General features: G+C 50.7%; 1 protein-coding gene across 1 annotated transcript; it reads left to right on the top strand.

Annotated features, from left to right (window-relative positions):
- The first annotated feature begins 110,659 nt into the window (after window positions 1–110,659).
- LOC147098725 (ATP-sensitive inward rectifier potassium channel 12-like) lies at window positions 110,660–273,392 on the top strand. Its single transcript, XM_085969414.1, has 2 exons — window positions 110,660–110,887; window positions 267,899–273,392. The coding sequence occupies exon 2, from the start codon at window positions 268,008–268,010 to the stop codon at window positions 269,283–269,285; it is 1,278 nt and encodes a 425-aa protein (XP_085825540.1). The 5' UTR covers window positions 110,660–110,887; window positions 267,899–268,007; the 3' UTR covers window positions 269,286–273,392.
- Window positions 273,393–284,774: the final 11,382 nt, after the last annotated feature.

Raw genomic sequence — 284,774 nt, 5'->3', positions numbered from 1 at the left:
GTAGGACCAAGGTCATACACTGTTAGAACTGAGGAAGGACAGATTCTCAGGAGGAACCGCCGTTCCCTCCTAAAAACACAAGAGACTATTCAAGACCAGATTGATGACAATGCCGCAACTGCATCTTGTCATTCACCGCCAGAACAATCTCATGAAGACACATCAGACTTAACCGTGTTGAGAAGATCCACACGTGAAGTAAAAGAGCCTGATAGACTTAATCTTTGAGTACAATGTAAAGCTTTGAAAATGTGTTGACTGTTTTGAAAATGTTTATGTTTATAGAGCACTAACAAAAGTGTTATTGATATTATCTTTATTGTTTTCTTGAAAGCTAATTGATATTGATTTTGTTAAACCTCAAAGAAAGGGGGATGTAATGATCAATAACATGTCATTCTATAGTGGACACTCGGTGGAGCCATAGAGCTGTATATAGCTGTATGTAAAAGACTACACTACCCAGCTGTATGATATTAAGACTACATTACCCATGAGGCACTATGCTACCCACAAGGCAACAGTCAAGATGGAAGCCTCTACACATACTGTACCTAGTCCACATGTGCTCAATAAAGTAACTAGCAAAAGCTAGCTGTGTTCATAATAAGAATGTCTATTTATTAATGAACATAAGCGTGAGAGAACCAACATGAGGGAAAAACCTACTTGACCTCATCCTCACCAATCTACCTGTCACAGATGCATCTGTCCATGACAGTATTGGTAGCAGTGACCACCGCACAGTCCTTGTGGAGACAAAGTCCCGTCTACACACTGAGGGCACCCTCCATCGTGTTGTGTGGCACTACCACCGTGCTAAATGGGATAGATTCAGAACAGATCTAGCAACTCAAAACTGGGCATCCATGAGATGCTGTGGGCCATCAGCAGCAGCAGAGTTGTACTCCACCACAATCTGTAACCTCATGGCCTGGCATATCCCTCACTCTACCATTACCATCAAACCAGGGTACCAACCCTGGTTCAATAAGAAGTGTAGAAGAGCATGCCAGGAGCAGCACCAGGCGTACCTAAAAATGAGGTGCCAACCTGGGGAAGCTGCAACACAGGACTACATTCATGCTAAAAAGCGGAAGCAGCATGCTATAGGCAGGGCTAAACAATCCCACAATCAACGGATCAGATCAAAGCTCTGCAGTCCTGCCACATCCAGTCATGAATCGTGGTGGACCATTAAACAACTAACGGGAGGAGGGGGCTCCATGAATATCCCCATTCTCAATGATGGTGGAACCCAGCATGGGTGCAAAAGACAAGGCTGAAGAGTTTGCAACCATCTTCAGCCAGAAGTGCCGAGTGGATGATCCATATCGGCCTACTCCTGAGGCCCCAGGAGACAGGATCCAGTCTTCAGCCAATTCGATTCACTCCACGTGATATCAAGAAATGGCTGAGCGCAGTGGATACAGCAAATGCTATGGGCCCCGACAACATCCAGGCTATCGTGATGAAGACTTGTGTTGCAGAACTAGCTGTGCCTCTAGCCAAGCTGTTCCAGTACAGCTACAACACTGGCATCTATCCGACAATGTGGAAAACTGTCCAGGTATGTCCTGTCCACATAAAGCAGGACAAATCCAACCCGGCCAATTACCGCCCCATCAGTCTACTCTCAATCATCAGCAAAGTGATGGAAGGTGTCATCGACAGTGCTATCAAGTGATACTTACTCACCAATAACCTGCTCAGTGATGTCCAGTTTGGGTTCCGCCAAGACCACTCGGGTCCCGACCTCATTACAGCCTTGGTTCAAACATGGACAAAGGAACTGAATTCCAGAGGTGAGGTGAGAGTGACTGCCCTTGACATCAAGGCAGCATTTGACCGAGTGTGGCATCAAGGAGCCCTAGTAAAACTGAAGTCAATGGCAATCGGGGCGAAAATGCTCCACTGGCTGGAGTCATACCGAGCACAAAGGAAGATGGTTGTGGTGGTTGAAGGTCAATCATCACAGCCCCAGCACATCGCTGCAGGAGTTCCTCAGGGCAGTGTCCTAGCCCCAACCATCTTCAGCTGCTTCATCAATGACCTTCCCTCCAATATAAGGTCAGAAATGGGGATGTTTGCTGATGACTGCAGTGTTCAGCGCCATTCACAACTCATCAGATAATGAAGCAGTCCATGCCCGTATGCAACAAGACCTGGACGACGTTCATGCTTGGGCTGATAAGTGGCAGGTAAGATTCACGCCACAGAAGTGCCAGGTGTTAGATCCATGGTTCAGTGGATAAATAATCACACGGATGCTGTACATTAACAAATAACAGGTCTTTACTGGAGGAGGGTAATCTCTAGACTGGGGTACAGAGGCATGCGCACAGCTTATATACCGGTGTGGTCACTGCCGGTACTACAGTATACAGGAGCTGTAAAAAGTAGTTCTGACTTAAAGGCACATACACTACACCAGGCGATGACTAACTCCAACAAGTGAGAATCTAACCACCACCCATTGACATTCAAGGCATTACCATCGCCGAATCCCCCACCATCAACATCCTGGGGGGGTCACCATTGTCCAGAAACTTAACTGGACCAGCCACATAAATACTGTGACAACAATAGCAGGTCAGAGGCTGGGTATTCTGCAGCTAGTGTCTCACCTCCTGACTCCCCAAAGCCTTTCCACCATCTACAAGGCTCAAGTAAGGAGTGTGATGGAATACTCTCCACTTGCCTGGATGAGTGCAGCTCCAACAACACTCAAGAAGCTCGACATCATCCAGGACAAAGCAGCCAACTTGATTGGCACCCCATCCACCTCCTTAAACATTCACTCCCTCCACCAAATTTCAAATTCAAATTCAAATGCTTTATTGGCATGAAAGTTTACAGAGAACCATATTGCCAAAGCTTACATAGCAAAAAGGTACAGTTTTCCACCACCGGCGTACTGTGGCTGCAGTGTGTACTATCTACAAGACGCACTGCAGCAACTCGCTAAGGCTTCTTCGGCAGCACCTCCCAAACCTACGAACACTTCCACCTAGAAGGACAAGGACAGCAGGCGCATGGGAACACCACCACCTCCAAGTTCCCCTCCAAGTCACACACCATCCTGACTTAGAAGTATATCGCCAATCCTTCATTGTCGCTGGGTTAAAATCCTGGAACTCCCTACCTAACAGCGCTGTGGGAGTACCTTCACCACAGCGGTTCAAGGTGACTCACCACCACCTTCTCAAGGGCAATTAGGGATGGGCAATAAAGGCTGGCCTTGCCAGTGACGCCCAGATACCATTAACTAATAAAAAAAATAAACAAATATTGGCTGGCACACCGGGGAGAACTCCACTTGCTGTTCTGTGATTAGTGTCGCAGGATCCTTAGACCCACCTGAGAATGCAGATGGAGCCTCAGTTTAATGTCATCTCTCACAATGCAACAGCCCATCAGACAGAGGGTTAATGGGGTCTGTATAGAAAGAGCCCATCAGACAGAGGGTTAATGGGGTCTGTATAGAAAGAGCCCATCAGACAGAGGGTTAATGGGGTCTGTATAGAAAGAGCCCATCAGACAGAGGGTTAATGGGGTCTGTATAGAAAGAGCCCATCAGACAGAGGGTTAATGGGGTCTGTATAGAAAGAGCCCATCAGACAGAGGGTTAATGGGGTCTGTATAGAAAGAGCCCATCAGACAGAGGGTTAATGGGGTCTGTATAGAAAGAGCCCATCAGACAGAGGGTTAATGGGGTCTGTATAGAAAGAGCCCATCAGACAGAGGGTTAATGGGGTCTGTATAGAAAGAGCCCATCAGACAGAGGGTTAATGGGGTCTGTATAGAAAGAGCCCATTAGACAGAGGGTTAATGGGGTCTGTATAGAAAGAGCCCATTAGACAAAGGGTTAATGGGGTCTGTATAGAAAGAGCCCATCAGACAGAGGGTTAATGGGGTCTGAGAACAGGAAGCGAGTCACCATTCAGGGTTTAATGGATGCCATGTTTAAACACTATTATACTGGATCGAATGTACAGTGTGAGGAGTTAATCGATTCTGTTTTGTGTAATGGTCCCTGGGGACTGAAAGCATTCGTTATATTCGCCTCCACTCTTGCCCGAATCAGAAGGCTTGTTAAAGATTTAACAGCTTTCTGTCACACTGAATTGTTTTATGTTTTAATAAGTGTCCCCTGGGAATTGATTTATCTTTACCCTGGAATGAGAGTGCTGTTAGTAACCCAGGGTGGAAGTGCTGGATGCTTCTCAACATGATTCACCACAGATTGTAGAGCTGAACCACTTCCAACATGACCTGATGATGTCATTCTGGTTACCACGGTAATATGGAGTTGTTGGCATCTTTTCCATTTGTTGATGGTTCATTTTTTCCAACCTGTGCCCGTCAGACGCAGGGATGATTTCTGTGCCTATAATACGCCGAGAATATCTTGGTCTTCGTCCCTGCCTCAGTTCATCTGCTGCTGAAACCATCATCCATGCCTTTGTTAACTCAAGGTTCAAGTTTCCAGTGTACTTCTGGCCGGCCTCCCATCTTCCACCCTCTGTGAACTTGAGCTCATACAAAATTCGGCTGCCCATGCCCTAACTCACACCAAGTCCCGTTCACCCATTACCCCAGTGCTCGCTGACCTACATTGTCCGGAAACACCTCAATTTTAAAATTGTCATTCTTGTTTTCAAATCCCTCCATGGCCTCACCCTTCTGTATCTCTGTAACCTCCTCCTGCCCTATAACCCTCCGAGATCTCCTCTCGTTCTGGCCTCTTGCACATCCCCAATTTTCTTCAGTCCACCATTGATGGCCGTGCCGTCAGCTGCCTAGGCCCTGAAGGTAACGGCAATGGCCCTTATCACAACTTTGGCATCTTCTCCGTTTAACCCACCCCAACACGCCCAACTGGCACCAAGTGGGCCAAAACCCCAACGGAAAAACTGCCAGCATTACTGTTGTGTATGTACCTTTAAGAGAATAACTGGTCTCAGACTGTAGTACCGGCAGTGACCACCCCTGTATAAAAGGCGCTAGTAAGCCTCTGTAGTTTCAGTTTCCCGATTGACTCCTTTCAGTAAATGTATTGATTTCTTTGTGGGTTCAAAGACAAGACATTTATGAAAGAGAATGTGTTTTAATCTAAAGCTTGTTCAACTCAGTTCAACAGCATTTACAGGAGACATCATGTTAGAAATCCATCTAAAGTGAAACTGAAACTAAACTCAACTGCTTGTCTCTCACATGACCTCTGCTGGTCAGGCATAAGTAATCAATACCTGCAAATATGCTGGTAAGGCATGATAATCAAACAGGCAAATAACATCACTATTTGTTGATATCATTACATCTCCCTTTCTTAAAACAAAAGTATTTTACTTTTAACTAACAACATGTTTTCTTTGTATTAATCTGCATTTTAACTGTAACACTTAATGAACTTACATTATCATTATCATGATCAAGGTTTTTTAACCTTGCTTTGTGTGCTCACATGAAATATGTAAATACACTAGAACTTGAAGAAAGAATAAGATAACATTACTTCCTTCTATAACAATAGTCCTTAAATTTGCTCAACGAGTCTCTCAGGAGGCTTCACGTGTCTTGAGGATTTTCTGATTGATTGTCCTTGAATCTGAGTTGTTGCCTCAGATGATGTGTTCTCAGCTGTGTGATCAGGTTGTTCAACAGTATCAGTCTCTTGACCTGCTGTGTGATCAGGTTGTTCAACAGTATCAGTCTTATGACTTGCTGTGGCTGGTCCCATGAGAAGATCGCGACGATTTCTTCTCAGAACAGCACCCTCATCTGTCTGAATGGTGTATGATCTTGGTTGGACTTCACTCAGGACAGTTCCCTTCTGAGTCCATGTGTTTGTTTTGTCTTTGAACCTTACTTGGTCACCAGTGTGGAGTTCAGGTAGGTTTTGTGTTCCTCTGTCATAGTAGTACTTTTGCTTTTCTTTCTGTTGTTCTTTGAACTTCCTCACTTTCTCCCCCTCTTTTGTTTTCAGAAGGTTCTCCGGGATGGGTAGGTTTGACCTTAGCCGACGTCCCATCAGGAGTTGGGCTGGTGACTTACCACACTCGAGCGGCGTTATGCGGTATACAAGCATGCTCTGGTAGAAGTCAGTTCCACTGTACATCAGTCTTTTCACTGTCTGGACCGATTTTTCCACTAGACCATTGGACTGTGGAAAGTGAGGACTTGACGTTGTGTGGACAAAGTCCCACTCTTTGGCAAAGTGTCGGAAACTTGCATTGTAAAACTGAGGTCCGTTGTCTGTGAAGACCTCGCTTGCCACGCCATGTCTGGAGAATATGGCTTTCATACATGTTATCACAGCATCTGCAGTGGTGGTGTGCAGTCTACAAACCTCTGGATACAGGGAGTAATAGTCTGTGACTACAAGATAGTCCTTCCCTTGACATACAATTAGGTCAGCGCCTACCTACCTGTGGCTTTAGTGGTTCTACCGGATTGCTTGCTCGATATTTCAGGCATATTGTGCAGTTTGACACCTCATTTGTCACATCTTGGTTGATTCGTGGCCAGTACATCACCTCTCGTGCTCTTTTCTTACACTTTTCGATTCCCAGATGTCCTCCATGGATCCTTTTTAGCATCTCTTTTCTCAGACTCTTTGGGATAACTATTTTACTTCCTTTGTAGATGATGTCTTCGACCACTGATAGTTCCGCCCTGCAGTTCCAGTACTCTGCTATGTCAGGTGAGTAGTCTTGCTTCATGTTGGGCCATCCATCCAAGATGCTTTTCCTCAGTCGTCTCATTGTTTCATCTTTGTTTGTCTCAGTCTTTATGAGCTCCATTTTTGCATCTGCTATGGGCAGTGCACTTGTGATCATGTCCACGTAGGCGTTCACTTTTTCATCCATTGTGGTGTTTGCGGGCTCACTTGGGTCAACAGCTCTGGACAACGTGTCTGCTGTATACATCAGCTTACCCGGTGTGTACGCAACATTCAGTGTATAGCGTTGCAGCCTGATCATCATTCTTTGTATTCTAAGCGGACAGCTAATTAGTGGCTTTTGGAACAATTCAATCAAGGGCTTATGATCAGTCTCTACACTGATTGCTTGTCCTGCCACAAACTGGTGAAATCTTCCACAGGCGTATGTGATGCTGAGCAGCTCCTTTTCTATCTGTGCATATCGCGTCTCCGCGTCTGTCATTGAGCGCGATGCATATGCAATAGGTTGCCAGTAGTCATATTTTTGCAGAAGAACGGCACCGAGCCCACTCTGTGATGCATCTGATGATATCTTGATGGGTCTCGCTGGGTCATAAAACCTCAGAACTGGTTCCTCTGTGAGCAGTTTCTTTAGATCGCTCCATGACTTCTCATGCTCATGATTCCATTCCCACTCTATGTTCTTTTCAGTTAGTCTTCTCAGTGGCGCCATCTTTTCTGAGAGGTTGGATATGAATTTACCCATGTAGTTGATCAATCCATTAAACCTCTGCACGTCCTTTTTGCATTGTGGCTTTGGCATATTCTCAATGGCGGACACCTTTCTGGGATCTGGTCTGATGCCCTCACTGCTAAGGATATCTCCCACGAATGTCAGTTCTGTCACCCCGAGCTGGCATTTCTCTCTATTCAGCTTCAGGTTTGTTTTCCTTGTTGCTTCCAGCACTTTTTTCAGTCTCTCGTCATGCTCAGTTCTCGTGGTTCCCCATACTATGATGTCATCCATTGATGTATCAACTCCCTCCAGATGCTCATAGATCATATGGATAGTTTTGTGATACACTTCAGGAGCTGAGGCAATGCCAAATGGTAACCTTAGGAATCTGTACCTGCCAAATGGACTGTTGAACGTGCACAGTCTTGAACTTGCTTCGTCCAATTTCATCTGCCAAAATCCTGATGATGCATCTAGCTTGCTGAAATACTTTGCATTTGCAAACTGTGCCATGATTTCCTCACGTGTAGGAAGCTTGAAGTGCTCTCTCTTTATTGCTCTGTTTAGATCTCTTGGATCCAGGCAAATTCTGAGCTTTCCATTCTTTTTGTCCACAACGACGAGGGAACTCACCCACTCAGTTGGCTCATCTATCTTCTGAATCACGTTCAGGCTTTCCATCCTGTCCAACTCTGCCTTCAGTTGCTTTTGAAGAGCAAACGGAACTTTTCTGCATGGATGTATGACCGTTGGCATACTTTTATCTACTCTGATCGTGTGTTCTCCTGGAATGCAGCCTAGACCCTTAAATAGGTCGTTGTACTCTTTCATGAGTTCATCATAGACTGTCTCTCCTTCGCTTTCCACAACGAGGACTCTCTTTACCAGGTTCAGTCTCTCACAGGCTTTTAAACCTAGTATGGCTTGCACATCCTTTGGCACCACGATTAATGCTAGCGTGTGCTCTCTGTCCTTGTGTGTTACTTTGACAATGCATCTTCCTTTCACTGATATATCAGTACCTGAGTATCCTGTCACTTTCACTTTAATTCCATGTATCTTTGGTCTGGGTCTAATTTTCTTAAAATCAGTCTCTGATATCACATTAACTTGTGCTCCAGTATCCAATTTAAATGGAATGTGTATGTCATTCACTTTTAGTGTCAACATCCAGTCTCTTTCTTCTTTTTTGTTTTCAGACACAACATCTACATAGAACTCCTCTATGTCGCTTTCATCTACTGCATGGACCTTGCTTTGTTGCACTTGGTTCTTGCAGCAACGGGCATAATGGTTGTTTTTGTTGCAACTATTGCATTTTTTACCATATGCTGGACACTTTTTTGGTGGATGCTGTGTACCGCATCGACTACATGACTTTCGATTGTCCCTTTCATTTTCGTACGCTGGCCACGCCTCTTTTTCACATTGGCGCTCGTTTTGTTAAACGGTTTGTATCCGTTCTTTCTCACTGCATCCACGTTGCAGCTATTGTCACTGAACAGCTCCTTTGCCTGCAACTTCACAGCCTCTGCAGCCCTACACAGTGCTATGGCTTTTCCCAGGTCTAGATCTTGCTCTCTTAGCAGTCTTTCCCTTAGACCATTATCTGGAATACCACACACCAGTCTGTCTTTTATCAGCGAGTCTGTCAGTCCCCCAAATTCACATGTTTTGCTTCGGTTTCTCAGTTCAGTCACATACTGATCAATAGTCTCACCCGTTTTCTGTACACATGTGAAAAATCTGTGCCTCTCAAATGTCACGTTACATTTAGGTATGCAGTAGGCCTCAAATCGTTCCATTATTTTATCTAGTTTCATTTTGTCTCCATCAACAGCGAATGTGAAGTTATTATACACCTCCAGCGCTTCATCACCCACGACATGTAAAAACAGTGACGATTTCTTTTTATTACTTTTATCATCAGCTCCGATTGCTGATAAATACAACCCTACACGTTGTTTGAATCTCCTCCAATTTTCAGCCACATTACCTGTCAACTGAAGCTTCGCCGGTGGGAGTAAACCTTCCATTTTTCACTTCGTTAGCTATTCTCTAATGGTAAGTAACGATGTTCTCTTTTGGCTTGCTAATCTGTGGAGAGCTGATTTAACTTCAGATTTTTTCTCTTCATCTCTTTCAATCACTTCTGACACCATGTATTGATTTCTTTGTGGGTTCAAAGACAAGACATTTATGAAAGAGAATGTGTTTTAAGCTTGTTCAACTCAGTTCAACAGCATTTACAGGAGACATCATTTTAGAAATCCATCTAAAGCGAATCTGAAACTAAACTCAACTGCTTGTCTCTCACATGACCTCTGCTGGTCAAGCATAAGTAATCAATACCTGCAAATATGCTGGTAAGGCATGATAATCAAACAGGCAAATAACATCACTATTTGCTGATATCATTACAGTAAAGACTTGTTTTGTTCAACTCCTGCTGTCCGTGTCTCAATCATACACGGACATAATAATTACCAACATCCCAAGACACATCACAGAATGAACATGGACACCATGCGCCAATAGAAACATAGAAACATAGAAGATAGGAGCAGGAGTAGGCCATTCGGCCCTTCGAGCCTGCTCCGCCATTCAATGCGGTCACGGCTGATCATCCAAATTCAGTACCCGGTCCCTGCTTTCTCCTCATATCCCTTGATCCCTTTAGCCTTAAGAAATATATCTAACTCCTTCTTGAATATATTTAATGAATTGGCCTCTACTGCCTTCTGTGGTAGAGAATTCCACAGGTTCACCACTCTCTGGGTGAAGAAATTCCTCCTCATTTCTGTACTAAATGGCTTACTCCTTATCCTTAGACAGTGACCCCTGGTTCTGGACTCCCCGACCATCAGGAACATCCTTCCTGCATCTAGTCTGTCTAGTCCTGTTAGAATTTTGTAAGTTTCAATGAGATCCCCTCTCATTCTTCTAAACTCCAGCGAGTATAAGCCCAATTGACCCAATCTCTCCTCATACGTCATTCCTGCCATCACAGGTATGAGCCTGGTGAATCTTCGCTGAACTCCCTTCATGGCAAGAACATCCTTCCTCAGATAAGGTGACCAAAACTGCACACAATACTCAAGATGTGGTCTCACAAAGGCCCTGTACAACTGCAGCAAGACATCCTTGTTCCTGTACTCAAACCCTCTTGCTACGAAGGCCAACATACCATTTGCCTTCTTAACTGCCTGCTGCACCTGCATGCTTACCTTCAGCGACTGGTGCACAAGGACACCCAGGTCTTGTTGCACTTCCCCTTCTCCCAATCTATTGCCATTCAGATAATAATCTGCCTTCCTGTTTTTGACACCAAAGTGGATAACCTCGCATTTATCCACGTTATATTGCATCTGCCATGCTTCTGCCCAATCACCCAACCTGTCCAAATCATACTGGAGTTTCTCCGTATCCTCCTCACAGCACACACGCCCACCCAGCTTTGTGTTGTCTGCAAACTTGGAGATATTACATCTAGTTCCCTTGTCCAGATCATTAATATATATTGTGAATAGTTGGGGTCCTAGGACCGATCCCTGTGGTACCCCACTAGTCACTGCCTGCCACTCGGAAAATGACCCGTTTATTCCAACTCTTTGCTTTCTGTCTGCCAACCAGTTCTCTATCCAAGTCAATACCTTGCCCCCAATCCCATGTGCCTTAACTTTACACGCTAATCTCTTATGTGGGACCTTATCAAAAGCCTTCTGAAAGTCCAAATACACCACATCCACTGGTTCTCCCTTATCTATTTTACCAGTTACATCCTCAAAAAATTCCAGTAGATTAGTCAAGCATGATTTGCCTTTTGTAAATCCATGTTGACTTTGTCCGATCCTGTCACTGTTTTCCAAGAGCTCTGCTATTACATCTTTTATAATGGACTCTAGCATTTTCCCCACTACCGATGTCAGGCTTACCGGTCTGTAATTCCCCGTTTTCTCGATACCACCTTTTTTGAATAGTGGGGTAACATTAGCTACCCTCCAATCCATGGGTACTGTTCCAGATTCCATCGAATGTTGGAAGATGATCAGCAATGCATCTACTATTTCTAGGGCCACTTCCTTAATACCCTAGGATGTAGATTATCAGGCCCTGGGGATTTATCGGTATTCAATCCCATCAATTTCCCTAACACCATTTCGTTACAAATAGTGATTTCTTTCAGTTCCTCCCTTTCATCAGACCCTATGTTCACCGACATCTCTGGGAGGTTATTTGTGTTCTCCTTTGTGAAGACAGAACCAAAATATGTATTTAATTGGTCAGCCATTTCTTTGTTCCCCATTATAAATTCCCCTGATTCTGACAATAGCTGTGAGATGGGCAAACAGGCCAGTTATCAGATGGCTTTTGAATGGGAGAGAGACGTACCAAAGTGACGGGTTTACGGAGAGTTCTCCAGTACTGAAGACTCTGTAGCGAGAGTAGGGCACAGTGAGGGGGAAATACAAAGGAGGCGAAGGCAGGTACGACTGCAGGGCACAGACTGGATTTTGGTGGGGGGGGGTGGGGGCCGCGGATTGTGAAGGGATTGTGAGGGGGGATTGTGAGGGGGGATTGTGAGGGGGGATTTTGGGAAGGTTTTGAGGGGGGATTGTGAGGGGAGAAAACATAGAAAACATAGAAGATAGGAGCAGGAGTAGGCCATTCGGCCCCTCGAGCCTGCTCCGCCATTCAATGAGATCATGGCTGATTATTCAAATTCAGTACCCTGTCCCTGCCTTCTCTCCATATCCCTTGATCCCTTTAGCCTTAAGAAATATATCCAACTCCTTCTTGAATATATTTAATGAATTGGCCTCTACTGCCTTCTTTGGTAGAGAATTCCACAGGTTCACCACTCTCTGGGTGAAGAAATTCCTCCTCATCTCTGTCCTAAATGGCTTACCCCTTATCCTTAGATTGTGACCCTTGGTTCTGGACTCATCGACCATCGGGAACATCCTTCCAGCATCTAGTCTGTCTAGTCCTGTTAGAATTTTGTAAGTTTCGATGAGATCCCCCCTCATTCTTCTAAACTCCAGCGAGTATAAGCCCAATCGACTCAATCTCTCCTCATACTTCATTCCTGCCATCCCAGGTATCAGCCTGGTGAATCTTCACTGCACTCCTTCCATGGCAAGCACATCCTTCCTCAGATAAGGCGACCAAAACTGCACACAATACTCCAGATGTGGTCTCAGCAAAGGCCCTGTACAACTGCAGCAAGACATCCTTGTTCCTGTACTCAAACCCTCTTGCTACGAAGGCCAACATACCATTTGCCTTCTTAACCACCTGCTGCACCTGCATGCTTACCTTCAGCGATTGGTGCACAAGGACACCCAGGTCTCGTTGCACTTCCCCTTCTCCCAATCTATTGCCATTCAAATAATAATCTGCCTTCCTGTTTTTGACACCAAAGTGGATAACCTCGCATTTATCCACGTTATATTGCATCTGCCATGCTTCTGCCCAATCACCCAACCTGTCCAAATCATACTGGAGTTTCTCGGTATCCTCCTCACAGCACACACACCCACCCAGCTTTGTGTCATCTGCAAACTTGGAGATATTACATCTAGTTCCCTCATCCAGATCATTTATATATATTGTGAATAGCTGGGGTCCAAGGACCGATCCCTGTGGTACCCCATTAGTCACTGCCTACCTCTCGGAAAAAGAGCCGTTTATTCCAACTCTTTGCTTTCTGTCTGCCAACCAGTTCTCTATCCAAGTCAATACCTTGCCCCCAATCCCATGTGCCTTATTTTTACATGCTAATCTCTTATGCGGGACCTTATCAAAAGCCTTTTGAAAATCCAAATATACCACATCCACTGGTTCTCCCTTATCTATTTTACCAGTTACATCCTCAAAAAATTCCAGTAGATTAGTCAAGCATGATTTACCTTTTGTAAATCCATGTTGACTTTGTCCGATCCGGTCACTTTTTTCCAAGTGCTCTGCTATTACATCCTTTATAATGGACTCTAGCATTTTCCCTACTACCGATGTCAGGTTTACCGGTCTGTAATTCCTCGTTTTCTCTCTACCACCCTTTGTGAACAGTGGGGTAACATTAGCTACCCGCCAATCCATGGGTACTGTTCCAGAGTCTATCGAATTTTGGAAGATGACCAGCAATGCATCTACTATTTCTAGGGCCAGTTCCTTAAGTACCCTAGGATGTAGATTATCAGGCCCTGGGGATTTATCGGCCCTCAATCCCATCAATTTCCATAACACCATTTCCCTACAAATACTAATTTCTATCAGTTCCTCCCTGTCATTAGACCCTATGTTCCCCGACATCTCTGGGATGTTATTTGTGTCCTCCTTTGTGAAGATAGTATATATTTAATTGGTCTGCCATTTCTTTGTTCCCCATTATAAATTCCCCTGATTCTGACTGTAAGGGACCTATGCTTGACTTCACCAATCTTTTTCTCTTCACATATCTATAAAAGCTTTTACAGTCAGTTTTTATGTTCCCTGAAAGCTTACTCTCATACTCTATTTTCCCCCTCTTAATTAATCCCTTTGTCCTCTGTTGTTGAATCCTAAACTGCTCCCAATCCTCAGGTTTACTGCTTTTTCTGGCCAATTTATATGTCCTCGCCTTGGATCTTATGCTATCCCTAATTTCCCTTGTTAGCCACGGTTGAGTCACCTTTTTTGTTTTATTTTTATGCCAAATTGGGATGAACAAATTCTGTAGTCCATCCATGTGATTTTTGAATGTTTGCCATTGCCCATCCACCGTTAACCCTTTGAGTGTCATTCCCCAATCAATCCTATTCAACTCGCACCTCAAACCATCGTAGTCCCCTTTATTTAAATTCAGGACCCTAGTCTCTGAGTCAACTATTTCACTCTCCATCTTAATGAAGAATTCTATCATATTATGATCGCTCTGACCCAAGGGGCCTCGCACAACAAGATTGCTAATTAATCCTTTCTTGTTCCATAATACCCAGTCTAAGATGGCCTGATCTGGATTGTGAGGGGATTGTGAGGGGATTGTGATGGGATTGTGAGGTGATTGTGAGGGGTGATTGTGAGGAGGTTGTGAGGGGATTGTGAGGGGATTGTGAGGGGAATTGTGAGGGGATTGTGAGGTGATTGTGAAGGGTGATTGTGAGGGGATTGTGAGGGGATTGTGGGGGGATTGTGAGGGGGGATTGTGAGGGGATTGTGGGGGGATTGTGAGGAGGGATTGTGAGGGGAGATTGTGAGGGGATTGTGAGGGGATTGTGAGGAGATTGTGAGGGGATTGTGAGGGGATTGTGAGGGGAGTGAGGGGGGATTATGAGGGGATTGTGGGGGGATTGTGAGGGGGGATTGTGAGGGGGAATTGTGAGGGGGGATTGTGAGGGGATTGTGAGGGGATTGTGAAGGGATTGTGAGGGGGGATTGTGAGGGGATTGTGAGGGGAGATTGTGAGGGGAGATTGTGAGGGGATTGTGAGAGGATTGTGAGCGGATTGTGAAGGGATTGTGAGGGGGGATTGTGAGGGGGGATTGTGAGGGGAGATTGTGAGGGGATTGTGAGGGGATTGTGAGGGGATTGTGAGAGGAGATTGTGAGGGGATTGTAAGGGGAGATTGTGAGGGGAGATTGTGAGGGGATTGTGAGGGGATTGTGAGGGGATTGTGAGGGGAGATTGTGAGGGGATTGTGAGGGGATTGTGAGGGGAGATTGTGAGGGGATTGTGAGGGGTTTGTCATAGAGTCCTAGAGTTATACAGCACAGAAAGAGGCCCTTTGGCCCATCACGTCCACGCTGGCCATCAAGCCCTGTCTAATCTAATCCCATTTTCCAGCATTTGGTCCGTAGCCTTGTATGCTATGGCATTTGAAGTGCTCATCCAAATGCTTCTTGAATGTTGTGAGGGTTCCTGCCTCTACCGCTCTTTCAGGCAGTGAGTTCCAGATTCCAACCACCCTCTGGATGAAAAAGTTCTTCCTCAAATCCCCTCTAAACCTCCTGCCCCTTACCTTGAAACTATGCCCCCTTGTTATTGACCCCTCTACCAAGGGAAAAAGTTCCTTTCTATCTACCCTATCTGTGCCCCTCATAATTTTGTACACCTCAATCAGGTCCCCCCTCAGCCTTCTCTGCTCCAAGGAAAACAACCCCAGCCTGTCCAGTCTTTCTTCATAGCTGAAGCGCTCCAGCCCAGGTAACATCCTGGTGAATCTCCTCTGCACCCTCTCCAAAGCAATCACATCCTTCCTATAGTGTGGCGACCAGAACTGCACACAATATTCCAGCTGTGGCCTAACCAGTGTTTTGTACAGCTCCACCATAACCTCCCTGCTCTTGTATTCTATGCCTCGGCTAATGAAGGCAAGTATCCCATATTCCTTTTTAACCACCTTATCCACCTTTTCTGCTGCCTTCAGGGATCTATGTCCATGCACACCAAGGTCCCTCTGATCCTCTGTCTTTCCTAGGGTCTTACCATTCATTGTGTATTCCCTTGCCTTGTTAGTCCCTCCAAAATGCATCACCTCACACTTTTCCGGGTTAAATTCCATTTGCCACTGTTCTGACCAACCCATCTATATCGTCCTGCAGACTGAGGCTTCCCGCCTCGCTATTTACCACCCCACCAATTTTGGTGTCATCTGCGAACTTACTGATCATACCTTTTACATTCACATCCAAATCATGAATGTAGAGCACAAACAGCAAGGGACCCAGCACCGATCCCTGCAGTACCCCACTGGACACAGGCTTCCAGTCACAAAAAGAACCTTCGACCATCACCCTCTACCTTCTGCCACTAAGCCAGTTTTGGATCCAATGTGCCAAGGCCCCCTGGATCCCATGGGCTCTTACCTTCTTGACCAGTCTCCTATGCGGGACTTTATCGAAAGCCTTACTGAAATCCATGTATACCACACACCTAGTCACCCCCTCGAAAAATTCAATCAGATTGGTCAGACATGATCTTCCCTTGATAAAGCCATGCTGACTATCCCTGATTTAATCCTTGCCTCTCCAAGTGGAGTCTAATTCTGTCCCTCAGAATTTTTTCCAAAAATTTCCCTACCACTGATGTTAGGCTCACTGGCCTGTAATTCCCTGGTTTATCACTACTACCCTTCTTGAATAATGATACTACGTTAGCTGTTCTCCAGTCCTCTGGCACATCCCCTGTGGCCAGAGAGGTTCTGAAAATTTGTGCCAGAGCCCCTGCAATCTCCTCCTTTGCCTCACACAGCAGCTTGCGATACATCTCGTCCGGGCCTGGGGATTTATCCACTTTTAAGCCTGCTAAAACTGTTAGTACCTCCTCCCTCTCGATGCTAATATGTTCAAGTATATCACAGTCCCCCTGCCCGATTTCTATGTCTACATCGTCCTTCTCCATAGTGAACACAGATGCAAAAAATTCATTTAAAACCCCACCTACATCTTCTGGCTCCACACACAGATTGCCACTTTGGTCCCTAATGGGCCCTACTCTTTCCCTAGTTATCCTCTTGCCCTTAATATACCTATTGTTAGATCCGTGTATCTTGATGTATGGTGTCCTTCAATAATTAGACAAGAGACTGCAGGGAACAATCAACAGGTGTTTACTGGATGAGGGTTACTCTAAAACTAAACTGTACAGATCCTTACTCAGGGCTTATATACAGGTGTGGTCACTGCCGGTACTACGGTATACAGGAGCTGTAAAAAGTAGTTCTCCCCTTAAAGGTACATACACTACAATTCCTCCCCTTTTAGATTAACAGTACCATAACATTCATTTAACAATTAAATATCAACTAATTACAATTAACACTTTTAACATGCAACATTAACTGAAAATAGTCTATTTATATATTCAGTCTTTGGGGAGGCTTCCTGATCCTTTCTGGATAGCGCCTTTCCTGAGTGTCTTGCTCTTGGTGCGGAGGCGATTCTGGCCCCCTGTCGTCGGTTGGTTCATCAACTTCTGATGCTACTGTTTCTGGGGTAGATGCTACCTGTATGTTGGGTTCATCACCAGGTACGCGAGACATGGGGTTGACTCGTTCCTGTGACTCTAGGATCTGGTCAACATGGCATCTCACAATGGTCTCCCCAACATCCACTGTGTAAATTACTGGCCCCTGCCGTGTGCATATCGTTCCTGGTTGCCATTTCTCTGTTCGGTAGTCGCGGGCCAAGACTGGTTGCCCTACATTGAAGCTCCTTGTCGGCTTCTCATTGATGTGCTGGAATTGCTTATTCTCAACATCTCTTCGTACATTTGGTCTGAGCAAATCCAGACGAGATCTCAACCTTCGGTTAAAGAACATCATGGCCGGGGTCTGGTTGGTGACTGCATGTGTCGCATTTCTGTAGGCTAACAGGAAATTGTCCACCTTATGCTGCAGTGGAATGTCGTCATCGCACATGGCCCTTACTGCTTTTTTAAAGGTTTGTACGAACCTCTCAGCCAATCCATTTGTGGCTGGATGATACGGGGCGGATGTGTAATGCCTTACCCCATTCCTTTTCATAAATCTTCGAAACTCTTTGGACACAAACTGTGGTCCGTTATCAGAGCAAATCTGCTCTGGCAAGCCGTTCCTGGCAAATATGGTCTGTAGGACTGCAATAGTTTTCTCCGTGGTGGTGGAGGACATTTTGATCACCTCAGGCCATTTCGAGTGCGCATCCATGGCTATTAAAAACATTGAGTCCATGAATGGACCAGCAAAATCAATATGCACCCGTTGCCATGGAGATGAGGGTCACTCCCATGGGTGTAGAGGGGCATGTGGTGGTGCATTTTGGACCTTCTGGCATCCTGAGCAGCTCTTTGTCAGGTCCTCGATTTGCTGATCGATCCCCGGCCACCACACATAAGTCCCAGCAAGGCTTTTCATTTTCACCCCTCCCAGATGGCCTTCGTGAAGCTCATTGAGCACTCTCTCCCTTAACTTGGGTGGAATTACCACTCGGGATCCACACATCAAGGTCCCCTGGCATACTGACAGCTGTTCTCTTCTGGATGAGAATGCTGGCAACAGTGAGTCGCCATGTGTTGGCCATCCCTTCACCGTCAAGTCATATACCCGAGACAGTGTCGGGTCATTTCGGGTCTCCTTCTCTATATCAGCGTTAGTTACTGGCAAGCGTTCAATTATAGTCGAATGAAATATTTCGACAGGGCCCACTGCTGGTGCTTCCTCCGCAGTAGGCAGTGGCAGGCGTGATAGCCCATCAGCGTTTCCATGCTGTTTCATGCCCTTATACTCGATTTCATATTGGTTCGCCCCTAGAAAAAGGGACCATCTTTGTAGCCGTTGCGCAGTCATCACCGGAATGCCCTTCTTTGGATTAAAGATGGAGACAAGTGGTTGGTGGTCAGTCAGCAAGGTGAACTTCTGCCCGTGCAGATCGTGGTTGAACTTTTTCACTCCCCACACTAGGCTGAGGGCCTCCCTGTCAATCTGGGCGTAGTTACGCTCGGCTGAGGTTAGTGACCGAGACGCAAAGGCTACTGGCCTCTCCGAGCCATCCGGGAATTTGTGCGACAGCACCGCTCCAATGCCATAGGGTGATGCATCACACGCCAACCGAATTGCTAGTGCTGGGTTGAAATGAGCCAACACCTCTTTTGATGTGATCAATTCTTTGCACTTCTGGAAAGCTCATTTACCTTCGTCATTCCACTTCCATGGTACCCCCGTTTGCAGTAGGGTGTTCAGTGGGTGCAGTACTGTAGACAAATTCGGCAAGAACTTATGGTAGTAGTTCACCAGCCCGAGGAACGACCTCAGTTGTGACACATTTTCTGGTGCTGGAGCCTTGACTACTGCCTCAATCTTTTCAGGGGACTTATGTAACCCCTCTTCATCAATAACGTGGCCACAATACAAGATCTGCTTCTGGAAAAGCTCGCATTTGTGGCGATTAGCTCGGAGCCCATATTCCTTCAATCTAGTGAGCACCTGTTCCAGGTTGGCGAGGTGATCACTGTCATTTTCGCCCGTGACCAGGATGTCGTCCAAATAACACTGGGTCCCTGGAATCCCTTGCAGGACTTGTTCCATTGCCCTTTGCCAAATAGCCGGAGCTGATGCTACCCCGAACACCAGCCGATTGTATTGATAGAGACCTTTATGAGTGTTGATCGTGAGGTACTGTTTCGAGGCTTCTTCTACCTCCATTTGCAGGTACGCTTGGGCCAGATCAATCTTAGTGAAGCGTTTCCCTCCAGATAGCGAGGTGAAAATATCTTCAATCCGCGGAAGTGGATATTGTACAGTGTGGAGGACTGGGTTCACTGTCACCTTAAAGTCCCCACAGATGCGAACCTTCTTTGGTTCCCCAGGTGTATTACTCAACGACCTCTTCATTACAGGAACGATGGGTGTAGCCCACTTGCTCCAGTCCACTTTGGACAGTACTCCTGAATGTTCCAAACCTTCCAGCTCTGCTTCGACGGCTGGGCGGGTCGCATAAGGTACCGGTCTGGCCTTAAAAACTTTGGGCTTGCATTTTCCTCTATTTTGATCGTCGCTGTTATGCCTTTTCGTGTTCCGAGTCCCTCCTGGAACACTTCTTGTGCGTCAGTTAGCATTTTTGACAGTCGTCCAGGTGTGACGTCGTCATCCTTTTTGGCATCTACAGTCAGTGCTTGCATGGAATGCCAATCTAGCTGTATGTTCCGGATCCATTCACGTCCTAGTAGTGGTGGTCCTCCATCTGGCAATACATACAGGTCCATTTTTGGTGTTTCCTTGCCGTTATATATAACTGTAGTGTATGTAACTGTTCTACCTTTAAGAGAACTATTGTATGTAACCGTCCACCTTTAAGAGAACTATTTTAGGTGTGGCACTACTTTATCCTGGCTGCTGTATACTGTAATACCGACGGTGACCACACTGGTATATAAGTGCTGTGGCAGAACTTATTGGGCAGATTCGCCCTGACCTTCGAATAGTAAAGTCCTGTTTAAGTTACTCTTGTAGTCTGTGTATTACTTCGCTATACAACCCACAGACTTTACAGTGGCGACGAGTTCGATCTTACCCTGCGGCAGCAATACTTCTGAAGAAATAAACGAGCGTCGAGAAGAGGCACCCGCCCTCGTCGTTTTGCTGAGAGAAAACTCGAGTCTGCAGACCAAGAAAGGAGGAAGATTTCAAACACGAAGTCTTCCATCTGCAACAGGCACGGATTGTCCCTTCTGCCACGGTGGTGAGTGAGCCGATCAACACGAGAAGCAAGTCGGCCACAGTGACTGTGAGTAAAGGCAAAATAGAAACAAATAAACGGAGGATAAGGGCGGTGCACTCGACCACGGTCGAGGGGGAAAGGAGCCGGACAGAAGTCGGGCCCAGAGGCGCTGAGACTGGGGCAGCGTGGAGCAGAAGCCGTGGTACAAGTGGGCGAGGGAGCGTCGTGAGACGGCTAGACCGCGACGGCGAAAAAGGCCGGACAACTACCGCGACCACGAGGCGCTGCGAACGGGATCGTAAGGCGCGGGAAGATATAAAAATAAATAAGCCACGGAGAACTCAGCCGCAGCCGGGGAGGAAAGCACCGGACTGCGAGAAGCTGGGAGGCGCGATTGGGGTGAAAAAGGCCAGACAGTGATTGAGGCCACGAAGCGCTGCGACCGGATCATAAGGCGCGGGACGAGATAAAACAAATAAACCGCGGAGAACGTAGCCGCAGCCGGGGAGGGAAGCACCGGACGGCGAGAGGGCTGGGAGGCGCGAGCGAGAGCCGAGCGAGCGGGAGAGCCAGAGCCTGAGAGAGAGCCGCGCGAACGGGAGAGACATAGCCCGCGAGAGAGCGAGCGAGAGAGACAGAGCCCGAGCGAGAGCCGTGCAAACGGTAGAGACAGAGCCCGAGAGAGAGCTGGCGAGAGCCGAGCGAGCGGGAGAGACAGAGCCCGAGCAAGGAAGGCCGAGCGAGATCCAGCCAGCGGCTGAAACTGTTCGCCGCCAACGGGTTGTACCCAGCACCGGCTGCACGGCTGAGAGAAGGGAACGCGCTGAAGCCGAAGAGCAGGCAGCGAACCCCGAAAGCCAGCGGCCATCGCCCGAGGGAAAAGCTTACCCCTCCTGCCAGGGGAAGAAAAGCGGGAACCGCCATCTTGAAAGGGGCGGGGAAAGAAGATAAGCGCGGGAAACTGCGGGAAGCCGGCAGGAGGCGGAGAAAAAGACAGAAGCGGGAACCGCCATTTTAAAAGGGGCGGGGAAAGAAGATAAGCGCGGGGAAACCACCATCTTGAAAAAAAAAAGAGTTAAAGAAATATTTCGTTGTTGTTTATCAGGGAGGTGAAGATGCCTAAGCGTGGTAACATCAACGATTTCGATTCCGAGGTAGAAGATTGGGCCACGTATGTAGAACGCATTGAGATATATTGTGAGGCCAATAAAATAGAGGATGATGATAAAGCTATAACCTTGCTAAACTCGATGGGGGCGAAGACATACGGGCTATTAAAGCATCTTCTAGCACCAGTTAAACCGGCGGATCAAACCTTTGATAATATTGTTGCTGTTCTGAAGGATCACTTGAACCCCACACCGCTGATGTTGGCGGAACGATTCAAATTTTATGCGAGAACGCAACGGAAAGAGGAAAGCAACGTGGAATACTTGGTCGAACTGCGTAGGCTAGCGAAATACTGCCAGTTTGGAGGAAATCTGACAGAGGCATTGCGAGACAAGTTCGTGTGCGGGTTGTCGAAGGAAGGAACGCAAAAGCGACTGCTCGAAGAGAACGACCTTACACTGGATAGGGCTGTCCTTATTGCAGCATCACACGAAGCCGCAGCGAAAGGAACTGCGGAAATGCAGCTGAAGGCAGTGGTCCTCAGTGTGGATCAAATTACTTCGGGTGCAACGAAATGTTATCGTTGTGGGAAGACAACACACGACCAGAACCAATGCTGGTTTAAAAACCAGGACTGTAGGAAATGTGGCAAACTGGGTCACATAGCCAAAGTATGCCGGTCAGGGAAGAAGGCCAACAACCAAAAAAAAAAGCCGTCACAGGAAAGGTACAACAAAGTACACAAGGTGGTTGAGAAGAGTTCAGATGAACAGAATTCGGACTCAGACCCAAGCAGCCAGGAACTGGGTAGTCTGAGAATTCATAATGTGAGTAAGGAAGCTGACCTACAAACTATCTGGGTCATGCTAAAAATAGCCAGAGTCCAAGTGAGAATGGAATTGGACACTGGATCAGCCCTATCCGTCATAAATCGAAGGGATTACAACCGGCTATTCTCACATATACCCTTGAGAGATACCAAGTTCGTATTGCAGACATACACGGGGCATAAAGTATACCCCATGGGAAAGATAAGAGTCAAGGTGAGAGACAGGGGCAAAGAACACCCCGGAATGGACTTATACGTACTACCTGAGGGAGGACCACCACTAACTAGGACGAGAGTGGATCAAGAAAATAGACATGGAATGGCACTACCTCAAAGCAATAACGAGTGAGGACTCGGGGCAGACAATCAGCTCAGACTCTGAAACAGATGACGATAAGACCAGCCCAAGCATGAAAGACAAGTCTAAAATGAACTTGCTGACTAAGGTTGGTAGAACGAATGTGGGCCTAAAGGCTTATGCTCCAGAGGAGAACAAAGTTTCAGAACAGAATTCCTCTGAACAACAACAACATAGCTTGACAGAGAATTCTGAGTCTGTTCAAGTTACAGAGATATATATTACTGAGGAACATCGAGCTCGAACGCAAACTTATTTCAGATTACGACAGCAATTAGAACAATTGAATTGCCGTCTCGAGCAAGAGATGAAAGCAATGAAAAAGTTCTATGATACCGAATGGGAGAATCTGGAAAGACAACAGAAGCAGCTGGGGAAGAAAAGGGAGCAGGAGCACACAAACCGTCTACACGAGGAGGCCAAACGAATCAAAGCGGATTCGGCTTCTGAAGGGGCGTGCTCCAATCCGGTGGAACACAATGTGCCGCAACTGAAGGTGCTGGTTAGCAGGTTGCAGGCAGAAAAAGCTGAGTTGGTCGACATGACTTCCGAGCTCCTACTGAAGTTGGGTGCAGCATCACCGGACGATTCATTTGTGGAAATTCGAATGATGGGGGCTGCGGATGATGGCGAAGTAGAAGCAGCAAAGGAGCCCCAGGACAAGGTTCTAAACAGCCCTGCAGCTAATGGAAAAGGGATGAGGACAGGAGAGTTAACAGTCAGCCAACTCCTCCAGGGAAAGGTTATAAACAGCCCTGTAGTTAATGGAAAAGGGATGATGGCAGAAGAGTTAACAGTCAGCCAACTCATTCATATGCTGAGGGATAAAACTCTAAAATGGGAAAAACTTAAATACGAGCCTCAATCTTCAAAGGGAAGGGAGCTCTCAAAAGTCATTGGAAGAGCTGAGGTGCAAAAGGAAAAGACGAAGCAGAAGATGATAACCATCTGAGCCATTATTACCTCTACCAGATCACACATGTGGTCCCCCGAACGGAGCCAAATCAGTTGGAAAGTAGGAAAATTTCCCAAGGCAATCCAACTGTTTTTTGTTTGTTTTAAAAAGTCAGCAATGCTGGTTCAGAAGTGATGGAAGTAAAGCTGTTAAGTCTAGGGAAGGACTAGGGGATGAGTCCCTCTCGCAAGGTGACCCGACTACACCACGGAGGCGTGGTCCGGACCGAGTCAAGAAGATCAGAGAATGAATCTGTGAACTGTTTTCCGCAGAGACTGAATCTGTGAACTGTTTCCGCAGAGACTACGGCCTAGAAATTGGGTTTTGGCGCAGCGACGGCTTTAGCGCCGGAAGTTAGTGCCGGAGCTAAGTCGCGCTGGGCGGGCCAAAAATTCAATAGTTCTGCGCCCAAACGGCTGCCGGCGCTGCTGAGAGCTGTTTGCGCCTGAAAACTGGCGCTACGCGCTGAATATCGGCGCTATTCCGGCGCTGCGGCGCCCGCTACGGTGCGGCAGGTTCGGGAAGTGCAGGCCTCCTCCTTCCCTTAAGGAGGAGCTGCCTGCACCCGGCCGCGGCCCGCGAAAATCTTTTTAAAAATGAGCCCGGCACCTCGGACAAGTGCCGGGCTTGCTTCTGTTCCGGGGGGGGGGGGGGGAAGTCCGGGGAGGGAGCTGCGGCCAGGCGGCCGGCGGGAAAGCGGCCGGCCGCCGCGGGGCCTTTAATGCGCCGGCGCAAAGTCATGTAAGACTCTGTTGCCAGAGTCTTAGTTGCGGCTGCCACGGGCGAGGCGGCCGCAACTGAATTTCGGCGCTGGGGCCCGTCGGCATGGCAACCGGGACGCTGCGCACACCGATGACGTCATCGGTGCCGGCGCAGCGCTACCGGTCTACCGCGGCGGAAGGGCCCCAGGCAATTTCGGCGCCGGCGCCAATTGCAGCGCTAGGCCCTCTAGCGCCGCAAAATCGGCGCTAAGGGCACTGAATTTCTAGGCCTACCTCTGTGAACTGTTGTAACATGAAGTTGGATATGTTATGATGTTATGTTAATGGGGAATAAGTATGTTGTAAGCTAAAAAAGGAGGATTGTAGTGTATATAACTGTTCTACCTTTAAGAGAACTATTTTAGGTGTGGCACTACTTTATCCTGGCTGCTGTATACTGTAATACCGACGGTATAAGTGCTGTGGCAGAACTTATTGGGCAGATTCGCCCTGACCTTCGAATAGTAAAGTCCTGTTTAAGTTATTCTTGTAGTCTGTGTATTACTTCACTGTACAACCCACAGACTTTACAATAACGTTCACCCTTATTTTTCCTTTGGGGTAGACTTTTTGCCTCGTGTACATCTTCAAGACAATCTCTGTATCTCTCAAGGGTATATGTGAGAATAGCCGCTTGTAGTCCCTTCGGTTTATGACTGTTAGGGGCTGATCCTGTGTCCAATTCCATTTTCACTTGGACTCCGGCTATTTTGAGCGTGACCCAGATAGTTTGGTAAACCTCCGTTTTGATCATATTATGTAGTTTCAGACAACCCAGCTCCTTGCTTCCAGAGTCTGTATCACTTCTCTGTTCGTCTGCACTACTCTCCATCACCTTATTGATACGCTTATCAATTACTTCATAAAAGGTGATGAGTCGAAGAAGAGATGATGAGTCGAAAGAAGAGATGAATAAGGCTTTTATTAGCTAAGAAGAGACCATGCTTCTTCGTGAGTGACTGAACAAGTCTGAACGAAACCCACACAGTGGTGGGTGGAGTCAGCTGAGGCATGCCTCCATACACAGCGCCACCCAGAGGTGGCAATATACAATACAGTGGTTTACCACATTCACCCCTTGTTTAATGTAAAGTCCGGCGGGGTGAAGGGTACTACAAGTTAAGTCTATCAGGAGGCCTTGTCTGACGTCCTGATCGTCGTGGTGGCGGCGGTGGTGTTGCAGCATCCGACGTCGGGTCTGGTGTCTGGGTGGTTGGCGAAGATTCCTGGGGCTTTGGCATGCCGTCTGCAGGGGTTGGGTTGGGAGGGGTGGTGGGGGATAACAGTGGTAAGGGGGATAACGGTGGTAAGGGGGATAACGGTGGTAATTCAGGGGTACCCGAGGGTGCGAGATCTCGTATGGAGACCGTGTCCTCCCGCCCGTCTGGGTATGTCACCCAGGCATACTGGGGGTTGGCGTGTAGGAGGTGCACCCGCTCGACCAGGGGGTCCATTTTATGCGTCCTCACGTGCCTCCGCAGTAGGACGGGCCCAGGAGAAGTCAACCATGCCAGTAGCGAGGTTCCCGATGTAGACTTCCGGGGGAAAACGAACATTTTCTCATGAGGGGTCGCATTAGTGGCAGTACAAAGCAGTGACCGAATGGAGTGAAGCGCTGCAGGGAGGACCTCCTGCCAGCGGGAGGTCGGAAGGCCCTTAGATTTTAGTGCTAAGAGGACTGCCTTCCAAACCGTCGCGTTCTCCCTTTCCACCTGGCCGTTCCCCCGGGGGTTGTAACTGGTGGTCCTGCTCGTGGCGATACCTCTTGTTAGCAGGTACTGCCGAAGTTCGTCGCTCATGAACGATGAGCCCCTGTCGCTATGTATATAGCTGGGGAACCCGAACAGAGCGAAGATGTCATTCAGACACTTGATGACCGTGGTACTGGTCATGTCTGGGCAAGGGATGGCAAAGGGGAAACGGGAGTACTCATCAACTATGTTGAGGAAGTACACATTGCGGTCAGCGGAGGGGAGGGGCCCTTTAAAATCGACGCTCAGGCGTTCGAAGGGGCGGGTGGCCTTGATCAGGCTTGCTCTGTCCGGCCTATAGAAGTGCGGTTTGCACTCGGCGCAGATTTGGCAGCTCTTGGTCATGGTCCTGACCTCCTCGATGGAGTAGGGCAGGTTACGGGATTTGATAAAATGGAAAAACCTGGTGACCCCCGGGTGGCAGAGGTCATTGTGGAGGGACTGCAGCCTATCACTCTGCGCGTTGGCGCATGTACCACGTGATAGGGCATCTGGGGGCTCATTGAGTTTCCCTGGCCGATACAAGATATCATAATTGTAGGTGGAGAGTTCGATTCTCCACCTCAAGATCTTGTCGTTCTTGATTTTACCCCTCTGCTTATTATTAAACATAAAAGCTACTGAACGCTGGTCAGTGAGCAGGGTAAATCGTTTCCCGGCCAGGTAATGCCTCCAGTGACGCACCGCTTCTACAATAGCCTGGGCCTCCTTTTCGACGGAGGAGTGTCTCGTCTCGGGGCCCTGGAGGGTCCTTGAGAAAAAGGCCACGGGTCTGCCCGCCTGGTTAAGGGTCGCGGCTAGGGCGAAGTCGGAGGCATCGCTCTCCACTTGGAAGGGGATGGACTCATCCACCGCGTGCATTGCGGCCTTCGCGATATCGTTCTTGATAAGAGTGAAGGCTGCACACGCCTCTGGTGTCAGGGGGAAGGAGGTGGCTTTGATGAGGGGCCTGGCTTTGTCTGCATAGAGGGGCACCCACTGGGCGTAGTAGGAGAAAAACCCCAGGCATCTCTTCAGTGCTTTTTGGCAGTGGGGAAGGGGTAGCTCCATTAGGGGGCGCATTCTGTCGGGGTCGGGCCCGATGACTCCGTTCTCCACCACGCAGCCGAGGATGGCCAGGCGCTTGGTGTGAAACATACATTTTTCCTTATTGTACGTTAGGTTCAGCCGTTGGGCCGTACGGAGGAAATTTGCTAGATTAACGTCGTGGTCCTGCTGGTCGTGGCCGCAGATGGTGACGTTATCCAAATAGGGGAAGGTTGCCCGCAGCGCGTTCTGGTCAACCATTCGGTCCATCTCCCTTTGGAAGACCGAAACCCCGTTGGTGACGCCGAAGGGGACCCTAAGGAAGTGGTAGAGGCGGCCGTTTGCCTCGAAGGCAGTATACTGGCGGTCCTCATGGCGGATGGGCAGCTGGTGGTACGCTGACTTAAGGTCGATGGTGGAGAATACTTTGTATTGCGCAATCTGATTGACCATATCAGATATGCGAGGGAGGGGGTACGCGTCCAGCTGGGTGTACCGGTTTATGGTTTGGCTGTAGTCGATTACCATGCGGCGTTTTGCAGTGGTTTTAACGACTACAACCTGGGCTCGCCAGGGGCTAGTGCTACCTTCGATAATGCCCTCCTTCAAGAGCCGCTCCACCTCAGAGCTGATAAAAGCTCTGTCCCCGGCACTGTACCGCCTGCTTTTGGTAGCGATGGGTTTACAGTCGCGGGTGAGGTTAGCGAACAGGGGAGGGGGGGGGACTTTTAATGTGGAAAGGCTGCAGGTGGTTTGCAGCGGGCGATTTAAAAGTTGTTGGTTGCAGACTGTGAGTGGGGGGAGGGGTCCACCGTATGCTAGTGTGACACTCTTAAGGTGGCACTGAAAATCCAACCCTAGCAGGACGGCAGCGCAAAGACGGGGCAGGACTAGCAGTTTAAATTTTTGATATTCAGTGCCCCCTACTGACAGGGTCACCACACAGTAGCCGCTGATGTCCATTGACTGGGACTTGGACGCCATAGAAATGCGATGGTGCGTTGGCAGAATCGTGAGGGAGTGGCTACGTACCGTGTCGGGGTGGACGAAACTCTCTGTGCTCCCGCTGTCGATCAGGCAACTGGTGGCGCGGCCGTTTACCGCGATATCCATCATGGAGCTGGATAGATGGTGAGGGTGGCCTTGATCCAGCGTCACGGAGGCCAGTATGTGGCTTAGTGAGTCACTATAGTCATCCGCCGAGACGGTGGTCGGTTCCGGTGACGAAATGGCGGTTGAGTGCGTTGGATACGATGGCGGCGGATGCCATGCGGCCGGGGGTACACAAAATGGCGGATAAGATGGCTGCTCCCACGGCCCGCACGCTGCGCTGCTGGCTGGCTTCCCCTTGCAGGCGTTAGCGTAATGGCCTTTCTTCCCGCAGCCCGAGCAGGTAGCTGTCTTAGCTGGGCAGTGCGCTCTGGGATGTTTTAACTGGCCACAGAAATAGCATTTTTGGGCCTGGTTACTGGGCATCGAAGCAGTTCTTACCGGAGGCTGCTGTCTCGGTTGGGTCGCTGCAGCGGTTGGTGCCGGGGGCGGCGGTCCCGTGTCCCACGGTTTCGATTGCCATGTCTCGGCGCCGTTACGGGGGTATGCCTCGAGGTTTCGGTGGGCCTCCTCTAACGAGAGCGCAAGGGCAATGGCCGTCTTCAGGTCGGGTTCCTTGCTTTCTAGCAGTCTCTGCCGGGTGTGGTCTGACTGGAGGCCCCTGACGAAGGCATCACAGGCGAGTCCCTGCGCGTGCTCCACAGCCGTTACCGCTTTACAATCGCAGTCTCTGCAGAGTGCCAGTAGCGCCCGTGCAAATGCCCCTACCGATTCTCCCGGTTGCTGCCTGCGGGATCCCAAGAGGTGTCGGGCGTAAATTGTGTTCACTGGGCGCGTATATTGCCCTTTTAGTAGCTCGAGGGCCGCCACGTACGTATTAGAGTCCCGGATTAGCATATATACTTGATGGCTCACCTGGGCGGTCAAAATTTTCAGTTTGTGATCCTCCTCTGTAACCTGTGAGATTGCGAGGAAGGATTCAAAGCAGCTCAGCCAGTGTTCAAACTTGGCTGATGCACCCACATCTTGAGGGTCGAGGTCCAGGCGTGGTGGTCTGAGGGCTCTCAGCAATGTCTGCTGTATCCGTTGCTGTTGTTGCTCCTCAGGTGTCGCCATTTAACTTTTAGCTAATAAAATTGATACGCTTATCAATTACTTCATAAAAGGTGATGAGTCGAAGAAGAGATGATGAGTCGAAAGAAGAGATGAATAAGGCTTTTATTAGCTAAGAAGAGACCATGCTTCTTCGTGAGTGACTGAACAAGTCTGAACGAAACCCACACAGTGGTGGGTGGAGTCAGCTGAGGCATGCCTCCATACACAGCGCCACCCAGAGGTGGCAATATACAATACAGTGGTTTACCACACTTATGTACCTTCTTGTACTTCTCCTGTGGGGATTTCTTGCTGCTGGTTTTCTTTTCCGACCTGCAGACTCTTGCTATGTGTCCTATTTTTCCACACTGTCTGCACACTTGGTCCTTGAACCAGCAATCCTTATGGTCGTGTGTTGTTCTGCCGCAGCGATAGCACTTCACTGTTCCGTATGACATTTCATTTGTGCCATATTCTTGCGGTCTCCGTTGTATCTCTGCCGCGCCCCGTGCTGCTGCTTCGTGTGATACTGCCATGCTGAAAGCCTTGTCCAGCGTAAGATCCTTTTCTGATAGAAGCCGTTTCTGGGTTCCTTCACTTTGAAGCCCACACACAAACTTGTCCCTTAAAGTATGTGCTAGTCCCGTTCCAAACTGGCAGTGTTTCGATAGCTTGCGCAGTTCCGTTAAAAACTCAGCATTACTTTCATCTTTATGCTGGTTCCTTTTGTGAAACTTAAATCTTTCCGCTATCAGCAGCGGTGTGGGGTCTAAGTGGTCCTGTAGGATTGACACTGTTTTCAAAATCCTTTTCCACTGGCTTCTCTGGGGTTACTAGGTTTCGCAGTAAGCCATACATTTTTGCACCCATTGAATTCAACAATACCAGCGCTTTCCTGTCATCTGGCACTTCATTCGCCTTGCAGTACACTTCTATGCGTTCGACATATGTCGTCCAATCTTCGACTTCATTGTCGAACGCTGTGACACTGCCACTCTTCGGCATCCCTGGGTGTGGTTAGACTGGCTCAAAATGGCATCTCCCGTGCTCTCCCTTCTTCTCCGCTGCGGCTCAAAATGGCGTCTCCCGCGCTTTCCTTTCTTCCCCGCTGACATTGCTCGGCCGTTGAACACCGGCTGCGCCCTGCGCATTTTCCTGCGCGCCTCTCTCTCTCGTTGATGCTGCTCAGCCCTTGAACACCGGCTGCGCTCTGCTCTCTCTCGTTGATGCCGCTCGGTCCTGAACACCGGCTGCGCCCTGTGCGCTCTACCCTCTCTCTTCTCCCGTCGACGCCGCTCGGTCCTGAACACCGGCTGCGCCCTGTGCGCTCTACCCTCTCTCTTCTCCCGTCGATGCTGCTCGGCCTTTTTCTGTGCCGTCGGTCGGCTCTAGCCACCGCTGTCCGGGAAGGGTCTGCGCCGTACCTGTTGCCAGCCCGTTTCGCTGGACCACCGTGACTGGAGAACCAAGCCCAGCTCTCAACAGCCTCCCCTGCGATGCTCAAGTCTCCGCTGGATGGTCGACGCCCGTGCTTCTGGACTCGGCCTTCTTCTTTCACTGTTCTCCAGGAGCGAATCCCTGGGAGGTGATGCAGAGTTGCAGGTAGGTTTGAATCTTCTCATCGCCAATGTTAGATCCGTGTATCTTGATGTTGTGTGTCCTTCAATAATTAGACAAGAGACTGCAGGGAACAATCAACAGGTGTTTACTGGATGAGGGTTAATCTAAAACTAAACTGTACAGATCCCTACTCAGGGTTTATATACAGGTGTGGTCACTGCAGGTACTACAGTATACAGGAGCTGTAAAAAGTAGTTCTCCCCTTAAAGGTACATACACTACACTTATAAAACACCTTAGGATTTTCCTTTATTTTGCTCGCCAGTGTTATTTCATGGCCGCTCCTCACTCTCCTAATTTCTTTTTTAATTATCCCCCTGCACTTTTTATACTCCTCTAGGGCTTCCTCTGTCTTTAGTCCTTTGTATCTGCCAAAAGCCACCCTTTTTTTCCTAATCCATTCTCGTATATCCCTTGACATCCAAGGTTCCCTGGGCTTGTTGGTCCCACCCTTGACCTTTACGGGAACATGTTGCCATTGTACTCTCTCAATTTCCTTTCTGAAAGACTCCCATTGCTCTGATGTGGATTTTCCTACAAGTAGCTGATCCCAGTCCACTTTGGCCAGATCCTGCCTTATCATATTAAAATCGGCCTTCCCCCAATTTAGAACCTTTATTTCCGGTCCATCTCTGTCCTTTTCCATGACTACCTTAAATCTCACCGAATTATGGTCACTGTCACCAAAGTGCTCACCTACTAACACTTCTACCACTTGCCCGGCCACATTCCCTAGAATTAGGTCCAGTACTGCCCCCTCTTTTGTAGGACTTTCTACATGCTGGCTCAAAAAGCTCTCCTGAATGCACTTTAAGAATTCTGCACCCTCTAAGCCTTTCACACTCTGACTATCCCAATTAATATTGGGGAAGTTGCACATTTCTCTGAGATTTGCCTACATATCTGTTCCTCTATCTCCCCCTGACTGTTTGGGGGCCTATAGTACTCTCCCAGCAAAGTGCTTGCCCCCTTTTTGTTTTTAAGATCTACCCATATGGCCTCATTAGAGGAATCTGCTAAGATATCATCTCTCCTTACAGTAGTAATTGACTCCTTAATTAATATTGCGACACCCCCTCTTTTACCCCCACTCTGTCTCGCCTGAAGATTCTATACCCCAGAATATTGAGCTGCCAGTCTTGCCCCTCCCTCAACCATGTCTCCGTGATAGCAACAATATCATACTCCCATGTGCTCATCAACACCTTCAGTTCATCCATCTTATTCGCAGGACTCCTTGCATTAAAATAAATGCCATCCAGCCTTGCCCTATTCCCTTGTGCCGTTACATATTTGCTCTGCCTTCCAAGCTGACTTGTTTTTTCCTCTATATTTGGCTGTACATCACCCCCTATTATAGCTCCACTCTGTATCCCATCCCCCTGCCAAGTTAGTTTAAACCCCCCCCCAACAGTGCTAGCAAACCTCCCCGCAAGGATATTTGTCCCGTTCTGGTTCAGGTGCAACCCGTCTGACTTGTACAAGTCCCACCTTCCCCAGAAGCAGACCCAGTGATCCAGGAAACTAAAGCCCTCCCTCCTGCACCAACTCTTTAGCCACGCATTCATCTGCTCTATCCTCCTATTCCTATACTCACTAGCACGTGGCACCGGGAGTAATCCAGAGATTACAACCTTTGAGGTCCTGCTCTTTAATCTGCTACCTAGTCTTATGTTCATTAATAACAAACATTCTTATTATGAACACAGCTAGCTTCTAGCTAGTCATTTATTCAGTACACGTTCTCTCGCTACAGTATCTGTAGAGATGCAGCATGTGTGCTCCTGTGTGCAGGCTGCCTTCTTGACTGCTGCCTTGTGGGTAGCCTAGTGCCTCATGGGTAATGTAGTCTTAATGTATATACAGCTGGGTAGTGTAGTCTTATATACAGCTCTACAGCTCCACCTAGTGTCCACTATAAAATGACATGTTATTGATCAGTACATCCCCCTTTCTTTGAGGTTTAACAAAATCAAAATCAATCAACTTTCAAGAAAACAATAAAGATAATATCAGTAACACTTTTGTTAGTGCTCTATAAACATAAACATTTTGAAAACAGTCAACACATTTTCAAAGCTTTACATTGTACTCAAAGATTAAGTCTATCAGGCTCTTTTACTTCACGTATGGATCTTCTCAACATGGGTAAGTCTGATGTGTCTTCGTGAGATTGTTCTAGCGGTGAATGACAAGATGCAGTTGCAGCATTGTCATCAATCTGGTCTTGAATAGTCTCTTGTGTATTTAGGAGGGAACGGCGGTTCCTCCTGAGAATCTGCCCTTCCTCAGTTCTAACAGTGTATGACCTTGGTCCTACTTCCTCAAGAACTGTAGCTTTCCTGTTCCATGCATCTGGATCCTCAATCCTGACAACATCATCCCTTGTCAATGGTTTTAGAGTTTTGGATGACTTGTCATAGTATGATTTCTGTTTCAGCTTTAACAGTTGAAGTCTCTGTCTCACTTCCTCACTTTGCTGTTCTTTTGCACAGCAGGGTAGCGTGGTGCGCAACTTGCGACCCATTAGTAGTTCAGCAGGTGAAGAACCACAGTCTAAAGGTGAAGCTCGGTAGCTCAGCAGGGCGAGATAAGGATCAGACTTGCTTTCTGTCGCTTTCTTCAGTAGCTGCTTGAGAACTTGAACACCTTTCTCTGCCTTACCAGTTGACTGAGCATACAAAGGACTGGATGTGATGTGCTGAAAGTCATAATGTGCTGCAAACTGTTGCCACTCCTTACAGTTGAAGCACGGACCATTGTCGCTAACGGCAATCCTGGGAATTCCATGTCTGGCGAAGATGGATTTCACATGCATTATAACACTGCTTGCTGTGGTGCTTGAGAGCAGCGCCATCTCAGGATAGTTAGAATAGTAGTCAATCACTATTAGATAGTCTTTACCATTTAAATGAAAAGGTCCATACCAACCTTTTGCCATGCTGCTGTTGGTATGTCAGCTACTATCATTGGTTCCTTTGCTTGATTGTTTTGGTGTTTCTGACATGTCTCACATTTGCCTATCATGTTCTCAATGTCCTTATTTATGCCAGGCCAATAAACAGTGTCTCTTGCTCTCCTTTTGCATTTTTCAATTCCGAGGTGCCCCTCATGAATCCTTTTGAGCATGTCTTGACGTAGAGCCTGTGGAATGACTATTCTGTTCTGTTTTAGTAATAGTCCACTTGCGACACTCAATTCTGACCTTATGTGAAAATATTTTGGACAGGAACCTTTTGGCCAACCATGATGAATGTTCTCTATTACTGTATGTAATACTGTATCTTTTACTGTTTCTTCTGCTATTTGCTTTGATTTTGTGTCTGACACGGGCAGCGCAGCAGTGACCATACTCACATGAACATCCACGTCTTCTTCAGTAGAGCTCACATGACTCATTGTGGGTGCTCGGGATAGTGCATCTGCTAACACTATGTATTTGCCTGGTGTGTAGATCAGTTCAAAGTCATATCTTTGCAGCTTCATCATGAGTCGTTGAATCCTTGGAGACATCTCATTCAGGTTTTTTTTTATGATGGCAACCAGAGGGCTGTGGTCTGTCTCAACTGTGAAGGTGGGAAGTCCATATATGTAGCCATGAAACTTTTCTAGTCCAACTACCAAGCCTAGACATTCCTTTTCAATCTGGGCGTATCGACACTCAGTATCAGTCATAGACCTGGAGGCATGGGCAACAGGCTTCCAATCTTCACCCTCTGCTTGTAGCAAGACCGCACCTAGGCCATCTTTTGATGCATCCATTGACACTTTGATTCTTTTTGTTGGGTCAAAGAAGGTGAGTACAGGTGTGGTTGTCAGCACTGTTTTGAGGTTTATCCACTCTTGTTCATGTCTTTCTGTCCATGCGAACTCATTTGTTTTATGTAGCAGGTCTCGCAGACAGGCTGTCTTGGCTGACAAGTTAGGAATGAACTTTCCAATGAAGTTTATCATCCCCATGATGCGTAGCACTCCTTTTTTGTCAGTGGGTCGGGGCATTTTGAGTATGGCATTTACTTTTTCCATATCTGGCTCTATTCCTTTACCAGATAGATTAGCTCCTAGGAAAGTGACTTCCTGGACGCCAAACTGACACTTGGCTTTGTTGAGCTTCAGTCCATTCCGGCGTATGCTCTGTAGCACTTTAGTCAGTCTCTCATTGTGTTCTTTCAGTGTGGAGCCCCAGATGATGATGTCATCAACATAGACCCGAACTCCTTCCAGACCTTCAATTATGTGTTCCATCGCTCTATGAAAGATTTCAGATGCAGATATTATCCCGAAAGGCATTCTGAGGAAACAATACCTGCCAAATGATGTGTTGAAGGTACAGTATTTGGTGCTCTCTTCATCCAGTTTTAGTTGCCAAAATCCTTGTGAGGCATCGAGCTTTGTAAAGTATCTGGCACCTGACATTTCAGTGGTGATTTCTTCTCGCTTGGGAATCTGGTAGTGTTCACGTTTTATGTTTGCATTTAAGTCCTTTGGATCCATGCATATTCTTAAATCATTGTTCTTTTTCTTTACACATACCATGGAGTTAACCCAGTCTGTTGGCTCTTCGACTTTCCTGATGACTTCTAGTGTGGTCATTCTGTCCAGTTCATTCTTGAGCCGGTCACGCAGGGGTGCTGGAACTCTTCGTGGAGCATGTACCACTGGCTGAGCATCCTGCTTTAGCTGGATCTTGTAAGTGAATGGTAGAACTCCAAATCCTTTGAACACATCCTGGAAATTATTCACTACAGAATCCACCGAGTCATCTGGTCTGCTTATGGCACAGTTTATACGGTAGACTCTCTTGACCAGTTCTAAGTCCTCACAAGCTTTGCCACCCAGCAGTGAATCAAGTCTTTCAGCCACAACAGAAAACATGAGATGATGCACTTGTCTTTGACTGTCACTTTAAGTCTGCATACACCTAAGCTATCTATTTTCTGTCCATTATAGTCCTTCAGTAGTACTGACTTTTTCTGTATTTTGGGCTTTTCTTTCATATTGTTAATGTCACTCATACTGATTAAGTTTGCTTTTGCCCCAGTGTCTAGTTTCAATGTAACTAATGCTCCATTTACCTGCAGTGGGATCATCCATTTGTCCTCATTTACTGCATTAACTTTATGTTCAGCATTGTCCATTTCTGAGGGCTGCACATTTTCTGTATCCTTTTTGATATTGTCACATGACACCATTCCTACAAAAAATGTCTCACTTAAATCAGTGTCCTCAATTACATTAACTCGTTGCCCTTTCTTAGCTTGAACTTTTGAAAAGCATTGTTTGGCAAAGTGATTCTTTCCATTACAATTTGTGCACATTTTTCCAAATGCTGGGCATTGTCTTAACTGGTGTTTGTAACCACAGTGTTTACAATTAAAAATTTCATCCTCCGATTGCTTTTCATTTCTGTTCTGCCCATGTTTCTTCCCCTTATAGGACACAGCACCGACAGCAGCATTATCACTCATTACAATCACATCATTATTGATTTCACTGAAAGTCTTCGCATGCTTTTGAGCTAGCTCGCTGGCTTGGCATATTTTCACCGCATTTTCCAAATTTAGTTCGGTTTCTCTCAACAGACGTTCCCTGACTTTTTTATCATGAATACCAAACACAATCTGGTCACGAATCATGGATGCTTTGAGCTCAGAGAAATTACATGTCTGTGCTTTCAGTTTCAGATCAGTTATAAAGCTATCAAAAGTCTCATTTTGCTGCTGTGTCCGAGAACAGAAGATGTATCTTTCATAGGTCTCATTCTTTTTGGGAGAGCAATGTGCATCACATTTTTTTTTTTTTAGCACATCTTCTAATTTTTCTCTGTTCTCCTCTGGATTAAATACAAATGTATTAAATACCTCTATCGCCTGTGGGCCTGCAACCGTAAGCAGCAACGCTATCTTCCTTGCATCTGGCTTCGTACTAAATCCGATGGCTGCAATGTAGAGTTCGAATTGTTGTTTAAGAGTCTGCCAATTGTAGTCATGTTTCCTGTGAGTTTCAAACGCTCTGGTGGCTTCAAATTCTCCATGTCGCTTTTCACAATTTTCAGCAGATCTTCACCACCCTGGTACCATTTTATGTTCATTAATAACTAGACATTCTTATTATGAACACAGCTAACTTCTAGCTAGTCATTTATTCAGTACACGTTCTCTAGGTACAGTGTCTGTAGAGATGCAGCATGTGTGCTCCTGTGTGCAGGCTGCCATCTTGACTGCTGCCTTGTGGGTAGCCTAGTGCCTCATGGGTAATGTAGTCTTAATAATGTATATACAGCTGGGTAGTGTAGTCTTATATACAGCTCTACACAGCTCTACGGCTCCACCTAGTGTCCACTATAGAATGACATGTTATTGATCATTACACCTAGCTCCCTAAATTCTTGCTGCAGGACCTCATCCCTCTTCCTACCCATGTCGTTGGTCCCAATGTGAACCACGACCTCTGACTGTTCACCCTCCCCCTTCAGAATGCCCTGCAGCCGTTCAGTGACATCCTTGACCCTGGCACCAGGGAGGCAACAAACCATCCTGGAGTCACGTCTACGGCCACAGAAATGCCTATCTGTTCCCCTTACGATGAATCCCCTACCACTATTGCTCTCCCACTCTTTTTCCTCCCTTCCTGAGCAGCAGAAGCACCCCTGGTGCCAGGAAGTTGGCTGCTGCTGCCTTCCTCTGGTAAGTCATCCCCCTCAACAGTATCCAAATTGTGAGGGGGATTGTGAGGGAATTCTGAGGGGATTGTGGGGGGATTGTGAGGGGGGATTGTGAGGGGATTGTGAGGGAAGATTGTGAGGGAAGATTGTGAGGGGGATTGTGAGGGGATTGTGAGGGGATTGTGAAGGAGATTGTGAGGGGATTGTGAAGGAGATTGTGAGGGGATTGTGAGGGGAGATTGTGAGGGGATTGTGAGGGGGGATTGTGAGGGGATTGTGAAGGAGATTGTGAGGGGATTGTGAAGGAGATTGTGAGGGGATTGTGAGGGGAGATTGTGAGGGGAGATTGTGAGGGGATTGTGAGGGGAGATTGTGAGGGGAGATTGTGAGGGGATTGTGAGGGGATTGTGAGGGGATTGTGAGGGGAGATTGTGAGGGGATTGTGAGGGGATTGTGAGGGGATTGTGAGGAGATTGTGAGGGGTTTGTGAGGGGATTGTGAGGGGGGATTGTGAGGGGGGATTGTGAGGGGATTGTGAGGGCATTGTGAGGAGATTGTGAGGGGTTTGTGAGGGGATTGTGAGAGGGGATTGTGAGGCGGATTGTGAGGGGATTGTGAGGGGATTGTGAGGGGATTGTGGGGGGATTGTGAGGGGATTGTGAGGGGATTGTGAGGGGATTGTGAGGGAAGATTGTGAGGGGAGATTGTGGGGGGATTGTGAGGGGATTGTGAGGGGATTGTGAGGGAAGATTGTGAGGGGAGATTGTGGGGGGATTGTGAAGGGATTGTGAGGGGATTGTGAGGAGATTGTATGGGGGTTGTGAGGGGATTGTGAGGGGAGATTGTGAGGAGATTGTGAGGGAAGATTGTGGGGGGATTGTGAGGGGATTGTGAGGGGATTGTGAGGGGATTGTGGGGGGATTGTGAGGGGATTGTGGGGGGGATTGTGAGGGGAGATTGTGAGGAGATTGTGAAGGGATTGTGAGGAGATTGTGGGGGGGTTTATTAATGAGGAAAAGGATTATCAATGAAATATTTTATGGAATGGGAGCCAATGGAAGTTTTTGAGGATGGGAGTGAAGTGGACAATGACTGTGTGGAATATCATGGTGTGATGGACAGTGAGATAGGATGGTGTTTCTGGGGATCAGGAATATGGGATAGGATGAGGGTGATGGGGAATATTGGGGTGGGTTAAACTCAGAGATAGGTGATGCTGTGGAAGCGGAAATGGCTTGTCGTTGGGAGAAAGAATGTGGGGCTTTGAATCTCAACTCAGGGTCAAACAGGTCAGTGAGGCTGAACCTGAGTGAGCAGCTGGAAAAAGGATTGGAATTGAGTGCTTGATGGCCTGGCTAGAGAGTCTGGAACTAGGGGGCATAGTCTCAGGATAAGGGGTCGGCCATTTAGGACTGAGATGAGGAGGAATTTCTTCACTCAGAGGGTTGTGAATCTTTGGAATTCTCTGCCCCAGAGGGCTGTGAATGCTGAGTCTTTGAGTATATTTAAGGCTGAGATCGATAGATTTTTGGACTCAAGGGGAATCGAGGGATATGGAGATCAGGCGGGAAAGTGGAGTTGAGGTAGATGATCAGCCATGATCTCATTGAATGGCGGAGCAGGCTCGAGGGGCTGTATGGCCGACTCCTGCTCCTATTTCTTATGTTCTTAAGTTCTTATGATGAGAGCTTGCCACAGACCCACAGGTCAGAGGGCTGTGACACGTACACGTGCTCGATTTCAGTTTATCTCCCACACATGTGATGTGGTTGTCTGTTCGGTGCATTTGGAATCTCTTCAGATGCTTTGATTTTGATTGCACCTCTTTGTCCGTTTGCTTACTGTGCCTTGTGCTTAATAAATCTTCTTAAATATCTAAATATAGCTCATGGATATCTGGGCCTCAGTGTTTGTTTAACGGTCCCATCATTATTCCCGAGCAGTAGGCCTGTGGCCCAGAGGGACAGGCTGACCAAGATGGAGTCAGTGTGGCTGATGTTAAGTTGAGAAAGTACTTGGACCTAATGTGGACCAGCAGTTGGACAGCACAGACCTGACCATGAAGTGCAGGGTGGTGAAGGAGATAGGAGGACGTGCCCTCAGATGGCCCCATGCCTGCGGATGATGTCACTGGAGGGCAGCATGCAGACATCGGGCACCCCCAAGGTGACTGTGTGGGGGTTAGAGGAGAAGCCATTGCAGGCTACATTGGTGCGGACGCATGGAGCATGCCGATGTGTTGGGGGAGGATGCACTGGTAGACCATGCCTGATACCTGGCTGTTTGGAGAGGTCAAGGAGGACAAGAGAGGAAAGCTGCTACAGTCGGCCACACAGGACGTTGTTGATGAATTGAGGTCAGTGATTCAGGGCGGACCTCAGCTGAATGAGTCCAGCTGTAGATATCAGCCGTGGCTCACTGGTTCGCACTCTTGTGCGAGTCAAAAGGTTGTGGGTTCGAGCTCCACTCCAGAGACTCGAGCCCATAACCTAGACCGGCGCTCCGGTGCAGTGCAGAGGGAGTGCTGCACTGTCTTTCAGGTGAGACGTTAAACCGAGGTCCCGTCTGCTCTCCCGGGTGGATGTAAAAGATCCCATGGCACTATTCGAAGAAGAGCAGGGGAGTTCTCTCCGGTGTCCTGGGGCCAATATTTATCTCTCAATCAACATCGCAAAAGCAGATTATCTGGTGATTATCACATTGCTGTTTGTGGGAGCTTGCTGTGCACAAATTGGCTGCCGTTTATCCTACATTACAACAGTGACGACGCTTCAAAAAATACTTCAAAGGCTGTAAAGTGCTTTGCAACATCCTGAGGATTTGAAAGGTGTTTTGAAGCACTGTTGGGTTCAGGAACAGCTCCTCCTCCGACTCTTTGCCGCTGGCGCTAACTCACAGAATGGCCTAACCAGGAACCTGCTGACATTGCTGAATCCGTTAACTTTCAGCTCCAATACGCTCAGATTATCCTGGCAGCATTTCACTGACTTTAATCAATCTTTCAGCTCTTTAAAATTGCAACCAAGGTTTCATTATTTGACACAATTTAATTAATTGCAATTTTAACAGAAATTTGTTATTTGATGCCCTGCAACATTTTGCTAGCAGTGACTGGCGAGCCAGCTGGCTCCAGATTGTGCCCGGACATTCCCGCAGCTGAGCAGACTGGACACAGAGACACCTCACACTGGACCATTCTTCACTCACTTTAAAATGAAGCAGCAACTCATTAGCCCCATCGAGGAGAGAGATTAGAGGCTGAGAAATTAGAAAACACACATTCATTCAGCAAGACTTTAATTAGAAGGAAGTCAGTAAATTAAATGTTTGTTTTTGCAGATTAAATGGTTATCGAGCTGCTCGCTGAGTTGGGCGTGCAAACAGTTTGAGCTCAGTCGGCCTTCGTGGGCAATCGCTCAACTCAGAGCTTTAGAGCGAAGAACATCAAGTTACTGTGGCAACATCTCATAGTCTGTCAGGAGAGTCCCAAACATCTCAGAGCAACAAGGAGGAGCTGAGCTCCTTGTGGCCGAGCGAACAGAAGGGGGGAGAAATTCAGTATTGCCCCATTTGGGGCGCAATTATCGGCCGGGCGCAAAGTTTAGCGCCTGGAGCTAATTATCGCCCCTGACTGCAAACTTGGCTTTTATCGCCCCTGGAGGTGATTAGAGCGCTAAATCAGGCACTTCACACCTGTCTTAAGGCGCAAAGACTGAGGAGCGAGGCGCTACCTCAGAGCGCTGGCGAAGCTCATGTGATGTCAGTCAGCAATAGAACACAGACACACTGGCACCGGCCAGTTCTTAACGGCGAGGGTTGATCTTGCTCTCCATCCACATCCTGCTCATTGCAGCCTTGAATCTCGGCCTGGAGAGGCCTGTACATCAAATCTGCTGGAAAGAACAATGGAGAGACCCAGGGAAAGAGCTCAGAGTGCAGCCCCCACAGTCTCTTCTAAATCGATACAAGGAAGAGCAAATCAAAATGAACCTGCAAATTGCTGCTCAGTACCCAAAACTCCTTCACACAGCGTTGAATCTTTCCAGAAGTCTCTCTCTCTCTCAGAATGCGTGGTGCAAAAATGTCACCAACAAAAAATGGCAGGAAGCGGTCGCATTTAAATAGCGCTCCCCCAGTCCCTTTCTGACTGCAGAATGCTCCCCTCTACCTGTCATTGCTAGCGGCAGGCGGTAAGGCAGGGGGCGCCACTGAATATCCGATCCGGGGCGCTACTGGGGCGTTGCGCACTCAAATGACATCACGATCTGCCGGTGCAGGAGATCGTGGCGGTAGTGTTTAGCGCCGCCGCAAAATGTCTAGTTAATTTCGCGAGTGGTGCAAACATCGCCGCGCCCGGGCGTTAGTTGCTTTGCGCCCCATTAGCGCCCTCTTAAGGTGCTAACGGGAGGCGCAAACCAACTGAATTTTTCCCCCAAGGACTCCTGGGATAAGGTGCAGACAGTGCTATCAGCACGTTACCCGTGCCTGGAGGCCTCAGACCCCTGGGTGGACAGTTGATGGAAAACCCCTTCTGGCACTAGTGTTCCTTGGGGTCTTATTCCACAACTCGGTTACCCACTGGGACAAACATTTCAACGTCTTATTGCTGTGTTCCCCAATCTCTGTGTCTGACACATTCAGGGAGATGTTAGCGGGAGATCACAGAGTTCTGTGGGATTAACCCCGAGCGTTCTGTGTGATTAACTCCAAGCGTTCTGTGGGATTAACCCCGAGCGTTCTGTGGGATTAACCCCGATGTTCTGTGGGATTAACCCCGAGTGTTCTGTGGGATTAACCCCGAGTGTTCTGTGGGATTAACCCCGAGCGTTCTGTGGGATTAACCCCGAGTGTTCTGTGGGATTAACCCCGAGTGTTCTGTGGGATTAACCCCGAGTGTTCTGTGGGACAGTGTCTAAAGTCCTGAATGCGCAAGTGCTTTTCATGACAGTCCCATAGCTGCTGGATGAGGGCTGGCCATTAGGGCTTTCAGGCCCCTTTGGCCATAAAGTGAGGTGCACATGCAGGGATGAGGAGGATACTGGAAAGGGTACTCACCCTGACAACCCGAGTGAGGTCGTTGAATTTTTTCCGGCACTGGGTTGGTGTCCTGCCAACCATGCTGTTGGACGTGACCCTGTTTGCCACATCCCTCCATGCTTTCCGATATTCGGCGGGCAGCGGCCTCCTGCCACCCTCAGGGAAGAGGATATGGCGCCTGCGGTCCACTGCGCCAACCAGCAGCCTCAGGTCACCCTCGCCGAAGCGCTGCGCTCTCTCCCTGGCCTTCTCCATTCTCCTGGGCGTGGAGCTGTTCCAGAAGCAGTGTTCAAGCCTTGCCTTAGGGCTGCAGTGTGCAGGGTGTGGCAGCCAAACAATTCCACCCTTCCCCTTTAAGTGCTGACCGGCGCCTGACTGTCTGCCCTCAATGAGCAACTTGCCGCACCTGCGCTGCGCCCGCCTTCGGTGTTTGCGCCCCGGATCGCCGGCTTAGCGCCTAATGATAGTCGTGCATCGCCTGCTTTAGCGCAGCAGCAACCTCTTGGGGCGATGCAACTGAATATCGGCAAAGGTGGCGCTAAGTTGCACCGGGCGCAAAAGTTAGCGAACGCCATGCTGTCGCGCCCCAAACGTGGCTATACTGAATTTCTAGGCCTGAGTGTGTGTGAGAGACTGTGAGTGTGAGAGAGACTGAGTATGTGAGAGACATGAGTGTGTGAGAGAGACAGTGAGTCTGTGTGAGAGACTGAGTGTGTGTGAGAGACTGAGTGTGTGTGAGCGGAACTAGGCCAATACCCATTAATAATCACTATCCAAAAAAGAGCCACCAAATTTTGGAATCACCTACAAATGAGCAACCCCCAATGCTATCACTACGACGCCCTGAAATGCCAAGAGCTGACCATAAAGAAGAATACCCTCAGTCAACTAGTCCTGGGACTCAATAAAGTAACTAATAACAATACTAACAATAACCAGCCCCAGGACAGTGACAGGGTAACACAAAGAATTCAACCCAACACAATCGTCGCTAAGCAAAAGGAAAAATATCTGTCATATTGGGCAGAAACAACAAAAACCCAAAGCAAACTCAATTGCTACTTGGCCCTAAACAGACAATACAACATAGCTGATTACCTGACCATGGTAAAGGATAACAAACTGAGAAGAACCTTGACAAGGTACAGACTTAGCGAACATAGCCTAGCGATCGAAAAAGGCAGACACAGGCAGACCAGGCTGCCAAGAGAAGACAGGATATGCTCTCACTGCAGTCAGGGAGTAGTTGAGACAGAGATGCACTTCCTCACAGCCTGTGGAAAATATCAGGGCATCAGAGAGAATTTCTATCAAAAATTCTCACAAATATGCCCTGAATTCAGAAATCTGACTGACAACCAAAAACTCCCATTCCTACTGGGGGAGGAGAGAAGCTGTGTAACACTGGCGGCACACTATGTTACAGCTTGCCATGGACAGAGGGACAACCAGTAAACTAAGACAAGAGTATATATAAACAAGGCGAAAATATATTTATAAACTCAGGGATATACCTGTTTATACACTGTATGAATGGAACCGCGTTTATGTGTTCAACCATAAATGTATTTTGATGCTTTGGCAACATAAGATGTACCTTATCATGCCAATAAAGCGATTTGTATTGTATTGTATTGTATTGTGTGAGAGACTGAGTGTGTGTGAGAGACTGAGTGTGTGTGAGAGACTGTGAGTGTGTGAGAGACTGTGAGTGTGTGAGAGACTGAGTGTGTGAGAGAGACAGTGGGGGAGAAATTCGGTGTCGCCCATTTCGAGTCGCGAATATCGGCCCGGCACAAAGTTTAGCGCTCGGCGCAAATTATCGCCGTCGGCTGCAAAATTCACCTCTCTCGCCCCTGGAGGTGATTGGAGCGCTAAATCAGGCGCTACACAACTCTCTTAAGGCACTTAGCCCAAGGAGTGAGGCGCTACCTCAGAGGGCGGGCGCAGCGCAGGTGCTGTCAGTTAGCGACTGAACACAGACACACTGGCGCCGGTCAGTTCTTAAAGGGGATGGTCGATCTTGCTCTGCAGCCACGCCCTGCTCACTGGAGCCTTGAATCTCGGCCTGGACAGACCTGTGGTGAAATCTTCCAGCCAGGGACTATGGAAAGGGCCAGGGAGCGAGCACAGCGCTTCAGCGAGCGTGCCTTGGAGGCTCTGGTTGGTGCGGTGGAGCGCAGAAGATCTCTACTGTACCCAGAGAGTGGCAGGAGGCCTTTGCCAAGCAAATACAGAAAAGCGTGGAGGGAGGTGGCTCACAGAGTGACCTCAAGCAGCATGGTGCCTAGGACCCCTGAGCAATGCAGGAAAAAGTTCAACGACCTCACTCGGGTCGTCAGGGTGAGTGCCTTTTTTCAAAACCTCCTCATCCCTCCATCTCCACCTCACTTTATGGCCAGAGGGACTTGAAAGCCCCAATGCCCAGCACTCCTCCAACACCTATGGCCCTTTCATAAAACACACACGCACATTCCATACATTGCATACAGTAAGGGCTATTCAACCATGGGAGGCATTTCAGGCAAAATCATGGCTGCATACAGTAAGGGCTATTTAACCATGGGAGGCATTTCAGGCAAAATCATGGCTGCATATTTACTCAGACACCGTCCTTTTTCTTGCAGGCCAAGCTATCTCATAATAGGAGACAGCAGCAACGGACGGGTGGAGGGTAGCCTCACCTTCAAGCCCTCAGCGATCTTGAGCAGCGCGTCCACAGGATTGTGGCAAGCCGGGTGATTGGTCCTGTCGCCACTGGAGATGCCGACCCCGTTATGGCCAGCAATGGGAAGGTCATCACCTTTTTGTCCTCTCTCCTTCCACTTGTTCCTCACAACAGCAGCCTTTGATACTTTCAATCCAAATCAGTACATCGCTGCACTCATGTCTCCCTTGCTGCCACCCTGTCCTCACACTAAAGCCACTCTTGTACCTCCCTGCTTTCAGATGGTGATTCACCAGGTGAGGAGACGGGCCTTCAAGCTGCCAGTGAGAGTAAATCTGAAGGCGAGGAGGAAGAGGAAGCCGGACCATCAGCGCAACCCTCTGCCGAGGCAGCCCATGCCCATACTGGGGACACGACTTCCCTGGAGGGGAGCGGGGGGGAATGGTCTGATGAGGGTGAAGCTCCAGGACCCAGCAGGCTGCAGCAACGCGAGGGGGTTAGGGAAGCTCGGGGGCCTTCTCCCCGGAGGGAGAGTATGGCCTCGAGTTCTGCTGCACTGAACTCAGACGAGGAGTGGGTCCTCGCTGAAATGAGCACCCAGGTGGAGCAAAGGCACACTGAGCTCATGGCTGTAGTGCCAAGGATGCCCGAATCCATTGAATCACTGGCAAGGAGTGTGGAGCACTTTGCTGGAGCACAGGCGGCTGCCACACAAATGCTAAGTGCTGCAATGCAGTCAGTGGCTGGTCTCATGCAGACACAGATTGAGGTCATGCGAGCACTGACTGCTGCCACCCTCGCTGGATCGGGCAGATTTCCCCGCAGCAGGCCAGCAATCTGTGCTGCAGCAGATTGCTCCGCATGCTGAGGTGCTGCCCCGTGGGAGTGCCAGTGTGTCGGTCAAGTGGGGAGATGCTGTCCTCGCTCAAGATGACAGCATTCCTGCTGCCAGCACTGTCACTTCTCCACTGCAGCTGCCACTACCTGTAGGACAGACTGCTGCCGCCCATGCAGAGTTGGAGCAGTCTGCAGCTGGGCCCTCCAGGCCCAGAGCTGGTCCAGGCCGTCCCTCAAGGGCATCTGCAGTCTCAGTTTCTGACACTCAGCAGCCTTCCCCCAGCCTTGCTGCAGCCACTGGGGGTCCCATTACGGAGGAGCTGCAGGGTGGGAAGGGGGCAATTTCGCAAGGGAGGCAGGTCACCCTCAAAGGGCAAAAAGTAGGAGGTGTGGCAAAATGTATTTCATTGTTTTATTGAAGGCCGAGGGTCGTGGTCAAATTTTTGTTACTGTTTAGGACATTCTCTCCAGGCTGTGAGAGCCAGTTATGTGAATGACGTTTTTTTGGTGTTTCTTTCTATTACTTTGTCATGCAGAAATGAGACACAGTTTGGGAAATAAAGAAGTGTCTGTATTCAAAATGTACATATTTGGTCTTTGCACTCATTGTTGCCTTGACCGGCTTAGGGGTTGCGGGGTGGTTTCATTCAGGTTGTTTGAATGGCAGAAGCCATTCCCTCAGAGGGGGCCTAGAAGCGACTTGCTATGAGCCTTTGACGGACGGCCCTTGCACTTTGTGCCTCCCTCCCGCCTTGGTGCTGCTGATGACCATCCTCCTCATCCTCCTCCTCCTCCTCCTCTGCTGGTGCTCCAATGCCTGGTGGCATTGGCTGGGTCCTGAGGATTGCCAGGTTATGCAGCATGCAGCACACAACAACGAAGTGGGAGACTCGCTCAGGCGAGTACTGCAGGGTTCCTCCAGAATGGTCCAGACAGCGGAACCGTTGCTTGAGCACGCCGATTGTGTGCTCAACGATGTTCCTGGTAGCTTGATGGCTCTCGTTGTATCGAAGCTCAGCAGGGGTGCTGGGTGAACGGAGCAGGGTCATCAGCCAGGTGCACACAGGATATCCCTTGTCGCCGAGAAGCCAACCTCCTGGGTGAAGCTGTGCCTCGAAAAGGTCTGCCACAGAAGTCTGGCGCAGGATGAAGGCATCATGGCTGCTGCCTGGAAAGTGGGCATTGACAACGAGTATCAGCTGTCTGTGGTCACAGACCAACTGGACGTTCAAGGAATGGAAGCCCTTTCGGTTGTGGAAATCCTCAGCATTCTCATGCGGCGCCCGCAAAGCCACATGGGTGCAGCCAATGGTGCCCTGCACCATGGGGAAGCCCGCTATCATCGCAAAGCCCGCTGCGCTCTTGCTGCTTGTCCGGGGTCATGGGGAAAGAGATGTACTCTTGTCTCCTTTTAAAGAGGGCATTTGTGACCTGACGGATGCAGCAATGCACCGCAAACTGGGAGATATTTGCGATGTCCCCAGTAGCGGATTGAAAGGAGCCGGTGGCATAAAAGTTGAGAGCCACTGTTATCTTCACTGCCACCGACAGAGACGTCCTGCTCCTCAGTTGAGGCTGCAGATCTGGCTGGAGCAGGTGGCAGAGCTCAGTGACCACCTCCTTACTGAAGCGCAGCCTTCGCAAACACCGCTCCTCAGACATATTAATGTAGGAGAACTGTTGGCGAAAAACCCTGGGAGGGTAAGGTCTCCTGTACTGAGGCCTGTTGGCCCTCCTCTGTCTGGCCATGATTGCCACTCTCTCTCTGCGTCTCTGTGCCCTCTGAATGTGATGGAGAAGGACGACGTTCCCATCCATTGCAGCCCCCATAGTATCTGGGCAAACAAAGTTATGATGTTCAAAAAGCAAAGTGCCTGCAAAGTTATGGTCAGAAGCCAAAACTACCTCAGACAGCATTTTACTTTCTCTCTTTGTCTCTCTCTCTCTCTCAGAACGAGTTGTGCAAAAATGGCTACCACACAAAAGCCAGGAAGAGGCCCCCTTTAAATAGCATCCCCCCCCCCCAGCCCCACAGCGACTGGGAAGCATTCCAGTCAACCTGTCATTGGTCGCGCCAGGCAGAAAGTAGGAAGCCACTGAATTTCCGGTCTGGGGCACCCCAAGGGCGTTGCACTCTCGAATGACGTCAAGATCTGCGTGCGCAGCAGATCGGGCGGTATTGTTTAGCACCGCCGCAAAATGTCCGGTCAATTTCGCGAGAGGCGCAGATATCACCGCGCCCGGGCGCTAGTTTGTTTGCGCTCCACTTAGCACCCTCTTAAGGCGCTACCAATTGAATTTTCGCCCCGTGAGTGTGTGTGAGAGACTGTGAGTGTGTGAGAGACTGTGAGTGTGTGTGAGATACTGTGAGTGTGTGAGAGAGACTGTGAGTGTGTGAGAGACTGTGAGTGTGTGTGAGAGACTGTGAGTGTGTGAGAGAGACTGTGAGTGTGTGAGAGAGACTGTGAGTGTGAGAGACTGAGTGTGTGTGAGAGACTGTGAGAGAGACTGTGAGTGTGTGAGAGACTGAGTGTGTGAGAGAGACTGTGAGTGTGTGAGAGACTGAGTGTGTGTGAGAGACTGTGTGTGTGAGAGAGTCTGTGAGTGTGTGTGAGAGACTGTGAGTGTATGAGACTGAGTGTGTGTGAGAGACTGTGTGTGTGAGAGACTGAGTGTGTGTGAGAGACTGAGTGTGTGTGAGAGACTGAGTGTGTGAGAGAGACTGAGTGAGTGAGAGACTGTGAGTGTGTGAGACTGTGAGTGTATGAGAGACTGTGTGTGTGTGAGACTGAATGTGTGAGAGAGAATGAGTGAGTGAGAGACTGTGTGAGTGAGAGACTATGTGAGTGAGAGACTGCGAGTGTGTGAGAGACTGTGTGTGTGAGAGACTGAGTGTGTGTGTGAGAGACTGTGAGTGTGTGAGAGAGACTGAGTGTGTGAGAAACTGAGTGTGTGTGATGTTACGTCCGTGTATAATCAGACACAGACTGCGGAGAACGGTACAAACGATGTTTCCTCAACGTGGCTCAGACTGCAACTGATATGTACAGATTACTACTCAACGTTATATACAGGTGTGGTCACTGCCGGTCCTACAGTATACATGAGCTGTAAAAAGTAGTTCCCCCCCTTAAAGGTACATACATTACAATTCCTCCCCTTTTAGATTAACAGTACCATAACACTCATTTAACAATTAAATATCAAACTAATTACAATTAACACTTTTAACATGCAACATTAACTGAAAATAGTCTATTTATAAATTCAGTCTTTGGGGAGGCTTCCTGATCCTTTCTGGATAGCGCCTTTCCCAAGTGTCTTGCTCTTGGTGCAGAGGCGATTCTGGCCCCCTGTCGTCGGTTGGTTCATCAGCTTCCGATGCTACTGTTTCTGGGGTAGATGCTACCTGTACGTCGGGTTCATCACCAGGTATGTATGGGCGAGGCATGGGGTTGACTTGTTCTTGTGACTCTAGGATCTGGTCAGCATGGTGTCTCACGATGCTCTCCCCAACGTCCACTGTGTACATTAGTGGGCCCTGCCATGTGCATATCGTTCCTGGCTGCCATTTTTCTGTTCGGCAGTCGCGGGCCAAGACTGGTTGCCCTACATTGAAGCTCCTTGTTGGCTTCTCATGGATGTGCTGGAATTGTTTACTCTCAACATCTCTTCATACGTTTGGTCTGAGCAAATCCAGGCGAGATCTTAACCTTCGGTTAAAGAAAATCATGGCTGGGGCCTGGTTGGTGACTGCATGTGTCGCATTCCGGTAGGCGAACAGGAAATTGTCCACCTTGTGCTGCAGCGGAATGTTGTCATTGTACATAGCCTTTATTGCCTTCTTAAAGGTTTGTGCGAACCTCTCAGCCAATCCATTTGTGGCTGGATGATACGGGGCGGATGTGTAATGCCTTACCCCATTCTTTTTCTAGAACCTCCGGAACTCTTCGGACACAAACTGTGGCCCGTTGTCGGAGCAAATCTGTTCTGGCAAGCCATTCCTGGCAAAAATGGTCCATAGGACTGCAATAGCTTTCTCCGTGGTGGTGGAGGACATTTTGATCACCTCAGGCCATTTCGAGTGCGCATCCATGGCTATTAAAAACATTGAGTCCATGAATGGACCAGCAAAATTAATATGCACCCGTTGCCATGGAGATGAGGGCCACTCCCATGGGTGTAGAGGGGCCTGTGGTGGTGCATTTTGGACTTTCTGGCATCCTGAGCAGCTCTTGGTCAGGTCCTCGATTTGTTTATCGATTCCCAGCCACCACACATAAGCCCTGGCTAGGCTTTTCATTTTTTCCCCTCCCAGATGACCCTCATGAAGCTCATTCAGCACTCTATCCCTTAACTTGGGTGGAATTACCACTCGGGATCCACACATCAAGGCCCCCCGGCACACTGACAGCTGTTCTCTCCTTGTCGAGAATGCTGGCAACAGTGAGTCGCCATGTGCTGGCCATCCCTTCACCGTCAAATTGTAAGGGGGGCATCTTTTAACTGGTTTACGGTAATTCACCTGGTCAGCAGGCTTTTGCTGCTGCACTCGAAACCAATTTACAAACAGCGGTTTCGAATCGCTATCCCTCCTTTAGTTCTGAGTGGAGGAACTTATAATTAATGATATTAAAACGAACAAGTGGTTTGGATGAGAGAAAAATCAGGTTTTATTACCTAAATAAACTACAATCAAAAGAATAAACTATACCACACGAACACAGTAATTACAGTAAAACTATATAACAGGGGGTTGCAGATGGCAAAAACGAGGGATACAATGGCTACAATGTTATTTAACAATCTTAGCAATTCCCTTAAATCACCACCCCAAACTCCTGCTAGGTTGTCTTGTTGAGGAGTCAGAACACCCTGCTCACCTGTGGTCCAGCGAAGTAAAGAGAGTGATAGCTTCTCAGCCGCTATCTTTATACCTGGTGAGGCCCCTGCCGTTCTGCCTTGCAAGGGCTGTGTGCATAATTCCCCGCCCAAAGGGTCCAATACACAAGAGAAAGCTGTGATTGGCTAACTCAGAGTGGTTGAACTGGGTTAATGTGTCTTCCGGAGCTCCCTGGGCTGAAACAAAAGGGAAATGCTAGGTGATTTAGACCCATTCAATTCTTAAACGGATCCCATTCAAGATACAAAAGTCTCTTCTGCAGTTTAGATGTGTCCACTCAATATACAAACGAATGCTAATAGCATTCAATTGCTTTGTAAACAAAGCATTGTCCTGTGGTAATGTTTTGTCTCCATTGAACCTTACTTCCAGACACAGAAAGCTACATTCCAAGCCCCTTTGTCTTCGGCTATGTGGTATGACAGCCATTTTTATCCCTGGAAATTTAAAAGCACAACGCCCAGGGATTCTTTAATCAAAAAAATTAATCTTCAGAACTGTAAATTATTGTGAATTCTTACAGTCCGCCCTTGGATACTTCCAGCTTGCTTGTAGTATCCTCTTGAAGAAATGAGCAATAATTTCTGACCCCTCACAAACAACCATCCCCTGTATTTACCTAATAGCTATCTGCCACTGATCCCCGTCCCGTCTATTCCCCTTAAATTCAAGAAAAAGCCATGGTACGGTAGGCATCTTACAGATACTTCAGTTTTCAATAAGGGGTCTCATACCCCTACACGCTTGTAAAATTATACAGTGTAAACCAAATTTACAATCACTTTTTTACATCATAAGTTATTACAAAATGTTGCAATCTTAGTTACACAATGTAATCAAAATGATCCCAAGCACGGAGAGGGTCCTACGCCTCTGCTCAACTTGGAGTTGTCACAAACTGGTCCCAAGCACGGAGAGGATCCTACGCCTCTGCTCAACTTGGGGCTGCAACACAAAATACAAAAAATCATTAAACAACATGCTTAAATGAACCCCGATCATCACGTGCCGATGATGGGTCACGAAATTCGAGTGGGCATTGCTCCTCCCACTCGGGCAGTAAAAGTACCTTCCACCCCCCTTTGATCATCTTAAACTTTAAAACAGGCAGAATGGATTTACAGACCAGTCTGCTCCGCCAGCCCCGAGCCGTTCCCTTGTCCTTTTGTGGAGGCAGGGTACCCCTCCTGTTTAAAATATACCTTAGCACAGACCGAGACCGGGGAGCATGGGATCTCGACTCCCAGTCTTTCCCCCTCCCGTCTACCCTCGACTGGCTGTAGAAAATGATGGGTGCCTGTGTGGCGGTGGCTCTCCCTGGCCCCACACTGATCCGGCCACCCACTCATCCTTCCCAGCCACACTTACCCTCACTTTGCCCGTGGGCCCCCGGGTGAGTTCCTCCCTTCCCCGAATGCACCCACGTGACTCTTGGGTCTCCCCCTCCTCTATACGATCTTTCCCGGGCCATCACCACCCACCCCCGAGGAACGTGTCCCTATCACAAGGTGCCCGCGCTTCCCCATCGTGACTCCTCAACAGCGAGGTCTCCTGCAAGTGAACTTCGGTCAGGATAGTGCTGGGTTGGGGGCCATGCCCCACCCAGCTGGGGCCATCTCCTCCCCGTAGGAGGAGTAGGCAAATTCCTCCGGACACTGTCCAGTTTTTCCCAAAGATCGCTGCGGGGTCTCCTGGATTCGTCCGGTGGTGAGGTAATCCCCGACATTCTGTCTCCATAACTTCATTCGATGCCCAGCTCGGGCTGGACGAACATGGCTGCTTCATTTTCCAATCTCCTGCAAAAACTTAAAAGGGACATGCAGCCAGGTCTCACTGACCTGCTGCCTTAGGTGGAGACATGGTCGGGTCCCTCGACCTCGGACCAAAACACAAACATTTGGCACACATTTAAACTTAAAGGCCTAGAAATTCATTATAGCCACTTTTGGGGCGGTAAAGTCGGGCGGCCGCTAAAGTTTGCGCCCGGCGCAAATTCGAGGCCACTTCCCCGATATTCATTAGCTTCGCCCTAAGAGTTTGCTCGAGCGCTAAAACTGGCGATGCACGCCTCTCTTTAGGCGCTAAGCCGGAGGTGCTGAGCGATAGCGCCGAGGCCGGGCGCAGCGCAGGTGCGGCCATTTCTTGATTGACAGCAGACACCCTGGCGCCGGCCAGCTCTTAAGGGGGAAGGGTCGACTTGGTCTGCTGCCACGCCCTGGATAGTGGAGCCCTGCAGCTAGGCCTGAACACTGCTGCTGGACCCAAATAGCGCCTGAAACCATGGAGAAGGCCCGTGAATGAGCACAGCGCTTCTCAGAGATGGATCTGAGGGTGCTGGTTGGTGCTGTGGAGAAGAGGCGCCATATTTTGTTTCCGGACAATGGCAGGAAGCCGCCGGCCCGCGTCTACAGAAGAGCCTGGAGGCATGTCGCCACCAAGGTGTCATCCAACAGCGAGGTCCCCAGGAGCAGTGTCCAATGCCGCAAAAAGCTGAATGACCTCGCCAGGATTGTCAGGGTGAGTACCCTTTCCAGTGTCCACCTCACATTATGGGCAAAGGGACCTGAAAGCCCTAATGGCCAGCCCTCATGCAGCAGCTATGGGACACTCATGAACATCAATTGCACATTGTGCACTTAACACACTGGCCTGGCTATTCGACCATGGGATGCAGTGCACACAAGATCTGGGCTACACACTGTACTTAGAGGCCGTCCTTTCTCTTGCAGGCCAAGCTGGCCAATAATAAGAGGAGCCGGAATGCGACAGGGGGAGGCAGCCCCCAGATCCAGCCGCTCACCGAGCTGCAACATCGCGTGGAGCGCATCATGGGTGCCCGGGTGATTGGCCCCGTTGCATCTGGAGATGCCGACCCTGTTCTGGGCACCAATGGTAAGGACATCACCTTTTGGACCTCTCTCGTCCCACTTGCGCATCAGATCTACATCCTTTGCCACTGTCCGACCAATGCGCTGAATGCCACCACTCATGCATCCCTCGCTGACGCCCTCTCCTCACTCTAAAGCTACTCTTGTGCCTTCCTGCTTTCAGATGGTGAGGAGGAGGTCCCTGAAGTTGCCAGTGACAGCCCCTCAGAAGAGGAGGAGGAGGAGGAGCAAGAGGAAGGCGGCCCATCAGGGGAACCCTCAGCCGTGGCAACCCATGCCAATGTAGGGGACACGTCTTCCCTGGAGGGGAGCGTGGGGGAAGTGTCGGAGGGGAGGGTAGCTCCTGGGACCAGCGGCCTGCAGAAACGCGGGAGGGGGGTGGAAGCTCAGCGGCCTTCTCCCCAGAGGGGGGAAGGGTCGGAGGGGAGTCCAATTGCTGGGCCCAGCGGCGTCCAGCAACGCAGGAAGGGTCGGCCAGCTCGGCGGCCTTCTCCCCAGAGGGAGAGTCCGGCCTCCAGTCCGGAGACGGCCAACGCCAAGGAGATGCGCTGCATCGAGGACTTGTCCGCGGACTCGGAGCGCCGGCACACGGAGCTCATGGGGGTAGTGGCACGGTTGCCTGAGGCCATTGAGTCCCTGTCTCGGAGTGTGTCCGAGTTCGGGCCCTCAGAGGCCACCAGTCGGGCGGAATTCCGGGCAGATCAGGCAGCGAGTCGGGCGGAATTCGGGGCAGCTCTGGCAGCAACTGGCCAGGTGATCAGTGGTGCCATGCAGTCACTGGCTGCTCTGATGCGGTCACTGAACAGGTCAACACGGGCACTCACTGCTGCCACACTCGCTGTGTCAGCCAGGCATCGCCAGGGCACCCGGCGCGCTGCAGCAGCACAGCGGTCTGTCCCTCGGCAGATTGGTGCGCATGCTACAGTGCTGGCCCGGGCGAGTGCCAGTGTCTCAGGCGACCAGCGAGCGCCTGCCATCCACCAGCTTGCCCCCATTCCTCCAGCCGACACTGCCACTCCCCCAGTGGAGCTGCCAGGAGCTGCTGCAGTGACTGATGCTGGCCAGCCACTGTAAAGTCTGTGGGTTGTGCAGTTAATAAATACACAGACTTCAGAAGTAACAAACAAAACAGGTCTTTACTATTCGAAGGTCCGGGCGAATCTGCCCCAGCAATCCTGCTACAACACTTATATACTGGTGTGGTCACTATCAGTATTACAGTATACAGAAGCCAAACAAATAGTGCCACACCCAAAGTAGTTCCCTTAAAGGTGAACGGTTACATTCAATAGTTCCCTTAAAGATAGACGGGTACATACACTACAATCCTCCCTTTTTAGCTTATTACTTACAGAGTCCCCGTTAAACATACATATCTTCAACTTCCTATAAAACAAATTACAGATATAATCTCGGTGGAGTCAATGTCATATAAAACAATTTACAAATATAATCTCGGTGGAAACAGTTCACAGGTTCAGTCTCTGCGGAAACAGTTCATAGATTCAGTCTCTGATCTTGACTCGCTCCGAACAACATTTCTTTGGTGTAGCCGGATTACCTGGCTAGCGTGACTCCTCCATAGCCTTTTTCTTGACGTAACAGCTTGAACCTTCGTCCTGTTGAACCAGCAGTGCGGACTTTTACAACCAACTGGCTGTCTTGACATTTTCCAGTTTTTCAACTAATTTAGCTCCTTTTGTAATGTCCCGCCTGGAATGGTAGAAGTGCTAATATTTTAGACAGTTATTATCTTCTGCTTCTTCTTTTTCTTTTCTGCCTTTTTGAAACTCTCGGAGCTCCTTTCTCGGCTGCCAGCTGTAGCGCCACCAACTTTCTATGTTCCTTAGACCTTAAGTGCTTCCTCCGGATTTCAGCACTTTGGGAGTTTTCATCACAAGCTGGGCAGACCACATCCTCGTAATATTCAGTGTCACTCAACAGGTCATGGTAATATTCGGGTTCGTCCTGAGTTAGGCCAGCGAGAGAGACTTCTTCTTCCTCCTCACCCGTCTGGACGTTAGCTGACGGTGGTTCCTTCCCTAAACATCTTTCTTGAAAAGCCTTCTTCATGCATTCATATTCATCCCGCTCTTCCTGGGTTATCTGCCATTCCTTCACGACGGACCTCATTTGTGAGTTCAATACCTTCCTTTCCATCGGTAATTGCGTTATCAGGCTATTTAACCCTTCTACTGAAGTAACGGTTTCCACATTCTTCTGTTCACCTTGACGTGATTCAACATACTTTTGGCATCCTTGTAAAATTTGTGTTGCCACCTCAGCTATCTCCGTGACTTTTGAGAGCTCCGAACTTGTTCCCCCTGAAGATTGAAGCTCGTGTTCAGATTGTTCCCCTTGCAGAGTCTTGTCCTTCAGCATATGAAGGAGTTGGCTGACCGTTAACTCTTCCCTGGGAACACGGTGGATCAGAGCCTTCTCCATTTCGTCCACCTCTTTCTCCAATACTTCCACCTTACGTTCCTCTTGAACTTTGGCTTTCAGCGCTCGGAAAAGTTGCGCCCTGATGCTCTCTAGTTCATGTTCAGGGACCATTCTTACAGTGTCCTGTTCTTCCACTGAAAGGATTCCCAGTTGAATCTGTTCTTCAAGTTGTTGAACCTCGGTCATTGCTGTCTCATATTTGTCTTGGGTGTCCTTCAATGTTTTTATAAGTTCTTGGACACCCTGTCTTTCATGCTCTGCCATGATTTTCACCTCTAATTTCTCATCTGTGGATGGAGCTCCTACCGATGAGTCTGTCTTGGCCTTGAGCTCATCAAGAATTTCCTGCAGCCTTTGGACTTCTTGCTCATGTTCAACCTTTAGTTGTTCATATGCTTCTACTGAAACTAGCTTTTCGGAGGCTGCCGAGTTAACCCCCTCCAGAATTGTAGCCTGGGCCTGTTCATACTGTTCTTTCAACTTCTCACACTCTGCTTGTAAGGAGTCGTAGAGAAGAACTGGAATAAAATCCTGGCTCCCTGAAGATTCCTCTTCCTTTGGTTCATTCTGTAAATATTCTAGTTCCTGAACAGCATCAGGGGAATGTGATTGGTATTTGACCACGATGGCTCTATGGTCGCTCTCTGCTTCAGCTAGCTGTCTCTGTAGTCTTTCCAGGTTCTCCCATTCGGTGTCCCAGAACCTTTCCATATTTTTCATCTCTTGTATGAGACGGTCACTCAACTGTTCTAATTGTTGTCGTACTTTGACATAAGTTTGCGTCCGAGCTCGGTGTTCTTCCGTCATGGATGAATCCTTTGCTTGAACAGGCTCAGAATTCTCTGTCAACCTGGAGTTCTGCTCTGCAGCTTTATTCTTCTTGGTACCATAAGTCCTTCTGCATGTCTTCGTTTTCTTTCCCATCGTCGGCAAGTCCCTTTTAGCCTTGTCTTCCATATTCGACTTGGTCTTATCATCATCCATTTCAGAATCTGAGCTAATAGCTTGCACCGAGTCCTCCCTCATTATGGCTTTTAGGTAATGCCATTCCATGTCTATTTTCTTAATCCACTCCCGTCCTAGAAGTGGTGGTCCTCCCACAGATAATACGTACAAGTTCATTCTTGGGTGTTCTTTACCCCTATCTCTCACCTTGACTCTTATTTTCCCCACGGGGTATACGTTATGCCCCGTGTATGTCTGTAATACAAACTTGGTATTTCTTAAAGGTATGTGAGAGAATAGCCGGTGGTAGTCCCTTCGGTTGATGACTGATAGAGCTGATCCAGTGTCCAGCTCCATTCTTACTTGGACTCCAGCTATTTTTAGTATGACCCAGATGGCCTGTAGATCCGTTTCTTTACCCACATTGTGGATTCTCAGCCTACCCAGCTCCTGGTTGTTTGGGTCTGAGTCTGAATTCTGTTCGTCTGAACTCTTCTCAGCCACCTTGTGTACCTTGTTGTACTTTTCTTGTGGTGGCTTCCTTTGATTATTGGTCTTTTTCCCGGACCGGCATACCTTCGCGATGTGACCCAGTTTGCCACATTTCCTACACTCTTGGTTCTTAAACCAGCATTGATTCTGGTCATGCGTTGTCTTCCCACAACGGTAGCATTTTGTTGTGCTTGAAGTAATTTGGTCCACCCCGAGTGCCGCCGCCTTTAGTTGCATTTCCGCCGTTCCTTTCGCTGCGGCTTCGTGCGATGCAGCTATAAGGACAGCCCTGTCCAGTGTGAGGTCATTCTCTTCCAGTAGTCGCTTCTGCGTCCCTTCTTTGGACAATCCGCATACGAACTTGTCCCGCAGCGCTTCTGTCAGATTCCCTCCGAACTGGCAGTATTTCGCTAGCCTACGCAGTTCGACCAAGTATTCCGCATTGCTTTCGTCTTTCTTCTGCGTTCTTGCGTAGAATTTGAATCGTTCAGCCAGCATCAGCGGTGTGGGGTTCAAGTGGTCCTTCAGCACAGCCACAATCTCTTCGAAGGTCTGATCCGCTGGTTTATTTGGTGCTATTAGATGCTTCAAGAGCCCGTATGTTTTTGCCCCCATCGAGTTTAGCAATGTTATCGCCTTGTCGTCTTCCTCTATTTTGTTGGCTTCGCAATAGATCTCTATGCGTTCCACGTACGTGGCCCAGTCTTCTATTTCAGAATTAAAGTCGTTAATATTCCCTCGCTTAGGCATTTTTCTTCCCTTGGGAGCAGCACCAGTATTTCTTTAAGTATTCTTATTTATTTGTTTGTTTCTAAGATGGCGGTTTTCCCGCGAAATCAGCGGTTTCCCGCTCTTTCCTTCTCTCCCCGCCCACTTCAATGGCGGTATGTCAATCAAGATGGCGGTTTTCCCGCGAAAATGGCGGTTTCCCGCTCTTCCTTTCTCGCCCCGCCCACTTCAATGGCGGTTTCCCGCTTCTGGCGTCTTCTCCGCCTAATGGCGGCTTCCCACGTTTCTTCCCGGTGGAAGGGGTACGCTTCCCCCACAGCGGACAGGTTCAGCCGCTGGCTGGCTTCCGCACAGCTCCCCTTACTCGGCTATGTCTTTTCCTCCCGCCCGCACGGCTCTACCGGCGCTGGGTACACCCCGTTAACGGAGGACAGTTCAGCCGCTGGACTGGCTCTCGCGCAGTCTCTCTCTCCGTACCCGGCTCTGTCGCTCTCTCACCCGCACGTTCGGTGCTACCGGCCCTGGGTACCCCGTTGGTGGAGAACAGTTCAGCTGCTGGACTGGCTCTCGCGCAGTCTCTCACCCCGTTTTCGGCTGTGTCTCTCACCCACTCCCGCACGTTCGGTTTTGCCGGCTCTGAGTACCCCGTTGGTGGAGAACAGCTCAGCCGCTGGACTGGCTCCTCGCAGTCTCTCTCTCTGCACCCGGCTCTCACCCGCACGGTTCCCGTTCGCCTCCCCAGCCCTCTCGCAGACCGGTGTTTCCCTCCCCGGCTGCGGCTGGGTTTCTCTTCCCGCGCCTACTCGCAGGCTCAGCGCTTCGTGGCTGCGGTCGCTGCCCGGATTTTTCCCGCCGATCGCGGTCCGGCTGTCACCCGACGCCGTTGGACCTGACTTTTGGCCGGCACAGCTCCCCCTCGACCGAGGTCGAGTGCTCTGCCCTTATCCTCCGGATACTTCTACACCTTCCCCTACTCACAGTCTCTTCGGCCGCCTTGTTCCCTGCTGATCAGCTCACTCCGCACCGTGGTAGAAGGGTAGTCAGTGCCTGTTGCAGATGGAAGCTTTTGTTGCTAAAGTCTTCCACCTTTCTCCTGCTGCAGCCTCGTGTTTTCTTCCAGCAGCACGACGAGGCGGTTGCCTCTCTTCGACGCTCTTCGTTGCTTTGGTAGTCTTGCCGCAGGGTACGATCGGACTCGTCGCCACTGTAAAGTCTGTGGGTTGTGCAGTTAATAAATACACAGACTTCAGAAGTAACAAACAAAACAGGTCTTTACTATTCGAAGGTCCGGGCGAATCTGCCCCAGCAATCCTGCCACAACACGTATATACTGGTGTGGTCACTATCGGTATTACAGTATACAGAAGCCAAACAAATAGTGCCACACCTAAAGTAGTTCCCTTAAAGGTGAACGGTTACATTCAATAGTTCCCTTAAAGATAGACGGGCACATACACTACAGCCACAGCTGCAGCATTCACCAGCCGGCCCCTCGACGGCCAGGCGTCGTCTAGGCCGACCCCCAAGGGCATCTGCCATCACGACATGTGCCCCTCAGGAGCCTGCCCCCAGCCTCGCAGCAGCCAATGGCCTCACTTTGAGGAGGAGCAGCAGGGCGGGCAGGGGCCACACAAAGATGCCCAAGGCATCGCCCTCGCGGGCCAAAAAGTAGAATGTGTGGGCAGTTGTGTTTGTTTTTTGAGGCCGAGAATTTGATGTTTGTTTTTTGAAGGCCGAGGATGTGATGTTTGTTTTTTACGAAGGCCGAGGATGACGGCCATTTTTGTTGCACTGTTTTGTTAATCCTCTTCAGGTTGTGGGAGCGAGTAATGTGTGTGAGTGTTTTTTGGGGGTTTCGTCTGTTTTTGGTTTTCATGTGGGAAGGGCCCTGAGTTTGTACAATAAACCATTTTATTTATTCACATTGTCCATGTTTGATCTTTGAAGTGTTTGTTGCCTTAACCGGCTGAGGGCTTGCGGAGCGGCTGCAATCATGTCGTTTCATTGGCAGAAGCCATTCCCTGACAGGGGGCCTAGAAGTGACGGTCAATAAGCCGCCGACGGGCGGCCCTTGGACCTTCTGCCTCCCTCCTGGGCTGGTACTCCTCATCCTCCTCCTCCTCCTGCTCCTCCTCCTGAGGTGGTGGTCCAACGTGAGGTGGCAGTGCCTGAGTCCTGCGGATAGCCAGGTTGTGCAGCATGCAGCAAACGACGACGAATTGGGAGACTCGCTCCTGCGAATACTGGAGGGCTCCCCCGGAGCGATCCAGACAGCGGAACCGTTGCTTGAGGACACCGATTGTTTGTTCTATGATGTTCCTAGTCGCTTGATGGCTCTCGTTGTATGCCTCTTCAGCAGGGGTCGTGGGCGCGCGGAACGGGGTCATGAGCCAGGTACACAAAGGATAGCCTTTGTCCCCGATAAGCCATCCTCTTGGGGGAGGCTGTGCCTGGAACATGTCAGCCACAGTTGTCTGTCGCAGGATAAAGGCATCGTGGCTGCTGCCTGGAAAGCGGGCATTGACAGCTAGGATGCGCTGCCTGTGGTCACACACCAGCTGTACGTTGAGGGAATGGTAGCCCTTCCGGTTGCGGTAATCCTCGGCATGCTCCAGAGGTGCCCGCAAAGCCACATGCATGCAGTCAATGGCGCCCTGCACCATGGGGAAGCCCGCTATTCTTGCAAATCCCACTGCACGCTGCTGCTGCTTGTCCAGGGTCATGGGGAAGGAGATGAATTGATGTCTCCTTCTGAAAAGGGCATTGGTCACCTGGCGGATGCAGCAATGCACGGCAAACTGGGAGATGTTAGCGATGTCCCCGGCAGCGGATTGGAAGGAGCCGGTGGCATAGAAGTTGAGAGCCACCGTCACCTTCACTGCCACCGACAGAGACGTCCTGCGCATCAGCTGTGGCTGCAGATCTCTGTGAAGCAGCTGGCAGATGTCTGCAACCACCTCCCTTCTGAATCACAGCCTCCTAACACACTGCGCGGCAGACATGGTCAGATAGGAGGACTGCTGGCGGTATACCCTGGGTGGGTAATGCCTCACTTGGCGACGCCTTTTGCCCCCTCTGCGTCTAGCCAGGGCTGCCACTCTCTCACGGCGTCTGTAAGCCCTTCCGGCATAAGGCTGAAACTCAGCGTTGGCACCCAATGCAGCCCCCATTATATGCTGGCAAACACTGAGATCTCAATGAAGGCAAAGATAATTGCTAAGCTCTGGCCTGAGCCAAAAATACCTGTCCTAGTGTTGGTCCAAACCAGTAAGCTCTCTTCCTTGGTCTCTCTCCAAAAAACCGTTGCACAAGAGTGAATGCTGCAAAATGGCTGGCCTTTATAGTGCAGGGTAAGTGCCCTTTAAATTGCGCTCCCCGCGGCCCGCCTCGGCTGTGTACCGTTCCACTTCACAGTCGTTAGGGCCGCCCGGCGCACAATGGGGCGGCGCGAGTGAAGTTCCGGTTCCGGGCGCACAAAGGGCGTTGCACGACGAAATGACGTCATGATCTGCGCGCGCAGCAGGGCGTGCGCTAAGACTTTGCGCCGGCGCTAAATGTCTACTGAAGTTGGGGCGAGGCGCAGATCGCGCTGCGCCCGGGCGCTAAGCGCCTAGCGCTCGAGATCTACTCCTCCTAAGGCGCTAATGGCTGGCGCGCCCAACTGAATTTCTAGGCCAAAATCTTTAAACTTAAACTTACAAAATGTTTATATGAAACTAAAATTTACACCTTCAAGCAAGCTATATGCACACACATATCTATAATACAAATGCCGCCCGTCTCCGGACGGCCAGGCTAATCTCTGGCACTGTCGCAGATTGCTGCCGGCTGCAGCAAAGCTGGACTGCCTCCTGTCTCTGGTGCCTCGCAGCTTATGGCTGTTGAGTGGGGGCCTCTGTTCTTTGGCTTCTCCCCGGTTTGGGAGACCGCCTTACTCCACTGTAAAGTGGGTGACCATGCTTTCTTAGGTTGGGGCACCCGCTGAGACCTTCTGAGGGGTGTCTCTATGGGGGAAACTTTGGCTGACGGACCCTGAGCTTGGGTCACAGCCCCAGCTGGCTGGGAACCTTCTCCCCCATGTCCAAATAGCCCGCACTGTATAATGTACCTGGCAACCTGCCGGTGCAAATCTCTCTCTGGGTTTGTACTCTCACCACCCGCTGCTGGTGGCTGGAAATTTTCCTCCCCATGTTTAAAACCTGGTGTCAGCTCCCTCCCTTTGTCTCCTGCAAGAGGGTTTGTTATCCCTGCAACCCCAGGGTCCCACATCATGGGGGGGACCACTCTAGAAGCGGGCTGGGAAGCTGGTCCCTTTAAACAGGCCACAGTGCCTGTCTTTACAGGCGGTGAACTTGAACTTGCATGGACAGCAAACTCATGTTCCCTCACCCAGGTGGCTTTAAATGGGGAATTTTGGACCTGCCTTTCGTCTGGGGCCAAAACTATCCCCTGTGTGCCTCCCTTGTCCCGGATTTCTGCTACTGGGCCTGCTCTACAGGGGTCCCAGAACTCTCCTTCCCTGTTCCCTGGCTTAAACAGCTTACTCTGAACATGAATGGCTCCTCCCCCCACACAAGCCACAGTGCTTGCCTATGAACTCGAACTTGCTGTGGGCTGAGGATTCCTATTCTCAGGCTCACTCCTCACAGGCGGACTGTACCTCCGTTGTTGGAGGGGGTACACTGATCCTGGTCCCCGCCTGCCTAGCGGGACCTGCTGGTGTTCTCCTACCACCCCATTGTCCACCCCTCCTCGCTGCCAGAGCTCCTCAAGACTCGGAGCTGTGGGCTGCGGTCTTGGGGTCTCTAATTCCCTAGCCAGCCTTTCCCTGGGTGTTGCCTCTGGGGCGGTTTGATTTGGGCTGCCAGTAAAATCCAGCTGACCTGCCTTCGGGCTGATCACGCAAATCATTCCCCTTGCTACCTTTAAAGCCACGTTAAGGCTTTCTATCTCTGCCCTACAGGGGCCGTGATCTGCTTCACCAAACCTGGCATTCTCTTCCCGCAGTTTCATCTCATTTTCCCTGGCCTCAGTGATTTGGTACTTTAGGAATTCTATCTCGTTTCTCGCATGGCTCTCTCCCTCGCTAGCTTCTTGGGTGAGTTGTGCAGTCTCCTCTTGTAGCCTCATCTCTCTGTCCCTTGCCTCTGTGACTTCCTGCACAAGGTGCTCTATAAATGCCTGGCATTTCGTGACCTCTAGTGTGAGGCGTGCATTCTCTTCCCGCACCCTCATACCACTAGCTCTGGCCTCATACACCTCTCTGAAGCGTTCTACCTCCGCCTGGCATTTTCCAAGCTGGGACTCCCGATTCTTGGCATCTTTAACCTCCTCCTGCATGCTCATCTCACCCTTCCTAACCCAGCCACCTATACCATGATAGGTCAGCCTACACGCTGCTGCTAACATCCGCAGGGCTACCCACATACTGAAAACAACGAGAGAAACTATAGCTGATGCTTTCTCCAGATCCAGACAACTTATTAAATCAAAAACTGCCTCTACTCCTACCTGGCTCGCCATTTGTAAGGGGGGCATCTTTTAACTGGTTTATGGTAATTCACCTGGTCAGCAGCCTTTTGCTGCTGCACTCTAAACCAATTTACAAACAGCGGTTTCGAATCGCTACCCCTCCTTCAGTTCTGAGTGGAGGAACTTATAATTAATGATATTAAAACGGACAAGTGGTTTGGATGAGAGAAAAATCAAGTTTTATTACCTAAATAAACTACAATCCAAAGAATAAACTATATCACATGAACACAGTAATTACAGTAAAACTATATAACAGGGGGTTGCAGACGGCGAAAACGAGGGATACAATGGCTACAATGTTATTTAAACAATCTTAGCAATTCCCTCAAATCACCACCCCAAACTCCTGCTAGGTTGCCTTGCCGAGGAGTCAGAACACCCTGCTCACCTGTGGTCCAGCGAAGTGAGAGAGAGAGAGATAGCTTCTCAGCAGCTATCTTTATACCTGGTGAGGTCCTGCTGTTCTGCCCTGCAAGGGCTGTGTGCAAAATTCCCCGCCCAAAGGGTCCAATACACAAGAGAAAGCTGTGATTGGCTAACTTAGAGTGGTTGGACTGGGTTAATGTGTCTTCCGGAGCTCCCTAGGCTGAAACAAAAGGGAAATACAACTGCTCTATTGTCCAGTGCTGGGTGATTTAGACCCATTCAATTCTTAAACGGATCCCATTCAAGATACAAAAGTCTCTTCTGCAGTTTAGATGTATCCACTCGATACACAAACGAATGCGAATAGCATTCAATTGCTTTGTGAACAAAGCATTGTCCTGTGGTAACGTTTTGTCTCCGTTGAACCTTACTTCCAGACACAGAAAGCTGCATTCCAAGCCCCCTTGTCTTCGGCCATGTGGTATGACAGCCATTTTTATCACTGGAAATTTAAAAGCATAATGCCCAGGGATTCTTTAATCAAAAAAATTAATCTTCAGAACTGTAAATTATTGCGAATTCTTACAAAATCATATACCCGTGACAATGTCGGGTCATTTCGGGTTTCCTTTTCAATACAAGCGTTAGTGACCGGTAGGTATTCAACTATAGTCGAATGGAATATTTCGACAGGATCCACTGCTGGTGCTTCCTCCGCAGTAGGCAGTGGCAGGCGTGATAGCCCATCAGCGTTTCCATGCTGTTTCATGCCCTTATATTCAATCTCATAGTGGTGCGCCCCTAGAAAAAGTGACCATCTTTGTAGTTGTTGCGCAGTCATCACCGGAACGCCCTTCTTTGGATTAAAAATGGAGACAAGAGGCTGGTGATCAGTCAGCAAGGTGAATTTCTGCCCGTGCAGATAGTGATTGAACTTTTTCACTCCCCACACTAGGCTGAGGGCCTCCCTGTCAATCTGGGCGTAGTTACGCTCGGCTGAGGTTAGTGATCGTGACACAAAGGCTATTGGCCTCTCTGAGCCGTCCGAGAATTTGTGCGACAGCACCGCTCCAATGCCATAGGGTGACGCATCACATGCCAACTGAATTGGTAATGCTGGGTTGTAATGGGCCAATACCACTTTCGATGTGATTAGTGTTTTGCTCTTCTGGAAAGCTCGTCTACATTCGTCACTCCACTTCCATGGCACCCCAGTTTGCAGTAGGGTGTTCAGTGGGTGTAGTATTGTAGACAAATTTGGCAAGAACTTATGGTAGTAGTTTACCAGCCTGAGGAACGACCTCAGTTGTGACACATTTTCTGGTGCTGGAGCCTTGACCACTGCCTCAATCTTCTCTGGGGACTTATGTAACCCCTCTTTATCGATAACGTGGCCACAATATGAGATCTGTTTTCTAAAAAACTCGCATTTGGGGCGGTTAGCTCGGAGCCCATATTCCTGCAATCTAGTGAGCACCTGCTCCAGGTTGGCAAGGTGATCACTGTCATTTTCGCCCGTGACCAGGATGTCGTCCAAATAACACTGGGTCCCTGGGATCCCTTGCAGGACTTGTTCCATTGCCCTCTGCCAAATAGCCGGAGCTGATGCTACCCCGAATACCAGCCGGTTGTATTGGTAGAGACCTTTATGAGTGTTGATTGTGAGGTATTTTTTTGATGCTTCTTCTACCTCCATTTGCAGATACGCCTGGGCCAGATCAATCTTAGTGAAGCATTTCCCTCCAGATAGCAAGGCGAAAATATCTTCAATCCGCGGAAGTGGATATTGTACGGTGTGAAGGACCGGGTTCACTGTTGCCTTAAAGTCCCCACAGATGCGAACCTTCCTTGGTTCCCCAGGCGTGCTGCTCAACGACTTTTTCATCACGGGGACGATGGGTGTAGCCCACTCACTCCAGTCTACCTTGGACAGTACACCTGAACGTTTCAGACCCTCCAGCTCTGCTTCGACGGCTGGGCGGATCGCATAAGCTACCGGTCTGGCCTTAAAAAATTTTGGACTTGCGTTTTCTTCAATTTTAATCGTCGCTGTCATGCCTTTTAGTGTTCCGAGTCCTTGCTGGAACACTTCTTTTGTGTCAGTTAGGATCTTTGACAGTTGCCCAGGTGTGACGTCGTCATCCTTTTTGTCAGCCACAGTCAGTGCCTGTATGGAATGCCAATCCAGTTGTATTTTCCGGATCCATTCATGTCCCAGTAATGGTGGCCCTCCATCTTGCAATACATACAGGTCTAGTTTTGGTGTTTCCTTACCGTTATATATAACGGTCACCCTTATTTTTCCTTTGGGGTAGACTTTTTGCCACGTGTACATCTTCAAAATAATTTTTGTGTCTCTCAAGGGTATGTGTGAGAATAGCCGCTCGTAGTCCCGTCAGTTTATGACTGTTAGGGCTGATCCTGTGTCCAATTCCATCTTTACTTGGACTCCTGCTATCTTGAGAGTGACCCAAATGGTTCGGTGATCCTCCGTTGTGATCACATTATGTAGTTTCAGACAACTCAGTTCCCTGCTTTCGGAGTCGTTATCACTCTTTTGTTCATCTGAACTATTCTCCGTCATCTTAGGTACCTTCTTGTACTTTTCTTTGGTAGGTTTCTTATTGCTGGTTTTCTTTCCCGACCTGCAGACTCGTGCTATGTGTCCTACTTTTCCACACTGTCTGCACACTTTGTCTTTGAACCAGCAATCATTCTGGTCATGTGGTTCTGCCGCAGCGATAGCACTTCTCTGTTCCATATGACATTACGTTTGTGCCATATTCTTGCGGTCTCTGTTGTATCTCTGCAGCACCCCGTGCTGCTGCTTCATATGATACCGCAATGCTGAAAGCCTTTTCCAGCGTAAGGTCCTTTTCAGATAAAAGCCGTTTCTGGGTTCTTTCACTTTGAAGCCCAAACACAAACTTGTCCCTTAATCTGCCAGTCCCGCTCCAAACTGGCAGTGTTTCTATAGTTTCCGCAGTTCTGTTAAATAATCAGCATTGCTTTCATCCTTATGCTGGTTCCGTTTGTGAAACTTGAATCTTTCTGCTATCAGCAGCGATGTGGGGTTTAAATGTTCCTGTAGTATCGTTACTATGTCTTCAAAACTCTTTTCCATTGGCTTCGTTGGAGTTACTAGATTTCGTAATAAACCATACGTCTTTGCACCCATTAAATTTAACAATACCGACGCTTTCTTGTCATCTGACACCTCATTTGCCTTGCAGTATACCTCTATTTGTTTGACATATGTAGTCCAATCTTCGACTTCATTGTCAAATGCGGTGATACTGCCACTCTTCGGCATTTTGGGTGTGGTTTAAAATGGCATCTCCCAATGGCTTAAAATGGTGTCTCCCGCGCTTTCCTTCCTCCCCCGCTGCTGCCAATGCCACTCTCGGCGGTTCTCGTGGCAATGGCGGCGCCCTGTAGGTTTCGCGCGCTTCTCCTGCGCTGCTGCCAACGCCGCTCTCGGCGGTCCTCGTGGCAATGGCGGCGCCTCGCGGGTTTCTGCGCGTCTCTCTCTCCCTCTCTTCGACGCTGCTCGGCCCCTGAACACCGGCTGCGCCCTGTGCGCTCTGCCCTCTCTCTCTCTCCCCCGTCGATGCTGCTCGGCCCTTTGCTGTGCCGCTCGGTCGGGCTCTAGCCCGCCGCTGTCCGGGAAGGGTCTGCGCACTACCTGTTGCCAACCCGTTTTGCTGGACCACCTCGACTGGAAAGGCAAGCCTGGCTCTCGACAGCCTCCCCCGCAATTCTCGAGTCTCTGCTGGATGACTGGGCGGTTGCCCATGGTCGACGCCCGAGTCTCTGGCCTTGACCTCCAATCCACTGATCTCCAGGAACAAATCCCCGGGAGGTGATGCAGAGTTGCAGATAGGTTCGAACCTGCCTCGTCGCCAATGTTGTGTCTGTGTATAATAAGACACAGACTGCAGGAGAACGGCACAACAGGTGTTTACTAAACGTGGCTCACACTGGAACTGATCTGTACAGATTACTACTCAGTGCTATATACAGGTGTGGTCACTGCCGGTACTGCAGTATACATGAGCTGTAAAAGATAGTTCCCCCCTTAAAGGTATATACATTACAGGCGTCCTCTGGGATGGTGAGCCTGGGAGGGCTCGCCAGCAGTCTGCTGTTCCTGCGGCTGTGCAGGAGTTGAGACGTCTATCTCCATTGGGTGTGGACTCCGGCGGGGCTCTGACCGAGGGCTCTGCAGTGGCATGGAAGTGTGAGCGCTTGGAGAGGAGCCCCTACTTCTTTGAGGTCTGCCACCAACCTCCCTCTCATGGGTCAGTTCCCCCTCAGTGCCTGCAAGTGGCTTGAGAGCACCTTGCTGCACATCAGGGGGGGCCATGGGGACCTGTTTCTACAATGGCAGTCCTACTCAGAGGTTTCTCTGTTCAATAGCTGACCATCGCTCCTCCAGAGGTGTCAGTCTATTCTAAACACTCACCATGTTTTCAACACTCTGGTGACTTAGCTCCTCCATGGCTGTAGCCATCCTCTCCTCTACTGTAGCCATCCTTTCCATGGAGATTGCCATCCTTTCCATGGTGCTGCGTTCATGCACCAATGACTCCACAAAGGCTCTGCTCATGTTCACTATGGACTCCTCCATTCGCTCCACACTCGCAGCGACCCTAGAGACAAAACCTGCCAGAGACTCCTGCATCTGTGCCTGGAGTTCCATCACCTCTGATCTTCCGGATGGACCCAGAGGCAGAGGGTCGACATGCAGCTGAGCCGAGCTGGCAGAGTCCTGCGCCCTCCGACGAGGACTCTCCACTGCTGTCCGTTTCCACAATCTGCTGGTGCTCACTTGTGAGCTGTGATACACCAGGTGACAACTCTACTCTATGTCTCGAAGGTCCCACCGAGGTGTGTGTGTCTGCGCTGGTGCTGGGTGCGCTTATTGCTGATGACGCTGCGCCCTCAGAGGTTGCAGATTCCTGAGGAGTCTGGCTGCTGAGGCTGTTCCTCCTGCAGAGTGGGGACGGGGGCTCTCGATGGTCCTGTGGGGGAGTCAAGGAAAAAGTTAGAGATGTGATGCCAAGGTTACATGCACATTGCATTCTGCAGATGATCACAAGTCCATATGTTAGAGCTTCAGAATCATTATCAGCGACTCATGCAATGCCAATGAGATGGAAAACTATTCTGTCACCAGCTTGTGGGGATGCTCCTGCGTGTCCTTCCCCAACGTCCACATCTCTGTCAGCCCCGACAATCTCCAGGATGCCTTCCTCCCAGGGGGTGAGCTGGGCTAATGAAGGCGGTCCTCCTCCTGTCCTGGCTCACTCTCTCCTGTTGTGAGCTTTCTTTTCCTGCAATGAGGGAGACAAGTGGAGGCTGAGTGAGAATGAAGAAGTGAGTGCAGAGATTGTATAGCATAGATACTTAGAAGGAGACAAAGATGGAGTGAGGTTGCAAGACCAAGGGCCCTCCCTGTTGTATCTATGCTTTAATGCGTTCAATCAAGCATGTAAATACGTCGAATTAAATCAGAATAGGCAGACAGGCTTATAACTGTGATCTTTACTTTATTGGTAAAATGGCTGACTGCAGCTTTCCCGGGTAATTCCCATAATGCATTGCACATTACATTACTGTATTGACTGGTGTCAAACTCGCAATCAATACACGACACTCCCTGTGTGTTGTCAGTTGTGTTCGAAGCATGAAAGTGAGAGGGAGTGTGAGGGCTGTATGGTGGTATAGTTCTGTGAATGTGAGCATAGAGAGAGAGGGAATGGGTAAGGGTGCATAGATGTGAGTGTCTAGTGGGATGTGCAGGAAGAGATTGCTAAAGCTGAGTGCTGGTGAGGAAAGGCAATGGGGATCAGATTGAGGGTGATGGAAACATCATACAGTACTTACTTTTCCAGTGCGAAGAAGGTCATGGAATCTTTTCCTGCACTGCAACCACGTTCTTCGTGTTAGCCCCAAGGAGTTGACTTGACCTGCCACCTCTAGCCACACAGTCTTGGTCTGGCTGGGAGGCCTCTTCCTCCCTGAAGAAGGGAAGAGGACCTCCCTGTGGGCCCTAGCACCATCCAATAATGCCTGTAGTGAAGCCTCATCAAATTTTGGCGCCGATCTGGCCCTCCCGCTGGCCGTTGCTCCTGCAGGCTCCTGTGCCATCTTAATGTGGAAGGCTGGAAGCCTGCAGAGGAAGCAAGGCTTGCTGTGAACCTTAAAAGCAGCAGCAATGATGACGTCATATTCTGCGACTTTCTGACTGGAAATACTCAATTGCCAAGGCTTCCCACACGCTGGAAATCAATTGGCCAATTGAGTTAAGCTTGCATCAATCTCACAGACCCATTTACAATCGTGTCGGAATCACTAAATTCGGGGAAGCCGCCAATTCCCCGCACCTGAACGAAAATCGACCCCTGAGTGTGTGAGAGAGTGTGAGTGTGTATGAGAGTCTGTAAGTGTGTGAGACTGAGTGTGTGAGAGAGTGTGAGTGTGTATGAGAGTCTGTAAGTGTGTGAGACTGAGTGTCTGAGAGACTGTGAGTGTGTATGAGAGACTGAGTGTGTGAGAGACTGAGTATGAGAGACTGAGTGTGTATGAGAGACTGTAAGTGTGTGAGACTGAGTGTGTGAGAGACTGTGAGTGTGTATGAGAGACTGTAAGTGTGTGAGACTGAGTGTGTGAGAGACTGTGAGTGTGTATGAGAGACTGTAAGTGTGTGAGACTGAGTGTGTGAGAGACTGTGAGTGTGCATGAGAGACTGTAAGTGTGTGGGACTGAGTATGTGAGAGACTGTGACTGTGTGTGAAAGGTAGAACTAGGAAAGTGTTTCTACTGAGAGAGTATGAGCAGCTAGGGGCTAAATTAAAAAGCAGAATCTCACGGATAATAATGTCTGCATTATTACCTGAGCCACGTGCAAATTGGCATAGAGTAAATAAAATTAGAGAGATGAATGCATGGCTCAAAGACTGGTGTGGGAGAAATGGGTTTCAATTCCTGGGGCACTGGCACCAGTACTGGGGAAAGTGGGATCTGTATCGTTGGGACGGTCTTCACCTGAACCGTGCTGGGACCAGTGTTCTGGCGAGTCATATAACTAGGGCGGTAGAGAGGGCTTTAAACTAAATATCGGGGGCATGGGATCAAATTTGGGAAGATGTGGTAATTCAAAGATTAGAGACAAGGCAATAGAGAAAGGTATTAATATGGGAAATGTTACAGGAAGGGATAGAGAGTACAAATCTAAGAGTAAATCAACAGTTAAGGCTAGAGGTAACAAAAATAATAAAAGGACAAAACTAAAGGCTCTGCATCTGAATGCACGTAGCATTCGAAACAAAACAGATGAACTGATAGCGCAAATAGAAATAAATAAATATGATCTGATAGCCATTACAGAAACATGGCTGCAGGATGACATAGATTGGGACCTGAATATTGAAGGGTACATGACATTTTGGAAGGACAGGAAGGTGGGAAAAGACTCTGTTAATTAATGATGGTATTAGCACAATAGAGAGGGATGACCTAAGTTCAGAAAACCAGGGTGTAGAAGCGGTTTGGGTAGAAATGAGAAATAATAAAGGCAAGAAGTCACTTGTGGGAGTGCTGTACAGGCCCCCTAACAGTAACCACATGGTAGGATGGAGTATAAAGGAAGAAATAATGGGAGCTTGTCAGAAGGGTACGGCAATAATCATGGGGGATTTTAATCTGCATATAGACTGGGAAAATCAGATGGGCAAAGGTAGCATAGATGAGGAGTTCATGGAATGTTTTCGGGACAGTTTCTTACAACAGCACGTTCTGGAGCCAACCAGAGAGCAGGCTATACTAGACCTGGTATTGTGCAACGAGATAGGATTAATTAATGACCTCATAGTGAAGGCGCCCCTAGGTTGCAGCGATCATAATATGATTGAATTTTACATTCAGTTTGAGAGAGAGAAGAGTGGGTCCAAGACTAGTATTTTAAACTTAAATAAAGGCAATTATGAGGGCATGAAAGCAGAGCTAGCTAAAGTGAACTGGCAAATCAGGTTAAGGGATCGGTCAATAGAGTGGCAGTGGCAGACATTTAAGGGGATATTTCAAAATACACAAAATATATACATTCCAACAAGAAAGAAAAATTCCAAGGGGAGGTCCCACCATCCGTGGTTAACTAAAAAAATTAAAAATAGCATTAAACTTAAAGAAAAAGCATATAATTGCGCAAAGATGGGTGGCAGGTCAGAAAATATAAAAATGTAAAAAACAGCAAAGAATGACTAAAAGATTAATAAGGAGAGAAAAATTAGAGCCCGAGAGAAAGTTAGCTAGAAATATAGAAACAGATAGCAAGAGTTTCTATAGATATTCAAAAAAAGATGTAACAAAGTGAGCGTTGGTCCGATTAAAAAGTGAGTCTGGGGAATTAATAATGGAAAATAAGGAGATGGCAGTTGAATTGAACAGGTATTTTGCATCGGTCTTCACCATAGAGGATACAAGTAACATCCCAGATATAGCTGTAAATCAGGAAATGGAAGGGAGGGAGGAACTCAAGAAAATTATAGGGGAGAAATTCAGTATCGCCCCGTTTGGGGCGCGATTATTGGCCGGGCGCAAAGTTCAGCGCCTGGCGCTAATTATCGCCTCCGACTGCAAACTTGGCTTTTATCACCCTTGGAGGTGATTGGAGCGCAAAATCAGGCACGACACACCTCTCTTAAGGCGCAAAGGCCGAGGAGCGAGGTGCTAACTCAGGGCGTGGGCGCAGTTAGCGATGGAACACAGACACACTGGCGCCGGTCAGTTCTTAAAGGGGAGGCTCAATCTTGCTCTCCAGCCACACCCTGCTCATTGGAGCCTTGAATCTCGGCCTGGAGAGACCTGTGCCTAAATCTTCCAGCCAAGGACTATGGAGAGCGAGCACAGCGCTTCAGCGAGAACATAAGAACATAAGAACATAAGAAATAGGAGCAGGAGTAGGCCAATCAGCCCCTCGAGCCTACTCCACCATTCAATAAGATCATGGCTGATCTGATCCTAACCTCAAATCTACTATCACTCTACATCCTACCTAAACCCATGTGATTGCCTGGGAGAGGCGAAAAACCAGATAAAAAACACAATGGCCAATTTGGGAGAAAAAATCTGGGAAATTCCTCTCCGACCCATCTCGGTGATCGAAACTCGTCCAGGAGATCACTCTGTCCCTGTATTTTCTACAGTACTTACCTTCTGTAGAAGGTGATCTCCACCCCAGCCAGGAACAGGAATAGAACCATCTCCTGAAATCTAACACATAATTAGAACACAAGAAGTAGGAGCAAAACCAGGCTACACGGCCCCTGGGCCCGCTCCGCTACCCACAGGGCCATGACCGTTCCGAACCTAGACTCATGTCCAATTTCCTGCCCGCTCCCTGTAACCCTTAATTCCCTTTACTTCTAAGAAACTGTCTATTTCTGTTTTATTTTTTTTAATGATGTAGCTTCCACAGCTTTCTGGGGCAGCAAATTCCACAGACCTACTACCCTCTGAGTGAAGGAGTTTCTCCTCATCTCAGTTTTGAAAGAGCAGCCCCTTATTCTAAGATTATGCCCCCTAGTTCTAGTTTCACCCATCATTGGGAACATCCTCACTGCATCCACCCGATCAAGCCCCTTCACAATCTTATATGTTTCAATAAGATCGCCTCTCATTCTTCTGAACTCCAATGAGTAGAGTCCCAATCTACTCAACCTCTCCTCATATGTCCACCCCCTCATCCCCGGGATTAACTGAGTGAACCTTCTTTGTACTGACTCGAGAGCAAGTATGTCTTTTCATAAGTATGGACACCAAAACTGTATGCAGTATTCCAGGTGCGGTCTCACCAATACCTTGTACAACTGCAACAATACCTCCCTGTTTTTATATTCTATCCCCCTAGCAATAAAAGCCAACACTCCATTGGCCTTCTTGATCACTTGCTGCACCTGCATACTAACTTTTTGAGTTTCGTGCACCAGGACCCCCAGATCCCTTTGTACTACAGTACTTTCCAGTTTCTTGCCATTAAGATAATAACTTGCTCTATGATTTGTCCTGCCAAAGTGCATAACCTCACACTTTCCAGTATTGTATTCCATCTGCCAAATCTCTGCCCACTTACTTAGCCTGTCTATGTCCCTTTGCAGGTTTTTTATGTCCTCCTCACTCACTACTTTCCCTCCCATCTTTGTATCATGTGCAAACTTTGATATGTTACACTCGGTCCCCTCCTCCAAATCGTTAATATAGATTGTAAAGAATTGGGGACCCAGCACTGACCCCTGCGGAACACCACTAGTTACTGATTGCCAGTCTGAGAATGAACCATTTATCCCAACTCTCTGCTTTCTGTTAGATAGTCAATCCTCCACCCATGCCAGAATATTACCCCCAATCCCGTGATTTTTTATCTTGAGCAATAATCTTTTGTGTGGCACCTTGTCAAATGCCTTTTGGAAGTCTAAATACACTACGTCCACTGGATCCCCTTTATCCACCCTGTATGTTACTTCCTCAAAGAACTCAAGCAAATTTGTCAAACATGACTTCCCCTTCATAAAACCATGCTGACTTTGTCCTATTAAATTATGTTTATCCAAATATCCCGTTACTGTCTCCTTAATAATGGACTCTAAAATTTCACCAACCACAGATGTTAGGCTAATAGGTCTATAGTTTCCAGCCTTCTGCCTACTACCCTTTTTAAATAAGGGTGTTACATTAGCAGTTTACCAATCTGCCGGGACCTTTGCTGAGTCCAGGGAATTTTGGAAAATTATTACCAATGCATCCACAATCCCTACCGCCACTTCCCTCAAGACCCTAGGATGTAAGCCATCAGGTCCAGGGTATTTATTCACCTTGAGTCCCATTATTTTACCAAGTACCACTTCCTTAGTGATTTTAATCGTATTTAGCTCCTCCCCCCCAGAGCCCCCTGTTTGTCAAGTGTTGGGATATTCTTAGTGTCCTCTACCGTAAAGACTGATACAAAATAATTGTTCAGCGTTTTTGCCATCTCCATGTTTCCCACCATTAATTTCCCGGTCTCATCCTCTAAGGGACCAACATTTACTTTAGCCACCCTTTTTCTTTTTATATAACTACAGAGACTTTTGCTATCTGTTTTTATATTTTTTGCTAATTTACTTTCATAATCTATCTTCCCTTTCTTAATCAATCTTTTTGTTATTTTTTGCTGTCTTTTAAAGACTTCCAACCTTCTATCCTCCCACTAGATTTGGCTACCTTATATGCCCTTGTTTTTAGTCGGATACTATCCTTAATTACTTTACTTAGCCACGGATGGCTATCTTTTCTTTTACACCCTTTTTTCCTCAGTAGAATATATATTTTTTGGAAGTTGTAAAATAACTCCTTAAATGTACATCACTGATCATGTACCGTCTTACCCTTTAATCTATTTTCCCAGTCCACTCTAATCAATTCCGCTCTCATACCTTCATAGTCTCCTTTATTCAAGCTCAGCACGCTTGTTTGAGATCCAACCTTCTCACCCTCTAATTGAATATGGAATTCAACCATGTTATGGTCACTCATTCCAAGGGGATCCTTTACTAGGACATTTTTAATTAATGCTGTCTCATTACACAGGACCAAATCTAAGTTTGCTTGCCCCCTGGTCGGTTCAGTTACATACTGCTCAAGAAACCCATCCCTAATACACTCAATGAACTCATCCTCAAGGCTGCCCTGCCCAATTTGATTTGTCCAGTTAATATGATAGTTAACTTCCCCCATAATTATAGCTGTTCCCTTATTACAAGCCTCAACTATTTCCTGATTAATACTCCGTCCAACAGAGTTGCAACTGTTCGGAGGCCTGTAGACTATGCCCACTAGTGTTTTTTCCCCCTTATTATTCCTTATCTCCACCCAAACTGTTTCACTGTCCTGATCCCTTGACCCAACATCATTTCTCTGTATTACAGTGATTCCTTCCTTTATTAACATAGCCACCCCACCTCCCCTTCCTTCCTGCCTGTCCTTCCTGATTGTAAAATAACCTGGTATATTTAATTCCCAGTCAAGGTCACCCTGCAGCCATGTTTCTGTAATGGCCACAAGATCATACCCATATGTAGTTATTTGTACAGTTAACTCGTCCATTTTGTTACGAATGCTACGTGCATTCAGATAAAGAACTTTCAAATATGTTTTGTGACACTTAGTTCCTGCTTTTTCCCCTTTTACTACTTTACCCTTTACTCCATACCTTCTGTCCCTTCCTGACACGCTCTGTTTTTTAATTCTCCCACTGCTACCTAAGTCTATGACCTTCTCCATAGTCATTTTTATTATTTGCTCTCTAGAAACCTCCCCCCTACTAATTAGTTTAAAGCCCTCTCTACAGCCCTAGTTATATGATTCGCCAGGATTCTAGTCCCAGCACTGGCCAAGTGAAGTCCGTCCCAACGGAACAGCTCCCTCTTGTCCCAGTACTGGTGCCAGTGTCCCAAGAAGCAAAACCCATTTTTCCCACACCAGTCTTGGAGCCACGCATTTAACTCTCTAATTTTATTTATCCTAACCAAATTCGCTCGTGGCTCAGGTAATAATCCAGAGATTATTACCCTTGAGGTTCTGTTTTTTAATTTGACCCCTAGCTGCTCAAACTCCTTTAACAGAACCGTCTTCCTTGTCCTATCTACGTCGTTTGTACCAACATGGACCACGACAACTGGATCCGCCCCCTCCCACTCCAAGTTTCTTTCCAGCCCAGAAGAGATGTCCTTAACCCTGGCACTGGGCAGACAACACGGCCTTCAAGACTCCTGCTCTCGACTGCAGAGAACCCTATCTATCCCCCTAATGATGCTATCCCCTACCACTACAACATTTCTTTTTACTCCCCCCACTTGAATGGCCCCCGTTCCACGGTGCTGTGGCCAGGTTGCTCATCCTCCCCACAGTCCCCGCTCCCGCCCTCACAGGAAGAAAGAATCTCAAAACTGTTTGACAAGAGCAAGGGCTGCGGCTCCTTCAACACTACCTCCTGGGTCCCTGTACCTGCCTCACTCATAGTCACACCGTCCTGTCCCTGACCACGGACTACATCTGAATTAATTAATTTCATAGGCGTGACTACCTCCTGAAACATAGAGTCCAGGAACTTCTCCCCCTCCCTGATGTGGCGCAGTGTCTGAAGCTCGGTCTCAACACCTCAATACGGAGCCGGAGTTCCTCTAGCAGCAAACACTTGTTGCAGATGTATTCACCGTGGGCCTCAATGGTGTCCACCGGCTCCCACATCTCGCAACAGTAACACATCGGACCTTGGAGGCTCTGGTTGGTGCGGTGGAGCACAGAAGATCTATACTCTACCCTGAGAGTGGCAGGAGGCTTTTGCCGTTTGAGTACAGAAGAGTGTGGAGGGAGGTGGCTCAGAGCATCTCCTCCAGGAGCATGATGATCAGGACCCATACCCAATGTCGCAAAAAGTTCAATGACCTCACTCGGGTCATAGAAACATAGAAACATAGAAGATAGGAGCAGGAGTAGGCCATTTGGCCCTTCGAGCCTGCTCCGCCATTCAATGAGATCATGGCTGATCATCCAAATTCAGTACCCTGTCCCTGCCTTCTCCCCATATCCCTTGATCCCTTTAGCCTTATGAAATATATTCAACACCTTCTTGAATATATTTAATGACCTGGCCTCCACCACCCTCTGTGGCAGAGAATTCCACAGGTTCACCACTCTCTGGGTGAAGAAATTCCTCCTCATTTCAGTCCTAAATGGCTTACCCCTTATCCTTAGACTATGACCCCTGGTTCTGGACTCCCCAGCCATCAGAAACATCCTTCCTGCATCTAGTCTGTCCAGGCCTGACAGAATTTTATAGGTTTTGATGAGATCCCCTCTCAATCTTCTAAACTCCAGTGAGTATAAGCCCAATTGACACAATCTCTCCTCATACGTCATTCCTGCCATCCCAGGTATCGGCCTGGTGAATCTTCGCTGCACTCCTTCCATGGCAAGAACGTCCTTCCTCAGATAAGGCGACCAAAACTGCACACAATACTCAAGGTGCAGTCTCACCAAGGCCCTGTACAACTGTAGCAAGACATCCTTGTTCCTTTACTCGAACCCTCTTGCTACGAAGGCCAACATACCATTTGCCTTCTTAACCGCCTATTACACCTGCATGCTTACCTTCAGTGGCTGGTGCACAAGAACACCCAGGTCTCTTTGCACTTCCCCTTCTCTCAATCTATCGCCATTCAAATAATAATCTGCCTTCCTGTTTTTGCCACCAAAGTGGATAACCTCACATTTATCCACATTATAGTGCATTTGCCATGTTTCTGCCCAATCACCCAACCTGTCCAAATCGTACTGGAGTTTCACGACATCCTGCTCACAGCATACCCTCCCACCCAGCTTAGTGTCGTCTGCAAATTTGGAGATATTACATCCAATTCCCTCGTCCAGATCATTAATATATATTGTGAACAGCTGGGGTCCTAGGACCGATCCTTGCGGTACCCCACTAGTCACTGCTTGCCACTCAGAAAACGGCCCGTTTATTCCAACTCTTTGCTTTCTGTCCGCCAACCAGTTCTCTATCCAAGTCAATACCTTGCCCCCAATCCCATGTGCCTTAATTTTGCATGCTAATCTCTTATGCGGGACCTTATCGAAGGCCTTCTGAAAGTCCAAATACACCAGATCCACTGGTTCTCCCTTATCTATTTTACCAGTTCCATCCTCAAAAAATTCCAGTAGATTAGTCAGGCATGATTTACCTTTTGTAAATCCATGTTGACTTTGTCTGATCCTGTCACTGCTTTCCAAGTGCTCTGTTATTACATCTTTTAATATGGACTCAAGCATTTTCCCCACTACTGATGTCAGGCTTACCGGTCTATAATTCCCCGCTTTTTCTCTACCACATTTTTTGAATAGTGGGGTAACATTAGCTACCCTCCAATCCATGGGTACTGTTCCAGAGTCTATCGAGTTCTGGAAGATGACCAGCAATGCATCTACTTTTTCTAGGGCAACATCCTTAAGTACCCTGGGATGTAGATTATCAGGCCCTGGGGATTTATCAGTCTTCAGTCCCATCAATTTTCCTAACACCATTTCCCTACAAATACTGATTTCTTTCAGTTCCACCCTTTCATGAGACCCTATGTTCCCCGGCATCTCTGAGAGGTTATTTGTGTCCTCCTTTGTGAAGACAGAACCAAAATATGTATTTAGTTGGTCTGCCATTTCTTTGTTCCCCATTATAAATTCCCCTGATTCTGACTGTAAGGGACCTATACTTGACTTCACCAATCTTTTTCTCTTCACATATCTATTAAAGCTTTTACAGTCAGTTTTTATGTTCCCTGCAAGCTTACTCTCATAATCTATTTTCCCTTTCTTAATGAATCCCTTTATCCTCCTTTGTTGAATCCTAAACTGCTCCCAATCCTCAGGATTATTGCTTTTTCTGGCCAATTTATATGTCCTCTCCTTGGATCTTATGCTATCCCTAATTTCCCTTGTTAGCCACGGTTGAGTCACCTTTTTTGTTTTATTTGTATGCCAAACTGGGATGAACAAATTCTGTAGTTCATCCATTCGGTCTTTGAATGTTTGCCATTGCCTATCCACCGTCAACCCTTTGAGTGACATTCCCCAATCAATCCTACCCAACTCGCTCCTCAGACCATCATAATTTCCTTTATTTAAATTGAGGACCCTAGTCTCTGAGTCAACTACTTCATTCTCCATCTTAATGAAGAATTCGATCATATTATGATCGCTCCGACCCAAGGGGCCTCGTACAACAAGATTGCTAATTAATCCTTTCTCATTACATAATACCCAGTCTAAGATGGCCTGATCTCTGGTTGGTTCCTCGACATATTGGTCCAGGAAACCATCCCGTAAACACTCCAGGAATTCCTCCTCCACAGTATTGTTACTAATTTGGTTTGCCCAATCTATATGTAGAATAAAGTCACCCATGATGACTACTGTGCCCTTATTGCACGCTTCTTTAATTTCCCTTTTAATGCCATCCCCAACCTCCGCCTTACTGTTTGGAGGTCTATATACCACTCCCACTAACGTTTTCTTCCCCTTAGTATTTCTCAATTCTACCCATACAGATTCCACATCATCAGAGCTAATATCCTTCATTACAATTGTGTTAATCCCTACTTTAACCAGTAATGCTACCCCACCTCCCTTTCCTTTTTGCCTATCTTTCCTGAATATCGAATACCCCTGGATGTTGAGTTCCCAGCCTTGGCCATCCTTGAGCCACGTTTCCGTAATCCCAACCAAATCATATTTGTTTACCTCTATTTGCGCAGCCAATTCATCCACCTTATTACGAATGCTCCTCGCATTAAGACACAAAGCCTTCAGGCTTGTTTTTTTAACGCTCTTAGACCTATTAAAATTATTATTTACTGTGGCCACGTTTGATTTAAACCGTTGATTTTTCTGACTGCCACTTTTGCTTTTCTCCTTCCTATCTTTTGCTTTTATCCTTGTTTCCCTTTCCTCTGTCTCCCTGCTCAGGTTCCCAACCCCCTGCCATTTTAGTTTAAACCCTCCCCCAGAGCCCTAGCAAACACTCCCCCTAGGACATCGGTTCCAGCCCTGCCCAGGTGCAAACCATCCGGTTTCAACTGGTCCCACCTCCCCCAGAACCGGTTTCAATGTCCCAGGAACTTGAATCCCTCCCACTTGCACCATTCCTCTAGCCACGTATTCATCTGAAATATCCTTCTATTTCTACTCTGACTAGCACATGGCACTGGTAGCAATCCTGAGATTACTATCTTTGAGGTCCTATTTTTTAGTTTACCTCCTAACTCCCAATATTCCGCTTTTAGGACCTCATCCCGCTTTTTACGTATATTGTTGGTGCCTATATGCACCACGACAACTGGCTGTTCACCCTCCCCTTCCAAGATGTTCTGCAGCCGCTCGGAGACATCCTTGACCCTTACACCAGGGAGGGAACACACCATCCTGGAGTCTCGTTTGCGGCCACAGAAACACCTATCTATTCCCCTTACAATAGAATCCCCTGTTACTATAGCTCTACCCCTCTTTTTCCTCCTGTTCTGTGCAGCAGAGCCACCCCTGGTGCCAGGAAGTTGTCTGCTGCTGCCTTCCTCTGATAAGCCATCCCCCCCAACAGTACTCAAAGTGGTGTATCTGTTTGAGAGGGGGATGGCGACAGGGGACGCCTGCACTACCTGCCTGCGCCTAGTACTCTGCCTGTTGGTCACCCGTTCCCTTTCTTCCTGTCCAACCTCTACCTGCGGTGTGTCCAACTCCGTAAATGTGCTATTCACGATGTCCTGAGCATCGCGAACACTCCATTATGCATCCAATCGCAGTTCCAGTGCCGCAATGCGGTCTGTCAGTAGCTGCAGCTGGATGCACTTCCTGCACATGTAGTTGTCAGGGACACAGGAAGTGTCCCTGAGTTCCCACATATCGCAGGAGGAGCATAACATGTGGCCAGGCTGTCCTGCCATGACTTACCCTTTAATTAATTGAATTTAAATTAAATCAATCAATCTCACTTATTACACTACAGTTAAATGGTTTACCAACAGTCCCCACTACACCAGAGAGACCTTAGAAACTATAAACCAGAGTTAAAGTTTAAAAAAGAGAGAAATACTCACCAACCAATCACTTACCTGATTCCTGGTGACGTCACACCTTGATTACTTTTTAACTCTCTCTCCCCCACTGCTGAGTTGGTATGGCTCGCTGCTGCCGCTTTTAAACTGCCGCCGCTCACTCTGCACTCCTCACCCAGGTCCATCGCTCTGGTCGGGCCTCGCTGCCGCCGCTTTTAAACTGCCGCCGCTCGCTCTGCACTCCTCACCTAGGTCCATCGGTCTGGTCAGGCCTCGCTGCCGCCGCTTTTAAACTGCCGCCGCACACTCTGCACTCCTCACCCAGGTCCATCGCTCTGGTCGGGCCTCGCTGCCGCCGCTTTTAAACTGCCGCCGCTCGCTCTGCATTCCTCACCCAGGTCCGTCGCTCTGGTCGGGCCTCGCTGCCGCCACTTTTAAACTGCCGCCGCTCGCTCTGCACTCCTCACCCAGGTCCATCGCTCTGGTCGGGCCTCGCTCACTACTGCCGCTTTTAGACTGCTGCCGCTCGCTCTGCACTCCTCACCCAGGTCCGTCATCAGGGTGAGTGGCTTTTTTTCAATACCTCTCCATCCCTCCATCTCAACCTCACTCTATGGTCCAACACTCATGGCACTTTAATCAAACACACACGCACATTCCACACTTTGCATACATTAAGGGCTATTCAACTATGGGAGGCACATCAGGCAAGACCATAGCTGCATACATTAAGGGCTATTCAACTATGGCAGGCACATCAGGCAAGTCCATGGCTGCATACAGTAAGGGCTAATTAATTATGGGAGGCACATCAGGCAAGACCATGGCTGTATATTTAGTCAAAAGCCGTCCTTTTTCTTGCAGGCCAAGCTATCTCATAATAGGACACAGTAGCAATGGATGGGTGGAGGATGGCCTCAGCTGCAACCCCTCTGTGATCTTGAGGCACACGTCCACAGGATTGTGGCAAGCTGGGTGATCGGTCCCGTCGCCCCTGGAGAGGCCGACCCCGTTCTGGACAGCAATGGTAAGGTCATCACCTTTTTGTCCTCTCTCCTTCCACTTGTTCCTCACAACACCAGCCTTTGACACTTCCAATCCAACGTACTAAATCGCTGCACTCATTCCTCCCTTGCTGCCACCCTGTCCTCACGCTAAAGCCACTCTTGTACCTCCCTGCTTTCAGATGGTGATTCACCAGGTGAGGAGACGGGCCCTCAAGCTCCCAGTGGGAGTGAAGCTGAAGGTGAGGAGGAAAAGGAAGCCGGAGCATCAGCGCCACCCTCTCCCGAGGGAGCCCATGCCCACACTGGGAACACGCCTTCCCTGGAGGGGAGCAGGGGGGAAGGGTCTGATGAGACAGAAGCTCCAGGACCCAGCGGGCTGCAGCAGCGCGATGGGGGTAGGGAAGCTCGGGGGCCTTCTCCCCGGAGGGAGAGTATGGCCTCAAGTCCGACTGCACTGGACGCAGAGGAGGAGCGGCTCATCGCTGAAATGAACACCCAGGCGGTGGACATGCACACTGAGCTCATGGGTGCAGTGGGGAGGGTGCCGGAATGCATTGAATCACTGGCAAGGAGTGTGGATGCCACGCTAAAGCTTAGTGCTGCAATGCAGTCACTGGCTTCCATGACCCCATCTCAGACTGCTCTCATGCACGCAAGCACTGACTGCTTCCATCGTCGCTGGTTCGGACACATTTCCCTCTCACCGCGCCACAGCAGGTCAGCAATCTGTGCTCCATCACAGCTCCGGATGCTGAAGTGCTGCCCCATGGGAGTGCCAGTGTGTCGGTCGAGCAGGGAGTTGCTGTCCTCCCTCAAGATGACAGCATTCCTGCTGTCACCACTGTCACTTCATAGAAGATAGGAGCAGGAGTAGGCCATTCGGCCCCTCGAGCCTGCTCTGCCATTCAAAGCGATCAAGGCTGATCATCCAAATTCAGTACCCGGTCCCTGCTTTCTCCCCATATCCCTTGATCCCTTTAGCCTTAAGAAATATATCCAACTCCTTCTTGAATATATTTAATGAACTGGCCTCCACCGCCTTCTGTGGTAGAGAATTCCACAGGTTCACCACTCTCTGGGTGAAGAAATTCCTCCTCATTTCTGTCCGAAATGGCCTACCCTTTATCCTTAGACTGTGTCCCCTGGTTCTGGACTCCCCGACCATTGGGATCATCCTTCCTGCATCTAGTCTGTCCAGTCCTGTCAGAATTTTATAAGTTTCAATGAGATCACCTCTCATTCTTCTAAACTCTAGCGAGTACAAGCCCAATCGACCCAATCTCTCCTCATACGTCATTCCTGCCATCCCAGGTATCAGCCTGGTGAATCTTCGCTGAACTCCTTCCATGGCAAGAACATCCTTCCTCAGATAAGGTGACCAAAACTGCACACAATACTCAAGATGTGGTCTCACCAAGGCCCTGTACAACTGCAGCAAGACATCCTTGTTCCTGTACTCAAACCCTCTTGCTACGAAGGCCAACATACCATTTGCCTTCTTAACCGCCTGCTGCACCTGCATGCTTACCTTCAGTGACTGGTGCACAAGGACACCCAGGTCTCGTTGCACTTCCCCTTCTCCCAATCTATTGCCATTTAGATAATAATCTGCCTTCCTGTTTTTGCCACCAAAGTGGACAACCTCACATTTATCCATGTTGGAATGAGTGACCATAACATGGTTGATTTCCATATTCATTTAGAGGGTGAGGAGGTTGTATCTCAAACAAGCGTGCTAAGCTTGAATAAAGGAGACTATGAAGGTATGAGAGCGGAATTGAGTAAAGTGGATTGGGAAAATAGATTAAAGGGTAAGACGATACATGATCAGTGGTGTACATTTAAGGAGTTATTTTACAACTTCCAAAAAAAGTATATTCCACTGAGAAGAAAAGGGTGTAAAAGAAAATACAGCCATCCGTGGCTAAGTAAAGAAATTAAGGATAGTATTCGACTAAAAACAAGGGCATATAAGGTAGCCAAATCTAGTGGGAGGATAGAGGATTGGGAAAACTTTAAAAGACAGCAAAAAATAACAAAAAGATTGATTAAGAAAGGGAAGATAGATTATGAAAGTAAACTAGCAAAAAATATAAAAACAGATAGTAAGAGTTTTTATAATTATATAAAAAGAAAAAGGGTGGCTAAAGTAAATGTTGGTCCCTTAGAGGATGAGACCGGGAAATTAATGGTGGGAAATATGGAGATGGCAAAAACACTGAATGAATATTTTGTATCAGTCTTTCCAGTAGAGGACACCAAGAATATCCCAACACTGGACAAGCAGGGGGCTATAGGGGGGGAGGAGATAAACACGATCAAAATCACTAAGGAAGTGGAACTCGGTAAAATATTGGGACTCAAGGCGGATAAATCGCCTGGACCTGATGGCTTACATCCTAGGGTCTTGAGGGAAGTGGCGGTAGGGTTTGTGGATGCATTGGTAATAATCTTCCAAAACTCCCTGGACTCAGCAAAGGTCCCGGCAGACTGGAAAACTGCTAATGTAACACCCTTATTTAAAAAGGGCAGTAGACAGAAGGCTGGAAACTATAGACCGGTTAGCCTAACATCTGTGGTAGGTAAAATTTTGGAGTCCATTATTAAGGAGACAGTAACAGGACATTTGGATAATCATAATTTAATAAGACAAAGTCATGTTTGACAAATTTGCTGGAGTTCTTTGAGGAAGTAACATATAGGGTGGATAAAGGGGAACCAGTGGACGTAGTGTATTTAGACTTCCAAAGGCATTTGACAAGGTGCCACACAAAAGATTATTGCGTAAGGTAAAAAATCACGGGATTGGGGGTAATATTCTGGCATGGATAGAGGATTGGCTATCTAACAGAAGGCAGAGAGTTGGGATAAATGGTTCATTCTCAGGCTGGCAATCAGTAACCAGTGGTGTTCCGCAGGGGTCACTGCTGGGTCCCCAACTCTTTACAGTCTATATTAACGATTTGGAGGAGGGGACCGAGTGTAACATATCAAAGTTTGCAGATGATACTAAGATGGGAGGGAAAGTAGCGAGTGAGGAGGACATAAAAAACCTGCAAGGGGACATAGACAGGCTAAGCAAGTGGGCAGAGATTTGGCAGATGGAATACAATACTGGAAAGTGTGAGGTTATGCACTTTGGCAGGAAAAATCGTAGAGCAAGTTATTATCTTAATGGCAAGAAACTGGAAAGTACTGAAGTACAAAGGGATCTGGGGGTCCTGGTGCACGAAACTCAACAGGTTAGTATGCAGGTGCAGCAAGTGATTAAGAAGGCCAATGGAATGTTGGCTTTCATTGCTAGGGGGATAGAATATAAAAATAGGGAGGTATTGCTTCAGTTGTACAAGGTATTGGTGAGACCGCACCTGGAATACTGCATACAGTTTTGGTGTCCATACTTAAGAAAAGACATACTTGCTCTCGAGTCAGTACAAAGAAGGTTCACTCGGTTAATCCCGGGGATGAGGGGATGGACATATGAGGAGAGGTTGAGTAGATTGGGACTCTACTCATTGGAGTTCAGAAGAATGAGAGGCGATCTTATTGAAACACATAAGATTGTGAAGGGGTTGGATCAGGTGGATGCAGGGAGGATGTTCCAGATGATGGGTGAAACTAGAACTAGGGGGCATAGTCTTAGAATAAGGGGCTGCTCTTTCAAAACTGAGATGAGGAGGAACTACTTCACTCAGAGGGTGGTAGGTCCATGGAATATGCTGCCCCAAAAAAGCTGTCGAAGCTACATCATTACATAAATTTAAAACAGAAATAGACAGTTTCCTAGAAGAAAAGGGAATTAAGGGTTACGGGGAGCGGGCAGGAATTTGGACATGAGTCTAGGTTCGGATCGGTCATGGCCCTGTGGGTAGCGGAGCGGGCCCAGGGGCCGTGTAGCCTGATCCTGCTCCTGTTTCGTGTGTCTAATTCTGTTAGATTCAGGAGATGGTTCTGTGATAGTGGATTGGCGGTTAGGATCGGATCAGCCATGATCTTATTGAATGGCGGAGCAGGCTCGAGGGGCCAATTGGCCTACTCCTGCTCCTATTTCTTATGTTCTTATGTTATATTGCATCTGCCATGTTTCTGCCTAATCACCCAACCTGTCCAAATCATCCTGGAGTTTCTCAACATCCTCCTCACAGCACACACGCCCACCCAGCTTTGTGTCGTCTGCAAATTTGGAGATATTATATCCAGTTCCCTTGTCTAGATCATTAATATATATTGTGAATAGCTGGGGTGCAAGAACCGATCCCTGCGGTACCCCACTAGTCACTGCCTGCCACTCGGAAAAAGATCCGTTTATTCCAACTCTTTGCTTTCTGTCTGCCAACCAGTTCTCTATCCAAGTCAATACCTTGCCCCCAATCCCATGTGCCTTAACTTTACACGCTAATCTCTTATGCGGGACCTTATCGAAGGCCTTCTGAAAGTCCAGACACACCACATCCACTGGTTCTCCCTTATCTATTTTACCAGTTACATCCTCAAAAAATTCCAGTAGATTAGTCAAGCACGATTTACCTTTTGTGAATCCATGTTGACTTTGTCCGATCCTGTCACTGTTTTCCAAGTGCTCTGCCATTACATCTTTTATAATGGACTCTAGCATTTTCCCCACTACCGATGTCAGGCTTACCAGTCTGTAATTCCCTGTTTTCTCTCTACCACCTTTTTTGAATAGTGGGGTAACATTAACTACCCTCCAATCCATGGGTACTGTTCCAGATTCCATCGAATGTTGGAAGATGATCAGCAATGCATCAACTATTTCTAGGGCCACTTCCTTAAGTACCCTAGGATGTAGATTATCAGGCCCTGGGGATTTATCGGCCTTCAATCCCATCAACTTCCTTAACACCATTTCCCTACAAATACTGATTTCTTCAGTTCCTCCCTTTCATCAGACCCTATGTTCCCTGACATCTCTGGGAAGTTATTTGTGTCCTCCTTTGTGAAGACAGAACCAAAATATGTATTTAGTTGGTCTGCCATTTCTTTGTTCCCCATTGCACTTGCCACCGCCTGTAGGACAGACTGCTGCCGCCCATGCAGAGTTGGTGCAATCTGCAGCCGGGCCCTTCAGGCCCAGGGCTGGTCGAGGCCGTCCTTCAAGGGCATCTGCAGTCTTAGGTTCTGACAATCAGCAGCCTTCCACCAGCCTTGCTGCAGCCACTGGGGTCCCATTATGGAGGAGCAGTAGGGTGGGAAGGGGGGAAGTGCGCAAGGGAAGGAGATCACCCTCGAAGGGCAAAAGGTCGGAGGTATGACAAAATGTTGGTCAATTTTTTATTAAAGGCCAAAGTTCGTGTTCAAACTTTTGTTTAGTGTTTTCGACATTATCTCCAGGTTGTGAGAACCAGTTATGTTAATGACTGATTTTCTGTGTTTCTTTATATTAGTTTGTCATGAAGAAATGACACACACAGACTTTGTAAAATAAATAAGATTTTGTATTCAAAATGTACATGTTTGGTCTTTGGAATCATTGCTGCCTTGGCCGACTTAGGGTTGCGGGTTTGTTTCATTCATGTTGCTCTTAATGGCAGAAGCCATTTCCTCAGCAGGGGCCTAGAAGTGGCTTGCTATCAGCCATTGACGAACAGCCCTTCCAGTTTCTACATTGTGGGCCTCCCTCCCGCCTTGGTGCTGCTGATGATCATCCTTCTCCTCTTCCTCCTCCTCTTCCTCCTCCTCCTCCTCCCATTGTGTTCCAAGGCCTGGTGGCATTGGCTGGGCCCTGAGGATTGCCAGGTTATGCAGCATGCAGCAGACAGCTATGAAGAGGGAGACTCGCTCAGGCGAGTACTGCAGGGCTCCTCCTGAGTGGTCCAGACAGTGGAACCGTTGCTTGAGCACGCCGATTGTGTGCTCAATTATGTTCCTGGTGGCGAGATGGCTCTCGTTGTACCGCAGCTCAGCAGGGGTGTTGGGGGTACAGAGCGGTGTCATCAGCCAGGTGCACTGAGGATAACCCTTGTCCCCGAGAAGCCAACCACTTGGCTGATGCGGTGCCTGGAAAAGTTCTGCCACAGCAGTCTGGCGCAGGATGAATGCATCATGGCTGCTGCCAGGATAGCGGGCATTGACAGCGAGTATCAGCTGTCTGTGGTCACAGACCAACTGGACGTTTAAGGAGTGGAACCCCTGGCAGTTGCGGAACACCTCTGCATTCTCATGCGGTGCCCGCAATGCCACATGCGTGCAGTCAATGGCGCCCTGCACCATGGAGAAGCCCGCTATCATTGCAAAGTCCAATGCGCGTTCATGCTGTTTGGCCTGGGTCCTCGGGAAAGAGATATACTCTTGTCTCCTTTTATAGAGGGCATTTGTGACCTGACGGATGCAGCAATGGACTGCGAACTGGGATCTATTGGCGATGTCCCCAGTAGCTGCTTGAAAGGAGCCAGTGCCTTAAAAGTTCAGAGCCACTGTGACCTTCACTGCCACTGACAGAGACGTCCTGCTCCTCAGTTGAGGCTGCAGATCTGGCTGAAGCAGCTGGCAGAGCTGAGTGACCACCTCCTTGCTGAAGCACAGCCTTCACAAACACTGCTCCTCAGGCATATTAATGCAGGAGAACTGTTGGCGAAAAACCCTGGGAGGGTAAGGTCTCCTGTACAGAGTCCTGTTGGCCCTCCTCCGTTTGGCCATGATTGCCACTCTCTCTCTGCATTTCTGTGCCCTCCGAATCTGCAGGCGCAGGACGACGCCCAGAATCAGTGCAGCCCCCAAAGTCTCTTGGCAATCGAAGTAATGAAGGTCAAAAACAAAAGTACCTGCAAAGTGATGCTCAGTAGCCAAAACGACTTCACACAGCGTTGACTCTATGCAGAAGTCTCTCCTTCTCTCTCTCAGAATCTCTCTCTGTCAGAACGAGTGGTGCAAAAATGTCTACCACAGAAAAAGCCAGGAAGAGGCCCCCTTTAAACAGCACCCCCCCAGGCCCACAGTGACTGGGAAATGTTCCAGTCTACCTGTCGTTGCTTGCGCCAGGCGGAAAGGAGGGGGGCGCCACTCAATATCCGGTCCGGGGTGCCACAAGGGCGTTGCACGCTCGAATGACGTTAAGGTCTGCGGGTGCAGGAGATCGGGGCGGTAGTGTTTAGTGCCGCTGCAAAATGTCTGGTCAATTTTGCCACGCCCAGGCGCTAGTTGCTTTGCGCCCCATTAGCGGCTTCTTAAGGCACTAACGGGAGGCGCAAACCAACTGAACTTCCCCCCCGTAATCACCAGGGAAGTTGTACTGAACAAACTGTTGGCGCTGCGGGCTGACAAGTCCCCGGGTCCTGATGGACTTCAGCCTAGGGTCTTAAAAGATAGTTGATGCATTGGTTTTAATTTTCCAAAATTCCCTAGATTCAGGGAAAGTTCCATTGGATTGGAAAATCGCGAATGTAACTCCTTTATTCAAAAATGGAGGGAGACAGAAAGCAGGAAACTACAGGCCACATCTGTCCTAGGGAAGACGTTAGAAGTTATTATTAAAGATGTTATAGCAGGGCACTTAGAAAAGTTCAAAGAAATCAGGCAGAGTCAACATGGTTTTGTGCAAGGAAAATCATGTTTAACCAATTTATTAGAGTTCTTTGAGGAAGTAACATGTGCTGTGGATAAAGGGGAACCGGTGGATGTACTGTACTTAGATTTCCAGAAGGCATTTGATAAGGTGCCACATCAAAGGCTTTTGCGGAAAATAAAAGCTCATGGTGTAGAGGGTAACATATTGGCATGGATAGAAGATTGGCTTGCTAACAGGAAACAGAGAGTAGACATAAATGGGTAATTTTCTGATTGGCAAGATGTAATGAGTGGTGTGCCACAGGGATCAGTGCTGGGGCCTCAACTTTTTACAATTTATATAAATGACTTGGATGAAGAGACCGAAGGTATGGTTGCTAAATTTGCTGATGACACAAAGATAGTTAGGAAAGTAAATTGTGAAGAGGACGTAAGGAGGCTAAAAAGGGATATAGATAGGTTAAGTGAGTGGGCAAAGATTTGGCAAATGGAGTATAATGTGGGAAAATGTGAAGTTGTCCATTTTGGCAGGAAGAATAAAAAAGAAGCATATTATCTAACTGGTGAGCGATTGCAGAGCTCTGAGATGCAGAGGGATCTGGGTGTCCTAGTGCATGAATCGCAAAAGGCTACAATACAGGTACAGCAAGTAATTAGGAAAGCTATCGTTTATTGTTATCATTTATTGCGAGGGGAATTGAATACAAAAGTAGGGAGGTTATGCTTCAGTTATACAGGGCGTTGGTGAGACCACATCTGGAGCACTGTGTACAGTATTGGTCTCCTTATTTAAGGAAGGATGTAAATGCGTTGGAAGCAGTTCAGAGAAGGTTTACTAGACTAATACCGGGAATGGGTGGGTTGTCTTATGAGAAAAGGTTGGACAGGCTAGGCTTGTATACGCTGGAGTTTAGAAGAATAAGAGGTGACTTGATTGAAATATATAAGATTCTGAGGGGTGTGGACAGGGTGGATGTGGAGAGGATGTTTCCTCTTGTGGGAGAATCTAGAACTAGGGGGTCACTGTTTAAAAATAAGGGGTCGCCCATTTAAGACAGAGATGAGGTGAAATTTTTTCTCACAGAGGGTCGTGAGTCTTTGGAACTCTTCCTCAGAGGGCAGTGGAAACAGAGTCTTTGAATATTTTTAAGGCAGAGGTAGATAGATTCTTGGTAAGCAAGGGGGTGAAAAGTTATCGGGGGTAGGCGGGAATGTGGAGTAATTGGATCAGCCATGATCTTATTGAATGGTGGAGCAGACTCGAGGGGCCGAGTGGCCTACTCCTGCTCCTAATTCGTATGTTCGAGAGACTTTTGGCTGAAAATTCAGTAGCCTTAGCGCCTCATTTGAGGCGCTAGAGGGCCTTGCGCCGGAGTTATGGCCAGTAGTGAAATTCCCTGGGGCCCGAGATCGGCGTTGCTCCGGTAGCGCTGCGCCGGCACCGATGACGTCATCGGTGTGCGCAGCGTTCTGGTTGCCGTGGTAACCCGCCCGAACTCCGAAATTGAGTTGCGGCCGCCTCGCCCGTGGCAGCCGCAACCAGCGTTTTGTCAGAGGTGCCTTACTGCAGTTAGCGCCGGCGCACTAAAGGCCCCGTGGCGGCCGGCCGCTTTCCCGTCGGCCGCCTGCCCGCAGCTCCCTCCCCGGACTTCTCTCCCCCCCCGCCGGAACAGATGCAAGCCCGGCACTTGCCCGAGGTGCCGGGCTCATTTTTAAGCAGATTTGCGCGGGCCGCGGCCGGGTGCAGGCAGCTCCTCCTTAACGGAAGGAGGAGGCCTGCACTTCCCCAGCCTGCCGCACCGCATCGGGTGCCGCAGCGCCGGAATTGCGGCGCGAAACGGCAGTTAGCGCCCTTTTCCAGGCGCTAAGACCCTTCAGTAGCGCCGGCAGCCGTTTGGGCGCGGCACCACTGAATTTTTGGCGCGCGCAGGGGACTTAGCGCCGGCACTAATTTCCGGCGCTAAAGCCCTGGCTAAGCCAAAACCCAATTTCTAGGCCTGTGAGTGTGTGAGAGAGACTGTGAGTGTGTGAGAGACTGTGTATGTGTGAGAGAGACTGAGTGTGTGTGAGAGACTGTGAGTGTGTGTGAGAGACTGTGAGTGTGTGTGACAGAATGTGTGTGTGTCAGAGACTGTGCATGTGTGAGAGAGACTGAGTGTGTCTGAGAGACTGAGTATGTGAGAGAGACTGTGAGTGTGTGAGAGGCTGTGAGTGTGTGAGAGAGACTGTGAGTGCGTGTGACAGATTGTGTGTGTGTGAGAGCAACTGTGAGTGTGAGAGACTGAGTGTGTGAGAGAGACTGTGAGTGTGTGTGTAAGAATTCGCAATAATTTACAGTTCTGAAGATTATTTTTTTTGATTAAAGAATCCCTGGGCGATGTGCCTTTAAATTTTCCAGGGATAAAAATGGTCGTCAGAGTGCATGGCCGAAGACAAAAGGACTTGAAAGCAGCTTGTGTGTGTGTCTGTGGAAAATGGGGCGATCATAAGAACATAAGAAATAGGAGCAGGAGTAGGCCAATTGGCTCCTCGAGCCTGCTCTGCCATTCAATAAGATCATGGCTGATCTGATCCTAACTGCCAATCCACTATCACAGAACCATCTCCTGCATCTAACAGAATTAGACACACAAAATAGGAGCAGGATCAGGCTACACGGCCCCTGGGCCCACTCCGCTACCCACAGGGCCATGACCGATCCGTACCTAGACTCATGTCCAAATTCCTGCCCGCTCCCCGTAACCCTTAATTCCCTTTCCTTCTAGGAAACTGTCTATTTCTGTTTTAAATTTATGTAATGATGTAGCTTCTACAGTTTTTTGGGGCAGCGTATTCCATGAACCTACCACCCTCTGAGTGAAGTAGTTCCTCCTCATCTCAGTTTTGAAAGAACAGCCCCTCATTCTAAGACTATGCCCCCTAGTTCTAGTTTCACCCATCATCGGGAACATCTTCCCTGCATCCACCCGATCCAACCCCTTCACAATCTTATATGTTTCAATAAGATCGCCTCTCATTCTTCTGAACTCCAATGAGTAGAGTCCCAATCTACTCAACCTCTCCTCATATGTCCATCCCCTCATCCCCGGGATTAACCGAGTGAACCTTCTTTGTACTGACTCGAGAGCAAGTATGTCCTTTCTTAAGTATGGACACCAAAACTGTACGCAGTATTCCAGGTGCGGTCTCACCAATACCTTGTACAACTGAAGCAATACCTCCCTATTTTTATATTCTATCCCCCTAGCAATGAAAGCCAACATTCCATTGGCCTTCTTAATCACTTGCTGCACCTGCATACTAACCTTTTGAGTTTCGTGCACCAGGACCGCCAGATCCCTTTGTACTTCAGTACTTTCCAGTTTCTTGCCATTAAGATAATAACTTGCTCTACGATTTTTCCTGCCAAAGTGCATAACCTCACACTTTCCAGTATTGTATTCCATCTGCCAAATCTCTGCTCACTTACTTAGCCTGTCTATGTCCCCTTGAAGGTTTTTTATGTCCTCCTCACTCACTACTTTCCCCCCCATCTTAGTATCATCTGCAAACTTTGATATGTTACACTCGGTCCCCTCCTCCAAATCATTAATATAGATTGTAAAGAGTTGGGGACCCAGCACTGACCCCTGCGGAACACCACTAGTTACTGAATGCCAGTCTGAGAATGAACCATTTATCCCAACTCTCTGCCTTCTGTTAGATAGCCAATCCTCTATCCATGCCAGAATATTACCCCCAATCCCGTGATTTTTTATCTTAAGCAATAATCTTTTGTGTGGCACCTTGTCAAATGCCTTTTGGAAGTCTAAATACACTACGTCCACTGGTTCCCCTTTATCCACCCTATATGTTACTTCCTCAAAGAACTCCAGCAAATTTGTCAAACATGACTTCCCCTTCATAAAACCATGCTGACTTTGTCCTATTAAATTATGATTATCCAAATGTCCTGTTACTGTCTCCTTAATAATGGACTCCAAAATTTTACCTACCACAGATGTTAGGCTAACCGGTCTATAGTTTCCAGCCTTCTGTCTACTGCCCTTTTTAAATTAGGGTGTTACATTAGCAGTTTTCCAGTCTGCCGGGACCATTGCCGAGTCCAGGGAGTTTTGGAAAATTATTACCAATGCATCCACAACCCCTACCGTCACTTCCCTCAAGACCCTAGGATGTAAGCCATCAGGTCCAGGTGATTTATCCGCCTTGAGTCCCATTATTGTACCGAGTACCACTTCCTTAGTGATTTTGATCGTGTTTAGCTCCTCCCCCCCTTTAGCCCCCTGTTTGTCCAGTGTTGGGATATTCTTAGTGTCTTCTACTGTAAAGACTGATGTAAAATATTCATTCAGTGTTTTTGCCATCTCCATATTTCCCACCATTAATTTCCCGGTCTCATCCTCCAAGGGACCAACATTTACTTTAGCCACCCTTTTTCTTTTTATGTAACTATAAAAACTCTTACTATCTGTTTTTATATTTTTTGCTAATTTACTTTCATAATCTATCTTCCCTTTCTTAATCAATCTTTTTGTTATTTTTTGCTGTCTTTTAAAGTTTTCCCAATCCTCTATCCTCCCACTAGATTTGGCTACCTTATATGCCCTTGTTTTTAGTCGAATACTATCCTTAATTTCTTTACTTAGCCACGGATGGCTGTCTTTTCTTTTACACCCTTTTCTTCTCAGTGGAATATATACTTTTTGGAAGTTGTAAAATAACTCCTTAAATGTACACCACTGATCATGTATCGTCTTACCCTTTAATCTATTTTCCCAATCCACTCTACTTAATTCCGCTCTCATACCTTCATAGTCTCCTTTATTCAAGCTTAGCACGCTTGTTTGAGATCCAACCTTCTCACCCTCTAATTGAATATGGAATTCAACCATGTTATGGTCACTCATTCCAAGGGGATCCTTTACTAGGACATTTTTAATTAATCCCATCTCGTTACACAGGACCAGATCTAAGGTTGCCTGCCCCCTGGTCGGTTCAGTTACATATTGCTCAAGAAACCCATCCCTAATACACTCAATGAACTCATCCTCAAGGCAGCCCTGCCCAATTTGATTTGACCAATTAATATGATAGTTAAAATCCCCCATAATTATCGATGTTCCATTATTAAAAGCCTCCACTATTTCCTGATTGATACTCCGTCCAACAGAGTTGCCACAATTCTGCCTTGTGTCAGGACACAGAGACAATCGACATGAAAAAAAAGGAGGATCAAAGATGGCTGACTAAACTGCCAATCAAAGGCAGTTCGGGGAGTTCCACCCCTGCAGAGACAATCGATGTTTGTTTACAGGAACTGCTACTTTGTGTACACAAGGGATTATCCACTTCAGATTGCGGCTTTGGGTGACCACAGAACAATGGCCTTCTGTTTACACTCCTCCCAAGCTGTTTACATAGTAATACAGCTCCATTCAAAACCCATCAGGATGAATGGAAATGGTTCAATAGCCCATCACACACAATGAAGACACATCCAAACTGCAGCTTTACATTCAAAGCTTAGCACAGAAGAGACATTTGAACTAAGAAAAGGAACAGTTTAAAATGAATGGGTTTGGATGAATCACCCATTACTGGACAATGGGGCAGTTGGATCCCTTTTGTTTTAGCCCAGAAACATCCGGAGCTGGGCGGGCCCCAAAAGGGGGTATAAAAGATAGCTTCCCAGAAGCTCTCTCTCTCTCTGGCCTTGCCTCCGTGTGCCTGTACAGTGTGGGAGTCTGCCTGTGGAAGCGAAACACCAGCAGTTTACTTTTAAAACACTGGGGTGTTTTTCACTTCGGGGCAGTGAAGATCTAAGTTCGCAGGGCATGGAGCTGGCATATGTTTTTCTGGCCTTCCACAAGGCAACTTAGGATAGGCATGGGGTGGGAGTAAAGTGGGAATTTTGTTAGAATTGAGATTTTAGTCGATTTCCCTCGTTGTGTCTGTTTTTCCTCCCCTATTTAAGTAATGGTGTGGAGACGCCGGTGTTGGACTGGGGTGGACAAATGTAAGAAGTCACACAACACCAGGTTACAGTCCAACACTTTAATTTGAAATCACAAGCTTTCGGAGCGCTGCTCCTTCATCAGGTGAAGTTGAGAGATGCATAAAGACACAACTTATATAGTCAGAGAATAATGCCAGATGATTACAGGTAATCTTTCTAACTGCCATTTATCACACCTCGGCAGAGAGATAATCACAGCAATCAAAGGTGTGAATGGTGTCCAAACAGGTTAGTCAGGAAAACATTACATCAAAGAACAATGAGGTGGGGTCACAAGGGGTCAAATGTTGCAGATGCTGGGGTCTGTATGAAAAACAAAAAACAGACAAAAAAAATATTTTTTTTGCTGGAAATCACAGCAGGTCTGCCTGCATCTGTGTAGAGCGAACAAGCCAATGACGACTCGAGTCTGGATGACCCTACATCAGGTGGGGTTACATGGAGTGTGACATGAACCTAAGATCCCGGTTGAGGCCGTCCTCATGAGTGCGGAACTTGGCCATCAGTTTCTGCTCTACGATTTTGCGTTGTCCTGTGTCTCGAAGGCCGCCTTGGAGAATGCTTAACCAAAGATCAGAGGCTGAATGTCCTTGACTGCTGAAGTGTTCCCTGACTGTGAGGGAACACTCCTGCCTGGCGGTTGTTGCGCGGTGTCCGTTCATCCGTTGTCGCAGTGTCTCTCTGCCGAGGTGTGATAAATGGCAGTTAGAAAGATTACCTGTAATCATCTGGCATTATTCTCTGACGATATAAGCTGTGTCTTTATGCATCTCTCAACTTCACCTGATGAAGGAGCAGCGCTCCGAAAGCTTGTGATTTCAAATAAAACTGTTGGACTATAATCTGGTGTTGTGTGACTTCTTACTATTTAAGTAAGACAGTGTTGCACCTAGCAGAGAAGTGCGATGGTGAACACTGAATTCGGTATTTAAAACTATATTAAAAGGGAGTAGCTGTTTTGAAGCACTGTATTTAAAACTGTATTAAAAGGGGTGTTGCACCAAGCAAAGGAGTGCTGTGGTGATTGCTGTTAGCTGTTTTAATGTAACTGTATTAAAGTGCTGTGTTTTTAAGTAAAAGCCACTAAGCTAAGGTGCTGTAGTGAGTAAAGGGTCTTTTAAGTAAAAAGTACTGGATTTAAAATAAAAGCTGTGTTGCACTGAGCAGGGAGCCCTCTAGTGGACACCGAGTGTACTGTGTGTATTAATCAAAGGAGAGTTGCACTGAGTAGGGAACCCTCTAGTGGACACTAAGTGTACTGCGTTTAAGCAAAAGTGTTGCACCAGGCATAAGAGCCATATTGATTATTTTAAGTTGTTTCTTTCTTTTGTTTTCAATAAATACTGCTCTGTTTTGCACCCAAACCATGAGTCACGTTGTTTTCTGTCCACATCACCAACGAATAAGTCCGGGGGTCAGAACTCAGGAATAGGGGAGCGCTTCGAAACCACAAGGGGGTCCCTGGAGCAGCTCAGAGGCTTCTGGCTGGCCAGAGACAAATAAACCCAGCCCTGCCGCAAATTCCCTACAAAATGATGACCGCGGCAGGACCCTCGGCAATGGTGTGCGATTTGGCAGACAGTGGTTTGGGTCTGGAAAGAGCAGCAGTTATTGGGTTTCTTTTTATCCCACTGGTTTGTTTGTGGTTAGGTTCCCGCAGGCTTGGGGAGGTTGCCCGCAGGCTTAGGGAAGCCAGGGCAGAGAGTTGGGATAGGGAAAGGGAGGTTGAAGAATACCAGGCCAAGGTAGAGCGCCTGGTAGTTCAGTTTAGTGAGGGCAAAAGCCACACGAGGCACGAGTCAGAGTACCTGAAGTGCCTAGTGGCAGAGGCCAAGAACAATGAGATGAGGGTGCGGGAGGAGAACGCTCACCTCATACAAGAATTAAAAGAGCAGGAGGAGAAGGTTAGAGAAGTAAAGGCAGCATATCAGCTGGCCTGCGAGCAAGGGTTTGAGGAAGCAGATCATGGCCCCTGTAGGGCAGAGATAGAAAGCCTTAACATGGCTTTAAAAGGAGCAAAGGGGATGATTTGCCTGATCAGCCCGAAGGCAGGTCAGCCGGATTTTACTGGCAACCTAAGTAAAACAGCCCCACAGGCAGCAGGGAAAGGTTGGCCAGGAAATCAGAGGTCCCACGACCGCCACCCACGGCTCCGAGCTTTCAGGAGCTCTGGCAGCAAAGGCGGGTGGAGGATGGGAAGGTAGAGGAAGCACAGCAGGCCCCGCTAGATAGGCCGGGACCAGGACCAGTGCACCCCCTCCGACAACGGAGGTACGGTCCGCCCGTAGATGAAGATGACCCAGGGGCCATCCAGAACCAGTTTCTGGTGCCGTATGGCACCCACTAGCTCAGGGACATGGTTAGCCACCTCCCTAAGCTCACTAAAAAGGGAGACCCCTCTCTGCACATCAGGGAGATAGAGCAGGCTGCTAGTGTAAACGACTGCAATGAGGCAGAACAAGCAAAAATGCTGCTGTTTTCCCTGGCAGGTGATCTCCTCCAGTCCCTATCTGGCGAGTGCAAGAGGGGGCAGAGGGATTATGAGGGTCTCAAGAATGATGTATTGGAGGCCATGGGACTCAATGATGGTAGCCCATTCGCTCGGGTGGAAAGAACAGTGCAGCTCCCAGGGGAGTCCCCGCAGGCGTTCGCAGACAGGCTGTGGCCAGTCTACCGGAGTGCATGCCCGGGAATGCCAGGGCGGGCAGCACTGAACCCAGTCCAATTGACTCATTGGCTCCGGTGGCTCATGACAAAGAGCCTACCCCAGATCCAAGCCCAGGTCATGGCTTGGTATGACCCCTGAGACCCCCAGACCACCGAAGAAGTGGTGATCCGCCGGCTCACAGTAGCCTTCAGGAATATGAGGGGTATCAAGACACCCCAACCCAAGGGAAAAGTCCATGAGGTTAAAGCTGGAAGCCAGAGTAAGAAAGAGTGGCACCAGGAGGGGAACCGTCCCTCCCAGGCTAGGTTAAACTGCTATGGGTGTGGGAAAGACGGTCACTGGAGAAAAGACTGTAAAAATCCTTGGAAGGACAAGGGAAAGGATCCCACAGCCCCAGCCCAAAAGGCAGGGCCAGACCTCCCTCCCACAGCAATTGAGTCATTTTTGCGGTCGCTACGGTCTCTTCTGACCAACCAGGGAAAAATAGCAGCCACCACCGGTGATTTGACCCCGTCTGCCCCACCTCACTCCCAGCAATGACTCGAGCCAGCGCAGCCTGTTGACCTGTGTCCCCGTGAAAATGCTGAGGGAAGCAGTCCCTATGTTGAGATGGGGGAGGAGATGGTGCAGGGGAGATATTTGGTGGAGACTGGAGCCCCCAGCATGGTGGTCCACTCGGAGGACCTGACCAATTCACCCCGGTCTAACAAGGTTCCATTTAGCTTAATGGGACCCAGAGGGAAACAGGCAGCTGGGAGTGAACCTGAGAATAGAAATCCCCAGCCCCCAGCAGGTCCAAGTTCACAGGCAAGCGCTGTGGCTTGCATTAGGATAGGAGCTATTCGTGATTTTGAACAGGATTACTGGCAGGCAGCCAGTTATATCAAACAGTGTGGTTTGTTTAAGCAGGGGGCAGGGGAACAGGCAGCTGGGATTATAGGAGCTCCCCAGCACTTGGCCCGTGTGATTCCCCCTCTCTTGTGGGACTCCGGGGAGGAGCCTGAACCAGGTTTTAGACCTGAAGGGGAAGGCTCTCAGCCACCGGCAGCCGGTGGCAAGGGATTGCCTGTCCCCAGCCCGGGTTTGGGAAGGGAGGGACCCAAAGGAGGAGGTCCCCGGCCAGCAGGGAGTGTGACCCGAGCTAAGGATCTGCTCACCAGGGCAACACTCCCTAGGAGATCTCTTCGGGTGCCCCAGCCCAAAAAAGTATGGTCACCCACGTTACAGTGGAGTAGGGCGGTCTCCCGAACCAGGGAGAGGCCAAAGAACAGAGGTCCCCAGTCAGCAGCCATAAGCTGCGAGGGACCAGAAGCTGGAATCAGTCCAGCCATGCAGCAAGGAGCAGCCTGTGGCAGCCCAATCAGGGACTGAGCTGGCCGCCCGGAGATGGGCGGCGCTTGTATACATGCTATTAAGGTAGAACAGGTTGTTATGGTTTAAGGTAGAACATGTATTAAGGTGGAACATGCTATTAAGGTGGAACATGCTATTAAGGTAGAACATGTTGTTAAGGTAGAACGTGTTAATTTTAATTTCAGTGATATATTAGTGCATAAGTTTTGAGTGTGGTATGGTTCCAGGATTGTATTATAGATCAAGGTCAGGGGACCTGATTACACTTCCCCGAGTCAGGGGACCTGGCGAGATGTTTTCTTTGTCTTTTTCAGAGTTCCGGAAAGCGCAGGGGACCGAGTCGTGGAATTCGAGAGAGGAAGCACCCCCTAGTCCGCGAAGAAAAGGGGACAGCAGGAAACAGAGGCCCACAACATTTAAAACCTGCTGCTGGAAATACAATTTAAGAATTTATGGAACTGGTTAATTATTTCACCGCTTGTTTGCAGTTAAAGGAAGCTCGTTTCTCTTCCATCGTTTTAGCAGACATGTTGGCTGGATGACAATCCCTTTAAAGATGTTAAAATTGTGTTACAAGCGGTGCTGGGGCATAGGACCCCCTCCGTGCTTGACTTATTGTGAATATAAGTGGTGCAGGGGTATTGGACCCCCTCCGTGTATTGATTATTTTAATTAATTGTTGGTTTTTCTGTCAATAGATGCCTGCCGTACTATGATTCTCTCTGGGCAGGGGAGATGGAGGTGTCGGGGGATCAAGGATAGATTTAGTTAAATATAAGGGAAGGTTGTTTGTGGAGGGGTCAGAAATTATTGCTCACTTTTGGCAAGGATACTACAAGCAAGTTTTAGTATCCAATGGGGGACTGTAAGAATTCGCAATAATTTACAGTTCTGAAGATTAATTTTTTTTGATTAAAGAATCCCTGGGCGATGTGCCTTTAAATTTTCCAGGGATAAAAATGGCCATCAGACCGCATGGCCGAAGACAAAAGGACTTGGAAGCAGCTTGTGTGTGTGTCTGTGGAAAAAGGGGTGAACAAAGATGGCTGCCTGACCTCGTGTCAGGACACAGAGACAATCGACATGATAAAAAGGAGGATCAAAGATGGCTGACTAAACTGCCAATCAAAGGCAGTTCCACCCCTGCAGAGACAATCGATGTTTGTTTACAGGAACTGCTACTTTGTGTACACAAGGGATTATCCAGTTCAGACTGCCATTTCAGGTGACCACAGAACAATGGCCTTCTGTTTACACTCCTCCCAAGCTGTTTATATAGTAATACAGCTCCATTCAAAACCCATCAGGATGAATGGAAATGGTTCAATAGCCCATCACACACAATGAAGACACATCCAAACTGCAGCTTTACATTCAAAGCTCAGCACAGAAGAGACATTTGAACTAAGAAAAGAAACAGTTTAAAATGAATGGGTTTGGATGAATCACCCATTACTGGACAATGGGGCAGTTGGATCCCTTTTGTTTTAGCCCAGAAACATCCGGAGCTGGGCGGGCCCCAAAAGGGGGTATAAAAGATAGCTTCCCAGAAGCTCTCTCTCTCTCTGGCCTTGTCTCCGTGTGCCTCTACAGCGTGGGAGTCTGCCTGTGGAAGCGAAACACCAGCAGTTTACTTTTAAAACACTGGGGTGTTTTTCACTTCGGGGCAGTGAAGATCTAAGTTCACAGGGCATGGAGCTGGCATAGCAGTGGTGAGCATATATTTTTCTGGCCTTCCACAAGGCAACTTAGGATAGGCATAGGGGTGGGAGTAAAGTGGGAATTTTCTTAGAATTGTGATTTTAGTTGATTTCCCTCGTTGTGTCCGTTTTTCCTCCCCTATTTAAGTAAGACAGTGTTGCACCTAGCAGAGAAGTGCGATGGTGAACACTTAATTCGGTATTTAAAACTGTATTAAAAGGGGTGTTGCACCAAGCAAAGGAGTGCTGTGGTGAACGCTGTTAGCTATTTTAATGTAACTGTATTAAAGTGCTGTGTTTTTAAGTAAAAGCCACTAAGCGGAGGTGCTGTAGTGAGTAAAGGGTCTTTTAAGTAAAAAATACTGGATTTAAAATAAAAGCAGTGTTGCACTGAGCAGGGAGCCCTCTAGTGTACTGCGTTTAAGCAAAAGTGTTGTACCAGGCATAAGAGCCATATTGATTATTTAAAGTTGTTTCTTTCTTTTGTTTTCAATAAATACTGCTCTGTTTTGCACCCAAACCATGAGTCACGTTGTTTTCTGTCCACATCGCCACCGAATAAGTCCGGCGGTCAGAACTCAGGAATAGAGGAGCGCTTCGAAACCACAAGGGGGTCCCTGGAGCAGCTCAGAGGCTTCTGACTGGCCAGAGACAAATAACCCCAGACCCGCTGTTAATTCCTTACATGTGTGAGAGGCTCTGAGTGTGTGAGAGAGACTGTGAGTGTGTGTGAGAGACTGTGAGTGTGTGAGAGACTGAGTGTGTGAGAGAGACTGTGAGTGTGTGAGAGACTGTGAGTGTGTGAGAGAGACTGTGAGTGTGTGAGAGACTGTGAGTGGGTGAGAGAGACTGTGAGTGGGTGAGAGAGACTGTGAGTGTGTGTGAGAGACTGTGAGTGTCTGAGAGACTGTGAGTGTGCGAGAGAGACTGTGAGTGTGTGTGAGAGACTGAGTGTCTGAGAGACTGTGAGTGTGTGAGAGAGACTGTGAGTGTGTGTGAGAGACTGTGAGTGTCTGAGAGACTGAGTGTGTGAGAGAGACTGTGAGTGTGTGAGAGACTGTGAGTGTGTGAGAGACTGTGAGTGTGTGAGAGACTGTGAGTGTGAGAGAGACTGTGAGTGGGTGAGAGAGACTGTGAGTGTGTGAGAGAGACTGAGTGTGTGTGAGAGACTGTGAGTGTGAGAGAGACTGTGAGTGGGTGAGAGAGACTGTGAGTGTGGGAGAGAGACTGAGTGTGTGTGAGAGACTGTGAGTGCGTGAGAGAGACTGTGAGTGAGAGACTGAGTGTGTGAGAGAGACTGAGTGTGAGAGAGAGACTGTGAGTGTGTGAGAGGCTGTGAGTGTGTGAGAGAGACTGTGAGTGTGAGTGAGAGACTGTGAGTGTGAGTGAGAGACTGTGAGTGTGTGAGAGAGACTGAGTGTGAGAGAGAGACTGAGTGTGAGAGAGAGACTGTGAGTGTGTGAGAGAGACTGTGAGTATGAGAGAAAGACTGTGAGTGTGAGAGAGAGACTGTGAGTGTCTGAGAGACTGTGAGTGTGTGAGAGAGACTAAGGGGGAAAAATTCGGTTGGTTGCGCCACCCATTAGCGCCTAAAGAGGTCGAGAAGTGGGGCGCTAACCAACTAGCGCCCGGGCGCAGTGAACCCTGCGCCTCTTCCCAAATTGAGTGTACATTTAGCGCCAGCACTAAACCGTTGCGCCCGCTCACCGGCGCACGCAGATCATGACATCATTTCATTGTGCAACGCCGTTGGGGCACCCCGGACCAGAAATTCAGTGGCGCCCCCCTCCGTTCTGCCTGGCGCTAACAAAGACAGATTACCTTGAACGTTTCCCAGTCGCTGTCTGGCTGGGGGGGAGGGGCGCTATTTAAAGGGGACTCTTCCTGGATTGTTAGTTGTAGCCACTTTTGGACCACACCTTCTGTGAGAGAGAGAGAGAGAGTTGCTCAGAGAGAAACGGAGAGCCATTTCTGCAGTGAGCCAGCGCTGGCTGAGGAACTTTAGCCTTCTGAACATTACTTTGCAGTTGGTAAGTTTCTCAACCGGCATAACTTTCAGTGCGCACTTACTATGGGGGCTGCATTGGATGGGAACGTTGTGCTTCTCAATCATATTGACAGGGCACAGAAATGCAGGGATAGAGTGGCAGGCATGGCCAGACGGAGGAGGACCAACAGACGTCGGCACACGAGACCTTATGGTGCCAGGGTTTTCAGCCAACAGTTTTCGTATATCAACATATCGGAGGAGCAGTGTTTCCGAAGGCTGCGCTTCAGTAAGGAGGTGGTCACTGAGCTCTGCCACCTGCTTCAGCCAGATCTGCAGCCTCAACTAAGGTGCAGGACATCTCTGTCGGTGGCTGTGAGGATCACAGTGGCTCTAAACTTCCATGCCAGCGGCTCCTTTCAGGCCGCTGCTGGGGATATTGCCAACATCTCACAGTTCGCGGTGCATTGCTGCATCCGTCAAGTGACTAATGCTCTCTTTAAAAGGAGACGGCAGTACAACTCCTTCCCAATGACCCCGGACAAGCAGTGAGAGCGCACAGAGGGCTTTGCAAGGTTAGCAGGCTTCCCCATGGTGCAGGGCGCCATTGACTGCACGCATGTGGCTTTGCGGGCACCTCTAGAGAATGCGGAGGATTTCCGCAACCGAAAGGGGTTCCATTCTTTGAATGGGCAGCTGGCCTGTGACCACCGACAGCTGATACTTGCTGTCAATGCCCACTTTCCAGGCAGCAGCCATGACACCTTCATCCTGCGCCAGACTTCTGTGGCAGACCTTTTCGAAGCCCCGGCTCACCCAGGAGGCTGGCTTCTCGGGGACAAGGGCTATCCTCTGTGCCCCTGGCTGATGACCCCGCTCCATTCGCCCAGCACCCCTGCTGAAGAACATTACAATGAGAGCCATCAAGCGACCAGGAACATCATTGAGCACACAATCGGCGTGCTGAAGCAACGGTTCCGCTGTCTGGACCATTCCGGAGGAGCCCTTCAGTACTCACCTGAGCGAGTCTCCCAGTTCGTGGTTGTGTGTTGCATAACCTGGCAATCCTCAGGACCCAGCCAATGCCACCAGACATTGAAGCACCAGCAGAGGAGGAGGAGGAGGAGGAGGAGGAGGAGGAGGAGGAGCACCAAGACGGGAGGGAGGCAGAAACTGCAAGGGCCGTCCATCAGAGGCTTATAGCAAGTCACTTCTAGGCCCCTCTGAGGGAATGCTTTCTGCCATTCCAAGAACATGAATGGAACCGTTCTGCTACCCCTAAGCCGGTCAAGGCAAAAATTAGTGCAAAGAATAGACATGGACATTGTGAATAAATAAACTTCTTTATTTAACAAAATGTGTATCCTTCCCGCATGACAAAGCAATGGAAACAAATAGCAAAACAAACAGACTGCCACATAACTGTCTCTCACACCCTGGAGACTGTCCAAAACATAACTGGCTCTCACACCCTGGAGACTGTCCAAAACATAACTGTCTCTCACACCCTGGAGACCATGTCCAAAACATAACTGTCTCTCACACCCTGGAGTCAATGTCCAAAACATAACCAACATTCAGACCAGCATCCTCGGCCTTGAATGAAAGAAATAACATAATTTAGCAGCACCTTCTACTTTTTGCCCCTCTATGGTGATCTGCTTCCCTTGCGGAATTGACCCCTTCCCGCCCGGCAGCTCCTCCATAATGGGACCCCAGTGGCTGCAGCAAGGCTGGGGGAGGCCTGCTGACTGTCCGAAACTGAGACCACAGATGCCCTTGAGGTACGGCCTGGACCAGCTCTGGGCTGCTGACTACTCCAACTCTGCATGGGTGGAAGCAGTCTGTCCTACAGGTGGTGGCAGCCGCAGTGGAGAAGTGCCAGTGGTGGCATCAGGAATGCCGTCATCCTGAGAGTGGACAGCAGCTCCCTGGTCGGCCGACACACTGGCACTCTGACGGGGCAGCACCGCAGCATGCACAGCAATCAGCTGGTGCACAGATTACTGGCCTGCTGTGGTGTGGTGAGGGCCCCGGGGAATTCTGCCCGATCCAGTGAGGGTGGCAGCAGTCAGTGCTCGCGTGGCCTCAATCTGCGTCTGCATGAGTCCAGCCACTGACTGCGTGGCAGCACTCAGCACTTGCGTGGCAGGTGCCAGTGCTTCGCCGAAGTCCTGGAGAATCATTGCCAGTGCTGAGCCGAAGTCCTGCACTCTCCTTGCCTGTGCTGAGCCGAAGTCCTGGACACTCCTTGCCTGTGTCTCAATGGAGTCGGGCATCCTTCCCACTGCAGCCATGAGCTCAGTGTGCCTCAGCCCAGCCTGGGCACTCATTTCTGCGAGGGCACGCACCTCCTCTGCGCTCTGTGCAGCAGCACTCGCGGCATGACTCGCCCTCCGGGGAGACGGTGCCCCTGAGCTTCCCTACCCCCTTCGTGTTGCTGCAGGCCGCTGGGTCCTGGAGCTGCATCCTCCTCAGACCATTCCCCCCTGCTCCCCTCCAGGGAAGGCATCTCCCCAGTCTGGACATGGGCTGGCTCGCCTGAGGGTGGTACGGATGGTCCGGCTTCCTCCTCATCATCGCCTCCAGGGTCACTCGCACTGGCAGCTTGAGGGCCCGGCTCCCGAGCTGGTGATGCAGCATCTGAAAACAGTGCAGTTCAAGAGTGGCTTTAGCGAAAGGACAGGGTGGCAGCAAGGGATGCATGAGTGCTGCAATACTCTGAGTTGGCTCGAGAGTGAAAAAGCATGCTGGTGTGGGGAACAAGTGGAAGGAGAGAGGTCAAAAAGGTGATGACCTTACCATTGTTGTCCACAATGGGGTCGGCATCTCCAGAGGTGACAGGGTCAATCATCCGGCTTGCCACAATCCAGTGGATTCGCTCCTCCAGGTCTGTAAGGGTCTGCAGGTGAGGCCGGCCTCCTCCGGTCTGATGCTGTTGCCTTCTATTATTGGCCAGCTTGGCCTGCAAGAGAAAGGACGGAGTGTGATGAAACCTACAGCCCTGATCTGGCATGACATGCCTCCCATGGTCGATTAGCCCTTACATTATGCACAGAGAGACTGTGAGTGTGAGAGAGACTGTGAGTGTGTGAGAGAGACTGTGAGTGTGAGAGAGACTGTGAGTGTGTGAGAGAGACTGTGAGTGTGTGAGAGAGACTGTGAGTGTGTGAGAGAGACTGAGTGTGTGTGAGAGACTGTGTGTGTGAGAGAGACTGTGAGTGTGTGAGAGAGACTGTGAGTGTGAGAGAGACTGTGAGTGTGAGAGAGACTGTGAGTGTGTGAGAGAGACTGAGTGTGTGAGAGAGACTGTGAGTGTGTGAGAGAGACTGTGAGTGTGTGTGAGAGACTGTGTGTGTGAGAGAGACTGTGAGTGTGTGAGAAGCTGTGTGTGTGAGAGAGACTGTGAGTGAGAGAGACTGTGAGTGTGAGAGAGACTGTGAGTGTGTGAGAAGCTGTGTGTGTGTGAGAGACTGTGAGTGTGAGAGAGAGACTGTGAGTGTGAGCGAGACTGTGTGTGAGAGAGACTGTGAGTGTGAGAGACTGTGAGTGTGTGTGAGAGACTGTGAGTGTGAGAGACTGTGAGTGTGAGAGAGAGACTGTGAGTGTGAGAGAGACTGTGAGTGTGTGAGAAGCTGTGTGTGTGAGAGAGACTGTGAGTGTGAGAGAGAGACTGTGAGTGTGAGAGAGACTGTGAGTGTGAGAGAGACTGTGAGTGTGAGAGAGAGATTGTGAGTGTGAGAGAGACTGAGTGTGAGAGAGACTGTGAGTGTGTGAGAAGCTGTGTGTGTGAGAGAGACTGTGAGTGTGAGAGAGAGACTGTGAGTGTGAGAGAGACTGTGAGTGTGAGAGAGACTGTGAGTGTGTGAGAGACTGTGAGTGTGTGAGAAGCTGTGTGTGTGAGAGAGACTGTGAGTGTGAGAAGCTGTGTGTGTGAGAGAGACTGTGAGTGTGAGAGAGACTGTGAGTGTGAGAGAGAGACTGAGTGTGTGAGAAGCTGAGTGTGAGAGAGACTGTGAGTGTGAGAGAGACTGTGAGTGTGAGAGGCTGTGTGTGAGAGGCTGTGTGTGAGAGAGACTGTGAGTGTGTGAGAGAGACTGAGTGTGTGAGAGAGACTGAGTGTGTGAGAGAGACTGTGAGTGTGTGAGAGAGACTGTGAGTGTGTGAGAGAGACTGAGTGTGTGAGAGAGACTGTGAGTGTGAGAGAGACTGTGAGTGTGTGAGAAGCTGTGTGTGTGAGAGACTGTGAGTGTGAGAGAGACTGAGTGTGTGAGAGAGACTGTGAGTGTGTGAGAGAGACTGAGTGTGTGAGAAGCTGTGTGTGTGAGAGACTGAGTGTGAGAGAGACTGAGTGTGAGAGAGACTGAGTGTGAGAGAGAGACTGTGAGTGTGTGAGAAGCTGTGTGTGTGAGAGAGACTGAGTGTGAGAGAGACTGAGTGTGAGAGAGACTGAGTGTGAGAGAGACTGTGAGTGTGTGAGAGAGACTGTGAGAGGCTGTGTGTGAGAGAGAGACTGAGTGTGAGAGAGACTGTGAGTGTGAGAGAGAGACTGTGAGTGTGTGAGAGAGACTGTGAGTCTGAGAGAGACTGTGAGTGTGAGAGAGAGACTGTGAGTGTGTGAGAAGCTGTGTGTGTGAGAGAGACTGTGAGTGTGAGAGAGACTGTGAGTGTGTGAGAGAGACTGTGAGTGTGTGAGAAGCTGTGTGTGTGAGAGAGACTGTGAGTGTGAGAGAGACTGTGAGTGTGAGAGAGACTGTGAGTGTGAGAGGCTGTGTGTGAGAGAGACTGTGAGTGTGTGAGAGACTGTGAGTGTGTGAGAGACTGTGAGTGTGAGAGAGACTGTGAGTGTGTGAGAAGCTGTGTGTGTGAGAGAGACTGTGAGTGTGAGAGAGACTGTGAGTGTGTGAGAGACTGTGAGTGTGTGAGAGACTGTGAGTGTGAGAGAGACTGTGAGTGTGTGAGAAGCTGTGTGTGTGAGAGAGACTGTGAGTGTGAGAGAAGCTGTGTGTGTGAGAGAGACTGTGAGTGTGAGAGAAGCTGTGTGTGTGAGAGAGGCTGTGAGTGTGAGAGAGACTGTGAGTGTGAGAGAAGCTGTGTGTGTGAGAGACTGTGAGTGTGAGAGAGACTGAGTGTGTGAGAGAGACTGTGAGTGTGTGAGACTGTGAGTGTGTGAGAAGCTGTGTGTGTGAGAGACTGTGAGTGTGAGAGAGACTGAGTGTGAGAGAGACTGAGTGTGAGAGAGACTGTGAGTGTGTGAGAAGCTGTGTGTGTGAGAGAGACTGAGTGTGAGAGAGACTGAGTGTGAGAGAGACTGAGTGTGAGAGAGACTGAGTGTGAGAGAGACTGTGTGTGTGAGAGACTGTGAGTGTGAGAGAAGCTGTGTGTGTGAGAGACTGTGAGTGTGAGAGAGACTGAGTGTGTGAGAGAGACTGTGAGTGTGTGAGACTGTGAGTGTGTGAGAAGCTGTGTGTGTGTGAGACTGTGAGTGTGAGAGAGACTGAGTGTGAGAGAGACTGAGTGTGAGAGAGACTGTGAGTGTGTGAGAAGCTGTGTGTGTGAGAGAGACTGAGTGTGAGAGAGACTGAGTGTGAGAGAGACTGAGTGTGAGAGAGACTGAGTGTGAGAGAGACTGTGTGTGTGAGAGACTGTGAGAAGCTGTGTGTGTGAGAGAGACTGTGAGTGTGAGAGACTGTGAGTGTGAGAGAAGCTGTGTGTGTGAGGCTGTGTGTGAGAGAGAGACTGTGAGTGTGAGAGAGACTGTGAGTGTGAGAGAGACTGTGAGTGTGTGAGAAGCTGTGTGTGTGAGAGCGAGACGGAGTGTGTGTTTGCCTGTGTGTTTCTCTTATACTTATTTAGTACTTCATTCTCACACTTTCTTTTTGCTTGTTCTCCCTCACTCTCTGCTTTTCTGATGCTCTTTATGTCAATCCCTCCCTCTCTTCACCTCTCTACCCCATTCTTTCTGTCTGTTATTCCTCTCTATCTTTCGCTATTCTCTCCAGCTGTCACCCCCACACTCTCTCTTTCAGTTCCTGTGCTCTCCCACTCTCTGCCACGGGTCCTTCTCACTATCCCAGTTTCTGAGCGACCTAGCTGGTATTAAGTGTGTTCTACATCACTTTCTTTTTATAATTTAATCTCCTGGATATAAAAAGGGCTTGCTGAGCAGGATTATGTTGGGATTAATTTACAGGCATAAGGCCACTTGTAAATGTGAATCTGCCTCCCTTGTCTCAGTATAACTGCGATGGAAAGTATGAAAACAGCCACCACTGAATCTATAAAATCAACTCCCACTCAATGCAGGAAGCCAGCGTCCACAGCTGCACTCATGATTCTCTCCTGGTGAGTATTGAAGCCAACTGTTCAGCTCAATTTCATTTTATTCCAATTTGTCCTCTTACCTCTCTTTCTTTTCCAAAGCCGTTGCCTGTGTTGGACTCGGCTCTGCTGCTGAACAGTGTTGTTGGTTCTGCGGTGCCCAGAATTGGACACAATACTCCCGTTGGGGCCGAACCAGTGTTTTATAAAGGTTCATCGTAACTTCCTTGCTTTTGTACTCTATGCCTCGATTTATGAAGCCCAGGATCCTGTATGTTATTTTAATCGCTTTCTCAACCTGCCCTGCCACCTTCAACGATTTGTGCACACATACCCCCAGGTTCTCTGTTCATGCACCCACTTTAGGATTGTACCCTTTAGTTTATATTGCCTCTCCTCGTTCTTCCTACCAAAATGTATCACTTCACACTTTTCTGCGTTAAATTTGTCTCGTTGTGTCTCTCTTTTTGTCCCTCCATCTTGTCTCTCTTTCTCTCCCTCTGTCTCTGTCTCTGTCTCCCTCTGTCTCTCTCTCTGTCTCTTTATCTGTCTCTCTCTCTCTGTCTGTCTCTCTCTCTCTGTCTGTCTCTCTCTCTGTCTCTCACTCTCACTCTCTCTTTATCTGTCTCTCTCTCTCTGTCTCTCTCTCTGTCGCTCTCGTCTCTCTCTCTGTGCCCCTCTCTCTCTGTCTGTCTCTCTGTCTCTCTCTGTCTCTCTCTCTCTCCCTCCCTCCCTCTCTGTCTCTCTCTGTCTCTCTCTGTCTCTCTCTCGCTCCCTCTCTGTCTCTCTCTCTGTCTCACCCTCTCTGTCTCTCTCTCTCTCTGTCACTCTCTCTGTCTGTCTGTCGCTCTCTGTGCCCCTCTCTCTCTGTCTCTCTGTCTCTCTCTCTCTGTTGCTATCTCTCTGTCTCTCTCTTCTGTCTGTCTCTCTCTCTGTCTGTCTCTCTCTCGCTCTCTCTCTGTCTCTCTGTCTCTCTCTCTCTATCTATTTCTCCTCCTCTGTATTCCCTCATTCATCTCTCACTGCTCTGTGCACACCTGGAGTACTGGGCACAGTTTTGGTCTCCTTATCTAAGGAAGGATCTACTTGCTTTGGAGGCGGTGCAATGAAGGTTCACCAGATTGATTCCTGGGATGGGAGGGCTGTCCTGGGATGAGAAATTGTGTAGAATGGGCCGATACTCTCTGGAGTTTAGAAGAATGAGAGGTGATCTCATTGAAACATACAAGATTCTGAAGGGGATAGAAACATAGAAGATTGGAGCAGGAGTAGGCCACTCGGCCCTTCGAGCCTGCTCCGCCATTCAATGCGATCATGGCTGATCATCCAAACCCTAGCACCCAGTCCCTACACCGACAGCCATCCCACACAAGCCCTATCCCCGTAACCCCATAACCCCACGTATTTAATCCCCCCTAACACTAAGGGCCAATTTTTATCATAGCCAATCAACCTAACCCACACATCTTTGGACTGTGGGAGGAAACCGGAGCACCCGGAGGAAACCCACGCAAACACGGGGAGAATGTGCAAACTCCACACAGACAGTCACCCGAGGCCGGATTTGAACACAGGTCCCTGGCGCTGTGAGGCAACAGTGCTAACCACTATGCCAGGGTAGATGCTGAGAGGTTGTTTCCCCCTGGCTGGAGTGTCTAGAACTAGGGGGCATAGTCTCAGGATAAGACCGAGATGAGGAGGAGTTTCTTCACTCAGAGGGCTGTGAATGCTCAGTCTTTGAGTATATTCAAGGCTGAGATCGATAGATTTTTGGACTCGAGGGGAATCAAGGGATATGGAGATCGGGCGGGAAAGTGGATTGAATGGTGGAGCAGGCTCGAGGGGCCGAATGGCCGACTCCTGCTCCTAATTCTTATGTTCTTATGCTGGTGACCCATGTTGTACTTGGTTCTACAGGGGACCCATGCTGGCCTCGCTTCTATGGGTAACACGGCTGGGTCCAGTACTGTAGCTGGCCTGTGTTGAGCTCAGTTCTACCCATATTACAGAAACATTACAACAACTTCACCAACAATACAACAGCTTCACACCAACAGACACACAGACACACAGACACACTCACACAGACACACTCACACACAGACACACTCACACACAGACACACTCACACACAGACACACACTCACATTCACACAGACACACACACACACTCACACAGACACACACACACACTCACACAGACACACCCAGACACACACAGACACACTCACAGACACACACACACACACTCACAGACACACACACACACACTCACAGACACACACAGACACACTCACAGACACACACACTCACACAGACACACACTCACAGACACACACACACTCACACACACACTCACAGACACTCACACACAGACACTCACACACACACACTCACAGGCACACACACTCACAGACACACACACACACTCACAGACACACACACACACTCACAGACACTCACAGGCACACACTCACACTCACAGACACACACACACTCACATAGGAAACACACACACACTCACACTCACAGACACACACTCACAGACATACTCACAGACACACATACACACACACTCACAGACACACACACACACTCACTCACAGGCACACGCACTCTCACACGCACACACTCACACACACGCACACACACTCACAGAAACACACACACAACACTCACAGACACACACACACTCAGATACACACACACAACACTCACAGACACACACACACTCACAGATACACACACACACTCAGACACACACACTCACACAACACTCACACACACTCAGACACACACACTCACACAACACTCACAGACACACACACTCACACTCACAGACACACACACACACTCACAGACACACACACACAAAACACACACACACACTCACAGACACACACACAGACACACACACTCACAGACACACACTCACTCACAGGCACACACACTCTCACATGCACACACACACACACGCACACTCACAGGCACACACACACACTCACACACACTCACACTCACAGACACACACACACTCTCACAGACACACACTCACAGACACACACACATGGTCACACACACTCACACTCACAGACACACACACGCTCACACACACACTCACATAAGAACATCAGAAATAGGAGCAGGAGTAGGCCAATCGGCCCCTCGAGCCTGCTCCGCCATTCAATAAGATCATGGCTGATCTGATCCTAACCTCAAATCTACTTCCACTCTCCATCCCACCCAAACCCATGTGATCTCCCCGGAGAGGCGAATGTAGTGGCGCTTCTTAGTTTCCAAACAGGCAGGCCACTGAGCTGTGGGGCCTTTAACAATGAGTAGACGCGTGTCGAAATAAAACGTTCCCAAACGTAGCTTTGTCTTTTAAACTGTTTACTATAACACTTAACAAACGGAATTACAAAGCAAACACGTATAAACGAACACGGTCAAAAACTGTACTGCTCCAAACCTCACAGCTTCTGCCTCTTTCACCATGTGCAGTTTAAACTGTAAAATGGCTGCACCCATGTGTGGCTTAGGGACTGTTCCATTGTGGCAAGAATGAAGGGGGTGTCGGACTATACTACTGGAGCAAGAAAATAGGGGGTTTCTTAATACAATAAGTCGGTCAGGTAAATTAACTGTATTATGCCATTTAGCCACTATTTTAAAGTATTTTCTTAAGCTTTTATGGCTCTTACATTCCGGCCCCTAATTGACTAGGCACATGAAGCATATCAATTACTCAAACATTCTTAAGAGTCATAAACTAATGAGTTCAACATATTTACAATATAAATGTCCACTTTTTTCGTTCAGGAACCTTTCACGCTACTTCTTGTAGCAGGCGGAGCTTTGTGATCGGTCTTTCCAGGGTCGTGTAACCGTCTGCAAACAATGCATTCAGAGAGTATTTTTCTTATTACGGAATTAGCTCCTGGAATCCAGTATCTTTGTCTTAGCTTCGCAAGCACGTGATTCCTCCCACTGTGTCCAATACTCTGGTGTATATGCTGAAGAATGAGAGTAGCAACCCGGAGGTCCTTAGAAAGGATAGCAGGATGCTTGGCCTCCTCTGGCATAGCAGATTTGTTTAGTCTCCCTCCCACCCTCAGTACTCCATCTTGCAGTGTAGGGTCCAGCTTGTAGATATGACTACCTTTCTTGATTGGAGTATTTCGCTGTAGAGCTTCGATTTCTTCTGGGTATCTTTGTCTTTGACTGAAGCGAACTATCTCCTTCTCAGCCTTGGCCAAATCCTCCACGGTCAGTGAATTCTTGCCCAATGTGGTCTTGTGCTGATGCATGTACTGCTGTAGAAGCATTCTCTGCTTATCAGGGTTACTTTCAGACTGACTGATAGTGGCTCGGTACTCTTTTCTCTTACCGCTCCGGTGTAGCAGCAACTCTTTCAACCGTAGGAACCATGCAACTGCTTTCCTCAACTGGTGCCATCCTGAGAAATGGTTAACAAGCTTGTTCACTGTGTCGAAGTTCTCTTTCGTATTTATGAGATTTACTGTGACTGATCTCTTGACTTCGACGTCGTCTTCAGCAATCTGACTTGGCATATCTGGTCTTTCTGGCCATGATCTCTCTGTTTCCAGCAGATAACTTGGGCCTTGTATCCAAGTTTCGCTCCTCGTGAAGTTTTCAGCCTTCAATCCCCGTGAGGCTTGATCTGCTGGGTTTAATGAGGTGTTTACATACCTCCATTGAGATGGTTGTGTAGATTCTCCAATGGATGAGATTCTGTTTGCTACGAAGGTCTTGAAGCGTATCTTCTCATTCTCTATATACTTCAGCACCGTCGTGCTATCCGTCCAGAAGACAGATTCTTCTAATGGGAGCTGTAACTCTTTACGCATCACCTGGTCAACTTTAACTGCGACAACCGCTGCCGTCAATTCCAGTCTTGGGATGGTGACCTGCTTCAGCGGAGCCACCCTGGATTTCCCCATGAGGAAGGCACAATGTTTCTGGCCCTGTTGATTTGTCAGCAAGAGGTAAGTAGCCGTGCCATAGCCGTCCTCACTGGCGTCCGAGAAATGATGTAGTTGAGCCGTCCTTGTAACTCCAAAACTCACGGGCTTGATGCATCTACTGACGTTGAAGCTAGAAAGTTGTTGCAAATCTGTCAGCCATCTGTGCCATCTCTGAGTTTGACCTTCTGGGATATCTTCATCCCATCCTCTCTTGTCTCTACACAGCTCTCGTAGCATCAGCTTCACCGGCAGAATGAGTGGTGCCAGGAATCCGAGAGGGTCGTAGATGGAACTGACCACGGAGAGAATCCCTCGTCTTGTGGATGGTCTTTCGTTCACCATTATCCTGAAGTTGAACGTATCTGACTCGATGCACCATTGTACACCAAGAGCTCTCTCGATAGGAAGGACATCGTGGCTCAGGTCCAGATCTTTGACTTCAGTGGCTCTTTCCTTTTCTGGGATAGAAGCTAGAACTGCTCTGCTGTTGCTTATCCACTTAGTCAGATGGAATCCTCCATTTGAACACAGAGTTCTAAGGTCTCTTGACAGTGCGATGGCATCGTCTTCTGTTGACACGGACTTCAGACAGTCATCGACATAAAAGTTTCTGAAGATTGTCTCCACAGCCTCTGATGGTGCTTTGCCTTTGCCATCTTCTGCAGTTTTTCTGAGAGCGTAGCTTGCACAGCTGGGAGATGATGTGGCTCCAAACAAGTGTACGGCCATTCTACATTCCACCATCGCTTGACTAACGTCGCCATCTGGCCACCAAAGGAAACGCAGAAGATCAGCATCTTCATCAGGGATTCTGACTTGGTAGAACATTGATTCTATGTCTGCCATCATGGCAACGAGCTCTTGTCTAAACCTAGTCAAGACGCCAATGAGGGTATTAGTAAGATCAGGACCTTGAAGCAGCTGGTCATTCAGTGAAGTTCCTCTGAATGAGGCGGCGCAGTCAAACACTACACGGATCTTTTTCTTCTTTGGGTGATACACCCCGTGATGAGGAATGTACCAGACCCTTCCATCGTCTCTGTTCAACTGTTCTTCGGGCACTTTTACAGCATGGCCTTTCGCTATGATGTTTCTCATGAAGTCTTTGTAGTCTTCGTGAAAGTCAGGGTTCTTGTTCAGCTTTCTCTTTAGACTGATGGCGCGTTGCTCTGCTATGCAGCGATTGTTCGGCATCTTCGCGGTCTGTCTTCTCAGTGGCAAACCAATGTGATAGTGGCCATCAATGAACTGTGCAGACCTTGTCACAGGAAGACCATCAGTTCATGGATTTGATGACATCTCTGTCTTTTCTTCACAGCTGCGTTCTGAGAAGTCTGCGTTGAACTGCTGTATCAACAGCTCTTCAATGCTTGCGATAGAGATGCGATTAACTGTGACATTTTGTCGTTCCTCCTTGTTCGACTTGTTGCCATCATCTCTCCTTACCGGTCCATTGACTACCCATCCAAGGGCTGTCCTGACGGCGTAGGGTCCGTCATCCTTGCTGTTTATCGCCTGCCATGGCTCCATAGTTTTGTAGGCATTGGTTCCAATTAATAGGCCAATTTCTGCGTCAATGTATGGGAGACGCACCTTTTCTAGGTAAGGCCATCTATCCACATCCTTCTGCAGGGCTAGGTTCCCTATTCTAACAGGAATCTCCCTCTGTGTGAAAACATTAGGCAGGTCTATGAAGTCCTTCTCTTCAAGTCCACACACTTCTAGGTCTGACAGGATATAACTTTGCATTGCCTTCTCATGACCCATGGTGCGTAATAGGATTTCTGTTCTTCTGCCTCTAACGTTCAGCTGTCGCATGAGTGATTCTGTGCAGAACGTTGCTGAACTACCTGGATCCATGAAGGCGTAAGTCTCCACAACCTTCTCACTCCTCTTAGACTTGATCCTTACTGGTACGATGGCAAGAATACAATCACTGTCACCGGCCCCAGTAAGTCCGCAAGTCTCTGGTTCTAGCGACACCAGAGCACTTGAAACAACCGTCTCGTCGGTATTGTTTTCTTCACTCTTCTTAGGGACTTGTTCTTCTTTATGGATATGCAGCAGACTGGGATGTTTCCGAGTGCACTCTCTGCATGTTGTTCTTTGCTTACAGTTTCTACTCAGGTGCCCCTGAGAGAGACATCCAAAACATAGGCCGTTGCACTTCAGGAATTCGATTCTGTCCTTATGTGGCTGTGCTTTGATGTCGCTGCAGAAATCCAATGTATGATTCTTCTGGCAGAATAGGCATGGCTTCTGAAAGGCATCAGCAGACGTCCCTGTGCTGCTCCTTTTGGTAGAGGAGTTCTGGGGCCTTTCTTCCTCGGCCTGAGTGATGATAGTTGCAAAGCTGCTTCCCCTGGAACCACCTTTCCTGAGAGTCTTTGATTCAACAGGCTTGGCTTTCACTCTTCCATCAGTAGTCGGGCTGACATCCTGGATGTTTCCAAACAATGGGTCCCTAGCAATTTTAGCCTGTTTGTCTATGAAATTCACTAAGTCTGCAAACCTGGCTCTACTTTTCCGTCTCTCCATTATCTCAAAGGCTGTTCTTCTCCATTGTTCTCTCATCCTGTAAGGAAGCTTAGAGATGATGATTCTCATAGTCGTAGGATTGTCCATCTCTTCCATGAATTCAGCATCCTCCATGGTGTTGCGACATCCTATGAGGAAAACAACGTATGCGTTCAATGCCTCTCCGTCCTCCGATCTGATCTGTGGCCACTTGGTAGCCTTTTCAATATATGCAGTGGCTATCTTCAGCTCGTTACCATAGTGCTCCTGCAGCAACTTCCTGGCTTCTATGTATCCCCGGTCCGGTCTCATGTGTTCACAGCTTCTGACCAGGTCTTGTGGTTTACCACTGGTGTACTGTCCCAGGTAGTACAACTTATCACTGCTGCTCTCTGTTTTGGAGTCAATGGCTTGTTCAAAGGATCTGATGAAGGGCTTATACTTGAGTGGGTCGCCTTGGAACACTGGTATGTCTCTTTGAGGGAGTCGAAACAGATTCTGTTGTTTTACAAGCATCTCTGTAATTTCGTTCTGACGTTGCATCACTCGGTATAGGCTTCTCCCTGTGTCTTCAGGCCTCTGGTGGTCATCAGCAGGGTCTAGTCTAGACCGTCTGACGTCTGGGGTAGCATCACGTGCTCCTGTTAGTGGAGAGGCCACTCTTCCACGCTGTAATGCCAGGGGATTGCCTTCGGGCTCTGTTGTAACTCTTGAAGGTGCCCTGGATCCAACTCTATGTGACAACGTTGACTGGCAGTGGCTCCCGCCATCCCGTGAGCCTTCATAATCTTCGTACGCACTCAACCTGGCGTCTGAGACCTCGATAGCTGTTTTTATCTCCAGCTGTTCTTTCTTTGCCTGCACCTGGGCCCGTTGGGCCTGCACTTGGGCCTGCAGTTGGGCCTGTTGGGCCTGCAGTTGGGCCTCTTGGACCTGCAGTTGGGCCTCTTCCCATTCAAGAGCTTGCTTCTCTGCTAAAGATGCTGCGCGCGCCATCAGCGCCGCCCGTTCAGCCTCCGCTCTCATGCGTCGCGACGAGCTTGTGGTGGAAGCGACTGACCTGCGTCCAGAAACAGAGCTACCTTCTTTTCGATTTTTGCTCGGTCTGGCGGAAGTCTCTGAAATGCTATCGTCTGGTCCGACTTCATCGTCAACTTTATCTTTCTCTGCTGTATCAGCATCTTGTCGAATCTTTAAAATCCACTGTTCCGTGGCCTTGATATAGTCCTTAATGCTGGTTGATTTAAGATCAAACCAGTTGTGCTGATCATCGTTTCCCTCTTCTTCAGACAGAAGTGCTAATACATCTTCATTGAGTACATTAAACTCTTCATGCAGCTTGGAGAAATCGTAATACATTATGTCTTCAGCTTTCTTAATATTAGCATTATCTTCCATGAGGCGATCAATCATCTTCATTTTTCCAGTTATCTGAGCTAATTTAGCCTTCCTTGCACCTATGCTTCTATGTAACTTCTCTTCCATTGCCTTTGGGGTGAGCTTTATTTCCCTCTTTTGGCTAGCAATCCTTCTGGCTGAGGGAAGCTCCTGGCTCCGCAAGGCCTCGGCCATTTTACCCGCAGCTCTTATTTAGCTTCTCAACAGAATGAACAAAGCAAGTAACAGTCACTGTACCTTCGCTTTCTTATATTGTCGTCTGGCTCCGTGACCATTCATGTATACGTTCGCCGATGATTCCGTCCCTTCCTTCTTAGGGAGCAAGTTTTTGACTAATGTAGTGGCGCTTCTTAGTTTCCAAACAGGCAGGCCACTGAGCTGTGGGGCCTTTAACAACGAGTAGACGCGTGTCGAAATAAAACGTTCCCAAACGTAGCTTTGTCTTTTAAACTGTTTACTATAACACTTAACAAACGGAATTACAAAGCAAACACGTATAAACGAACACGGTCAAAAACTGTACTGCTCCAAACCTCACAGCTTCTGCCTCTTTCACCACGTGCAGTTTAAACTGTAAAATGGCTGCACCCATGTGTGGCTTAGGGACTGTTCCATTGTGGCAAGAATGAAGGGGGTGTCGGACTATACTACTGGAGCAAGAAAATAGGGGGTTTCTTAATACAATAAGTCGGTCAGGTAAATTAACTGTATTATGCCATTTAGCCACTATTTTAAAGTATTTTCTTAAGCTTTTATGGCTCTTACAGCGAAAAACCAGCTAAAAAACCCAATGGCCAATTTGGGAGAAAAAATCTGGGAAATTCCTCTCCGACCCAGCTAGGCAATCGAAACTCGTCCAGGAGATCACTCTGTCCCTGTATTTCCTGCAGTACTTACCTTCTGTAAAAGGTGATCTCCACCCCAGCCAGGAACAGGCCCAATTTTCTCTTGAAGGACTCCTAGCTGGCAGCCTGTTCCCGAGGTCTCCACTAATCCCTGTGAATAGAACCATCTCCTGAAATCTAACACAGAATTAGAACACAAGAAGTAGGAGCAGGACCAGGCTACACGGCCCCGGGCCCGCTCCGCCACCCACAGGGCCATGACCGATCCGAACCTAGACTCATGTCACACTCACAGACACACACTCACAGACACACACACACTCACACACACACACTCACACTCACAGACACACACACACTCACACACACACACACACTCACACTCACAGACACACACACACTCACAGACACACAAACTCACACTCACAGACACACACACACTCACACACACACACACTCACACTCACACACACACACACACTCACACTCACACTCACACTCACACACTCACTCACTCACACACACACTCACACTCACACTCACAGACACACACACACTCACACTCACACTCACAGACACACACACAGGCACACACACACACTCACACACACACACTCACACTCACAGACACACACACAGGCACACACACACACTCACAGGCACACACACTCACAGAAACACACACACAACACTCACAGACACACACACACTCACACTCACGGACACACACACACTCAAGCTCACAGACACACGCACACTCACAGACACACTCACAGACACACACACACTCACAGACACACACACACACACACACACACACACTCACAGGCACACACACACTCACAGACACACACACACACACTCACAGACAGACAGACAGACAGACACACACACACACACACACACACTCACAGGCACACACACACTCACAGACACACACACTCACAGACACACACACACACACTCACAGGCACACACACACTCACAGACACACACACACTCACAGACACACACACACACACTCACTCACACAGTCACAGACACTAACACATGTACACACACAGTATTGTTATCTTCAGGCTATCTGACATCAACAACATGCTCCCACATTTTACGAGATGAACTGGGCACCGATGGCAAGGAATCCCCGACCTTTCTGGACACCAGAACCTTCCTTTCAGCAGCCCAATGACATGTTCAGTCCTGATCCTTGTCATCATGGGTGTTTCATTGTAACATTCATCTGTAGCACTGGCAGGCCTCGGGGGAGGATTCATGAGCCAAGGAAGTAACGTATGTGTGTGTGTTTGTGTGTGTTTGTGTTTGTGTGTCTGTGTCTGTGTGTGCGTATGTGTGTGTTTCTGTGTCTGGGTGTGTGTCTGTGTCTGTGAGTTTGCCTATACTGCAAGTACGTTTGTGGGAGCTTGCTGTGCCTAAATTGGCTGCTGCATTTCCCACATTACAACAGTGACTACACTTCAAAAGTATTTAATTGTCTGTGATGTCCTGAGGTGGTGAAATCCGCAATAATAAAGCAAGTCTGTCTTTTTAGCGGGGTCCCTTATCACCTAGCTGCCATCCTGCACATTGCCCCTGCTAGAGCTGGGCTACTGAACTGAGGAAGTATAAAAACATGAAATAACAACAGACCTCTCCCACAATGTGGGGAATTGGCGGCAGGAAGCTGCGCAAATAAGCTGCACAGTTAGGGAATGGAAGCCTTTGCAGTTCATCTAAATATGGAAGGTTACATTTGGTGCACGCAATGCCAGATGGGGATGATCAGTAGTCCCCACAACCCTCGGGAATCTGGCAATTCCAAAACACTTTGTGGCCCTCGCAGTCATCTGTGTAGGAACACTATCAGATGGTATAAACTGAGCTGCCCTGGCAATGAGGGCATTGCAGACTAACTCACAGCAACTTAAGAACATAAGAACATAAGAAATAGGAGCAGGAAAAGGCCACTTGGCCCCTTGAGCCTGCTCCGCCATTGAATAAGATCATGGCTGATCTTGGGCTCAAAGCCACTTCCCTGCCCGCTCCCCATAACCCTTCACTCCCTTATTGTTCAATGATCTGTCTATCTCCACCTTAAATATATTCAGTGACCCAGCCTCCACAGCTCTCTGGGGCAGAGAATTCCACAGATTTACGACCCTCAGAGAAGAAATTCCTCCTCATCTCAGTTCTAAAAGGGTGACCCTTTATTCTGAAACTATGCCCCGAGTTCTAGATTTCCCCACAAGGGGAAACATCCTCTCTGCATCTACCTTGTCGAGCCCCCTCAGTATCTTTATCCCAATATGTTTCAACAAGATCACCTCTCATTCTTCTACATCCCAGTGAGTATCGGCCCAGCCTGCTCAACCTTTCTTCATAAGTCAACCCCCTCATCTCTGGAATTAACCAAGTGAATCATCTCTGAACTGCCTCCAATGTAAGTATATCCTTCCTTAAATAAGGAGACCAAAACTGTACGCAGTACTCCAGGTGTGGTCGCACCAATACCCTGTACAGTTGTAGCAGGACTTCCCTACTTTTTACTCCAATCCCCTTGCAATAAAGGCCAACATTCCATTTGCCTTCCTGATTACTTGCTGTACCTGCATGCTAACTTTTTGTGTTTCATGCACAAGGACCCCCAGGTCCCTCTGTACTGCAGCATTTTGTAATCGCTCTCCATTTAAATAATTGTTTTTTTATTTTTCCTGCCAAAGTGTATAACCTCGCACTTTCCCACATTATACTCCATCTGCCAAATGTCTGCCCACTCACTTAGCCTGTCTATATCCCTTTGCAGATTCTTTGAGTCCTCTGCACAACTTGCTTTCCCACCCATCTTTTGTATCATCCGCAAACTTGGCTACATTACACTCGGTCCCTTCATCCAAGTCATTAATGTAGATTGTAAATAGTTGAGGCCCCAGCATCAATCCCTGTGGCACCCCACTAGTTACTATTTGCCAACTGGAAAATGACCCATTTATCCTGACTCTCTGCTTTCTGTTAGTTAGCCAATTCTCTATCCATGCTAATATATTACTCCCAACTCTGTGAGCTCTTATCTTATGCAGCAACCTTTTATGTGGCACCTTATCGAATGCCTTCTGGAAATCCAAATACACGACATCCACTGGCTCACCCTTATCCACCCTGCTCGTTACATCCTCAAAGAGCTCCAGCAAATTTGTTAAACATGATTTCCCTTTCATAAAACCATGCTGACTCTGCTTGACTGTATTATGGTTTTCCAAATGCCCTGCTACTGCTTCCTTAATGAAGGATTCCAGCATTTTCCCAACTTGACTGAACTAAGAAGAGTCCCCTGTGCTCCTGGGAGGAGCCTATGGTATAAATGGTGAGAGTTGTGGCCACTTTCTCTGCCACTGTCAGGGCTGCTCGTGCTGTGGACTGAAGTATAACCTCCTGAGACAGAGCTCTTGGGAAAGCTTTCAGAGAGCGCATCACAGTTGATGCACTCTGCTGGATAGTTACTGTTGGGATGGTCTTGCTCTCCTCTGCTATCTCCTGATTAATCTGCTTTATATCACTGCCTCCTGCTGCTCCTCTTCCTCCAACAGGTACATCATATAAAGTGGAATTCCCATTGGGAAGCTCATTTTGCAGCCTTCTGATACTAGCTCCCAAATTCTCTTTAACTGCAATGCTCACCGAGGGGAATGTAGAATGTAAGTGCCGGTTTACTGAGTACAACAGTGAATATTTCCCAAATATCTCCCGTCAATCCCAAATACAGCAAATAATCTCATCATGCAATCTGTGCCAGCAGGTTCCCTTTAACCAGGTGCTGCCACCTTGGTGAATAGGTCCTGGCAAACTCAGCCGCCGGCGCAATGGTGCAGATTGACGAGGGCAGAGGGCAAGGTGGAAGTCACAGAATTTACCGGTTGACATCTTTCTGTCTGAACCCAGTCAGTTCCATGTGACTGTCACTGGGAGGTAACACTCTGAACCTGAGGGAATTTAAACCGGGCACTTCTCCATCCAGTATATCGGCCAGGCCCAACTTCCCCAGCCTGAAAAGAGCAAATACAGGCATGAGCTTTCATCCTCCCATACTCATTATCCGACCCACTCATTATCCGACACACTCATTATCCGACACACTCATTATCCGACACACTCATTATCCGACACACTCACTTCAAGGCCAACGTTTTTGATGTCATTGGCAGGCTGCTGTGATGCTACGATATAAATTTAAAATCACAAAGGAAGTTTGAAGGAAATAGTTTGATCCCCTGTATATCTGGTATCAGAATGAAAAGGTGTCTGATTGTCACCTGTTCACTCCCACATAGAACCGTGCCACATCCTGGGTCTGTCTGCTTCTGTACCTCAACCAGCGCCTGCTGGCTGAGAATGGGTGCGGCAGTCACTGCCACTCTGTGTCCTGCACAGAGTTTTATACCTTCTCCCCTGGGCTGCAAATGGCTCATCATTCAATGCAATCAGCAGGAGTCACTTACAAGCCCAAGCTCCAAAGTGACTGATTTTAGCAGTGAAAGGACGTGACTGGTGGGGACAGGAGAAGGACACGGACTGGAGCCCACACTGAACGGGGATGGAATGGTTCTGAGCAACAGTGTGAAAGTCTGGAGGCAGCGTGGCTCCTCGAGGAGGTTGAAGATTGTGTGAGAATGATTACTGCTGTCTGCGTGCCGGGATTATCTGCCTGTCTAATCTGATTAGTGATAATGTAATTATGAAGCACTCTGCTCCATGTCCTGCCACTCACACAACTGATGCCAGCAGCAATCCTGCTTCTGAGGTTGTAGCATTCAGCATTCAGATGCTGGACTTTTGAAATAAATGTTGTAAATATGGTGGGGAGAAAGAGTGGTGTAAATGTCTTGATGTACAAAGTCAAAGTAAGGGAGGATCGTCCTGGCTGGGAGTAGCCGGCACAGGCAGTCTGGCAATGTGACCAGTCTCCGTGCTGTAGTTACTCAATCCCAAAACAAAAAACACCTGCAATAAAATAGTAATAACATGACCGCAGACTCCAAACCCGCAGACTCCAAACCCGCAGACTCCAACCAATGGGCTCTAACCGAAGGGATCAGCTGACAGACTGCCTCCAATGGGCAGAAACTCCCGAGGATAAATTCCTGTTCACCAGCAACGTTGCCGGTGTCACTGGCCGCTGGAAATAGCTGCAACCCTAAGCGAGTGAAATTAGTCTGGGGGACATGGAGATCGGTGGCGCCGCGCTCACCTTCCATGCAATGCCATCCTGGTGTCATTGCTCGAGGGATCCAGGACAAAGTTTCTGTCCAGGTCCAGCGTTGCCTCTATGAGCAAAGCGGCGGAGCTCATGGGGAATGGTGGGCAATGAAGAGGTCTGAGAATTAAAGGGGCCACGTACACTGAAGCAATGCAAAATAAAATGCAGTGAATCAATACAGTTTTCAGCACTTTCTGCCTTTTAAGAAATATTCAATATGTAAAAGAAGTTCCAAATGTGAATATTCAGCTGTTAAAGCTGAAGTAACTTCCTAAACTGAACAAATGGGGAAACTGCCTCAACACTAACACAAATGGCTCAGCAGCCCAGGGAAGGGGCACCCAGGGTCTCGACGGCTGTACGATAGCAAAATACTGCAGATGCTGGAAATCCGAAATAACAACAGAAAATGTTGGAAAAACTCAGCAGGCCAGGCAACATCCGTGGAGAGAAATTAGCGTTGACATTTCGGGTCGAAACCCTTTTTCAAAACTGGAAAGGAAATGAAATAGACCGAAGGCAGGGCTGCGATCGAACAAAAGAAGTAAAGAGACATTAAGAGGTATTCAAAACCAGACGAGATGGTAATAGGAGAGTGGAGACAAAAGACGGCTGAGATTAGGTGTGAAGTGTACTGGCAGAAAGAGAGACCCGAAACGTCAACTCTAATTTCTCTCCACGGATGTTGCCTGGCCTGCTGAGTTTTTCCAGCATTTTCTGTTGTTGTCTTGACAGCTGTGTTTGGGACCGGTGTGTTTGGGACAGATGTTTTTTGGTAGGTGCGTTTGGGACAGCTGAGTTTGGGACGGGTATGTTTGGTACGGGTGTGTATGGGACAGGTGTGTTTGGGATGGGTGAGTTTGGGACAGGTGTGTTTTTACAGGTGTGTTAGGGACAGCTGTGTTTGGGACAGGTGTGTTGTTACAGGTGTAGTTGGGACAGGTGTGTTTTTACAGGTGTGTTAGGGACAGGTGTGTTAGGCACAGCTGTGTTTGGGACAGTTGTGTTTGGGATGGGTGTGTTTGGGATGGATGTGTTTGGGACGGGTTTTTTGGGACAGGTTTGTTTGGGACAGGTGTGTTTGGGACAGGTGTGCTTGGGACAGGTGTGTTTGGGACAGGTGTGTTTGGGACGGGTGTGTTTGGGACAGGTTTGTGTGGGACAGCTGTGTTTGGGACAGGTGTGTTTGGGATAGGTGTGTTTGGGACAGGTTTGTTTGGGGCAGGTGTGTTTGGGACAGCTGTGTTTGGGACAGGTGTGTTTGGGAGAGGTGTTTTTGGGACAGGTGTGCTTGGGACAGCTGTGTTTGAGACAGGTGTGTTTGAGACAGGTGGGATTGGGACAGGTGTGTTTGGGACGGGTTTGTTTGGGACGGCTTTCTTTGGGACAGGTTTGTTTGGGACAGATGTGTTTGGGATGGGTGTGTTTGGGACGGGTTTATTTGGGACAGGTGTGTTTGAGATGGGTTTGTTTGGGACGGATTTGTTCGGGGCAGGTGTGTTTGGGACAGGTGTGTTTTGGATGGGTTTGTTTGGGACAGATTTGTTTGGGACAGGTGTGTTTGGGACAGGTGTGTTTGGGACGGGTGTGTTTGGGACGGGTGTGTTTGGGACGGGTGTGATTCGGACAAGTGTGTTCGGGACGGGTGTGTTTGGGACAGGTGTGTTTGGGACAGGTGTGTTTGGGAGAGGTGTGTTTTGGACAGGTGTGTTTGGGACGGGTGTGTTTTGGACAGGTGTGTTTGGGATGGGTGTGTTTGGGACAGGTGTGTTTGGGACAGGTGTCTTTGGGACAGGTGTTTGGGACAGGTGTGTTTGGGACAGGTGTGTTTGGGACAGGTGTGTTTGGGATAGGTGTGTTTGGGACAGGTGTGCTTGGGAGAGGTGTGTTTGGGATGGGTGTTTTTGTGACGGGAGTCTTTGGGACGGGTGTGTTTGGGACGGGTGTGTTTGAGACAGATGTGTTTGGGACAGGTGTGTTTGGGACAGGTGTGTTTGGGAGAGGTGTGTTTGGGACGGGTGTGTTTGGGACGGGTTTGTATGGGACAGCTGTGTTTGGGAGAGGTGTGTTTGGGACAGTTGTGTTTGGGATGGGTGTGTTTGGGGTGGGTGTGTTTGGGACAGGTTTGTATGGGACAGCTGTGTTTGGGACAGTTGTGTTTGGGAGAGGTGTGTTTGGGACATCTGTGTTTGTGACGGGTGTGTTTGGGACATCTGTGTTTGGGACAGGTGTGTTTGGGATAGGTGTGTTTGGGACATCTGTGTTTGGGGTGGGTGTGTTTGGGACAGGTGTGTTTGGGACAGGTGTGTTTGGGACTGTTGTGTTTGGGACAGGTGTGTTTGGGACGGGTGTCTTTGGGACAGGTGGGGTGGGACAGGTGTGTTTGGGATGGGTGCCTTTGGGACAGGTGTGTTTTGGACAGGTGTGTTTGGGGCAGCTGTGTTTGGGACAGCTTTGTTTGGGACAGGTGTGTTTGGAGCCGGTGTGTTTGGGACGGGTTTGTTTGGTACAGGTGTGTTTGAGACAGGTGTGTTTGGGATAGGTGTGTTTGGGACGTGTGTGTTTGGGACGGGTGTGTTTGGGATGGGTGTGTTTGGGACAGGTGTGTTTGGGACAGGTTTGTTTGGGACGAGTGTGTTTGGGACAGATGTGTTTGGGATGCGTGTGTTTGGGACAGGTGTGTTTGAGACAGGTGTGTTTAGGATAGGTTTGTTTGGGATGTGTGTGTTTGGGATGGGTGTGTTTGGGATGGGTGTGTTTGGGACAGATGTGTTTTGGACAGCTTTGTTTGGGACAGGTGTGTTTGGAGCCGGTGTGTTTGGGACGGGTTTGTTTGGTACAGGTGTGTTTGAGACAGGTGTGTTTGGGATAGGTGTGTTTGGGACGTGTGTGTTTGGGACGGGTGTGTTTGGGATGGGTGTGTTTGGGACAGGTGTGTTTGGGACAGGTTTGTTTGGGACGAGTGTGTTTGGGACAGATGTGTTTGGGATGCGTGTGTTTGGGACAGGTGTGTTTGAGACAGGTGTGTTTAGGATAGGTTTGTTTGTGATGTGTGTGTTTGGGACGGGTGTGTTTGGGATGGGTGTGTTTGGGACAGATGTGTTTTGGACAGGTGTGTTTGGGACAGGCGTGTTTGGTACCGATGTGTTTGGGACGGGTGCGTTTGTGACAGGTGTTTTTGAGACAGCTGTATTTGGGACGGGTGTGTTAGGGACAGGTGTGTTTGCGACGGGTATGTTTGGGACGGGTGTGTTTGGGACGGGTGTGTTTGGGACAGGTGTGTTTGTGATGGGTGTGTTTTGGACAGGTGTGTTTGGGATGGGTGTGTTTGGGACAGATGTGTGTGGGACTGGTGTGTTTGGGACAGGTGTGTTTGGGACAGGTGTGTTTGGCATGGATGTGTTTGGGATAGGTGTGTTTGGGACAGCTACATTTGGGACAGGTGTGTTTGGGACAGGTGTGATTCTGACGGTTGTGTTTGGGATGGTGTGTTTGGGAGGGTGTGTGTTTTGGACGAATGTGTTTGAGACTAGTGTGTTTGGGACAAGTGTGTTTGGGACATCTGTGTTTGGGACAGCTGTGTTTGGGACCGATGTGTTTGGGACAGGTCTGTTTGGGTCATCTGTGTTTGGGACATCTGTGTTTGGGACACTATCTTTGGGACAGATGTGTTTGGGACAGCCGTATTTGGGACAGCCGTGTTTCGGACAGGTGTGTTTGTGACAGTTGTGTTTGGGACAGGTGTGTTTGGGACGGGTTTGTTTCGGACAGGTGTGTTTGGGACAGCTGTGTTTGGGACGGGTGTGTTTGGGAGAAGTGTGTTTGGGACAGCCGTGTTTGGGACAGCTGTGTTTGGGACAGGTGTGTTTGGGACAGTTGTGTGTGGGACAGGTGTGTTTGGGATGGGTGTGTTCGGGACGGGTGTGTTTGGGACGGTTGTGTTTCGGACAGGCTTGTTTGTGACAGCTGTGTTTCGGACAGGTGTGTTTGGGACAGTTGTGTTTAGGATAGGTGTGTTTGGGACGTGTGCATTTGGGACAGGTGTGTTTGGGACAGATGTGTTTGCGACGGGTGTGTTTGGGATGGGTGTATTTGGGACTGGTGTGTTTGGGATGGGTTTGTTTGGGACGGTGTGTTTGGGACAGGTGTGTTTGGGACAGGTGTGTTTGGGACAGGTGTGTTAGGGACAGGTGTGTTTGGGATGGGTGTGTTTGGGACTGGTGTGTTTGGGACGGGTGTGTTTGGGATGAGTGTGTTTCGGACAGGTGTGTTTGGGACTGTAGTGTTTGGGACAGCTGTGTTTGGGATGGGTGTGTTTGGGACGGGTGTGTTTGGGACGGTTTGTTTGGGATGGTGTGTTTGGGACGGGTGTGTGTTTCTGACGCATGTGTTTGAGAATGGTGTGTTTGGGACAAGTGTGTTTGCGACACCTGTGTTTGGGACAGCTGTGTTTGGGACAGGTGTGTTTGGGACAGGTGTGTTTGGGACAGGTGTGTTTGGGGCACGTGTGTTTGGGACGGGTGTGTTTGTCACGGGTGTGTTTGGGATGGGTGTGTTTGGGTGAGGCGTGTTTGGGACAGCTGTGTTTGGGACAGCTGTGTTTCAGACAGGTGTGTTTGGGACAGTTGTGTTTGGGCCAGGTGTGTTTGGGACGGGTGTGTTTGGGATGGGTTTGTTTGGGACATCTGTGTTTGGACAGCTGTGTTTGTAACAGGTGTGTTTGGGACAGGTGTGTTTGGGACATCTGTGATTGGGACATGTGTGTTTGGGACAGCTATGTTTGGGACAGGTGCGTTTGGGACAGGTGTGTTTGGGATGGGTGTGTTTGGGATAGGTGTGTTTGGGACGTGTGCATTTGGGACAGGTGTGTTTGGGACAGATGTGTTTGCAACGGGTGTGGTTGGGACGGATGTGTTTGGGATGGGTGTGTTTGTGACAGTTGTGTTTGTAACAGGTGTGTTTGGGACAGCTGTGTTTGGGACATCTGTGTTTGGACAGCTGTGTTTGGGACAGCTGTGTTTGGGACAGGTGTATTTGGGACAGGTGTGTTTGGGACATCTGGGATTGGGACCGATGTGTTTGGGACAGGTCTGTTTGGGACTTCTGTGTTTGGGACACTATCTTTTGGACAGATGTTTTTGGGACAGGTGTATTTGGGACAGCCGTATTTGGGACAGCCGTGTTTGGGACAGCTGTGTTTCGGACAGGTGTGTGTGGGACAGGTATTTTTGGGATGGGTGTGTTTGGGACAGGTGTGTTTGTGACGGGTGTGTTTGGGACGGGTGTGTTTGGGACGGGTGTGTTTGGGACGGGTGTGTTTGGGACGGGTGTGTTTGGGACAGTTGTGTTTGGGACAGGTGTGTTTGGGATGGGTGTGTTTTGGACAGGTGTGTTTGGGATGGGTGTGTTTGGGACAGGTGTGTTTGGGACAGGTGTGTTTGGGACAGGTGTGTTTGGCATGGATGTGTTTGGGATAGGTGTGTTTGGGACAGCTGCATTTGGGACAGGTGTGTTTGGGACAGGTGTGTTTGTGACGGGTGTGTTTGGGACGATGTGTTTGGGACGGGTGTGTGTTTTGGACGAATGTGTTTGAGACTGGTGTGTTTGGGACAAGTTTGTTTGGGACATCTGTGTTTGGACAGCTGTGTTTGTAACAGGTGTGTTTGGGACAGGTGTGTTTGGGACATCTGTGATTGGGACATGTGTGTTTGGGACAGCTATGTTTGGGACAGGTGCGTTTGGGACAGGTGTGTTTGGGATGGGTGTGTTTGGGATAGGTGTGTTTGGGACGTGTGCATTTGGGACAGGTGTGTTTGGGACAGATGTGTTTACAACGGGTGTGGTTGGGACGGATGTGTTTGGGACGGGTGTGTTTGTGACAGTTGTGTTTGTAACAGGTGTGTTTGGGACAGCTGTGTTTGGGACATCTGTGTTTGGACAGCTGTGTTTGGGACAGCTGTGTTTGGGACAGGTGTATTTGGGACAGGTGTGTTTGGGACTTCTGTGTTTGGGACACTATCTTTTGGACAGATGTTTTTGGGACAGGTGTATTTGGGACAGCCGTATTTGGGACAGCCGTGTTTGGGACAGCTGTGTTTCGGACAGGTGTGTGTGGGACAGGTATTTTTGGGATGGGTGTGTTTGGGACAGGTGTGTTTGTGATGGGTGTGTTTGGACGGGTGTGTTTGGGACGGGTGTGTTTGGGACGGGTGTGTTTGGGACGGGTGTGTTTGGGACAGTTGTGTTTGGGACAGGTGTGTTTGGGATGGGTGTGTTTTGGACAGGTGTGTTTGGGATGGGTGTGTTTGGGACAGGTGTGTTTGGGACAGGTGTGTTTGGGACAGGTGTGTTTGGCATGGATGTGTTTGGGATAGGTGTGTTTGGGACAGCTGCATTTGGGACAGGTGTGTTTGGGACAGGTGTGTTTGTGACGGGTGTGTTTGGGACGATGTGTTTGGGACGGGTGTGTGTTTTGGACGAATGTGTTTGAGACTGGTGTGTTTGGGACAAGTTTGTTTGGGACATCTGTGTTTGGACAGCTGTGTTTGTAACAGGTGTGTTTGGGACAGGTGTGTTTGGGACATCTGTGATTGGGACATGTGTGTTTGGGACAGCTATGTTTGGGACAGGTGCGTTTGGGACAGGTGTGTTTGGGATGGGTGTGTTTGGGATAGGTGTGTTTGGGACGTGTGCATTTGGGACAGGTGTGTTTGGGACAGATGTGTTTACAACGGGTGTGGTTGGGACGGATGTGTTTGGGACGGGTGTGTTTGTGACAGTTGTGTTTGTAACAGGTGTGTTTGGGACAGCTGTGTTTGGGACATCTGTGTTTGGACAGCTGTGTTTGGGACAGCTGTGTTTGGGACAGGTGTATTTGGGACAGGTGTGTTTGGGACTTCTGTGTTTGGGACACTATCTTTTGGACAGATGTTTTTGGGACAGGTGTATTTGGGACAGCCGTATTTGGGACAGCCGTGTTTGGGACAGCTGTGTTTCGGACAGGTGTGTGTGGGACAGGTATTTTTGGGATGGGTGTGTTTGGGACAGGTGTGTTTGTGATGGGTGTGTTTGGACGGGTGTGTTTGGGACGGGTGTGTTTGGGACGGGTGTGTTTGGGACGGGTGTGTTTGGGACAGTTGTGTTTGGGACAGGTGTGTTTGGGATGGGTGTGTTTTGGACAAGTGTGTTTGGGATGGGTGTGTTTGGGACAGGTGTGTTTGGGACAGGTGTGTTTGGGACAGGTGTGTTTGGCATGGATGTGTTTGGGATAGGTGTGTTTGGGACAGCTGCATTTGGGACAGGTGTGTTTGGGACAGGTGTGTTTGTGACGGGTGTGTTTGGGACGATGTGTTTGGGACGGGTGTGTGTTTTGGACGAATGTGTTTGAGACTGGTGTGTTTGGGACAAGTTTGTTTGGGACATCTGTATTTGGGACAGCTGTGTTTGGGACCGAAGTGTTTGGGACAGGTCTGTTTGGGACATCTGTGTTTTGGACACTATCTTTGGGACAGGTGTGTTTGGGACAGGTGTGTTTGTGACGGGTGTGTTTGAGACAATGTGTTTCGGACAGGTGTGATTGGGACAGTTGTGTGTGGGACAGGTGTGTTTGGGACGGGTGTGTTTGTGACGGTTGTGTTTGGGACGGGTTTGTTTCGGACAGGCGTGTTTGGGACAGCTGTGTTTGGGACGGGTGTGTTTGGGACAAGTGTGTTTGGGACAGCCGTGTTTGGGACAGCTGTGTTTTGGACAGCTGTGTTTGGGACAGTTGTGTGTGGGACATTTATGTTTGGGATGGGTGTGTTTGGGACGGGTGTGTTTGGGACGGTTGTGTTTCGGACAGGCGTGTTTGTGACAGCTCTGTTTCGGACAGGTGTGTTTGGGACAGTTGTGTTTGTGATAGGTGTGTTTGGGACGTGTGCATTTGGGACAGGTATGTTTGGGACAGATGTGTTTGCGACGGGTGTGTTTGGGACGGGTGTGTTTGGGATGGGTGTGTTTGTAACAGTTGTGTTTGGGACAGGTATGTTTGGGACAGGTGTGTTTGGGACATCTGTGTTTGGACAGCTGTGTTTGGGACAGGTGTGTTTGGGACAGGTGTGTTTGGGACATCTGTGATTGGGACAGGTGTGTTTGGGACAGCTGTGTTTAGGACAGGTGTGTTTGGGACAGGTGAGTTTGGGATGGGTGTATTTGGGATAGGTGCGTTTGGGATGTGTGCGTTTGGGACAGGTGTGTTTGGGACAGATGTGTTTGCAACGGGTGTGGTTGGGACGGGTGTGTTTGGGACAGTTGTGTTTGGGACAGCTGTGATTGGGACGGGTGTGTTTGGGACGGTGTGTTTGGGACGGTATGTTTGGGACGGTGTGTTTGGGATGGGTGTGTGTTTCTGACGAATGTGTTTGAGAATGGTGTGTTTGGGACAAGTGTGTTTGCGACATCTGTGTTTGGGACAGCTGTGTTTGGGACAGGTGTGTTTGGGACAGGTGTGTTTGGGACAGGTGTGTTGGGGACACGTGTGTTTGGGACGGGTGTGTTTGTCACGGGTGTGTTTGGGACGGGTGTGTTTGGGAGAGGCGTGTTTGGGACAGCTGTGTTTGGGACAGCTGTGTTTTGGACAGGTGTGTTTGGGACAGTTGTGTTTGGGCCAGGTGTGTTTGGGATGGGTGTGTTTGGGACGGGTATGTTTGGAACGTTTGTGTTTCGGACTGGTGTGTTTGGGACAGCTGTGTTTCGGACATGTGTGTTTGGGACAGTTGTGTTTGGGAAAGGTGTGTTTGGGACGGGTGTGCTTGGGCTGGGTGTGTTTGGGACATCTGTGTTTGGACAGCTGTGTTTGGGACAGGTGTGTTTGGGACAGGTGTGTTTGGGACATCTGTGATTGGGACAGGTGTGTTTGGGACATCTGTGATTGGGACAGGTGTGTTTGGGACAGGTGTGTTTGGGACAGGTGTGTTTGGGATGGGTGTGTTTGGGATAGGTGTGTTTGGGATGTGTGCATTTGGGACAGGTGTGTTTGGGACAGATGTGTTTGCAACAGGTGTGGTTGGGACGGGTGTGTTTGGGACGGGTGTGTTTGTGACAGTTTTTTTTGTAACAGGTGTGTTTGGGACAGCTGTGTTTGGGACATACATAGATACATAGATACATAGAAGATAGGAGCAGGAGTAGGCCATTCGGCCCTTCGTGCCTGCTCCGCCATTTAATGAGATCATGGCTGATCCTTTAATTCAGTATCCCGTCCCCGCCTTCTCTCCGTAACCCTTAACCCCTTTTGCCCGTAGAAATATATCTAATTCCCTCTTAAATATATTTAATGAGCTGGCGTACACTGCCCTCTGTGGCAATGAGTTCCACAGGTTCACCACTCTCTGAGTGAAGAAATTCCCCCTCATCTCTGTCCTAAATGGTTTAGCCCTTATCCTTAGATTATGTCCTCTAGTTCTGTTCTCACCCGCCAAGGGAAACATTCCTTCTGCATCCAGTCTGTCTAGACCTGTCAGAATTTTATACACTTCTATGAGGTCCCCTCTCAATCTTCTAAACTCCAGTGTGTACATCCCTAAACTACATAGTCTCTCCTCATAGGTCATTCCCGCCATTCCTGGTATCAGCCTGGTGAATCGCCGCTGCACCCCCTCCATGGCAAGAACATCCTTCCTCAGATGAGGCGACCAAAACTGTACACAGTACTCGAGGTGTGGTCTCACCAGTGCCCTGTACAGCTGCAGCAAGGTATCCCTGTTCCTGTATTCTAACCCTTTTGCTATGAAGGCCAGCATACCGTTTGCCTTCTTGACCGCCTGTTGCACCTGCATGCTCGCCTTCAGTGACTGGTGTACAAGAACACCCAGGTCTCTCTGTACTTCCCCCTCTCCCAATCTATTGCCATTTAAATAATAATTTGCCCTCCCGTTCCTGCACCCAAGGTGGATAACTTCGCACTTGTCCACATTATAGTGCATCTGCCATTTATCCGCCCAATCGCCCAGTCTGTCCAAATCGCTCTGGAGCTTCCTGGTCTCTTCCTCTGAGCCCACCCCACCTCCTAGTTTAGTGTCGTCTGCAAATTTGGAAATGCTGCATCCGACTCCCTGATCCAGGTCATTAATGTAAATTGTGAACAGCTGGGGGCCCAGGACAGATCCCTGTGGTACCCTGTGTTTGGACAGCTGTGTCTGGGACAGCTGTGTTTGGGACAGGTGTGTTTGGGATAGGTGTGTTTGGGACATCTGGGATTGGGACCGATGTGTTTGGGACAGGTCTGTTTGGGACTTCTGTGTTTGGGACTCTATCTTTGGGACAGATGTTTTTGGGACAGGTGTATTTGGGGCAGCCGTGTTTGGGACAGCTGTGTTTCGGACAGGTGTGTGTGGGACAGGTGTTTTGGGGATGGGTGTGTTTGGGACAGGTCTGTTTGTGACGGGTGTGTTTGGGACGGGTGTGTTTGGGACGGGTGTGTTTGGGACGGGTGTGTTTGGGACGGGTGTGTTTGGGACAGTTGTGTTTGGGACAGGTGTGTTTGGGACAGTTGTGTTTGGGACAGGTGTGTTTGGGATGGGTGTGTTTGGGACAGGTGTGTTTGGGACCGGTGTGTTTGGGACAGGTGTGTTTGGCATGGATGTGTTTGGGATAGTTGTGTTTGGGACAGCTACATTTGGGACAGGTGTGTTTGGGACAGGTGTGTTTCTGACAGGTGTGTTGGGACGGTGTGTTTGGGACGGGTGTGTGTTTTGGGCGAATGTGTTTGAGACTGGTGTGTTTGGGACAAGTTTGTTTGGGACATCTGTATTTGGGACAGCTGTGTTTGGGACCGATGTGTTTGGGACAGGTCTGTTTGGGACATCTGTGTTTCGGACACTATCTTTGGGACAGATGTGTTTGGGACAGGTGTGTTTTGGACAGCCGTATTTGGGACAGCCATGTTTGGGACAGCTGTGTTTCGGACAGATGTGTTTGGGACAGCTGTGTGTGGGACAGGTATGTTTGGGATGGGTGTGTTTGGGACGGGTGTGTTTGGGACGGTTGTGTTTCAGACAGGCGTGTTTGTGACAGCTGTAATTTGGAAAGGTGTGTTTGGGACAGTTGTGTTTGGGACAGGTGTGTTTGGGACATGTGCATTTGGGACAGGTGTGTTTGGGACAGATGTGTTTGCGACGGGTGTGTTTGAGACAGGTGTGTTTGGGACAGGTGTGTTTGGGACATCTGTGTTTGGACAGCTGTGTTTGGGACAGGTATGTTTGGGACAGGTGTGTTTGGGACATCTGTGATTGGGACAGGTGTGTTTGGGACAGGTGTGTTTGGGACAGGTGTGTTTGGGACAAGTGTGTTTGTGACATCTGTGTTTGGACAGATGTGTTTGTGACAGGTGTGTTTGGGACGGATGTGTTTGGGATGGTTGTGTTTGGGACGGGTGTGTTTGGGACGGGTGTGTTTGCGATGGGTGTGTTTGGGACGGGTGTGTTTGGGACGGGTGTGTTTGGGACAGGTGTGTTTGGGACGGGTGTGTTTGGGACAGGTGTGTTTGGGACAGGTGTGTTTGGGACAGGTTTGTTTGGGATGGGTGTGTTTGGTACAGGTGTGTTTGGGATTGGAGTGTTTGTGACAGGTGTGTTTGGGACAGGTGCATTTGGCACAGATGTGTTTGGGACAGGTTTGTTTGGGACAATTGTCTTTGGAAAATGTGTGTTTGGGACAGGTGTGTTTGGGGTAGTTTTGTTTAGGGGATGTGTGTTTGGGACAGGTGTGTTTGGGACAGGTGTGTTTGGGATGGGTATCTTTGGGACAGGTGGGGTGGGACAGGTGTGTTTGGGATGGGTGCCTTTGGGACAGGTGTGTTTTGGACAGGTGTGTTTGGGGCATCTGTGATTGGGACAGGTGTGTTTGGGACAGGTGTGTTTGGGACAGGTGTGTTTGGGACAAGTGTGTTTGTGACATCTGTGTTTGGACAGATGTGTTTGTGACAGGTGTGTTTGGGACGGATGTGTTTGGGATGGTTGTGTTTGGGACGGGTGTGTTTGGGACGGGTGTGTTTGCGATGGGTGTGTTTGGGACGGGTGTGTTTGGGACGGGTGTGTTTGGGACAGGTGTGTTTGGGACGGGTGTGTTTGGGACAGGTGTGTTTGGGACAGGTTTGTTTGGGATGGGTGTGTTTGGGATGGGTGTGTTTGGTACAGGTGTGTTTGGGATTGGAGTGTTTGTGACAGGTGTGTTTGGGACAGGTGCATTTGGCACAGATGTGTTTGGGACAGGTTTGTTTGGGACAATTGTCTTTGGAAAATGTGTGTTTGGGACAGGTGTGTTTGGGGTAGTTTTGTTTAGGGGATGTGTGTTTGGGACAGGTGTGTTTGGGACAGGTGTGTTTGGGACGGGTATCTTTGGGACAGGTGGGGTGGGACAGGTGTGTTTGGGATGGGTGCCTTTGGGACAGGTGTGTTTTGGACAGGTGTGTTTGGGGCAGCTGTGTTTGGGACAGCTTTGTTTGGGACAGGTGTGTTTGGAGCCGGTGTGTTTGGGACGGGTTTGTTTGGTACAGGTGTGTTTGAGACAGGTGTGTTTGGGATAGGTGTGTTTGGGACGTGTGTGTTTGGGACGGGTGTGTTTGGGATGGGTGTGTTTGGGACAGGTGTGTTTGGGACAGGTTTGTTTGGGACGAGTGTGTTTGGGACAGATGTGTTTGGGATGCGTGTGTTTGGGACAGGTGTGTTTGAGACAGGTGTGTTTAGGATAGGTTTGTTTGGGATGTGTGTGTTTGGGACGGGTGTGTTTGGGATGGGTGTGTTTGGGACAGATGTGTTTTGGACAGCTTTGTTTGGGACAGGTGTGTTTGGAGCCGGTGTGTTTGGGACGGGTTTGTTTGGTACAGGTGTGTTTGAGACAGGTGTGTTTGGGATAGGTGTGTTTGGGACGTGTGTGTTTGGGACGGGTGTGTTTGGGATGGGTGTGTTTGGGACAGGTTTGTTTGGGACGAGTGTGTTTGGGACAGATGTGTTTGGGATGCGTGTGTTTGGGACAGGTGTGTTTGAGACAGGTGTGTTTAGGATAGGTTTGTTTGGGATGTGTGTGTTTGGGACGGGTGTGTTTGGGATGGGTATGTTTGGGACAGATGTGTTTTGGACAGGTGTGTTTGGGACAGGCGTGTTTGGTACCGATGTGTTTGGGACGGGTGCGTTTGTGACAGGTGTTTTTGAGACAGCTGTATTTGGGACGGGTGTGTTAGGGACAGGTGTGTTTGCGACGGGTATGTTTGGGACGGGTGTGTTTGGGACGGGTGTGTTTGGGACAGGTCTGTTTGGGTCATCTGTGTTTGGGACATCTGTGTTTGGGACACTATCTTTGGGACAGATGTGTTTGGGACAGGTGTGTTTGGGACAGCCGTATTTGGGACAGCCGTGTTTCGGACAGGTGTGTTTGTGACAGTTGTGTTTGGGACAGGTGTGTTTGGGACGGGTTTGTTTCGGACAGGTGTGTTTGGGACAGCTGTGTTTGGGACGGGTATGTTTGGGAGAAGTGTGTTTGGGACAGCCGTGTTTGGGACAGCTGTGTTTTGGACAGCTGTGTTTGGGACAGTTGTATGTGGGACAGGTGTGTTTGGGATGGGTGTGTTCGGGACGGGTGTGTTTGGGACGGTTGTGTTTCGGACAGGCTTGTTTGTGACAGCTGTGTTTCGGACAGGTGTGTTTGGGACAGTTGTGTTTAGGATAGGTGTGTTTGGGACGTGTGCATTTGGGACAGGTGTGTTTGGGACAGATGTGTTTGCGACGGGTGTGTTTGGGACGGGTGTATTTGGGACAGGTGTGTTTGGGATGGGTTTGTTTGGGACGGTGTGTTTGGGACAGGTGTGTTTGGGACAGGTGTGTTTGGGACAGGTGTGTTTGGGACGGGTGTGTTTGGGATGAGTGTGTTTTGGACAGGTGTGTTTGGGACTGTAGTGTTTGGGACAGCTGTGTTTGGGATGGGTGTGTTTGGGACGGGTGTGTTTGGGACGGTTTGTTTGGGACGGTGTGTTTGGGACGGGTGTGTGTTTCTGACGCATGTGTTTGAGAATGGTGTGTTTGGGACAAGTGTGTTTGCGACACCTGTGTTTGGGACAGCTGTGTTTGGGACAGGTGTGTTTGGGACAGGTGTGTTTGGGGCACGTGTGTTTGGGACGGGTGTGTTTGTCACGGGTGTGTTTGGGACGGGTGTGTTTGGGTGAGGCGTGTTTGGGACAGCTGTGTTTGGGACAGCTGTGTTTCAGACAGGTGTGTTTGGGACAGTTGTATGTGGGACAGGTGTGTTTGGGATGGGTGTGTTCGGGACGGGTGTGTTTGGGACGGTTGTGTTTCGGACAGGCTTGTTTGTGACAGCTGTGTTTCGGACAGGTGTGTTTGGGACAGTTGTGTTTAGGATAGGTGTGTTTGGGACGTGTGCATTTGGGACAGGTGTGTTTGGGACAGATGTGTTTGCGACGGGTGTGTTTGGGACGGGTGTATTTGGGACAGGTGTGTTTGGGATGGGTTTGTTTGGGACGGTGTGTTTGGGACAGGTGTGTTTGGGACAGGTGTGTTTGGGACAGGTGTGTTTGGGACGGGTGTGTTTGGGATGAGTGTGTTTTGGACAGGTGTGTTTGGGACTGTAGTGTTTGGGACAGCTGTGTTTGGGATGGGTGTGTTTGGGACGGGTGTGTTTGGGACGGTTTGTTTGGGACGGTGTGTTTGGGACGGGTGTGTGTTTCTGACGCATGTGTTTGAGAATGGTGTGTTTGGGACAAGTGTGTTTGCGACACCTGTGTTTGGGACAGCTGTGTTTGGGACAGGTGTGTTTGGGACAGGTGTGTTTGGGGCACGTGTGTTTGGGACGGGTGTGTTTGTCACGGGTGTGTTTGGGACGGGTGTGTTTGGGTGAGGCGTGTTTGGGACAGCTGTGTTTGGGACAGCTGTGTTTCAGACAGGTGTGTTTGGGACAGTTGTGTTTGGGCCAGGTGTGTTTGGGACGGGTGTGTTTGGGATGGGTTTGTTTGGGACATCTCTGTTTGGACAGCTGTGTTTGTAACAGGTGTGTTTGGGACAGGTGTGTTTGGGACATCTGTGATTGGGACAGGTGTGTTTGGGACAGCTATGTTTGGGACAGGTGCATTTGGGACAGGTGTGTTTGGGATGGGTGTGTTTGGGATAGGTGTGTTTGGGACGTGTGCATTTGGGACAGGTGTGTTTGGGACAGATGTGTTTGCAACGGGTGTGGTTGGGACGGATGTGTTTGGGACGGGTGTGTTTGTGACAGTTGTGTTTGTAACAGGTGTGTTTGGGACAGCTGTGTTTGGGACATCTGTGTTTGGACAGCTGTGTTTGGGACAGCTGTGTTTGGGACAGGTGTATTTGGGACAGGTGTGTTTGGGACATCTGGGATTGGGACCGATGTGTTTGGGACAGGTCTGTTTGGGACTTCTGTGTTTGGGACACTATCTTTTGGACAGATGTTTTTGGGACAGGTGTATTTGGGACAGTCGTATTTGGGACAGCCGTGTTTGGGACAGCTGTGTTTTGGACAGGTGTGTGTGGGACAGGTATTTTTGGGATGGGTGTGTTTGGGACAGGTGTGTTTGTGACGGGTGTGTTTGGGACGGGTGTGTTTGGGACAGGTGTGTTTGGGACGGGTGTGTTTGGGACGGGTGTGTTTGGGACAGTTGTGTTTGGGACAGGTGTGTTTGGGATGGGTGTGTTTTGGACAGGTGTGTTTGGGATGGGTGTGTTTGGGACAGGTGTGTTTGGGACAGGTGTGTTTGGGACAGGTGTGTTTGGCATGGATGTGTTTGGGATAGGTGTGTTTGGGACAGCTGCATTTGGGACAGGTGTGTTTGGGACAGGTGTGTTTGTGACGGGTGTGTTTGGGACGATGTGTTTGGGACGGGTGTGTGTTTTGGACGAATGTGTTTGAGACTGGTGTGTTTGGGACAAGTTTGTTTGGGACATCTGTATTTGGGACAGCTGTGTTTGGGACCGAAGTGTTTGGGACAGGTCTGTTTGGGACATCTGTGTTTTGGACACTATCTTTGGGACAGGTGTGTTTGGGACAGGTGTGTTTGTGACGGGTGTGTTTGAGACAATGTGTTTGGGACGGGTGTGTGTTTTGGACGAATGTGTTTGAGACTGCTGTGTTTGGGACAAGTTTGTTTGGAACATCTATATTTGGGACAGCTGTGTTTGGGACCGATGTGTTTGGGACAGGTCTGTTTGGGACATCTGTATTTTGGACACTATCTTTGGGACAGATGTGTTTGGGACAGGTGTGTTTGGGACAGCCGTGTTTGGGACAGCTGTGTTTCGGACAGGTGTGATTGGGACAGTTGTGTGTGGGACAGGTGTGTTTGGGACGGGTGTGTTTGTGACGGTTGTGTTTGGGACGGGTTTGTTTCGGACAGGCGTGTTTGGGACAGCTGTGTTTGGGACGGGTGTGTTTGGGACAAGTGTGTTTGGGACAGCCGTGTTTGGGACAGCTGTGTTTTGGACAGCTGTGTTTGGGACAGTTGTGTGTGGGACATTTATGTTTGGGATGGGTGTGTTTGGGACGGGTGTGTTTGGGACGGTTGTGTTTCGGACAGGCGTGTTTGTGACAGCTCTGTTTCGGACAGGTGTGTTTGGGACAGTTGTGTTTGTGATAGGTGTGTTTGGGATGTGTGCATTTGGGACAGGTATGTTTGGGACAGATGTGTTTGCGACGGGTGTGTTTGGGACGGGTGTGTTTGGGATGGGTGTGTTTGTAACAGTTGTGTTTGGGACAGGTATGTTTGGGACAGGTGTGTTTGGGACATCTGTGTTTGGACAGCTGTGTTTGGGACAGGTGTGTTTGGGACAGGTGTGTTTGGGACATCTGTGATTGGGACAGGTGTGTTTGGGACAGCTGTGTTTAGGACAGGTGTGTTTGGGACAGGTGAGTTTGGGATGGGTGTATTTGGGATAGGTGCGTTTGGGATGTGTGCGTTTGGGACAGGTGTGTTTGGGACAGATGTGTTTGCAACGGGTGTGGTTGGGACGGGTGTGTTTGGGACAGTTGTGTTTGGGACAGCTGTGATTGGGACGGGTGTGTTTGGGACGGTGTGTTTGGGACGGTATGTTTGGGACGGTGTGTTTGGGATGGGTGTGTGTTTCTGATGAATGTGTTTGAGAATGGTGTGTTTGGGACAAGTGTGTTTGCGACATCTGTGTTTGGGACAGCTGTGTTTGGGACAGGTGTGTTTGGGACAGGTGTGTTTGGGACAGGTGTGTTGGGGACACGTGTGTTTGGGACGGGTGTGTTTGTCACGGGTGTGTTTGGGACGGGTGTGTTTGGGAGAGGCGTGTTTGGGACAGCTGTGTTTGGGACAGCTGTGTTTTGGACAGGTGTGTTTGGGACAGTTGTGTTTGGGCCAGGTGTGTTTGGGATGGGTGTGTTTGGGACGGGTATGTTTGGAACGTTTGTGTTTCGGACTGGTGTGTTTGGGACAGCTGTGTTTCGGACATGTGTGTTTGGGACAGTTGTGTTTGGGAAAGGTGTGTTTGGGACGGGTGTGCTTGGGCTGGGTGTGTTTGGGACATCTGTGTTTGGACAGCTGTGTTTGGGACAGGTGTGTTTGGGACAGGTGTGTTTGGGACATCTGTGATTGGGACAGGTGTGTTTGGGACATCTGTGATTGGGACAGGTGTGTTTGGGACAGGTGTGTTTGGGACAGGTGTGTTTGGGATGGGTGTGTTTGGGATAGGTGTGTTTGGGATGTGTGCATTTGGGACAGGTGTGTTTGGGACAGATGTGTTTGCAACGGGTGTGGTTGGGACGGGTGTGTTTGGGACGGGTGTGTTTGTGACAGTTTTTTTTGTAACAGGTGTGTTTGGGACAGCTGTGTTTGGGACATCTGTGTTTGGACAGCTGTGTTTGGGACAGCTGTGTTTGGGACAGGTGTGTTTGGGATAGGTGTGTTTGGGACATCTGGGATTGGGACCGATGTGTTTGGGACAGGTCTGTTTGGGACTTCTGTGTTTGGGACTCTATCTTTGGGACAGATGTTTTTGGGACAGGTGTATTTGGGGCAGCCGTGTTTGGGACAGCTGTGTTTCGGACAGGTGTGTGTGGGACAGGTGTTTTGGGGATGGGTGTGTTTGGGACAGGTCTATTTGTGACGGGTGTGTTTGGGACGGGTGTGTTTGGGACGGGTGTGTTTGGGACGGGTGTGTTTGGGACGGGTGTGTTTGGGACGGGTGTGTTTGGGACAGTTGTGTTTGGGACAGGTGTGTTTGGGACAGTTGTGTTTGGGACAGGTGTGTTTGGGATGGGTGTGTTTGGGACAGGTGTGTTTGGGACCGGTGTGTTTGGGACAGGTGTGTTTGGCATGGATGTGTTTGGGATAGTTGTGTTTGGGACAGCTACATTTGGGACAGGTGTGTTTGGGACAGGTGTGTTTCTGACAGGTGTGTTGGGACGGTGTGTTTGGGACGGGTGTGTGTTTTGGGCGAATGTGTTTGAGACTGGTGTGTTTGGGACAAGTTTGTTTGGGACATCTGTATTTGGGACAGCTGTGTTTGGGACCGATGTGTTTGGGACAGGTCTGTTTGGGACATCTGTGTTTCGGACACTATCTTTGGGACAGATGTGTTTGGGACAGGTGTGTTTTGGACAGCCGTATTTGGGACAGCCATGTTTGGGACAGCTGTGTTTCGGACAGATGTGTTTGGGACAGCTGTGTGTGGGACAGGTATGTTTGGGATGGGTGTGTTTGGGACGGGTGTGTTTGGGACGGTTGTGTTTCAGACAGGCGTGTTTGTGACAGCTGTAATTTGGAAAGGTGTGTTTGGGACAGTTGTGTTTGGGACAGGTGTGTTTGGGACATGTGCATTTGGGACAGGTGTGTTTGGGACAGATGTGTTTGCGACGGGTGTGTTTGAGACAGGTGTGTTTGGGACAGGTGTGTTTGGGACATCTGTGTTTGGACAGCTGTGTTTGGGACAGGTATGTTTGGGACAGGTGTGTTTGGGACATCTGTGATTGGGACAGGTGTGTTTGGGACAGGTGTGTTTGGGACAGGTGTGTTTGGGACAAGTGTGTTTGTGACATCTGTGTTTGGACAGATGTGTTTGTGACAGGTGTGTTTGGGACGGATGTGTTTGGGATGGTTGTGTTTGGGACGGGTGTGTTTGGGACGGGTGTGTTTGCGATGGGTGTGTTTGGGACGGGTGTGTTTGGGACGGGTGTGTTTGGGACAGGTGTGTTTGGGACGGGTGTGTTTGGGACAGGTGTGTTTGGGACAGGTGTGTTTGGGACAGGTTTGTTTGGGATGGGTGTGTTTGGTACAGGTGTGTTTGGGATTGGAGTGTTTGTGACAGGTGTGTTTGGGACAGGTGCATTTGGCACAGATGTGTTTGGGACAGGTTTGTTTGGGACAATTGTCTTTGGAAAATGTGTGTTTGGGACAGGTGTGTTTGGGGTAGTTTTGTTTAGGGGATGTGTGTTTGGGACAGGTGTGTTTGGGACAGGTGTGTTTGGGATGGGTATCTTTGGGACAGGTGGGGTGGGACAGGTGTGTTTGGGATGGGTGCCTTTGGGACAGGTGTGTTTTGGACAGGTGTGTTTGGGGCATCTGTGATTGGGACAGGTGTGTTTGGGACAGGTGTGTTTGGGACAGGTGTGTTTGGGACAAGTGTGTTTGTGACATCTGTGTTTGGACAGATGTGTTTGTGACAGGTGTGTTTGGGACGGATGTGTTTGGGATGGTTGTGTTTGGGACGGGTGTGTTTGGGACGGGTGTGTTTGCGATGGGTGTGTTTGGGACGGGTGTGTTTGGGACGGGTGTGTTTGGGACAGGTGTGTTTGGGACGGGTGTGTTTGGGACAGGTGTGTTTGGGACAGGTTTGTTTGGGATGGGTGTGTTTGGGATGGGTGTGTTTGGTACAGGTGTGTTTGGGATTGGAGTGTTTGTGACAGGTGTGTTTGGGACAGGTGCATTTGGCACAGATGTGTTTGGGACAGGTTTGTTTGGGACAATTGTCTTTGGAAAATGTGTGTTTGGGACAGGTGTGTTTGGGGTAGTTTTGTTTAGGGGATGTGTGTTTGGGACAGGTGTGTTTGGGACAGGTGTGTTTGGGACGGGTATCTTTGGGACAGGTGGGGTGGGACAGGTGTGTTTGGGATGGGTGCCTTTGGGACAGGTGTGTTTTGGACAGGTGTGTTTGGGGCAGCTGTGTTTGGGACAGCTTTGTTTGGGACAGGTGTGTTTGGAGCCGGTGTGTTTGGGACGGGTTTGTTTGGTACAGGTGTGTTTGAGACAGGTGTGTTTGGGATAGGTGTGTTTGGGACGTGTGTGTTTGGGACGGGTGTGTTTGGGATGGGTGTGTTTGGGACAGGTGTGTTTGGGACAGGTTTGTTTGGGACGAGTGTGTTTGGGACAGATGTGTTTGGGATGCGTGTGTTTGGGACAGGTGTGTTTGAGACAGGTGTGTTTAGGATAGGTTTGTTTGGGATGTGTGTGTTTGGGACGGGTGTGTTTGGGATGGGTGTGTTTGGGACAGATGTGTTTTGGACAGCTTTGTTTGGGACAGGTGTGTTTGGAGCCGGTGTGTTTGGGACGGGTTTGTTTGGTACAGGTTTGTTTGAGACAGGTGTGTTTGGGATAGGTGTGTTTGGGACGTGTGTGTTTGGGACGGGTGTGTTTGGGATGGGTGTGTTTGGGACAGGTTTGTTTGGGACGAGTGTGTTTGGGACAGATGTGTTTGGGATGCGTGTGTTTGGGACAGGTGTGTTTGAGACAGGTGTGTTTAGGATAGGTTTGTTTGGGATGTGTGTGTTTGGGACGGGTGTGTTTGGGATGGGTATGTTTGGGACAGATGTGTTTTGGACAGGTGTGTTTGGGACAGGCGTGTTTGGTACCGATGTGTTTGGGACGGGTGCGTTTGTGACAGGTGTTTTTGAGACAGCTGTATTTGGGACGGGTGTGTTAGGGACAGGTGTGTTTGCGACGGGTATGTTTGGGACGGGTGTGTTTGGGACGGGTGTGTTTGGGACAGGTCTGTTTGGGTCATCTGTGTTTGGGACATCTGTGTTTGGGACACTATCTTTGGGACAGATGTGTTTGGGACAGGTGTGTTTGGGACAGCCGTATTTGGGACAGCCGTGTTTCGGACAGGTGTGTTTGTGACAGTTGTGTTTGGGACAGGTGTGTTTGGGACGGGTTTGTTTCGGACAGGTGTGTTTGGGACAGCTGTGTTTGGGACGGGTATGTTTGGGAGAAGTGTGTTTGGGACAGCCATGTTTGGGACAGCTGTGTTTGGGACAGGTGTGTTTGGGACAGTTGTATGTGGGACAGGTGTGTTTGGGATGGGTGTGTTCGGGACGGGTGTGTTTGGGACGGTTGTGTTTCGGACAGGCTTGTTTGTGACAGCTGTGTTTCGGACAGGTGTGTTTGGGACAGTTGTGTTTAGGATAGGTGTGTTTGGGACGTGTGCATTTGGGACAGGTGTGTTTGGGACAGATGTGTTTGCGACGGGTGTGTTTGGGACGGGTGTATTTGGGACAGGTGTGTTTGGGATGGGTTTGTTTGGGACGGTGTGTTTGGGACAGGTGTGTTTGGGACAGGTGTGTTTGGGACAGGTGTGTTTGGGACGGGTGTGTTTGGGATGAGTGTGTTTCGGACAGGTGTGTTTGGGACTGTAGTGTTTGGGACAGCTGTGTTTGGGATGGGTGTGTTTGGGACGGGTGTGTTTGGGACGGTTTGTTTGGGACGGTGTGTTTGGGACGGGTGTGTGTTTCTGACGCATGTGTTTGAGAATGGTGTGTTTGGGACAAGTGTGTTTGCGACACCTGTGTTTGGGACAGCTGTGTTTGGGACAGGTGTGTTTGGGACAGGTGTGTTTGGGGCACGTGTGTTTGGGACGGGTGTGTTTGTCACGGGTGTGTTTGGGACGGGTGTGTTTCGGTGAGGCGTGTTTGGGACAGCTGTGTTTGGGACAGCTGTGTTTCAGACAGGTGTGTTTGGGACAGTTGTGTTTGGGCCAGGTGTGTTTGGGACGGGTGTGTTTGGGATGGGTTTGTTTGGGACATCTCTGTTTGGACAGCTGTGTTTGTAACAGGTGTGTTTGGGACAGGTGTGTTTGGGACATCTGTGATTGGGACAGGTGTGTTTGGGACAGCTATGTTTGGGACAGGTGCATTTGGGACAGGTGTGTTTGGGATGGGTGTGTTTGGGATAGGTGTGTTTGGGACGTGTGCATTTGGGACAGGTGTGTTTGGGACAGATGTGTTTGCAACGGGTGTGGTTGGGACGGATGTGTTTGGGACGGGTGTGTTTGTGACAGTTGTGTTTGTAACAGGTGTGTTTGGGACAGCTGTGTTTGGGACATCTGTGTTTGGACAGCTGTGTTTGGGACAGCTGTGTTTGGGACAGGTGTATTTGGGACAGGTGTGTTTGGGACATCTGGGATTGGGACCGATGTGTTTGGGACAGGTCTGTTTGGGACTTCTGTGTTTGGGACACTATCTTTTGGACAGATGTTTTTGGGACAGGTGTATTTGGGACAGTCGTATTTGGGACAGCCGTGTTTGGGACAGCTGTGTTTTGGACAGGTGTGTGTGGGACAGGTATTTTTGGGATGGGTGTGTTTGGGACAGGTGTGTTTGTGACGGGTGTGTTTGGGACGGGTGTGTTTGGGACAGGTGTGTTTGGGACGGGTGTGTTTGGGACGGGTGTGTTTGGGACAGTTGTGTTTGGGACAGGTGTGTTTGGGATGGGTGTGTTTTGGACAGGTGTGTTTGGGATGGGTGTGTTTGGGACAGGTGTGTTTGGGACAGGTGTGTTTGGGACAGGTGTGTTTGGCATGGATGTGTTTGGGATAGGTGTGTTTGGGACAGCTGCATTTGGGACAGGTGTGTTTGGGACAGGTGTGTTTGTGACGGGTGTGTTTGGGACGATGTGTTTGGGACGGGTGTGTGTTTTGGACGAATGTGTTTGAGACTGGTGTGTTTGGGACAAGTTTGTTTGGGACATCTGTATTTGGGACAGCTGTGTTTGGGACCGAAGTGTTTGGGACAGGTCTGTTTGGGACATCTGTGTTTTGGACACTATCTTTGGGACAGGTGTGTTTGGGACAGGTGTGTTTGTGACGGGTGTGTTTGAGACAATGTGTTTGGGACGGGTGTGTGTTTTGGACGAATGTGTTTGAGACTGCTGTGCTTGGGACAAGTTTGTTTGGAACATCTATATTTGGGACAGCTGTGTTTGGGACCGATGTGTTTGGGACAGGTCTGTTTGGGACATCTGTATTTTGGACACTATCTTTGGGACAGATGTGTTTGGGACAGGTGTGTTTGGGACAGCCGTGTTTGGGACAGCTGTGTTTCGGACAGGTGTGATTGGGACAGTTGTGTGTGGGACAGGTGTGTTTGGGACGGGTGTGTTTGTGACGGTTGTGTTTGGGACGGGTTTGTTTCGGACAGGCGTGTTTGGGACAGCTGTGTTTGGGACGGGTGTGTTTGGGACAAGTGTGTTTGGGACAGCCGTGTTTGGGACAGCTGTGTTTTGGACAGCTGTGTTTGGGACAGTTGTGTGTGGGACATTTATGTTTGGGATGGGTGTGTTTGGGACGGGTGTGTTTGGGACGGTTGTGTTTCGGACAGGCGTGTTTGTGACAGCTCTGTTTCGGACAGGTGTGTTTGGGACAGTTGTGTTTGTGATAGGTGTGTTTGCGACGTGTGCATTTGGGACAGGTATGTTTGGGACAGATGTGTTTGCGACGGGTGTGTTTGGGACGGGTGTGTTTGGGATGGGTGTGTTTGTAACAGTTGTGTTTGGGACAGGTATGTTTGGGACAGGTGTGTTTGGGACATCTGTGTTTGGACAGCTGTGTTTGGGACAGGTGTGTTTGGGACAGGTGTGTTTGGGACATCTGTGATTGGGACAGGTGTGTTTGGGACAGCTGTGTTTAGGACAGGTGTGTTTGGGACAGGTGAGTTTGGGATGGGTGTATTTGGGATAGGTGCGTTTGGGACGTGTGCGTTTGGGACAGGTGTGTTTGGGACAGATGTGTTTGCAACGGGTATGGTTGGGACGGGTGTGTTTGGGACAGTTGTGTTTGGGACAGCTGTGTTTGGGATGGTGTGTTTGGGATGGTGTGTTTGGGACGGTGTGTTTGGGATGGGTGTGTGTTTCTGACGAATGTGTTTGAGAATGGTGTGTTTGGGACAAGTGTGTTTGCGACATCTGTGTTTGGGACAGCTGTGTTTGGGACAGGTGTGTTTGGGACAGGTGTGTTTGGGACAGGTGTGTTGGGGACAGGTGTGTTTGGGACGGGTGTGTTTGTCACGGGTGTGTTTGGGACGGGTGTGTTTGGGAGAGGCGTGTTTGGGACAGCTGTGTTTGGGACAGCTGTGTTTTGGACAGGTGTGTTTGGGACAGTTGTGTTTGGGCCAGGTGTGTTTGGGATGGGTGTGTTTGGGACGGGTATGTTTGGAACGTTTGTGTTTCGGACTGGTGTGTTTGGGACAGCTGTGTTTCGGACATGTGTGTTTGGGACAGTTGTGTTTGGGAAAGGTGTGTTTGGGACGGGTGTGCTTGGGCTGGGTGTGTTTGGGACATCTGTGTTTGGACAGCTGTGTTTGGGACAGGTGTGTTTGGGACAGGTGTGTTTGGGACATCTGTGATTGGGACAGGTGTGTTTGGGACATCTGTGATTGGGACAGGTGTGTTTGGGACAGGTGTGTTTGGGACAGGTGTGTTTGGGATGGGTGTGTTTGGGATAGGTGTGTTTGGGACATGTGCATTTGGGACAGGTGTGTTTGGGACAGATGTGTTTGCAACGGGTGTGGTTGGGACGGGTGTGTTTGGGACGGGTGTGTTTGTGACAGTTTTTTTTGTAACAGGTGTGTTTGGGACAGCTGTGTTTGGGACATCTGTGTTTGGACAGCTGTGTTTGGGACAGCTGTGTTTGGGACATCTGGGATTGGGACCGATGTGTTTGGGACAGGTCTGTTTGGGACTTCTGTGTTTGGGACACTATCTTTGGGACAGATGCTTTTGGGACAGGTGTATTTGGGACAGCCGCATTTGGGGCAGCCGTGTTTGGGACAGCTGTGTTTCGGACAGGTGTGTGTGGGACAGGTGTTTTGGGGATGGGTGTGTTTGGGACAGGTCTGTTTGTGACGGGTGTGTTTGGGACGGGTGTGTTTGGGACGGGTGTGTTTGGGATGGGTGTGTTTGGGACGGGTGTGTTTGGGACGGGTGTGTTTGGGACGGGTGTGTTTGGGACAGTTGTGTTTGGGACAGGTGTGTTTGGGACAGTTGTGTTTGGGACAGGTGTGTTTGGGATGGGTGTGTTTGGGACAGGTGTGTTTGGGACCGGTGTGTTTGGGACAGGTGTGTTTGGCATGGATGTGTTTGGGATAGTTGTGTTTGGGACAGCTACATTTGGGACAGGTGTGTTTGGGACAGGTGTGTTTCTGACAGGTGTGTTGGGACGGTGTGTTTGGGACGGGTGTGTGTTTTGGGCGAATGTGTTTGAGACTGGTGTGTTTGGGACAAGTTTGTTTGGGACATCTGTATTTGGGACAGCTGTGTTTGGGACCGATGTGTTTGGGACAGGTCTGTTTGGGACATCTGTGTTTCGGACACTATCTTTGGGACAGATGTGTTTGGGACAGGTGTGTTTTGGACAGCCGTATTTGGGACAGCCATGTTTGGGACAGCTGTGTTTCGGACAGATGTGTTTGGGACAGCTGTGTGTGGGACAGGTATGTTTGGGATGGGTGTGTTTGGGACGGGTGTGTTTGGGACGGTTGTTTTTCAGACAGGCGTGTTTGTGACAGCTGTAATTTGGAAAGGTGTGTTTGGGACAGTTGTGTTTGGGACAGGTGTGTTTGGGACATGTGCATTTGGGACAGGTGTGTTTGGGACAGATGTGTTTGCGACGGGTGTGTTTGAGACAGGTGTGTTTGGGACAGGTGTGTTTGGGACATCTGTGTTTGGACAGCTGTGTTTGGGACAGGTATGTTTGGGACAGGTGTGTTTGGGACATCTGTGATTGGGACAGGTGTGTTTGGGACAGCTGTGTTTGGGACTGGTATGTTTGGGACAGGTATGTTTGGGACAGGTGTGTTTGGGACATCTGTGATTGGGACAGGTGTGTTTGGGACAGGTGTGTTTGGGACAGGTGTGTTTGGGACAAGTGTGTTTGTGACATCTGTGTTTGGACAGATGTGTTTGTGACAGGTGTGTTTGGGACGGATGTGTTTGGGATGGTTGTGTTTGGGACGGGTGTGTTTGGGATGGGTGTGTTTCGGATGTGTGTGTTTGGGACGGGTGTGTTTGGGATGGGTGTGTTTGGGACAGGTGTGTTTGGGACGGGTGTGTTTGGGATAGGTGTGTTTGGGACAGGCGTGTTTGGGACAGGTTTGTTTGGGATGGGTGTGTTTGGGACAGGTGTGTTTGGGACAGGTGTGTTTGGGATGGGTGTGTTTGGTACAGGTGTGTTTGGGACTGGTGTGTTTGGGACAGGTGTGTTTGGGACAGGTGCATTTGGCACAGATGTGTTTGGGGCAGGTTTGTTTGGGACAATTTTGTTTGGAACTTGTGTGTTTGGGACAGGTGTTTTTGGGACTGGTGTGCTTGGGACAGGTGTGTTTGGGACGGGCGTCTTTGGGACAGGTGGGGTGGGACGGGTGTGTTTGGGATGGGTGCCTTTGGGACAGGCGTTTTTTGGGCAGGTGTGTTTGGGGCAGCTGTGTTTAGGACAGCTGTGTTTGGGACAGGTGTGTTTGGGACAGGTGTGTTTTGGACAGGTGTGTTTGAGACAGCTGTGTTTGGGTCAGGTGTGATTCGGACAGGTGTGTTTGGAACAGGTGTGTTTGGGACAGGTGTGTTTGGGACAGTTGTGTTCGGGACAGTTGTTTTTGCGACAGTTGTGTTTGCGACCGGTGTTTTTGGGATGGGTGTGTCTGGAACAGCTGTGTTTGAGAGCAGTGTGTTTGGGACAGGTGTGTTTGAGACAGGTGTGTTTGGGATGGGTGTGTTTGGGACAGGTGTGTTTGTGTTAGGTGTGTTTGGGACAGCTGTGTTTCGGACGGGTGTGTTTGGGACAGGTGTGTTTGGGACAGGAGTGTTTGGGACGGGTGTGTTTGGGACGGGTGTGTTTGGTACGGGTGCGTTTGGGACAGGTGTGTTTGGGACAGGTGTGTTTGGGACAGGTGTGTTGGGGACAGCTTTGTTTGGGACGGGTGTGTATGGGACGGGTGCATTTGGGACAGGTGTGTTTGGGAGGGGTGTGCTTGGGACGGGTGTGTTTGGGACGGGTGTGTTTGGGACAGTTGTGTTTGGGACAGGTGTGTTTGCGACCGGTGTGTTTGGGACGTGTGTGTTTGGGATGGGTGTGTTTGGGACGGGTGTTTTTGGGACAGGTGTGTTTGGGACAGGTGTGTTTGGGACAGGTGTGTTGGGGACAGCTTTGTTTGGGACAGATGTGTTTGGGATGGGTGTGCTTGGGACGGGTGTGTTTGGGACAGGTGTCTTTGGGGTGGGTGTGCTTGGGACGGGTGTGTTTGGGACAGGTGTATCTGGGAATTGTGTTTGGGACAGGCGTGTTTGGCACAGCTGTGTTTGGGACAGGTGTATTTGGGACGGGTGTGTTTGGGACAGGTGTGTTTGGGATGGCTGTGTTTGGGACAGGTATGTTTGGGACAGGTGTGTTTGGGACAGGTGTGTTTGGGACAGGTTTGTTTGGGACGGGTGTGTTTGGGACAGGTGTGTTTGGGACAGATTTATTTGGGACAGGTTTATTTGGGACAGCTGTGTTTGGGATGGGTGTGTTTGGGGCGGGTGTGTTTGGGACAGGTGTGTTTGGGACAGCTTTGTTTGGGGCAGGTGTGTTTGGGACGGGTGTGTTTGGGACAGGTGTGCTTGGGACATGTGTGTTGGGACAGGTGTGTTTGTGACAGGCATGTTTGAGACAGCTGTGTTTGGGACAGGTTTGTTTGGGACAGGTGTGTTTGGGACAGGTGCGTTTGGGACGGATGCGTTTGGGACGAGTTCGGTTGGGAGAGTTGTGTTTGGGACGGGTGTGTTTGGGACGGGTGTGTTTGTGACGGTTGTTTTTCGGACAGTTGTGTTTGGGACGGGTGTATTTGGGATGGGTGTGTTTGGGACGGGTGTGTTTGGGACAGCTGCGTTTGGGGAAGCTGTGTTTGGGACGGCTGTGTTTGGGACAGGTGTGTTTGGGACGGGTGTGTTTGGGACGGGTGTGTTTGGGACAGGTGTGTTTGTGACAGGTGTGTTTGTGACTGGTGTGTTTGTGACAATTGTGTTTGGGACAGGTGTGTTTGGGACAGGTGTGATTTGGACAGGTGTGTTTGAGACAGCTGTGTTTGGGACAGGTGTGTTTGGGACAGGTGTGTTTGGGACAGGTGTGTTTTGGACGGGTGTGTTTGGGACGGTGTGTTTCGGACGTGTGTGTGTTTCGGACGGATGTGTTTGAGACTGGTGTGTTTGGGGCAAGTGTGTTTGGGACAGCTGTGTTTGGGACAGATGTGTTTGGGACAGGTGTGTTTGGGACAGGTGTGTTTGGGACAGCTGTGTTTGGGATGGGTGTGTTTGGGACGGGTGTGTTTGGGATGGGTGTGTTTGGGACAGGTGTGTTTGGAACAGGTGTGTTTGGGACATGTTTGTTTGGGACAGCTGTGTTTGGGACAGGTGTGTTTGGGACAGTTGTGTTTGCGACCGGTGTGTTTGGGACGGGTGTGTTTGGGACGTGTGCATTTGGGACAGGTGTGTTTGGGGGGGGAGTGCTTGGGACGGGTGTGTTTCGGACAGGTGTGTTTGGGACAGTTGTGTTTGGGACAGGTATGTTTGGGACATTTGTTTGGGATAGGTGTGTTTGGGACAGCTGTGTTTGGGACAGATGGGTTTGGGACGGGTGTGGTTGGAACAGGGGGTTTTGGGACAGGTATGTATGGGACAGGTGTGTTTGGGACAGCTGTGTTTGGGACAGGTGTGTTTGGGACGGGTGTGTTTGGGACGGGTGTGTTTGGGACGGGTGTGTTTGGGACAGTTGTGTTTGGGACAGGTGTGTTTGGGATGGGTGTGTTTTGGACAGGTGTGTTTGGGATGGGTGTGTTTGGGACAGGTGTGTTTGGGACAGGTGTGTTTGGGACAGGTGTGTTTGGCATGGATGTGTTTGGGATAGGTGTGTTTGGGACAGCTGCATTTGGGACAGGTGTGTTTGGGACAGGTGTGTTTGTGACGGGTGTGTTTGGGACGATGTGTTTGGGACGGGTGTGTGTTTTGGACGAATGTGTTTGAGACTGGTGTGTTTGGGACAAGTTTGTTTGGGACATCTGTATTTGGGACAGCTGTGTTTGGGACCGAAGTGTTTGGGACAGGTCTGTTTGGGACATCTGTGTTTTGGACACTATCTTTGGGACAGGTGTGTTTGGGACAGGTGTGTTTGTGACGGGTGTGTTTGAGACAATGTGTTTGGGACGGGTGTGTGTTTTGGACGAATGTGTTTGAGACTGCTGTGTTTGGGACAAGTTTGTTTGGAACATCTATATTTGGGACAGCTGTGTTTGGGACCGATGTGTTTGGGACAGGTCTGTTTGGGACATCTGTATTTTGGACACTATCTTTGGGACAGATGTGTTTGGGACAGGTGTGTTTGGGACAGCCGTGTTTGGGACAGCTGTGTTTCGGACAGGTGTGATTGGGACAGTTGTGTGTGGGACAGGTGTGTTTGGGACGGGTGTGTTTGTGACGGTTGTGTTTGGGACGGGTTTGTTTCGGACAGGCGTGTTTGGGACAGCTGTGTTTGGGACGGGTGTGTTTGGGACAAGTGTGTTTGGGACAGCCGTGTTTGGGACAGCTGTGTTTTGGACAGCTGTGTTTGGGACAGTTGTGTGTGGGACATTTATGTTTGGGATGGGTGTGTTTGGGACGGGTGTGTTTGGGAAGGTTGTGTTTCGGACAGGCGTGTTTGTGACAGCTCTGTTTCGGACAGGTGTGTTTGGGACAGTTGTGTTTGTGATAGGTGTGTTTGCGACGTGTGCATTTGGGACAGGTATGTTTGGGACAGATGTGTTTGCGACGGGTGTGTTTGGGACGGGTGTGTTTGGGATGGGTGTTTTTGTAACAGTTGTGTTTGGGACAGGTATGTTTGGGACAGGTGTGTTTGGGACATCTGTGTTTGGACAGCTGTGTTTGGGACAGGTGTGTTTGGGACAGGTGTGTTTGGGACATCTGTGATTGGGACAGGTGTGTTTGGGACAGCTGTGTTTAGGACAGGTGTGTTTGGGACAGGTGAGTTTGGGATGGGTGTATTTGGGATAGGTGCGTTTGGGATGTGTGCGTTTGGGACAGGTGTGTTTGGGACAGATGTGTTTGCAACGGGTATGGTTGGGACGGGTGTGTTTGGGACAGTTGTGTTTGGGACAGCTGTGTTTGAGACGGGTGTGTTTGGGACGGTGTGTTTGGGACGGTGTGTTTGGGACGGTGTGTTTGGGATGGGTGTGTGTTTCTGACGAATGTGTTTGAGAATGGTGTGTTTGGGACAAGTGTGTTTGCGACATCTGTGTTTGGGACAGCTGTGTTTGGGACAGGTGTGTTTGGGACAGGTGTGTTTGGGAAAGGTGTGTTGGGGCACGTGTGTTTGGGACGGGTGTGTTTGTCACGGGTGTGTTTGGGACGGGTGTGTTTGGGAGAGGCGTGTTTGGGACAGCTGTGTTTGGGACAGCTGTGTTTTGGACAGGTGTGTTTGGGACAGTTGTGTTTGGGCCAGGTGTGTTTGGGATGGGTGTGTTTGGGACGGGTATGTTTGGAACGTTTGTGTTTCGGACTGGTGTGTTTGGGACAGTTGTGTTTGGGAAAGGTGTGTTTGGGACGGGTGTGCTTGGGCTGGGTGTGTTTGGGACATCTGTGTTTGGACAGCTGTGTTTGGGACAGGTGTGTTTGGGACAGGTGTGTTTGGGACATCTGTGATTGGGACAGGTGTGTTTGGGACATCTGTGATTGGGACAGGTGTGTTTGGGACAGGTGTGTTTGGGACAGGTGTGTTTGGGATGGGTGTGTTTGGGATAGGTGTGTTTGGGACGTGTGCATTTGGGACAGGTGTGTTTGGGACAGATGTGTTTGCAACGGGTGTGGTTGGGACGGGTGTGTTTGGGACGGGTGTGTTTGTGACAGTTTTTTTTGTAACAGGTGTGTTTGGGACAGCTGTGTTTGGGACATCTGTGTTTGGACAGCTGTGTTTGGGACAGCTGTGTTTGGGACAGGTGTGTTTGGGATAGGTGTGTTTGGGACATCTGGGATTGGGACCGATGTGTTTGGGACGGGTCTGTTTGGGACTTCTGTGTTTGGGACACTATCTTTGGGACAGATGTTTTTGGGACAGGTGTATTTGGGACAGCCGCATTTGGGGCAGCCGTGTTTGGGACAGCTGTGTTTCGGACAGGTGTGTGTGGGACAGGTGTTTTGGGGATGGGTGTGTTTGGGACAGTTCTGTTTGTGACGGGTGTGTTTGGGACGGGTGTGTTTGGGACGGGTGTGTTTGGGATGGGTGTGTTTGGGACGGGTGTGTTTGGGACGGGTGTGTTTGGGACGGGTGTGTTTGGGACAGTTGTGTTTGGGACAGGTGTGTTTGGGACAGTTGTGTTTGGGACAGGTGTGTTTGGGATGGGTGTGTTTGGGACAGGTGTGTTTGGGACCGGTGTGTTTGGGACAGGTGTGTTTGGCATGGATGTGTTTGGGATAGTTGTGTTTGGGACAGCTACATTTGGGACAGGTGTGTTTGGGACAGGTGTGTTTCTGACAGGTGTGTTGGGACGGTGTGTTTGGGACGGGTGTGTGTTTTGGGCGAATGTGTTTGAGACTGGTGTGTTTGGGACAAGTTTGTTTGGGACATCTGTATTTGGGACAGCTGTGTTTGGGACCGATGTGTTTGGGACAGGTCTGTTTGGGACATCTGTGTTTCGGACACTATCTTTGGGACAGATGTGTTTGGGACAGGTGTGTTTTGGACAGCCGTATTTGGGACAGCCATGTTTGGGACAGCTGTGTTTCGGACAGATGTGTTTGGGACAGCTGTGTGTGGGACAGGTATGTTTGGGATGGGTGTGTTTGGGACGGGTGTGTTTGGGACGGTTGTGTTTCAGACAGGCGTGTTTGTGACAGCTGTAATTTGGAAAGGTGTGTTTGGGACAGTTGTGTTTGGGACAGGTGTGTTTGGGACATGTGCATTTGGGACAGGTGTGTTTGGGACAGATGTGTTTGCGACGGGTGTGTTTGAGACAGGTGTGTTTGGGACAGGTGTGTTTGGAACATCTGTGTTTGGACAGCTGTGTTTGGGACAGGTATGTTTGGGACAGGTGTGTTTGGGACATCTGTGATTGGGACAGGTGTGTTTGGGACAGCTGTGTTTGGGACTGGTATGTTTGGGACAGGTATGTTTGGGACAGGTGTGTTTGGGACATCTGTGATTGGGACAGGTGTGTTTGGGACAGGTGTGTTTGGGACAGGTGTGTTTGGGACAAGTGTGTTTGTGACATCTGTGTTTGGACAGATGTGTTTGTGACAGGTGTGTTTGGGACGGATGTGTTTGGGATGGTTGTGTTTGGGACGGGTGTGTTTGGGACGGGTGTGTTTGGGACAGGTGTGTTTGGGACATCTGTGATTGGGACAGGTGTGTTTGGGACAGGTGTGTTTGGGACAGGTGTGTTTGGGATGGGTGTGTTTGGGATAGGTGTGTTTGGGACGTGTGCATTTGGGACAGGTGTGTTTGGGACAGATGTGTTTGCAACGGGTGTGGTTGGGACGGGTGTGTTTGGGACGGGTGTGTTTGTGACAGTTTTTTTTGTAACAGGTGTGTTTGGGACAGCTGTGTTTGGGACATCTGTGTTTGGACAGCTGTGTTTGGGACAGCTGTGTTTGGGACAGGTGTGTTTGGGATAGGTGTGTTTGGGACATCTGGGATTGGGACAGATGTGTTTGTGACAGGTGTGTTTGGGACGGATGTGTTTGGGATGGTTGTGTTTGGGACGGGTGTGTTTGGGACGGGTGTGTTTGGGATGGGTGTGTTTGGGACGGGTGTGTTTGGGACGGGTGTGTTTGGGACAGGTGTGTTTGGGACGGGTGTGTTTGGGACAGGCGTGTTTGGGACAGGTTTGTTTGGGATGGGTGTGTTTGGGACAGGTGTGTTTGGGACAGGTGTGTTTGGGATGGGTGTGTTTGGTACAGGTGTGTTTGGGACTGGTGTGTTTGGGACAGGTGTGTTTGGGACAGGTGCATTTGGCACAGATGTGTTTGGGGCAGGTTTGTTTGGGACAATTTTGTTTGGAACTTGTGTGTTTGGGACAGGTGTTTTTGGGACTGGTGTGCTTGGGACAGGTGTGTTTGCGACGGGTGTCTTTGGGACAGGTGGGGTGGGACGGGTGTGTTTGGGATGGGTGCCTTTGGGACAGGCGTTTTTTGGGCAGGTGTGTTTGGGGCAGCTGTGTTTAGGACAGCTGTGTTTGGGACAGGTGTGTTTGGGACAGGTGTGTTTTGGACAGGTGTGTTTGAGACAGCTGTGTTTGGGTCAGGTGTGATTCGGACAGGTGTGTTTGGAACAGGTGTGTTTGGGACAGGTGTGTTTGGGACAGTTGTGTTCGGGACAGTTGTTTTTGCGACAGTTGTGTTTGCGACCGGTGTTTTTGGGATGGGTGTGTCTGAAACAGCTGTGTTTGAGAGCAGTGTGTTTGGGACAGGTGTGTTTGAGACAGGTGTGTTTGGGATGGGTGTGTTTGGGACAGGTGTGCTTGTGTTAGGTGTGTTTGGGACAGCTGTGTTTCGGACGGGTGTGTTTGGGACAGGTGTGTTTGGGACAGGAGTGTTTGGGACGGGTGTGTTTGGGACGGGTGTGTTTGGTACGGGTGCATTTGGGACAGGTGTGTTTGGGACAGGTGTGTTTGGGACAGGTGTGTTGGGGACAGCTTTGTTTGGGACGGGTGTGTATGGGACGGGTGCATTTGGGACAGGTGTGTTTGGGAGGGGTGTGCTTGGGACGGGTGAGTTTGGGACGGGTGTGTTTGGGACAGTTGTGTTTGGGACAGGTGTGTTTGCGACCGGTGTGTTTGGGACGTGTGTGTTTGGGATGGGTGTGTTTGGGACGGGTGTTTTTGGGACAGGTGTGTTTGGGACAGGTGTGTTTGGGACAGGTGTGTTGGGGACAGCTTTGTTTGGGACAGATGTGTTTGGGATGGGTGTGCTTGGGACGGGTGTGTTTGGGACAGGTGTCTTTGGGGTGGGTGTGCTTGGGACGGGTGTGTTTGGGACAGGTGTATCTGGGAATTGTGTTTGGGACAGGCGTGTTTGGCACAGCTGTGTTTGGGACAGGTGTATTTGGGACGGGTGTGTTTGGGACAGGTGTGTTTGGGATGGCTGTGTTTGGGACAGGTATGTTTGGGACAGGTGTGTTTGGGACAGGTTTGTTTGGGACGGGTGTGTTTGGGACAGGTGTGTTTGGGACAGATTTATTTGGGACAGGTTTATTTGGGACAGCTGTGTTTGGGATGGGTGTGTTTGGGGCGGGTGTGTTTGGGACAGGTGTGTTTGGGACAGCTTTGTTTGGGGCAGGTGTGTTTGGGACGGGTGTGTTTGGGACAGGTGTGCTTGGGACATGTGTGTTGGGACAGGTGTGTTTGTGACAGGCATGTTTGAGACAGCTGTGTTTGGGACAGGTTTGTTTGGGACAGGTGTGTTTGGGACAGGTGCGTTTGGGACGGATGCGTTTGGGACGAGTTCGGTTGGGAGAGTTGTGTTTGGGACGGGTGTGTTTGGGACGGGTGTGTTTGTGACGGTTGTTTTTCGGACAGTTGTGTTTGGGACGGGTGTATTTGGGATGGGTGTGTTTGGGACGGGTGTGTTTGGGACAGCTGCGTTTGGGGAAGCTGTGTTTGGGACGGCTGTGTTTGGGACAGGTGTGTTTGGGACGGGTGTGTTTGGGACGGGTGTGTTTGGGACAGGTGTGTTTGTGACAGGTGTGTTTGTGACTGGTGTGTTTGTGACAATTGTGTTTGGGACAGGTGTGTTTGGGACAGGTGTGATTTGGACAGGTGTGTTTGAGACAGCTGTGTTTGGGACAGGTGTGTTTGGGACAGGTGTGTTTGGGACAGGTGTGTTTTGGACGGGTGTGTTTGGGACGGTGTGTTTCGGACGTGTGTGTGTTTCGGACGGATGTGTTTGAGACTGGTGTGTTTGGGACAAGTGTGTTTGGGACAGCTGTGTTTGGGACAGATGTGTTTGGGACAGGTGTGTTTGGAACAGGTGTGTTTGGAACAGGTGTGTTTGGGACATGTTTGTTTGGGACAGCTGTGTTTGGGACAGGTGTGTTTGGGACAGTTGTGTTTGCGACCGGTGTGTTTGGGACGGGTGTGTTTGGGACGTGTGCATTTGGGACAGGTGTGTTTGGGGGGGGTGTGCTTGGGACGGGTGTGTTTCGGACAGGTGTGTTTGGGACAGTTGTGTTTGGGACAGGTATGTTTGGGACATTTGTTTGGGATAGGTGTGTTTGGGACAGCTGTGTTTGGGACAGATGGGTTTGGGACGGGTGTGGTTGGAACAGGGGTTTTTGGGACAGGTATGTTTGGGACAGGTGTGTTTGGGACAGCTGTGTTTGGGACAGGTGTGTTTGGGACGGGTGTGTTTGGGACGGGTTTGTTTGGGACGGGTGTGTTTGGGACAGGTGTGTTTGGGACAGGTATGATTGGGACGGGTGTTTTTGGGACAGGTGTGTATGGGACAGGTGTTTTTGGCACAGCTGTGTTTGGGACAGATGTATTTGGGACGGGTGTGTTTGGGACAGCTGTGTTTGGGACGGCTGTGTTTGGGACAGCTATGTTTGGGACAGGTGTGTTTTGGACAGGTTTGTTTGGGATGGGTGTGTTTGGGACAGGTTTATTTGGGACAGCTGTGTTTGGGATGGGTGTGTTTGGGGCGGGGGTGTTTGGGACAGGTGTGTTTGGGACAGTTGAGTTTGGGACAGGTGTGTTTGGGATGGGTGTGTTTGGGATGGGTGTGTATCAGACAGGTGTGTTTGGGACGGGTGTGTTTCGGACAGATGCGTTTGGGACAGCTGTGTTTGGGACAGGTGCGTTTGGGATAGGTATGTTTTGGACAGGTGTTTTTGGGACAGGTGTGTTTGCGACTGGTGTGTTTGTGACAGTTGTGTTTGGGACAGGTGTGTTTGGGACGGGTGTGTTTTGGACAGGCGTGTTTGCGAAAGCTGTGTTTGGGATGGGTTTGTTTTTGATAGGTGTGTTTGGGACAGCTACATTTGGGACAGGTGTGTTTGTGACAGGTGTGTTTCAGATGGATGTGTTTAGGATGGTGTGTTTGGACTGGGTGTGTGTTTCGGACGGATGTGTTTGAGACTTGTGTGTTTGGGACAATTGTGTTTGGGACATCTGTGTTTGGGACAGCTGTGTTTGGGACAGATGTGTTTGGGACAGGTGTGTTTGGGACATCTGTTTTTGGGACAGCTTTGTTTGGGACAGATGTGTTTTGGACAGGTGTGTTTGGGCCAGTGTGTTTTGGACAGGTATGTTTGGGCCGGTGTGTTTGGGATAGGTGTGTTTTCTGGACGGATGTGTTTGAGACTGGTGTGTTTGGGACAAATGTGTTTGGGACAGCTGTGTTTGGGACAGGTGTGTTTGGGACAACTGTGTTTGGGACGGCTGTGTTTCGGACAGGTGTGTTTGGGACGGGTGTGTTTGGGATGGGTGTGTTTGGGACGGGTGTGTTCGGGATGGGTGTGTTTCAGACAGGCGTGTTTGGGACAGCTGTGTTTGGGACGGGTGTGTTTGGGATAGCTGTGTTTGGGACAGCTATATTTGGGACAGGTGTGTTTGGGACAGGTGTGTTTCAGGCGGGTGTGTTTGGGACAATTGTGTGTTTCGGACGGATGTGTTTGAGACTGGTGTGTTTGGGGCAGGTGTGTTTGGGACATCTGTGTTTGGGACAGCTTTGTTTGGGACAGATGTGTTTGTGAAAGGTGTGTTTGGGACAGCTGTGTTTGGGACAGATGTGCTTGGGGCAGGTTTGTTTGGGACAGCCGTGTTTGGGACAGCTGTGTTTGGGACAAGTGTGTTTGGGACAGCTGTGTTAGGGACAGGTGTGTTTGGGACAGGTTTCTTTCGGACGGGTGTGTTTGGGACAGGCCTGTTTTGGACTGGTTTGTTTGGAACAGGTGTGTTTGGGACGGGAGTGTTTGGGACATGTGTGTTTCGGACAGGTGTGTTTGGAACAGGTGTGTTTGGGACAGGTTTGTTTGGGACAGCTGTGTTTGGGACAGGTGTGTTTAGGACGGGTGTGTTTGGGACAGCCGTGTTTCGGACAGCTGTGTTTGGGACAAGTGTGTTTGGGACAGCTGTGTTAGGGACAGATGTGTTTGGGACAGGTTTCTTTCGGACGGATGTGTTTGGGACAGGCCTGTTTTGGACTGGTGTGTTTGGAGCAGGTGTGTTTGGGACAGGTTTGTTTGGGACAGCTGTGTTTGGGACAGTAGTGTTTGCGACCGGTGTGTTTGGGACAGGTGTGTTGTGACTGGTGTCGTTGGGACGGGTGTGTTTGGGACAGGTGTCGTTGGGACGGGTGTGTTTGGGACAGGTGTGTTTGGGACAGGTGTTTTTGGGACAGCTGTGCTTGGGATTCTGTTTTTGGGACAGCTGTGTTTGGGATGGCTGTGTTTGGGACGGGTGTGTTTGGGACGGGTGTGTTTGGGACGGATGTGTATGGGAAAGATGTGTTTGAGACGGGTGTGTTTGGGACAGGTGTGGTTGGGACAGGCGTGTTAGGGACAACTGTGTTTGGGACAGATGTGTTTGGGACGGGTGTGTTTGGGACGCGTGTGTTTGGGACAGGTGTTTTTGTGATGGGAGCGCTTGGGACGGGTGTGTTTGGGACGGGTGTGTTTGGGACATCTGTGTTTGGACAGCTGTGTTTGGGACAGGTGTTTTTGGGACAGGTGTGTTTGGGACATCTGTGATTGGGACAGGTGTGTTTGGGACAGCTGTGTTTGGGACTGGTATGTTTGGGACAGGTATGTTTGGGACAGGTGTGTTTGGGACATCTGTGATTGGGACAGGTGTGTTTGGGACAGGTGTGTTTGGGACAGGTGTGTTTGGAACAAGTGTGTTTGGGACATCTGTGTTTGGACAGATGTGTTTGTGACAGGTGTGTTTGGGATGGATGTGTTTGGGACGGTTGTGTTTGGGACGGGTGTGTTTGGGATGGGTGTGTTTGGGACGGGTGTGTTTGGGACAGGTGTGTTTGGGACAGGTGTGTTTGGGACGGGTGTGTTTGGGACAGGTGTGTTTGGGACAGGTGTGTTTGGGATGGGTGTGTTTGGGACAGGTGTGTTTGGGACAGGTGTGTTTAGGACGGGTGTGTTTGGGACAGCCGTGTTTGGGACAGCTGTGTTTGGGACAAGTGTGTTTGGGACAGCTGTGTTAGGGACAGATACATACATACATAGATACATAGAAGATAGGAGCAGGAGTAGGCCATTCGGCCCTTCGTGCCTGCTCCGCCATTCGATGAGATCATGGCTGATCCTTTAATTCAGTATCCCGTCCCCGCCTTCTCTCCGTAACCCTTAACCACTTTTGCCCGTAGAAATATATCTAATTCCCTCTTAAATATATTTAATGAGCTGGCGTACACTGCCCTCTGTGGCAATGAGTTCCACAGGTTCACCACTCTCTGAGTGAAGAAATTCCCCCTCATCTCTGTCCTAAATGGTTTAGCCCTTATCCTTAAATTATGTCCTCTAGTTCTGTTCTCACCCGCCAAGGGAAACATTCCTTCTGCATCCAGTCTGTCTAGACCTGTCAGAATTTTATACACTTCTATGAGGTCCCCTCTCAATCTTCTAAACTCCAGTGTGTACATCCCTAAACTACATAGTCTCTCCTCATAGGTCATTCCCGCCATTCCTGGTATCAGCCTGGTGAATCGCCGCTGCACCCCCTCCATGGCAAGAACATCCTTCCTCAGATGAGGCGACCAAAACTGTACACAGTACTCGAGGTGTGGTCTCACCAGTGCCCTGTACAGCTGCAGCAAGGTATCCCTGTTCCTGTATTCTAACCCTTTTGCTATGAAGGCCAGCATACCGTTTGCCTTCTTGACCGCCTGTTGCACCTGCATGCTCGCCTTCAGTGACTGGTGTACAAGAACACCCAGGTCTCTCTGTACTTCCCCCTCTCCCAATCTATTGCCATTTAAATAATAATTTGCCCTCCCGTTCCTGCACCCAAGGTGGATAACTTCGCACTTGTCCACATTATAGTGCATCTGCCATTTATCCGCCCAATCGCCCAGTCTGTCCAAATCGCTCTGGAGCTTCCTGGTCTCTTCCTCTGAGCCCACCCCCCCTCCTAGTTTAGTGTCGTCTGCAAATTTGGAAATGCTGCATCCGACTCCCTGATCCAGGTCATTAATGTAAATTGTGAACAGCTGGGTGTGTTTCGGACAGGTGTGTTTGGAACAGGTGTGTTTGGGACAGATGTGTTTGGGACGGGTGTGTTTGGGATGCGTGTCTTTGGGACAGGTGTGTTTGTGACGGGTGCGCTTGGGATGGGTGTGTTTGGGACGGGTGTGTTTGGGACATCTGTGTTTGGACAGCTGTGTTTGGGACAGGTGTGTTTGGGACAGGTTTCTTTCGGACGGGTGTGTTTGGGACAGGCCTGTTTTGGACTGGTGTGTTTGGAACAGGTGTGTTTGGGACGGGAGTGTTTGGGACATGTGTGTTTCGGACAGGTGTGTTTGGAACAGGTGTGCTTGGGACAGGTGTGTTGTGACTGGTGTGTTTGCGACTGGTGTGTTTGGGACGGGTGTGTTTGGAACAGCTGTCTTTGAGACCAGTTTGTTTGGGATGGGTGTGTTTGGGACAGGTGTGTTTGGGACAGGTGTCGTTGGGACGGGTGTGTTTGGGACAGGTGTGTTTGGGACAGGTGTTTTTGGGACAGCTGTGTTTGGGACTCTGTTTTTGGGACAGCTGTGTTTGGGACGGCTGTGTTTGGGACGGGTGTGTTTGGGACGGGTGTGTTTGGGACGGGTGTGTTTGGGACAGGTGTGTTTGGGATGGGTGTGTTTGGGATGGGTGTGTATCAGACAGGTGTGTTTGGGACGGGTGTGTTTCGGACAGATGCGTTTGGGACAGCTGTGTTTGGGACAGGTGCGTTTGGGATAGGTATGTTTTGGACAGGTGTTTTTGGGACAGGTGTGTTTGCGACTGGTGTGTTTGTGACAGTTGTGTTTGGGACAGGTGTGTTTGGGACGGGTGTGTTTTGGACAGGCGTGTTTGCGAAAGCTGTGTTTGGGATGGGTTTGTTTTTGATAGGTGTGTTTGGGACAGCTACATTTGGGACAGGTGTGTTTGTGACAGGTGTGTTTCAGATGGATGTGTTTAGGATGGTGTGTTTGGACTGGGTGTGTGTTTCGGACGGATGTGTTTGAGACTTGTGTGTTTGGGACAATTGTGTTTGGGACATCTGTGTTTGGGACAGCTGTGTTTGGGACAGATGTGTTTGGGACAGGTGTGTTTGGGACATCTGTTTTTGGGACAGCTTTGTTTGGGACAGATGTGTTTTGGACAGGTGTGTTTGGGCCAGTGTGTTTTGGACAGGTATGTTTGGGCCGGTGTGTTTGGGATAGGTGTGTTTTCTGGACGGATGTGTTTGAGACTGGTGTGTTTGGGACAAATGTGTTTGGGACAGCTGTGTTTGGGACAGGTGTGTTTGGGACAACTGTGTTTGGGACGGCTGTGTTTCGGACAGGTGTGTTTGGGACGGGTGTGTTTGGGATGGGTGTGTTTGGGACGGGTGTGTTCGGGATGGGTGTGTTTCAGACAGGCGTGTTTGGGACAGCTGTGTTTGGGACGGGTGTGTTTGGGATAGCTGTGTTTGGGACAGCTATATTTGGGACAGGTGTGTTTGGGACAGGTGTGTTTCAGGCGGGTGTGTTTGGGACAATTGTGTGTTTCGGACGGATGTGTTTGAGACTGGTGTGTTTGGGGCAGGTGTGTTTGGGACATCTGTGTTTGGGACAGCTTTGTTTGGGACAGATGTGTTTGTGAAAGGTGTGTTTGGGACAGCTGTGTTTGGGACAGATGTGCTTGGGGCAGGTTTGTTTGGGACAGCCGTGTTTGGGACAGCTGTGTTTGGGACAAGTGTGTTTGGGACAGCTGTGTTAGGGACAGGTGTGTTTGGGACAGGTTTCTTTCGGACGGGTGTGTTTGGGACAGGCCTGTTTTGGACTGGTTTGTTTGGAACAGGTGTGTTTGGGACGGGAGTGTTTGGGACATGTGTGTTTCGGACAGGTGTGTTTGGAACAGGTGTGTTTGGGACAGGTTTGTTTGGGACAGCTGTGTTTGGGACAGGTGTGTTTAGGACGGGTGTGTTTGGGACAGCCGTGTTTCGGACAGCTGTGTTTGGGACAAGTGTGTTTGGGACAGCTGTGTTAGGGACAGATGTGTTTGGGACAGGTTTCTTTCGGACGGATGTGTTTGGGACAGGCCTGTTTTGGACTGGTGTGTTTGGAGCAGGTGTGTTTGGGACAGGTTTGTTTGGGACAGCTGTGTTTGGGACAGTAGTGTTTGCGACCGGTGTGTTTGGGACAGGTGTGTTGTGACTGGTGTCGTTGGGACGGGTGTGTTTGGGACAGGTGTCGTTGGGACGGGTGTGTTTGGGACAGGTGTGTTTGGGACAGGTGTTTTTGGGACAGCTGTGCTTGGGATTCTGTTTTTGGGACAGCTGTGTTTGGGATGGCTGTGTTTGGGACGGGTGTGTTTGGGACGGGTGTGTTTGGGACGGATGTGTATGGGAAAGATGTGTTTGAGACGGGTGTGTTTGGGACAGGTGTGGTTGGGACAGGCGTGTTAGGGACAACTGTGTTTGGGACAGATGTGTTTGGGACGGGTGTGTTTGGGACGCGTGTGTTTGGGACAGGTGTTTTTGTGATGGGAGCGCTTGGGACGGGTGTGTTTGGGACGGGTGTGTTTGGGACATCTGTGTTTGGACAGCTGTGTTTGGGACAGGTGTTTTTGGGACAGGTGTGTTTGGGACATCTGTGATTGGGACAGGTGTGTTTGGGACAGCTGTGTTTGGGACTGGTATGTTTGGGACAGGTATGTTTGGGACAGGTGTGTTTGGGACATCTGTGATTGGGACAGGTGTGTTTGGGACAGGTGTGTTTGGGACAGGTGTGTTTGGAACAAGTGTGTTTGGGACATCTGTGTTTGGACAGATGTGTTTGTGACAGGTGTGTTTGGGATGGATGTGTTTGGGACGGTTGTGTTTGGGACGGGTGTGTTTGGGATGGGTGTGTTTGGGACGGGTGTGTTTGGGACAGGTGTGTTTGGGACAGGTGTGTTTGGGACGGGTGTGTTTGGGACAGGTGTGTTTGGGACAGGTGTGTTTGGGATGGGTGTGTTTGGGACAGGTGTGTTTGGGACAGGTGTGTTTAGGACGGGTGTGTTTGGGACAGCCGTGTTTGGGACAGCTGTGTTTGGGACAAGTGTGTTTGGGACAGCTGTGTTAGGGACAGATACATACATACATAGATACATAGAAGATAGGAGCAGGAGTAGGCCATTCGGCCCTTCGTGCCTGCTCCGCCATTCGATGAGATCATGGCTGATCCTTTAATTCAGTATCCCGTCCCCGCCTTCTCTCCGTAACCCTTAACCACTTTTGCCCGTAGAAATATATCTAATTCCCTCTTAAATATATTTAATGAGCTGGCGTACACTGCCCTCTGTGGCAATGAGTTCCACAGGTTCACCACTCTCTGAGTGAAGAAATTCCCCCTCATCTCTGTCCTAAATGGTTTAGCCCTTATCCTTAAATTATGTCCTCTAGTTCTGTTCTCACCCGCCAAGGGAAACATTCCTTCTGCATCCAGTCTGTCTAGACCTGTCAGAATTTTATACACTTCTATGAGGTCCCCTCTCAATCTTCTAAACTCCAGTGTGTACATCCCTAAACTACATAGTCTCTCCTCATAGGTCATTCCCGCCATTCCTGGTATCAGCCTGGTGAATCGCCGCTGCACCCCCTCCATGGCAAGAACATCCTTCCTCAGATGAGGCGACCAAAACTGTACACAGTACTCGAGGTGTGGTCTCACCAGTGCCCTGTACAGCTGCAGCAAGGTATCCCTGTTCCTGTATTCTAACCCTTTTGCTATGAAGGCCAGCATACCGTTTGCCTTCTTGACCGCCTGTTGCACCTGCATGCTCGCCTTCAGTGACTGGTGTACAAGAACACCCAGGTCTCTCTGTACTTCCCCCTCTCCCAATCTATTGCCATTTAAATAATAATTTGCCCTCCCGTTCCTGCACCCAAGGTGGATAACTTCGCACTTGTCCACATTATAGTGCATCTGCCATTTATCCGCCCAATCGCCCAGTCTGTCCAAATCGCTCTGGAGCTTCCTGGTCTCTTCCTCTGAGCCCACCCCCCCTCCTAGTTTAGTGTCGTCTGCAAATTTGGAAATGCTGCATCCGACTCCCTGATCCAGGTCATTAATGTAAATTGTGAACAGCTGGGTGTGTTTCGGACAGGTGTGTTTGGAACAGGTGTGTTTGGGACAGATGTGTTTGGGACGGGTGTGTTTGGGATGCGTGTCTTTGGGACAGGTGTGTTTGTGACGGGTGCGCTTGGGATGGGTGTGTTTGGGACGGGTGTGTTTGGGACATCTGTGTTTGGACAGCTGTGTTTGGGACAGGTGTGTTTGGGACAGGTTTCTTTCGGACGGGTGTGTTTGGGACAGGCCTGTTTTGGACTGGTGTGTTTGGAACAGGTGTGTTTGGGACGGGAGTGTTTGGGACATGTGTGTTTCGGACAGGTGTGTTTGGAACAGGTGTGCTTGGGACAGGTGTGTTGTGACTGGTGTGTTTGCGACTGGTGTGTTTGGGACGGGTGTGTTTGGAACAGCTGTCTTTGAGACCAGTTTGTTTGGGATGGGTGTGTTTGGGACAGGTGTGTTTGGGACAGGTGTCGTTGGGACGGGTGTGTTTGGGACAGGTGTGTTTGGGACAGGTGTTTTTGGGACAGCTGTGTTTGGGACTCTGTTTTTGGGACAGCTGTGTTTGGGACGGCTGTGTTTGGGACGGGTGTGTTTGGGACGGGTGTGTTTGGGACGGGTGTGTATGGGAAAGATGTGTTTGAGATGGGTGTGTTTGGGACAGGTGTGGTTGGGACAGGTGTGTTAGGGACAACTGTGTTTGGGACAGATGTGTTTGGGACGGGTGTGTTTGGGATGCGTGTCTTTGGGACAGGTGTGTTTGTGACGGGTGCGCTTGGGATGGGTGTGTTTGGGACGGGTGTGTTTGGGACATCTGTGTTTGGACAGCTGTGTTTGGGACAGGTGTGTTTGGGACAGGTGTGTTTGGGACATCTGTGATTGGGACAGGTATGTTTGGGACAGGTGTGTTTGGGACAGGTGTGTTTGGGACATCTGTGATTGGGACAGGTGTGTTTGGGACAGGTGTGTTTGGGACAGGTGTGTTTGGTACAAGTGTGTTTGGGACATCTGTGTTTGGACAGATGTGTTTGTGACAGGTGTGTTTGGGACGGATGCGTTTGGGACGGTTGTGTTTGGGACGGGTGTGTTTGGGATGGGTGTGTTTGGGACGGGTTTGTTTGGGACGGGTGTGTTTGGGACAGGTGTGTTTGGGACAGGTGTGTTTGGGACGGGTGTGTTTGGGACAGGTGTGTTTGGGACAGGTGTGTTTGGGACAGGTTTGTTTGGGATGGGTGTGTTTGGGACAGGTGTGTTTGGGACAGGTGTGCTTGGGATGGGTGTGTTTGGTGCAGGTGTGTTTGGGACTGGTGTGTTTGGGACAGGTGTGTTTGGGACAGGTGCATTTGGCACAGATGTGTTTGGGGCAGGTTTGTTTGGGACAATTGTGTTTGGAACATGTGTGTTTGGGACAGGTGTGTTTGAGGCAGCTTTGTTTGGGGGATGTGTGTTTGGGACAGGTGTGCTTGGGACAGGTGTGTTTGGGATTGGTGTGTTTTGGACAGGTGTGTTTGGGACGGGTGTCTTTGGGACAGGTGGGGTGGGACAGGTGTGTTTGGGATGGGTGCCTTTGGGGCAGGTGTTTTTTGGACAGCTGTTTTTGGGGCAGCTGTGTTTAGGACAGCTGTGTTTGGGACAGGTGTGTTTGGGACGGGTGTGTTTTGGACAGGTGTGTTTGAGACAGCTGTGTTTGGGTCAGGTGTGTTTCGGACAGGTGTGTTTGGAACAGGTGTGTTTGGGACAGGTGTGTTTGGGACAGTTGTGTTTGGGACAGTTGTTTTTGGAACAGTTGTGTTTGCGACCGGTGTTTTTGGGATGGGTGTGTTGGGAACAGCTGTGTTTGAGACCAGTGTGTTTGGGACCGGTGTATTTGGGACAGGTGTGTATGGGACAGTTGTTTTTGGAACAGTTGTGTTTGCGACCGGTGTTTTTGGGATGGGTGTGTTGGGAACAGCTGTGTTTGAGACCAGTGTGTTTGGGACCGGTGTGTTTGGGACAGGTGTGTATGGGACAGGTGTGTTTGGGATGGGTGTGTTTGGGACAGGTGTGTTTGGGATAGGTGTGTTTGGGACAGCTGTGTTTCGGACGGGTGTGTTTGGGGCAGGTGTGTTTGGGACAGGAGTGTTTTGGACGGGTGTGTTTGGGACATCTGTGATTGGGACAGGTGTGTTTGGGGCAGGTGTGTTTGGGACAGGAGTGTTTTGGACGGGTGTGTTTGGGGCAGGTGTGTTTGGGACAGGTGTGTTTGGGACATCTGTGATTGGGACAGGTGTGTTTGGGACAGGTGTGTTTGGGACAGGTGTGTTTGGTACAAGTGTGTTTGGGACATCTGTGTTTGGACAGATGTGTTTGTGACAGGTGTGTTTGGGACGGATGTGTTTGGGACGGTTGTGTTTGGGACGGGTGTGTTTGGGATGGGTGTGTTTGGGACGGGTTTGTTTGGGACGGGTGTGTTTGGGACAGGTGTGTTTGGGACGGGTGTGTTTGGGACAGGTGTGTTTGGGACAGGTGTGTTTGGGACAGGTTTGTTTGGGATGGGTGTGTTTGGGACAGGTGTGTTTGGGACAGGTGTGTTTGGGATGGGTGTGTTTGGTGCAGGTGTGTTTGGGACTGGTGTGTTTGGGACAGGTGTGTTTGGGACAGGTGTGTTTGGGGCAGCTTTGTTTGGGGGATGTGTGTTTGGGACAGGTGTGTTTGGGACTGGTGTGTTTGGGACAGGTGTGTTTGGGACGGGTGTCTTTGGGACAGGTGGGGTGGGACAGGTGTGTTTGGGATGGGTGCCTTTGGGGCAGGTGTTTTTTGGACAGGTGTTTTTGGGGCAGCTGTGTTTAGGACAGCTGTGTTTGGGACAGGTGTGTTTGGGACGGGTGTGTTTTGGACAGGTGTGTTTGAGACAGCTGTGTTTGGGTCAGGTGTGTTTCGGACAGGTGTGTTTGGAACAGGTGTGTTTGGGACAGGTGTGTTTGGGACAGTTGTGTTTGGGACAGTTGTTTTTGGAACAGTTGTGTTTGCGACCGGTGTTTTTGGGATGGGTGTGTTGGGAACAGCTGTGTTTGAGACCAGTGTGTTTGGGACCGGTGTGTTTGGGACAGGTGTGTATGGGACAGGTGTGTTTGGGATGGGTGTGTTTGGGACAGGTGTGTTTGGGATAGGTGTGTTTGGGACAGCTGTGTTTCGGACGGGTGTGTTTGGGGCAGGTGTGTTTGGGACAGGAGTGTTTCGGACGGGTGTGTTTGGGACAGGCCTGTTTTGGACTGGTGTGTTTGGAACTGGTGTGTTTGGGACGGGAGTGTTTGGGACATGTGTGTTTCGGACAGGTGTGTTTGGAACAGGTGTGTTTGGGACAGGTTTGTTTGGGACAGCTGTGTTTGGGACAGTAGTGTTTGTGGCCGGTGTGTTTGGGACAGGTGTGTTGTGACTGGTGTGTTTGCGACTGGTGTGTTTGGGATGGGTGTGTTTGGAACAGCTGTCTTTGAGACCAGTTTGTTTGGGATGGGTGTGTTTGGGACAGGTGTGTTTGGGACAGGTGTCGTTGGGACGGGTGTGTTTGGGACAGGTGTGTTTGGGACAGGTGTTTTTGGGACAGCTGTGTTTGGGACTCTGTTTTTGGGACAGCTGTGTTTGGGACGGGTGTGTTTGGGACGGGTGTGTTTGGGACGGGTGTGTATGGGAAAGATGTGTTTGAGATGGGTGTGTTTGGGACAGGTGTGGTTGGGACAGGCGTGTTAGGGACAACTGTGTTTGGGACAGATGTGTTTGGGACGGGTGTGTTTGGGACGCGTGTGTTTGGGACAGGTGTGTTTGTGACGGGTGCGCTTGTGACGGGTGTGTTTGGGACGGGTGTGTTTGGGACATCTGTGTTTGGACAGCTGTGTTTGGGACAGGTGTGTTTGGGACAAGTGTGTTTGGGACATCTGTGATTGGGACAGGTGTGTTTGGGACAGCTGTGTTTGGGACTGGTATGTTTGGGACAGGTATTTCTGGGACAGGTGTGTTTAGGACATCTGTGATTGGGACAGGTGTGTTTGGGACAGGTGTGTTTGGGACAGGTGTGTTTGGGACAAGTGTGTTTGGGACATCTGTGTTTGGACAGATGTGTTTGTGACAGGTGTGTTTGGGACGGATGTGTTTGGGACGGGTGTGTTTGGGACGGGTGTGTTTGGGACGGGTGTGTTTGGGACGGGTGTGTTTGGGACGGGTGTGTTTGGGATGGGTGTGTTTGGGACGGGTGTGTTTGGGACAGGTGTGTTTGGGACAGGTGTGTTTGGGACAGGTGTGTTTGGGACAGGTTTGTTTGGGATGGGTGTGTTTGGGACAGGTGTGTTTGGGACAGGTGTGTTTGGGATGGGTGTGTTTGGTACAGGTGTGTTTGGGACTGGTGTGTTTGGGACAGGTGTGTTTGGGACAGGTGCGTTTGGCACAGATGTGTTTGGGGCAGGTTTGTTTGGGACAATTGTGTTTGGAACATGTGTGTTTGGGACAGGTGTGTTTGGGGCAGCTTTGTTTGGGGGATGTGTGTTTGGGACAGGTGTGCTTGGGACAGGTGTGTTTGGGACTGGTGTGTTTGGGACAGGTGTGTTTGGGACGGGTGTCTTTGGGACAGGTGTGTTTGGGATGGGTGCCTTTGGGACAGTTTTTTTTTGGACAGGTGTGTTTGGGGCAGCTGTGTTTGGGTCAGGTGCATTTCGGACAGGTGTGTTTGGAACAGGTGTGTTTGGGACAGGTGTGTTTGGGACAGTTGTTTTTGGAACAGTTGTGTTTGCGACCGGTGTTTTTGGGATGGGTGTGTTGGGAACAGCTGTGTTTGAGACCAGTGTGTTTGGGACCGGTGTGTTTGGGACAGGTGTGTATGGGACAGGTGTGTTTGGGATGGGTGTGTTTGGGACAGGTGTGTTTGGGATAGGTGTGTTTGGGACAGCTGTGTTTCGGACGGGTGTGTTTGGGGCAGGTGTGTTTGGGACAGGAGTGTTTCGGACGGGTGTGTTTGGGACAGGCCTGTTTTGGACTGGTGTGTTTGGAACAGGTGTGTTTGGGACGGGAGTGTTTGGGACATGTGTGTTTCGGACAGGTGTGTTTAGAACAGGTGTGTTTGGGACAGGTTTGTTTGGGACAGCTGTGTTTGGGACAGTAGTGTTTGCGGCCGGTGTGTTTGGGACAGGTGTGTTGTGACTGGTGTGTTTGCGACTGGTGTGTTTGGGACGGGTGTGTTTGGAACAGCTGTCTTTGAGACCAGTTTGTTTGGGATGGGTGTGTTTGGGACAGGTGTGTTTGGGACAGGTGTCGTTGGGACGGGTGTGTTTGGGACAGGTGTGTTTGGGACAGGTGTTTTTGGGACAGCTGTGTTTGGGACTCTGTTTTTGGGACAGCTGTGTTTGGGACGGCTGTGTTTGGGACGGGTGTGTTTGGGACGGGTGTGTATGGGAAAGATGTGTTTGAGATGGGTGTGTTTGGGACAGGTGTGGTTGGGAGAGGCGTTTTAGGGACAACTGTGTTTGGGACAGATGTGTTTGGGACGGGTGTGTTTGGGACGCGTGTGTTTGGGACAGGTGTGTTTGTGATGGGTGCGCTTGTGACGGGTGTGTTTGGGACGGGTGTGTTTGGGACATCTGTGTTTGGACAGCTGTGTTTGGGACAGGTGTGTTTGGGACAGGTGTGTTTGGGACAGGTGTGTTTGGGACATCTGTGATTGGGACAGGTGTGTTTGGGACAGCTGTGTTTGGGACTGGTATGTTTGGGACAGGTATGTTTGGGACAGGTGTGTTTGGGACATCTGTGATTGGGACAGGTGTGTTTGGGACAGGTGTATTTGGGACAGGTGTGTTTGTGACATCTGTGTTTGGACAGATGTGTTTGTGACAGGTGTGTTTGGGACGGATGTGTTTGGGATGGGTGTGTTTGGGACGGGTGTGTTTGGGATGGGTGTGTTTGGGATAGGTGTGTTTGGGACAGGTGTGTTTGGGACGGGTGTGTTTGGGACAGGTGTGTTTGGGACAGGTGTGTTTGGGACAGGTTTGTTTGGGATGGATGTGTTTGGGACAGCTGTGTTTGGGACAGGTGTGTTTGGGATGGGTGTGTTTGGTACAGGTGTGTTTGGGACTGGTGTGTTTGGGACAGGTGTGTTTGGGACAGGTGCGTTTGGCACAGATGTGTTTGGGGCAGGTTTGTTTGGGACAATTGTGTTTGGAACATGTGTGTTTGGGACAGGTGTGTTTGGGGCAGCTTTGTTTGGGGGATGTGTGTTTGGGACAGGTGTGCTTGGGACAGGTGTGTTTGGGACTGGTGTGTTTGGGACAGGTGTGTTTGGGACGGGTGTCTTTGGGACAGGTGGGGTGGGACAGGTGTGTTTGGGATGGGTGCCTTTGGGACAGGTGTTTTTTGGACAGGTGTGTTTGGGGCAGCTGTGTTTAGGACAGCTGTGTTTGGGACAGGTGTGTTTGGGACGGGTGTGTTTTGGACAGGTGTGTTTGAGACAGCTGTGTTTGGGTCAGGTGTGTTTCGGACAGGTGTGTTTGGAACAGGTGTGTTTGGGACAGGTGTGTTTGGGACAGTTGTGTTTGGGACAGTTGTTTTTGGAACAGTTGTGTTTGCGACTGGTGTTTTTGGGATGTGTATGTTGGGAACAGCTGTGTTTGAGACCAGTGTGTTTGGGACCGGTGTGTTTGGGACAGGTGTGTATGGGACAGGTGTGTTTGGGATGGGTGTGTTTGGGACAGGTGAGTTTGGGATAGGTGTGTTTGGGACAGCTTTGTTTCGGACGGGTGTGTTTGGGGCAGGTGTGTTTGGGACAGGAGTGTTTCGGACGGGTGTGTTTGGGACAGGCCTGTTTTGGACTGGTGTGTTTGGAACAGGTGTGTTTGGGACGGGAGTGTTTGGGACATGTGTGTTTCGGACAGGTGTGTTTGGAACAGGTGTGTTTGGGACAGGTTTGTTTGGGACAGCTGTGTTTGGGACAGTAGTGTTTGCGGCCGGTGTGTTTGGGACAGGTGTGTTGTGACTGGTGTGTTTGCGACTGGTGTGTTTGGGATGGGTGTGTTTGGAACAGCTGTCTTTGAGACCAGTTTGTTTGGGATGGGTGTGTTTGGGACAGGTGTGTTTGGGACAGGTGTCGTTGGGGCGGGTGTGTTTGGGACAGGTGTGTTTGGGACAGGCGTTTTTGGGACAGCTGTGTTTGGGACGGCTGTGTTTGGGACGGCTGTGTTTGGGACGGGTGTGTTTGGGACGGGTGTGTATGGGAAAGATGTGTTTGAGATGGGTGTGTTTGGGACAGGTGTGGTTGGGACAGGCGTGTTAGGGACAACTGTGTTTGGGACAGATGTGTTTGGGACGGGTGTGTTTGGGACGCGTGTGTTCAGGACAGGTGTGTTTGTGACGGGTGTGCTTGTGACGGGTGCGTTTGGGACGGGTGTGTTTGGGACATCTGTGTTTGGACAGCTGTGTTTGGGACAGGTGTGTTTGGGACAGGTGTGTTTGGGACATCTGTGATTGGGACAGGTGTGTTTGGGACAGGTGTGTTTGGGACTGGTATGTTTGGGACAGGTATGTTTGGGACATCTGTGTTTGGACAGATGTGTTTGTGACAGGTATGTTTGGGACATGTGATTGGGACAGGTGTGTTTGGGACGGCTGTGTTTGGGACAGGTATGTTTGGGACAGGTGTGTTTCGGACAGGTTTGTTTGGGACGGGTGTGTTTGGGACAGGTGTGTTTGGGACAGGTTTATTTGGGACAGCTGTGTTTGGGATGGGTGTGTTTGGGACGGGTGGGTTTGGGACGTGTGTGTTTGGGACAGGTGTGTTTGGGACAGGTGTGTTGGGGACAGGTGTGTTGGGGACAGCTTTGTTTGGGACAGCTTTGTTTGGGACAGATGTGTTTGGGACGGGTGTATTTGGGGCGGGTGTGTTTGGGACGGGTGTGTTTGGGCTGGGTGTGTTTGGGACGGGTGTGTTTGGGACGGGTGTGTTTGGGACGGGTGTGTTTGGGATGGGTGTGTTTGTGACAGGTATGTTTGGGACATGTGTTTGGGACAGGCGTGTTTGGCACAGCTGTGTTTGGGACAGATGTACTTGGGACGGGTGTGTTTGGGACAGCTGTGTTTGGGACGGCTGTGTTTGGGACAGGTATGTGTGGGACAGGTGTGTTTCGGACAGGTTTGTTTGGGACGGGTGTATTTGGGACAGGTGTGTTTGGGACAGGTTTATTTGCGACAGCTGTGTTTGGGATGGGTGTGTTTGGGGCGGGGGTGTTTGGGACAGGTGTGTTTGGGACAGGTGTGTTTGGGACAGATGAGTTTGGGACAGGTGTGTTTGGGATGGTTGTGTTTGGGAAGGGTGTGTATCAGACAGGTGTGTTTGGGACGGGTGTGTTTTGGACAGGTGCGTTTGGGACAGCTGTGTTTGGGACAGGTGTGTTTGGGACAGGTGTGTTTAGGACGGGTGTGTTTGGGACGGGTGTGTTTGGGACAGGTGTATTTGGGACAGGTGCGTTTGGGATAGGTGTGTTTTGGACAGGTGTTTTTGGGGCAGGTGTGTTTGCGACTGGTGTGTTTGTGACAGTTGTGTTTGTGACAGGTGTGTTTGGGACAGGTGTGTTTTGGACAGGCGTGTTTGCGAAAGCTGTGTTTGGGATGGGTGTGTTTTTGATAGGTGTGTTTGGGACAGCTACATTTGGGACAGGTGTGTTTGTGACAGGTGTGTTTCGGATGGATGTGTTTAGGACGGTGTGTTTGGACTGGGTGTGTGTTTCGGACGGATGTGTTTGAGACTTGTGTGTTTGGGACAATTGTGTTTGAGACATCTGTGTTTGGGACAGCTGTGTTTAGGACAGATGTGTTTGGGACAGGTGTGTTTGGGACATCTTTTTTGGGACAGCTTTGTTTGGGACAGATGTGTTTGGGACAGATGTGTTTGGGACAGCCGTGTTTGGGACAGTTGTGTTTGGGCCAGGTGTGTTTGGGACGGGTGAGTTTGGGATGGGTGTGTTTGGGACGGTTGTGTTTCGGACAGGCGTATTTGGGACAGATGTGTTTGGGATGGGTGTGTTTGGGATTGGTGTGTTTGGCACGGGTGTGTATGGGACAGGTGTGTTTAGGATGGGTGTGTTTGGGATGGGTGTGTTTGGGAGAGTTGTGTTTTGGACAGGTGGGTTTGGGACAGGTGAGTTTTGAACAGGTGTGTATGGGACATCTGTGTTTGGGCAGCTGTGTTTGGGACAGGTGTGTTTGGGACAGATGTGTTTGTGACGGGTGTGTTTGTGACGGGTGTGTTTGTGACGGGTGTGTTTGGGACAGGTGTGTTTGGGACAGGTGTGTTTGGGACGGATGTGTTTGGGACAGGTGTGTTTGTGACAGGTGTGTTTGGGACAGCTGTGTTTGGGTTGGGTGTGTTTGGGACGGGTGTGTTTGGGACAGATGTGTTTGGGACAGGTGTGTTTGGGGCAGTTGTGTTTGGGACAACTGTGTTTGAGACGGGTATGTTTGGGACGGGTTCGTTTGGGACTGGTGTGTTTGGGACGGGTGTGTTTGGGAAGGGTTTGTTTGGGACAGGTGTGTTTGGGACAGTTGTGTTTGGGGCAGGGGTGTTTGGGATGGGTGTATTTGGGATGGGTGTGTTTGGGATCTGTGTGTTTGGGATGGGTGTGTTTCGGACAGGTTTGTTTGGGACAGGTGGGTTTGGGACAGGTGTGTTTGGGACAGGTGTGTTTGGGACAGGTTTGTTTGGGACTCTGTTTTTGGGACAGCTGTGTTTGGGACGGCTGTGTTTGGGACAGGCGTGTTAGGGACAGCTGTGTTTGGGACAGATATGTTTGGGATGGGTGTGTTTGGGACGGGTGCATTTGAGACAGGTGTGTTTGTGACGGGTGCGCTTGGGACGGGTGTGTTTGGGACGGGTGTGTTTGGGACGGGTGTGTTTGGGACAGGTGTGTTTGGGACAGGTGTGTTTGGGACAGGCTTGTTTGGGACAGATGTGTTTGGGACAGATGTGTTTGGGGCTGTTGTGTTTGAGACAGGTGTGTTTGGGACAGCTGTGTTTGGGACAGCTGTGTTTCGGACAGATGTGTTTGGGACAGATGTGTTTGGGACAGGTGTGTTTGCGACAGGTGTGTTTGGGACGGATGTGTTTGGGACTGGTGTGTTTGTGACAGTTGTGTTTGGGACAGGTGTGTTTTGGACAGGTGTGTTTGAGACAGCTGTGTTTGGGACAGGTGTGTTTGGGACAGGTATGTTTGGGATGGATGTGTTTGGGACTGGTGTGTTTGGGACAAGTGTGTTTGGGACATCTGTGTTTGGACAGCTGTGTTTGTGACAGGTGTGTTTGGGATGGATGTATTTGGGACGGATGTGTTTGGGACTGGTGTGTTTGGGACAAGTGTGTTTGGGACATCTGTGTTTGGACAGCTGTGTTTGTGACGGGTGTGTTTGGGATGGGTGCATTTGAGACAGGTGTGTTTGTGACGGGTGCGCTTGGGACGGGTGTGTTTGGGACGGGTGTGTTTGGGACGGGTGTGTTTGGGACAGGTGTGTTTGGGACAGGTGTGTTTGGGACAGGCTTGTTTGGGACAGATGTGTTTGGGACAGATGTGTTTGGGGCTGTTGTGTTTGAGACAGGTGTGTTTGGGACAGCTGTGTTTGGGACAGCTGTGTTTCGGACAGATGTGTTTGGGACAGATGTGTTTGGGACTGGTGTGTTTGTGACAGTTGTGTTTGGGACAGGTGTGTTTTGGACAGGTGTGTTTGAGACAGCTGTGTTTGGGACAGGTGTGTTTGGGACAGGTATGTTTGGGATGGATGTGTTTGGGACTGGTGTGTTTGGGACAAGTGTGTTTGGGACATCTGTGTTTGGACAGCTGTGTTTGTGACAGGTGTGTTTGGGATGGATGTATTTGGGACGGATGTGTTTGGGACTGGTGTGTTTGGGACAAGTGTGTTTGGGACATCTGTGTTTGGACAGCTGTGTTTGTGACAGGTGTGTTTGGGACGGATGTGTTTGGGACTGGTGTGTTTGGGACAAGTGTGTTTGGGACATCTGTGTTTGGACAGCTGTGTTTGTGACAGGTGTGTTTGGGATGGATGTGTTTGGGACGGATGTGTTTGGGACTGGTGTGTTTGGGACAAGTGTGTTTGGGACATCTGTGTTTGGACAGCTGTGTTTGTGACAGGTGTGTTTGGGACGGATGTGTTTGGGACTGGTGTGTTTGGGACAAGTGTGTTTGGGACATCTGTGTTTGGACGGGTGTGTTTGGGACGGGTGTGTTTGGGACGGATGTGTTTGGGACGGATGTGTTTGGGACGGGTGTGTTTGGGACGGGTGTGTTTGGGACGGGTGTGCTGGGACAGGTGTGTTTGGGACAGGTGTGTTTGGGACGGGTGTGTTTGGGAGAGGTGTGTTTGGGAGAGGTTTGTTTGGGATGGGTGTGTTTGGGACAGGTGTGTTTGGGACAGGTGTGTTTGGGATGGGTGTGTTTGGTACAGGTGTGTTCGGGACTGGTGTGTTTGGGACAGGTGTGTTTGGGACAGGTGCATTTGCCACAGATGTGTTTGGGACAGGTTTGTTTGGGACAATTGTGTTTGGGACAGGTGTGTTTGGAACAGGTGTGTTTGGGGCAGCTTTGTTTGGGGGATGTGTGTTTGGGACAGGTGTGTTTTGGACTGGTGTGTTTGGGACAGGTGTGTTTGGGACAGGTGTGTTTGGGACGGGTGTCTTTGGGACAGGTGGGGTGGGAAAGGTGTGTTTGGGATGGGTGCCTTTGGGACAGGTGTGTTTTGGACAGGTGTGTTTGGGGCAGCTGTGTTTGGGACAGCTGTGTTTGGGACAGGTGTGTTTGGGACAGGTGTGTTTTGGACAGGTGTGTTTGAGACAGCTGTGTTTGGGACAGGTGTGTTTGGGATGGGTGTGTTTGGGACAGGTTTGTTTGGGACAGCTGTGTTTGGGTCAGGTGTGTTTGGGTCAGGTGTGTTTCGGACAGGTGTGTTTGGAACAGGTCTGTTTGGGACAGGTTTGTTTGGGACAGCTGTGTTTGGGACAGGTGTGTTTGGGACAGTTGTGTTTGCGACCAGTGTGTTTGGGATGGGTGTGTTTGGGCCAGGTCTGTTTGGGATGGGTGTGTTTGGGACAGGTGTGTTTGGGACAGGTGTTTTTGGGACAGCTGTGTTTCGGACAGGTGTGTTTGGGACAGGTGTGTTTGGGACAGGTGTGTTTGGGATGGGTGAGTTTGGTATGGGTGTGTTTGGGACAGGTTTGTTTGGGACAGGTCTGTTTGGGATGGGTGTGTTTGGGATGGGTGTGCTTGGGACAGGTGTGTTTGGGACAGGTGTTTTTGGGACAGCTGTATTTCGGACGGGTGTGTTTGGGGCAGGTGTGGTTGGGACAGGAGTGTTTGGGATGGGTGTGTTTGGGACGGGTGTGTTGGGGACAGCTTTGTTTGGGACAGATGTGTTTGGGACGGGTGTGTTTGGGACGGGTGCATTTGGGACAGGTGTGTTTGGGAGGGGTGTGCTTGGGACGGGTGTGTTTGGGACGGGTGTGTTTGGGACGGGTGTGTTTGGGATGGGTGAGTTTGGTATGGGTGTGTTTGGGACAGGTGTGTTTGGGACAGGTCTGTTTGGGATGGGTGTGTTTGGGATGGGTGTGCTTGGGACAGGTGTGTGTGGGACAGGTGTTTTTGGGACAGCTGTATTTCGGACGGGTGTGTTTGGGGCAGGTGTGGTTGGGACAGGAGTGTTTGGGATGGGTGTGTTTGGGACGGGTGTGTTGGGGACAGCTTTGTTTGGGACAGATGTGTTTGGGACGGGTGTGTTTGGGACGGGTGCGTTTGGGACAGGTGTGTTTGGGAGGGGTGTGTTTGGGACGGGTGTGTTTGGGACGGTTGTGTTTGGGACATTTGTGTTTGGGACATTTGTCTTTGTATAGGCGTGTTTGGGACAGCTGTGTTTGGGACAGATGTGTTTGGGACAGTTGTGTTTGTGACCGGTGTGTTTGGGACAGGTGTGTTTGGGACTGGTGTGTTTGAGTACGGTGTGTTTGGGACAGGTGTGTTTGGAACAGCTGTATTTGAGACCAGTGTATTTGGGACTGGTGTGTTTGTGACCGCTGTGTTTGAGACAGGTGTGTTTGGGACGGGTGTGTTTGGGACGTGTGTGTTTGGGACAGGTGTGTTTGGGCCAGGTGTGTTTGGGCCGGGTGTTTTTGGGACAGGTGTGTTTGGGACAGGTGTTTTTGGGACAGCTGCGTTTGGGTCAGGTGTGCTTGGGACAGGTGTGTTTGGGACGGGTGTGTTTGGGACAGGTGTGTTTGGGACAGGAGTGTTTGGGACGGCTGGGTTTGGGACAGGTGCGTTTGGGACAGGTGTGTTTGGGACAGGTGTGTTGGGGACAGCTTTGTTTGGGACAGCTTTGTTTGGGACAGATGTGTTTGGGACGGGTGTGTTTGGGACGGGTGCGTTTGGGACAGGTGTGTATGGGGCGGGTGTGCTTGGGACGGGTGTGTTTGAGACAGGTATGTTGGGACAGGTGTGTATGGGACAGGCGTGTTTGGGACAGCTGTGTTTGGGACGGGTGTGTTGGGACAGATCTGTTTGGGACAGGTGCGTTTGGGACGGGTGCATTTGGGACAAGTTCGGTTGGGATAGATGTGTTTCGGACGGGTGTGTTTGGGACGCGTGTGTTTGGGACGGTTGTTTTTCGGACAGTTGTGTTTGGGACAAGAGTGTTTGGGACGGGTGTATTTGGGATGGTTGTGTTTGGAACGGGTGTGTTTCAAACCGGCGTGCTTGGGATGGGTGTTTTTCAGACAGGTGTGTTTGGGACAGATGTGTTTGTGACAGCTGTGTTTGGGACAGGTGTGTTTGGGATGTGTGTGTTTGGGACGGGTGTGTGTGGGACAGGTGTGTTTGGGACGGGTGTGTTTGGGACAGGTGTGTTTGCGGCAGGTGTGTTTGTGACAGTTGTGTTTGGGACAGGTGTGTTTGGGACAGGTGTGATTTGGACAGGTGTGTTTGAGACAGCTGTGTTTGGGACTGGTGTGTTTGGGACAGGTGAGTTTGGGAGAAGTGTGTTTGGGACAGGCATGTTTGAGCTGGAAGTGTTTGGGACGGGTGTGTTTGGGGCGGGTGTATTTCGCATGGGTGTGTTTGGGATAGGTGTGTTTGGGACAGATGTGTTTGGGACAGGTGTGTTTGGGATGGGTGTGTTTGGGACAGCTGTGTTTGGAACAGGTGTGTTTGGGACAGGTTTGTTTGGGACAGCTGGGTTTGGGACAGATGTGTTTGGGACAGTTGTGTTTGCGACCGGTGTGTTTGGGACAGGTGTGTTTGAGACCAGTGTGTTTGGGACCGGTATGTTTGGGACCGGTGTGTTTGGGACAGTTGTGTTTGGGACAGGTTTCTTTGGGACAGCTGTGTTTGGGACAGGTGTGTTTGGGACAGTTGTGTTTGCGACCGGTGTATTTGAGTGAGGTGTATTTGGGACGGGTGTGTTTGTGACAGGTGTGTTTGGGACAGGTGTGTTTGGGACAGGTGTGTTTGGGACGGGTGTGCTTGGGACAGGTGTGTTTGGGACAGGTGTTTTTGGGACAGCTGTATTTCGGACGGGTGTGTTTGGGACAGCTGTGTTTGGGACAGGAGTGTTTGGGGCGGGTGTGTTTGGGACGGGTGTGTTGGGGACAGCATTGTTTGGGACTGATGTGTTTGGGACGGGTGTGTTTGGGATGGGTGCGTTTGGGTCAGGTGTTTTTGGGAGGGGTGTGCTTGGGACGGGTGTGTTTGGGATGGGTGTGTTTGGGACAGTTGTGTTTGGGCCAGGTGTGTTTGGGACGGGTGTGTTTGGGACGGGTGTGTTTGGGACGGGTGTGTTTGGGACGGGTGTGTTTGGGACAGGTGTGTTTGGGACGGGTGTTTTTGGGACAGGTGTGTTTGGGACAGGTTTTTCTGGGACAGCTGTGTTTGGGACGGGTGTGCTTGGGACAGGTGTGTTTGGGACGGGTGTGTTTGGGACAGGTGTGTTTGGGACGGGTGTGTTTGTGACAGGTTTGTTGGGGACAGCTTTGTTTGGGACAGCTTTGTTTGGGTCAGATGTGTTTGGGACGGGTGTGTTTGGGACGGGTGCATTTGGGACAGGTGTGTTTGGGACGGCTGTGTTTGGGAGAGGTATGTTTGGGACAGGTGTGTTTCGGACAGGTTTGGTTGGGACGGGTGTGTTTGGGACAGGTGTGTTTGGGACGGGTGTGTTTGGTACAGGTGTGTTTGGGACGGGTGTGTTTGGGACGGGTGCGTTTGTGACGGCTGTGTTTGGGAGAGGTATGTTTGGGACAGGTGTGTTTGGGACGGGTGTGTTTGGTACAGGTGTGTTTGGGATGGGTGTGTTTGGGACAGGTGTGTTTGTGATGGCTGTGTTTGGCAGAGGTATGTTTGGGACAGGTGTGTTTCTGACAGGTTTGTTTCGGACAGGTTTGTTTGGGACGGGTGTGTTTGGGACAGGAGTGTTTGGGACGGATGTGTTTGGGACTGGTGTGTTTGGGACGGGTGTGTTTGGGACGGGTATGTTTGGGACAGGTGTGTTTCGGACAGATTTGTTTGGGACGGGTGTGTTTGGGACGGGTGTGGTTGGGACAGGTGTGTTTGGGACGGCTGTGTTTGGGAGAGGTATGTTTGGGACAGGTGGGTTTGGGACAGCTGTGTTTGGGACAGGTGTGTTTGGGACAGGTTTGTTTGGAACAGGTGTGTTTGGGACAGGTGTGTTTTGGACAGGTGTGTTTGGGACAGCTGTGTTTGGGACAGGTGTGTTTGGGACAGGTGTGTTTGGGATGGGTGTGATTGGGACAGGTGTGTTTGGGACGGGTGTGTTTGGGACAGGTGTGTTTGGGATGGCTGTGTTTGGGAGTGGTATGTTTGGGACAGGTGTGTTTCGGACAGGTTTGTTTCTGACAGGTTTGTTTGGGACGGGTGTATTTGGGACAGGTGTGTTTGGGACGGCTGTGTTTGGGAGAGGTATGTTTCGGACGGGTGGGTTTGGGACGGGTGTGTTTGGGACGGGTGTGTTTGGGACGGGTATGTTTGGGACGGGTGTGTTTGGGATAGATGTATTTGGGATGGGTGTGTTTGGGACAAGTGTGTTTGGGACGGCTGTGTTTGGGACAGGCATGCTTGGGACAGGTGTGTTTCGGACATCTTTGTTTGGGACGGGTGTGTTTGGGGCAGGTGTATTTGGGACGGGTGTGTTTGGGACAGGTGTGTTTGGGACGGCTGTGTTTGGGACAGGTATGTTTGGGACAGGTGTGTTTCAGACAGGTTTGTTTGGGACGGGTGTGTTTGGGACAGGTGTGTTTGGGACAGCTGTGTTTGGGGCAGGTGTGTTTGGGACGGTGTGTTTGGGACAGGTGTGCTTGGGACATGTGTGTTGGGACAGGTGTCTTTGGGACAGGTGTGTTTGGGACAGATGTGTTTGGGACAACTGTGTTTGGGACGGGTGTGTTTGGGATGGGTGTGTTTGGGACGGATGTGTTTGTGACAGGTGTGTTTGGGACAGGTGTGTTTGGGACAGGTGTGTTTGCGAGAGGTGTGTTTGGGACTGGTGTGTTTGTGACAGTTGTGTTTGGGACAGGTGTGTTTGTGACAGGTGTGTTTGGGACAGGTGTGATTTGGACAGGTGTGTTTGAGACAACTGTTTTTGGGACTGGTGTGTTTGGGACAGGTGTGTTTGGGACGGGTGTGTTCCGCATGGGTGTGTTTGGGATAGGTGTGTTTGCGACAGCTACATTTGGGACAGATGTGTTTGGGACGGGTGTGTTTGGGACAGGTGTGTTTGGGATGGGTGTGTTTGGGACAGGTGTGTTTGGGACAGGTGTGTTTGGGATGGGTGTGTTTGGGATGGGTGTGTTTGGGACAGGTGTGTTTGGGTCAGCTGTTTTTGGGACAGGTGTGTTTGGGACAGGTGTGTTTGGGACAGCTGTGTTTGGGACAGGTGTTTTTGGGACGGGTGTGTTTGTGACAGCTGTGTTTGGGACAGCTGTGTTTGGGACAGGTGTGCTTGGGACAGGTTTGTTTGGAACAAGTGTGTTTGGGACAGGTGTGTTTTGGACAGCTGTGTTTGGGACAGTGTGTTTTGGACAGGTGTGTTTGGGACAGGTGTGTTTGGGACTGGTGTGTTTGGGACAGGTTTGTTTGGAACAGGTGTGTTTGGCACAGGTGTGTTTTGGACAGGTGTGTTTGGGACGGGTGTGTTTGGGATGGGTGTGTTTGGGACGGGTGTGTTTGGGACAGGAGTGTTTGGGACAGGAGTGTTTGGGACGGGTGTGTTTGGGACGGGTGTGTTTGGGACGGGTGTGTTTGGGACAGGTGTGTTTGGGCAGGAGTGTTTTGGACAGGAGTGTTTGGGACAGGAGTGTTTGGGACGGGTGTGTTTGGGACAGGTGTGTTTGGGACAGGTGTGTTTGGGACAGGAGTGTTTGGGACAGGAGTGTTTGTGACAGGAGTGTTTGGGACGGGTGTGTTTGGGATGGGTGTGTTTGGGACAGGTGTGTTTGGGACAGGTGTGTTTGGGATGGGTGTGTTTGGGATGGGTGTGTTTGGGACAGGTGTGTTTGGGACAGCTGTGTTTGGGACAGGTGTTTTTGGGATGGGTGTGTTTGTGACAGCTGTGTTTGGGACAGCTGTGTTTGGGACAGGTGTGCTTGGGACAGGTTTGTTTGGAACAAGTGTGTTTGGGACAGGTGTGTTTTGGACAGCTGTGTTTGGGACAGTGTGTTTTGGACAGGTGTGTTTGGGACAGGTGTGTTTGGGACTGGTGTGTTTGGGACAGGTTTGTTTGGAACAGGTGTGTTTGGCACAGGTGTGTTTTGGACAGGTGTGTTTGGGACGGGTGTGTTTGGGATGGGTGTGTTTGGGACGGGTGTGTTTGGGACAGGAGTGTTTGGGACAGGAGTGTTTGGGACGGGTGTGTTTGGGACAAGTGTGTTTGGGACAGGTGTGTTTGGGACGGGTGTGTTTGGGACGGGTGTGTTTGGGACAGGTGTGTTTGGGCAGGAGTGTTTTGGACAGGAGTGTTTGGGACAGGAGTGTTTGGGACAGGTGTGTTTGGGACAGGTGTGTTTGGGACAGGAGTGTTTGGGACAGGAGTGTTTGTGACAGGAGTGTTTGGGACGGGTGTGTTTGGGATGCGTGTATTTGGGACAGGTGTGTTTGGGTCAGCTGTTTTTGGGACGGATGTGTTTCGGACAGGTGTGTTTTGGACAGGTGTGTTTGGGACAGCTGTTTTTGGGACAGGTGTGTTTCAGACAGGTGTGTTTGGGACAGGTGTGTTTGTATCGGGTGTGTTTTGGATGGGTGTGTCTGGGACAGGTGTTATTGGGACAGGTGTGTTTGCGACAGGTGTGTTTGGGACAGGTGTGTTTGGGACAGCTTTTTTTGGGACAGGTGTGTTTGGGACAGGTGTGTTTGGGACACGTGTGTTTGGATCGGGTGTGTTTTGGATGGGTGTGTCTGGGACAGGTGTTATTGGGACAGGTGTGTTTGCGACAGGTGTATTTGGGACAGGTGTGTTTGGGACAGGTGTGTTTGGGACAGCTGTTTTTGGGACAGGTGTGTTTGGGACAGGTGTGTTTGGGACAGCTGTTTTTGGGACTGGTGTGTTTGGGACTGGTGTGTTTGCGACAGGTTTGTTTGGGACAGGTTTGTTTGGGACAATTTTGTTTGGGACAGGTGCGTTTCAGACAGGTTTGTTTGGGACAGGTGTGTTTTGAACAGATGTGTTTGGGACAGGTGTGTTTGGACCGGGTGTGTTTTGAATGGGTGTGTCTGGGACAGGTGTGTTTGGGACACGTATGCTTGGGACAGGTGTTTTTGGGACAGGTGTGTTTGGGACAGGTGTGTTTGGGACAGGTGTGTTTGGGGCAAGTATGTTTGGGACAGGTATGTTTGGGACAGGTGTGTTGGGGACAGGTGTGTTTGGGACAGTTGTGTTTGGGACAGGTGTGTTTGGGACAGGTGTGTATCAGTAGGTGTGTTTGGGACAGGTGTGTTCAGTGCTGGTTCACTTTTTCAGCTACTGACTCTTATCCTTTTGAAACTGCTGTCATCTGCTTCCACCTCAAAAATAAATTGTTCACATTTCTGCCCTCTGCAACTGCCACCTCATCTCCAACCTTCCTTTTCTCTCCATGTTTTGCTGTGTGCCACATTCCTCTCTCCAATTTCCCTATTTGGTTCCCTCCAGCCTTGCTTTCAGCAGCCTCACAGCAGCAAATCCTCCTCCTCCAATCTGGCACCTCCATCGCCCAGCTCCACCGAGTGCCCGTGATTGCTGCCACGCATGCAGAGCGCCTCCTGTAACGGCTTCTCTTCCCACATCGCCACCTCTGCAATCCACAGCATCTTTACTTGGCCTCTCATTTCCCCCATTAAAACGCAGGTTTTCGGCCCTGATTTGCATATTCGGCCCAATTTCTGGCTCACTATTGCGAAGCCTTGTTCCTCCCCTTTCTCTTCTGATAATATTTGCTGACTATCTATTTCAGCTAATCGTTCTGCTTCTCTGCCGACATTGATGAGCAACAGCTGGGTCCCTTCGCTCTGCAGCCAAGTGTGACTGACAGAATTGCCTCCCTCTGATAATATCAGCAAATTTAGTTGTCAGAATCACACATGATGTAGGTGGATAATTACTCCCTGAAATCTATAAAACAAAGGGCAGCAAGACATGAAAGTTTCAGAAAGATAAGCCCATTTTATAGGATCGAGAGCTCGCTGTGACCAGACCATGATTACATAAAGAAGGCCAATCAGGGCAGGAGCGACCATGGGAAGCCCTCAGGCCAGCTCCTCCTGGCTCCACATGAAGGGTCGTTATAACAGGAAACCCCTCCCCGGTTAGGCCCAATGTAGCCTGGAGCAGGCCCAGCTCCCGCTCCCGCTCCCGCTCCTGCTCCACTCAGGGTGTTCGGTGTTTCCGCAGCACCTACTTCCAGTCCAGCCTCCACCAAGATGGCGAGGGTGTATTTCTGATGCAGTTGGCCCCTAAAATGATCCCGAGCCCGAATTCTTGAAGAAAACAAGCTCAACATCCAATTTCTACACCCCGATTTATGACCTGTAATGTATATACCTTTAAGGGGGGAACTATCTTTTACAGCTCATGTATACTGCAGTACCGGCAGTGACCACACCTGTATATAGCACTGAGTAGTAATCTGTACAGATCAGTTCCACTGTGAGCCACGTTGAGTAAACACCTGTTGTACCGTTCTCCTGCAGTCTGTGTCTTATTATACACAGACACAACATTGGCGACAAGGCAAGTTCGAACCTACCTGCAACTCTGCATCACCTCCCGGGGATTCGTTCCTGGAGATCAGTGGATTGGAGGTCAAGGCCAGAGACTCGGGCGTCGACCACGGGCAACCTCCCAGTCATCCAGCAGAGAGTCGAGAATTGCGAGGGAGGCTGTCGAGAGCCAGGCTTGGCTTTCCAGTCAAGGTGGTCCAGTGAAACGGGCTGGCAACAGGTAGTGCGCAGACCCTTCCCGGACAGCGGCGGGCTAGAGCCCGACCGAGCAGCACAGCAAAGGGCCGAGCAGCGTCGACGGGGGAGAGAGAGAGGGGGCAGAGTGCACAGGGCGCAGCCGGTGTTCAGGGGCTGAGCATCGTCGAAGAGAGGGAGAGAGAGATGCGCAGAAACCCGCGAGGCGCCGCCATTGCCACGAGGACCGCCGAGAGTGGCGTTGGCAGCAGTGCAGGAGAAGTGCGCGAAACCTACAGGGCGCCGCCATTGCCTCAAGAACCGCCGGGAGCAGCGTTGGCAGCAGCGGGGGAGGAAGGAAAGCACGGGAGACGCCATTTTAAGCCATTGGGAGACGCCATTTTAAACCACACCCAAAATGCCGAAGAGTGGCAGTATCACCGCATTTGACAATGAAGTCGAAGATTGGACTACATATGTCGAACGAATAGAGGTATACTGCAAGGCAAATGGGGTGTCAGATGACAAGAAAGCGTCGGTATTGTTAAATTTAATGGGTGCAAAGACGTATGGTTTATTACGAAATCTAGTAACCCCAACGAAGCCAATGGAAAAGAGTTTTGAAGACGTAGTAATGATACTACAGGAACATTTAAACCCCACACCGCTGCTGATAGCAGAAAGATTCAAGTTTCACAAACGGAACCAGCATAAGGATGAAAGCAATGCTGATTATTTAACAGAACTGCGCAATCTATCGAAACACTGCCAGTTTGGAGCGGGACTGGCAGATACCGAACGGGACAAGTTTGTGTGTGGGCTTCAAAGTCAAGGAACCCAGAAACGGCTTTTATCTGAAAAGGACCTTACGCTGGAAAAGGCTTTCAACATTGCGGTATCATATGAAGCAGCAGCACGGGGCGCTGCGGAGATACAACAGAGACCGCAAGAATATGGCACAAACGAAATGTCATATGGAACAGAGAAGTGCTATCACTGCGGCAGAACAACACATGACCAGAATGATTGCTGGTTCAAAGACAAAGTGTGCAGACAGTGTGGAAAAGTAGGACACATAGCACGAGTCTGCAGGTCGGGAAAGAAAACCAGCAATAGGAAACCTACCAAAAAAAGTACAAGAAGGTACATAAGATGATGGAGAATAGTTCAGACGAACAAAAGAGTGATAACGACTCCGAAAGCAGGGAACTGAGTTGTCTGAAACTACATAATGTGATCACAACGGAGGATCACCGAACCATTTGGGTCACTCTCAAGATAGCAGGAGTCCAGGTAAAGATGGAATTGGACACAGGATCAGCCCTAACAGTCATAAACCGACGGGACTATGAGCGGCTATTCTCACACATACCCTTGAGAGACACAAAAATTATTTTGAAGACGTACACGGGGCAAAAAGTCTACCCCAAAGGAAAAATAAGGGTGACCGTTATATATAACGGTAAGGAAACACCAAAACTAGACCTGTATGCATTGCAAGATGGAGGACCACCATTACTGGAACGTGAATGGATCCGGAAAATACAACTGGATTGGCATTCCATACAGGAACTGACTGTGGCTGACAAAAAGGATGACGACGTCACACCTGGGCAACTGTCAAAGATCCTAACTGACGTGAAAGAAGTGTTCCAGCAAGGACTCAGAACACTAAGAGGCATGACAGCGATGATTAAAATGGAAGAAAACGCAAGCCCAAAATTTTTTAAGGCCAGACCGGTACCTTATGCGATCCGCCCAGCCGTCGAAGCAGAGCTGGAGAGTCTGGAACGTTCAGGTGTACTGTCCAAGGTAGACTGGAGCGAGTGGGCTACACCCATCATCCCTGTAATGAAAAAGTAATTGAGCAGCACACCTGGGGAACCAAGGAAGGTTCGCAACTGTGGGGACTTTAAGGTAACAGTGAACCCGGTCCTTCACACCGTACAATATCCACTTGCGCGGATTGAAGATATTTTCACCTCGCTATCTGGAGGGAAACGCTTCACTAAGATTGATCTGGCCCAGGCGTATCTGCAAATGGAGGTAGAAGAAGCATCAAAAAAATACCTCACAATCAACAGCCATAAAGGTCTCTACCAATACAATCGGCTGGTATTCGGGGTAGCATCAGCTCCGGCTATTTGGCAGAGGGCAATGGAACAAGTCCTGCAAGGGATCCCAGGGACCCAGTGTTATTTGGACGACATCCTGGTCACGGGCGAAAATGACAGTGATCACCTTGCCAACCTGGAGCAGGTGCTCACTAGATTGCAGGAATATGGGCTCCGAGCTAACCGCCCCAAATGCGAGTTTTTTAGAAAACAGATCTCGTATTGTGGCCACGTTATCGATAAAGAGGGGTTACATAAGTCCCCAGAGAAGATTGAGGCAGTAGTCAAGGCTCCAGCACCAGAAAATGTGTCACAACTGAGGTCGTTCCTCAGGCTGCTAAACTACTTCTGTAAGTTCTTGCCAAATTTGTCTACAATACTACACCCACTGAACACCCTACTGCAAACTGGGGTGCCATGGAAGTGGAGTGATGGAGCTTTCCAGAAGAGCAAAACACTAATCACATCGAAAGAGGTATTGGCCCATTACAACCCAGCATTACCAATTCGGTTGGCATGTGATGCGTCACCCTACGGCATTGGAGCGGTGCTGTCGCACAAATTCTCAGACGGCTCAGAGAGGCCAATAGCCTTTGCGTCACGATCACTAACCTCAGCTGAGCGTATCTACACCCAGATTGACAGGGAGGCCCTCAGCCTAGTGTGGGGAGTGAAAAAGTTCAATCACTATCTGCACGGGCAGAAATTCACCTTGCTGACTGATCACCAGCCTCTTGTCTCCATTTTTAATCTGAAGAAGGGCGTTCCGGTGATGACTGCGCAACGACTACAAAGATGGTCACTTTTTCTAGGGGTGCACCACTATGAGATTGAATATAAGGGCACGAAACAGCATGGAAATGCTGATGGGCTATCACGCCTGCCACTGCCTAGTGCGGAGGAAGCACCAGCAGTGGATCCTGTTGAAATATTCCATTTGACTATAGCTGAATACCTACCGGTAACTAACGCTTGTATCGAAAAGGAAACCCGAAATGACCCGGCACTGTCTCGGGTATATGATTTGACGGTGAAGGGATGGCCAGCACATGGCGACTCACTGTTGCCAGCATTCTCGACAAGGAGAGAACAGCTGTCAGTGTGCCGGGGGACCTTGATGTGTGGATCCCGAGTGGTAATTCCACCCAAGTTAAGGGATAGAGTGCTCAATGAGCTTCATGAGGGTCATCTGGGAGGGGTAAAAATGAAAAGCCTAGCCAGGGCTTATGTGTGGTGGCCGGGAATCGATAAACAAATCGAGGACTTGACCAAGAGTTGCTCAGGATGCCAGAAAGTCCAAAATGCACCACCACAGGCCCTTCTACACCCATGGGAGTGGCCCTCATCTCCATGGCAACAGGTGCATATTGATTTTGCTGGTCCATTCATGGACTTAATATTTTTAATAGCCGTGGATGTGCACTCAAAATGGCCTGAGGTGATCAAAATGTCCTCCACCACCACGGAGAAAACTATTGCAGTCCTACGGACCATTTTTGCCAGGAATGGCTTGCCAGAACAGATTTGCTCCACCAACGGACCACAGTTTGTGTCCGAAGAGTTCGGAGGTTCTTGAAAAAGAATGGGGTAAGGCATTACACATCCGCCCCGTATCATCCAGCCACAAATTGGCTGAGAGGTTCGTACAAACCTTTAAGAAGGCAATAAAGGCTATGTACAATGACAACATTCCGCTGCAGCACAAGGTGGACAATTTCCTGTTCGCCTACCGGAATGCGACACATGCAGTCACCAACCAGGCCCCAGCCATGATGTTCTTTAACCGAAGGTTAAGATCTCGCCTGGATTACTCAGACCAAATGTACGAAGAGATGTTGAGAGTAAGCAATTCCAGCACATCCATGAGAAGCCAACAAGGAGCTTCAATGTAGGGCAACCAGTCTTGGCCCGCGACTACCGAACAGAAAAATGGCAGCCAGGAACGATATGCACATGGCAGGGCCCACTAATGTACACAGTGGACGTTGGGGAGAGCATCGTGAGACGCCATGCTGACCAGATCCTCGAGTCATAGAACAAGTCAACCCCATGCCTCGCCCATACGTACCTGGTGATGAACCCGACGTACAGGTCGCATCTACCCCAGAAACAGTAGCATCGGAAGCTGATGAACCAACCAACAACAGGGGGCCAGAATCGCCTCCGCACCAAGAGCAAGACACTCGGGAAAGGCGCTATCCAGAAAGGATCAGGAAGCCTCCCCAAAGACTGAATATATAAATAGACTATTTTCAGCTAATGTTGCATATTAAAAGTGTTATTTGTAATTAGTTTGATATTTAATTGTTAAATGAGTGTTATGGTACTGTTAATCTAAAAGGGGAGGAATTGTAATGTATATAGCTTTAAGGGGGAACTATCTTTTACAGCTCATGTATACTGCAGTACCGGCAGTGACCACACCTGTATATAGCACTGAGTAGTAATCTGTACAGATCAGTTCCAGTGTGAGCCACGTTGAGTAAACACCTGTTGTACCGTTCTCCTGCAGTCTGTGTCTTATTATACACAGACACAACATGACCCACATCTGCATATCCCTATATCTCTCTCTCTACCTCTCTCTGTCTCTCTCTGTGTCTCTGTGTCTCTCACTGTCTCGGCCTTTCTCAATAACTCCCTGTGTGTCTGTGTCTTTCTCTCTCTCTGGCTATCTTTCTTTTGCTCTCTCTCTACTTCTGTGTGACTCTCTCTCTCACTGTCTCAATCCATCTATCTTTCTTTCGCTCTCTTTCTCTGTCTCTCCATCTCCCTCTCCCTCTTTATTTCTCTCTCTCTATTTCTTTCGCTCGCTGTCTCTCAGTCTGTTTTGCTCTCTCTGTCCCTGTCTCTCAAAGTTTGGCTCCACCTGCACTTTCTGTCTTTCTCTTTCTCAATCGTTCTTTCTCCTCTGTCTCTTTTCTCCCCATTTCTCTTTCTGTCTGTCTGCCTCCCTCTCTTTATCTCTCTCTGTGCCTCAACTTGTTTGTGTTGCTGTCTCTCACAGTCGGTCTCACTCTGTCTCAGTCAGTCTCACTCTGTCTCAGTCTCGGTCTCACTCTGTCTCAGTCGGTCTCACTCTGTCTCAGTCCGTCTCACTCTGTCACACTCGGTCTCACTCTGTCTCAGTCAGTCTCACTCTGTCTCAGTCGGTCTCGGTCTCACTCTGTCTCAGTCGGTCTCACTCTGTCTCAGTCGGTCTCACTCTGTCTCAGACGGTCTCACTCTGTCTCAGTCGGTCTCACTCTGTCTCAGTCTCGGTCTCACTCTGTCTCAGTCTCGGTCTCACTCTGTCTCAGTCGGTCTCACTCTGTCTCAGTCGGTCTCACTCTGTCTCAGTCGGTCTCACTCTGTCTCAGTCGGTCTCACTCTGTCTCAGTCGGTCTCACTTTGTCTCAGTCTCGGTCTCACTCTGTCTCAGTCGGTCTCACTCTGTCTCAGTCTCGGTCTCACTCTGTCTCAGTCGGTCTCACTCTGTCTCAGTCGGTCTCACTCTGTCTCAGTCAGTCTCACTCTGTCTCATTCGGTCTCACTCTGTCTCAGTCTCGGTCTCACTCTGTCTCAGTCGGACTCACTCTGTCTCAGTCGGTCTCACTCTGTCTCAGTCGGTCTCACTCTGTCTCAGTCGGTCTCACTCTGTCTCAGTCGGTCTCACTCTGTCTCAGTCGGTCTCACTCTGTCTCTCTCGGTCTCACTCTGTCTCTCTCGGTCTCACTCTGTCTCAGTCGGTCTCACTCTGTCTCAGTCGGTCTCACTCTGTCTCTCTCAGTCTCAATCTGTCTCAGTCGGTCTCACTCTGTCTCAGTCGGTCTCACTCTGTCTCAGTCAGTCTCACTCTGTCTCAGTCAGTCTCACTCTGTCTCAGTCGGTCTCACTCTGTCTCAGTCTCCGTCTCACTCTGTCTCAGTCGGTCTCACTCTGCCTCAGTCGGTCTCACTCTGTCTCAGTCGGTCTCACTCTGTCTCAGTCGGTCTCACTCTGTCTCAGTTGGTCTAACTCTGTCTCGGTTGGTCTCACTCTGTCTCAGTCGGTCTCACTCTGTCTCAGTCGGTCTCACTCTGTCTCAGTCAGTCTCACTCTGTCTCAGTCGGTCTCACTCTGTCTCAGTTGGTCTCACTCTGTCTCAGTCTCGGTCTCACTCTGTCTCAGTCGGTCTCACTCTGTCTCAGTCGGTCTCACTCTGTCTCAGTCTCGGTCTCAGTCTGTCTCAGTCGGTCTCACCCTGTCTCAGTCAGTCTCACTCTGTCTCAGTCGGTCTCACTCTGTCTCAGTCGGTCTCACTCTGTCTCAGTCTCGGTCTCACTCTGTCTCAGTCTCGGTCTCACTCTGTCTCAGTCGCGGTCTCACTCTGTCTCAGTCGGTCTCACTCTGTCTCAGTCGGTCTCACTCTGTCTCAGTCGGTCACACTCTGTCTCAGTCTCGGTCTCACTCTGTCTCAGTCGGTCTCACTATGTCGCAGTCGGTCTTCCTCTCTCTCAGTCGGACTCACTCTGTCTCAGTCGCGGTCTCACACTGTCTCAGTCAGTCTCACTCTGTCTAAGTCGCTCTCACTCTGTCTCAGTCTCGGTCTCACTCTGTCTCAGTCGGTCTCAATCTGTCTCAGTCTCGGTCTCACTCTGTCTCAGTCAGTCTCACTCTGTCTCAGTTGGCCTCACTCTGTCTCAGTCGGTCTCACTCTGTCTCAGTCTGTCTCACTCTGTCTCAGTCGGTCTCACACTGTCTCACTCGGTCTCACTCTGTCTCAGTCGGTCTCACTCTGTCTCAGTCGCTCTCACTCTGTCTCAGTCTCGGTCTCACTCTGTCTCAGTCGGTCTCAATCTGTCTCAGTCTCGGTCACACTCTGTCTCAGTCGGTCTCACTCTGTCTCTCTCGGTCTCACTCTGTCTCACTCGGTCTCACTCGGTCTCACTCTGTCTCAGTCGGTCTCACTCTGTTTCAGTCGCTCTCACTCTGTCTCAGTCTCGGTCTCACTCTGTCTCAGTCGGTCTCAATCTGTCTCAGTCTCGGTCTCACTCTGTCTCAGTCGGTCTCACTCTGTCTCAGTCGGTCTCACTCTGTCTCAGTCTCGGTCTCAGTCTGTCTCAGTCGGTCTCACTCTGTCTCAGTCGGTCTCACTCTGTCTCAGTCGGTGTCACTCTGTCTCAGTCTCGGTCTCACTCTGTCTCAGTCGGTCTCACTCTGTCTCACTCAGTCTCATTCTGTTTCAGTCTCGGTCTCACTCTGTCTCAGTCGGTCTCACTCTGTCTCAGTCGGTCTCACTCTGTCCCAGTCGGTCTCACTCTGTCTCAGTCTGTCTCACTCTGTCTCAGTCGGTCTCAAACTGTCTCAGTCTGTCTCACTCTGTCTCAGTCGGTCTCACTCTGTCTCAGTCTCGGTCTCCCTCTGTCTCAGTCGGTCTCACTCTGTCTCAGTCTCGGTCTCACTCTGTCCCAGTCGGTCTCACTCTGTCTCAGTCGGCCTCACTCTGTCTCAGTCGGTCTCACTCTGTCTCACTCGGTCTCACTCTGTCTCAGTCGGTTTCACTCTGTCTCAGTCGCTCTCACTCTGTCTCACTCGGTCTCACTCTGTCTCACTCGGTCTCACTCGGTCTCACTCTGTCTCAGTCGGTCTCACTCTGTTTCAGTCGCTCTCACTCTGTCTCAGTCTCGGTCTCACTCTGTCTCAGTCGGTCTCAATCTGTCTCAGTCTCGGTCTCACTCTGTCTCAGTCGGTCTCACTCTGTCCCAGTCGGTCTCACTCTGTCTCAGTCTGTCTCACTCTGTCTCAGTCGGTCTCAAACTGTCTCAGTCTGTCTCACTCTGTCTCAGTCGGTCTCACTCTGTCTCAGTCTCGGTCTCCCTCTGTCTCAGTCGGTCTCACTCTGTCTCAGTCTCGGTCTCACTCTGTCCCAGTCGGTCTCACTCTGTCTCAGTCGGCCTCACTCTGTCTCACTCTGTCTCAGTCGGTCTCACTCTGTCTCAGTCGGTCTCACTCTGTCTCAGTCGGTCTCACTCTGTCTCCGTCGGTCTCACTCTGTCTCAGTCGGTCACACTCTGTCTCACTCGGTCTCACTCTGTCTCAGTAGGGCTCACTCTGTCTCAGTCGCTCTCACTCTGTCTCAGTCTCGGTCTCACTCTGCCTCAGTCGGTCTCAATCTGTCTCAGTCTCGGTCTCACTCTGTCTCAGTCGGTCTCACTCTGTCTCAGTCGGCCTCACTCTGTCTCAGTCGGTCTCACTCTGTCTCAGTCGGTCTCACTCTGTCTCACTCGGTCTCACTCTGTCTCAGTCGGTTTCACTCTGTCTCAGTCGCTCTCACTCTGTCTCAGTCTCGGACTCACTCCGTCTCAGTCGGTCTCAATCTGTCTCAGTCTCGGTCTCACTCTGTCTCAGTCGGTCTCACTCTGTCTCTCTCGGTCTCACTCTCACTCAGTCGGTCTCACTCTGTCTCAGTCTCGGTCTCACTCTGTCTCAGTCGGTCTCACTCTGTCTCAGTCTCGGTCTCACTTTGTCTCAGTCGGTCTCACTCTGTCTCAGTCGGTCTCACTCTGTCTCAGTCTGTCTCACTCTGTCTCAGTCTCGGTCTCACTCTGTCGCAGTCAGAGTCTCACTCTGTCTCAGTCTGTCTCACTCTGTCTCAGTTGGTCTCACTCTGTCTCAGTCGGTCTCACTCTGTCTCAGTCGGTCTCACTCTGTCTCAGTCGGTCTCACTCTGTCCCAGTCGGTCTCACTCTGTCTCAGTCTGTCTCACTCTGTCTCAGTCGGTCTCAAACTGTCTCAGTCTGTCTCACTCTGTCTCAGTCGGTCTCACTCTGTCTCAGTCTCGGTCTCCCTCTGTCTCAGTCGGTCTCACTCTGTCTCAGTCTCGGTCTCACTCTGTCCCAGTCGGTCTCACTCTGTCTCAGTCGGCCTCACTCTGTCTCAGTCGGTCTCACTCTGTCTCACTCGGTCTCACTCTGTCTCAGTCGGTTTCACTCTGTCTCAGTCGCTCTCACTCTGTCTCACTCGGTCTCACTCTGTCTCACTCGGTCTCACTCGGTCTCACTCTGTCTCAGTCGGTCTCACTCTGTTTCAGTCGCTCTCACTCTGTCTCAGTCTCGGTCTCACTCTGTCTCAGTCGGTCTCAATCTGTCTCAGTCTCGGTCTCACTCTGTCTCAGTCGGTCTCACTCTGTCCCAGTCGGTCTCACTCTGTCTCAGTCTGTCTCACTCTGTCTCAGTCGGTCTCAAACTGTCTCAGTCTGTCTCACTCTGTCTCAGTCGGTCTCACTCTGTCTCAGTCTCGGTCTCCCTCTGTCTCAGTCGGTCTCACTCTGTCTCAGTCTCGGTCTCACTCTGTCCCAGTCGGTCTCACTCTGTCTCAGTCGGCCTCACTCTGTCTCACTCTGTCTCAGTCGGTCTCACTCTGTCTCAGTCGGTCTCACTCTGTCTCAGTCGGTCTCACTCTGTCTCCGTCGGTCTCACTCTGTCTCAGTCGGTCTCACTCTGTCTCACTCGGTCTCACTCTGTCTCAGTAGGGCTCACTCTGTCTCAGTCGCTCTCACTCTGTCTCAGTCTCGGTCTCACTCTGCCTCAGTCGGTCTCAATCTGTCTCAGTCTCGGTCTCACTCTGTCTCAGTCGGTCTCACTCTGTCTCAGTCGGCCTCACTCTGTCTCAGTCGGTCTCACTCTGTCTCAGTCGGTCTCACTCTGTCTCACTCGGTCTCACTCTGTCTCAGTCGGTTTCACTCTGTCTCAGTCGCTCTCACTCTGTCTCAGTCTCGGTCTCACTCCGTCTCAGTCGGTCTCAATCTGTCTCAGTCTCGGTCTCACTCTGTCTCAGTCGGTCTCACTCTGTCTCTCTCGGTCTCACTCTCACTCAGTCGGTCTCACTCTGTCTCAGTCTCGGTCTCACTCTGTCTCAGTCGGTCTCACTCTGTCTCAGTCTCGGTCTCACTTTGTCTCAGTCGGTCTCACTCTGTCTCAGTCGGTCTCACTCTGTCTCAGTCTGTCTCACTCTGTCTCAGTCTCGGTCTCACTCTGTCTCAGTCAGAGTCTCACTCTGTCTCAGTCTGTCTCACTCTGTCTCAGTTGGTCTCACTCTGTCTCAGTCGGTCTCACTCTGTCTCAGTCGGTCTCACTCTGTCTCAGTCGGTCTCACTCTGTCTCAGTCGGTCTCACTCTATCTCAGTCGGTCTCACTCTGTCTCAGTCGGTCTCACTCTGTCCCAGTCGGTCACACTCTGTCTCAGTCTCGGTCTCACTCTGTCTCAGTCAGTCTCACTCTGTCTCAGTCTCGGTCTCACTCTGTCTCAGTCGGTCTCACTCTGTCTCACTCGGTCTCACTCTGTCTCAGTCGGTCTCACTCTGTCTCAGTCGGTCTCACTCTGTCTCAGTCCATCTCACTCTGTCTCAGTCGGTCTCACTCTGTCTCAGTCAGTCTCACTCTGTCTCAGTCGGTCTCACTCTGTCTCAGTCAGTCTCACTCTATCTCAGTCTCGGTCTCACTCTGTCTCAGTCAGTCTCACTCTGTCTCAGTCGGTCTCACTCTGTCTCTCTCGGTCTCACTCTGTCTCAGTCTCGGTCTCACTCTGTCTCTCTCGGTCTCACTCTGTCTCAGTGACAGTCTCACTCTGTCTCAGTCGGACTTAGTCTGTCTCAGTCGGTCTCACTCTGTCTCAGTCGGTCTCACTCTGTCACAGTCGGTCTCACACTGTTTCAGTCAGTCTCACTCTGTCTAAGTCGGTCTCACTCTGTCTCACTCGGTCTCACTCTGTCTCAGTCGGTCTCACTCTGTCTCAGTCGCTCTCACTCTGTCTCAGTCTCGGTCTCACTCTGTCTCAGTCGGTCTCAATCTGTCTCAGTCTCGGTCTCACTCTGTCTCAGTCAGTCTCACTCTCTCTCAGTTGGCCTCACTCTGTCTCAGTCGGTCTCACTCTGTCTCAGTCGGTCTCACTCTGTCTCAGTCGGTCTCACTCTGTCTCACTCGGTCTCACTCAGTCTCAGTCAGTTTCACTCTGTCTCAGTCGATCTCACTCTGTCTCAGTCAGTCTCACTCTGTCTCAGTCGGTCTCACTCTGTCTCAGTCGGTCTCACTCTGTCTCAGTCGGTCTCACTCTGTCTCAGTCGGTCTCACTCTGCCTCAGTCGGTCTCACTCTGTCTCAGTCGATATCACTCTGTCTCAGTCGGTCTCACTCTGTCTCAGTTGGTCTAACTCTGTCTCGGTTGGTCTCACTCTGTCTCAGTCGGTCTCACTCTGTCTCAGTCGGTCTCACTCTTTCTCAGTCTCGGTCTCACTCTGTCTCAGTCGGTCTCACTCTGTCTCAGTCGGTCTCACTCTGTCTCAGTCGGTCTCACTCTGTCTCAGTCAGTCTCACTCTGTCTCAGTCTCGGTCTCAGTCTGTCTCAGTCGGTCTCACTCTGTCTCAGTCGGTCTCACTCTGTCTCAGTCGGTGTCACTCTGTCTCAGTCTCGGTCTCACTCTGTCTCAGTCGGTCTCACTCTGTCTCACTCAGTCTCATTCTGTTTCAGTCTCGGTCTCACTCTGTCTCAGTCGGTCTCACTCTGTCTCAGTCGGTCTCACTCTGTCCCAGTCGGTCTCACTCTGTCTCAGTCTGTCTCACTCTGTCTCAGTCGGTCTCAAACTGTCTCAGTCTGTCTCACTCTGTCTCAGTCGGTCTCACTCTGTCTCAGTCTCGGTCTCCCTCTGTCTCAGTCGGTCTCACTCTGTCTCAGTCTCGGTCTCACTCTGTCCCAGTCGGTCTCACTCTGTCTCAGTCGGCCTCACTCTGTCTCAGTCGGTCTCACTCTGTCTCACTCGGTCTCACTCTGTCTCAGTCGGTTTCACTCTGTCTCAGTCGCTCTCACTCTGTCTCACTCGGTCTCAATCTGTCTCACTCGGTCTCACTCGGTCTCACTCTGTCTCAGTCGGTCTCACTCTGTTTCAGTCGCTCTCACTCTGTCTCAGTCTCGGTCTCACTCTGTCTCAGTCGGTCTCAATCTGTCTCAGTCTCGGTCTCACTCTGTCTCAGTCGGTCTCACTCTGTCCCAGTCGGTCTCACTCTGTCTCAGTCTGTCTCACTCTGTCTCAGTCGGTCTCAAACTGTCTCAGTCTGTCTCACTCTGTCTCAGTCGGTCTCACTCTGTCTCAGTCTCGGTCTCCCTCTGTCTCAGTCGGTCTCACTCTGTCTCAGTCTCGGTCTCACTCTGTCCCAGTCGGTCTCACTCTGTCTCAGTCGGCCTCACTCTGTCTCACTCTGTCTCAGTCGGTCTCACTCTGTCTCAGTCGGTCTCACTCTGTCTCAGTCGGTCTCACTCTGTCTCCGTCGGTCTCACTCTGTCTCAGTCGGTCTCACTCTGTCTCACTCGGTCTCACTCTGTCTCAGTAGGGCTCACTCTGTCTCAGTCGCTCTCACTCTGTCTCAGTCTCGGTCTCACTCTGCCTCAGTCGGTCTCAATCTGTCTCAGTCTCGGTCTCACTCTGTCTCAGTCGGTCTCACTCTGTCTCAGTCGGCCTCACTCTGTCTCAGTCGGTCTCACTCTGTCTCAGTCGGTCTCACTCTGTCTCACTCGGTCTCACTCTGTCTCAGTCGGTTTCACTCTGTCTCAGTCGCTCTCACTCTGTCTCAGTCTCGGACTCACTCCGTCTCAGTCGGTCTCAATCTGTCTCAGTCTCGGTCTCACTCTGTCTCAGTCGGTCTCACTCTGTCTCTCTCGGTCTCACTCTCACTCAGTCGGTCTCACTCTGTCTCAGTCTCGGTCTCACTCTGTCTCAGTCGGTCTCACTCTGTCTCAGTCTCGGTCTCACTTTGTCTCAGTCGGTCTCACTCTGTCTCAGTCGGTCTCACTCTGTCTCAGTCTGTCTCACTCTGTCTCAGTCTCGGTCTCACTCTGTCGCAGTCAGAGTCTCACTCTGTCTCAGTCTGTCTCACTCTGTCTCAGTTGGTCTCACTCTGTCTCAGTCGGTCTCACTCTGTCTCAGTCGGTCTCACTCTGTCTCAGTCGGTCTCACTCTGTCCCAGTCGGTCTCACTCTGTCTCAGTCTGTCTCACTCTGTCTCAGTCGGTCTCAAACTGTCTCAGTCTGTCTCACTCTGTCTCAGTCGGTCTCACTCTGTCTCAGTCTCGGTCTCCCTCTGTCTCAGTCGGTCTCACTCTGTCTCAGTCTCGGTCTCACTCTGTCCCAGTCGGTCTCACTCTGTCTCAGTCGGCCTCACTCTGTCTCAGTCGGTCTCACTCTGTCTCACTCGGTCTCACTCTGTCTCAGTCGGTTTCACTCTGTCTCAGTCGCTCTCACTCTGTCTCACTCGGTCTCACTCTGTCTCACTCGGTCTCACTCGGTCTCACTCTGTCTCAGTCGGTCTCACTCTGTTTCAGTCGCTCTCACTCTGTCTCAGTCTCGGTCTCACTCTGTCTCAGTCGGTCTCAATCTGTCTCAGTCTCGGTCTCACTCTGTCTCAGTCGGTCTCACTCTGTCCCAGTCGGTCTCACTCTGTCTCAGTCTGTCTCACTCTGTCTCAGTCGGTCTCAAACTGTCTCAGTCTGTCTCACTCTGTCTCAGTCGGTCTCACTCTGTCTCAGTCTCGGTCTCCCTCTGTCTCAGTCGGTCTCACTCTGTCTCAGTCTCGGTCTCACTCTGTCCCAGTCGGTCTCACTCTGTCTCAGTCGGCCTCACTCTGTCTCACTCTGTCTCAGTCGGTCTCACTCTGTCTCAGTCGGTCTCACTCTGTCTCAGTCGGTCTCACTCTGTCTCCGTCGGTCTCACTCTGTCTCAGTCGGTCTCACTCTGTCTCACTCGGTCTCACTCTGTCTCAGTAGGGCTCACTCTGTCTCAGTCGCTCTCACTCTGTCTCAGTCTCGGTCTCACTCTGCCTCAGTCGGTCTCAATCTGTCTCAGTCTCGGTCTCACTCTGTCTCAGTCGGTCTCACTCTGTCTCAGTCGGCCTCACTCTGTCTCAGTCGGTCTCACTCTGTCTCAGTCGGTCTCACTCTGTCTCACTCGGTCTCACTCTGTCTCAGTCGGTTTCACTCTGTCTCAGTCGCTCTCACTCTGTCTCAGTCTCGGTCTCACTCCGTCTCAGTCGGTCTCAATCTGTCTCAGTCTCGGTCTCACTCTGTCTCAGTCGGTCTCACTCTGTCTCTCTCGGTCTCACTCTCACTCAGTCGGTCTCACTCTGTCTCAGTCTCGGTCTCACTCTGTCTCAGTCGGTCTCACTCTGTCTCAGTCTCGGTCTCACTTTGTCTCAGTCGGTCTCACTCTGTCTCAGTCGGTCTCACTCTGTCTCAGTCTGTCTCACTCTGTCTCAGTCTCGGTCTCACTCTGTCTCAGTCAGAGTCTCACTCTGTCTCAGTCTGTCTCACTCTGTCTCAGTTGGTCTCACTCTGTCTCAGTCGGTCTCACTCTGTCTCAGTCGGTCTCACTCTGTCTCAGTCGGTCTCACTCTGTCTCAGTCGGTCTCACTCTATCTCAGTCGGTCTCACTCTGTCTCAGTCGGTCTCACTCTGTCCCAGTCGGTCACACTCTGTCTCAGTCTCGGTCTCACTCTGTCTCAGTCAGTCTCACTCTGTCTCAGTCTCGGTCTCACTCTGTCTCAGTCGGTCTCACTCTGTCTCACTCGGTCTCACTCTGTCTCAGTCGGTCTCACTCTGTCTCAGTCGGTCTCACTCTGTCTCAGTCCATCTCACTCTGTCTCAGTCGGTCTCACTCTGTCTCAGTCAGTCTCACTCTGTCTCAGTCGGTCTCACTCTGTCTCAGTCAGTCTCACTCTATCTCAGTCTCGGTCTCACTCTGTCTCAGTCAGTCTCACTCTGTCTCAGTCGGTCTCACTCTGTCTCTCTCGGTCTCACTCTGTCTCAGTCTCGGTCTCACTCTGTCTCTCTCGGTCTCACTCTGTCTCAGTGACAGTCTCACTCTGTCTCAGTCGGACTTAGTCTGTCTCAGTCGGTCTCACTCTGTCTCAGTCGGTCTCACTCTGTCACAGTCGGTCTCACACTGTTTCAGTCAGTCTCACTCTGTCTAAGTCGGTCTCACTCTGTCTCACTCGGTCTCACTCTGTCTCAGTCGGTCTCACTCTGTCTCAGTCGCTCTCACTCTGTCTCAGTCTCGGTCTCACTCTGTCTCAGTCGGTCTCAATCTGTCTCAGTCTCGGTCTCACTCTGTCTCAGTCAGTCTCACTCTCTCTCAGTTGGCCTCACTCTGTCTCAGTCGGTCTCACTCTGTCTCAGTCGGTCTCACTCTGTCTCAGTCGGTCTCACTCTGTCTCACTCGGTCTCACTCAGTCTCAGTCAGTTTCACTCTGTCTCAGTCGATCTCACTCTGTCTCAGTCAGTCTCACTCTGTCTCAGTCGGTCTCACTCTGTCTCAGTCGGTCTCACTCTGTCTCAGTCGGTCTCACTCTGTCTCAGTCGGTCTCACTCTGCCTCAGTCGGTCTCACTCTGTCTCAGTCGATATCACTCTGTCTCAGTCGGTCTCACTCTGTCTCAGTTGGTCTAACTCTGTCTCGGTTGGTCTCACTCTGTCTCAGTCGGTCTCACTCTGTCTCAGTCGGTCTCACTCTTTCTCAGTCTCGGTCTCACTCTGTCTCAGTCGGTCTCACTCTGTCTCAGTCGGTCTCACTCTGTCTCAGTCGGTCTCACTCTGTCTCAGTCAGTCTCACTCTGTCTCAGTCTCGGTCTCAGTCTGTCTCAGTCGGTCTCACTCTGTCTCAGTCGGTCTCACTCTGTCTCAGTCGGTGTCACTCTGTCTCAGTCTCGGTCTCACTCTGTCTCAGTCGGTCTCACTCTGTCTCACTCAGTCTCATTCTGTTTCAGTCTCGGTCTCACTCTGTCTCAGTCGGTCTCACTCTGTCTCAGTCGGTCTCACTCTGTCCCAGTCGGTCTCACTCTGTCTCAGTCTGTCTCACTCTGTCTCAGTCGGTCTCAAACTGTCTCAGTCTGTCTCACTCTGTCTCAGTCGGTCTCACTCTGTCTCAGTCTCGGTCTCCCTCTGTCTCAGTCGGTCTCACTCTGTCTCAGTCTCGGTCTCACTCTGTCCCAGTCGGTCTCACTCTGTCTCAGTCGGCCTCACTCTGTCTCAGTCGGTCTCACTCTGTCTCACTCGGTCTCACTCTGTCTCAGTCGGTTTCACTCTGTCTCAGTCGCTCTCACTCTGTCTCACTCGGTCTCAATCTGTCTCACTCGGTCTCACTCGGTCTCACTCTGTCTCAGTCGGTCTCACTCTGTTTCAGTCGCTCTCACTCTGTCTCAGTCTCGGTCTCACTCTGTCTCAGTCGGTCTCAATCTGTCTCAGTCTCGGTCTCACTCTGTCTCAGTCGGTCTCACTCTGTCCCAGTCGGTCTCACTCTGTCTCAGTCTGTCTCACTCTGTCTCAGTCGGTCTCAAACTGTCTCAGTCTGTCTCACTCTGTCTCAGTCGGTCTCACTCTGTCTCAGTCTCGGTCTCCCTCTGTCTCAGTCGGTCTCACTCTGTCTCAGTCTCGGTCTCACTCTGTCCCAGTCGGTCTCACTCTGTCTCAGTCGGCCTCACTCTGTCTCACTCTGTCTCAGTCGGTCTCACTCTGTCTCAGTCGGTCTCACTCTGTCTCAGTCGGTCTCACTCTGTCTCCGTCGGTCTCACTCTGTCTCAGTCGGTCTCACTCTGTCTCACTCGGTCTCACTCTGTCTCAGTAGGGCTCACTCTGTCTCAGTCGCTCTCACTCTGTCTCAGTCTCGGTCTCACTCTGCCTCAGTCGGTCTCAATCTGTCTCAGTCTCGGTCTCACTCTGTCTCAGTCGGTCTCACTCTGTCTCAGTCGGCCTCACTCTGTCTCAGTCGGTCTCACTCTGTCTCAGTCGGTCTCACTCTGTCTCACTCGGTCTCACTCTGTCTCAGTCGGTTTCACTCTGTCTCAGTCGCTCTCACTCTGTCTCAGTCTCGGTCTCACTCCGTCTCAGTCGGTCTCAATCTGTCTCAGTCTCGGTCTCACTCTGTCTCAGTCGGTCTCACTCTGTCTCTCTCGGTCTCACTCTCACTCAGTCGGTCTCACTCTGTCTCAGTCTCGGTCTCACTCTGTCTCAGTCGGTCTCACTCTGTCTCAGTCTCGGTCTCACTTTGTCTCAGTCGGTCTCACTCTGTCTCAGTCGGTCTCACTCTGTCTCAGTCTGTCTCACTCTGTCTCAGTCTCGGTCTCACTCTGTCTCAGTCAGAGTCTCACTCTGTCTCAGTCTGTCTCACTCTGTCTCAGTTGGTCTCACTCTGTCTCAGTCGGTCTCACTCTGTCTCAGTCGGTCTCACTCTGTCTCAGTCGGTCTCACTCTGTCTCAGTCGGTCTCACTCTATCTCAGTCGGTCTCACTCTGTCTCAGTCGGTCTCACTCTGTCCCAGTCGGTCACACTCTGTCTCAGTCTCGGTCTCACTCTGTCTCAGTCAGTCTCACTCTGTCTCAGTCTCGGTCTCACTCTGTCTCAGTCGGTCTCACTCTGTCTCAGTCGGTCTCACTCTGTCTCAGTCGGTCTCACTCTGTCTCAGTCGGTCTCACTCTGTCTCAGTCCATCTCACTCTGTCTCAGTCGGTCTCACTCTGTCTCAGTCAGTCTCACTCTGTCTCAGTCGGTCTCACTCTGTCTCAGTCAGTCTCACTCTATCTCAGTCTCGGTCTCACTCTGTCTCAGTCAGTCTCACTCTGTCTCAGTCGGTCTCACTCTGTCTCTCTCGGTCTCACTCTGTCTCAGTCTCGGTCTCACTCTGTCTCTCTCGGTCTCACTCTGTCTCAGTGACAGTCTCACTCTGTCTCAGTCGGACTTAGTCTGTCTCAGTCGGTCTCACTCTGTCACAGTCGGTCTCACTCTGTCACAGTCAGTCTCACTCTGTCTCAGTCAGTCTCACACTGTCTCAGTCGGTCTCACTCTGTCTCAGTCTCACTCTGTCTCAGTCGGTCTCACTCTGTCTCAGACGGTCTCACTCTGTCTCAGTCGGTCTCACTCTGTCTCAGTCTCGGTCTCACTCTATTTCAGTCGGTCTCACTATGTCTCAGTCGGACTCACTCTGTCTCAGTCGGTCTCACTCTGTCTCAGTCGGTCTCACTCTGTCTCTGTCTCGGTCTCACTCTGTCTCAGTCATTCTCACTCTGTCTCAGTCGGTCTCACTCTGCCTCAGTCGGTCTCACTCTGTCTCAGTCGGTCTCACTCTGTCTCAGTCGGTCGCACTCTGTCTCAGTCGGTCTCACTCTGTCTCTATCGGTCTCACTCTTACTCAGTCGGTCTCACTCTTTCTCAGTCTCGGTCTAACTCTGTCTCAGTCGGTCTCACTCTGTCTCAGTCTCGGTCTCACTTTGTCTCAGTCGGTCTCACTCTGTCTCAGTCGGTCTCACTCTGTCTCAGTCTGTCTCACTCTGTCTCAGTCTCGGTCTCACTCTGTCTCAGTCTCAGTCTCACTCTGTCTCAGTCGGTCTCACTCTGTCTCAGTCGGTCTCACTCTGTCTCAGTCGGTCTCACTCTGTCTCAGTCGGTTTCACTCTGTCTCAGTCGGTCTCACTCTGTCTCAGTCGGTCTCACTCTGTCTCAGTCGGTCTCACTCTATCTCAGTCGGTCTCACTCTGTCTCAGTCGGTCTGACTCTGTCTCAGTCGGTCTCACTCTTTCTCAGTCGGTCTCACTCTGTCTCAGTCGGTCTCACTCTGTCTCAGTCGGTCTCACTCTGTATCAGTCCGTCTCACTCTGTCTCAGTCGGTCTCACTCTGTCTCAGTCAGTCTCACTCTGTCTCAGTCAGTCTCTCTCTGTCTCAGTCGGTCTCACTCTCTCTCAGTCGCGGTCTCACTCTGTCTCAGTCGGTCTCACTCTGTCTCAGTCGGTCTGACTCTGTCTCAGTCGGTCACACTCTGTCTCAGTCTCGGTCTCACTCTGTCTCAGTCGGTCTCACTCTGTCACAGTCGGTCTTACTCTCTCTCAGTTGATCTCACTCTGTCTCAGTCGCGGTCTCACACTGTCTCAGTTAGTCTCACTCTGTCTAAGTCGGTCTCACTCTGTCTCACTCGGTCTCACTCTGTCTCAGTCGGTCTCACTCTGTCTCAGTCGCTCTCACTCTGTCTCAGTCTCGGTCTCACTCTGTCTCAGTCGGTCTCAATCTGTCTCAGTCTCGGTCTCACTCTGTCTCAGTCAGTCTCACTCTCTCTCAGTTGGCCTCACTCTGTCTCAGTCGGTCTCACTCTGTCTCAGTCGGTCTCACTCTGTCTCAGTCGGTCTCACTCTGTCTCACTCGGTCTCACTCAGTCTCAGTCAGTTTCACTCTGTCTCAGTCGATCTCACTCTGTCTCAGTCAGTCTCACTCTGTCTCAGTCGGTCTCACTCTGTCTCAGTCGGTCTCACTCTGTCTCAGTCGGTCTCACTCTGTCTCAGTCGGTCTCACTCTGCCTCAGTCGGTCTCACTCTGTCTCAGTCGATATCACTCTGTCTCAGTCGGTCTCACTCTGTCTCAGTTGGTCTAACTCTGTCTCGGTTGGTCTCACTCTGTCTCAGTCGGTCTCACTCTGTCTCAGTCGGTCTCACTCTGTCTCAGTCAGTCTCACTCTGTCTCAGTCGGTCTCACTCTGTCTCAGTCGGTCTCACTCTTTCTCAGTCTCGGTCTCACTCTGTCTCTGTCGGTCTCACTCTGTCTCAGTCGGTCTCACTCTGTCTCAGTCTCGGTCTCAGTCGGTCTCAGTCGGTCTCACCCTGTCTCAGTCGGTCTCACTCTGTCTCAGTCGGTCTCACTCTGTCTCAGTCGGTCTCACTCTGTCTCAGTCTCGGTCTCACTCTGTCTCAGTCTCGGTCTCACTCTGTCTCAGTCGCGGTCTCACTCTGTCTCAGTCGGTCTCACTCTGTCTCAGTCGGTCTCACTCTGTCTCAGTCGGTCACACTCTGTCTCAGTCTCGGTCTCACTCTGTCTCAGTCGGTCTCACTATGTCGCAGTCGGTCTTCCTCTCTCTCAGTTGGACTCACTCTGTCTCAGTCGCGGTCTCACACTGTCTCAGTCAGTCTCACTCTGTCTAAGTCGCTCTCACTCTGTCTCAGTCTCGGTCTCACTCTGTCTCAGTCGGTCTCAATTTGTCTCAGTCTCGGTCTCACTCTGTCTCAGTCAGTCTCACTCTGTCTCAGTTGGCCTCACTCTGTCTCAGTCTGTCTCACTCTGTCTCAGTCTGTCTCACTCTGTCTCAGTCGGTCTCACACTGTCTCACTCGGTCTCCCTCTGTCTCAGTCGGTCTCACTCTGTCTCAGTCGCTCTCACTCTGTCTCAGTCTCGGTCTCACTCTGTCTCAGTCGGTCTCAATCTGTCTCAGTCTCGGTCACACTCTGTCTCAGTCGGTCTCACTCTGTCTCTCTCGGTCTCACTCTGTCTCACTCGGTCTCACTCGGTCTCACTCTGTCTCAGTCGGTCTCACTCTGTTTCAGTCGCTCTCACTCTGTCTCAGTCTCGGTCTCACTCTGTCTCAGTCGGTCTCAATCTGTCTCAGTCTCGGTCTCACTCTGTCTCAGTCGGTCTCACTCTGTCTCAGTCGGTCTCACTCTGTCTCAGTCGTTGTCACTCTGTCTCAGTCTCGGTCTCACTCTGTCTCAGTCGGTCTCACTCTGTCTCACTCAGTCTCTTTCTGTTTCAGTCTCGGTCTCACTCTGTCTCAGTCGGTCTCACTCTGTCTCAGTCGGTCTCACTCTGTCCCAGTCGGTCTCACTCTGTCTCAGTCTGTCTCACTCTGTCTCAGTCGGTCTCAAACTGTCTCAGTCTGTCTCACTCTGTCTCAGTCGGACTCACTCTGTCTCAGTCTCGGTCTCCCTCTGTCTCAGTCAGTCTCACTCTGTCTCAGTCTCGGTCTCACTCTGTCCCAGTCGGTCTCACTCTGTCTCAGTCGGCCTCACTCTGTCTCACTCTGTCTCAGTCGGTCTCACTCTGTCTCAGTCGGTCTCACTCTGTCTCAGTCGGTCTCACTCTGTCTCCGTCGGTCTCACTCTGTCTCAGTCGGTCTCACTCTGTCTCACTCGGTCTCACTCTGTCTCAGTAGGGCTCACTCTGTCTCAGTCGCTCTCACTCTGTCTCAGTCTCGGTCTCACTCTGCCTCAGTCGGTCTCAATCTGTCTCAGTCTCGGTCTCACTCTGTCTCAGTCGGTCTCACTCTGTCTCAGTCGGCCTCACTCTGTCTCAGTCGGTCTCACTCTGTCTCAGTCGGTCTCACTCTGTCTCAGTCGGTCTCACTCTGTCTCACTCGGTCTCACTCTGTCTCAGTCGGTTTCACTCTGTCTCAGTCGCTCTCACTCTGTCTCAGTCTCGGTCTCACTCCGTCTCAGTCGGTCTCAATCTGTCTCAGTCTCGGTCTCACTCTGTCTCAGTCGGTCTCACTCTGTCTCTCTCGGTCTCACTCTCACTCAGTCGGTCTCACTCTGTCTCAGTCTCGGTCTCACTCTGTCTCAGTCGGTCTCACTCTGTCTCAGTCTCGGTCTCACTTTGTCTCAGTCGGTCTCACTCTGTCTCAGTCGGTCTCACTCTGTCTCAGTCTGTCTCACTCTGTCTCAGTCTCGGTCTCACTCTGTCTCAGTCAGAGTCTCACTCTGTCTCAGTCTGTCTCACTCTGTCTCAGTTGGTCTCACTCTGTCTCAGTCGGTCTCACTCTGTCTCAGTCGGTCTCACTCTATCTCAGTCGGTCTCACTCTGTCTCAGTCGGTCTCACTCTGTCCCAGTCGGTCACACTCTGTCTCAGTCTCGGTCTCACTCTGTCTCAGTCAGTCTCACTCTGTCTCAGTCTCGGTCTCACTCTGTCTCAGTTGGTCTCACTCTGTCTCAGTCGGTCTCACTCTGTCTCAGTCGGTCTCACTCTGTCTCAGTCGGTCTCACTCTGTCTCAGTCCATCTCACTCTGTCTCAGTCGGTCTCACTCTGTCTCAGTCAGTCTCACTCTGTCTCAGTCGGTCTCACTCTGTCTCAGTCAGTCTCACTCTATCTCAGTCTCGGTCTCACTCTGTCTCAGTCGGTCTCACTCTGTCTCAGTCGGTCTCACTCTGTCTCTCTCGGTCTCACTCTGTCTCAGTCTCGATCTCACTCTGTCTCTCTCGGTCTCACTCTGTCTCAGTGACAGTCTCACTCTGTCTCAGTCGGACTTAGTCTGTCTCAGTCGGTCTCACTCTGTCACAGTCAGTCTCACTCTGTCTCAGTCAGTCTCACACTGCCTCATTCGGTCTCACTCTGTCTCAGTCTCACTCTGTCTCAGTCGGTCTCACTCTGTCTCAGACGGTCTCACTCTGTCTCAGTCGGTCTCACTCTGTCTCAGTCTCGGTCTCACTCTATTTCAGTCGGTCTCACTATGTCTCAGTCGGACTCACTCTGTCTCAGTCGGTCTCACTCTGTCTCAGTCGGTCTCACTCTGTCTCTGTCTCGGTCTCACTCTGTCTCAGTCATTCTCACTCTGTCTCAGTCGGTCTCACTCTGCCTCAGTCGGTCTCACTCTGTCTCAGTCGGTCTCACTCTGTCTCAGTCGGTTGCACTCTGTCTCAGTCGGTCTCACTCTGTCTCTCTCGGTCTCACTCTTACTCAGTCGGTCTCACTCTTTCTCAGTCTCGGTCTAACTCTGTCTCAGTCGGTCTCACTCTGTCTCAGTCTCGGTCTCACTTTGTCTCAGTCGGTCTCACTCTGTCTCAGTCGGTCTCACTCTGTCTCAGTCTGTCTCACTCTGTCTCAGTCTCGGTCTCACTCTGTCTCAGTCTCAGTCTCACTCTGTCTCAGTCGGTCTCACTCTGTCTCAGTCGGTCTCACTCTGTCTCAGTCGGTCTCACTCTGTCTCAGTCGGTCTCACTCTGTCTCAGTCGGTCTCACTCTGTCTCAGTCGGTCTCACTCTGTCTCAGTCGGTCTCACTCTATCTCAGTCGGTCTCACTCTGTCTCAGTCAGTCTCACTCTGTCTCAGTCGGTCTCACTCTGTCTCAGTCGGTCTCACTCTGTCTCAGTCGGTCTCACTCTGTCTCAGTCGGTCTCACTCTGTCTCAGTCCGTCTCACTCTGTCTCAGTCGGTCTCACTCTGTCTCAGTCAGTCTCACTCTGTCTCAGTCAGTCTCACTCTGTCTCAGTCGGTCTCACTCTCTCTCAGTCGCGGTCTCACTCTGTCTCAGTCGGTCTCACTCTGTCTCAGTCGGTCTCACTCTGTCTCAGTCGGTCACACTCTGTCTCAGTCTCGGTCTCACTCTGTCTCAGTCGGTCTCACTCTGTCACAGTCGGTCTTACTCTCTCTCAGTTGATCTCACTCTGTCTCAGTCGCGGTCTCACACTGTCTCAGTCAGTCTCACTCTGTCTAAGTCGGTCTCACTCTGTCTCACTCGGTCTCACTCTGTCTCAGTCGGTCTCACTCTGTCTCAGTCGCTCTCACTCTGTCTCAGTCTCGGTCTCACTCTGTCTCAGTCGGTCTCAATCTGTCTCAGTCTCGGTCTCACTCTGTCTCAGTCAGTCTCACTCTCACTCAGTTGGCCTCACTCTGTCTCAGTCGGTCTCACTCTGTCTCAGTCGGTCTCACTCTGTCTCAGTCGGTCTCACTCTGTCTCACTCGGTCTCACTCTGTCCCAGTCGGTCTCACTCTGTCTCAGTCGGCCTCACTCTGTCTCACTCTGTCTCAGTCGGTCTCACTCTGTCTCAGTCGGTCTCACTCTGTCTCAGTCGGTCTCACTCTGTCTCCGTCGGTCTCACTCTGTCTCAGTCGGTCTCACTCTGTCTCACTCGGTCTCACTCTGTCTCAGTAGGGCTCACTCTGTCTCAGTCGCTCTCACTCTGTCTCAGTCTCGGTCTCACTCTGCCTCAGTCGGTCTCAATCTGTCTCAGTCTCGGTCTCACTCTGTCTCAGTCGGTCTCACTCTGTCTCAGTCGGCCTCACTCTGTCTCAGTCGGTCTCACTCTGTCTCAGTCGGTCTCACTCTGTCTCAGTCGGTCTCACTCTGTCTCACTCGGTCTCACTCTGTCTCAGTCGGTTTCACTCTGTCTCAGTCGCTCTCACTCTGTCTCAGTCTCGGTCTCACTCCGTCTCAGTCGGTCTCAATCTGTCTCAGTCTCGGTCTCACTCTGTCTCAGTCGGTCTCACTCTGTCTCTCTCGGTCTCACTCTCACTCAGTCGGTCTCACTCTGTCTCAGTCTCGGTCTCACTCTGTCTCAGTCGGTCTCACTCTGTCTCAGTCTCGGTCTCACTTTGTCTCAGTCGGTCTCACTCTGTCTCAGTCGGTCTCACTCTGTCTCAGTCTGTCTCACTCTGTCTCAGTCTCGGTCTCACTCTGTCTCAGTCAGAGTCTCACTCTGTCTCAGTCTGTCTCACTCTGTCTCAGTTGGTCTCACTCTGTCTCAGTCGGTCTCACTCTGTCTCAGTCGGTCTCACTCTATCTCAGTCGGTCTCACTCTGTCTCAGTCGGTCTCACTCTGTCCCAGTCGGTCACACTCTGTCTCAGTCTCGGTCTCACTCTGTCTCAGTCAGTCTCACTCTGTCTCAGTCTCGGTCTCACTCTGTCTCAGTTGGTCTCACTCTGTCTCAGTCGGTCTCACTCTGTCTCAGTCGGTCTCACTCTGTCTCAGTCGGTCTCACTCTGTCTCAGTCCATCTCACTCTGTCTCAGTCGGTCTCACTCTGTCTCAGTCAGTCTCACTCTGTCTCAGTCGGTCTCACTCTGTCTCAGTCAGTCTCACTCTATCTCAGTCTCGGTCTCACTCTGTCTCAGTCGGTCTCACTCTGTCTCAGTCGGTCTCACTCTGTCTCTCTCGGTCTCACTCTGTCTCAGTCTCGATCTCACTCTGTCTCTCTCGGTCTCACTCTGTCTCAGTGACAGTCTCACTCTGTCTCAGTCGGACTTAGTCTGTCTCAGTCGGTCTCACTCTGTCACAGTCAGTCTCACTCTGTCTCAGTCAGTCTCACACTGCCTCATTCGGTCTCACTCTGTCTCAGTCTCACTCTGTCTCAGTCGGTCTCACTCTGTCTCAGACGGTCTCACTCTGTCTCAGTCGGTCTCACTCTGTCTCAGTCTCGGTCTCACTCTATTTCAGTCGGTCTCACTATGTCTCAGTCGGACTCACTCTGTCTCAGTCGGTCTCACTCTGTCTCAGTCGGTCTCACTCTGTCTCTGTCTCGGTCTCACTCTGTCTCAGTCATTCTCACTCTGTCTCAGTCGGTCTCACTCTGCCTCAGTCGGTCTCACTCTGTCTCAGTCGGTCTCACTCTGTCTCAGTCGGTTGCACTCTGTCTCAGTCGGTCTCACTCTGTCTCTCTCGGTCTCACTCTTACTCAGTCGGTCTCACTCTTTCTCAGTCTCGGTCTAACTCTGTCTCAGTCGGTCTCACTCTGTCTCAGTCTCGGTCTCACTTTGTCTCAGTCGGTCTCACTCTGTCTCAGTCGGTCTCACTCTGTCTCAGTCTGTCTCACTCTGTCTCAGTCTCGGTCTCACTCTGTCTCAGTCTCAGTCTCACTCTGTCTCAGTCGGTCTCACTCTGTCTCAGTCGGTCTCACTCTGTCTCAGTCGGTCTCACTCTGTCTCAGTCGGTCTCACTCTGTCTCAGTCGGTCTCACTCTGTCTCAGTCGGTCTCACTCTGTCTCAGTCGGTCTCACTCTATCTCAGTCGGTCTCACTCTGTCTCAGTCAGTCTCACTCTGTCTCAGTCGGTCTCACTCTGTCTCAGTCGGTCTCACTCTGTCTCAGTCGGTCTCACTCTGTCTCAGTCGGTCTCACTCTGTCTCAGTCCGTCTCACTCTGTCTCAGTCGGTCTCACTCTGTCTCAGTCAGTCTCACTCTGTCTCAGTCAGTCTCACTCTGTCTCAGTCGGTCTCACTCTCTCTCAGTCGCGGTCTCACTCTGTCTCAGTCGGTCTCACTCTGTCTCAGTCGGTCTCACTCTGTCTCAGTCGGTCACACTCTGTCTCAGTCTCGGTCTCACTCTGTCTCAGTCGGTCTCACTCTGTCACAGTCGGTCTTACTCTCTCTCAGTTGATCTCACTCTGTCTCAGTCGCGGTCTCACACTGTCTCAGTCAGTCTCACTCTGTCTAAGTCGGTCTCACTCTGTCTCACTCGGTCTCACTCTGTCTCAGTCGGTCTCACTCTGTCTCAGTCGCTCTCACTCTGTCTCAGTCTCGGTCTCACTCTGTCTCAGTCGGTCTCAATCTGTCTCAGTCTCGGTCTCACTCTGTCTCAGTCAGTCTCACTCTCACTCAGTTGGCCTCACTCTGTCTCAGTCGGTCTCACTCTGTCTCAGTCGGTCTCACTCTGTCTCAGTCGGTCTCACTCTGTCTCACTCGGTCTCACTCTGTCTCAGTCGGTCTCACTCTGTCTCAGTCGCTCTCACTCTGTCTCAGTCTCGGTCTCACTCTGTCTCAGTCGGTCTCAATCTGTCTCAGTCTCGGTCTCACTCTGTCTCAGTCGGTCTCACTCTGTCTCTCTCGGTCTCACTCTGTCTCACTCGGTCTCACTCTGTCTCAGTCGGTCTCACTCTGTTTCAGTCGCTCTCACTCTGTCTCAGTCTCGGTCTCACTCTGTCTCAGTCGGTCTCAATCTGTCTCAGTCTCGGTCTCAATCTGTCTCAGTCAGTCTCACTCTGTCTCAGTTGGCCTCACTCTGTCTCAGTCGGCCTCACTCTGTCTCAGTCGGTCTCACTCTGTCTCAGTCGGTCTCACACTGTCTCAGTCGGTCTCACTCTGTCTCAGTCGCTCTCACTCTGTCTCAGTCTCGGTCTCACTCTGTCTCAGTTGGTCTCACTCTGTCTCAGTCTCGGTCTCACTCTGTCTCAGTCGGTCTCACTCTGTCTCAGTCTCGGTCTCACTTTGTCTCAGTCGGTCTCACTCTGTCTCAGTCGGTCTCAGTCTGTCTCAGTCTGTCTCACTCTCTCTCAGTCTCGGTCTCACTGTGTCTCAGTCTCAGTCTCACTCTGTCTCAGTCGGTCTCACTCTGTCTCAGTCGGTCTCACTCTGTCTCAGTCGGTCTCACTCTGTCTCAGTCGGTCTCACTCTGTCTCAGTCGGTCTCACTCTGTCTCAGTCGGTCTCACTCTGTCTCAGTCAGTCTCACTCTGTCTCAGTCGGTCTCACTCTGTCCCAGTCGGTCTCACTCTGTCTCAGTCTCGGTCTCACTCTGTCTCAGTCGGTCTCACTCTGTCTCAGTCTCGGTCTCACTCTGTCTCAGCCTCGGTCTCGGTCTCACTCTGTCTCAGTCTCGGTCTCACCCTGTCTCAGTCGGTCTCACTCTGTCTCAGTCTTGGTCTCACTCTCTCTCAGTCGGTCTCACTCTGTCTCAGTCGGTCTCAGTCTGTCTCAGTCGGTCTCACTCTGTCTCAGTCGGTCTCACTCTGTCTCAGTCTCGGCCTCACTCTGTCTCAGTCGGTCTCACTCTGTCTCAGTCTCGGTCTCACTCTGTCTCAGTCTCGGTCTCACTCTGTCTCAGTCTCGGTCTCACTCTGTCTCAGTCGGTCTCACTCTGTCTCAGTCGGTCTCACTCTGTCTCAGTCTCGGTCTCACTCTGTCTCAGTCAGTCTCACTCTGTCTCAGTCTCAGTCTCACTCTGTCTCAGTCGGTCTCACTCTGTGTCAGTCGGTCTCACTCTGTCTCAGTCAGTCTCACTCTGTGTCAGTCGGTCTCACTCTGTCTCAGTCGGTCTCACTCTGTCTCTCTCGGTCTCACTCTGTCTCAGTCGGTCTCACTCTGACTCAGTCGGTCTCACTCTGTCTCAGTCGGTCACACTCTGTCTCAGTCTCGGTCTCACTCTGTCTCAGTCGGTCTCACTCTGTCTCAGTCGGTCTCACTCTGTCTCAGTCGGTCTCAATCTGTCTCAGTTGGTCTCACTCTGTCTCAGTTGGTCTCACTCTGTCTCAGTCGGTCTCACTCTGTCTCAGTCTTGGTCTCACTCTGTCTCAGTCGGTCTCACTCTGTCTCAGTCGGTCTCACTCTGTCTCAGTCTCGGTCTCACTCTGTCTCAGTCGGTCTCACTCTGTCTGTCTCGGTCTCACTCTTTCTCAGTCGGTCTCTCTCTGTCTCAGTCTCGGTCTCACTCTGTCTCAGTCGGTCTCACTCTGTCTCAGTCGGTCTCACCTTATCTCAGTCGGTCTCACTCTGTCTCAGTCTCGGTCTCACTCTGTCTCAGTCTCGGTCTCACTCTGTCTCAGCCGGTCTCACTCTCTCTCAGTCTCTGTCTCACTCTGTCTCAGTCGGTCTCACTCTGTCTCAGTCGGTCTCACTCTGTCTCAGTCAGTCTCACTCTGTCTCAGTCGGTCTCACTCTGTCCCAGTCGGTCTCACTCTGTCTCAGTCTCGGTCTCACTCTGTCTCAGTCGGTCTCACTCTGTCTCAGTCTCGGTCTCACTCTGTCTCAGCCTCGGTCTCGGTCTCACTCTGTCTCAGTCTCGGTCTCACCCTGTCTCAGTCTCGGTCTCACCCTGTCTCAGTCGGTCTCACTCTGTCTCAGTCTTGGTCTCACTCTCTCTCAGTCGGTCTCACTCTGTCTCAGTCGGTCTCAGTCTGTCTCAGTCGGTCTCACTCTGTCTCAGTCGTTCTCACTCTGTCTCAGTCTCGGTCTCTCTCTGTCTCAGTCGGTCTCACTCTGTCTCAGTCTCGGTCTCACTCTGTCTCAGTCTCGGTCTCACTCTGTCTCAGTCTCGGTCTCACTCTGTCTCAGTCGGTCTCACTCTGTCTCAGTCGGTCTCACTCTGTCTCAGTCTCGGTCTCACTCTGTCTCAGTCAGTCTCACTCTGTCTCAGTCTCAGTCTCACTCTGTCTCAGTTGGTCTCACTCTGTCTCAGTCGGTCTCACTCTGTCTCAGTCGGTCTCACTCTGTCTCAGTCGGTCTCACTCTGTCTCAGTCGGTCTCACTCTATCTCAGTCGGTCTCACTCTGTCTCAGTCGGTCTCACTCTGTCCCAGTCGGTCACACTCTGTCTCAGTCTCGGTCTCACTCTGTCTCAGTCAGTCTCACTCTGTCTCAGTCTCGGTCTCACTCTGTCTCAGTCGGTCTCACTCTGTCTCAGTCGGTCTCACTCTGTCTCAGTCGGTCTCACTCTGTCTCAGTCGGTCTCACTCTGTCTCAGTCCATCTCACTCTGTCTCAGTCGGTCTCACTCTGTCTCAGTCAGTCTCACTCTGTCTCAGTCGGTCTCACTCTGTCTCAGTCAGTCTCACTCTATCTCAGTCTCGGTCTCACTCTGTCTCAGTCAGTCTCACTCTGTCTCAGTCGGTCTCACTCTGTCTCTCTCGGTCTCACTCTGTCTCAGTCTCGGTCTCACTCTGTCTCTCTCGGTCTCACTCTGTCTCAGTGACAGTCTCACTCTGTCTCAGTCGGACTTAGTCTGTCTCAGTCGGTCTCACTCTGTCACAGTCAGTCTCACTCTGTCTCAGTCAGTCTCACACTGTCTCATTCGGTCTCACTCTGTCTCAGTCTCACTCTGTCTCAGTCGGTCTCACTCTGTCTCAGACGGTCTCACTCTGTCTCAGTCGGTCTCACTCTGTCTCAGTCTCGGTCTCACTCTATTTCAGTCGGTCTCACTATGTCTCAGTCGGACTCACTCTGTCTCAGTCGGTCTCACTCTGTCTCAGTCGGTCTCACTCTGTCTCTGTCTCGGTCTCACTCTGTCTCAGTCATTCTCACTCTGTCTCAGTCGGTCTCACTCTGCCTCAGTCGGTCTCACTCTGTCTCAGTCGGTCTCACTCTGTCTCAGTCGGTTGCACTTTGTCTCAGTCGGTCTCACTCTGTCTCTCTCGGTCTCACTCTTACTCAGTCGGTCTCACTCTTTCTCAGTCTCGGTCTAACTCTGTCTCAGTCGGTCTCACTCTGTCTCAGTCTCGGTCTCACTTTGTCTCAGTCGGTCTCACTCTGTCTCAGTCGGTCTCACTCTGTCTCAGTCTGTCTCACTCTGTCTCAGTCTCGGTCTCACTCTGTCTCAGTCTCAGTCTCACTCTGTCTCAGTCGGTCTCACTCTGTCTCAGTCGGTCTCACTCTGTCTCAGTCGGTCTCACTCTGTCTCAGTCGGTCTCACTCTGTCTCAGTCGGTCTCACTCTGTCTCAGTCGGTCTCACTCTGTCTCAGTCGGTCTCACTCTATCTCAGTCGGTCTCACTCTGTCTCAGTCGGTCTCACTCTGTCTCAGTCGGTCTCACTCTGTCTCAGTCGGTCTCACTCTGTCTCAGTCGGTCTCATTCTGTCTCAGTCGGTCTCACTCTGTCTCAGTCCGTCTCACTCTGTCTCAGTCGGTCTCACTCTGTCTCAGTCAGTCTCACTCTGTCTCAGTCAGTCTCACTCTGTCTCAGTCGGTCTCACTCTCTCTCAGTCGCGGTCTCACTCTGTCTCAGTCGGTCTCACTCTGTCTCAGTCGGTCTCACTCTGTCTCAGTCGGTCACACTCTGTCTCAGTCTCGGTCTCACTCTGTCTCAGTCGGTCTCACTCTGTCACAGTCGGTCTAACTCTCTCTCAGTTGATCTCACTCTGTCTCAGTCGCGGTCTCACACTGTCTCAGTCAGTCTCACTCTGTCTAAGTCGGTCTCACTCTGTCTCACTCGGTCTCACTCTGTCTCAGTCGGTCTCACTCTGTCTCAGTCGCTCTCACTCTGTCTCAGTCTCGGTCTCACTCTGTCTCAGTCTGTCTCAATCTGTCTCAGTCTCGGTCTCACTCTGTCTCAGTCAGTCTCACTCTCTCTCAGTTGGCCTCACTCTGTCTCAGTCGGTCTCACACTGTCTCAGTCGGTCTCACTCTGTCTCAGTCGGTCTCACTCTGTCTCACTCGGTCTCACTCTGTCTCAGTCGGTCTCACTCTGTCTCAGTCGCTCTCACTCTGTCTCAGTCTCAGTCTCACTCTGTCTCAGTCGGTCTCAATCTGTCTCAGTCTCGGTCTCACTCTGTCTCAGTCGGTCTCACTCTGTCTCTCTCGGTCTCACTCTGTCTCACTCGGTCTCACTCTGTCTCAGTCGGTCTCACTCTGTTTCAGTCGCTCTCACTCTGTCTCAGTCTCGGTCTCACTCTGTCTCAGTCGGTCTCAATCTGTCTCAGTCTCGGTCTCAATCTGTCTCAGTCAGTCTCACTCTGTCTCAGTTGGCCTCACTCTGTCTCAGTCGGCCTCACTCTGTCTCAGTCGGTCTCACTCTGTCTCAGTCGGTCTCACACTGTCTCAGTCGGTCTCACTCTGTCTCAGTCGCTCTCACTCTGTCTCAGTCTCGGTCTCACTCTGTCTCAGTTGGTCTCACTCTGTCTCAGTCTCGGTCTCACTCTGTCTCAGTCGGTCTCACTCTGTCTCAGTCTCAGTCTCACTTTGTCTCAGTCGGTCTCACTCTGTCTCAGTCGGTCTCAGTCTGTCTCAGTCTGTCTCACTCTCTCTCAGTCTCGGTCTCACTGTGTCTCAGTCTCAGTCTCACTCTGTCTCAGTCGGTCTCACTCTGTCTCAGTCGGTCTCACTCTGTCTCAGTCGGTCTCACTCTGTCTCAGTCGGTCTCACTCTGTCTCAGTCGGTCTCACTCTGTCTCAGTCGGTCTCACTCTGTCTCAGTCAGTCTCACTCTGTCTCAGTCGGTCTCACTCTGTCCCAGTCGGTCTCACTCTGTCTCAGTCTCGGTCTCACTCTGTCTCAGTCGGTCTCACTCTGTCTCAGTCTCGGTCTCACTCTGTCTCAGCCTCGGTCTCGGTCTCACTCTGTCTCAGTCTCGGTCTCACCCTGTCTCAGTCGGTCTCACTCTGTCTCAGTCTTGGTCTCACTCTCTCTCAGTCGGTCTCACTCTGTCTCAGTCGGTCTCAGTCTGTCTCAGTCGGTCTCACTCTGTCTCAGTCGGTCTCACTCTGTCTCAGTCTCGGTCTCACTCTGTCTCAGTCGGTCTCACTCTGTCTCAGTCTCGGTCTCACTCTGTCTCAGTCTCGGTCTCACTCTGTCTCAGTCTCGGTCTCACTCTGTCTCAGTCGGTCTCACTCTGTCTCAGTCGGTCTCACTCTGTCTCAGTCTCGGTCTCACTCTGTCTCAGTCAGTCTCACTCTGTCTCAGTCTCAGTCTCACTCTGTCTCAGTCGGTCTCACTCTGTGTCAGTCGGTCTCACTCTGTCTCAGTCAGTCTCACTCTGTGTCAGTCGGTCTCACTCTGTCTCAGTCGGTCTCACTCTGTCTCTCTCGGTCTCACTCTGTCTCAGTCGGTCTCACTCTGACTCAGTCGGTCTCACTCTGTCTCAGTCGGTCACACTCTGTCTCAGTCTCGGTCTCACTCTGTCTCAGTCGGTCTCACTCTGTCTCAGTCGGTCTCACTCTGTCTCAGTCGGTCTCAATCTGTCTCAGTTGGTCTCACTCTGTCTCAGTTGGTCTCACTCTGTCTCAGTCGGTCTCACTCTGTCTCAGTCTCGGTCTCACTCTGTCTCAGTCGGTCTCACTCTGTCTCAGTCGGTCTCACTCTGTCTCAGTCTCGGTCTCACTCTGTCTCAGTCGGTCTCACTCTGTCTGTCTCGGTCTCACTCTTTCTCAGTCGGTCTCTCTCTGTCTCAGTCTCGGTCTCACTCTGTCTCAGTCGGTCTCACTCTGTCTCAGTCGGTCTCACCTTATCTCAGTCGGTCTCACTCTGTCTCAGTCTCGGTCTCACTCTGTCTCAGTCTCGGTCTCACTCTGTCTCAGCCGGTCTCACTCTCTCTCAGTCTCTGTCTCACTCTGTCTCAGTCGGTCTCACTCTGTCTCAGTCGGTCTCACTCTGTCTCAGTCAGTCTCACTCTGTCTCAGTCGGTCTCACTCTGTCCCAGTCGGTCTCACTCTGTCTCAGTCTCGGTCTCACTCTGTCTCAGTCGGTCTCACTCTGTCTCAGTCTCGGTCTCACTCTGTCTCAGCCTCGGTCTCGGTCTCACTCTGTCTCAGTCTCGGTCTCACCCTGTCTCAGTCGGTCTCACTCTGTCTCAGTCTTGGTCTCACTCTCTCTCAGTCGGTCTCACTCTGTCTCAGTCGGTCTCAGTCTGTCTCAGTCGGTCTCACTCTGTCTCAGTCGGTCTCACTCTGTCTCAGTCTCGGTCTCACTCTGTCTCAGTCGGTCTCACTCTGTCTCAGTCTCGGTCTCACTCTGTCTCGGTCTCACTCTGTCTCAGTCTCGGTCTCACTCTGTCTCAGTCGGTCTCACTCTGTCTCAGTCGGTCTCACTCTGTCTCAGTCTCGGTCTCACTCTGTCTCAGTCAGCCTCACTCTGTCTCAGTCTCAGTCTCACTCTGTCTCAGTCGGTCTCACTCTGTGTCAGTCGGTCTCACTCTGTCTCAGTCAGTCTCACTCTGTGTCAGTCGGTCTCACTCTGTCTCAGTCGGTCTCACTCTGTCTCTCTCGGTCTCACTCTGTCTCAGTCGGTCTCACTCTGACTCAGTCGGTCTCACTCTGTCTCAGTCGGTCACACTCTGTCTCAGTCTCGGTCTCACTCTGTCTCAGTCGGTCTCACTCTGTCTCAGTCGGTCTCACTCTGTCTCAGTCGGTCTCAATCTGTCTCAGTTGGTCTCACTCTGTCTCAGTTGGTCTCACTCTGTCTCAGTCGGTCTCACTCTGTCTCAGTCTCGGTCTCACTCTGTCTCAGTCGGTCTCACTCTGTCTCAGTCGGTCTCACTCTGTCTCAGTCTCGGTCTCACTCTGTCTCAGTCGGTCTCACTCTGTCTGTCTCGGTCTCACTCTTTCTCAGTCGGTCTCTCTCTGTCTCAGTCTCGGTCTCACTCTGTCTCAGTCGGTCTCACTCTGTCTCAGTCGGTCTCACCTTATCTCAGTCGGTCTCACTCTGTCTCAGTCTCGGTCTCACTCTGTCTCAGCCGGTCTCACTCTCTCTCAGTCTCTGTCTCACTCTGTCTCAGTCGGTCTCACTCTGTCTCAGTCTCGGTCTCTCTCTGTCTCAGTCGGTCTCACTCCGTCTCAGTTGGTCTCACTCTGTCTCAGTCAGTCTCACTCTGCCTCAGTCGGTCTCACTCTGACTCAGACAGTCTCACTCTGTCTCAGTCTCGTTCTCACTCTGTCTCAGTCTCGGTCTCACCCTGTCTCAGTCGGTCTCTCGCTGTCTCAGTCTCGGTCTCACTCTGTCTCAGTCAGTCTCACTCTGTCTCAGTCTCGGTCTAACACTGTCTCAGTCGGTCTCACTCTGTCTCAGTCGGTCTCATTCTGTCTCAGTCGGTCTCACTCTGTCTCAGTCGGTCTCACACTGTCTCAGTCGGTCTCACTCTGTCTCAGTCTCAGTCTCACTCTGTCTCAGTAGGTCTCACTCTGTCTCAGTCAGTCTCACTCTGTCTTAGTCGATCTCACTCTGTCTCAGTCAGTCTCACTCTGTCTCAGTCGGTCTCACTCTGTCTCAGTCGGTCTCACTCTGTCTCAGTCGGTCTCACTCTATCTCATTCGGTCTCACTCTGTCTCAGTTGGTCTCACTCTGTCTCAGTCGGTCTCACTCTATCTCAGTCAGTCTCAGTCTGTCTCTCTCGGTCTCACTCTGTCTCAGTCGGTCTCACTCAGTCTCAGTCGGTTTCACTCTGTCTCAGTCGGTCTCACTCTGTCTCAGTCGGTCTCACTCTGTCTCAGTCTCGGTCTCACTCTGTCTCAGTCTCGGTCTCACTCTGTCTCAGTCGGTCTCACTCTGTCTCAGTCGGTCTCACTCTGTCTCAGTCTCGGTCTCACTCTGTCTCAGTCGGTCTCACTCTTTCTCAGTCGGTTTCATTCTGTCTCAGTCGGTCTCACTCTGTCTCAGTCGGTCTCACTCTGTCTCAGTCGGTCTCACTCTGTCTCAGTCTCGGTCTCACTCTGTCTCAGTCTGTCTCACTCTGTCTCAGTCGGTCTCACTCTGTCTCAATCGGTCTCACTCTGTCTCAGTCGGTCTCACTCTGTCTCAGTCGGTCTCACTCTGTCTCAGTCTCGGTCTCACTCTGTCTCAGTCGGTCTCACTCTTTCTCAGTCGGTTTCATTCTGTCTCAGTCGGTCTCACTCTGTCTCAGTCGGTCTCACTCTGTCTCAGTCGGTCTCACTCAGTCTCAGTCGGTCTCACTCTGTCTCAGTCGGTCTCACTCTGTCTCAGTCGGTCTCACTCTGTCTCATTCTCGGTCTCACTCTGTCTCAGTCTCGGTCTCACTCTGTCTCACTCTGTCTCAGTCGGTCTCACTCTGTCTCAGTCTCGGTCTCACTCTGTCTCAGTCGGTCTCACTCTGTCTCAGTTGGTCTCACTCTGTCTCAGTCGGTCTCACTCTGTCTCAGTCGGTCTCACTCTGTCTCAGTCGGTCTCACTCTGTCTCAGTCGGTCTCACTCTATCTCAGTCGGTCTCACTCTGTCTCAGTCGGTCTCACTCTGTCCCAGTCGGTCACACTCTGTCTCAGTCTCGGTCTCACTCTGTCTCAGTCAGTCTCACTCTGTCTCAGTCTCGGTCTCACTCTGTCTCAGTCGGTCTCACTCTGTCTCAGTCGGTCTCACTCTGTCTCAGTCGGTCTCACTCTGTCTCAGTCGGTCTCACTCTGTCTCAGTCCATCTCACTCTGTCTCAGTCGGTCTCACTCTGTCTCAGTCAGTCTCACTCTGTCTCAGTCGGTCTCACTCTGTCTCAGTCAGTCTCACTCTATCTCAGTCTCGGTCTCACTCTGTCTCAGTCAGTCTCACTCTGTCTCAGTCGGTCTCACTCTGTCTCTCTCGGTCTCACTCTGTCTCAGTCTCGGTCTCACTCTGTGTCTCTCGGTCTCACTCTGTCTCAGTGACAGTCTCACTCTGTCTCAGTCGGACTTAGTCTGTCTCAGTCGGTCTCACTCTGTCACAGTCGGTCTCACTCTGTCACAGTCAGTCTCACTCTGTCTCAGTCAGTCTCACACTGTCTCAGTCGGTCTCACTCTGTCTCAGTCGGTCACACTCTGTCTCAGTCTCGGTCTCACTCTGTCTCAGTCGGTCTCACTCTGTCTCAGTCGGTCTCACTCTGTCTCAGTCGGTCTCAATCTGTCTCAGTTGGTCTCACTCTGTCTCAGTTGGTCTCACTCTGTCTCAGTCGGTCTCACTCTGTCTCAGTCTCGGTCTCACTCTGTCTCAGTCGGTCTCACTCTGTCTCAGTCGGTCTCACTCTGTCTCAGTCTCGGTCTCACTCTGTCTCAGTCGGTCTCACTCTGTCTGTCTCGGTCTCACTCTTTCTCAGTCGGTCTCTCTCTGTCTCAGTCTCGGTCTCACTCTGTCTCAGTCGGTCTCACTCTGTCTCAGTCGGTCTCACCTTATCTCAGTCGGTCTCACTCTGTCTCAGTCTCGGTCTCACTCTGTCTCAGCCGGTCTCACTCTCTCTCAGTCTCTGTCTCACTCTGTCTCAGTCGGTCTCACTCTGTCTCAGTCTCGGTCTCTCTCTGTCTCAGTCGGTCTCACTCCGTCTCAGTTGGTCTCACTCTGTCTCAGTCAGTCTCACTCTGCCTCAGTCGGTCTCACTCTGACTCAGACAGTCTCACTCTGTCTCAGTCTCGTTCTCACTCTGTCTCAGTCTCGGTCTCACCCTGTCTCAGTCGGTCTCTCGCTGTCTCAGTCTCGGTCTCACTCTGTCTCAGTCAGTCTCACTCTGTCTCAGTCTCGGTCTCACTCTGTCTCAGTCGGTCTCACTCTGTCTCAGTCAGTCTCATTCTGTCTCAGTCGGTCTCACTCTGTCTCAGTCGGTCTCACACTGTCTCAGTCGGTCTCACTCTGTCTCAGTCTCAGTCTCACTCTGTCTCAGTAGGTCTCACTCTGTCTCAGTCAGTCTCACTCTGTCTTAGTCGGTCTCACTCTGTCTCAGTCAGTCTCACTCTGTCTCAGTCGGTCTCACTCTGTCTCAGTCGGTCTCACTCTGTCTCAGTCGGTCTCACTCTATCTCATTCGGTCTCACTCTGTCTCAGTTGGTCTCACTCTGTCTCAGTCGGTCTCACTCTATCTCAGTCAGTCTCAGTCTGTCTCTCTCGGTCTCACTCTGTCTCAGTCGGTCTCACTCAGTCTCAGTCGGTTTCACTCTGTCTCAGTCGGTCTCACTCTGTCTCAGTCGGTCTCACTCTGTCTCAGTCTCGGTCTCACTCTGTCTCAGTCTCGGTCTCACTCTGTCTCAGTCGGTCTCACTCTGTCTCAGTCGGTCTCACTCTGTCTCAGTCTCGGTCTCACTCTGTCTCAGTCGGTCTCACTCTTTCTCAGTCGGTTTCATTCTGTCTCAGTCGGTCTCACTCTGTCTCAGTCGGTCTCACTCTGTCTCAGTCGGTCTCACTCTGTCTCAGTCTCGGTCTCACTCTGTCTCAGTCTGTCTCACTCTGTCTCAGTCGGTCTCACTCTGTCTCAATCGGTCTCACTCTGTCTCAGTCGGTCTCACTCTGTCTCAGTCGGTCTCACTCTGTCTCAGTCTCGGTCTCACTCTGTCTCAGTCGGTCTCACTCTTTCTCAGTCGGTTTCATTCTGTCTCAGTCGGTCTCACTCTGTCTCAGTCGGTCTCACTCTGTCTAAGTCGGTCTCACTCAGTCTCAGTCGGTCTCACTCTGTCTCAGTCGGTCTCACTCTGTCTCAGTCGGTCTCACTCTGTCTCATTCTCGGTCTCACTCTGTCTCAGTCTCGGTCTCACTCTGTCTCACTCTGTCTCAGTCGGTCTCACTCTGTCTCAGTCTCGGTCTCACTCTGTCTCAGTCGGTCTCACTCTGTCTCAGTTGGTCTCACTCTGTCTCAGTCGGTCTCACTCTGTCTCAGTCGGTCTCACTCTGTCTCAGTCGGTCTCACTCTGTCTCAGTCGGTCTCACTCTATCTCAGTCGGTCTCACTCTGTCTCAGTCGGTCTCACTCTGTCCCAGTCGGTCACACTCTGTCTCAGTCTCGGTCTCACTCTGTCTCAGTCAGTCTCACTCTGTCTCAGTCTCGGTCTCACTCTGTCTCAGTCGGTCTCACTCTGTCTCAGTCGGTCTCACTCTGTCTCAGTCGGTCTCACTCTGTCTCAGTCGGTCTCACTCTGTCTCAGTCCATCTCACTCTGTCTCAGTCGGTCTCACTCTGTCTCAGTCAGTCTCACTCTGTCTCAGTCGGTCTCACTCTGTCTCAGTCAGTCTCACTCTATCTCAGTCTCGGTCTCACTCTGTCTCAGTCAGTCTCACTCTGTCTCAGTCGGTCTCACTCTGTCTCTCTCGGTCTCACTCTGTCTCAGTCTCGGTCTCACTCTGTGTCTCTCGGTCTCACTCTGTCTCAGTGACAGTCTCACTCTGTCTCAGTCGGACTTAGTCTGTCTCAGTCGGTCTCACTCTGTCACAGTCGGTCTCACTCTGTCACAGTCAGTCTCACTCTGTCTCAGTCAGTCTCACACTGTCTCAGTCGGTCTCACTCTGTCTCAGTCTCACTCTGTCTCAGTCGGTCTCACTCTGTCTCAGACGGTCTCACTCTGTCTCAGTCGGTCTCACTCTGTCTCAGTCTCGGTCTCACTCTATTTCAGTCGGTCTCACTATGTCTCAGTCGGACTCACTCTGTCTCAGTCGGTCTCACTCTGTCTCAGTCGGTCTCACTCTGTCTCTGTCTCGGTCTCACTCTGTCTCAGTCATTCTCACTCTGTCTCAGTCGGTCTCACTCTGCCTCAGTCGGTCTCACTCTGTCTCAGTCGGTCTCACTCTGTCTCAGTCGGTCGCACTCTGTCTCAGTCGGTCTCACTCTGTCTCTCTCGGTCTCACTCTTACTCAGTCAGTCTCACTCGTTCTCAGTCTCGGTCTAACTCTGTCTCAGTCGGTCTCACTCTGTCTCAGTCTCGGTCTCACTTTGTCTCAGTCGGTCTCACTCTGTCTCAGTCGGTCTCACTCTGTCTCAGTCTGTCTCACTCTGTCTCAGTCTCGGTCTCACTCTGTCTCAGTCTCAGTCTCACTCTGTCTCAGTCGGTCTCACTCTGTCTCAGTCGGTCTCACTCTGTCTCAGTCGGTCTCACTCTGTCTCAGTCGGTTTCACTCTGTCTCAGTCGGTCTCACTCTGTCTCAGTCGGTCTCACTCTGTCTCAGTCGGTCTCACTCTATCTCAGTCGGTCTCACTCTGTCTCAGTCGGTCTCACTCTGTCTCAGTCGGTCTCACTCTTTCTCAGTCGGTCTCACTCTCTCTCAGTCGGTCTCACTCTGTCTCAGTCGGTCTCACTCTGTCTCAGTCCGTCTCACTCTGTCTCAGTCGGTCTCACTCTGTCTCAGTCAGTCTCACTCTGTCTCAGTCAGTCTCTCTCTGTCTCAGTCGGTCTCACTCTCTCTCAGTCGCGGTCTCACTCTGTCTCAGTCGGTCTCACTCTGTCTCAGTCGGTCTCACTCTGTCTCAGTCGGTCACACTCTGTCTCAGTCTCGGTCTCACTCTGTCTCAGTCGGTCTCACTCTGTCACAGTCGGTCTTACTCTCTCTCAGTTGATCTCACTCTGTCTCAGTCGCGGTCTCACACTGTCTCAGTCAGTCTCACTCTGTCTAAGTCGGTCTCACTCTGTCTCACTCGGTCTCACTCTGTCTCAGTCGGTCTCACTCTGTCTCAATCGCTCTCACTCTGTCTCAGTCTCGGTCTCACTCTGTCTCAGTCGGTCTCAATCTGTCTCAGTCTCGGTCTCACTCTGTCTCAGTCAGTCTCACTCTCTCTCAGTTGGCCTCACTCTGTCTCAGTCGGTCTCACTCTGTCTCAGTCGGTCTCACTCTGTCTCAGTCGGTCTCACTCTGTCTCACTCGGTCTCACTCAGTCTCAGTCAGTTTCACTCTGTCTCAGTCGATCTCACTCTGTCTCAGTCAGTCTCACTCTGTCTCAGTCGGTCTCACTCTGTCTCAGTCGGTCTCACTCTGTCTCAGTCGGTCTCACTCTGTCTCAGTCGGTCTCACTCTGCCTCAGTCGGTCTCACTCTGTCTCAGTCGGTATCACTCTGTCTCAGTCGGTCTCACTCTGTCTCAGTTGGTCTAACTCTGTCTCGGTTGGTCTCACTCTGTCTCAGTCGGTCTCACTCTGTCTCAGTCGGTCTCACTCTGTCTCAGTCAGTCTCACTCTGTCTCAGTCGGTCTCATTCTGTCTCAGTCGGTCTCACTCTTTCTCAGTCTCGGTCTCACTCTGTCTCAGTCGGTCTCACTCTGTCTCAGTCGGTCTCACTCTGTCTCAGTTGGTCTCACTCTGTCTCAGTCTCGGTCTCACTCTGTCTCAGTCGGTCTCACTCTGTCTCAGTCGGTCTCACTCTGTCTCAGTCTCGGTCTCAGTCTGTCTCAGTCGGTCTCACCCTGTCTCAGTCGGTCTCACTCTGTCTCAGTCGGTCTCACTCTGTCTCAGTCGGTTTCACTCTGTCTCAGTCTCGGTCTCACTCTGTCTCAGTCTCGGTCTCACTCTGTCTCAGTCGCGGTCTCACTCTGTCTCAGTCGGTCTCACTCTGTCTCAGTCGGTCTCACTCTGTCTCAGTCGGTCACACTCTGTCTCAGTCTCGGTCTCACTCTGTCTCAGTCGGTCTCACTATGTCGCAGTCGGTCTTCCTCTCTCTCAGTCGGACTCACTCTGTCTCAGTCGCGGTCTCACACTGTCTCAGTCAGTCTCACTCTGTCTAAGTCGCTCTCACTCTTTCTCAGTCTCGGTCTCACTCTGTCTCAGTCGGTCTCAATCTGTCTCAGTCTCGGTCTCACTCTGTCTCAGTCAGTCTCACTCTGTCTCAGTTGGCCTCACTCTGTCTCAGTCGGTCTCACTCTGTCTCAGTCTGTCTCACTCTGTCTCAGTCGGTCTCACACTGTCTCACTCGGTCTCACTCTGTCTCAGTCGGTCTCACTCTGTCTCAGTCGCTCTCACTCTGTCTCAGTCTCGGTCTCACTCTGTCTCAGTCGGTCTCAATCTGTCTCAGTCTCGGTCACACTCTGTCTCAGTCGGTCTCACTCTGTCTCTCTCGGTCTCACTCTGTCTCACTCGGTCTCACTCGGTCTCACTCTGTCTCAGTCGGTCTCACTCTGTTTCTGTCGCTCTCACTCTGTCTCAGTCTCGGTCTCACTCTGTCTCAGTCGGTCTCAATCTGTCTCAGTCTCGGTCTCACTCTGTCTCAGTCGGTCTCACTCTGTCTCAGTCGGTCTCACTCTGTCTCAGTCGTTGTCACTCTGTCTCAGTCTCGGTCTCACTCTGTCTCAGTCGGTCTCACTCTGTCTCACTCAGTCTCATTCTGTTTCAGTCTCGGTCTCACTCTGTCTCAGTCGGTCTCACTCTGTCTCAGTCGGTCTCACTCTGTCCCAGTCGGTCTCACTCTGTCTCAGTCTGTCTCACTCTGTCTCAGTCGGTCTCAAACTGTCTCAGTCTGTCTCACTCTGTCTCAGTCGGTCTCACTCTGTCTCAGTCTCGGTCTCCCTCTGTCTCAGTCGGTCTCACTCTGTCTCAGTCTCGGTCTCACTCTGTCCCAGTCGGTCTCACTCTGTCTCAGTCGGCCTCACTCTGTCTCACTCTGTCTCAGTCGGTCTCACTCTGTTTCAGTCGGTCTCACTCTGTCTCAGTCGGTCTCACTCTGTCTCCGTCGGTCTCACTCTGTCTCAGTCGGTCTCACTCTGTCTCACTCGGTCTCACTCTGTCTCAGTAGGGCTCACTCTGTCTCAGTCGCTCTCACTCTGTCTCAGTCTCGGTCTCACTCTGCCTCAGTCGGTCTCAATCTGTCTCAGTCTCGGTCTCACTCTGTCTCAGTCGGTCTCACTCTGTCTCAGTCGGCCTCACTCTGTCTCAGTCGGTCTCACTCTGTCTCAGTCGGTCTCACTCTGTCTCACTCGGTCTCACTCTGTCTCAGTCGGTTTCACTCTGTCTCAGTCGCTCTCACTCTGTCTCAGTCTCGGTCTCACTCCGTCTCAGTCGGTCTCAATCTGTCTCAGTCTCGGTCTCACTCTGTCTCAGTCGGTCTCACTCTGTCTCTCTCGGTCTCACTCTCACTCAGTCGGTCTCACTCTGTCTCAGTCTCGGTCTCACTCTGTCTCAGTCGGTCTCACTCTGTCTCAGTCTCGGTCTCACTTTGTCTCAGTCGGTCTCACTCTGTCTCAGTCGGTCTCACTCTGTCTCAGTCTGTCTCACTCTGTCTCAGTCTCGGGCTCACTCTGTCTCAGTCAGAGTCTCACTCTGTCTCAGTCTGTCTCACTCTGTCTCAGTTGGTCTCACTCTGTCTCAGTCGGTCTCACTCTGTCTCAGTCGGTCTCACTCTGTCTCAGTCGGTCTCACTCTGTCTCAGTCGGTCTCACTCTATCTCAGTCGGTCTCACTCTGTCTCAGTCGGTCTCACTCTGTCCCAGTCGGTCACACTCTGTCTCAGTCTCGGTCTCACTCTGTCTCAGTCAGTCTCACTCTGTCTCAGTCTCGGTCTCACTCTGTCTCAGTCGGTCTCACTCTGTCTCAGTCGGTCTCACTCTGTCTCAGTCGGTCTCACTCTGTCTCAGTCGGTCTCACTCTGTCTCAGTCCATCTCACTCTGTCTCAGTCGGTCTCACTCTGTCTCAGTCAGTCTCACTCTGTCTCAGTCGGTCTCACTCTGTCTCAGTCAGTCTCACTCTATCTCAGTCTCGGTCTCACTCTGTCTCAGTCAGTCTCACTCTGTCTCAGTCGGTCTCACTCTGTCTCTCTCGGTCTCACTCTGTCTCAGTCTCGGTCTCACTCTGTCTCTCTCGGTCTCACTCTGTCTCAGTGACAGTCTCACTCTGTCTCAGTCGGACTTAGTCTGTCTCAGTCGGTCTCACTCTGTCACAGTCAGTCTCACTCTGTCTCAGTCAGTCTCACACTGTCTCAGTCGGTCTCACTCTGTCTCAGTCTCACTCTGTCTCAGTCGGTCTCACTCTGTCTCAGACGGTCTCACTCTGTCTCAGTCGGTCTCACTCTGTCTCAGTCTCGGTCTCACTCTATTTCAGTCGGTCTCACTATGTCTCAGTCGGACTCACTCTGTCTCAGTCGGTCTCACTCTGTCTCAGTCGGTCTCACTCTGTCTCTGTCTCACTCTGTCTCAGTCATTCTCACTCTGTCTCAGTCAGTCTCACTCTGCCTCAGTCGGTCTCACTCTGTCTCAGTCGGTCTCACTCTGTCTCAGTCGGTTGCACTCTGTCTCAGTCGGTCTCACTCTGTCTCTCTCGGTCTCACTCTTACTCAGTCGGTCTCACTCTTTCTCAGTCTCGGTCTAACTCTGTCTCAGTCGGTCTCACTCTGTCTCAGTCTCGGTCTTACTTTGTCTCAGTCGGTCTCACTCTGTCTCAGTCGGTCTCACTCTGTCTCAGTCTGTCTCACTCTGTCTCAGTCTCGGTCTCACTCTGTCTCAGTCTCAGTCTCACTCCGTCTCAGTCGGTCTCACTCTGTCTCAGTCGGTCTCACTCTGTCTCAGTCGGTCTCACTCTGTCTCAGTCAGTCTCACTCTGTCTCAGTCGGTCTCACTCTGTCTCAGTCGGTCTCACTCTGTCTCAGTCGGTCTCACTCATTCTCAGTCGGTCTCACTCTGTCTCAGTCGGTCTCACTCTGTCTCAGTCGGTCTCACTCTGTCTCAGTCGGTCTCACTCTGTCTCAGTTGGTCTCACTCTGTCTCAGTCGGTCTCACTCTGTCTCAGTCCGTCTCACTCTGTCTCAGTCGGTCTCACTCTGTCTCAGTCAGTCTCACTCTGTCTCAGTCAGTCTCACTCTGTCTCAGTCGGTCTCACTCTCTCTCAGTCGCGGTCTCACTCTGTCTCAGTCGGTCTCACTCTGTCTCAGTCGGTCTCACTCTGTCTCAGTCGGTCACACTCTGTCTCAGTCTCGGTCTCACTCTGTCTCAGTCGGTCTCACTCTGTCACAGTCGGTCTTACTCTCTCTCAGTTGATCTCACTCTGTCTCAGTCGCGGTCTCACACTGTCTCAGTCAGTCTCACTCTGTCTAAGTCGGTCTCACTCTGTCTCACTCGGTCTCACTCTGTCTCAGTCGGTCTCACTCTGTCTCAGTCGCTCTCACTCTGTCTCACTCTCGGTCTCACTCTGTCTCAGTCGGTCTCAATCTGTCTCAGTCTCGGTCTCACTCTGTCTCAGTCAGTCTCACTCTCTCTCAGTTGGCCTCACTCTGTCTCAGTCGGTCTCACTCTGTCTCAGTCGGTCTCACTGTCTCAGTCGGTCTCACTCTGTCTCACTCGGTCTCACTCTGTCTCAGTCGGTCTCACTCTGTCTCAGTCGCTCTCACTCTGTCTCAGTCTCGGTCTCACTCTGTCTCAGTCGGTCTCAATCTGTCTCAGTCTCGGTCTCACTCTGTCTCAGTCGGTCTCACTCTGTCTCTCTCGGTCTCACTCTGTCTCACTCGGTCTCACTCTGTCTCAGTCGGTCTCACTCTGTTTCAGTCGGTCTCAATCTGTCTCAGTCTCGGTCTCAATCTGTCTCAGTCAGTCTCACTCTGTCTCAGTTGGCCTCACTCTGTCTCAGTCGGCCTCACTCTGTCTCAGTCGGTCTCACTCTGTCTCAGTCGGTCTCACACTGTCTCAGTCGGTCTCACTCTGTCTCAGTCGCTCTCACTCTGTCTCAGTCTCGGTCTCACTCTGTCTCAGTTGGTCTCACTCTGTCTCAGTCTCGGTCTCACTCTGTCTCAGTCGGTCTCACTCTGTCTCAGTCTCGGTCTCACTTTGTCTCAGTCGGTCTCACTCTGTCTCAGTCGGTCTCAGTCTGTCTCAGTCTGTCTCACTCTCTCTCAGTCTCGGTCTCACTGTGTCTCAGTCTCAGTCTCACTCTGTCTCAGTCGGTCTCACTCTGTCTCAGTCGGTCTCACTCTGTCTCAGTCGGTCTCACTCTGTCTCAGTCGGTCTCACTCTGTCTCAGTCGGTCTCACTCTGTCTCAGTCAGTCTCACTCTGTCTCAGTCGGTCTCACTCTGTCCCAGTCGGTCTCACTCTGTCTCAGTCTCGGTCTCACTCTGTCTCAGTCGGTCTCACTCTGTCTCAGTCTCGGTTTCACTCTGTCTCAGCCTCGGTCTCGGTCTCACTCTGTCTCAGTCTCGGTCTCACCCTGTCTCAGTCGGTCTCACTCTGTCTCAGTCTTGGTCTCACTCTCTCTCAGTCGGTCTCACTCTGTCTCAGTCGGTCTCAGTCTGTCTCAGTCGGTCTCACTCTGTCTCAGTCGGTCTCACTCTGTCTCAGTCTCGGTCTCACTCTGTCTCAGTCGGTCTCACTCTGTCTCAGTCTCGGTCTCACTCTGTCTCACTCTCGGTCTCACTCTGTCTCAGTCTCGGTCTCACTCTGTCTCAGTCGGTCTCACTCTGTCTCAGTCGGTCTCACTCTGTCTCAGTCTCGGTCTCACTCTGTCTCAGTCAGTCTCACTCTGTCTCAGTCTCAGTCTCACTCTGTCTCAGTCGGTCTCACTCTGTGTCAGTCGGTCTCACTCTGTCTCAGTCAGTCTCACTCTGTGTCAGTCGGTCTCACTCTGTCTCAGTCGGTCTCACTCTGTCTCTCTCGGTCTCACTCTGTCTCAGTCGGTCTCACTCTGACTCAGTCGGTCTCACTCTGTCTCAGTCGGTCACACTCTGTCTCAGTCTCAGTCTCACTCTGTCTCAGTCGGTCTCACTCTGTCTCAGTCGGTCTCACTCTGTCTCAGTCGGTCTCAATCTGTCTCAGTTGGTCTCACTCTGTCTCAGTTGGTCTCACTCTGTCTCAGTCGGTCTCACTCTGTCTCAGTCTCGGTCTCACTCTGTCTCAGTCGGTCTCAGTCGGTCTCACTCTGTCTCAGTCTCGGTCTCACTCTGTCTCAGTCGGTCTCACTCTGTCTGTCTCGGTCTCACTCTTTCTCAGTCGGTCTCTCTCTGTCTCAGTCTCGGTCTCACTCTGTCTCAGTCGGTCTCACTCTGTCTCAGTCGGTCTCACCTTATCTCAGTCGGTCTCACTCTGTCTCAGTCTCGGTCTCACTCTGTCTCAGTCTCGGTCTCACTCTGTCTCAGCCGGTCTCACTCTCTCTCAGTCTCTGTCTCACTCTGTCTCAGTCGGTCTCACTCTGTCTCAGTCTCGGTCTCTCTCTGTCTCAGTCGGTCTCACTCCGTCTCAGTTGGTCTCACTCTGTCTCAGTCAGTCTCACTCTGCCTCAGTCGGTCTCACTCTGACTCAGACAGTCTCACTCTGTCTCAGTCTCGTTCTCACTCTGTCTCAGTCTCGGTCTCACCCTGTCTCAGTCGGTCTCTCGCTGTCTCAGTCTCGGTCTCACTCTGTCTCAGTCAGTCTCACTCTGTCTCAGTCTCGGTCTCACTCTGTCTCAGTCGGTCTCACTCTGTCTCAGTCGGTCTCATTCTGTCTCAGTCGGTCTCACTCTGTCTCAGTCGGTCTCACACTGTCTCAGTCGGTCTCACTCTGTCTCAGTCTCAGTCTCACTCTGTCTCAGTAGGTCTCACTCTGTCTCAGTCAGTCTCACTCTGTCTTAGTCGGTCTCACTCTGTCTCAGTCAGTCTCACTCTGTCTCAGTCGGTCTCACTCTGTCTCAGTCGGTCTCACTCTGTCTCAGTCGGTCTCACTCTATCTCATTCGGTCTCACTCTGTCTCAGTTGGTCTCACTCTGTCTCAGTCGGTCTCACTCTATCTCAGTCAGTCTCAGTCTGTCTCTCTCGGTCTCACTCTGTCTCAGTCGGTCTCACTCAGTCTCAGTCAGTCTCACTCTGTCTCAGTCGGTCTCACTCTGTCTCAGTCGGTCTCACTCTGTCTCAGTCTCGGTCTCACTCTGTCTCAGTCTCGGTCTCACTCTGTCTCAGTCGGTCTCACTATGTCTCAGTCGGTCTCACTCTGTCTCAGTCTCGGTCTCACTCTGTCTCAGTCGGTCTCACTCTTTCTCAGTCGGTTTCATTCTGTCTCAGTCGGTCTCACTCTGTCTCAGTCGGTCTCACTCTGTCTCAGTCGGTCTCACTCTGTCTCAGTCTCGGTCTCACTCTGTCTCAGTCTGTCTCACTCTGTCTCAGTCGGTCTCAAACTGTCTCAGTCTGTCTCACTCTGTCTCAGTCGGTCTCACTCTGTCTCAGTCTCGGTCTCCCTCTGTCTCAGTCGGTCTCACTCTGTCTCAGTCTCGGTCTCACTCTGTCCCAGTCGGTCTCACTCTGTCTCAGTCGGCCTCACTCTGTCTCACTCTGTCTCAGTCGGTCTCACTCTGTCTCAGTCGGTCTCACTCTGTCTCAGTCGGTCTCACTCTGTCTCCGTCGGCCTCACTCTGTCTCAGTCGGTCTCACTCTGTCTCACTCGGTCTCACTCTGTCTCAGTAGGGCTCACTCTGTCTCAGTCGCTCTCACTCTGTCTCAGTCTCGGTCTCACTCTGCCTCAGTCGGTCTCAATCTGTTTCAGTCTCGGTCTCACTCTGTCTCAGTCGGTCTCACTCTGTCTCAGTCGGCCTCACTCTGTCTCAGTCGGTCTCACTCTGTCTCAGTCGGTCTCACTCTGTCTCAGTCGGTCTCACTCTGTCTCACTCGGTCTCACTCTGTCTCAGTCGGTTTCACTCTGTCTCAGTCGCTCTCACTCTGTCTCAGTCTCGGTCTCACTCCGTCTCAGTCGGTCTCAATCTGTCTCAGTCTCGGTCTCACTCTGTCTCAGTCGGTCTCACACTGTCTCTCTCGGTCTCACTCTCACTCAGTCGGTCTCACTCTGTCTCAGTCTCGGTCTCACTCTGTCTCAGTCTCGGTCTCACTTTGTCTCAGTCGGTCTCACTCTGTCTCAGTCGGTCTCACTCTGTCTCAGTCTGTCTCACTCTGTCTCAGTCTCGGTCTCACTCTGTCTCAGTCAGAGTCTCACTCTGTCTCAGTCTGTCTCACTCTGTCTCAGTTGGTCTCACTCTGTCTCAGTCGGTCTCACTCTGTCTCAGTCGGTCTCACTCTGTCTCAGTCGGTCTCACTCTGTCTCAGTCGGTCTCACTCTATCTCAGTCGGTCTCACTCTGTCTCAGTCGGTCTCACTCTGTCTCAGTCGGTCTCACCTTATCTCAGTCGGTCTCACTCTGTCTCAGTCTCGGTCTCACTCTGTCTCAGTCTCGGTCTCACTCTGTCTCAGCCGGTCTCACTCTCTCTCAGTCTCTGTCTCACTCTGTCTCAGTCGGTCTCACTCTGTCTCAGTCTCGGTCTCTCTCTGTCTCAGTCGGTCTCACTCCGTCTCAGTTGGTCTCACTCTGTCTCAGTCAGTCTCACTCTGCCTCAGTCGGTCTCACTCTGACTCAGACAGTCTCACTCTGTCTCAGTCTCGTTCTCACTCTGTCTCAGTCTCGGTCTCACCCTGTCTCAGTCGGTCTCTCGCTGTCTCAGTCTCGGTCTCACTCTGTCTCAGTCAGTCTCACTCTGTCTCAGTCTCGGTCTCACTCTGTCTCAGTCGGTCTCACTCTGTCTCAGTCGGTCTCATTCTGTCTCAGTCGGTCTCACTCTGTCTCAGTCGGTCTCACACTGTCTCAGTCGGTCTCACTCTGTCTCAGTCTCAGTCTCACTCTGTCTCAGTAGGTCTCACTCTGTCTCAGTCAGTCTCACTCTGTCTTAGTCGGTCTCACTCTGTCTCAGTCAGTCTCACTCTGTCTCAGTCGGTCTCACTCTGTCTCAGTCGGTCTCACTCTGTCTCAGTCGGTCTCACTCTATCTCATTCGGTCTCACTCTGTCTCAGTTGGTCTCACTCTGTCTCAGTCGGTCTCACTCTATCTCAGTCAGTCTCAGTCTGTCTCTCTCGGTCTCACTCTGTCTCAGTCGGTCTCACTCAGTCTCAGTCAGTCTCACTCTGTCTCAGTCGGTCTCACTCTGTCTCAGTCGGTCTCACTCTGTCTCAGTCTCGGTCTCACTCTGTCTCAGTCTCGGTCTCACTCTGTCTCAGTCGGTCTCACTATGTCTCAGTCGGTCTCACTCTGTCTCAGTCTCGGTCTCACTCTGTCTCAGTCGGTCTCACTCTTTCTCAGTCGGTTTCATTCTGTCTCAGTCGGTCTCACTCTGTCTCAGTCGGTCTCACTCTGTCTCAGTCGGTCTCACTCTGTCTCAGTCTCGGTCTCACTCTGTCTCAGTCTGTCTCACTCTGTCTCAGTCGGTCTCAAACTGTCTCAGTCTGTCTCACTCTGTCTCAGTCGGTCTCACTCTGTCTCAGTCTCGGTCTCCCTCTGTCTCAGTCGGTCTCACTCTGTCTCAGTCTCGGTCTCACTCTGTCCCAGTCGGTCTCACTCTGTCTCAGTCGGCCTCACTCTGTCTCACTCTGTCTCAGTCGGTCTCACTCTGTCTCAGTCGGTCTCACTCTGTCTCAGTCGGTCTCACTCTGTCTCCGTCGGCCTCACTCTGTCTCAGTCGGTCTCACTCTGTCTCACTCGGTCTCACTCTGTCTCAGTAGGGCTCACTCTGTCTCAGTCGCTCTCACTCTGTCTCAGTCTCGGTCTCACTCTGCCTCAGTCGGTCTCAATCTGTTTCAGTCTCGGTCTCACTCTGTCTCAGTCGGTCTCACTCTGTCTCAGTCGGCCTCACTCTGTCTCAGTCGGTCTCACTCTGTCTCAGTCGGTCTCACTCTGTCTCAGTCGGTCTCACTCTGTCTCACTCGGTCTCACTCTGTCTCAGTCGGTTTCACTCTGTCTCAGTCGCTCTCACTCTGTCTCAGTCTCGGTCTCACTCCGTCTCAGTCGGTCTCAATCTGTCTCAGTCTCGGTCTCACTCTGTCTCAGTCGGTCTCACACTGTCTCTCTCGGTCTCACTCTCACTCAGTCGGTCTCACTCTGTCTCAGTCTCGGTCTCACTCTGTCTCAGTCGGTCTCACTCTGTCTCAGTCTCGGTCTCACTTTGTCTCAGTCGGTCTCACTCTGTCTCAGTCGGTCTCACTCTGTCTCAGTCTGTCTCACTCTGTCTCAGTCTCGGTCTCACTCTGTCTCAGTCAGAGTCTCACTCTGTCTCAGTCTGTCTCACTCTGTCTCAGTTGGTCTCACTCTGTCTCAGTCGGTCTCACTCTGTCTCAGTCGGTCTCACTCTGTCTCAGTCGGTCTCACTCTGTCTCAGTCGGTCTCACTCTATCTCAGTCGGTCTCACTCTGTCTCAGTCGGTCTCACTCTGTCCCAGTCGGTCACACTCTGTCTCAGTCTCGGTCTCACTCTGTCTCAGTCAGTCTCACTCTGTCTGAGTCTCGGTCTCACTCTGTCTCAGTCGGTCTCACTCTGTCTCAGTCGGTCTCACTCTGTCTCAGTCGGTCTCACTCTGTCTCAGTCGGTCTCACTCTGTCTCAGTCCATCTCACTCTGTCTCAGTCGGTCTCACTCTGTCTCAGTCAGTCTCACTCTGTCTCAGTCGGTCTCACTCTGTCTCAGTCAGTCTCAATCTATCTCAGTCTCGGTCTCACTCTGTCTCAGTCAGTCTCACTCTGTCTCAGTCGGTCTCACTCTGTCTCTCTCGGTCTCACTCTGTCTCAGTCTCGGTCTCACTCTGTCTCTCTCGGTCTCACTCTGTCTCAGTGACAGTCTCACTCTGTCTCAGTCGGACTTAGTCTGTCTCAGTCGGTCTCACTCTGTCACAGTCAGTCTCACTCTGTCTCAGTCAGTCTCACACTGTCTCAGTCGGTCTCACTCTGTCTCAGTCTCACTCTGTCTCAGTCGGTCTCACTCTGTCTCAGACGGTCTCACTCTGTCTCAGTCGGTCTCACTCTGTCTCAGTCTCGGTCTCACTCTATTTCAGTCGGTCTCACTATGTCTCAGTCGGACTCACTCTGTCTCAGTCGGTCTCACTCTGTCTCAGTCGGTCTCACTCTGTCTCTGTCTCGGTCTCACTCTGTCTCAGTCATTCTCACTCTGTCTCAGTCGGTCTCACTCTGCCTCAGTCGGTCTCACTCTGTCTCAGTCGGTCTCACTCTGTCTCAGTCGGTTGCACTCTGTCTCAGTCGGTCTCACTCTGTCTCTCTCGGTCTCACTCTTACTCAGTCGGTCTCACTCTTTCTCAGTCTCGGTCTAACTCTGTCTCAGTCGGTCTCACTCTGTCTCAGTCTCAGTCTCACTTTGTCTCAGTCGGTCTCACTCTGTCTCAGTCGGTCTCACTCTGTCTCAGTCTGTCTCACTCTGTCTCAGTCTCGGTCTCACTCTGTCTCAGTCTCAGTCTCACTCTGTCTCAGTCGGTCTCACTCTGTCTCAGTCGGTCTCACTCTGTCTCAGTCGGTCTCACTCTGTCTCAGTCGGTCTCACTCTGTCTCAGTCGGTCTCACTCTGTCTCAGTCGGTCTCACTCTATCTCAGTCGGTCTCACTCTGTCTCAGTCGGTCTCACTCTGTCTCAGTCGTTCTCACTCTGTCTCAGTCGGTCTCACTCTGTCTCAGTCGGTCTCACTCTGTCTCAGTCGGTCTCACTCTGTCTCAGTCCGTCTCACTCTGTCTCAGTCGGTCTCACTCTGTCTCAGTCAGTCTCACTCTGTCTCAGTCAGTCTCACTCTGTCTCAGTCGGTCTCACTCTCTCTCAGTCGCGGTCTCACTCTGTCTCAGTCGGTCTCACTCTGTCTCAGTCGGTCTCACTCTGTCTCAGTCGGTCACACTCTGTCTCAGTCTCGGTCTCACTCTGTCTCAGTCGGTCTCACTCTGTCACAGTCGGTCTTACTCTCTCTCAGTTGATCTCACTCTGTCTCAGTCGCGGTCTCACACTGTCTCAGTCAGTCTCACTCTGTCTAAGTCGGTCTCACTCTGTCTCACTCGGTCTCACTCTGTCTCAGTCGGTCTCACTCTGTCTCAGTCGCTCTCACTCTGTCTCAGTCTCGGTCTCACTCTGTCTCAGTCGGTCTCAATCTGTCTCAGTCTCGGTCTCACTCTGTCTCAGTCAGTCTCACTCTCTCTCAGTTGGCCTCACTCTGTCTCAGTCGGTCTCACTCTGTCTCAGTCGGTCTCACTCTGTCTCAGTCGGTCTCACTCTGTCTCACTCGGTCTCACTCTGTCTCAGTCGGTCTCACCCTGTCTCAGTCGCTCTCACTCTGTCTCAGTCTCGGTCTCACTCTGTCTCAGTCGGTCTCAATCTGTCTCAGTCTCGGTCTCACTCTGTCTCAGTCGGTCTCACTCTGTCTCTCTCGGTCTCACTCTGTCTCACTCGGTCTCACTCTGTCTCAGTCGGTCTCACTCTGTTTCAGTCGGTCTCAATCTGTCTCAGTCTCGGTCTCAATCTGTCTCAGTCAGTCTCACTCTGTCTCAGTTGGCCTCACTCTGTCTCAGTCGGCCTCACTCTGTCTCAGTCGGTCTCACTCTGTCTCAGTCGGTCTCACACTGTCTCAGTCGGTCTCACTCTGTCTCAGTCGCTCTCACTCTGTCTCAGTCTCGGTCTCACTCTGTCTCAGTTGGTCTCACTCTGTCTCAGTCTCGGTCTCACTCTGTCTCAGTCGGTCTCACTCTGTCTCAGTCTCGGTCTCACTTTGTCTCAGTCGGTCTCACTCTGTCTCAGTCGGTCTCAGTCTGTCTCAGTCTGTCTCACTCTCTCTCAGTCTCGGTCTCACTGTGTCTCAGTCTCAGTCTCACTCTGTCTCAGTCGGTCTCACTCTGTCTCAGTCGGTCTCACTCTGTCTCAGTCGGTCTCACTCTGTCTCAGTCGGTCTCACTCTGTCTCAGTCGGTCTCACTCTGTCTCAGTCGGTCTCACTCTGTCTCAGTCAGTCTCACTCTGTCTCAGTCGGTCTCACTCTGTCCCAGTCGGTCTCACTCTGTCTCAGTCTCGGTCTCACTCTGTCTCAGTCGGTCTCACTCTGTCTCAGTCTCGGTCTCACTCTGTCTCAGCCTCGGTCTCGGTCTCACTCTGTCTCAGTCTCGGTCTCACTCTGTCTCAGTCTCGGTCTCACTCTGTCTCAGTCGGTCTCACTCTGTCTCAGTCGGTCTCACTCTGTCTCAGTCTCGGTCTCACTCTGTCTCAGTCAGTCTCACTCTGTCTCAGTCTCAGTCTCACTCTGTCTCAGTCGGTCTCACTCTGTGTCAGTCGGTCTCACTCTGTCTCAGTCAGTCTCACTCTGTGTCAGTCGGTCTCACTCTGTCTCAGTCGGTCTCACTCTGTCTCAGTCGGTCTCACTCTGTCTCACTCTGTCTCAGTCGGTCTCACTCTGTCTCAGTCGCTCTCACTCTGTCTCAGTCTCGGTCTCACTCTGTCTCAGTCGGTCTCAATCTGTCTCAGTCTCGGTCTCACTCTGTCTCAGTCGGTCTCACTCTGTCTCTCTCGGTCTCACTCTGTCTCACTCGGTCTCACTCTGTCTCCGTCGGTCTCACTCTGTTTCAGTCGGTCTCAATCTGTCTCAGTCTCGGTCTCAATCTGTCTCAGTCAGTCTCACTCTGTCTCAGTTGGCCTCACTCTGTCTCAGTCGGCCTCACTCTGTCTCAGTCGGTCTCACTCTGTCTCAGTCGGTCTCACACTGTCTCAGTCGGTCTCACTCTGTCTCAGTCGCTCTCACTCTGTCTCAGTCTCGGTCTCACTCTGTCTCAGTTGGTCTCACTCTGTCTCAGTCTCGGTCTCACTCTGTCTCAGTCGGTCTCACTCTGTCTCAGTCTCGGTCTCACTTTGTCTCAGTCGGTCTCACTCTGTCTCAGTCGGTCTCAGTCTGTCTCAGTCTGTCTCACTCTCTCTCAGTCTCGGTCTCACTGTGTCTCAGTCTCAGTCTCACTCTGTCTCAGTCGGTCTCACTCTGTCTCAGTCGGTCTCACTCTGTCTCAGTCGGTCTCACTCTGTCTCAGTCGGTCTCACTCTGTCTCAGTCGGTCTCACTCTGTCTCAGTCGGTCTCACTCTGTCTCAGTCAGTCTCACTCTGTCTCAGTCGGTCTCACTCTGTCCCAGTCGGTCTCACTCTGTCTCAGTCTCGGTCTCACTCTGTCTCAGTCGGTCTCACTCTGTCTCAGTCTCGGTCTCACTCTGTCTCAGCCTCGGTCTCGGTCTCACTCTGTCTCAGTCTCGGTCTCACTCTGTCTCAGTCTCGGTCTCACTCTGTCTCAGTCGGTCTCACTCTGTCTCAGTCGGTCTCACTCTGTCTCAGTCTCGGTCTCACTCTGTCTCAGTCAGTCTCACTCTGTCTCAGTCTCAGTCTCACTCTGTCTCAGTCGGTCTCACTCTGTGTCAGTCGGTCTCACTCTGTCTCAGTCAGTCTCACTCTGTGTCAGTCGGTCTCACTCTGTCTCAGTCGGTCTCACTCTGTCTCTCTCGGTCTCACTCTGTCTCAGTCGGTCTCACTCTGACTCAGTCGGTCTCACTCTGTCTCAGTCGGTCACACTCTGTCTCAGTCTCGGTCTCACTCTGTCTCAGTCGGTCTCACTCTGTCTCAGTCGGTCTCACTCTGTCTCAGTCGGTCTCAATCTGTCTCAGTTGGTCTCACTCTGTCTCAGTTGGTCTCACTCTGTCTCAGTCGGTCTCACTCTGTCTCAGTCTCGGTCTCACTCTGTCTCAGTCGGTCTCACTCTGTCTCAGTCGGTCTCACTCTGTCTCAGTCTCGGTCTCACTCTGTCTCAGTCGGTCTCACTCTGTCTGTCTCGGTCTCACTCTTTCTCAGTCGGTCTCTCTCTGTCTCAGTCTCGGTCTCACTCTGTCTCAGTCGGTCTCACTCTGTCTCAGTCGGTCTCACCTTATCTCAGTCGGTCTCACTCTGTCTCAGTCTCGGTCTCACTCTGTCTCAGTCTCAGTCTCACTCTGTCTCAGCCGGTCTCACTCTCTCTCAGTCTCTGTCTCACTCTGTCTCAGTCGGTCTCACTCTGTCTCAGTCGGTCTCACTCTGTCTCAGTCAGTCTCACTCTGTCTCAGTCGGTCTCACTCTGTCCCAGTCGGTCTCACTCTGTCTCAGTCTCGGTCTCACTCTGTCTCAGTCGGTCTCACTCTGTCTCAGTCTCGGTCTCACTCTGTCTCAGCCTCGGTCTCGGTCTCACTCTGTCTCAGTCTCGGTCTCACCCTGTCTCAGTCGGTCTCACTCTGTCTCAGTCTTGGTCTCACTCTCTCTCAGTCGGTCTCACTCTGTCTCAGTCGGTCTCAGTCTGTCTCAGTCGGTCTCACTCTGTCTCAGTCGGTCTCACTCTGTCTCAGTCTCGGTCTCACTCTGTCTCAGTCGGTCTCACTCTGTCTCAGTCTCGGTCTCACTCTGTCTCAGTCTCGGTCTCACTCTGTCTCAGTCTCGGTCTCACTCTGTCTCAGTCGGTCTCACTCTGTCTCAGTCGGTCTCACTCTGTCTCAGTCTCGGTCTCACTCTGTCTCAGTCAGTCTCACTCTGTCTCAGTCTCAGTCTCACTCTGTCTCAGTCGGTCTCACTCTGTGTCAGTCGGTCTCACTCTGTCTCAGTCAGTCTCACTCTGTGTCAGTCGGTCTCACTCTGTCTCAGTCGGTCTCACTCTGTCTCTCTCGGTCTCACTCTGTCTCAGTCGGTCTCACTCTGACTCAGTCGGTCTCACTCTGTCTCAGTCGGTCACACTCTGTCTCAGTCTCGGTCTCACTCTGTCTCAGTCGGTCTCACTCTGTCTCAGTCGGTCTCACTCTGTCTCAGTCTCGGTCTCACCCTGTCTCAGTCGGTCTCACTCAGTCTCAGTCGGTCTCACTCTGTCTCAGTCGGTCTCACTCTGTCTCAGTCGGTCTCACTCTGTCTCAGTCTCGGTCTCTCTCTGTCTCAGTCTAGGTCTCACTCTGTCTCAGTCGGTCTCACTCTGTCTCAGTCGGTCTCACTCTGTCTCAGTCGGTCTCACTCTGTCTCAGTCGGTCTCACTCTGTCTCAGTCGGTCTCACTCTGTCTCAGTCGGTCTCACTCTGTCTCAGTCAGTCTCACTCTGTCTCAGTCGGTCTCACTCTGTCCCAGTCGGTCTCACTCTGTCTCAGTCTCGGTCTCACTCTGTCTCAGTCGGTCTCACTCTGTCTCAGTCTCGGTCTCACTCTGTCTCAGCCTCGGTCTCGGTCTCACTCTGTCTCAGTCTCGGTCTCACTCTTTCTCAGTCTCGGTCTCACTCTGTCTCAGTCGGTCTCACTCTGTCTCAGTCGGTCTCACTCTGTCTCAGTCTCGGTCTCACTCTGTCTCAGTCAGTCTCACTCTGTCTCAGTCTCAGTCTCACTCTGTCTCAGTCGGTCTCACTCTGTGTCAGTCGGTCTCACTCTGTCTCAGTCAGTCTCACTCTGTGTCAGTCGGTCTCACTCTGTCTCAGTCGGTCTCACTCTGTCTCTCTCGGTCTCACTCTGTCTCAGTCGGTCTCACTCTGACTCAGTCGGTCTCACTCTGTCTCAGTCGGTCACACTCTGTCTCAGTCTCGGTCTCACTCTGTCTCAGTCGGTCTCACTCTGTCTCAGTCGGTCTCACTCTGTCTCAGTCGGTCTCAATCTGTCTCAGTTGGTCTCACTCTGTCTCAGTTGGTCTCACTCTGTCTCAGTCGGTCTCACTCTGTCTCAGTCTCGGTCTCACTCTGTCTCAGTCGGTCTCACTCTGTCTCAGTCGGTCTCACTCTGTCTCAGTCTCGGTCTCACTCTGTCTCAGTCGGTCTCACTCTGTCTGTCTCGGTCTCACTCTTTCTCAGTCGGTCTCTCTCTGTCTCAGTCTCGGTCTCACTCTGTCTCAGTCGGTCTCACTCTGTCTCAGTCGGTCTCACCTTATCTCAGTCGGTCTCACTCTGTCTCAGTCTCGGTCTCACTCTGTCTCAGTCTCAGTCTCACTCTGTCTCAGCCGGTCTCACTCTCTCTCAGTCTCTGTCTCACTCTGTCTCAGTCGGTCTCACTCTGTCTCAGTCGGTCTCACTCTGTCTCAGTCAGTCTCACTCTGTCTCAGTCGGTCTCACTCTGTCCCAGTCGGTCTCACTCTGTCTCAGTCTCGGTCTCACTCTGTCTCAGTCGGTCTCACTCTGTCTCAGTCTCGGTCTCACTCTGTCTCAGCCTCGGTCTCGGTCTCACTCTGTCTCAGTCTCGGTCTCACCCTGTCTCAGTCGGTCTCACTCTGTCTCAGTCTTGGTCTCACTCTCTCTCAGTCGGTCTCACTCTGTCTCAGTCGGTCTCAGTCTGTCTCAGTCGGTCTCACTCTGTCTCAGTCGGTCTCACTCTGTCTCAGTCTCGGTCTCACTCTGTCTCAGTCGGTCTCACTCTGTCTCAGTCTCGGTCTCACTCTGTCTCAGTCTCGGTCTCACTCTGTCTCAGTCTCGGTCTCACTCTGTCTCAGTCGGTCTCACTCTGTCTCAGTCGGTCTCACTCTGTCTCAGTCTCGGTCTCACTCTGTCTCAGTCAGTCTCACTCTGTCTCAGTCTCAGTCTCACTCTGTCTCAGTCGGTCTCACTCTGTGTCAGTCGGTCTCACTCTGTCTCAGTCAGTCTCACTCTGTGTCAGTCGGTCTCACTCTGTCTCAGTCGGTCTCACTCTGTCTCTCTCGGTCTCACTCTGTCTCAGTCGGTCTCACTCTGACTCAGTCGGTCTCACTCTGTCTCAGTCGGTCACACTCTGTCTCAGTCTCGGTCTCACTCTGTCTCAGTCGGTCTCACTCTGTCTCAGTCGGTCTCACTCTGTCTCAGTCTCGGTCTCACCCTGTCTCAGTCGGTCTCACTCAGTCTCAGTCGGTCTCACTCTGTCTCAGTCGGTCTCACTCTGTCTCAGTCGGTCTCACTCTGTCTCAGTCTCGGTCTCTCTCTGTCTCAGTCTCGGTCTCACTCTGTCTCAGTCGGTCTCACTCTGTCTCAGTCGGTCTCACTCTGTCTCAGTCTCGGTCTCACTCTGTCTCAGTCGGTCTCACTCTTTCTCAGTCGGTTTCATTCTGTCTCAGTCGGTCTCACTCTGTCTCAGTCGGTCTCACTCTGTCTCAGTCGGTCTCACTCTGTCTCAGTCTCGGTCTCACTCTGTCTCAGTCGGTCTCACTCTTTCTCAGTCGGTTTCATTCTGTCTCAGACGGTCTCACTCTGTCTCAGTCGGTCTCACTCTGTCTCAGTCGGTCTCACTCTGTCTCAGCCTCGGTCTCGGTCTCACTCTGTCTCAGTCTCGGTCTCACCCTGTCTCAGTCGGTCTCACTCTGTCTCAGTCTTGGTCTCACTCTCTCTCAGTCGGTCTCACTCTGTCTCAGTCGGTCTCAGTCTGTCTCAGTCGGTCTCACTCTGTCTCAGTCGGTCTCACTCTGTCTCAGTCTCGGTCTCACTCTGTCTCAGTCGGTCTCACTCTGTCTCAGTCTCGGTCTCACTCTGTCTCAGTCTCGGTCTCACTCTGTCTCAGTCTCGGTCTCACTCTGTCTCAGTCGGTCTCACTCTGTCTCAGTCGGTCTCACTCTGTCTCAGTCTCGGTCTCACTCTGTCTCAGTCAGTCTCACTCTGTCTCAGTCTCAGTCTCACTCTGTCTCAGTCGGTCTCACTCTGTGTCAGTCGGTCTCACTCTGTCTCAGTCAGTCTCACTCTGTGTCAGTCGGTCTCACTCTGTCTCAGTCGGTCTCACTCTGTCTCTCTCGGTCTCACTCTGTCTCAGTCGGTCTCACTCTGACTCAGTCGGTCTCACTCTGTCTCAGTCGGTCACACTCTGTCTCAGTCTCGGTCTCACTCTGTCTCAGTCGGTCTCACTCTGTCTCAGTCGGTCTCACTCTGTCTCAGTCGGTCTCAATCCGTCTCAGTTGGTCTCACTCTGTCTCAGTTGGTCTCACTCTGTCTCAGTCGGTCTCACTCTGTCTCAGTCTCGGTCTCACTCTGTCTCAGTCGGTCTCACTCTGTCTCAGTCGGTCTCACTCTGTCTCAGTCTCGGTCTCACTCTGTCTCAGTCGGTCTCACTCTGTCTGTCTCGGTCTCACTCTTTCTCAGTCGGTCTCTCTCTGTCTCAGTCTCGGTCTCACTCTGTCTCAGTCGGTCTCACTCTGTCTCAGTCGGTCTCACCTTATCTCAGTCGGTCTCACTCTGTCTCAGTCTCGGTCTCACTCTGTCTCAGTCTCGGTCTCACTCTGTCTCAGCCGGTCTCACTCTCTCTCAGTCTCTGTCTCACTCTGTCTCAGTCGGTCTCACTCTGTCTCAGTCGGTCTCACTCTGTCTCAGTCAGTCTCACTCTGTCTCAGTCGGTCTCACTCTGTCCCAGTCGGTCTCACTCTGTCTCAGTCTCGGTCTCACTCTGTCTCAGTCGGTCTCACTCTGTCTCAGTCTCGGTCTCACTCTGTCTCAGCCTCGGTCTCGGTCTCACTCTGTCTCAGTCTCGGTCTCACCCTGTCTCAGTCGGTCTCACTCTGTCTCAGTCTTGGTCTCACTCTCTCTCAGTCAGTCTCACTCTGTCTCAGTCGGTCTCAGTCTGTCTCAGTCGGTCTCACTCTGTCTCAGTCGGTCTCACTCTGTCTCAGTCTCGGTCTCACTCTGTCTCAGTCGGTCTCACTCTGTCTCAGTCTCGGTCTCACTCTGTCTCAGTCTCGGTCTCACTCTGTCTCAGTCTTGGTCTCACTCTGTCTCAGTCGGTCTCACTCTGTCTCAGTCGGTCTCACTCTGTCTCAGTCTCGGTCTCACTCTGTCTCAGTCAGTCTCACTCTGTCTCAGTCTCAGTCTCACTCTGTCTCAGTCGGTCTCACTCTGTGTCAGTCGGTCTCACTCTGTCTCAGTCAGTCTCACTCTGTGTCAGTCGGTCTCACTCTGTCTCAGTCGGTCTCACTCTGTCTCTCTCGGTCTCACTCTGTCTCAGTCGGTCTCACTCTGACTCAGTCGGTCTCACTCTGTCTCAGTCGGTCACACTCTGTCTCAGTCTCGGTCTCACTCTGTCTCAGTCGGTCTCACTCTGTCTCAGTCGGTCTCACTCTGTCTCAGTCGGTCTCAATCTGTCTCAGTTGGTCTCACTCTGTCTCAGTTGGTCTCACTCTGTCTCAGTCTCGGTCTCACTCTGTCTCAGTCGGTCTCACTCTGTCTGTCTCGGTCTCACTCTTTCTCAGTCGGTCTCTCTCTGTCTCAGTCTCGGTCTCACTCTGTCTCAGTCGGTCTCACTCTGTCTCAGTCGGTCTCACCTTATCTCAGTCGGTCTCACTCTGTCTCAGTCTCGGTCTCACTCTGTCTCAGTCTCGGTCTCACTCTGTCTCAGCCGGTCTCACTCTCTCTCAGTCTCTGTCTCACTCTGTCTCAGTCGGTCTCACTCTGTCTCAGTCTCGGTCTCTCTCTGTCTCAGTCGGTTTCACTCCGTTTCAGTTGGTCTCACTCTGTCTCAGTCAGTCTCACTCTGCCTCAGTCGGTCTCACTCTGACTCAGACAGTCTCACTCTGTCTCAGTCTCGTTCTCACTCTGTCTCAGTCTCGGTCTCACCCTGTCTCAGTCGGTCTCTCGCTGTCTCAGTCTCGGTCTCACTCTGTCTCAGTCAGTCTCACTCTGTCTCAGTCTCGGTCTCACTCTGTCTCAGTCGGTCTCACTCTGTCTCAGTCGGTCTCATTCTGTCTCAGTCGGTCTCACTCTGTCTCAGTCGGTCTCACACTGTCTCAGTCGGTCTCACTCTGTCTCAGTCTCAGTCTCACTCTGTCTCAGTAGGTCTCACTCTGTCTCAGTCAGTCTCACTCTGTCTTAGTCGGTCTCACTCTGTCTCAGTCAGTCTCACTCTGTCTCAGTCGGTCTCACTCTGTCTCAGTCGGTCTCACTCTGTCTCAGTCGGTCTCACTCTATCTCATTCGGTCTCACTCTGTCTCAGTTGGTCTCACTCTGTCTCAGTCGGTCTCACTCTATCTCAGTCAGTCTCAGTCTGTCTCTCTCGGTCTCACTCTGTCTCAGTCGGTCTCACTCAGTCTCAGTCGGTCTCACTCTGTCTCAGTCGGTCTCACTCTGTCTCAGTCGGTCTCACTCTGTCTCAGTCTCGGTCTCACTCTGTCTCAGTCTCGGTCTCACTCTGTCTCAGTCGGTCTCACTCTGTCTCAGTCGGTCTCACTCTGTCTCAGTCTCGGTCTCACTCTGTCTCAGTCGGTCTCACTCTTTCTCAGTCGGTTTCATTCTGTCTCAGTCGGTCTCACTCTGTCTCAGTCGGTCTCACTCTGTCTCAGTCTCGGTCTCACTCTGTCTCAGTCGGTCTCACTCTGTCTCAGTCGGTCTCACCTTATCTCAGTCGGTCTCACTCTGTCTCAGTCTCGGTCTCACTCTGTCTCAGTCTCGGTCTCACTCTGTCTCAGCCGGTCTCACTCTCTCTCAGTCTCTGTCTCACTCTGTCTCAGTCGGTCTCACTCTGTCTCAGTCTCGGTCTCTCTCTGTCTCAGTCGGTTTCACTCCGTTTCAGTTGGTCTCACTCTGTCTCAATCAGTCTCACTCTGCCTCAGTCGGTCTCACTCTGACTCAGACAGTCTCACTCTGTCTCAGTCTCGTTCTCACTCTGTCTCAGTCTCGGTCTCACCCTGTCTCAGTCGGTCTCTCGCTGTCTCAGTCTCGGTCTCACTCTGTCTCAGTCAGTCTCACTCTGTCTCAGTCTCGGTCTCACTCTGTCTCAGTCGGTCTCACTCTGTCTCAGTCGGTCTCATTCTGTCTCAGTCGGTCTCACTCTGTCTCAGTCGGTCTCACACTGTCTCAGTCGGTCTCACTCTGTCTCAGTCTCAGTCTCACTCTGTCTCAGTAGGTCTCACTCTGTCTCAGTCAGTCTCACTCTGTCTTAGTCGGTCTCACTCTGTCTCAGTCAGTCTCACTCTGTCTCAGTCGGTCTCACTCTGTCTCAGTCGGTCTCACTCTGTCTCAGTCGGTCTCACTCTATCTCATTCGGTCTCACTCTGTCTCAGTTGGTCTCACTCTGTCTCAGTCGGTCTCACTCTATCTCAGTCAGTCTCAGTCTGTCTCTCTCGGTCTCACTCTGTCTCAGTCGGTCTCACTCAGTCTCAGTCGGTCTCACTCTGTCTCAGTCGGTCTCACTCTGTCTCAGTCGGTCTCACTCTGTCTCAGTCTCGGTCTCACTCTGTCTCAGTCTCGGTCTCACTCTGTCTCAGTCGGTCTCACTCTGTCTCAGTCGGTCTCACTCTGTCTCAGTCTCGGTCTCACTCTGTCTCAGTCGGTCTCACTCTTTCTCAGTCGGTTTCATTCTGTCTCAGTCGGTCTCACTCTGTCTCAGTCGGTCTCACTCTGTCTCAGTCGGTCTCACTCTGTCTCAGTCTCGGTCTCACTCTGTCTCAGTCTGTCTCACTCTGTCTCAGTCGGTCTCACTCTGTCTCAATCGGTCTCACTCTGTCTCAGTCGGTCTCACTCTGTCTCAGTCGGTCTCACTCTGTCTCAGTCTCGGTCTCACTCTGTCTCAGTCGGTCTCACTCTTTCTCAGTCGGTTTCATTCTGTCTCAGTCGGTCTCACTCTGTCTCAGTCGGTCTCACTCTGTCTCAGTCGGTCTCACTCTGTCTCAGTCGGTCTCACTCTGTCTCAGTCGGTCTCACTCTGTCTCAGTCGGTCTCACTCTGTCTCATTCTCGGTCTCACTCTGTCTCAGTCTCGGTCTCACTCTGTCTCACTCTGTCTCAGTCGGTCTCACTCTGTCTCAGTCTCGGTCTCACTCTGTCTCAGTCGGTCTCACTCTGTCTCAGTCGGTCTCACTCTGTCTCAGTCGGTCTCACTCTGTCTCAGTCGGTCTCACTCTGTCTCAGTCGGTCTCACTCTGTCGCAGTCGCTCTCACTCTGTCTCAGTCGGTCTCACTCTGTCTCAGTCTCGGTCTCACTCTGTCTCAGTCGGTCTCACTCTGTCTCAGTCTCGGTGTCACTCTGTCTCAGTCTCGGTCTCACTCTGTCTCACTCTCGGTCTCACTCTGTCTCAGTCGGTCTCACTCTGTCTCAGTCTCGGTCTCACTCTGTCTCTGTCTCGGTCTCACACTGTCTCAGTCGGTCTCACTCTGTCTCAGTCGGTCTCACTCTGTCTCAGTCCCTTTCACTCTGTCTCACTCTGTCTCAGTCGGTCTCACTCCGTCTCAGTCGGTCTCACTCTGTCTCAGTCGGTCTCACTCTGTCTCAGTCTCAGTCTCATTCTGTCTCAGTCGGTCTCACTCTGTCTCAGTCGGTCTCACTCTGTCTCAGTCGGTCTCACTCTGTCTCAGTCGGTCTCACTCTGTCTCAGTCGGTCTCAGTCTGTCTCAGTCGGTCTCACTCTGTCTCAGCCAGTCTCACTCTGTCTGTCTCGGGCTCACTCTGTCTCAGTCGGTCTCCCTCTGTCTCAGTCTCGGTCTCAATCTGTCTCAGTCGGTCTCACTCTGTCTCAGTCTCACTCTGTCTCAGTCGGTCTCCCTCTGTCTCAGTCTCGGTCTCACTCTGTCTCAGTCTCGGTCTCACTCTGTCTCAGTCGGTCTCACTCTGTCTCAGTCGGTCTCAGACTGTCTCAGTCCGTCTCACTCTGTCTTAGTCGGTCTCACTCTGTCTCAGTCGGTCTCACTCTGTCTCATTCTCAGTCTCAATCTGTCTCAGTCGGTCTCACTCTGTCTCAGTCGGTCTCACTCTGTCTCAGTCGGTCTCACTCTGTCTCAGTCGGTCTCACTCTGTCTCAGTCGGTCTCACTCTGTCTCAGTCGGTCTCACTCTGTCTCAGTTGGTCTCGCTCTGTCTCAGTCGGTCTCACTCTGTCTCAGTCTCGGTCTTACTCTGTCTCAGTCGGTCTCACTCTGTCTCAGTCCGTCTCACTCTGTCTCAGTGGGTCTCACTCTGTCTCAGTCGGTCTCACTCTGTCTCAGTCTCGGTCTCACTCTGTCTCAGTCAGTCTCACTCTGTCTCAGTCGGTCCCACTCTGTCTCAGTTGGTCTCACTCTGTCTCAGACGGTCTCACTCTGTCTCAGTCGGTCTCACTCTGTCTCAGTCGGTCTCACTCTGTCTCAGTCTCGGCCTCACTCTCTCTCAGTCTCGGTCTCACTCTGTCTCAGTCGGTCTCACTCTGTCTCAGTCGGTCTCACTCTGTCTCAGTCAGTCTCACTCTGGATCAGTCGGTCTCACTCTGTCTCTGTCGGTCTCACTCTGTCTCAGTCGGTCTCACTCTGTCTCAGTCAGTCTCACTCTGTCTCAGTCTCGGTCTCACTCTGTCTCAGTTGGTCTCACTCTGTCTCAGTTGGTCTCGCTCTGTCTCAGTCGGTCTCACTCTTTATCAGTCGTTCTCACTCTGTCTCAGTCGGTCTCACTCTGTCTCAGTCAGTCTCACTCTGTCTCAGTCAGTCTCACTCTGTCTCAGTCGGTCTCACTGCGTCTCAGTCGGTCTCAGTCTGTCTCTCTCTGTCTCACTCTGTCTCAGTCGGTCTCACTCAGTCTCAGTCGGTCTCACTCTGTCTCCGGCGGTCTCACTCTGTCTCAGTCGGTCTCACTCTGTCTCAGTCGGTCTCACTCTATCTCAGTCGGTCTCACTCTGTCTCTCTCGGTCTCAGTCGGTCTCACACTGTCTCAGTCCGTCTCACTCTGTCTCAGTCGGTCTCACTCTGTCTCAGTCGGTCTCACTCTGTCTCATTCTCAGTCTCAATCTGTCTCAGTCGGTCTCACTCTGTCTCAGTCGGTCTCACTCTGTCTCAGTCGGTCTCACTCTGTCTCAGTCGGTCTCACTCTGTCTCAGTCGGTCTCACTCTGTCTCAGTCAGTCTCACTCTGTCTCAGTTGGTCTCGCTCTGTCTCAGTCAGTCTCAGTCTGTCTCAGTCTCGGTCTTACTCTGTCTCAGTCGGTCTCACTCTGTCTCAGTCCGTCTCACTCTGTCTCAGTGGGTCTCACTCTGTCTCAGTCGGTCTCACTCTGTCTCAGTCTCGGTCTCACTCTGTCTCAGTCAGTCTCACTCTGTCTCAGTCGGTCCCACTCTGTCTCTGTCGGTCTCACTCTGTCTCTGTCGGTCTCACTCTGTCTCAGTCGGTCTCACTCTGTCTCAGTCAGTCTCACTCTGTCTCAGTCTCGGTCTCACTCTGTCTCAGTTGGTCTCACTCTGTCTCAGACGGTCTCACTCTGTCTCAGTCGGTCTCACTCTGTCTCAGTCGGTCTCACTCTGTCTCAGTCTCGGCCTCACTCTCTCTCAGTCGGTCTCACTCTGTCTCAGTCGGTCTCACTCTGTCTCAATCGGTCTCACTCTGTCTCAGTCGGTCTCACTCTGTCTCAGTCGGTCTCACTCTGTCTCAGTCTCGGTCTCACTCTGTCTCAGTCGGTCTCACTCTTTCTCAGTCGGTTTCATTCTGTCTCAGTCGGTCTCACTCTGTCTCAGTCGGTCTCACTCTGTCTCAGTCGGTCTCACTCTGTCTCAGTCGGTCTCACTCTGTCTCAGTCGGTCTCACTCTGTCTCAGTCTCGGTCTCACTCTGTCTCAGTCTCAGTCTCACTCTGTCTCAGTCTCGGTCTCACTCTGTCTCACTCTGTCTCAGTCGGTCTCACTCTGTCTCAGTCTCGGTCTCACTCTGTCTCAGTCGGTCTCACTCTGTCTCAGTCGGTCTCACTCTGTCTCAGTCGGTCCCACTCTGTCTCAGTCGGTCTCACTCTTTCTCAGTCGGTCTCACTCTGTCGCAGTCGCTCTCACTCTGTCTCAGTCGGTCTCACTCTGTCTCAGTCTCGGTCTCACTCTGTCTCAGTCGGTCTCACTCTGTCTCAGTCTCGGTGTCACTCTGTCTCAGTCTCGGTCTCACTCTGTCTCACTCTCGGTCTCACTCTGTCTCAGTCGGTCTCACTCTGTCTCAGTCTCGGTCTCACTCTGTCTCTGTCTCGGTCTCACACTGTCTCAGTCGGTCTCACTCTGTCTCAGTCGGTCTCACTCTGTCTCAGTCCGTCTCACTCTGTCTCAGTCGGTCTCACTCTGTCTCAGTCAGTCTCACTCTGTCTCAGTTGGTCTCGCTCTGTCTCAGTCAGTCTCAGTCTGTCTCAGTCTCGGTCTTACTCTGTCTCAGTCGGTCTCACTCTGTCTCAGTCCGTCTCACTCTGTCTCAGTGGGTCTCACTCTGTCTCAGTCGGTCTCACTCTGTCTCAGTCTCGGTCTCACTCTGTCTCAGTCAGTCTCACTCTGTCTCAGTCGGTCCCACTCTGTCTCTGTCGGTCTCACTCTGTCTCAGTCGGTCTCACTCTGTCGCAGTCGCTCTCACTCTGTCTCAGTCGGTCTCACTCTGTCTCAGTCTCGGTCTCACTCTGTCTCAGTCGGTCTCACTCTGTCTCAGTCTCGGTGTCACTCTGTCTCAGTCTCGGTCTCACTCTGTCTCACTCTCGGTCTCACTCTGTCTCAGTCGGTCTCACTCTGTCTCAGTCTCGGTCTCACTCTGTCTCTGTCTCGGTCTCACACTGTCTCAGTCGGTCTCACTCTGTCTCAGTCGGTCTCACTCTGTCTCAGTCCGTCTCACTCTGTCTCACTCTGTCTCAGTCGGTCTCACTCCATCTCAGTCGGTCTCAGTCTGTCTCAGTCGGTCTCACTCTGTCTCAGTCTCAGTCTCATTCTGTCTCAGTCGGTCTCACTCTGTCTCAGTCGGTCTCACTCTGTCTCAGTCGGTCTCACTCTGTCTCAGTCGGTCTCACTCTGTCTCAGTCGGTCTCACTCTGTCTCAGCCAGTCTCACTCTGTCTGTCTCGGTCTCACTCTGTCTCAGTCGGTCTCACTCTGTCTCAGTCTCGGTCTCACTCTGTCTCAGTCGGTCTCACTCTGTCTCAGTCTCACTCTGTCTCAGTCTGTCTCACTCTGTCTCAGTCTCGGTCTCACTCTGTCTCAGTCTTGGTCTCACTCTGTCTCAGTCGGTCTCACTCTGTCTCAGTCGGTCTCAGACTGTCTCAGTCCGTCTCACTCTGTCTCAGTCGGTCTCACTCTGTCTCAGTCGGTCTCACTCTGTCTCATTCTCAGTCTCAATCTGTCTCAGTCGGTCTCACTCTGTCTCAGTCGGTCTCACTCTGTCTCAGTCGGTCTCACTCTGTCTCAGTCGGTCTCACTCTGTCTCAGTCGGTCTCACTCTGTCTCAGTCGGTCTCACTCTGTCTCAGTTGGTCTCGCTCTGTCTCAGTCGGTCTCACTCTGTCTCAGTCTCGGTCTTACTCTGTCTCAGTCGGTCTCACTCTGTCTCAGTCCGTCTCACTCTGTCTCAGTGGGTCTCACTCTGTCTCAGTCGGTCTCACTCTGTCTCAGTCTCGGTCTCACTCTGTCTCAGTCAGTCTCACTCTGTCTCAGTCGGTCCCACTCTGTCTCTGTCGGTCTCACTCTGTCTCTGTCGGTCTCACTCTGTCTCAGTCGGTCTCACTCTGTCTCAGTCAGTCTCACTCTGTCTCAGTCTCTGTCTCACTCTGTCTCAGTTGGTCTCACTCTGTCTCAGACGGTCTCACTCTGTCTCAGTCGGTCTCACTCTGTCTCAGTCGGTCTCACTCTGTCTCAGTCTCGGCCTCACTCTCTCTCAGTCGGTCTCACTCTGTCTCAGTCGGTCTCACTCTGTCTCAATCGGTCTCACTCTGTCTCAGTCGGTCTCACTCTGTCTCAGTCGGTCTCACTCTGTCTCAATCAGTCTCACTCTGTCTCAGTCTCAGTCTCACTCTGTCTCAGTTGGTCTCACTCTGTCTCAGTCGGTCTCACTCTGTCTCAGTCGGTCTCACTCTGTCTCACTCGGTCTCACTCTGTCTCAGTCTCGGTCTCACTCTGTCTCAGTCTCGGTCTCACTCTGTCTCACTCTGTCTCAGTCGGTCTCACTCTGTCTCAGTCTCGGTCTCACTCTGTCTCAGTCGGTCTCACTCTGTCTCAGTCGGTCTCACTCTGTCTCAGTCGGTCTCACTCTGTCTCAGTCAGTCTCACTCTGTCTCAGTCGGTCTCACTCTGTCTCAGTCGGTCTCACTCTGTCGCAGTCGCTCTCATTCTGTCTCAGTCGGTCTCACTCTGTCTCAGTCTCGGTCTCACTCTGTCTCAGTCGGTCTCACTCTGTCTCAGTCTCGGTCTCACTCTGTCTCACTCTCGGTCTCACTCTGTCTCAGTCGGTCTCACTCTGTCTCAGTCTTGGTCTCACTCTGTCTCTGTCTTGGTCTCACACTGTCTCAGTCGGTCTCACTCTGTCTCAGTCGGTCTCACTCTGTCTCAGTCCGTCTCACTCTGTCTCACTCTGTCTCAGTCGGTCTCACTCCGTCTCAGTCGGTCTCACTCTGTCTCAGTCGGTCTCACTCTGTCTCAGTCTCAGTCTCATTCTGTCTCAGTCGGTCTCACTCTGTCTCAGTCGGTCTCACTCTGTCTCAGTCGGTCTCACTCTGTCTCAGTCGGTCTCACTCTGTCTCAGTCGGTCTCACTCTGTCTCAGTCGGTCTCACTCTGTCTCAGCCAGTCTCACTCTGTCTGTCTCGGTCTCACTCTGTCTCAGTCGGTCTCACTCTGTCTCAGTCTCGGTCTCACTCTGTCTCAGTCGGTCTCACTCTGTCTCAGTCTCACTCTGTCTCAGTCGGTCTCACTCTGTCTCAGTCTCGGTCTCACTCTGTCTCAGTCTCGGTCTCACTCTGTCTCAGTCGGTCTCACTCTGTCTCAGTCGGTCTCACGCTGTCTCAGTCGGTCTCACTCTGTCTCAGAATGAGACGGACTGAGACAGAGTGAGACCGACTGAGACAGCGTGAGACCGACTGAGACAGAGTGAGACCGACTGAGACATAGTGAGACCGACTGAGACAGAATGAGACGGACTGTCTCAGTCGGTCTCACTCTGTCTCAGTCGGTCTCACTCTGTCTCTGTCGGTCTCACTCTCTCTCAGTCTCGGTCTCACTCTGTCTCAGTCGGTCTCACTCTGTCTAAGTCAGTCTCACTCTGTCTCAGTCGGTCTCACTCTGCCTCAGTCAGTCTCACTCTGTCTCAGTCAGTCTCACTCTGTCTCAGTCGGTCTCACTCTTTCTCAGTCTGTCTCACTCTGTCTCAGTCGGTCTCACTCTGTCTCAGTCTCGGTCTCACTCTGTCTCAGTCGGTCTCACTCTGTCTCAGTCGGTCTCACTCTGTCTCAGTCGGTCTCACTCTGTCTCAGTCTCGGTCTCAGTCTGTCTAAGTCTCGGTCTCACTCTGCCTCAGTCGGTCTCACTCTGTCTCAGTCAGTCTCACTCTGTCTCAGTCGGTCTCACTCTGTCTCAGTCGGTCTCACTCTTTCTCAGTCGGTCTCGCTCTGTCTCAGTCGGTCTCACTCTGTCTCAGTCTCCGTCTCATTCTGTCTCAGTCGGTCTCAGTCGGTCTCACTCTGTCTCAGTCGGTCTCACTCTGTCTCAGTCTCGGTCTCACTCTGTCTCAGTCGGTCTCACTCTGTCTCAGTCTCGGTCTCACTCTGTCTCAGTCGGTCTCACTCTGTCTCAGTCCGTCTCACTCTGTCTCAGTCTCGGTCTCACTCTGTCTCTCTCGGTCTCACTCTGTCTCAGTCTCGGTCTCACCCTGTCTCAGTCTCGGTCTCACTCTGTCTCAGTCGGTCTCACTCTGTCTCAGTCGGTCTCACTCTGTCTCAGTCTCGGTCTCACTCTGTCTCTCTCGGTCTCACTCTGTCTCAGTCGGTCTCACTCTGTCTCAGTCGGTCTCACTCTGTCTCAGTCGGTCTCACTCTGTCTCAGTCTCGGTCTCACACTGTCTTAGTCGCTCTCACTCTGTCTCAGTCGGTCTCACTCTGTCTCAGTCCGTCTCACTCTGTCTCAGTCGGTCTCACTCCGTCTCAGTCGGTCTCACTCTGTCTCAGTCGGTCTCACTCTGTCTCAGTCGGTCTCACTCTGTCTCAGTCAGTCTCACTCTGTCTCAGTCTCGGTCTCACTCTGTCTCAGTCAGTGTCACTCTGTCTCAGTCGGTCTCACTCTGTCTCAGTCTCGGTCTCACTCTGTCTCAGTCGGTCTCACTCTGTCTCAGTCGGTCTCACTCTGTCTCAGTCGGTCTCACTCTGTCTCAGTCTCAGTCTCACTCTGTCTCAGTCGGTCTCACTCTGTCTCAGTCGGTCTCACTCTGTCTCAGTCTCGGTCTCAGTCTGTCTAAGTCTCGGTCTCACTCTGTCTCAGTCGGTCTCACTCTGTCTCAGTCCGTCTCACTCTGTCTCAGTCTCGGTCTCAGTCTGTCTAAGCCTCAGTCTCACTCTGTCTCAGTCGCTCTCACTCTGTCTCAGTCGGTCTCACTCTGTCTCAGTCTCATTCTGTCTCAGTCGGTCTCACTCTGTCTCAGTCGGTCTCACTCTGTCTCAGTCGGTCTCACTCTGTCCCAGTCTCGGTGTCACTCTGTCTCAATCAGTCTCACTCTGTCTCAGTCGGTCTCACTCTGTCTCATTCTCGGTCTCACTCTGTCTCAGTCGGTCTCACTCTGTCTCAGTCGGTCTCACTCTGTCTCAGTCGGTCTCACTCTGTCTCAGTCGGGCTCACTCTGTCTCAGTCTCGGTCTCACTCTGTCTCAGTCGGTCTCACTTTGTCTCAGTCGGTCTCACTCTGTCTCAGTCTCGGTCTCACTCTGTCTCAGTCGGTCTCACTCTGTCTCAGTCGGTCTCACTCTGTCTCAGTCTCGGTCTCACTCTGTCTCAGTCGGTCTCACTCTGTCTCAGTCGGTCTCACTCTGTCTCAGTCTCGGTCTCACTCTGTCTCTCTCGGTCTCACTCTGTCTCAGTCTCGGTCTCACTCTGTCTCAGTCTCGGTCTCACTCTGTCTCAGTCGGTCTCACTCTGTCTCAGTCGGTCTCACTCTGTCTCAGTCTCGGTCTCACTCTGTCTCAGTCGGTCTCACTCTGTCTCAGTCGGTCTCACTCTGTCTCAGTCGGTCTCACTCTGTCTCAGTCTCGGTCTCACTCTGTCTCAGTCGGTCTCACTCTGTCTCAGTCGGTCTCACGCTGTCTCAGTCGGTCTCACTCTGCCTCAGTCGGTCTCATTGTGTCTCAGTCGGTCTCACTCTGTCTCAGTCTCTGTCTCACTCTGTCTCAGTCGGTCTCACTCTGTCTCAGGCGGTCTCACTCTGTCTCAGTCTCGGTCTCAGTCTGTCTAAGTCTCGGTCTCACTCTGTCTCAGTCGGTCTCACTCTGTCTCAGTCAGTCTCACTCTGTCTCAGTCGGTCTCACTCTTTCTCAGTCGGTCTCACTCTGTCTCAGTCTCGGTCTCACTCTGTCTCAGTCGGTCTCTCTCTGTCTCAGTCGGTCTCACTCTGTCTCAGTCAGTCTCACTCTGTCTCAGTCGGTCTCACTCTGTCTCAGTCAGTCTCACTCTGTCTCAGTCTCGGTCTCACTCTGTCTCAGTCGGTCTCACTCTGTCTCAGTCGGTCTCACTCTGTCTCAGTCTCGGTCTCACTCTGTCTCAGTCGGTCTCATTCTGTCTCAGTCGGTCTCACTCTGTCTCAGTCTCTGTCTCAGTCTGTCTCAGTCGGTCTCACTCTGTGTCAGTCGGTCTCACTCTGTCTCAGTCTCGGTCTCAGTCTGTCTAAGTCTCGGTCTCACTCTGTCTCAGTCAGTCTCACTCTGTCTCAGTCAGTCTCACTCTGTCTCAGTCGGTCTCACTCTTTCTCAGTCGGTCTCACTCTGTCTCAGTCGGTCTCACTCTGTCTCAGTCGGTCTCACTCTGTCTCAGTCTCACTCTGTCTCAGTCGGTCTCACTCTGTCTCAGTCGGTCTCACTCTGTCTCAGTCTCGGTCTCACTCTGTCTCTCTCGGTCTCACTCTGTCTCAGTCGGTCTCACTCTGTCTCAGTCGGTCTCACTCTGTCTCAGTCTCGGTCTCACTCTGTCTCTCTCGGTCTCACTCTGTCTCAGTCGGTCTCACTCTGTCTCAGTCGGTCTCACTCTGTCTCAGTCCGTCTCACTCTGTCTCAGTCTCGGACTCACTCTGTCTCAGTCGGTCTCACTCTGTCTCAGTCTCGGTCTCACTCTGTCTCAGTCTCTGTCTCACTCTGTCTCAGTCTCGGTCTCACTCTGTCTCAGTCGGTCTCACTCTGTCTCAGTCGGTCTCACTCTGTCTCAGTCGGACTCAGTCTGTCTCAGTCGGTCTCAGTCTGTCTCAGTCGGTCTCACTCTGTCTCAGTCTCGGTCTCACTCTGTCTCTCTCGGTCTCACTCTGTCTCAGTCGGTCTCACTCTGTCTCAGTCGGTCTCACTCTGTCTCAGTCGGTCTCACTCTGTCTCAGTCGGTCTCACTCCGTCTCAGTCGGTCTCACTCTGTCTCAGTCGGTCTCACTCTGTCTCAGTCTCGGTCTCATTCTGTCTCAGTCGGTCTCACTCTGTCTCAGTCGGTCTCACTCTGTCTCAGTCGGTCTCACTCTGTCTCAGTCTCGGTCTCACTCTGTCTCAGTCAGTCTCACTCTGTCTCAGTCGGTCTCACTCTGTCTCAGTCTCGGTCTCACTCTGTCTCAGTCGGTCTCACTCTGTCGCAGTCTCGGTCTCACTCTGTCTCAGTCGGTCTCACTCTGTCTCAGTCTCGGTCTCACTCTGTCTCTGTCGATCTCACTCTGTCTCAGTCGGTCTCACTCTGTCTCAGTCGGTCTCACTCTGTCCCAGTTGGTCTCACTCTATCTCAGTCTCGGTCTCACTCTGTCTTAGTCAGGCTCACTCTGTCTCAGTCGGTCTCACTCTGTCTCAGCCGGTCTCACTCTGTCTCAGTCGGTCTCACTCTGTCTCAGTCGGTCTCACTCTGTCTCAGTCGGTCTCACTCTGTCTCAGTCTCGGTCTCACTCTGTCTCAGTCGGTCTCACTCTGTCTCAGTCGGTCTCACTCTGTCTCAGTCGGTCTCACTCTGTCTCAGTCTCGGCCTCACTGTCTCAGTCGGTCTCACTCTGTCTCTGTCTCTCTGTCTCGTCCTTTCTGTTGTTTTTTCTGTAAACATAGACAGAGACAGAGAGATGGAGACAGTGAACTAGAGAGTGTTGGAAAAAGCTAGAAAGGGAGCAAGATAGAATGAGAGCTAGAGAGAGAGAGAGAGCTAGGGAGAGAGAGAGCTCGGGAGAGAGAGAGATAGAGCGAGAGAGAGAGAGAGAGAGAGAGCTAGGGAGAGAGAGAGATAGAGAGAGAGTGAGAGAGCTAGGGAGAGAGAGAGCTCAGGAGAGAGAGAGATAGAGGTAGAAAGAGAGAGAAAGAGAGCTAGGGAGAGAGTGAGCCAGAGAAAGAGAGATAGAGGTAGAGAGAGAGAGAGAAAGAGAGCTAGGGAGAGAGAGAGCTAGGGAGAGAGTGAGCCAGAGAAAGAGAGATAGGTGTAGAGAGAGAGAGAGAAAGAGAGCTAGGGAGAGGGAGAGCTCGGGAGAGAGAGAGATAGAGGTAGAGAGAGAGAGAGAGAGGGAGCTCGGGAGAGAGTGAGCCAGAGAGAGAGAGATGGAGGTAGAGAGAGAGAGAGAAAGAGAGCTAGGGAGAGAGAGAGCCAGAGAAAGAGAGATAGAGCTAGAGAGAGAGAGAAAGAGAGCTAGGGAGAGAGTGAGAGAGATAGACATGTATAGCGAGTATATACAAATTATACGAATGTATATTTATACACTCAGGGATATATCTGTTCATACAATGTATGAATAGATCTGCGTTTATGTGTTCAACCATAAATGTTTTTCGATGCTTTGGCAACATAAGATGTACCTTATCATGCCAATAAAGCGATTTGAATTGAATTGAATTGAATTGATAGAGCTGGGGAGAGAGAGAGAGAGCTAGCAAGAGAGAGAGAGAGAGATGCACTTCCTCACAGCCTGTGGAAAATATCAGAGCATCAGAGAGAATTTCTATCAAAAATTCTCACAAATATGCCCTGAATTCAGAAATCTGACTGACAACCAAAAACTCCCATTCCTACTGGGGGAGGAGAGAAGCTGTGTAACACTGGTGGCACACTATGTTACAGCTTGCCATGAACAGAGGGGTAACCAGTAAACTAAGATAAGAGTATATATAAACAAGGCGAAAATATATTTATAAACTCAGGGATATACCTGTTTATACACTGTATGAATGGAACCGCGTTTATGTGTTCAACCATAAATGTATTTTGATGCTTTGGCAACATAAGATGTACCTTATCATGCCAATAAAGCGATTTGTATTGTATTGTATTGAGAGCTAGCGAGAGAGAGAGAGAGAGAGAGCTAGAGAGAGAGAGCTAGAGAGAGAGCTAGAGAGAGAGAGAGAGCTAGCGAGAGAGAGAGAGAGAGAGCGAGCTAGAGAGAGAGCTAGAGAGTGAGAGCTAGAGAGTGAGAGCTAGAGAGAGCGAGCTAGAGAGAGAGGTCTAGGGAGAGAGAGAGAGGGGAGTGGGAGGAGGGGAGGAGGGGAGGGAGAGGAGGGGAGGGGGAAGAGGGGAGGAGGGTAGTGGGAGGAGAGGAGGGGAGGAGAGGGAGAGGTGGTGGGGAGGAGAGGGAGAGGAGGAGAGGGAGAGGAGGGGAGGGAGAGGAGTGGAGAGGAGGGGAGGGAGAGGAGGGGGTGGGAGGGGGAGGGAGAGGAGGGGAGGGGGAGCGGGAGGGGAGGAGAGGGAGAGGAGGGGAGGGAGAGGAGGGGAGGGAGAGGAGGGGAGGGAGAGGAGGGGAGTGGGAGGAGGGGAGTGGGAGGAGGGGAGGGAGAGGAGGGTAGGGAGAGGAGGGGAGGAGAGGGAGAGGAGGGAAGGGGAGATAGGGAGGAAAGGAGGGTGTGGGAGATGGGGAGGGGGAGGAGGGGAGGGAGAGGAGGGGAGGGAGAGGAGGGGGAGGAGAGAAGGATGGAAGAGGGTAGGGAGGGGGGGGGAGGTAAGGAGAGGGAGAAGGGGGGAGGAGGAGGGGGGGAATTGGAGGAGGAGAGTGGGAGGAGGGGAGGAAGAGGAAGGGGGGAGGATGGGGAAGGAGAGGGAGTGGAGGGGGGGAGGAAGGGAGGAGGGGAGGAGAGTGTGAGGAGGGGGTGGAGGAGGGGAAGGAGAGGGAGAGAGGGGGATGGAGGGGAGGAGAGGGAGAGGAGGAGGGGAAGGAGAGGAGGAGGGGAGGAGAGGGAGAGGAGGGGGGAAGGAGAGGAGGAGGGGAGGAGAGGGAGAGGAGGAGGGGAGGAGAGTGTGAGGAGGGGGTGGAGGAGGGGAAGGAGAGGGAGAGGAGGGGGGAGGAGGGGAAGGAGAGGGAGAGGAGGGGGTGGAGAGGAGGAGAGGGAGAGGAGGGGAAGAGAGGGAGAGGAGCTTTTCCAGCCTCCGACAGGCTCCCTGTGTAAACCAATTAAAAGCGACTCTCCAACACACTGCCAATCTGAGAGTGGAAACAGCTCGAGAATCCAGGGCTGCAGCTGGTTTTGGAAATTGTGTTTGCAATATCTGCAGAGGATTGGAGTTGTCGTGTGCTGTTTCTCCACCTTGATGAGACGGTGCAGAGTGTGACGGAGGAGCAGGTAAAGGCAGCAGTTTGGTTTTGCGGTCAGTGTGAGTGTGGAATCTAGGGCACAGATTGAATTCTATTTTAATCTTCCTGCATATTCATCCTCCACTCTCGGTCTTGTTCGCCATCTCTTCTTTTATCTGTTTAAGCTCAGTTTTCTCCCGATTGATTTATTTTCCATTAGAACGTGTCATAGTTGCTGCCGTCTCTTTCCCTGAATGTTTCGGATGTGAATGGATGCAGATTCCCTCCGTTGCTCTATCCTGTGCTTTATAGTCTGTCCATTCCTGTCCCTCTGCGGCTCGCTCTCAGCGAGATAGCATTGCTTTTAAAATAATTGTCACCATTTGATCTGTCAAAGTCCCTGTGTGATTCAGGCTGCAGTGATTCTAACAAGCGCAATCAGCGAGTTCAGTGAATCACTTCCCTGTAACCCGGGAAACCTATGGATAATTCTGTGGGTGCTCCCTGTGTGGGTGTCCAAGGAGGAGAGAGAGAGAGTGTGGGGTTGGAGAGGGAGGAGAGGGAGAGTGTGGGGTGGAGAGGTGGAGAGGGAGAGTGTGGGGGTGGAGAGGGTGAGTGAGGGGGTGGAGAGGGAGGAGAGGGAGAGTGTGGGGGTGGAGAGGGAGGAGAGGGAGAGTGTGGGGGTGTCCAGGGAGGAGAGGGAGAGTGTGGGGGTGTCCAGGGAAGAGAGGGAGAGTGTGGGGGTGGAGAGGGAGGAGAGGGAGAATGTGGGGGTGGAGAGGGAGGAGAGGGAGAGTGTGGGATGCCCAGGGAGGAGAGGGAGAGTGGGGGGGTGGAGAGGGAGGAGAGGGAGTGTGTGGGAGTGGAGAGGGAGAGTGTGGGGGTGGAGAGGGAGGAGAGGGAGAATGTGGGGGTGGAGAGGGAGGAGAGGGAGAGTGTGGGGGTGGAGGGGGAGAGTGTGGGGGTGGAGAGGGAGGAGAGGGAGAGTGTGGGAGTGGAGAGGGAGGAGAGGGAGAGTGGGGGGGTGGAGAGGGAGGAGAGGGAGAGTGTGGGAGTGGAGAGGGAGAGTGTGGGGGTGGAGAGGGAGGAGAGGGAGAGTGTGGGGGTGGAGAGGGAGGAGAGGGAGAGTGTGGGGGTGGAGGGGGAGAGTGTGGGGGTGGAGAGGGAGGAGAGGGAGAGTGTGGGATGCCCAGGGAGGAGAGGGAGAGTGAGGGGGTGGAGAGGGAGGAGACGGAGTGTGTGGGGGTGTCCAGGGAGGAGAGGGGGAGTGTAGGGGTGGAGAGGGAGGAGAGGGAGAGTGTGGGAGTGGAGAGGGAGGAGAGGGAGAGTGAGGGGGTGGAGAGGGAGAGTGTGGGGGTGGAGAGGGAGGAGAGGGAGAGTGTGGGGGTGGAGAGGGAGGAGAGGGAGAGTGTGGGGGTGGAGAGGGAGGAGAGGGAGAGTGTGGGGGTGGAGAGGGAGGAGAGGGAGAGTGTGGGGGTGGAGAGGGAGGAGAGGGAGAGTGTGGGGGTGGAGAGGGAGGAGAGGGAGAGTGTGGGGGTGGAGAGGGAGGAGAGGGAGAGTGTGGGGGTGGAGAGGGAGGAGAGCGAGTGTGGGGGTGCCCAGCGTTAAGTCGGGATATGATTTGCGTGGGTGAAGCTGGTTTTAACCCATTGTGTCTGATGGATAGTTGCGGTTTGAGGGTGGGTGTGAGGGTGGGTGTGGTGCGAGGGTGGGTGTGCTGTGAGGGTGGGTGCGGTGTGAGGGTGGGTGTGAGGGTGGGTGTGGTGTGAGGGTGGATGTGGTGTGAGGGTGGGTGTGAGGGTGGGTGTGAGGGTGGGTGTGCTGTGAGGGTGGGTGCGGTGTGAGGTTGGGTGCGGTGTGAGGGTGGGTGTGGTGTGAGGGTGGGTGTGAGGGTGGGCGTGGTGTGAGGGTGGGTGTGGTGTGAGGGTGGGTGTGAGGGTGGGTGTGCTGTGAGAGTGGGTGTGGTGTGAGGGTGGGTGTGCTGTGAGAGTGGGTGGGTGTGAGGGTGGGTGTGGTGTGAGGGTGGGTGTGGTGTGAGAGTGGGTGTGGTGTGAGGGTGGGTGTGGTGTGAGGGTGGGTGTGGCGTGAGGGTGTGTGTGCTGTGAGGGTGGGTGTGGTGTGAGGGTGGGTGTGAGGGTGGGTGTGGTGTGAGGGTGGGTGTGAGGGTGGGTGCGGTGTGAGGGTGGGTGTGGTGTGAGGGTGGGTGTGAGGGTGGGTGTGCTGTGAGGGTGGGTGGCTTTGAGGTGGGTGCGGTGTGAGGGTGGGTGTGAGGGTGGGCGTGGTGTGAGGGTGTGTGTGCTGTGAGAGTGGGTGGGTGTGAGGGTGGGTGGGTGTGAGGGTGGGTGTGGTGTGAGGGTGGGTGTGAGGGTGGGTGCGGTGTGAGGGTGGGTGTGGTGTGAGGGTGGGTGTGAGGGTGGGTGTGGTGTGAGGGTGGGTGTGCTGTGGGGGTGGGTGTTCTGTGAGAGTGGGTGTGGTGTGAGGGTGGGTGTGGTGTGAGGGTGGGTGTTCTGTGAGGGTGGGTGTTCTGTGAGGGTGGGTGTGGTGTGAGGGTGGGTGCGGTGTGAGGGTGGGTGTGGTGTGAGGGTGGGTGTGAGGGTGGGTGCGGTGTGAGGGTGGGTGTGCTGTGAGGGTGGGTGTTCTGTGAGAGTGGGTGTGGTGTGAGGGTGGGTGCGGTGTGAGGGTGGGTGCGGTGTGAGGGTGGGTGCGGTGTGAGGGTGGGTGTGCTGTGAGGGTGGGTGTTCTGTGAGAGTGGGTGTGGTGTGAGGGTGGGTGTGGTGTGAGGGTGGGTGTGGTGTGAGGGTGGGTGCGGTGTGAGGGTGGGTGTGGTGTGAGGGTGGGTGTGAGGGTGGGTGTGGTGTGAGGGTGGGTGTGAGGGTGGGTGCGGTGTGAGGGTGGGTGTGCTGTGAGGGTGGGTGTGGTGTGAGGGTGGGTGTGGTGTGAGGGTGGGTGCGGTGTGAGGGTGGGTGTGGTGTGAGGGTGGGTGTGGTGTGAGGGTGGGTGTGGTGTGAGGGTGGGTGTGGTGTGAGGGTGGGTGTGAGGGTGGGTGCGGTGTGAGGGTGGGTGTGCTGTGAGGGTGGGTGTGCTGTGAGGGTGGGTGTTCTGTGAGGGTGTGTGGGTGTGAGGGTAGGTGTGGTGTATTGGTGGGGTCGGCAGGTACGGTGGGTGGCTGGGTTCAGTGGATGTGGTGGGAAGGTAGGTGTGGTGTATTCAGTGAGGGAAAGGTAATAATTAAATAGTGATAATTATTCTGTTTCTTTTCAGAACATGGAGTCTGGGTGTTAGTGCATGGCTGGTCTGACTGTGCGAGGTTTCTACGGAGTATTGGCAGCCTCTTCAAAAACTTGCCAGCCAGCTTTGCCTCCAAAGACTCATGGTAGCCGCAGCGATGGGCACAGTGCGGGTCAACCACTACAACGTTGTGTCTTCGGACAAAGATGGCGTCACGCTCAGCACTTTGTCAGCAGCCAATGACCATGGAAACGGCAAGGTCCAAACGCACCGCAAATGCCGCAACCGTTTTGTAAAGAAGAATGGTCAATGTAACATCTACTTCACCAACATGAGCGACAAGTCACAGAGGTACTTGGCTGATATCTTCACTACATGCGTAGATATCCGCTGGAGATACATGCTCATGATCTTCTCCACTGCTTTCCTGATTTCCTGGTTGGCCTTTGGCTTTGCATTCTGGTTCATTGCCATGATGCACGGGGATCTGGACAAAGCAAGACGTGATGAAAACTTCAAACCATGCATCATGCAAGTTAATGGCTTCGTGACAGCCTTTCTGTTTTCCATTGAGACACAGACCACCATTGGTTATGGCTTCCGTTGTGTCACGGAGGAATGCCCAGCTGCTATTTTCATGGTAGTCTTCCAATCCATTATTGGGTGCATCATTGACTCTTTCATGATTGGCACCATAATGGCAAAGATGGCACGACCAAAGAAAAGGGCCCAAACACTTTTGTTCAGTCACAATGCTGTAATATCGATAAGAGATGGCAAGTTATGCCTGATGTGGCGAGTAGGTAATCTCAGAAAAAGTCATATTGTGGAAGCTCATGTCAGGGCCCAGCTGATTAAACCTTATGTCACAACAGAAGGGGAATACCTCCCTTTGGATCAGAAAGACCTTAATGTTGGTTACGATGTTGGATTAGACCGTATCTTTCTTGTGTCCCCTATAATAATAGTCCACGAGATTGATGAGGAGAGTCCCCTTTATGGGATAAGTAAGCAAGATCTGGAGACTGCAGATTTTGAGATAGTCGTCATCCTGGAAGGAATGGTTGAAGCCACAGCAATGACAACACAAGCACGAAGCTCATACTTGGCCAATGAAATTCTCTGGAGCCACCGGTTTGAACCAGTGCTCTTTGAGGAGAAGACCCACTACAAGGTGGATTATTCACGGTTCCATAAGACCTATGAAGTGCCCACGACACCGCAGTGCAGTGCCAAAGAGCTGGTAGACAATACATTTTCACTGGTGCCGCTCAACAATTCCTTTTGTTATGAGAACGAGCTTGCACTGTTGAGTCAGGAGGAGGAGGAGGAGGAGGTAGACAACCACTTGGAGTTTGACCGGCTGCAAGCTACTATCCCATTGGACACTCTCTCTTACCGAAGGGAATCTGAAATTTAATCTCACAGATGCCATTACTGATGGTTTTTAATAACTTAGATGCTACGCAGGGTTTGAAATAAAACACTGGCCAATCATTGAGCATTGTGACCTGCTGTCACTCCCTGTGCATTGAGCAGTTACTTTAATAGTCAATACTCCAAGTGCAGTGAGCGCGGCAGTGATGTGTTGAGGTCAGGGCTGATCCTTGCTTTCCCACCAGTTTGGATCCATTGTTGAGAAAGGTTCACGATGTGAGTCCAGCATTCCCTTCAGAAACACTGCACAGCCGTTTTGTACATTTGCTCCTGCTGTCTGTCAAATGTCAGCCCCAGAGAGCATTTCTGCACTCAATAGGTTATTTAAATAAGATGACAATCTTGTTTTAATTAAAAGCCTTTATAGGATGTATGAAGGTTTCTTTCCTGTTCTTGCGTTGTAAACAGTATAACCAAATGATGCAGCCTGGCTGCTCCCTTGTAATCTTGGGAATTAACCTTTCCAAGACCAAAGTTGCTTAAAAGCAGGGTGACTCAGTGAGTGTTCCCTGCAGAGGGACCACTGAGCTGACCCACTGTTCTGATGCCTGGTGGGAATGTCCAGCCCAGTGATAACTCATGTCAAACCTCCTGCCCCAATGATGTGAATCCCTCAAACTCTTTCCTCAGTGTTTAGAATGCAACTATGTAAAAGTCAGGTTTAAAATTTTCTTTGTCTTTCATTGTTAAATAATTCTGAAACCCTTTATCTACCCGATATATTAGAATTACACTTTATTAAACGTGACAGAATCCCACTAGACTGAAACAGCAGCCATTGGGTCTCAAAAATCACCTCATTGGATCTCAAAGGTCACCTCATTGGATTTCAAAGGTCACCTCATTGGGTCTCAAAGGTCACCTCATTGGGTCTCAAAGGTCACCTCATTGGATTTCAAAGGTCACCTCATTGGATTTCAAAGGTCACCTCATTGGATTTCAAAGGTCACCTCATTGGGTCTCAAAGGTCACCTCATTGGATTTCAAAGGTCACCTCATTGGATTTCAAAGGTCACCTCATTGGATTTCAAAGGTCACCTCATTGGATTTCAAAGGTCACCTCATTGGATTTCAAAGGTCACCTCATTGGATTTCAAAGGTCACCTCCTTGGGTCTCAAAGGTCACCTCATTGGATTTCAAAGGTCACCTCCTTGGGTCTCAAAGGTCACCTCATTGGATGTCAAAGGTCACCTCATTGGATTTCAAAGGTCACCTCATTGGATTTCAAAGGTCACCTCCTTGGGTCTCAAAGGTCACCTCAGGAACTCCTTCACTTCATTTCAATTGTACATTTCTATGGAAATGCAAGATCTTGGTTTTTCTCCCATTTCCAGCTGTTTGCAATGATTCTGTTTCCTTTAACTTGTATATTTTGTTTTGTTTAACATCCAATCACACACCACCCCACCTCATCTTTCTACTGCTCACCAAATAGACAGTGAAACCTTGGGCTCTGTCACACAGTGCACCGTTCAATTTTCAGGTGGATTTCCAATCATCCGCCAAAGCATTGGTAGCTGATCTGTGGAATGAGTGGACATGGCGGGAATGACATGACACGTCGGGAATGACCGGACACCAGAAATGACCAGACACCAGGAATGACCGGACACCGGGAATTACCGGACACACCGGGAATGACCGGACACCAGGAATGACCAGACACACCGGGAATGACCGGACACACTGGGAATGACTGGACACACTGGAAATGACCCGACACACTGGGAATGACCCGACACACGGGGAATGACCCAACACACTGGGAATGACCTGACACACCGGGAATGACCGGACACACCGGGAATGACCCGACACACTGGGAATGACCGGACACACTGGGAATGACCCGACACACCGGGAATGACCGGACACACTGGGAATGACCCGACACACCGGGAATGACCGGACACACTGGGAATGACCCGACACACCGGGAATGATCTGACACATCAGGAATGGCCCAACACACAGGGAATGACCGGACACACTGGGAATGACCGGACACCGGGAATGACCCGACACACTGGGAATGACCAGACACACCGGGAATGACCAGACACCGGGAATGACCCGACACACTGGGAATGACCGGACACACTGGGAATGACCGGACACACCGGGAATGACCCGACACACCGGGAATGACCCGACACACCGGAAATGACCGGACACACCGGGAGTGACCCGACACACCGGGAATGACCCGACACACTGGGGATGACTGGACTCACCGGGAATGACCCGACACACTGGGGATGACCGGACTCACCGGGAATGACCGGACACCGGGAATGACCCGACACACTGGGAATGACCTGACACACTGGGAATGACCGGACACACTGGGAATGACCGGACACACCGGGAATGACCCGACACACCGGGAATGACCCGACACACCGGAAATGACCGGACACACCGGGAGTGACCCGACACACCGGGAATGACCCGACACACTGGGGATGACCGGACTCACCGGGAATGACTGGACACACCGGGAATGACCTGACACACTGCGAATGACTGGACACACCGGGAATGACCTGACACACTGGGAATGACCGGACACACCGGGAATGACCCGACACACCGGGAATAACCTGACACACCGGGAATAACCTGACACACCGGGAATGACCTGACACACCGGGAATGACCCGACACACCAGGAGTGACCCGACACACCGGGAATGACCTGACACACTGGGAATGGCCCGACACACCGGGAATGACCGGACACACTGGGAATGACCGGACACACCGGGAATGGCCCGACACACCGGGAGTGACCCGACACACCGGGAATGGCCCGACACACCGGCAATAACCCGACACACCGGGAATGACCCGACACACTGGGGATGACCGGACTCACCGGGAATGACCGGACACACCGGGAATGGGACTTGGCGAGAATGACGTGCATGCTGTTTCACTGTGGTTTCTGTGGATCTTTGCCACGGCGAGATCGATCACTGTCACTTTCTCTTTCACGATTGCTTTTCCTATTTCATTGACTTTGCAGCATAAATCTCTTGGATGTTTTCAGGGGAGATTGTGTTGGGTTTCCTGATTTATTTAAAATGGACACTATATAATTTTATGTATTTGGACCAAGTTCTTGTACCAAGGAATTGGAGACTTGTGTCTCTGTTGGAAGGGCCTGGGGCAATTTGAGGAGTTCTGCCTGCATCTGCTTCTCTGTGATGGCTGTTTAACTTCCATCTTACAACTTTCAGTATCGCATCCACTGGCTGCTGTCAGCCACATTGATGGGCAGGAAAAGCTGGGTTTACTTACACCACAAGTGGGTTGGACCAGATTTCTGATTGGCCCCTTGGAGGACAAGACACACCCAACAGTTTGTCTGCAATGTGTAATTTGAACCAGTCATTGTCACAGCCAGGCTCCAGAGTTCACAGTGCTAACAGGACTGATTTCAGAGAATAGACAGGGCTCAGCCTCTGGGGTTAGGAGCACTCACACTGAGATCGATAGATTTTTGTTAGGTAAGGTTAAAAAGGGATATTACATTAAGGCGGGTAAATGGAGTTGAGATACAGATCAGCCATGATCTGTTTAAATAGCGGAATAGGCTCGAGAGGCTGACCTTCATCAACCCTCTCTATTACTTCATCAAATAACTCAATCAGGTTAGTTAGAAACTTTTAACAAATCCATGCTGGCTGTCCCTTATTAACCCAATGCTTCTGCAAGTGAGAAATCATTTTGTCCTTGACAATGTTTGCCAGTAGTTTCCCCACCACTGATGCGCGACTGATTGCCCTGTTGTTATCAGGTTTATCCCTCCTTTTCGAAAACCGGACGTACCCACACTGTCGCTAATCACTCCGTCAAACTAAACCCTCTGGGTGAGAGCTGCGGTGACTGATGGGGCATTGTGTGTGGCTCACAGGTTTATTGACTAGAAGGTGTGGGGGTGCGGGGGGTCACCTTTTACATTATGAAGTGAATAGTGACAGTGTCATGACTTCCGGATTTCGTCCAGTCCAATGATATCACTTGCCGCAAACATGCCTGGCTTTCAAAGAAAGCAACTCACTGGCATTCATGGTCAAGAGTGTGTTCCAGGTCTTGGAGGGGTGGGGGGGTGAGGGAGAGGGAGAATGCGGTGCAGGTGTAAAGGGGGTAGGGGTGAAAGAACGTGATCTAGGTCTAAAAGAGGCAATGGAGAGCGTGATCCACCTTCCCATCTGGATCACGCTTTTCCTCTTGTCCCCCACTTTAGACCTGGATCATGTTCTTCCCGCCTCCCCACTGTTCTCTCCATGCTTCCCCACCACGGGCTCCTGACCTTCTACCCCCCGATTACCTCTCTCCCCCTCCCCCCGAGATCCTGACCTTCTCCCCCCGATCCCCTCTCCCCCCGCCGAGATCCTGACCTTCCACCCCCGATCCCCTCTCCCCCCGCCGAGATCCTGACCTTCCACCCCCGATCCCCTCTCCCCTCCACCCACCCCCGAGATCCTGACCTTCCACCCCCGATCCCCTCTCCCCTCCCGAGATCCTGACCTTCCACCCCGATCCCCTCTCCCCTCCCGAGATCCTGACCTTCCACCCCGATCCCCTCTCCCCCCCACCCACCCCCGAGATCCTGACCTTCCACCCCCGATCCCCTCTCCCCTCCCGAGATCCTGACCTTCCACCCCGATCCCCTCTCCCCCCCACCCACCCCCGAGATCCTGACCTTCCACCCCCGATCCCCTCTCCCCCCCCCGAGATCCTGACCTTCCACCCCGATCCCCTCTCCCCCCCACCCACCCCCGAGATCCTGACCTTCCACCCCGATCCCCTCTCCCCCCCCGAGATCCTGACCTTCCACCCCGATCCCCTCTCCCCCCCACCCACCCCCGAGATCCTGACCTTCCACCCCCGATCCCCTCTCCCCTCCCGAGATCCTGACCTTCCACCCCGATCCCCTCTCCCCCCCCCGAGATCCTGACCTTCCACCCCCGATCCCCTCTCCCCCCCCCGAGATCCTGACCTTCCACCCCGATCCCCTCTCCCCCCCCCGAGATCCTGACCTTCCACCCCCGATCCCCTCTCCCCCCCCCGAGATCCTGACCTTCCACCCCCGATCCCCTCTCCCCCCGCCGAGATCCTGACCTTCCACCCCCGATCCCCTCTCCCCTCCACCCACCCCCGAGATCCTGACCTTCCACCCCCGATCCCCTCTCCCCTCCCGAGATCCTGACCTTCCACCCCGATCCCCTCTCCCCTCCCGAGATCCTGACCTTCCACCCCGATCCCCTCTCCCCCCCACCCACCCCCGAGATCCTGACCTTCCACCCCCGATCCCCTCTCCCCTCCCGAGATCCTGACCTTCCACCCCGATCCCCTCTCCCCCCCCCGAGATCCTGACCTTCCACCCCGATCCCCTCTCCCCCCCACCCACCCCCGAGATCCTGACCTTCCACCCCCGATCCCCTCTCCCCTCCCGAGATCCTGACCTTCCACCCCGATCCCCTCTCCCCCCCCCCGAGATCCTGACCTTCCACCCCCGATCCCCTCTCCCCCCCCGAGATCCTGACCTTCCACCCCGATCCCCTCTCCCCCCCCCCAAGATCCTGACCTTCTACCCCTGATCCCCTCTCCCCCCCCCCCGAGATCCTGACCTTCCACCCCCGATCCCCCCCCCCCGAGATCCTGAACTTCTACCCCCGATTTCCACTGGCAGAGTGGTCATTAACCAGAGGACACAGATTTAAGGTAATTGGCAAAAAAGCCAAAGTTGAGAATGGAATTTTTTTATGCAGCGAGTTGTTGTGATCTGGAACGCGCTGCCTGAACAGGAGGTGGAAGCTGATTCAATAATAACTTTCAAAAGGGAATTGGATAAATACTTCAAGGGGAGAAAATTTGCAGGGCTGTGGAGTGGGACTAATTGGAGAGCTCCTTCATAGAGCCGGCACAGGCACGATGGGCTGAATGGCCTCTTTCTGTGCTGTAAGATTCTATGAACACCCTGCTAGTTTTAGCTACAGTTTAATGATCTGGCACAATAACACCTAAATCTGTTTCTCTCTCAACCTCTTTCAGCATTGTTCCTTGCAAATGATAAGTGTATTCTGTGTTGGCCTTACCAACGTGCATGACAATACATTTATTTAAATTAAATGCCATTTGCCATTGTGTGGCCCACTCACCCAGCACATCTAAATCTTTTTGCATTTGATTGTACTCCTCTACTGTCTTAACCTGGCATAGATTTTGGTGTCATCAGCAAACTTACTGACCATGATTATAAAGTGGGATAAAGATACTTACTGTATTCACATACTATTGAAATATGCACTTTCAGTGATGGGTAGAGTTTATCAAATAAAACTTTATTCTAACAGAACGATGCAGTCTCGCTGTTTATCTCTTACACTTTGCACTGGCTTTCATTTGCTGCTCATGGATCATCACTATAGATCAGCGATCGATCCGTCAACCTCTTTGTCCTCTCTGTGTGCATCAGTTGCCTGAAGCTGCTCCTGGCTCTGTGGTGGCCTCCATTCTCAGCTTTTTCCCCACGTCCCTCAATCGATGAGAATTACATAGAAAAAACATCAAGAAAAAGGCCTGTGTTGGTGATTATCCTCCGTACGAGCAGCATTCTAGTCCCACGTGCCCATCCTGTTCCCACATCCCTTTATCCGGACTTCAACGGATATGGCGGACAAGTGGATTAGCCATTCACCACCTGTTGAGCCTGTGTTTTCAAATGCAGTTATACTGAATAACAGGACACAGACTACAGAAGTAAGTAAACAGGTCTTTAGTGATTGAGGGTCAGGGCTGAACTGAGATACACTTTGCTCCGCAGGGTTTATATACTGGTGTGGTCACCACCGGTACTACAATGTACAGGAGCCATCAAAAAGTAGTCCATCACCTTAAGGTATCCTCTTAAGGTAGTACAGGTTACATACACTACAATTCCTCCCCTGTTAGCATAACAGTGTACACCCCAAATTAAAACATTACATGGATAACATATATACAATTTACACACAAGAACTGTTCAAAGATTCAGTCTCTGAGGAGGCCTCCTGATCCGGCCCGGATAACGCCTTTCAGGGGTCTCTGATTCTCGTTGCTGGGGTGACTCATCCACTTGATCTCCTATGGATTTAACATCATCCAATACGTTCAAGTCTGAGGTAGATGCTACAGGCTCAATAAGTTCTTCAACTGGTGTCTCTGCCGTAGACATGGGGTCGACCCTTGTTCTCGATTCCACAAGTTGGTCAGCATGACATCGTATTACATTCTCTCCAACGTCTACCGTGTACATCAAGGGTCCTTGTCGTGCACGAATTGTTCCAGGTTGCCATTTATCATCCCTATAGTCCCTGGCCAACACTGGTTGTCCTATTTCAAAACTACGAGTGGCCTTTTTATTTACATGCTGGAATTGCTTGTTTTCGACTTCCCGTCGCACATTGGGTTTTAACAAATCCAACCGGGACCGCAACCTTCTGTTATAGAACATTATGGCAGGGCTTTGATTTGTCACTGCATGCGTGGCATTTTGATACGCCATTAGGAAATTGTTCACCTTGTGTTGTAGTGGAATATGATCTTCACTCATGGCCTTTATCGCCTTTTTGAACGTTTGTACAGATCTCTCGGCCAACCCATTTGTAGCCGGATGATATGGGGCAGATGTATAATGTTTCACCCCATTCTTTTTCATGAATTTCTGGAATTCTTCTGACACGAACTGTGGTCCGTTGTCTGAACATATTTGCTCCGGCAACCCATTCCTTGCAAATATGGTTCTTAGAACTGCGATCGTCTTCTCAGAGGTAGTGGTCGACATCTTAATCACTTCTGGCCATTTAGAATGTGCGTCTACTGCTATCAAAAACATGGAATCCATGAATGGACCTGCAAAGTCGATATACACACGTTGCCATGGGGCTGAAGGCCATTCCCACGGATGCAGCGGTGCAATTGGAGGTGCATTTTGAACTTTTTGGCACCCTGAGCAGCTGGTCCTCTATTTGTTTGTCGATACCTGGCCACCACACATAAGCCCTAGCAAGGCTTTTCATCTTGACTCCTCCCAGATGACCTTCATGCAATTCTTTCAGAACTCTCTCCCTTAATTTAGGAGGAATAATCACCCTTGTTCCATACATCAATGTTCCTTGACATACGGACAGCTGTTCTCGTCTGGCTGAGAATGCTGGTAACAGTGGTTCGCCATGTGCTGGCCATCCCTTCACTGTCAAGTCGTAGACCCGAGACAGTGTCGGGTCATTTCGGGTCTCTCTCTCAATACCCGCATTGGTGACTGGTAAGCATTCGATGATGGTTGAGTGAAATATCTCGACAGGGTCAACTGCCGGTGCCTCTTCCGCTGTAGGTAGTGGCAGGCACGACAGCCCATCAGCATTACCATGTTGCTTTGTACCTTTGAATTCAATATCACATTGATGTGCCCCTAGGAAAAGGGACCATCTCTGAAGCCTCTGCGCCGTCATTACCGGAACACCCTTCTTAGGGTTGAAAATGGAAACCAACGGCTGGTGATCTGTCAGCAGCATAGACTTTTGGCCTTGCAGGTAATGGTTAAATTTCTTAACTCCCCACACGAGGCTGAGAGCCTCCCTATCTATCTGAGCATAGTTGCACTCAGCGGAGGTCAATGATCTGGATGCGAAAGCGACTGGCCTTTCCGAGCCATCTGGAAACTTATGTGAGAGCACTGCCCCGATACCATATGGAGAAGCATCACAAGCTAAGCGAATAGGCAGTGTTGGGTTAAAGTGAGCCAACAATTCCTTAGAGGTGATCAGTGCCTTGCTCTTTTGAAAAGCCCGCTTACAATCATCACTCCACTTCCATGGTATTCCCATTTGCAATAGAGTGTTTAGCGGGTGTAACACCGTGGATAAATTTGGAAGAAACTTGTGGTAATAGTTAACCAACCCGAGGAACGACCTCAACTGGGATACATTTTTCGGTGCAGGAGCTTTGACAACAGCTTCGATCTTGTCAGGTGACTTATGGAGCCCCTCCTGGTCAATGACGTGGCTGCAGTACGAGATTCGCTTTTGAAAGAACTCGCATTTCTGGCGATTAACTCTGAGCCCATATTCTTTCAATCTGATGAGCGCCTGCTCCAAATTCGCGAGGTGATCCTTATCATTATCTCCTGTAATCAGGATGTCATCCAGGTAGCATTGTGTGCCTGGGATTCCCTGCAATACCTGCTCCATGGCCCTTTGCTAAATCGCTGGAGCCGCTGCCACTCCAAAAACCAGTCTATTATACCGATATAAGCCCTTATGTGCGTTGATCGTGAGAAACTGACGTGACGCTTCATCAACTTCCATCTGTAGGTACGCCTGCGCCAGGTTTATCTTGGTGAAGTGTTTCCCACCAGACAGCGAAGCGAAGATATCTTCAATCCGCGGAAGCGGATATTGCACCGTGTGAAGAACCGGATTAACAGTGATCTTGGAATCACCACAGATGCGAACCTTCCCAGGCTCCCCCGGCTTGTTGCTCAATGAACGCTTCATGACAGGAACAATGGGTGTAGCACATTCACTCCAGTCCACCTTGGACAGTACCCCTGAACGTTCTAGCCCTTCCAGCTCTGCTTCCACAGCAGGTCGTATCGCATAGGCACCGGTCTGGCTTTGAAAAATTTTGGGTTTGCATGTTCTTCAACTTTGATGGTTGCCGTAATTCCTTTCAGTGTTCCAAGTCCCTGTTGGAACACCTCCTTAACGGTCCTTTATTTTCCCCTACGCTGCTGCTCTTGTTCCCTGCCGCTCCCGCGGTCCTTGTGGCCATAAACGCTTTTCTGGCTGCTGCGCGTCTCTGCCCCGATTGCAGTCCGGCCCCTGACACCGGCTGCGGTCGTGTTCTCTGCCCTTTTCGTCGTTTTCCCTCCCCTTCTCCCACTGACAACTCGGTCGACTTCCCCCCCGTGCCGCTCGATCAGACTTACCCGCCGCTGTCGTAGAAGGGATGCTCACTGATGTTTGACTTCGTGGCCAGAAAACCAACCTGGGTTCCCGATGGCCTCCCGTGTGATGCAGTGCTCAGCAGGATGTTGAGGGCGGATGCCCTTTTTCGACGCCCGTTTCTGAGGACGAAGCTTCCTTTGATGCAAAACTGCCGCTAGGTAAGATCAGACTCGTCGCCACTGTTGAGTCTGTGTTTTCAAATGCAGTTATACCGAATAACAGGACACAGACTACAGAAGTAAGTAAACAGGTCTTTAGTGATTGAGGGTCAGGGCTGAACTGAGATACACTTTGCTCCGCAGGGTTTATATACCGGTGTGGTCACCACCGGTACTACAATGTACAGGAGCCATCAAAAAGTAGTCCATCACCTTAAGGTATCCTCTTAAGGTAGTACAGGTTACATACACTACACCACCAGATCTGGCTGGACCACATAAAGCACTATCGGGTCCTGCTCTCTGCAGTGTATGTGCCTTTAAGAGCCCCTGTGTACTGTAATGCCGGTAATGGCCACTTGGGCTATATAAGCCTGTATATTGTGTTGTATCAGTTAGTTCACCTCCAGACTTTGTTCAGTAAACACCTGTGAAACTAACTCCTGCCTTCAGTGTCTCTATTAACACACGGATACAACAGTGGCAACGAATTGGAAACGGACTTACCTGCAATTCGGCAGCACCTCAAGGACATCGATTCCTCAGACATCCAAAGTCGAAGAAAAGCAAGAAAAAACCCCCCATTGCAGTACCTGCCACCAGCTAGCCGAGCTGGTGGCAGGTACTGCAATAATCGTTCCTGGGCGGCGGGCTGGGGCTCCATCGGCTGGCTCTGCAGCGAGGCCAAGCAGCGAAGGCGGAGGCAAGCAGAAACAGATGGGGGGGAGCACTCGGGAGATGGCCGGCGCTGCAAAGCAGGTCGGCGTTCCGACCTAGCAGAGGGGGGGGAAAGTCCCAGAGAGTCCGGCGGGAAAAAAAAAAATTTTAAACGTGGAAAACAGCGTTGTCAGCAGCAGTGGCGGGAAAGCGTGGGGAGCGCCATATTTTTTCTGCAGGAAAGAAAGGAAAGCGCGGGAAGCGCCATTTTTTTCCAGGATGCCTAAGGCTGGCAATATTGACACTTTTGATAATGATATAGAGAATTGGACCACATATGTGGAAAGAGTGGAGGTATATTGCACAGCAAATGGGATAGAAAATGATAAAAAGGCGTCAGTACTTCTAAATCTAATGGGCGCAAAGACATACGGGCTGTTACGAAACTTAATCACTCCAGCCAAACCAAAGGACAAGAATTTTAAGGAAATTGTTGATACCCTACAGGAGCACTTAAACCCAACACCGCTGCTGATAGCGGAATGATTCAAATTCTTCAAGAGGAATCAGCACAAGAATGAAAGTAACGCTGATTACCTCACCTAATTAAGAAAGCTATCAAAGCACTGCCAATTCGGGGCAGGACTGGCAGATTCTCTTCGAGACAAATTCGTCTGCGGTCTCCTAAGTGAAGGAACACAGAAAAGGCTGCTTTCTGAGAAAGATTTGACACTTGACAAGGCTTTCAGTATGGCTGTATCATACGAAGCAGCCGCAAGAGGAGCTGCAGAGATACAGCAAAAGACACAGGACTTCGGCACCCATGAAATGACACAGGGTTTCGAGAGATGTTATCGCTGCGGCAGATCCACCCATGACCAGAGGGACTGCTGGTTCAAGGACAAAGCATGCAGGCAATGCGGAAAGATTGGACACATTGCACGGGTATGCCGATCTGGACAAAAAAAATCCACGGACAGGAAAAAAAAATCAATAAAGAAAAGTACAGAAAGGTACAAATGATGACGGACAGTAGCTCCGAAGGCCAAAAGAGCGATAGCGACTCCAGAAACAAGAGACTAAGCTGTCTCAAATTACATAATGTAATTGCCAAAGAAGATTACCAGACCATTTGGGTTACCCTCACGATAGCAGGGTCCCCAGTTAAAATGGAGCTAGATACAGGATCAGCTCTGACCATCATAAATCGACGGGATTACGAGCGGCTATTTCCGCATATACCTTTAAAAGACACATCCATTATCTTGAAAACATATACGGGGCAGAAAGTATACCCCAAAGGAAAAATAAGGGTGTATGTTGTATACAACGGCAAGGAAATACAGAAGTTGTATTTATACATTCTACAAGATGGTGGTCCACCGCTGTTGGGACGTGAATGGATCAGGAAGATACGTTTAGACTGGCACTCCATTCAGGCACTGACGGTGACCAGTAAGAAAAAAAATGATGATGACGTCATACCTGAACAATTAAAAGACATCTTGGCCAACGCCAAGGAAGTGTTTCAAGAGAAACTAGGAACCTTGAAAAGCATCACCACCTCAATAAAAGTGGAAGATGCGGCAATTCCCAAGTTTTTTAAGGCAAGGCCGGTGCCATACGCAATTCATCCAGCAGTCGAGGCAGAGCTGGAGAATTTGGAAAAGGCAGGCGTATTATCCAAGATAGATTGGAGCGAGTGGGCAACACCCATCGTCCCGGTCATGAAGAAAACGTTGAATAATGATAAATCTGAAGAACAGAGAAAAATTCGCATCTGTGGAGACTTCAAGGTGACTGTAAACCCAGTCAAAAACCGGTCCTTCACATGGTACAGTATCCTCTTCCGAGGATAGAAGATATTTTCGCCTCACTATCCGGAGGGAAACGTTTCACCAAAATTGACTTGGCACAGGCATATCTACAGATGGAGGTTGAAGAGGCCTCTAAAAAATATCTCACGATAAATACACACAAAGGCCTGTACCAGTACAATCGACTGGTTTTCGGAGTAGCATCAGCTCCAGCTATCTGGCAAAGAGCTATGGAGCAAGTCCTCCAAGGGATTCCGGGGACTCAATGCTACCTAGACGACATCCTTGTAACAGGAGAAAACGACAACGAGCACCTTGCCAATTTGGAGCAGGTGCTCACTAGGCTGAGAGAACGGGGCCTACGAGCAAATCGCCCCAAGTGCGAATTTTTCCAAAATCAGATATCATATTGTGGCCACATAATTAATAATGAAGGGTTGCATAAGTCACCTGAAAAAATTGAAGCGGTCATAAAAGCCCCAGCACCTGAAAATGTTTCACAATTAAGGTCGTTCCTGGGATTGATAAATTACTATCATAAATTTTTACCGAACCTATCAACTCTTCTGCACCCTCTTAATGAACTGCTACAAACAGGAGTCATTTGGAAATGGAGCGAAGACTGTAAACGTGCCTTCCATAAATGCAAAGACTTAATCACGTCCAAGGAAGTTTTGGCTCATTACAACCCATCACTGCCAATCAGACTGGCATGCGATGCATCCCCTTACGGTGTAGGAGCGGTATTATCGCATAGATTCCCTGATGGCTCGGAAAGGCCGATAGCTTTTGCGTCACGCTCATTGAACTCAGCTGAGCGTAACTATGCCCAAATCGACAGGGAAGCACTAAGCCTGGTATGGGGAGTGAAGAAATTCAACCATTACCTACACGGACAAAAATTTACCTTGTTGACTGACCATCAGCCCCTCATCTCCATATTCAACCCTAAAAAGGGTGTTCCCATTATGACAGCGCAAAGGCTACAGAGGTGGCCCCTTTTTCTAGGGGCACACCAATATGACATAGAATACAAAGGATCAAAACAGCATGGGAATGCTGACGGTTTATCGCGCCTACCGTTGCCAACGGTAGAAGAGGCACCTACAGTAGACCCAGTGGAGATGTTCCACTCTACCATAGTGGAATGTCTACCAGTAACAAATTCTGCCATTGAAAGGGAAACGAGAAATGACCCGACTCTCTCACGGGTCTACGATTTAACAGTGAAGGGATGGCCAGCACATGGCGAACCACTGTTGCCAGCATTCTCGCAAAGAAGAGAACAACTGTCAGTGTGCCGAGGAACCTTGATGTGTGGATCCAGAGTGGTGGTTCCGCCCAAACTCCAGGATAAAGTGCTAAAGGAGCTTCACGAGGGGCATCTGGGTGGAGTGAAAATGAAGAACCTAGCCAGGGCGTTTGTATGGTGGCCAGGTATCGATGGAGACATCGAAGAAATGACCAAGAGCTGCCTAGGATGCCAGAAGGTCCAAAACGCTCCACCACAAGCCCCTCTACATCCATGGGAGTGGCCCTCATCTCCATGGCAAAGGGTACACATCAACTTTGCTGGTCCATTTATGGACTCAATGTTCTTAATCGCGGTTGATGCACACTCCAAGTGGCCAGAGGTAATAAAGATGTCCTCCACCACCACGGAAAAAACCATCACAGTATTAAGGACCATATTTGCCAGGAATGGGCTGCCTGAACAGATCTGTTCTGATAATGGACCGCAATTTGTGTCCGAAGAATTCAGGAAGTTCTTAAAAAACAATGGGGTTAAGCACTACACGTCCACCCCATACCATCCCGCCACCAATGGATTGGCTGAAAGGTTTGTCCAGGCCTTCAAGAAGGCCATAAAGGCCATGGGTAATGAAGACATAAAACTTCAGCATAAGGTAGATAACTTCTTGTTTGCATACAGGAATGCAACACATATGGTTACAAACCAAACTCCCGCCATGATGTTCTTCAATAGAAGACTAAGATGCCGGCTGGATTTGGTCAAGCCAAACATCAGAAGGGATGTGGAGAACCGGCAATTTCAAGGCATGAATGAAAGGCCAACTAGAACCTTCCAGATAGGTCAACAAGTTTTGGCCCGGGACTACCGTACTGAGAAATGGCAGCCTGGAACTATTTGCACACGACTAGGACCGCTAATGTACACCGTGGACATTGGAGAAAGCATAATAAGGCGCCATGCTGACCAGATCATAGAGTCATCCGAAAAGGGACAACCTACACCACAACTTTATACGCCTAATGATGAAGTAGAGATACCCATAGTATCTACCTCCCATCCGGTGATACTGGAACCAGATGAACCCGACACTGGCATTTAAGCCGAATCAGCCTTGCCAAAAGAACCTACTACACCACCAGAAACTACTACACCACCGAGGCGTTATCCGGACCGAGTCAGGAAGCCTCCAGAGAGACTGACTTATAATTGATTAACTGCAGCAATGTGTAGATTATTGTTCTTGTAACATGTAATTAATGATTACTTAAAATATGATGTACTGGTTGGCTAAAAGGGGAGGAATTGTAGTGTATGTGCCTTTAAGAGCCCCTGTGTACTGTAATGCCGGTAATGGCCACTCGGGCTATATAAGCCTGCATATTGTGTTGTATCAGTTAGTTCGCCTCCAGACTTTGTTCAGTAAACACCTGTGAAACTAACTCCTGCCTTCAGTGCCTCTATTAACACACGGATACAACACTCTCGTCTGCCAAAACTGCTCACTATTCCAGAATCATTCTGGAATGCAAAGATAACCCCCACATTCTTTTCTCTACTGCAAACCGTCTCCTTAAACCCCTCTCCCC

This window comes from Somniosus microcephalus, chromosome 28 (assembly GCF_052327205.1).
Source record: "Somniosus microcephalus isolate GS21.2 chromosome 28, FLI_Smic_1.0, whole genome shotgun sequence".
In the NCBI taxonomy this organism is placed as follows: domain Eukaryota; kingdom Metazoa; phylum Chordata; class Chondrichthyes; order Squaliformes; family Somniosidae; genus Somniosus; species Somniosus microcephalus.
This window is presented reverse-complemented; position numbering and strand designations above follow the sequence as displayed.

Coding starts and splice junctions, on each gene's coding strand:
- LOC147098725 (XM_085969414.1), top strand. CDS start 268,008: ATGGTAGCCGCAGCGATGGGCACAGTGCGGGTCAACCACTACAACGTT.